This window comes from Petromyzon marinus, chromosome 7, assembly GCF_048934315.1.
Source record: "Petromyzon marinus isolate PM22_M1 ecotype Great Lakes invasive population chromosome 7, UKy_Petmar_22M1.pri1.0, whole genome shotgun sequence".
Classification (NCBI taxonomy): Eukaryota; Metazoa; Chordata; class Hyperoartia; order Petromyzontiformes; family Petromyzontidae; genus Petromyzon; species Petromyzon marinus.
The window spans coordinates 16,057,332-16,280,107 of record NC_133673.1 but is presented as its reverse complement, the minus strand read 5'-3'; the positions used below and the strand labels follow the sequence as shown (position 1 = coordinate 16,280,107).

At 53.0% G+C, this 222,776-nt stretch overlaps 3 protein-coding genes and 1 long non-coding RNA gene across 13 annotated transcripts; 2 read left to right on the top strand and 2 right to left on the bottom strand.

Moving 5' to 3' along the window:
- Positions 1-17,777: 17,777 nt before the first annotated feature.
- On the bottom strand, positions 17,778-91,126 carry LOC116940081 (homeodomain-interacting protein kinase 2). 5 transcript variants are annotated; one of them, XM_032949394.2, is made up of 17 exons: positions 81,372-82,363; positions 68,813-68,890; positions 63,067-64,441; positions 41,876-41,999; positions 41,588-41,707; positions 35,769-35,855; positions 33,878-34,062; positions 32,499-32,658; positions 31,185-31,347; positions 30,863-30,987; positions 30,484-30,617; positions 28,910-29,155; positions 27,916-28,440; positions 27,133-27,503; positions 24,533-24,639; positions 23,528-23,968; positions 17,778-21,799 (listed from the first exon to the last, which is right to left on the bottom strand). In XM_032949394.2, exons 2-17 carry the CDS (start codon positions 68,829-68,831, stop codon positions 21,572-21,574), a joined length of 4,410 nt encoding a protein of 1,469 aa, XP_032805285.1. In that variant the 5' UTR covers positions 68,832-68,890; positions 81,372-82,363; the 3' UTR covers positions 17,778-21,571. The 5 variants fall into 5 exon arrangements, with proteins under 5 accessions (XP_032805285.1, XP_032805288.1, XP_032805287.1 ...); XM_032949397.2 differs by having other exon boundaries at positions 28,946-29,155; XM_032949396.2 differs by having other exon boundaries at positions 31,206-31,347.
- Positions 90,970-126,574, top strand: LOC116940083 (thromboxane-A synthase-like). 4 transcript variants are annotated; one of them, XM_032949402.2, is made up of 14 exons: positions 90,970-91,098; positions 95,028-95,121; positions 96,300-96,352; positions 97,510-97,606; positions 99,151-99,267; positions 101,882-101,970; positions 103,540-103,688; positions 104,394-104,524; positions 113,205-113,361; positions 114,586-114,791; positions 121,639-121,727; positions 122,644-122,781; positions 123,331-123,493; positions 125,278-126,574. In XM_032949402.2, exons 1-14 carry the CDS (start codon positions 90,998-91,000, stop codon positions 125,368-125,370), a joined length of 1,677 nt encoding a protein of 558 aa, XP_032805293.1. In that variant the 5' UTR covers positions 90,970-90,997; the 3' UTR covers positions 125,371-126,574. The 4 variants fall into 4 exon arrangements, with proteins under 4 accessions (XP_032805293.1, XP_032805292.1, XP_032805291.1 ...); XM_032949401.2 differs by lacking the exon at positions 90,970-91,098 and adding an exon at positions 91,242-91,393; XM_032949400.2 differs by lacking the exon at positions 90,970-91,098 and adding an exon at positions 91,550-93,834 and having other exon boundaries at positions 114,589-114,791.
- Positions 126,575-131,412: 4,838 nt separating this feature from the next.
- On the top strand, positions 131,413-138,705 carry LOC142924039 (uncharacterized). The gene is made up of 2 exons (XR_012941185.1): positions 131,413-133,313; positions 138,503-138,705. It is a non-coding gene; the product is annotated as an uncharacterized LOC142924039 (long non-coding RNA).
- A 3,074-nt stretch (positions 138,706-141,779) lies between these two features.
- SHISAL1 (shisa like 1) lies at positions 141,780-195,537 on the bottom strand. Of its 3 annotated transcripts, XM_032949428.2 has the most exons (6): positions 194,941-195,537; positions 167,010-167,055; positions 151,245-151,416; positions 150,589-150,802; positions 149,205-149,627; positions 141,780-143,291 (listed from the first exon to the last, which is right to left on the bottom strand). In XM_032949428.2, coding segments are annotated over exons 3-6 (705 nt in total). In that variant the 5' UTR covers positions 151,312-151,416; positions 167,010-167,055; positions 194,941-195,537; the 3' UTR covers positions 141,780-143,290. The 3 variants fall into 3 exon arrangements, with proteins under 3 accessions (XP_032805319.1, XP_075921555.1, XP_032805320.1); XM_076065440.1 differs by lacking the exon at positions 167,010-167,055 and having other exon boundaries at positions 194,941-195,536; XM_032949429.2 differs by lacking the exons at positions 167,010-167,055; positions 194,941-195,537 and adding an exon at positions 165,897-166,435.
- Between the last annotated feature and the right edge of the window lie 27,239 nt (positions 195,538-222,776).

Genomic DNA, 222,776 nt, shown 5'->3' with positions numbered 1-222,776 from the left:
TGTGTGTGTCTATAGTGTGTGTGTGTGGGTGTCTATGGTGTGTGTGTGTGTCTATGGTGTGTGCCTATGGGGTGTGTGTGTGTTTGTCTATGGTGTATGTGTGTCTATGGTGTGTGTGTGTGTGGGTGTCTATGGTGTGTGTGTGCCTATGGTGTGTGTGCCTATTGTGTGTGTGTGTTTGTCTATGGTGTGTGTGTGTGTGTCTATGGTGTGTGTGTGTGGGTGTCTATGGGGTGTGTGTGTGTGTCTATGGTGTGTGTATGTCTATGGTGTGTGTGTGCCTATTGTGTGTGTGTTTGTCTATGGTGTGTGTGTGTGTCTATGGTGTGTGTGTGTGGGTGTCTACGGGGTGTGTGTGTGGGTGTCTATGGTGTGTGTATGTCTATGGTGTGTGTGTGCCTATGCTGTGTGTGTGCCTATGGTGTGTGTGTGTTTGTCTATGGTGTGTGTGTGTCTATGGTGTGTGTGGGTGTCTTTGGTGTTTGTGTGTGCGTCTATGGTGTGTGTGTGTGTGGGTGTCTATGGTGTGTGTGTGTCTATGGTGTGTGTGTGTGTCTATGGTGTGTGTGTGCCTATGGTGTGTGTGTGTTTGTCTATGGTGTGTGTGTGTGTCTATGGTGTGTGTGTGTGGGTGTCTATGGTGTGTGTGTGTCTATGGTGTGTGCCTATGGGGTGTGTGTGTGTGTGTGTTTGTCTATGGTGTGTGTGTGTGGGTATCCATGGTATGTGTGTGTGTCTATGATGTGTGTGTGCCTATGGTGTGTGTGTGTGTTTGTCTATGGTGTGTGTGTATCTATGGTGTGTGTGTGTCTATGGTGTGTGTGTATCTACGGTGTGTGTGGGTGTCTATGGTGTCTGTGTGTGTCTATGGTGTGTGTGTGCCTATGCTGTGTGTATGCCTATGGTGTGTGTGTGTATCTATGGTGTGTGTGTGGGTGTCTATGGTGTGTGTCTATGGTGTGTGTGTCTATGTGTGTGTGTGCCTATGGTGTGTGTGTGTTTGTCTATGGTGTGTGTGTGCCTATGGTGTGTGTGTGTGTGTTTGTCTATGGTGTGTGGGTGTCTATGGTGTGTGTGTGTGTGTGTCTACGGTGTGTGTGTGGGTGTCTATGGTGTGTGTGGGTGTCTATGGTGTGTCTGTGTGTGTCTATGGTGTGTCTCTGTGTGGGGGAGCGGTGGTGTAGTGGTTATCGCGCGGCGCCACGGACCGGGCGACACGAGTTCGATTCCTGCTCACGGCCAACACCAGTGACTGTTATATCTAAACTGGTCCTGAACCTCCCCTAGGTCGACTCAGTCTCAAATTAGTACCTGGTGCGGCGCGTAAACATCGCCACTAGGGAGACAAAGGCGGTCGGGCGTGGTGTTGGCCACCCACCACTTCGTGTGCCGTGTTGGCCTTTATAGGTGTTCGCAAACTGCACTTACCCCAACATTATGTTAAGGCTACACGGGAGATCTTTGTCTTTGTGGTCTTAGGCCTCCCCTAGGTCGACTCAGCCTTAAAAATAAGTACCTGGGGCGATGTGTAAACATCGCCACTCGGGAGACAAAGGCGGCCGGGCGTGGTGCTGGCCACTCAATCCCTTGCGTACCATACCGGCCTTCATTGATGTTCGCAAACAGCACTTGCCCCAAACGTCTGTTCAGGCTATACAGGGGATCTTTGTCTTTGTGGAACTTGCCCCAACAGTCTATTAAAGCTACACGGGTAATATTTGTCGATGTATGCCTCTATGTAGGTGTGGGTGGGTGTGGGTTTAGGTGTGTGCAGTGTGATCATTTATATGTATCTTGAGTTCTTGTCAGTCTTCCTCTTTGTATGCATCTGTCAGTCTGTGAGTGTCTTTGTAAATGTGTCTGCATGTTATATGAGTGTGTCTTTGCGTCTTTGCACATATGCCATTGTGTGTCATTGTGGCGGGTCTGTTTGGGTGTGTCTCCGTGTGTGGGATCCTCTCTGTGTGTGTGTACATATTTATTGGATGCTTTTGCCGACTCGCGATGTTGACTTTACAAATTCCTTGCTGGGGTCATTCAGTCCCCCTTCCCTTATATAGCGGCATGACAGATCGCACCTCCCTTGACACACTCAGCGACACGCCGTCACATCGCGTGTGTTATAACTCATCGAATAATCGATGAAAATCGATCATTATTTTAAGATTAATGGATCTGTTTTTTATTCGTATTTGTATTCTTGATGTATTGAATGTTCTGGGTTCACGTGAACCATAAGGCACCGTGAAGCATGATGATACATCAGATGCACCTCGTATTTATACAATTACAGCTCATGTGTCAATCCACTGCTGGACGAGCGACTCCCTCTACGTAGCGTCGTTTATGGCGGTTGTTTGACCATACTTCACCACGTTGGTCAGTGCGGATTGCTGAAGGGTAATGGGGGGGGGGGCAGATACGGTTCAGTTATCACTGAATGTAGCCGTGGCTGGGAATCGAACTCAGCAGGACTCATATAGCGGTGTGCTAACCACTGTGCCACCGCTCCCGGCAGAGGCCCCTTATAGAATATATACTGTCGTTCACTCGTCGTGCCGTCAGTAGAGGATGCGACCCACAGTGGCGTCACGCCTCGTAGTGGAAGTCAACGCAGCTCCCCAAATAACTTGCATTGCAATAGCAATCATCATCAGCAGCAGCAGCCATGGCCAATCCACGGCTGGATGAAGGCTTCTCCAAGCCGCCTCCGCCGCCACCTCGCATGATGTGATTCTAAATCCACCCAGCACCGTCACGCGAGCTGATTTAATCGCTCCATCTCCTCCACGTGACAACTTAAAAAAAAAACCCAGCAGAATTACATAGAAAACCATCGACCTTGTTCGATCCACTGCTGGATGAAGACCTGCTCCCGCCCCCCATGAATGTAACACTACGTTTTTTAAATTCAGACATTCTTCCAGAGCAATTAGTCCCCTATAACCAGGGCGACCTTACGCCACGTGACCGAAGTTGATATTGAGCGCGTACCATCTGCGATAGCAGTTACGGTTAGTGGAAGGGCTAGTGGAAGGCCTGGTGGAAGGCCTAGTGGAAGGCCTAGTGGAAGGGTTAGTGGAAGGGCTAGTGAAAGGGCTAGTGGAAGGGTTAGTGGAAGGGTTAGTGGAAGGGCTAGTGGAAGGGATAGCGGAAGGGTTAGCGGAAGGGCTAGTGGAAGGGCTAGTGGAAGGGCTAGTGGAAGGCCTAGTGGAAGGGTTAGTGGAAGGGCTAGTGGAAGGCCTAGTGGAAGGGTAAGTGGAAGGGTAAGTGGAAGGGTTAGTGGAAGGGCTAGTGGAAGGGTTAGTGGAAGGGTTAGTGGAAGGGCTAGTGGAAGGGCTAGTGGAAGGCCTAGTGGAAGGGTAAGTGGAAGGGTTAGTGGAAGGGCTAGTGGAAGGGTTAGTGGAAGGGTTAGTGGAAGGGCTAGTGGAAGGGTTAATGGAAAGCCTAGTGGAAGGGTAAGTGGAAGGGTTAGTGGAAGGGCTAGTGGAAGGGTTAGTGGAAGGGCTAGTGGAAGGGCTAGTGGAAGGGTTAGTGGAAGGGCTAGTGGAATGGTTAGTGGAAGGGCTAGTGGATGGGCTAGTGGAAGGGTTAGTGGAAGGGCTAGTGGAAGGGCTAGTGGAAGGGTTAGTGGAAGGGTTAGTGGAAGGGCTAGTGGAAGGCCTAGTGGAAGGGTTAGTGGAAGGGCTAGTGGAAAGGCTCGTGGAAGGCCTAGTGGAAGGGCTAGTGGAAGGGCTAGTGGAAGGGCTAGTGGAAGGGTTAGTGGAATGGCTAGTGGAAGGGTTAGTGGAAGGGCTAGTGGAAGGGCTAGTGGAAGGGTTAGTGGAAGGGCTAGTGGAAGGGTTAGTGGAAGGGTTAGTGGAAGGGCTAGTGGAAGGGCAAGTGGAAGGGTTAGTTGAAGGGTTAGTGGAAGGCCTAGTGGAAGGGTAAGTGGAAGGGCTAGTGAAAGGGCTAGTGGAAGGCCTAGTGGAAGGGCTAGTGGAAGGCCTAGTGGAAGGGCTAGTGGAAGGGCTAGTGGAAGGGTTAGTGGAAGGGCTAGTGGAAGGGTTAGTGGAAGGGCTAGTGGAAGGGTTAGTGGAAGGGCTAGTGAAAGGGCTAGTGGAAGGGCTAGTGGAAGGGCTAGTGGAAGGGTTAGTGGAAGGGCTAGTGGAAGGGTTAGTGGAAGGGTTAGTGGAAGGGCGAGTGAAAGGGCTAGTGAAGGGCTAGTGGAAGGCATAGTGGAAGGGTTAGTGGAAGGGTTAGTGGAAGGGCTAGTGAAAGGGCTAGTGGAAGGGCTAGTGGAAGGGTTAGTGGAAGGCTTAGTGGAAGGGCTAGTGGAAGGGTTAGTGGAAGGGCTAGTGGAAGGGTTAGTGGAAGGGTTAGTGGAAGGGTTAGTGGAAGGGCTAGTGGAAGGGCTAGTGGAAGGGTTAGTGGAAGGGCTAGTGGAAGGGCAAGTGGAAGGGTTAGTAGAAGGGCTAGTGGAAGGGCTAGTGGAAGGGTTAGTGGATGGGTTAGTGGAATGGTTAGTGGAAGGGTTAGTGGAAGGGCTAGTGAAGGGGCTAGTGGAAGGGCTAGTGGAAGGGTTAGTGGAAGGGTTAGTGGAAAGGTTAGTGGAAGGTTTAGTAGAAGGGTTAGTGGAAGGGCTAGTTGAAGGGATAGTGGAAGGTCTAGTGGAAGGGTTAGTGGAAGGGCTAGTGGAAGGACTAGTGGAAGGGTTAATGGAAGGGTTAGTGGAAGGGCTAGTGGAAGGGCTAGTGGAAGGGTTAGTGGAAGGGCTAGTGGAAGGGTTAGTGGAAGGGCTAGTGTAGAGTTAGTGGAAGGGTTAGTGGAAGGGCTAGTGAAAGGGCTAGTGGAAGGGCTAGTGGAAGGGTTAGTGGAAGGGTTAGTGCAACGGCTAGTGGAAGGGTTAGTGGAAGGGATAGTGGAAGGGTTAGTGGAAGGTTAGTGGAAGGGCTAGTGGAAGGGTTAGTGGAAGGAGTAGTGGAAGGGTTAGTGGAAGGGCTAGTGGAAGGGCTAGTGGAAGGGTTAGTGGAAGGGCTAGTGGAAGGGTTAGTGGAAGGGTTAGTAGAAGGGCTAGTGGAAGGGCTAGTGGAAGGGTTAGTGGATGGGTTAGTGGACGGGTTAGTGGAAGGGTTAGTGGAAGGGCTAGTGAAAGGGCTAGTGGAAGGGTTAGTGGAAGGGTTAGTGGAAGGGTTAGTGGAAGGGCTAGTGGAAGGGTTAGTGGAAGGGCTAGTGGAAGGGTTAGTGGAAGGCCTAGTGGAAGGGCTAGTGGAAGGGTTAGTGGAACGGCTAGTGGAAGGGCTAGTGGAAGGGTTAGTGGTAGGGCTAGTGGAAGGGCTAGTGGAAGGGCTAGTGGAAGGGCTAGTGGAATGGCTAGTGGAATGGCTAGTGAAATGGCTAGTGGAAGGGCTAGTGGAAGGGTGAGTGGAAGGGTTAGTGGAAGGGCTAGTGGAAGGGTTAGTGGAAGGGCTAGTGGAAGGGCTAGTGGAAGGGCTAGTGGAAGGGTTAGTGGAAGGGCTATTGGAAGGGTTAGTGGAAGGGCTAGTGGAAGGGCTAGTGGAATGGTTAGTGGAAGGGTTGGTGGAAGGGCTAGTGGAAGGGCTGGTGGAAGGGCTAGTGGAAGGGCTAGTGGAAGGGCTAGTGGAAGGGTTAGTGGAAGGGCTAGTGGAAGGGTTAGTGGAAGGGTTAGTGGATGGGTTAGTGAAAGGGCTAGTGGAAGGGTTAGTGGAAGGGTTAGTGGAAGGGCTAGTGGAAGGGTTAGTGGAAGGGCTAGTGGAAGGGTTAGTGGAAGGGCTAGTGGAAGGGTTAGTGGAAGGGTTAGTGGAAGGGTTAGTTGAAGGGCTAGTGGAAGGGTTAGTGGAAGGGTTAGTGGAAGGGCTAGTGGAAGGGTTAGTGGAAGGGCGAGTGGAAGGGCTAGTGGAAGGGCTAGTGGAAGGGCTAGTGGAAGGGTTAGTGGAAGGGCTAGTGGAAGGGCTAGTGGAAGGGCTAGTGGAAGGGTTAGTGGAAGGGCTAGTGGAAGGGCTAGTGGAATGGTTAGTGGAAGGGTTGGTGGAAGGGCTAGTGGAAGGGCTAGTGGAAGGGTTAGTGGAAGGGTTAGTGGATGGGTTAGTGGAAGGGCTAGTGGAAGGGTTAGTGGAAGGGTTAGTGGAAGGGCTAGTGGAAGGGTTAGTGGAAGGGCTAGTGGAACGGTTAGTGGAAGGGCTAGTGGAAGGGTTAGTGGAAGGGTTAGTGGAAGGGTTAGTTGAAGGGCTAGTGGAAGGGTTAGTGGAAGGGCTAGTGGAAGGGCTAGTGGAAGGGCTAGTGGAAGGGCTGTGCTTTGTTTTGATCCGTAATGCCGTTTACCGCCGCATTGCAATCACAATTAAGCGTAGCGCACGGACAATTAGCCGCAATGCAATTAAGGGTGTCATCCACACATGCATGGGGGGTGGCATGGAGGGGGGGGGGGTGAGGGAGGGGGCGAGGGGGCGAGGGGGATGACCGCATCAACCTGCGGGAAAATTCGTGAAGTCAATTTAATTAACAGGATTGACCATTTGCTGGTGCTGCTGCTACTACTACCGTGTGACGATGTCATTCATTCATTTGTCCAGAAGTCTCAAGACTCTTCTCTCGAGAGGGGCCCCGCAGCTCCGTGGGGATGTTTTGGATAATCATGATGTATTTCTGTAAACAATGGGTGTTGTTGTTGTTGTTGTTTAGCGAGGGAGGCGATTTGGGAACCCGGAGAAATCCCCCATCCCCTCGCGTGCGAATAAAATGGATGCCGGTCACAGAAAGGGTTCGACCTACAGGCGGCATCACGAATGAACAACCCACTTGTTCTACTGCTATCCCATGGCCGCATCGCAGCCCAATAATTTGCGGAGTTTTATTAAATCTCTTATATTCGTGATCCACCAATTGTTGTTGTTGTTGTTGTTCTTCAAAAGCACTGTCATCACAAGCGCGCATCGGCGCCTGTAAACAAACCTCCGAGTCGAGGCGAGAACGTCCGGCGGTCCATCAGCCTCGTGGGCTCACCACACCAACACTGATGTCGAGTCGCATTGGTTTTTATTTTTAGCGCGCAACCTCCTGGGGCAGTTTCGATCCGTTGGGTCTCATCGGCAGTGCCAGCCGAACGAAGCCGGCTCGCCAGGACCTCCTTGGCGAGGGCGACTCCATCAAAAGTGTTCGCGCCTCCAAGGTTCAAAGTCAAGAACTCCGAACTCCGTGAATGAGTCGGTGCGCTGTACCGCAGGGTGTCAGGCAGCTGTGCGAGATGCAGAATGATTAATCGATTGATTGTGTATCAGCTCATTACGGGCGCTGGCAGTGCATGGCGTGATTTATAAATACATAAGGGTAAGGTCGCGTCGTCCTTGACAAGGACTAAGAAGACTGAATGAGACCCAGGTAACCACCGAGTAGCCAATTGACACGTGCCGATAGCATATACGATACATCAATTGCTTATATACAAACAAAAACCACATCGATCAGCCAATGACACAATCAATAATCAACTTAGTCAAGATGTGAAAATAATACGAAAAATATGGGACATAAACCGAAGGCGTGCGCTAAGAATCGCGGAGAGATGAGCGGTCGGAATCTCGTTGAGATAGACAGAGAGAGAAGAAGGGGCACGTGGGTTACCTGGGCTATTGAGAAGACCGAGCGGAGCGTGGCAGCAGGAGAATGGATTTATGGTGGACGATGGTCGAGATTGTTAAAGGAGTGAAACGCGTCCGAGAGGAGATGGGGCTGAAATCAGTTGATGTGCAGGGTGCTGAATGGAATGTTTATCTTACGAGAACTTGGGAGGCGGTTCGGGAACGCCTTCAGTGGATTGACCACGGCTAATGATGATGATGAACTCGGTCAACCAAATAACCAAACGGCCATCCAATCAATCGATGCAGTAATTAACCAAGCAACCACTCAAGCAATCAATACATCCACCAAATTATGAATGAGCACGTGGATTAACCGATCAACCACTCAACATCAACGCGCAATGGAAGACAGCGAACCCCAGTGCGTGATGCGAACAGACAGGCAGCTACGTTCACCTATTGCCGCGATAATCGCAATGCTCGCAGACAGCGAGCGAATGCAGCCAGCGGCATCACATCCCTGCGGAGAGCGCGGCTCCTCACACTCGGGACGTGCAGTCTACGGCGCGTCAGCCCCGCGCGGGCTTCGTCTCCACCTCGCAGAGGGTCTCTGCCTCCTGGTAGTAGCAGCGGTGGTGGCGGTGGTGTCCTTTATTGGGGAACGGTGGCGCGGCGGTTAGCGCACTGAGTTCCAGTTCCTGCTCACGGCTAACGCCAGTGAAGATTATTTGAACCGGTCATGGCCACCCCCCTCAAATGAGTAGTAGCTGGTGCAGTGTGTAAACACGGCCACTGGGGAGACAAAGGCGGCCGGGCGTGGTGCTGGCACAACCACCCCCGAGTATGCCGTTCTGGCCCTTCATATGTGCTGCTACTCGCTAACAGCACTTGCCCCAACAGTCTGTTGAAGCCTATACGGGGGATCTTTGTCTTTGTTCTTTATGAACCAGGAGATTAAACGAGGTCCCATTCGGATGAGAGCCGTGACTCCCCGGAGGTGCGGCTCACACCAACTGATTCACATCACAACAGAATATTTTAAACCATTTTAAACTCACACACGGTGGACAATGTTGAACAACAATAATGTTTCACACGTTCAAATATATAGCTGTGAGTACATAAGCTCAATTGCAATGAAACATCTTGATTCTCACCCATTCTGGTTCTCACACAGCTATAGATCTCTGCGGGAGTCTATGGGTCTCTATGATAGTCTATGAGTCTCAGTGTGAGTCTACGGGTCTCTATGATAGTCTATGAGTCTCAGTGTGAGTCTATGAGTCTATATAATAGTCTATGGGTCTCTATGATAGTCTATGAGTCTCAGTGTGAGTGCACGGGTCTCTATGATAGTATATGAGTCTCAGTGTGATTCTAAGAGTCTCTATGATAGTCTATGAGTCTCGGTGTGAGTCTATGGGTCTCTATGATAGTCTATGAGTCTCAGTGTGAGTCTACGGGTCTCTATGATAGTATATGAGTCTCAGTGTAAGTCTACGGGTCTCTATGATAATCTATGAGTCTCAGTGTGAGGCTATGGGTCTTTATGATAGTCTATGTGTCTCAGTGTGAGGCTATGGGTCTCTATGATAGTCTATGAGTCTCAGTGTGAGTCTATGGGTCTCTACGATAGTCTATGAGTCTCAGTGTGATTCTAAGAGTCTCTATGATAGTCTATGAGTCTCGGTGTGAGTCTATGGGCCTCTATGATAGTCTATGAGTCTCAGTGTGAGTCTATGGGTCTCTACGATAGTCTATGAGTCTCGGTGTGAGTCTATGGGTCTCTATGATAGTCTATGTGTCTCAGTGTGAGTCTATGGGTCTCTATGATAGTCTATGAGTCTCAGTGTGAGTCTATGGGTCTCTATGATAGTCTATGAGTCTCGGTGTGAGTCTATGGGTCTCTATGATAGTCTATGAGTCTCAGTGTGAGTCTATGGGTCTCTACGATAGTCTATGAGGCTCGGTGTGAGTCTATGGGTCTCTATGATAGTCTATGAGTCTCAGTGTGAGTCTACGGGTCTCTATGATAGTATATGAGTCTCAGTGTAAGTCTACGGGTCTCTATGATAATCTATGAGGCTCAGTGTGAGGCTATGGGTCTCTATGATAGTCTATGAGTCTCAGTGTGAGGCTATGGGTCTCTATGATAGTCTATGAGTCTCAGTGTGAGTCTATGGGTCTCTACGATAGTCTATGAGTCTCAGTGTGATTCTAAGAGTCTCTATGATAGTCTATGAGTCTCGGTGTGAGTCTATGGGCCTCTATGATAGTCTATGAGTCTCAGTGTGAGTCTATGGGTCTCTACGATAGTCTATGAGTCTCGGTGTGAGTCTATGGGTCTCTATGATAGTCTATGAATCTCAGTGTGAGTCTACGGGTCTCTATGATAGTCTATGAGTCTCAGTGTGAGTCTATGGGTCTCTATGATAGTCTATGAGTCTCGGTGTGAGTCTATGGGTCTCTATGATAGTCTATGAGTCTCAGTGTGAGTCTATGGGTCTCTACGATAGTCTATGAGTCTCGGTGTGAGTCTATGGGTCTCTATGATAGTCTATGAGTCTCAGTGTGAGTCTATGGGTCTCTATGATAGTCTATGAGTCTCGGTGTGCGTCTATGGGTCTCTATGATAGTCTATGAGTCTCAGTGTGAGTCTATGGGTCTCTACGATAGTCTATGAGTCTCGGTGTGAGTCTATGGGTCTCTATGATAGTCTATGAGTCTCGGTGTGAGTCTATGGGTCTCTATGATAGTCTATGAGTCTCAGTGTGAGTCTACGGGTCTCTATGATAGTCTATGAGTCTCAGTGTGAGTCTATGGGTCTCTATAATAGTCTATGGGTCTCTTTGATAGTCTATGAGGCTGATGTTGATAGAAAGCAACAGCTGCCATTTTAGATTGAAGCGGTTGAGCCGCCAGATGATTGTGTCAGTAGCAGTGGAGCGTCCCGCCGTGATGATGCTTCGCCCTTCGTACGTGTAGATCAGGAATTGATTCCTGATATGTTCCATGGTGCTGTTCTGGGTCGTGACATGTCCCATGGTGCTGTTCTGGGTCGTGACATGTGCCATGGTGCTGTTCTGGGTCGTGACATGTGCCATGGTGCTGTTCTGGGTCGTGACATGTGCCATGGTGCTGTTCTGGGTCGTGACATGTGCCATGGTGCTGTTCTGGGTCGTGACATGTTCCATGGTGCTGTTCTGGGTCGTGACATGTGCCATGGTGCTGTTCTGGGTCGTGACATGTCCCGTGGTTCTGTTCTGGTTCGTGACATGTTCCATGGTTCGTGACATGTCCCGTGGTTCTGTTCTGGTTCGTGACATGTTCCATGGTTCGTGACATGTTCTATTAATCAAGAGCACTAAGATAATTAAACATAATTTGCGCCGCTTGCAGTGGCGGCGATGGCACAGCGGGCGGCGCTGTTCCCCCGTTCTAGGCAACGACCTCCGCGTGCTGAAAGCGTTCGAGAGTGAAACTATATTAAGGTCGGCATCATTATAATCATCGTCATCATCGTCCAGGCTCTCTCTACTGTTGGATGAAGGCCGCCCTCAAGCCGGTAATCTAACTTGGATAAGTTGGGTCCATAGGGCAGTGTCAGAATCATTGGGCCACCACCACTCCCACCCACGAATTCACAAAAATAAAAAAAATAAACCCTCATCATCACCGTTCCATTTTTGCGCGTGATGGCAGCAGCAATAGGGTCAGCATCCTGCTCAGGCGCGAGATGCCAATGACGAGGTGCGCTAATCGCCACGACGAGAGGGCTTCAGGAGAGATGTAGAGTTCGTGTCGTTTTTCTGTTCCTCCTCCGTTGATGGCGCGCAGACTGCGGTGGGTTACCGTGCGGTCTCTCTGTGCCTCTGTGACTCTACACGTCCCCTCTGTGTCTCTATGGGTTTAATATGCGGACCATAGTCTGAGTTGCATGGCCAGAATCGCACTCCTGTGGCTTGTTGTCTTTAATTTTCCATTCACGAACGAGGAGGAAGCAGCGTGGTGCAACATCGGCCAGCTGCTGTTCATGGCCTCATGCCGGTGATGGCCAAACCAGTTCAGGGTTACTTTGAATTTACACTCGAATCGCCGCATCGATGGCTGAAACATCCGCGATCTGCCTGAGCTGAAGACCGCACGACTATCATTGAAACCGTTCAGCATCTTTAACAGCACTTGGCCCACGGCTCTGCCGATGAGTCTTAGGAAATAGGAACCTGCCCCGAGAGGATTTGCCTGTTGGTCAACATTTGTGCAAAAAGACCCATCGGCGAATGATTAATTAAATATTGTCAGCCGTGATCGATCCACTGTCAGGTAGGGCCCACTTCGTTGATAGCTAAAAGAAGTGGCTTATCATGTGTACATTTATAGCAGCCAAGTACTAGAAACGTGTGCTTATAAATGGGAAGGGAAAACCGGAGGACCCGGAATATATTTAAACTATACAGCAGCAGCAGGCGTCAGGGTCGGGATCGAACCCACGACCTCCCGCATACCTGGCGAGGTAATTAACATCGCACCACCATGGCGCCCTTACCAACCACTCATCTACCATTGCGCACTCATTCCTCATCATCCACCAATGCCTTACAAGACACGCGTCCCTCGCCATCGATTAGCACCTCCGATTAGCACGGTTGGCTACGTACGGTGCGAAAGAAGTTCAACATACACACGTGCACACACACCACTCACTCTAAAACCATGCATCATCCATTCACCCTCCTGGCCCAACCGCGCCTCCTCTGCCCGACAGCAGCTCGCGTGATGACGCGCGGGGTGCCTGCCGCGTGTCGCCTCGTGTCGTGGGCCGAGTGAACACCGGGCGGGGGTGAGAAGTGAATCACGAGAGGAAGCGAGGCGCGGAGCAGCTGATGGCAGCCGGGCTGAGTGCCAGGCGGTGGCAGTAGGGTACGGGTTAGCATGGGGGTCTGGTAGGGTACGGGTTCGCATGGGGGTCTGGTTGGGTACGGGTTCGCATGGGGGTCTGGTTGGGTACGGGTTCGCATGGGGGTCTGGTTGGGTACGGGTTCGCATGGGGGTCTGGTAGGGTACGGGTTCGCATGGGGGTCTGGTTGGGTACGGGTTCGCATGGGGGTCTGGTTGGGTACGGGTTCGCATGGGGGTCTGGTAGGGTACGGGTTCGCATGGGGGTCTGGTTGGGTACGGGTTCGCATGGGGGTCTGGTTGGGTATGGGTTCGCATGGGGGTCTGGTTGGGTACGGGTTAGCATGGGGGTCTGGTTGGGTACGGGTTAGCATGGGGGTCTGGTTGGGTACGAGTTAGCATGGGGGTCTGGTTGGGTATGGGTTCGCATGGGGGTCTGGTTGGGTACGGGTTAGCATGGGGGTCTGGTTGGGTATGGGTTCGCATGGGGGTCTGGTTGGGTACGGGTTATCATGGGGGTCTGATTGGGTACGGGTTAGCATGGGGGTCTGGTTGGGTACGGGTTAGCATGGGGGTCTGGTTGGGTACGGGTTAGCATGGGGGTCTGGTTGGGTACGGGTTAGCATGGGGGTCTGGTTGGGTACGGGTTAGCATGGGGGTCTGGTTGGGTACGGGTTCGCATGGGGGTATGGTTGGGTACGGGTTAGCATGGGGGTCTGTTGGGTACGGGATAGCATGGGGGTCTGGTAGGGTACGGGTTAGCATGGGGGTCTGGTTGGGTATGGGTTCGCATGGGGGTCTGGTTGGGTACGGGTTCGCATGGGGGTCTGGTTGGGTACGGGTTAGCATGTGGGTCTGGTTGGGTGAGTATGGGTTAGCGAGTGGGTCTGGTTGGGTACGGGTTAGCTTCTGAGTCTTGTTGGGTACGGGTTAGCATGGGGGTCTGGTTGGGTATTGGTTCGCATGGGGGTCTGGTTGGGTACGGGTTAGCATGGGGGTCTGTTGGGTACGGGATAGCATGGGGGTCTGGTAGGGTACGGGTTAGCATGTGAGTCTGGTTAGGTACGGGTTAGCATGGGGGTCTGGTTGGGTGAGTATGGGTTAGCATGTGGGTCTGGTTGAGTATGGGTTAGCATGGGGATCTGGTTGGGTACGGGTTAGCTTCTGAGTCTTGTTGTGTACGGGTTAGCATGTGGGTCTGGTTGGGTACGGGTTAGCATGGGGGTCTGGTTGGGTTCGGGTTAGCATGTGAGTCTGGTTGGGTGAGTGTGGGTTAGTATGGGGGTCTGGTTGGGTGAGTGTGGGTTAGCATGTGGGTCTGGTTGGGTGAGTGTGGGTTAGAATGAGGGTCTAGTTGGGTAAGTGTGGGTAAGCATGTGGGTCTGGTTGGGTGAGTGTGGGTTAGTATATGGGTCTGGTTGGGTGAGTGTGGGTTAGCATGGGGTCTGGTTGGGTGAGTGTGGGTTAGCATGTGGGTCTGGTTAGGTGAGTGTGGGTTTTGCATGGGGGTCTGGTTGGGTGAGTGTGGGTTAGCATGGGGGCCTAGTTGGGTGAGTGTGGGTTAGCATGTGGGTCTGGTTGGGTGAGTGTGGGTTAGCATGTGGGTCTGGTTGGGTGAGTGTGGGTTAGCATGTGGGTCTGGTTGGGTGAGTGTGGGTTAGCATGGGGGTCTGGTTGGGTGAGTGTGGGTTAGCATGGGGGTCTAGTTGGGTGAGTGTGAGTTAGCATGTGGGTCTGGTTGGGTGAGTGTGGGTTAGCATGTGGGTCTGGTTAGGTGAGTGTGGGTTAGCATGTGGGTCTGGTTGGGTGAGTGTGGGTTAGCATGGGGGTTTGGTTGGGTACGGGTTAGCATGTGGATCTGGTTCCGAATGGGTTAGCTTGTGGGTCTGGTTGGGTACGGGTTAGCATAGGGGTCTGGTTGGGTACGGGTTAGCTTGTGGGTCTGGTTGGGTACGGGTTAGTATATGGGTCTGGTTGGGTACGGGTTAGCATGGGGGTCTGGTTGGGTACGGGTTAGCATGTGGGTCTGGTTGGGATCGGGTTAGCATGTGGGTCTGGTTGGGTGAGTGTGGGTTAGCATGTGGGTCTGGTTCGGTGAGTGTGAGTTAGCATGGGGGTTTGGTTGGGTGAGTGTGGGTTAGCATGGGGGTTTGGTTGGGTACGAGTTAGCATGTGGGTGTGATTGCGTATGGGATAGCATGTGGGTCTGGTTCCGAATGGGTTAGCTTGTGGGTCTGGTTGGGTACGGGTTAGCATAGGGGTCTGGTTGGGTACGGGTTAGCTTGTGGGTCTGGTTGGGTACGGGTTAGCATAGGGGTCTGGTTGGGTACGGGTTAGCTTGTGGGTCTGCTTGAGTACGGGTTAGCATGGGGGTCTGATTGGGTACGGGTAAGCTTCTGAGTCTTGTTGGGTACAGGTTAGTATATTGGTCTGGTTGGGTACGGGTTAGCATGGGGGTCTGGTTGGGTGTGGGTTAGCATGGGGGTCTGATTGGGTACGGGTTAGCATGTGGGTCTGGTTGGGTACGGGTTAGCATGTGGGTCTGGTTGGGTACGGGTTAGCATGTGAGTCTGGTTGGGTGAGTGTGGGTTAGCATGGGGGTCTGGTTGGGTGAGTGTGGGTTAGCATGTGGGTCTGGTTGGATACGGGTTAGCATGTGAGTCTGGTTGGGTGAGTGTGAGTTAGCATGGGGGTCTGGTTGGGTGAGTGTGGGTTAGCATGGGGGTCTGGTTGGGTGAGTGTGGGTTAGCATAGGGTCTGGTTGGGTGAGTGTGGGTTAGCATGTGGGTCTGGTTGGGTGAGTGTGGGTTAGCATAGGGTCTGGTTGGGTGAGTGTGGGTTAGCATGTGGGTCTGGTTGGGTGAGTGTGGGTTAGCATGTGGGTCTGGTTAGGTGAGTGTGGGTTAGCATGTGGGTCTGGTTGGGTGAGTGTGGGTTAGCATGGGGGTTTGGGTGGGTACGGGTTAGCATGTGGGTGTGGTTGCGTATGGGTTAGCATGTGGGTCTGGTTCCGAATGGGTTAGCTTGTGGGTCTGGTTGGGTACGGGTTAGTATATGGGTCTGGTTGGGTACGGGTTAGTATATGGGTCTGGTTGGGTACGGGTTAGTATATGGGTCTGGTTGGGTACGGGTTAGCATGGGGGTCTGGTTGGGTGAGTATGGGTTAGCATGTGGGTCTGGTTGGGTACGGGTTAGCATGGGGGTCTGGTTGGGTGAGTATGGGGGTCTGGTTGGGTACGGGTTAGCATGTGGGTCTGGTTGGGTACGGGTTAGCTTATGAGTCTTGTTGGGTACGGGTAAGTATATGGGTCTGGTTGGGTACGGGTTAGTATATGGGTCTGGTTGGGTACGGGTTAGTATATGGGTCTGGTTGGGTACGAGTTAGCAAGGAGGTCTGGTTGGGTGAGTGTGGGTTAGCATGGGGTCAGGTTGGGTGAGTGTGGGTTAGCATGTGGGCCTGGTTAGGTGAGTGTGGGTTAACATGGGGGTCTGGTTGGGTGAGTGTGGGTTAGCATGTGGGTCTAGTTGGGTGAGTGTGGGTTAGCATGTGGGTCTAGTTGGGTGAGTCTGGGTTAACATGGGGTCTAGTTGGGTGAGTGTGGGTTAACATGGGGGTCTAGTTGGGTGAGTGTGGGTTAACATGGGGGTCTAGTTGGGTGAGTGTGGGTTAGAATGTGGGTCTAGTTGGGTGAGTGTGGGTTAGCACGTGGGTCTGGTTGGGTGAGTGTGGGTTAGCATGTGGGTCTGGTTGGGTACGGGTTAGCATAGGGGTCTGGTTGGGTACGGGTTAGCTTGTGGGTCTGCTTGGGTACGGGTTAGTATATGGGTCTGGTTGGGTACGGGTTAGTATATGGGTCTGGTTGGGTACGGGTTAGCATGTGAGTCTGGTTGGGTACGGATTAGCATGTGGGTCTGGTTGGGTACGGGTTAGCATGTGAGTCTGGTTGGGTGAGTGTGGGTTAGCATAATAGTCTGGTTGGGTGAGTGTGGGTTAGCATGGGGGTCTGGTTGGGTGAGTGTGGGTTAGCATGGGGGTCTGGTTGGGTGAGTGTGGGTTAGCATGTGGGTCTGGTTGAGTGAGTGTGGGTTAGCATGGAGGTCTGGTTGAGTGAGTGTGGGTTAGCATGGGGGTCTGGTTGGGTGAGTGTGGGTTAGCATGTGGGTCTGGTTGGGCGAGTGTGGGTTAGCATGTGGGTCCGGTTGGGTGAGTGTGGGTTAGCATGTGGGTCTGGTTAGGTGAGTGTGGGTTAGCATGTGGGTCTGGTTGGGTGAGTGTGGGTTAGTATGTGGGTCTGGTTGGGTGAGTGTGGGTTAGTATGTGGGTCTGGTTGGGTGAGTGTGGGTTAGTATGTGGGTCTGGTTGGGTGTGGGTTAGCATGGGGGTCTGGTTGGGTGAGTGTGGGTTAGGATGTGAGTTTGGTTGGGTGAGTGTGGGTTAGCATGTGGGTCTGGTTGGGTGAGTGTGGGTTAGCATGTGGGTCTGGTTGGGTGAGTGTGGGTTAGCATGTGGGTCTGGTTGGGTGAGTGTGGGTTAGCATGTGGGTCTGGTTGGGTTAGTGTGGGTTAGCATGTGGGTCTGGTTAGGTGTGGGTTAGCATGGGGTCTGGTTGGGTGAGTGTGGGTTAGCATAGCGGTCTGGTTGGGTGAGTGTGGGTTAGCATGGGGGTCTGGTTGGGTGAGTGTGGGTTAGCATGGGGGTCTGGTTGGGTGAGTGTGGGTTAGCATGGGGGTCTGGTTGGGTGAGTGTGGGTTAGCATGTTGGTCTGATTGGGTGTGGGTTAGCATGGGGGTCTGGTTGGGTGAGTGTGGGTTAGCATGTGGGTCTGGTTGAGTGAGTGTGGGTTAGCATGGGGGTCTGGTTGGGTGAGTGTGGGTTAGCATGTGGGTCTGGTTGGGTGAGTGTGGGTTAGCATATGGGTCTGGTTGGGTGAGTGTGGGTTAGCATGTGGGTCTGGTTGGATACGGGTTAGCATGTGGGTCTGGTTGGGTGAGTGTGGGTTAGCATGTGGGTCTGGTTGAGTACGGGTTAGCATTGGGGTCTGGTTGGGTACGGGTTAGCATGGGGGTCTGGTTGTGTATGGGAAGGCCTTGTTCTGGCTCGCTAGACTACCGCGTCACAGCGAGCATCTCATGTCCCTCTCTCCCGGCACCCTCCTGAGCGGCTCGACACGGCTCGAGACGGGGTGGGCGAGCAAACCCCGCGGGACGGGGTGAGGGGGGGGCCAAGACGAGAGCCGTTCGCTGTGGAGGGAGCGTGATGCTTGCCCCGCACGGCGGCGAAACAACAACGGAAGCTTGAGCTCGAATAAGAATAATACTGCTTTACTTTATACAGGTGAACGCGACAGCCACTGCGACGTGTCAGTGAAACAATGGCAAACATATTCGTGGAGATATGCACGGTGAGTCAGTATAGAGAGTCTATTCCATTACAGCACACGCCACGCAAACACCAAGATCCCCCGTTGAGCCTCACAGACTTGCGCGGGCACCGCTAGCGAGCACCTATTAAGGCCGGTACGGAGTGCGGAGCGGGCACGGCTGCGTCTGTCACTTCAATGCATCGCTCGGTACTCATTTAAGCCTGAGTAGACCTAGTGGTTGGCTGGGTTGGGTGGACGGAGGCGGGTGGATGGCAGGGTTGGTGTCCTGATGCTAGCGCTTGCTAGCGACGTGCGTGGCTGGGGTCAGACCCATGTTTGCTGGGTTCATAGCTCGGTGAGGAAACCACCACGCCACCCGTTTCCAACTGTGGGAAACGAAACGTAAGGGCTAAAGCTAGAGGGCCGAACTCTGTAGGGCTACACGGGGGATCTTCGTCTTTGACGCACACACACACATATACACGACTTACAAGCGCGTGTGAAACATAGAGGTAAGGCACTACAACGGCACAAACACCAGTCCAATGGTCACACAAGTTAACGTCAAACAGGGCCTTACATCAGATTATACACCTGTGAATTGTATATATATGTTTATGCTGGGCCAAACGCGAATGCATGCACACACGTGCCCAACACACAACAAATGCGCACACTCTTATTAACACAGGACACACACGTACGTACATGTACGTACACGTGCTCTCTCTCACACACGCACACACAAGCGCGCGCACGAGCATACGACCCCATTAATTTGTACTCAAAGACGATCCGCTCAGTGTGGGAGCGTTTGAAACATTAATCAAACTGGAAATTGAGCATGGTCATTTGTGCAAAGCTATCGTGTGCCGTGGGAAGGGAAGCTGTTCCACCTGGCGATGACGGCAGTTCCCCGTGTCAATTTGGATTCGGAACACTCGCCCCAAAGAAAAAGCAAAAAGAATCTACAGCCAGATGCAGCATGGGGAACAAAATCCCATCGCTCGATTCATTTCACTGCGACCGGGTTTCTTTTTTTCTCCCGCGGTTGTGCTGCGTGTCGCTCCGGTGGGCTTTCGGGTCGTGCCGCGCATCATTCGGCACGATGTCCGACGTTTCGCTCCGTGCGCTGGGAGTTTCTTCATGGAACTCGTTTGCCAAAACGTTGGGATACCACCCGCCAGAGGACGCGCGGCACAACCGCGAAAAACACGCACCGGCGGAGGGAGCCACGAACAGATATTTTTTGCATAAGGACTCCACGGCCTTGAAAGATGAGAATTGCTTATAGCAATACAAATCCCAAAACACCAACGTCTCTCACAGCAGCAGCTACGCACCCCAGGCCTGCGGGTCCTGGGCTCTCCCCCCCACACCCCGCCCCCTGGTCTGAAGCGCCTTTAAATAAGAAAGAAAGAACGCAGCGTGACGTTTTACGTGCACTCCAGCGACACCAATGTGGCCTGACCGTCGTACTCTGTTAAAATACGTCACAGAAGCGATCCTCGAAGTCTGTTATAATTCTCCCTCGCTCGCTTGCCAAACGAAGCTTCAGCCACCTTGCGTCGGACAGTGCGGGACGGCTACAAGGTGATCGCTCCAAGATGAGAGCTCGGCTGTTCCCTTCATAAAACACCAAACGAGGGGGGGGGGGGTATTGGAGAGGGAGCCGCATGGTGTTACCATCACTAATAAGTACATAGGTTCAATCCCAGGTCATGCACAGATTAATGGGGGGTGGGGGGGGGGTAATTCATAAGACACACGCGCCGCACACCACACTCTGCTGCTCTATCACGCACGCTCACACGCTATATATTTACGTACAAAACACACACAGCGTGTGTACATGAGTACTCAAGTCAATTCATATCTATCTAGAGGCATTACTGCTGGGGACACCCACGCTACACTTGTCGGGGTCAAACGGAACACGCGCGCATGTGTTGGGGTCAAGGGGTCAAGGGGTCGAGGGGCCGGGGGGTGCTCCGACGTGCCTTGCCCAGGCGGATTCAAGGGGTCCCAACACCACGAACGACGCCGAGCATAGGAAAAGACAAACTACCGATACAACCTTCCCAGTCCCGACAGACAGCGCGAATCAAAAAAATTAACACATTGCACAACAAAATTGGAACAATAACAACATCATCATACCATACCGGTTTTAAAGATCGAATCATTCGGCATCGTTTATAATTTTTTTACATTTATTTATTAATATATCATTTTCTTTGCTCTTTTTTTTCCTCGTAGGACGTCGCACAACTCTTGGAACCTTGCGGCGGGGGGGGAGGGGGGTCGTGGTGGATGGCGGAGGGACGTGGGGTGGGGAGGGGAGTGATGTTAAGCGACTCTGCGGCCGTGCGATCTCTCGCGCTCATTTCCTGTCCCGTCTCTTTGGTCTCTCGTCGAATCCGATTCCGATGCAAGCGTCGTCTTGGCGGCTGAGGACAGCCTCCCCCGTGCCTTCCTCCTCCCCCTGCTACGGTCCGTCCCGTGGCGTGCACGTGGTCTCTCTCTCTCTCTCTCGCGCTCCGCAGTCTCTCTCTGCCTCGTCTCCTCTCTCCGCACAAGGACTCTCCCCTCCTCCCGTGCCCATCGCACAGATTCATCTTCTCACTTCTGCACTTTCCCCATCTGGGATCATGTGCAACATCACTGCACCCTTTGTGTATTTAATTTTAATATTTTAACAATAGTTAAACATAATTAAAACCACACACTAAAACGAAGCAGCAAAAATATTACGCTATTATTATTAAAACTGATTAACTAAACAGTAAAAGGTTTTTGCTAAACAATGAAAATGTCTCGTTTTTCTTTTCTTCTTCTAAGATTAGGTCCTACTTTCACAGTTTGGGAAATGAGAATCGGGGCGTGGGGGGCAAAAAAAGTCGACCAAGCCACGTGCAGCAGTTTCGTCTTCTGTCGACAGTTCACGCGGCACCTCGGAGCCAGGCGGGGCCTCGCGGCCGGACCCGGCGCGGTCCTCGCGTGCACGCCGCGGCCCGCCAGGGCGGCCCCTCGCACGGCGTCACAGTCCAGGCCTCTTCCCGTTGAATCCGACAACGCGTGTTTATAATGCCTCCCGCGGCTCACTCACAATACTTAAGACACTCTCGACTCGTGTGTTGACGGACGACGGGGCCAGACACGCACGCACGCACGCACACACGGAGAGTAGGACACTCGCTAAACTCAATGATGAAAGAGAGCCCAACGTGTCATCTCCGTCACGGACGTATTTCAAGCATTTTCAATTAAATCCTCATCCCCCAGTAGCAGCACAAACTTAACATTAATAATTAACATTTAAAAACAAAACACGCCTAAAAGCCATACATATAGAGGTACACTCGATGCATAAAACGACTACAATCTGATGCGATTGTTAAGGACTCCAGTGTAAGATCCAAGCTTTGGGGCGAGCTTAACGATCCACAGACGCCTCTTGATGGATCCTCACGTGTTCAGAGCCGGCTTCTCGGCGCTGCGCCAACAGAACCCGACGCCAAGCCCACGCTTCTCCCTCGCCGGCGTCACCGGCTGGCGTGACGGCGAGCGGTCACCGCCGTGACCGCCGCCACCGCCGTCACCGCCGCCGCCGCCGCCACCATCGGCGGCGCCGCGGCGCTGAACCGCTGTGGCGAGGCGCGGGGGAGCCCGCGGTCGGGGGTTTCGTGTTAAAAAAACGACTCCGTGTCACTCTCCTTCTTTTCGTTTCCTTCAGAGGTAAGAGAACTGGCCCATCTTGGGCGGGCTGAGCGGGTACCCGGCGTAGACTGGCGACGCGCTCACGTAGGCCTGCTGTGGGAAGGGCGCCGTCGGCTGGTAGGCCTGGTGCAGCCCCGCGGGCGACGCGGGCAGAACAGCCGGGTGGTGGTGGTGCGGGTGGTGAGGGTGCGCGTGGTGAGGGTGGTGGTGCGGGTGGTGCCGGGCGACGCTCACGGGAACCTGCGGATCGCGCGGCGGGAGCAGAGGAGAGAAGAGGGGCGTGGGTTAGAGAGCGGAGAAGTGCGGACGTCGGCATTCTCCACCGTCGCACACACGTACGGCCCGCTCGTCAAATCCACTGCCGGATGAGGGCTTCCTCAGGCTGTGCAGGTCGTGGGGGTTATTCCACCGTATTTCACCGGTTGATGTGGGGGAGGGCTAGCATTGAAAAAGATATCACTCGTCACTGATGTTAGCCTTGGCCGGGAACCAAACTGATTTTGCTGGGTTCAAAGCACAGAGTGCTTGACGACTATGCCACTGCACCACGCTACCAGTGTCATTTTAATTCCCGCTTTGAAATGTAGATTTTTACACAGCATTCCCTGCTGTAAAAACAAGCAGCCCTCTTCACGCTGATTAACATAAATAAGAAAGGCAATAATACATCGAAAACCGCTTAACACAAGCTAATAAAGCTTCGGCGTTTGCATCGTCCATGTGCTGTTCGCCTTTTGCCGTTACTTGCTCCACAGCACCGGTGAGACAAAGCCATAAAAGAGGCGGTCTCCGCTTTAATCAGTTTCAAGGATAATGCTTACATTACCAAAGCATATATTTTGTATGTTGTACCATTAGCCACACATACCAAGTACGTGTGGCTAATGTGGACTTGATGCCCTATAATAGGTTTTTATTCGACGTTTGAACATCTTAACACGTCCTGTATTATTGCCAGAAAGGGTGAAAAAGCCTTGACTTATGTTTTGTGTCATCATCCTGATACAGTCTCTAGATGGGGCTACGCACCCCCCAACCCGCACAGCGTCTTGAGAGTTGCGGCCGTATTCCGGCGATGCGTAAATCCAAGTTACGACCGTTCCCCCACGCACGGCGGTACGCACTGTGACGGCGCACAGTGCTGCCGCTCAGAATAATAAGCATGCAGGTGCTGACGCTGATGCGGTAAAATACAATGAAGTTGATGTGCATAACAAAGTAACGGAACACTAACTCGAGCTTGTAAATTAAACAACGATTCACGGGCTGGTGACTGCGCGCGCGCGACCTCCAGATAGAATGATTGTGCACACGCCACGGAGATTTAAGGCGAGACATTAGAATTGCGTCTGAGTGGGTAGACATAGACCTGAACAATGCTGATCACAATAATATTAATGTGTTTATCCCCACCAACTTCACTGGGTGGGAAGACTCGTGCTCAGGTGGGTTCTGCTTGGGCGAGTTTGAACATTTCACACGTGGCATGTTTCCTGCACGGGACAGAAGCCAATAAAAAAAATCCCAAGCCTACGGAGGGACACCACTCAAAGGTGCGCATGGACAGGTTCACAACATGTCTGCTGCACTACCGCTCAGCGGGATTGGAAGTCTCACCAATCGCACGTTAATAAATACAGCCTCAGAGGAGCGGCGTTGCATGGCAGGATCATGACAGATGGCGATAACTTTGGGAGACCTTCATCGTGCAGCGATGATGATGATGATGATGACAATGCCGATGATGAAGTGGAGGGAGGTGGGGAGGGATCTTCATTATGCTACTGTTCACAATAGGGAAACCCCGAGGCCAGACATCAAAGAAGCGGGCCCATTCGTTGCAACAAACTTCACCGGGGGGCAGAGTTAGCAACAACGTAGCCTGAAACAAAATCATCGTGCACTCCGAGCCACACGACGCCTTTCAACGACGCGAAGCGAGCGACGTCAACGACGACCCCGACGCACCTGGTGGAGTAGCCCCGTGGCCGGGTGCGCCGCATAGGCGGTGGCGGGGTGCGGGTGCCCGTGGTGGTGGTGGTGGTGCGCGTGCGGGTGGGCGTGCGGGTGCGTCCCTCCCAGGTGCGCCGCCGCCATCACCCCGCCGGGCGACCCCAGCGCCGCCGCCGCGGCAGCGGCCGCCGCCGTGTAGGTGTAGAGGTGGTGGGGCTGGCTCACGGCCGCCGCCAGGTGGGCCGGCAGGCCGCCGGCGCCCCCGGGGCCCTGCGGCGTGCTCGGGCCGTGGCTCCCGAAGTGGTAGGGGGCGGCGGCGGAGGTGGGCGGAGGAGCGGGGCCGGCGGCGATGGGCGGAGGGACGGGCGGTTGCGCCATGGTGGGCGCGACGAAGGCCTGTTGCCGGCGGTGCGCGTGAGCGCCGACGCCCGGCCGCTGATCCTGCATCAGCGTGGCCTGCGTCGTCGTTTTGTTATCGACGAGGAGAAGAAAAAAAATGAGAATCCCTTCTTCAAGACTGTCAACGCGATCGCTCATTTGGGTCACGAGCAGCCAGCGGCGCTCATCTCTGTCCCACGGCGCTTTGGAGGCAAGGGTTGGTGGACCCCGTCAACGTTTGCGAGACTCTCAAACTGTCTGGGCTGCGACGGCAGCGCATCAAACAGCCTCGCGACTCAGCGAGGCATTCCTGGATACTTTAGTGACATTATACAGAAAATGTCACACGTCTTATTGCCACTCGGTATAATGGAAGTGTTGCATTCACATCTCCCGTAGGTATCAAAAAGTACAAGCACATTTCCAACTGTGTACCTACTGCTACTCTGTCTATGTACACTAACATGAAACTACAAGGTATATGATACATCTAACGTCAAACGCGACATGTTGCGTCTTCTTGGTCGACCGCCCCGCGCCAGTTTACGGAAATTCCACATTCCTATGATAGGGACCAGTCCATTCATAGGATAGCAACTTGAGTCCTAAAGCGAGGGGGTTAAAGTGAGCCGACTCTCTCACCTGGCTCAGATTGAGCGGCTGCTGCTGCTGGAAGGGGTTTCCACGCGTCTGCACCCGGCCCGAGGAGATGCCAATCCCTTTCACCTTGCCGTGGTGGACCGCGACACCTGGGTGAGCGAGGAGGCACACAGAAACAAATACCAGCCGTCTTGGAGGAACCTCAAGAGAGTCGCAGAAATTCACCACTGCACCGCCCCCCCCCCCCTTCCCTTGTTGCGAAGGTGCGATGAATCGCCCCAATTCACTGTCAAGACGCAATTAAAGAATCGGTTGTCTGTTTTGTCTCGTTGGTACAGTCGCTACTTGCACGAGGCTACATAATGGGCGAGTGATATCCGAACCAACCCTGCTCTCCGCGCCCCCCTCCCCTATTACCAATCCTTTATGAGCTAGTGTGGGGAATGTGGCCCATCAACTCCCTTGGCTGGGGGCGGCTTCATCCAGCAGCGGATTGACAAAAGGCAATCTACCAACAGGACCTGTTACACCTCGTTGGTTCTACACAATATAATCATCATCATCAACATCATCTGCCATGATCAATTCATTGTTGGATGAAATCCTTCCCAAGCTGTTACCATCTCTTAGGATCCTATGATGCAACTATCCGTCTGGCTCCTTGCGCACACGAGCCGATTTCATTGCTCCATCTCCGCAGTGGTACCCCCTCACAGGCATGTTCTCTACATTGGCTATCACTCCCTTGTAAGTCTCAAGCACCGGTCTTCATCCCTTCCAGCAAGAACTCCAGCCAAAGCCCACTTATACTTTCGTTACCAAGTCATATAAATTACACAAATCGAAAAGACTCAATTACTATAACCACAATTCACTGCACACATTATACGTATAAGAGATTCTAATTCATAAAGTGACATCACGTAACGACCTCTATTCAGAAAGCAAACTAATTATTTTGTAATACTGCTGCGTTAGCACAGGTGCACAAGCACAAATAACAAAAAGTCACGCTCGTCAATAACACAGCCATAAAATATAAATATATAAAGATGGAATAGGCTTTTGAGAACCAGGTGAGAGCTAACTTGGGACAGAAAGTGCTTTTTTTGCACGGGAGACCTTGGGTTGAAACACAAGGAGGCAAATTCCACAATAGTTTTAATTAGTTTTGAGAGTTAATGTTCACCCAGCTCTCGGCACAAACAGCCACGAGGACTGCAATCTACCAACAGGACAATCAACGAGCCCCTGGCAGGGTGCTTGCCGGGGGTAAGGAAGCATCTGGGCCGGAGCACAGAGCTCCCCCCACCCCCTCCGCCACCCCCCTCCATCCCCGATTGATTTCGCCACTCCGGGCAACATCACAGGGGGCATGAGCACAGTGGGCGAGGAATAAACTTGTTTTAAAGTTGCTAAATAAAGCGACAAATGCCCAGAATTAGACGTGACTTCTGCGAGCGTCATCAAAACAACATCCGGCTTTAGACGAGTTACAGGTCCAGTGTCGGAATTTCCCTACGCAACGGATGAATCGGTTTCGCTTGGCTACGCACATCCCGCGTCGTCACCTTGATTAACTGGACATCTGTGAAAAAGAGCTTCATAGCTCATCGGATTCCTCCAGTCTAAATAAAGATCCTGATTAACTGTCGTGGTACAGACTTCACGAGGCATTGTGACCAGCAGACAATATGGAGCAGGCCAGCTGGACCAGCCATGTATAGAACCGACGACCTTTGACCCAAGTAAAAATAATAGGATCAGTGAGGTATGACTGCAACATATAATTTGTGGATGTTGGATATATTAATCATATTTGCAATAATGCTAAAAGCCCTGGCAGAGACGCGAGTTGCGTGGTGTTTCCTCTAGACGCGATAAATAAAAAGGCTACGCAGATTCCTCTAGGTTCTCGGAATTACAGAAAACGTTTCTCAGCCTTGATGCTGACCTGTGATTGTAGCACTTATCTTGCGGAGACCCACCCAAGGTAAACAACACAAGCTGGAATTATAAAGCGAGCGCCTACCAAGATGCTTTCCTAAGGGGAACCGAGAGGTCTTGGGAAAAATAATGTTTTAAAATGTTATTTAAGGGATGCAGCGGACATTGGTAGGGTTGTACAGGGCAGATGATGGTGCTAGTTTTATGCTCGTTTGGCCATGCATTACGCACGTAACAACGCATCTCTTTGTTGATTGAAATAAATTCTACCGCTCATGACACATGCATCGAACCGTGCGCCTGTGACAAGGAACGATTTACGACTTATGCAAATTGCATGCACAATGCAACACAGTTGGCAAAACTCTGCAGACGAGCCAGAACTGACAGGAAACAATACAAAATAGACGGCAAAAAAAAAGACAAACTTATTTTGGAATCCGGTTGTGACCCTGTACAAATGAGACGGGACCGATGCGGGAAGTCAACCGAGGCGGCCAACGCGAGATGAGAAAACCAATGGCCTCTCGAGCCCGCCTCGTGACAATCCGCCGATTCACCACCGAGAAGACGACCGCCGATCGTTTGCGACGCCCCTGCAACGCACCGCCGGCGCGGTCTCGTCAACGCCGAAACGCAGAACCGCGTCGGGAAAACAGCAGGGAAGGGGAGGGGTTTCGGGGGGGGGGACGCACCGTTAGCGGCGAGCAGAGAGCCGCCGTCGGCCTCCGATGCCTGCGTCTTGAGAGGCGGCACGATGATGGTGCGCGAGTTTGCGCGGTGCAGCGACGACGACGATGACGACGACGACGGGAGGAGCGACGACGACGAAGAGGATGACGACGCCGACGCCGCCAGGGCGGCCGCCGCCGCCGCCGAGGAAGGGGCGGCGCCGGTGCCGCCGGGCAGCGCGAGGTGCTGGCCGGCGGCGACGGCGCCCGACAGCGCCGCGACGGTGGGGCGCCCGCCCAGCGGCAGGGGGCTGGTGGTGCGGGACGAGTCCGAGTCTGGCGAGTCGTGCACCGTCACGCAGCTCACCACGTTCTCGCGCTGCTTGGACAGAAGGCTGCATGGGGAACGCGACGCACGCACGTCAATTGGGAACGCGACGCAGCAGCAGCGGCAGCAGCCACCAATCGCCAGATATCGGGTTTGAAAACTAGGTTCCAAAGATCCGTGATTTGGCTCGGTTTCTCAAGCACAGCGAGCCGATTGGTCTCAGTCCAATCGCCAATGACTGCAAAATTGGCAAATGTCCAGCGCTGATATTTAAAAAAAATATCCATCATACGGTGCAACGATCTCACTGTAGAGGCCAAGAGCGGGAGTGTTCAGAATACCTGTGAGAAGGTGGGTGACGATGTGGGCGAGAGAGAGGGTGTGTCAGGAGGTGGGTGACGATGTGGGCGAGAGAGAGGGTGTGTCAGGAGGTGGGTGACGATGTGGGCGAGAGAGAGGGTATGTCAGGAGGTGCGTACCTCGTGGAAGGGTTGGCCCCGTTCCCTGCTCCAGCGCCGCTGCCCCTCTTCACGGTCTTCTCGTCCTCCTCGTCGTCCGTGTCGCTGCTGATGGTGATGACGCTGATGGCCGGGCTCGGCGTATCGCGGATCACAATCGGCTGCCTCGGCTGCCTCGGGTAGCTGGCACCGCCGCCGCCCAGCCCGGCGTCGCCCAGCCCGGCGCCGCCGCCACCGGTCGCCCACACGCCGCCTCCTCCTCCGCCCGCCGGGGAAGCCATCGCGGCACCGACCCCGCCGGCGCCCAGGGTCCCCGCGCTTACGCCGTGCCCGAACAACGGGCCGTCGCCAATCATCGCCGCCGCGGCCGCCGCGGCCGCCGCATTGGAGGCCGCGGCGCTCACAGCGGCGCTGTGCGCGGCCGCGGCCGCGCTGGCGGTGGTAGCGGTGGTGTAGTAGCGCGAGCCGGAGCTCTCCTTAGCTCGCTTGGATCGCAGCGGAGACTGCAGGCTCATGGGCTGCGACAGACTCATCTCGTAGTGTGACCTGCGGGAGAAGCAAAGCGATGCGCGATGACGCGCCGCTGCCCTTCGTCCCACCGCCCGCGCGGCACGCGGCCGAGCGACAAGCCCGGCAATCAGAGTTCGATTCCCGGCAACGGCTCATGTCAGCGGAGACTGCATCGGACACAATTACCGTGGTCGACACGAGCACGAGCCGTACTGGCCGGCGATGGAAGTATGCTTAAACACACCGCACGACCGACATGGCGGTCTACTGACAACAAGATGTAGAGGGGGGGGGGGCTTCCAAAACTCGAGTGTTCATTGTCGCACCTCGCGTGACGTTTCCCCACTTGCAAAACAAAATACCAATTGTGGATCGCACGGATGTACTGAGTTGCATATTTGACCTAACGTAATTCACGAGCCCGAATAAGCGAGTCTCAACATTCACCCAGCAATGGGTCGACAAGAGAGGCAGCAAGGATATAAAAATAAGAGGAAAGAATTACCTAAGAGGTGCGGGCCAAACGTCACCCCGCGCCCACCTGGCAGACGATGCGTGCATCAGCTGCCGGTTCTTCTTGGCACTGGCGGACGAAGACACGGCCGACGCGGCCGACGACGAGATGGGCTGCTGGCGCATGACGTGCGCAACCCCCACGCTCAGAGGCTGCCCGCCGGGCAGCGCCATGTGTCCCGAGAGCAGGGGCTGCTGCACCAGCGCGTTGTAGTGCGGTCCGTGCGCGTGGGCGCTCCTACGGTGGCGGCGGAAGTGGAAGGGGTGGTGACTGTTAGAAAGCGGTGGACTACGTGGTTCAGAGCGATATTTAACACGTAGGCTTTCGCGACCAATATCATCTATAAGAGGTTTTTTTTTGCGATCTAATGCAACAAAAAACCCTCTCTTAGAGAGCGATATTGTTTAATTCGTTATTTGGTGATGATCCAGCTGCTGCTGCGTTGACAGTGGCGGACGAGCACAAACAACAACCAAAAAACTCAACACGTTCATCAATAACACCGCGGCCTTAAAAGGAAAAAACATATATAACAGGTGCCGTTTTGGGCAATGGCCCTTCTTTGTAGCACGCGAGTTCAAACGTTCACACTTTATTACGTTGTGCCAACATAACCAGCATGTGCCAGCATTTGTGATGGCCAAGACCACCAGAGTACTCGCACTCATTCGCTGGAGAAGTTTAAACTTGATTTTCTTTGAGAATTTTCCAGGCGCCTGGAAGTGGTCACGGCAGGAACTTCACCGACCCACAGCGGGAATTCATCCAGAGTCAAGATTCCTGCTATTTACCTTCGTGGTTTTAAATGTTTACAAAACAAACAAGAGATCCTGGCTCCGTGTCACATCGAAAGGGGGCACCTGCTGCACGGCACGCACACAACCACTCTTTCACAGCCGATTCAATGTTTGTTTTAAAAGTTATCGCCGAGCTTCTGTTGATATTGATCGCAGACTCACAATGCCTTTATTGTTACCAACGTTACGTAACGTGCACCTTTTCACTGCTGCTGTAATGTTACCCTGTTCGTGACGCGCTTGCGAGGCTTATTATAATTTGACGGTGGTGATGGAAATTTATAGTGGTTCTTGGTGGTTGCAATGCCAATGGTAAGGATGGCTACTCATAGTGTTGGTAGCGACAATGGTGATGATTGGTAGTGGTGTTGGTAGTGATTAGTAATTTCTTAATAGTGATTTGTACTGATTGGCAAGTAGTAATGGTAATGATGATTATGATTACTGCATCAATAGTTCAAAGACAATCATTGGTCGTAATGTTTATAGTAACAATGACAATCATTGTTAGAGGTATTGGTAGTAGCAATGATTATCACGACAATCACCTATTTTAATACTTTTCTCGACAGCGTCCCCCATGGAGATGGAGCATTTAAACCAGTTCATGTGCAGGTGCTGGATGAATTGCTGCATCGCAGGATTGTGGATCGATGATGGTTCACGATGATGACGACGTCTACAGCGGCACAACGCAACATCCCCTGGGCCTAACTCTGTCGTTCGATTTCAGACGCCCCACCCCCCCCCCCTCGTGCGCTCACTCACCTCCAGTCGGGGATGCCCTGCGTGCCGCCCATGCCGTCCGGCAGCCCCGGGTGCTGCACGGGCGCGTGGGCGGGCACCGTCGGGATCTGCTGCCAGGTCGGGAGTAGGATCTGTTGGGTGGCGGGGGCCCAGCCCTGAGCGTGACACGGCGAGCACACACGCAGACATGAGGCGGGGGACGAGGACAGCGGGGTGCTTCTCAATTCGTAACGGTGGCTGCGAAAGGAGCTTTGGGAACAACGCGGCCGGAACGCGGGGATCGTTGAGGCCGTGATTTATGAGCGTGGCGCGCGGCGTTTCAACGGCGGTCGTTCGATCGGTGCGCGAGCGGACAAGGGCCGCACGCCCCCTCCGCCCGCCAACCTCCAACCTCCCTCACCTGTGCGAGCACCCCGGGCTGCAGCTGGAGCTGCTGAGCGGTGGCGGGCGCTTGCGTGACGAGCGGCACGGCGTTCTCCACGCGCACGGAGTAGCCCGCGTGCTTGGGCGGCGAGGCCTGTAGGCCTGCAGGCCAAGCGAGGGGGTCACGGAAACGTAAAATCAGCGACCGGCGGTGGCGGTGGAGGTCAAATTTACGGCGGGGCGGCTTTCGGGAGCAGCCCGCTGAAATCTCTGACACGCGGGTAAAGCAAGAGAAACGAACTCAAGCGAGAAGCGGCGCGCGGGTGCGATCGTGTGCGCGTGCGTGCGTGCTTGCGTACGTGCGTGAGTTTGCCAGTCACCCTGGAAGGTGGGCGGACAGACGATGAGTGCCTGCTGGTAGGGGTCGTGTCGTGCAAACGGCCCGGCCGCCGTGGCACCCGGCGCCGGCAGCGCCATCCCGCGCTGCGCCAACGCCGCCACCTGCCCTCCCGCAGCTGAGGCCTGCGAGCCGAGACGGTGGAGGGCGGGGGGGGTGGGGGGGACAGGGGAGATGGGGGATGGTGGGGAAGCAGGTGTTTTGTGAGTGAGCCATTTTTCCTACTGCATGATTTATTAGTGAAGCTCGGGTGACAGAGCTGCTTATTGCCTTAAACAAGTAATTATCTTATTCTTAGTTTTTTCGGTAAAGTCACGTTGTTTCTCTTCAACGTGACTTTACCGAAAAAACTAAGAATATGAATTACTGCAGTCACGAAAGCTTTAAATCAAAATTTAAGTAATTATCTGTTCGTGTGAAATATGTCGCCAGTCCCGATAACTTCATTGTGAGAAACAGAGGGATGTGTGTGTTGGGTGCACGTTTTATTTGTGCGTGTGTGCGCATTGGGTGTACGTGTGTGATGTGGGGAAGAGGAGCGTAGTTGTTGCTGCACGCACTGTGCAAATAACTCTGTGTTTCGGGGTTGATTTCTGGCAGCGGACCATGTCAGTGGCAAGTGGTAGATGAACATGTACTGGGCATCCTTTAAGTTGACTGAGCCTTAAATGAGGGCTATGGTAAGACAGCTCAGATGCGGTGGGGTGCCATGCCTAGCGTAACAAATGTTTGCTTACAGCAATTGTCCCAACAGTCTGTTAGCATACAGGTGGCTCTTTGCCCGAACGGTATCTCTGAAGGAGAGTTCGCAGTGGCATTCTGCGGTGCGCTTTGCCGCGCGGCACTGCATTTTGTCCAGCACGACGTTCGACACACGGTGGCGAGATGTTAACTACCATCCCTGGTATACAGAAGGCTGTGGGTTCGATCCCGCTGCCTGTATATTTGGAGTTTGCATGTCTCTCTCTCTGCCCGTGGTCGCATGGATTTTTCTCCGGGTCCTCCGGTTTTCCCCTCCACGTTTAGAATCAACATTCATTTTGAGTATTTCGCTGCTATTAATTTCCACATAAGCCACTTCGTTGAGCTATCAGTTGTGGCCAAGTCACTTCTGAAAAAGAGCTACGTAGCTCATTGGGGCCTTACCTGGTAAAATTAAAAATAGTTCATAGTTTAGTTTTAGACATGGGAATTCCCGTCGTTATCGAGGGTTACGGCGGGCGCTATCACAAACAGCTCAACGCTCGGCACTAACGAGGTGCCGGCACGGACCGACCTGTGCGTGCGAGCTGAGGTGGCTGTTGAAGGTCATGGTGAGGTTGTTGGAAGTGCTCGGCGCCACGTGCGCCATGAAGGGCGTCTTGCTCTGGTTCAGCCGCTCGTACATCCCCACTCGCCTGCGGCATACCTCCATGTTCTGGAAGCACGCCTTGACGCTGCACGATGCGCGGGGGTTGGAGGGGGGCGCAGAAGGAACTGTTGAAGGTGAGGCCCCGCGGGCGCATGCTCTCGCCACTGCAGGTGGAAGGGCCTCCCTGCTGCTGCTGCAAACTCCCCCGAGAGGGAGATTCCCCCCCCGCCCTCCCCCCCACCAAGAGGCTAAGTGGCCTATTTGTCCAAGACGTCTTGGAAGTGTCACGAGTGCCCACGGTTTACCCCAACACGTGCGACCCGCCGATCGATGAACTGTGGCGTAGCCGTTTATACTGCTTGGTGGACAGAGGTGGGGCTGGGATTTAGGACACGTGCCCGACACTGGGAGATCAAACTGGAGACCTCTGAAACGCAACTCGGCCTCTCTGCTTTTTTGTGCATAGTTTGTTGTCCTTCCCCGCACCTCCGATTAACACCGTTGGCTACTTACGGTGCGAAATAAGTCCAACGTGCATGCATGCTCCGTGAAGAGGGGAAATTGCCCGAAACATTGCCTATTCTAAGTATTTTTTTTAACAGAATAGTGGAAAATATGTTAAGTTTTGTTATGGATTGCGGGTCCAGTGTGCTAACCATTAAACCAAGGAAACACCCCATGAATTGGGGGGGCAGCTGGCTCCACAAGTGCTGGCCTTACTTTACCACTGGTTCCATACCTCTAAGTCAGTGGCGAGTAAAACTGTCTCCTTCCTGACAGCCAAGTAGAATTATTCAGTACCTTTGGAGGGCACCCGCGCATGAGCACACACAGGGCCTCTTGCAGCGACAGAAGTGACCAACATTAGAAAGGCAGTGTTGTTGACAGGTCGTACAAAAATTCCCCCCCCGAGTACTTTACTAGTGCTGCCCGCGGCGACGCACAAATATAATTTGCGGCCTTTTTCTAAGCGGTAGGCTTCACGCGGCCACAGGCCGTGTGAAGCGAAGTCGTGGGCTGTGCCTGGCTCATGGTTTAGGGTCTTTTCACGGCTGCTTGAGCAGCAGGGCATGTGAGAGACTGCCTCCTCCCCGCAAGGTGGACAAAGGTCATATTGACGGCCTAGGCAGCAGTTCTATAAAAAAATATGCTTCCGCAGGCTGCTCTCCAACAATCGGGAGGTTGCGAGCGTTTCAAACGGACGCTTCATCTCACGACACGACGGCGATAACAATCTATGAATCAGGAAGTTAGAAAAACATAAGTAAACTAAAAGTTATCGGCTGCGTCGCCGCTGCGCTCACTGGTTGCTGTGCGGGTAGTCGAGTAGGTGCTGCATGGTGACGAACGGGTGGCCCAGAGTGTCGAGCGGGGTGGTGCGCTTCTCGGCGTCGATAGTGAGCATGCGCTTGAGCAGGTCGATGAACTCCCGCCGGTCGGCCTTCTCCGCCAGCATGTCGCTGCTCTCCAGCTCGGAAGCCACGTTCACCTGCAGCAATGAGGACAAATGTGACGCCCGGCGCACAGCGCAAAAAACTTGCACGTGAACGCAGCTGGCCAAACGCCCTCTATAGCAGGGCTCTCCAGAGCTCCCTCGAGGGAGGCAAGGCTGCACCTTTGGTTACTGCAGGAGGATGATGCTCCACAAACCATTGCAAAAAGCAGTTGGATCGTATTCTTGGTTAGCCTCCACATTTTTCATAATTTTGTTCAAAATGATTTTATTGAGCAATTTATAAATGTGCGACAAGAGGCAAAGAGGCGTGCATCCAGCAGTGGACTGATCACAAGTCATCATAGTGACGAGGATGATGAGTGATTGGTTGCTGTCATATGTATTCTATGCATTGAATATTGCACGTCAGTCCGTCGAGCCACTGTAAATCTCTAGGAATTGAGATAATGCTTGACGGGCGAAAGGCTCCGCATAAAAATAAAACTTACGATGGCGTAAAACAATTGAATTCTGCATTTCAATGCAAAAGACTGCGAATACGATTCAAGCATTCATGTAAATGTGAACACGGCTGAATAATTCCATGCCATGGCTCTCGTGCATTCGTATTTTTTCAAGACTGATAAACTGATAGACGGAGATTCATGTACTTGATGGACGCAAGCTCCGCCAGGGTTGTATGAATACAGATCGGATTTATGAGCTACGATTGCTCGCTTTGATTGACAAACACGCCGCGGCAATCCAAGCCAAGACCGGGTGCTTATTACAAAAGAGAAGTGTCAGGGCCAATCAAACGCACGCCCCCATAACGCCGCTCCACGGAGGAAAACGACGGCACCACATGACGACGGATTTGGCTACAGCTCCCCGCTGCTAAAAGAATCCCTTCAACACGACAGATGACGACAGCCCTTCGCACAGACGTTTGTTTGGATCGGACCACACCCAGCGCAGGACACGAGCTCCGGCGCAGTTACACGCGCAACGAACGCACAGCCACCGCGTCTCACACGCCCGATGCCCACCACCCCCGCGCCCCCCCCCCCCCCCTTCATGGCTTCCTGTTCTTACCCAGAGGGGACACCTAACGTAGCTGACACCTAACCTGGTGTAATCGTGGATGACGAATCCAGAGTTGAAGAGTAAATAAGGACTGAGTTTGAGGATGCGCCTGATAGAGACGGCACTGGGGCCTGGGGGGCAATAGAGGAGAGAGTTGACAGCCGAGGTGGCAGTGGCACCCACATGACCAACGCAGTTCAGGGATAGACGATGAAGTTGACGGGGTAATACGCAAGAGTGTACTTGTCCACGTTGGTCAGTGCAGGTTGGTGAAGGGTCACACCTGACATGGTGATGATACACGGATGGCTACTCACGTTCACATGCGCCCTGCCACTGGAGAGTTGCCAAAAAGACAAAGCCCCACCGTGTGTAGCCTATACAGGCCGTAGAAGGGCAAGTGCTGTTAGCGAGCGCCTATGAAGGCCGGAACGGCACACGAAAGGCTGGGTGGTCAACACCACACCCGGTTTACACACCGCACCAGGTATTTATTTGAGGCCGAGTCGCCCTAGGAGGAGGCCCAGGACCTGTTCAGATAATCATCACCGGTGTGGGCCATAAGCAGGAACCGAACTCGGGTCGCCGGGGATGTCGGACGGCACGCTAACCGCTATACACTCGCGCGCTCCCAGGATGGCAAGGCGCACACACAAGCAAGCCCAACCCCTCACCTGTGCCATATCATCCAGGCAGTTGAAGATGTACTTTCGAGCCTCCTTTGACTTGATCCCCGTCTCCGATTCGTGCTCCTCCGGCGTCTGCATGTATAAGTGTGCGTGAACGAGCACAGTCAAAAGGCAGCAAATGATGAGAAATGACTCAACGCTAGGGGTCAAGGTCGGGCATAAACCACGGGTCATTTTAGTGTGGGGGGGGGGGGTGAGACAATCTTGTGGCTCCCAAATGTTTAACGCGGTGTGAACTCAAACGCCGCCCCCTTGGTTGATGGCGGATCGCCGCTGGCGCGCGAACCTCGCAGGGTCGTTACCGTCACTGCGCTGTGCTCACCTCACGGTTTGACGCACATCAAAGTGAGACCGCTACCAAATAACAATAGGGCGCTCGTTCCCCAACCCCCCCCCATTTAAATAGACACAGGGACCGCACACTCTGCGCAAAGGATTTGCTCAGAGAGTCCAATAAGTCGCAAAGCAGTTGTGCGCCTCCCTTTGCACGTGGACAAAGGACAATGGGCACGCACAGAGGAAGCCGGGCTGGGGAAATTAAGCTCTTTATTGCGTTAACAGAAAAAAAAACTACAGCGCGGTGCAACGCTCGTATTGAAAACAACAAAAAAACGCGACAGAATGTGTCAGTCGGGCACGTGACAGGATTAACCGGTTGTACCCCTACGCAGACTATTTCATTGTTCGCATTTTTAACAACCGATTGTTTTGTTGTTGACACGAGGCTGAGGCTAACCGATACCGCACGCGTGACAAAGACAAGGAAATTGTACGCCTTGCTGGCAGTACATTATTATCTCGGCCGGCATACGCACGCCTCGCTCTCGCACAGACACACAAGACACCGTCCTGCTATCTCCGCTGCCGATTTACAATTAACCACAAACAGACAGGTGCCCCCCCCCCTTTTTTTACCCGTCAAAGGCCGGGGAGACTCATCCATTATTCCAAAGCGCGTCGTCCGATTAAACAGGAACGACCCGGCCGGCAAGTCGCCTTTACTGCCCAGAACCGGTCAGCGGCAACCTCCATCATCCCAGCGCCGTGGCGCCACAGCACCCCCCCCCCCCCCGCTTAATTGGCGAGGCAATTGCGCGGTGCTGCTGCTACTGCTGCTGGGAGCTGGTCGGCTCTCTCATCCACCGCTACCGCTCCCCCTCCCACTCCAACCCAGCTCGCGCCACCGCCCGCCGCCTGCCGTTCGCGAGCATTAACGAACGGATCGGTTACATTTAAGTGACCCTTTTTTTAGCAGTGGGGAAGGGACGGCCGCGCTCGCGTGTCCATTTTCAATGCGCGAGCGCCCAGCGCACGCAAGTAAAGCTGCGGTGGAGGCTGCTGCGGCAGCGGCGGCGGCATGGTTGTTTGGAGCCGAATGCCGTATACCGCGCGTGGCGGAAACACCTTTGCACGTTGCTCCTATGCAGCACTCTTGGTGCGGAGCAACGACCCAGGGCACCTTACTACAAAAACTCTTTTACAATATAAAACAAATTGTCGGCCAATCAATCCAGCTCACGGACGAGGTAACACAAATCCAGATGAGTATTAACATTTTGAAGATTCGACTCCTGCTGCATGCGATTTTGGGCCCCACGAGTTCCAAAGGCAGGAAGCATAAATTACAACTCACGGCCCTTCCACCCCCCCCCGCCCCGATGTTAAACGCCTACACTTACAGCCCTGGGTATTGATCCACTGCTGGATAGGGGGCTCCCCCTACACCGTCCGGGTAGCTTGCGGCGATTTTGTCCACGCATTACCAGGACCCTTTTAGCACCGTGATAAATCCGTAATGGACAACTATGGAGCCCGGTGCCTCGCCCTCGCCGTCAGCAGTGATTGGAGCGGTCACGCGGTCGATGAGTTTGCGAGCGACTCTTCCCGTCTCCGTGGACACTGATCTGACCAGGAAGGTGTAAGCTGCCGGTTACAGCATGCGAGGTGAGCGCACGTACACCCCAAGAGGCCTTTTGTCAATCCGCTGCTGGAAGAGAGCCTCGCCAACACTGCGCAAGTCACGTGGGTCATTCTGACCACACTTTGCCACGCTGGTCGGTGCAGTTGAGTTTATGTGATTTGTCACGCGGATGATTCCGTGTAGCCAGTCGCCCGGCTGTTTCACAAGGGAGAGCGTGGTGAAGGCAGGAGGCACAGAGACGTCAGAGTTTGATGGTTTGTGCTGCACTGACAATGTAGTCCCGTAGCAGCCGATAGCACCCTGTTTTGTATGCATGGTCGTGGCCGCCCATCCAAGGGCCATCCAGGCTCAACCCCGATTTAGCTTGCGAGCTCTGACGAGATCGGCGCATTCCGGGTGATTTGTTCGCAGGCGCCCGGTTATGTGCGACGTTTCTCATTAACAGCGTTCAAGTCCAGGCTCGCAATCTTCCCCGCCTCTTCTGCCTACGGCCGACCGAGCCTTCTCTCAAACACGGACATCGTGTGCGCTTACACTCATATCCCTTCCTGGTCACACACACGTCCCACCGCTTCGTACAGCACCGTGGGATGTGGCTGCATTTAGACACACTCGACGTCCAAATTGTATAACACACAGAGAAGGGAAGAGTCAAGTGTGAGCTCCAACTGTGAGTTAGACAACCACTCTGACAGAAGGGTCATTGCCTGAACTCGTAAGCCTGGCACAGTGGTTTGTGTGATGACTCTAGCGACCTGAATTCAATTCCGGGCAACGGATAACATACCCTGGCAAGATATCTGAACCGGTCTCTCGGCCTTTCTCCCTTTCACCAACAAGCACTGACCAGCGTCGTAAAGTATGGTCAAACAACCCCCATGAACGACACGGCACGGGGAAGGCCTTCATCCAGCAGCGTTTTGACAAAGTGCTGTGAATCATTATAATGTAATGTTTTATAATATATTTACAAGGCTGAGTTAATGTTCATGTTATTGGTTTATGTGCACCACTGCTACCACAGCCCTTTAATTTATTACTATTATTACGTGACTTACGCACAACTGCTCCACATTCAATCGCTTTTGGTTTAGCATAAACTTTGCCGCAGCGCTTGCACCGTGGCATTTATGCACAATATTTCTGTATAATTACGCATAAAGTAGATAACGGGCACAGCTTGGGACGGCAGCTGGAATCAATGCGCCGCAAGTGACGAACCAAAACGCGCAAACAATTCCATCCGTCAACGCCGACCTAAACATTGCTCGGCGACCTGCAGACTTTATTTTTTTTTTAAATGTTTCGCGAAAATATATATCGCGGGAGGGTAGGGGAGGGGGAGATTGAGAGTACGAGAGCCGCCAAACAACAAAAACGGCTCTGGATGTTCTCGACATGTGTTGAGGCTTGATGCGAGCCTCCCGGACACCGCTGGGCAGTGAGCACGAGCGAAGAGAGGAATGCGTGGCGTTCCCCTCCCAGCCGCTCGCCAGAGTTTCATGTCGGCAAGCTGTCTGGGGCCGTGGCTCCGGCGGGCTCGCGCCGAAAAGCCCTCTCGGATTTTAATAACGTTCAACTCTTGCTTATTCGTGTTCATTTACCAAATTTAACAAGTGGCTGGGAACTGCGGGTTATGTAATGAGAGGTTGAGTTCTCTGCTGGGTGAAATTACAGCCCGATTCCTTAGCAACAACAGAGTCCCTGTGCACTCAACCCAAGGTATGTACCGAGTACACGCACGCACACGCGCACACACACACACAAAGATAGAGATCCACCATATAGCCTTTAACAGACTGTTGGGGCAAATGCTGTTAGCGAGCACCTATTAAGGCTAACACAACGCGGAAGGGGGTGGGTGGCCAGCACTGTCCCCAACCGCCTTTGTCTCCCCCAATGATCGATGTTTACACACCGCAACAAGTACTCATTTAAGGTTTCAGATGTTCATCACCAATGTTGCCTGTGAGCAGCAATTGAATTTGGGTCGCCGGGTCTGGAACTCAAGAACACCAAGCGCTACACTCCTGCTCCCCACACACACGCAGCGCCGTGCGCGTACGCAGACACACGCACATATTTTACGGTAGGGCTTGATACAGGAATACCGCTGATAGCATTCAAACATAAATTCAGGGTGACAGCGTAAGGGCAGCGTGTATAATCTCTAAGCGACGTCACCGTGGCATTTCCACCTCCACAGTTGTAGCGAGACGCACGGCCAGGCCAGTTACGAGCGATCTGGATAAACAGCACCTGAGCCCTGAAATAAAATAACAAAAAAACTTTTCCCTTTTAATGGAGATGTCTGGGCTCAAACGTTTTCACCATGCAGCCCGGGCATTTTTGTTCGTGTCGAGTTATATAATATACAGCAGGGGGCTATGCTGTCATCGGTGGGCAGTGCAACAAATTGAAAGTCGTACTGTACTACGCTCCAATATCTACACTCCCCGCCGCCACCAACCCGCACTCACGAGCGTGGCAAAGTAGAACGCTCAAGTGACCCCCCCCCCCCCCCCCCCGACGAAGGCCCTCATTCCCAGCAGTGGATCGAGAAAAGGGACTGCGCACCTACAGAATCCTCGAGTGGACCATCGGGAACGTAGGAAACCCGCGGCTCGTTTCCGCGCAGCCTCCTGGTGGCTACAGACAGTGCCCACCGTCGGCCTTAATGAAGCCACCGCCGCAACGGTATCGATTCGCCACATTAGCCAGAGAACCGGCAGACATCGGCACCAGGCGCCGAAATTCACCACCCCCACCCCCCACCCACCACGCATCGGCCAAGCGTCTCCAACAACAACAGCGGCACAAACCCGAGCACGTGAATGCCGGGCCACACGCTGCGCATTCCCGGCAACTGCCGGACGCGGAATATCGGAACGGAACGCGGCGGGGGGGGGGGGGGTCGGCGGCGCGGAGAGGAGAGGAGGGAGCGGTCGCAGAGATGGCGACGGAGAGCAAGGAGTGACCTCCCTCCATCCCTCCCTCCCACGCCACATACTAATTGGCATGATTATTTGGGATTGTGAAAGAGGCTTCATAAATACATTTTCTTTTCTATCTCGTATGAACCATCTTGTTTGTACACCTTTATTTTATCCGTTGCTGTAAATTCTGGCCTCTATGTGCCATGAAGAAGGGCCATTGCCCGAAACATCGACTATCATATATGTTTCCCTTGGGACCATGCAGTGTTGTTATTGACGAACACGTAAAGTTGTTTGTCATTAATGCTTGTGCACCACTGCCAATGCAGCATCACCCAATAAACCGTTACCGTATTTGTAAACTCAGCATATAATTTCCATAAATAATTGACGAGCCGATACATAATTACAAGCCCAGTAAGTATGGAAGGAACAGGCCCAGACACGTCCACCGTGTAGACGGAGCGATCAAACAACATCGCGTTTAGCAGATAGATTGCTGCATCCCAACACCGTGAGAGATGACGGATTGGGAAGGCCCACATCCAGCAGTGATGTTGAGCATGGTTGACGATGACGGTTGTGACGGCATGTTGGGATAGCAACAGCATGGGAAGACCTTCATCGAGTCGTAGATACATCATGTCTGATGAGGAAGATGATGATGCACAGGGGCAGCTGATAACTCGTAGGGATGGCGATGGCTTGCGAAGGAGGATGTCATCCAGCAGTGATAAGAGCATGGTTGACGATGATGATGAACGGTGGTGGCTCAAATCACATCAGGATGGTGCTGGCTTGGCAAGGCCTTCACCCAGCAGTAAAGAGAGCATGGCTGATTGATGATGGTGATGAAGTAAGGTGGTGGACGAGGGAGTGTAGCGACAGTGAGAGGCGCGCGCAAGGCGATGAGGCCCAGCGGTGCCGGAGCATGGCGGTGGCGTTACCTTGAGTCTCCAGAGTGGGAAGGCCGACTCGGGGTCACGCTTGAAGAAGCGTGTCGTCTTGGTACCCGCGCTCAGCAGGTACTCGGCCGGCAGGCCCTGCGTCTGTGAGATGTAGCGGATCTGCGTGCGGGCATCACGCGGGAGAAAAGTATTATGAGCACCGTTGCTGTCCTTCGCTCTTAGGCCTCTTTGGCCTCGCACCTCACCAACTCCCCGATGAAATGATCGATTGAGAAATACTATTTCTTGGCATAATCCGCTATCGGTGTTTTGCAGCGCGGGCCTCACCTGGTCGTACTCCGAGGCTCCGGGGTACAGAGGCCAGCCCAGGAAGAGTTCGGCGATGACGCAGCCCAAGGACCACATGTCGATCGCCTCGCAGAATGGGAGCCCGAGGATGATCTCAGGAGCCCTGTCGGAAAAAATAACAAAGCGCAGGTCAGCCGAGATGAACGTACGCAGACAAAGATCCCCCCGTATATCCCCTGTATAGCTTATTGGGGCAAGTGGTGTTAGCGAGCACATACGAAGTCTGGCATGGCACGCGAGGTGGTGGTGTAAATCACCACGCCCGGTCGACTTCGTCTCGCCAGTGCTGATGTTTATGCACATCAGGTACTCATTTAAGGATGGGTCGACCTAAGGGAGGCCCAGGATACGTCCAAACATTTACCAACCAACGTTGGCCAGGTTCGTCGCGCATCGCTCGAACCGCTGCAATACAGCTCTCCAACGTGTTCAAATACAGACACACGTGCTCACACGAGCAGGCATGCAAACGCGCAGCACAAATTGATCAACCACGCTCGCGCCCATACACGGCAAGAGTCAACAATCATCGCTCTCACAGGTACCGCTCGCATGCGGTGGGTACCACCTGCTCAAACACCGACAAACAGCCACCGCACGCGGAAAGTATACAGATCCCATGATCAATACAACACACGTATAAAAGGGTATTCCTGGGAGAGCCGCCGGCTGCAAGCACTTAAATTAATAACGGCCTCTGCCGATGCAGGTCGCACGAACCCAGAGCCGTTTCCTTGAAGCTGATGTCTCGCGAGTCTATCCTCGATGTCATAACACTCATCGGCGTGCTGCTCGCAAACAGTGGGAAGGCATAATTCCCATCATGCCTTGCATGCATGTCATGTGAACACTACATTTGTATGTACATTATACGAGGCATTCAGCCTTGTCCAGACCACCAACTCAATAGGTGTGGCACTACTGGCCTTAAAACTGGCATTGTACATACAATGTTATGATTTATTTACGTATTGAAATATTGCACTTGGAAATTCCCTTGAGATGGAAAAGTTAATTTGTAAGGGTGTCCCCAAGGTGATCGCATGACACACGGCGGTGATCACGACATGCATACAAGGCACGGCGGTAGCTGTGCCCTCCTGCCGGGCGCATACCTTTAAATACATTGTTTCCAGCCTGCACGATGTGTGTATGTTCTTTCGCACCGTACGTAGTCAACCGTGCTAATCGGAGGTGCGGAGGGGAAGAAAACAAACTAAACACAAAAAGTAGTTTTAAAGAAATGAGTGGTGGGCCTCCTCTCGTCTCTGCAGAACCAGACCGTGGCGCGACCGTCACCCAAGTACCCGAGGCACTCCGCAGACGCGACTTGTCAATCAAAGCGACGCTCGCTGCACGCACGCGCAGCCTCAGCAGGGCCCTGCGCGCGAAACCGGTGGAGGACTCGGCAAGCGGTGAGACCGACTGTGACAGTGGGCTCTTCCCTAATCCAGAAATCTTGAAGGAAATTAACAAAACACGCGGCGTGGTTTATACGCACGTGGGAATCAACGGCGCCGTTTTAACTTTGCAGTTATTTACTTGGTTTCCTACTTGGGGTGAGTGGGCCTACCTTTTAGTCGTGGCATACAAAAAATATATATTCTCAGTTGTCCCTCTTGAGAAACCGTCACAAAGTTTCAAAATGAACCGAATAGTGCGAGCGAATTGCTATTTTGAAGGTAATTATCAATGGTTCTTTCGGTAAAGTTACATAGAATGAGAATAAAATAATAAAATAAGGCAATAAAATTCTCACGACGTTTCGGCCACAACACGACAGTGCTCTCATTGGAGCACTGTCGTCCCGACAGCTCTGTTCTTTCACCTGATGAAGGCTGCTTGTGTTGTGGCCGAAACGTCGTGATAATTTTATTGTGTTATTTTATTTTATTATTTTATTCTCATTCTACGTGACTTTACCGCAAGAACCAAAGAAAATGAATCCATGCAGTGACGAAAGCTTTAAATCGAAATTTAATTATCAATGGTTGTAGAAAATATGCTTGTGTGTGCATTTGACACACGCACACACGCGAGCTCACACATGCGCACACACGCACATGCGCACGCACACACGCGCACACCCGAACGCGCCAGCGTGGGTTAAAAGGTTTGTCCGAGTACGTCCGACACCGTGCTATTTTATGAGCATTTGCCCGTAATCAAGAAAGTTGGACAATTACTTCCATCTGAATCACATCCCTAATTGGTTGACATACCATTCCCAAGTACAAAGCCATTTGTCGAGAATATACAATGGGGTCACACCAAGGACGAGAGATGCAAGTGCTGCAACGTTAGTTAAAACTTTCCAGTCATCCTGGTGTCCAAACACACAGTGGAAAAGTATAATAAATATAAAAATATAAAGATTTAAACTTAAAATAGTTCTAATCTAATCATTTTCGACAAACTTTTTTCTGAAAGCTTGTTTTAAGATCACTTCCTGACTCCGACCCCTGGCAGTGGTGGGTAGGGAAATGGGAGGGGCTTGGCGTAGGGGTGGCGCAGGGGTGGGGGGGGGCGGCGGGCCCACGGAGGAGCATCATGCGGACCAATGGCACAGGTCCAGATGTCGACCCTGGGTTAGACCTCGGTCAGATCTAGGCCAGACCTAGGCCAGAACTGGGTCAGATACCTAGGCCAGACCTGGGCCAGTCCAAGTTCAGTACTGCCTGGTTCCCAGTGGTCATGGAAACAAAGCATTGGGGGAAAAGCAATGCTCCACACGGAGCCTTCCTGCAGAACCACCTTACTATCAGTGAACAAAGACTCGACACAATTGACAAAAACACTGCCCTCAAAGGAAAAGTATATCTAATAGGCAATGGCCCTCACTCATCGCACATGAGTATTTGTTGCTTGTGCTTATTTACCACTGAAAGTTCCGAATCACACTCAAACGGTTGAGCTTCCCAGCGAACAGGATAACTGATACGTTATCTGAGAAAGGGTGCCGCATGCCGCTCCATTAACTTGCGGCTCAAAGCGGGGACAACTGCGGCATTTCCTCCCATCACATGGACGATGGGAACGGGGCTCTGAAACGCACGTGGAGGGTGATTTTCCATTTGTGGAGCGCATGACCGATCTGACCGCATGACCAGCTGTTAGCTATACGGACTCGGATGCAGAGGCAGCAAATAAATGAATGCAAGGGGGGAAGAATTGAAACGCCGTAGCAATGGGGCGGCAGGGCACCCTTGCGAGAGAAGCCACGGGTGCTGACGTGTATGCGTATTTGTTAGGAGGCAATGTTATCCAGGCGAACACTGGGCTGTTGTGGAAAAGCACAAAAGTGCATTTCGCTTAAGTTATGGATTTCATTAGCAGGCAATGGGATATCATTACTCGGTATCGCACTATGACTACTGCCCGTGATATATTCGCGTGGGATAAGGAATGCTTAGTGCGCGTCATGTAAAGGAGACGAGGGCAGCCGGAGCAAGCCGCAAACGGCAGAGCGGAGACGGGAGCTTCCGGCTCAAATCAACGCGAGCGGTCGGGTTCTAGCGATTTTAGTCACACGGCATTCCGACGCGTTTGTCTGGGCTGCGCGTCGTTTGGCACAGAGTCCGACGTTTCGTTCCACATGCCGGGAGCTTCTTCAGGAACCCACCATGCCCAACAAGAGCTCACGTTACGACTGGGGAAACCGCATCGGAGAGCGATTCCAAACCACGATTCGGTTCGAGCGCCACTTTCGACAAATAGCGACGAACGATTCACCAATGCCGCCTCACGAAATTGTACGGCTTACACATTTACTGCATAGCCGAGAACTTTATCTGTGGCCATCGGGGGCAGGTGTTGCGGCCGTGGGAAGTCGTGCACCTGTATGAGCACCCAGAGCGCCCGCACGCAGACACGCACACGCACACACACGTACACGCGAGTGGGCTAGAGTGTGTGCGAGAGTGAGAGTGTGTGCGTGCGGCATGGGCTCCCTGTGGGATGCAATGTGAGGCCCTCCACACCCGTCGTCCGTCAGGCATAATAACGAGGCGTGTTTTTTGAGACTGGCAAAAAATAACAGGGCTGGTGGGTGGGGGGTTATTGAAGGCAGAAAGGAACCCAGCTGCATCTGTTGAGGAGGAGGCTGCCATGTGAGGTACCACAATTATGTTAACGATTTAGATTTCATCGTTTTTGTTACCCGGTTAAATAAAATGCAATTGTAAACCAGCAGCCAGGAATGCAGAGATTGGCACGAACGTTCTAGGGTCTCAGAAAAAAAGGTGGGTTCCAATGAGGTGACAAAGATCGCACGAGGCAGGTTCCACTTCTTGCACATCCTGTGCATTTTGATTTCTGATTGTGGAGCGGGATGCCGCGCGCACACCGCTCTCGCGGCCGCGCTGATGCGCGCCGACACGTTTATTAATTAATGCTGAGCGCAGTCGCATAGCAACATCCGACAATAGCGGCATCCACATCCATCCCTCTGCCGTCAACCCGGGTGTTACGCTGCACGCTCAACTGATAGTTTCTAAAATAGTGCAAACTAAAATACCGAACACATGCTCGCCCGCTCACTCACTGGCTCCCACGCCATGCGTGCACAGCCACAGAAACGCATGCACGGGCGCAGCGTGACATCAAAAGGGACAATTTGGGGAAGTGGAACTCATCCATCAGCCTCGGTTTTTGCCGTGAGCCGCTGCGGCCGCCCCAACGCCTTATCTGAAGCCATTAACATTTCCCTGCCGCATTCGGCTCTTGCCCAAACGGTCGCCCGTTCCGCAGCAAGGTCAAAAGGAAAAGCGTTCGGCACAAAACGCTCAAAATGCCTTCTGCTGGGTTTTTTTGGTTTGTTTCAATCGTGAGCATGTTTAAACCTGCTTCCCATCTTCGGTGAACTCCCAAGCATGCACAAGAACACGCGATCACACGCACAAATATAATATAATGGTATATATAAAACCATACCCCCAAGCAAACCGTTGGAAAACAATAACTTCGTGAGATCGCCTGAACGCCCCCCCCCCCTCACCACCCAAGTTGCACCCTGCAAACCATTCACGGTCTGCTGCTATTATAACGTCAGAGCAGGGCCTGCCGAGGGTTGTTTAACAATCTGAACAAATGGGGGCCGAGCGGCAGAAACGCCGCCAGTGTTAGTAGCCACACGCACCGAATACGGGGACTCGTGGTTCACCTGAGGATAGGGGAGGCACGTTGGGACATCCTGGCAGTTAGGCGCTGCGAACAGAAGCAGCATGGAACCAATGAGCGTTCCTCCCCTACCCACATCTCCCCCCCACCACTCCTGCATCGTTAAGAAAAAAACAGGGCCCCTCTTAACTAAAGAACCCTTCAACGCAGCCCTGCTCACCACATCAGTCGACAGCCAACCTTCGCTCTAGAGCAATTAATTATTTATTCAAGAAATTCTCACCGAGTCTGAAGACTCCATTTCAGGAGGGTCCTGCATCAGGGGGGTGGCTTGGCCAATTCTATTTTTAATGAGCGGTTTGATTCGGACTGCAGGAAACCGGAGAACCCGGAGAAAATCCGTCGCGTACATGGGAGGATAACACCCAAAAGGTCAGCTTCCCATACCGCAAACAAACTTGGTGTACTGCCACCTCAACGGCCACCACCTCCGTTAAGGATCCAGAGAGATGGCGACAGCTTGGAGAGGCTTTCATCCAGCAGTGGATCGATCATGGCCGATACCGATGATGACCGACCCTCGCATCCAACGCGACGGGTCGCAGGCGCGACCCGGCGCCGCGCCCAGCCAGGGAGAACGTGGCGCATTGGTGCGCGAACTTCATTTGAAATCCGTTCATGCCCGCACCATCTGTTGAGGGGCAGCGTGTGGCGCCTGGCATCACCACGCACCTGCATCCTCACGCATCCGTATGCGGAGCCCAATGTCGCAGCGGAAATTTTATGCGACAAACGTCACCCTATCCTGGCAATTAGCGCCTGTTTGCGTGCGATACTGCGGAAGCGTCTTTGAAACTCCGCGGGAAAATCACCAGCATTGGATTTATGCGGGCCTGACTTGGCTGATGAAACTCTGAATACCGAAACTGGTCCACGGTTTGCTCATATTAAACCAATGCCGCTGAAAAAAATGTACTCCCAGAAGGCCGAGCGCGGCCGATGGGATATGTAAAAAAACCAGGTTCGTCTTTGAAGCTGAGACACTGATACGAGAAGCAGTCGCACTGTCTGCTTATTTGTTCTGTTACTTATATCCTCCAAGACGCTCAGCGATTACTCTCGTGGGGTGTGATACTCTGCAAACAAAAAACATGCGCAGAAGTTATGGTTAAGGCGCACGTTCGCAATGTCGGGTGAACTTTGCAAATCAGTAACTAACGTTTTTTTTTCCAGTTCATAACAGTTAAAATTAAAGCGCGTGCACATTTTAATGTGGAAACGCTCGTGTGTGCAAAGGAGTTATTTGCCACGCGTGGCCGATGTGAATAAGCGCAAATCCGTTGAGATGTTTATCCACCGCAGTTCACATCACGTGAATAAATTCAAAGAACAAAAACATTATGCAGCTCGGACAACAAACTCACACACAAAACGGCAGCAGGGAACCCTGTCAGAGGCTCTGTCTTTGCTAGTGTGTGCGAGTATGTGTATGCGGAGTGGGGCGAGCACGTGGCGCTACAAACCCGGCAACCCGAGTTCGATTCACACTCACCGGCAACAGCGCTGACGATTATATTAACTGGTACTGGGCCTCCCCTAGGTCAACTCAGCCTCAAATAAGCACCTGGTGCGGTGTGTAAACATTGCCACCGGGGAGACAAAGGCGGCCGGGCGTGCTGCTGGATACCCACCCCATCGTGTGTCGTGCCCCAACAGTCAGTTAAGGCTAGACAGGGGATCTATGTCTTTGTGTGTGTGTGCGCGTCTATGCAGGGAGCAGTAGTGTAGCGGTTAGCGCACTGCGCTATGAAGCCAGCAATTTTAATCGCTTCCTGGCCATGGCCAATATCAGTGAGGAATATCTGAATGGATTCTGGGCCTCCAGGTTGACTCAGCCTTAAGTAAGTACGTGGTGTGGTATGTAAACAACAGCACTTGAGATACAAAGGCCACACCACCTCGTGCACCGTGCCAACCTTAACAAGTGGATAAGGATGTGTGTATGAGCGTACATGTGCATGAGTGTATATGAAAGTGTGTGTGCGTATACACGGTCAAAGGGACCATCGCATCTAAGAGCATGCCCCCCCCCGCCCCCCACTGCCACCCTCTGGGAAATCCAGCCATCGCTGGGATCTGGCACGGAGTGGGGGGGTCGTGCAGCGTGGCGCATGACAATCGCTGCAATGCGTGGCATCTGCCCATTAGGCAGTGTCCCTCACCAACGGCGAGGGACGCTGCTCCAAAGCAGCGCATGCGCACGCACATGCACACACACGGACGGACGGAAATCGCTGTGACGGAGCGAAGGCCGGCGGCGTCGCAGAAAGGGACTCGAGGGAACGCGTCGCCGCTGTCTGCGCTGGGCGCGGGGAGGAGACGAAGGGGGGCGGGGGCGTGTGGGGTTGGGGGCTGGCGCGGAGAGGCCAAGGGAGGGAGGGGGCGGATGATGGAGGTCGGGGTCAGCTCAGCTTGAGGTTTTAATTGATGCGCGGGTGAGAGGCCGCGGGATTATAATTAGAGCGCGAGCTCAGCCAATGCGCCGGGACACTCCAGAGCAGAAAGGAGCCCCATTTGTCACATTGTAGCCGGCCTCGCACCCAATACCCACGGCCGCCCGCGGTGCAGGTTTTTTTTTTTAAACACGCGGAGCCGAGCGCGTGCAGAATACGAGCGCGCCGAGGGACGGCCACAATGCGGCAGCGGGCAAGCGCGCACTTTTGTCTCCCCTCCCCCGCCATCGCCTCCATCCTCGCGAGACGGGGGGGGGGTGGATGTGGCGGCTCCGGCCGAGAGCATCCTTTAGGGCGCGTCTCCGCGGCAACGGCGCACGGCTTAACGAGCCGGCGGCGGCGTGCACGCGGCGGCGAGCGACGAGAGAGAGAGACACACAGAGAGCGAGCGAGCGAGCGAGGGGGCACGAGTAAAGGAGAGTGAGTGAGTGAGAGAGGGAAGGGCTGCGAGAGCGCGAGACGGAGCGGGAGGGAGAGAAAGGGCGAGAGAGTGGTAGGGAGCGCTTCACAGATGCGGAGCACCCGAGGCACAGACGGGCGGTCAGGGCAAAGGCAGCGAGCACAACATAAATAAAATATACCGTGCGCTAGACTAGGAGGAGGTGGCGGTTGGTGGTCGTGGTGGTTTGTGGGAAGGACAGCAGGGGAGCGAGGATGCTGATGACAATCGTTGGGTAAGTGTAAGAGAGATAAAAAAAATATAACAAATCTGTTACTAAATCTTTCAAAAATATATACATGTACATGAGTACTTTGTTTATATATACATACACACACACGATACGTTAAAGAGTGATTGGAAGCAGTTGAAACTGCCTGAGGTTGCACGGATGAAACCAGCTGTAACCTGCAGAGGCCCAGGTGCTGTGTCCTTGCTAAGCTTTACTGATTTGACATTTACGAGCCGCGTGCAGAATCCCTCGCACGCCCTAAGCGAGCAAAACCAAAGCAAAAACGATTATACACGGGCGCGCGCACGCGCACACGCGCACACGCGCACACGTCCGGAAATTAATTTCTAATTCGTCGAGATAAACGCGCGCGCACACGTTAGGGACAGCCGGTGTGCTCCGACGGCGAGGTCGGTGGGCTCGGGACGATGACCAGTGGCGAGGAATAACGACGGCGGCCGAGGACGACCCTCCGATGAGATGGAGTGATGAAATCGGCTCGTGCTGCAGCCGTGCGGATTACTGCACCGCAGGATCGTGAGAGATGGCCACGGCTTGGGGAGGCCGTTACCTAGCAGTAGATTGACCATGGCTGATAATGATGATTACATAGTACACTAAATATACAGTAGTAATGTTCACGTAATACAGCATTGTGGGCATTCGCCACAGAGGGATGATATTTTTACAATGATGCGTCTTTAGGTGTTCACGAATGACTTTTTCCTATAAAATATCACCACCAAATAGCATTAGTCAGCTACACGGTGCAGAGGAGCCTCAGTGAAGTCATAAACCCATGTCTGGCTCGCAACATGTAAAGAAAATTCCATTATTAAACACGGAACAGGAAAGTTTAAATATTGAAAATTTTCTCTTTAATGTTTAGCATAAAAACGAAACAAAGAATAATCACTGACATTTAATTGGAAGTGCTTAAGGTAAGAAATAACATTTGTAGTGTGTGGTGGGTCACAGTCTGCTTGGCCAATTCTACAAACAAATGGGGATGAGAGTGGTGGAGGAGGAGGAGGAGAAACGCGAGGTAAAGTCATATTGCCAGCTGAAATCAGTTCGCAAAGTTCACTGCTCTTTAAATATTAACCTTTATTCCCCACAGCTCTGTCATTTCCCCAGGGCCCATAAATACTGCACTCTGCCAGCAGACGCAGACTACACCCACTCATCCACCCACAGCAGCAACACTCAAATAGCGAATCCGACACCGTGTTGCCTGGCCCACCCCACAGAGCCCACAGGCTCCACAGGCCCAAACGGCCCCACAGGGCCAACCAGCGCAACAGACCCCACCTGCCCACCAGGCCCCACTGGCTAAATGGCTAAATGATACGTGGGGCTTGCAGGATTCTTTCCAGCGCAGGTTAGCTGTGAGCAGCATCAACCCAGAATGTGTTGGAACGGGACGTCCTTAAAGCTGCAAGCTGTCGTAACAAAACAATCGCCACCAGTAGGCATCCGAGGGTGTTTTCGTAGAGCCCTCGAGTCGGACGCGGCTGGGTTGGATTTCTAGATTTGAAGCTTTCGTGACTGCAAGGATCCATACTCTTTGGTTCTATTCGGTAAAGTCACGTAGGTAAAAAATAAAACAACAAAAATCACGACGTTTCGGCCACAACACAAGCGGCCTTCATCAGGTGAAGGGACCAGACTCTTGAAGGGACCAGACTGTCTCGAAGACGAGACTCGTCCCTTCACCTGATGAAGGCCGCTTGTTGTGGCCGAAACGTCGTGAGAATTTTATTGTGTTATTTTATTTTATCTATTTATTATTTTATTCTCATTCTACGTGACTTTACCGAAAGAACCAAAGAAAAGGAGTTGAATGTGTTTTTGTATGCTCTAGCCAGCCTCGTTTGTCACGTTGTGTTATCCTTTCCACGGTGCAGGGTAGAGGGAACAATTGGGTGCCTCCTGCGTGATAGAAAATGGGCCGTGGAAGTTGATGTCACCGAACTACTGATAAATGTACAGGTGACGTACTCCCCACACTAGGGGGCGCTGCACTATCGCACAGGCAAAGACAGATAAATTTTTTACACGCGGCAGAATAAGTCAAATTATGGAAAAAAATACATATACAATGTGATACTTTTTGCGGTGTCACCAGAGAACCAATTTTAAATATTATCTTGAAATCATGGTCGGCTGAAACATGAATTCAAAACCCAGTCACAGCGTTTGCCAGCTCTGCGGCTCTGCTCCCCAGGCCACCGAGCCACCTCAGCTGGCTTCTATTTTGGCCCAGAGTGATCCCACAGTGATCCGGCCGAGTGTGAACGCACGCCATTCCCAACGCTCGTCTCAAAAGCAGGGGAGATGGAACTTCTATTTCCACGAGCGAGACATCTCAGCCAGTGTTACACGCTGCACAGACTCTCCCAAAGGCACCGCTAAAGAAGAACAAAAGCCACCGAGGCGCACCGGGGGAGAGGCGAGTCTTGCATATCCTGCAGAGACGGGGTAGGGGGTGCTGTACGTATGTTGAATTTCTTTAGCACCGTACATCGCCAACAGTGCTAATCGGAGATGTGGGGGAAGGACAGAGGATAAGTATATCTAGGTCCTTTGCCACGCGCACGCTCACCGCGAATCCAAAACGCACCTTGCCAGCGCGATGCGGAGGAGAGGTGAAGGAGGAGGTGGGAGGGGGGTGGAGGAGTAGGGGGAAGGGAAAGAGGAGAGGCAGACGGGTGGAATTAATAAGGCCTCCTTTTAACCACGACTCCACCACAATGACGCTGCACGCCGGCCATAATTGCATTACGGTCCCATTTGCGCAATTCAGGTTTCTCGGTAATTGTTCTAATTCGGCTTAAAAGAACAGAAAAAACCACCACGTACAACCATTGCCGATAAAGAGGTGCATTTTTATCAAATGTGGGGGGGGGGGGGAAGGAAAATGTATGCGAACATTCGTAAAAACGTACAGTACTAAAACATAATATTAAATAAAATAACAAACTGTTTTCCAGCGATGCTTGAAGTAAGAGGGAACTGCTGTTTGGTCTGCAAATGGATTAATGGGCAGGGGGTTAGACGGGGTTAAAGTGTTCCGATGGATGGACGCAGAGAGGCATCTGTTCGCTGAAGGGTGTGGGAAAACGGTACTGACCAGTCCACTCAGGTTCCAGCTTCTTTGTTCGCAAACACCACCCAATCATTACCGGCACCACCACCACCACCACCACGACTCCTACCCCCGCCCAAGCAAGCACCGCATACACACACACACCTACCCACACACCCACTCACACATCCACCCACACACCCACACTCCCACAGGCGACCGTAACTCTCCCGAGGACCGGCACAAAAAGCATCGAACGGGAGCCAGTCTGCCAAAAGTGCCCCCCCCACCACCCGACCCCCTCCCACCCCCCCATCGCGCCAGCACCTTCCAACTTGCACCCACCCACCGGGCCTGACAGCTAGCACAGCCAGGCACTTTGCACTTTATAGCCATTCTCCCCCATCAGTGGGGTGATCAATGCAACACGCAATTTTATAGCTAAATGGTCCTCGGATAACCTTGCCGATTCACTGTGTGAGAGGTGTCCACATCTCCACAGCAGTATCCCCACAGGGCAGCGGTGCTATTAAGTGCGGTTTTGTCGACAGCCAGGCGACAAACACAAGTCTCTCTTGACGCACGGGGACACAATGAGAATTATAGAGGGCGTGTGCGCAAAACTCAGCTGCTCGGTACAAGGCAAGGCAGCGCGGAGTGATGCAGAATTGTCACCGCACACAGAAGCGGTGAGCGCGTTTTTTACATTGAACAGAGGCAGGGAGTCGAGAGCACGGGTGGCTGGGGGGGATCGAAGAACTATCGAAGAGAATGAAACGCGCATAACCTCCTGTAAATCATCTACAGATGCCTTTTTGCAATTCATTACTTAACGAAAGTGCGAATTCGCCCTTGACAGGTGAAAATAAACTCAAACATTTTTCGTTCCAGCAGCACTCAATTGATAAGAATTTCTTTTACTTGGTAAGTTTGGTAAAAACACATGTTCAGGTGGGCTTCGCTAACATCATACGAAGGGTGGATCGGCCATGAATTATGGGAAACATTTACATTCGTTATTCGGGTGATGCCCGCAATTGGCTCACAGGGCAAACTTTTGACAGGCGATAAAACAGAGCCCATTGTGCCCGACGGGACACAGCGGCTCAGCCCGACCCAGGGCACCGCAACTTTGCTCACGACCAGGCCCCCAAAGTCACCCGCGCTAAATCCCAACCTCCACCCTCGTGACCAAAAAACAAAGCGCGCAGAGAAAATAACGCAAGCCACAACAATGACCCGAATTTAGAACAAATCCCCGTGATCTTTTGTGTTGCAAAGACAAAGATCGCCCTGAATAGCCTAATAGCTGCTCGCTAAGTGCTATCTGCGAGCAACTATTAAGGACGGCATGGCGAACAAAGGGGTGAGGTGTGGTTAGCACGAAGCCCGACAACATTTGCTTTGCGAGTGGTCATGTTTACACACTGCAGCTAGAACTCGTGAGAGGCCCAGGACTGGTTCAGACATTCGCCACTGATGTTAGCCGTCAGTGGCGGATATGTAGCGCTGCTACCGTAGGAGCAAGTGCCGTTAGCGAGCACCTATTAAGGTCGACACTAGACACAAGGGGTGGATGGCCAGAACCACGCCCGGCTGCCTTTGTCTCCCGAGTGGCGATGTTTGCACCAACAGCACCAGTAACTTATTTGAGGCTAAGTCGACCTAGAGGAGGCCCAGGACCGATTCAGATAATCGCCACTGCTGTTGGCCATGAGCGGGAATCGAACTCGGATCACCGGGTTCGTAGCACAGAACGCTAACCGTTATGCTACACACACACGCATGGTACACAGTGGTTGCTGCTGCATTTGATCGCGCTTGGCAGAGACATTTAACGTGCCGTCGCTCTTTCCGTCACGCGTCCATGAACAGAGCCTGGGGTGGTGGGCAGAGGGGAAGGAGGCGACGACCGCGGTGGGGAGTGGAGGGGGGAGTGGATGGGGATGTAGGAAGAAGGTGGCAGAGGTGGGGGGGGGGCTCCAGAAAAGGTCAGGGGTCAGTATGACTACAGGCCCTGCTGATGAGAATCAGTGAAGTCGAAACCGGTTCAGGCGTCCCCTTTGTTTAATAAACAAACACCACTGGGAGAGGCACGGTTCTGCAAGGATTGTTACTCTCTTCGGAAATTAAACAACCGCTCTTTCCCAGTTCCTTAACCTGCTTTGTACAAGCGCAAATAAGTGATTGTGCAAGAAATAGAATATTCGTATGTTTGCTCGGATAAAAAAACAATGCAATTCCCTTATTGAAAGCAAGGTCATTTGGAAGCCAAAGAAAATAAGGAAAGATAAAGGCAGATGTGAAGCAGTAAATATGCCCGACTCTCTTAAATAAATAATTTGCGCATTTTTTAGTTTTTACTCGCTGCAGTCCGCAAGCCCCGTGTTGACAAAACGCCGTAAACACGCCGCGAAATAATTCATCGACTCCACGTGTACGCTCTCCGAAAAGCGTTCGCGCAAATGAAAGTTTCAGAAAGAGAAGTTGTATGCGGAATAGACGTTCTGAGGCCCACCCATGAGCAATTACTCCCCCCGGGGCCGCCTGACATCTGCCGTCGCGGTGACCATTCCTGCCCTCTCAACCGTCGGAGCCGCCCCACACACAACACACGGCAGCCAAACCCATAACAGCCGAGCAGCAGCCTGAATAGCAGCCTTGTCTTGCGGCAAACACATTGGTCTAAACACACGCGTGCGCACACGCACGCACGCTCGCACGCACGCACTAAAATGCGCAGCAGCAGCCAGCCAGCCATGGCCATCTCTGCATCGCCCCCCCCCCGCCAACTCCCCCCCCGACCCCCCAAAGTCCTCTTCTGCCGCTGTTGCCGCCACCGCCCGCCCTGACACCGCCAGCCCATTCGCACACTCGGGGAGCATAAAGGAGGGCGGAGGTAAGAGGGAGGGAAAAAAAAGCCGCGGAAGATAAAGGGAAGGACGCGAGCGAAGTGACCCCGCTGCCTGCTGCCGCACACGCCAACAATGGGCCCTGCAGGGGCAGCCACGCTCGCGTTTATAAAAGGCAACTGCTGCTTTTTAATCGACCCAGCACTCTGGGCCGCGATTGATTTGCCAATTTTTTTCATTTACCACCACTTTCCTCGGCAGATTCCCACGTTCCCAAAGTAAGTTCCTTTTCGGTTACAAGTGAGCATTTATCCCCAGGATTGGCGTTGCTCACGCCAGAGCTTAACACACACACACGCACGCACACCTTACTTTGAAGTTGTACAAATTGAGAAAAATTAATCGGATGCGGAATGCTGAAGCCACCGTCCTTTGCACGCACGGTTGATAAGCATGGGGGGTGGGGTGGACAAGCACAGCGGAACATTGATGGCGTGGCCCTGATACACGTCCGAAATTAACCGTGAGCCATCAGACACGCGGCGCGCCGCGTGACGTCAAGAGCTAGCCCCAATCTCCTTTGCGAGCCCAACCGATGTCCTCGCGAAGATATGCGACGACCGCTCTATCAGGTAAACAGATGTACGTGGCAGGCTTGGCAAGGCCGTGGAGAGCAATGCCACCGCCGTCAGCATGAGGCTTGCGAGCCGCATTTAGCCAGGTAGTGTCGTATGGTTATCATCATCATCAGCCACGGTCAATCGACTGCTGGATTAAGACCTGTCCCAAGCCGCCATCTGGAACGCTCTTCCTTCCAATATTAAGAAGCCACTGGAGCTTTGCACTTTAAAATCATCTAGATTGAAAATGAATTTCTTTAGAACTGATTGTTGTTGCGTTTAGTTTGTCGTTCCCCTGCACCTCCGATGAGCACGGTTGGCTATGTAGGTGCGTAAGAAGTTCAACATACATACCTCACAATTCAGCAATGTAATAATCCGCATAACTCCTGCATACGAACTGATTTCATCGCTCCATCGACTACTCAGCATCCTCTTGGATGCATTACATTCCTTGGCTGCCGATCCATTATTATTCTTGACTATCGGCCATTATCCCTTCAAGAAGTGTACCACCAGGCCCACTCAACTTTTCTTAATATTTAACTGCATGTGAATTTTGCTAAAACTTTAAAAGCCCGGTGAGACAGAGAGAGAACACATGCAAGAGAGGCGGTCAAAAATCGTTGGGAACCAGACTCGGGGTTCGCGAGGAGCGAGGCGTGCCAGCCTAATTTTACACGCATTTTGACGCGCATCATTCACAAACTAATCACATAATGGGATAAGTGCGATGACGGAAAGAGCGGCTCCTGACGAATTCGGCAAGAACGCGCGAGAGACCCTTTGTCTGCCTCTTATGCCCCCCGTGTTATTCGGACCGCGATGTTCCGCCGTCTGTGAAGAACAGACAGACGCGCGTTTTTCTTTGCTTTGCAAAAAGTATCCACCACAATGTGCGTCTCATTGCACCAGTGGGCAAGGCCGTGGAGCCAGCTCTGCCCGGCAGAGGGTGGGCACATCGCTGCCGGGGGCGGGTGCCAACGGGACACACGGCGCTTGCTGCTGCGCTTCGCATCGTCATCGCATTGCTGCACAGTCCAGAACCACCCCCCCCCCCCCCCCATAAATTTATCTCTGGTTTTCATTTTGGAGGGAATTTTTTCACAAATCAAATCTCAAAACAAACATTTACATTCGCCAGACTGCCTTGCACCAAGTATCCCAAACATGCCCGACAGTAGCTAAATATGTACTGTAGAGAAAGAGAAATAACTTTTTTTCAGTACAGTTGTCATTTTTTTCCCTCTCTCCTGCTTCGCTGTTTGCAGTGCATAGCCCCTTTCAGCGGAAGAGAGAGAGAGGATAACAACCGCGGGGCTATCTGTTGTATGCAACACTGGCAACAAAGTTTAGGGTGGCTCAGAGGTCAAGAACACAGAGCCCAGTCCCGCAGGGAATCAGGGTTCGAATCCCCACGTTTCAACGGTCGTGCGCGGGTAGAGTTGGTTCCCGGGTGTAGCGAGAGAATGTTCTCAGCTCCGTCGTTACTGTGAGAATGAATTGCTTGGATTGTTAAGTGACAATCTCACAGCAGAGTGTGTGGGACAGTCCGCCCCCTGCTGTTTACAAAGATGAAAGGCCACTTGAAGGATGTTTCAGGAATAGGCCTGCGGAAAAAAACATCTATTCTGTGTCTGTTCTCTGAGACACGGGGCGCAGTGCTCTGCGAGATTTCTGAATGGATTCTTCACGCCGGGACGCGATGTCGAAAGCCAACCTGCAATAGATTTGGAAAAAGGGCCAAACATTCTACGAATAAATGAAACAGACATAAATAGCATTAACTTTAACATCTGGATGACATATTGCCAAATAAATTATCAGCTGCTGGTAAACCAGTATATATTATCATAAAGAGACTCAATGCTGCAATATTAAAAAAAAGTATGCGGAAGGTTTTGAAGCGTGATAAAAACGTATCTTGCTAGACAACAACATTTTAAAGCAACAGTAGATGGCTATATAAAACGTATGGATTGCACTCGTTACTAATAAAACGAGTGAATTGTAAAAGCGCACATGATGTTCCCCGTTACAAATTTGTTTCTGGATAAACAGGGCTTTAATCGGCCCAAGGCATTCTGCCAGGCCAAGCTGGGGATGGTGGGGGGGGGTGGAACGCCGCTTTTGGCCACACACGGCAAGAGGGATCGTCTTGGCCGCTGCTGCTGCTGCCGCTCGCGCACCTCAATCCTCTCGGGTCACCCCTTTGACACCGACGTACGACACCGCGGTCTCCGCCACAACCGACGCTCCGAGCTTTCCGCGCAGGGTACTGCGGCGGCTCGCGTGAACAACAACGACGACGACGACGACGACGACGACGACGACGACGACGACGCGCACGCTTCCAGACCACACAGCTCGCCACCGAAGCCCTTATCTCACAGCAGCAGCGGCTGGCCGTAAACAAGAGCAGTTGAAAAATATTTTGACCATGTTAAGATAGGCACTCAAAGTGGACCAAAAATAAAAACGTTCTCAGTCGCACTACATGGCAGTAACACTTCACAACAAGCACAAACCTAGCACGGAAACAGACGGAAAAAAAAAACATTGTTGGGACGATGGATTCGTTCGTGTCAACACGGCTCAGGAATGATTTGACCGCAGCAGCGGTTCTCAACCCGTGAGTCTCGCACCCCCCCACCCCCCAGGGGGATGCGGAAGCCTTTCAGTAGGGGGGGGGGGTACCAGTTGTGGCATGGAGACCGTGCGGGAGAAATTTTGAATGCCCAGAGGGAACGTCAGTAGCACATTGCTGCGACAAAACACACGAATACACAACACGAAACTCGTGACTTAGTAACACCGCATTGACTCGAGGCCTAGGGTGTGTAATGGGGCAGGGGGGAGTATGGAGACCAGTGGTCCCGATTGGCGGATGGGTGTCGTACCGAACAAGGCCCAGAACCGCTGGACTAAGCGCCGTACCAGTGTGCCGCACAACGCCGAAATCCGACGAGGCGGCACCAATTTATCATAATTTTAAATGGTGCAACCAAGTGGGGGGGGGGGGGGGGAGAGGGGCTTGGGGGCGGGATGGCAGCGAGAGGCCTGCACGCTGACCGACAACGCAGCGGCGCTGCGCTTCTGGGATTAGCGCCGTATATCCCGCGTGGAACCGCACTCCCCCTTGCCAACAGACAAAAATCAATCCCCGCTCGTCCGGCCTCGGCGAGCACGGGCGGAGATAAATCACGGGCGGCCTGCCTCGGCGCGGTGGGCAGCAGCAGTGGGGGCGGGGGGGGGTGGCTGGCTGCGGCGCGCGACGTAAAGAGAGGGAACGCGGGCGAGGAGGGAACAGCGGAGACGAAGGGGGCGGGCAAGCTGCTTTATTTATTCGCTTTGGCTTTTTTATCGGCACAACGGCACCTGCTACCCGCACCCTGCACGATTCGTGGGCACGCTTTAGAAAGCCTCGGCAAAAAAGGGACATCTCCCAAGCGTACGATGGGGCTCGGGAGCTTGTTCTGTTCGCTTGATTCGGACGTAGCTGTTGGAAGCGGGCATCTAAGCTCTTGCAAGTGAAAAAGTGAACGAAATAGAAACAATTTCAATCATTTACAAAGAATTCAACAGCTTCACTGATACTGAATCAAGGGAACACAACAAAATACGTGCTTTTACCAAAGTTATTCACAGCAACGTGAGAATGTTTTTTTTTGTAAACTGTATTGGATAAATATGTATCGCAAGTGCCATATGGCTTATTACAGCTGAGGACTGAGTGATGATGCCGGTATGGGGAGGAGGCCCTTATCCAGCAGTGGATTGATCACGGCTGGCATGATTAATTTTACATTATTCCGAGTATAGGAAAATTATGATTTAATGGCTGCAGTTTGGGGAATGTTGGCACACGGCATGAGGGAAGTATGATCAGCAGTTTGTGTTTTGGGACTTGGCATGAAGTTGCACAGGCACTGCAGCCCCATCCGCAGTGAGTCGAACCAACAGTGCTGTCACGGTGAGAATGGTGGCAATTTAATGGCTTGCTCACATACACTCTCTCTTGCCACCCACATTAAGGTTCTGGGCAAAATCCCAATTTCGTAAAGTCTCCAAAACACCATCAACGTTTACCCCCTCCACAAGAATATCACCACGCGACCACCATAGTTTATAGAACTTCAGTTTGTATGCGCTGAAAGTAATAGGACACCCCCAGCCACGAGAGGCCGCTACCATCACCGGTGTTAAAAAATATTTATTTTCACGATTCTTAAATCGAAGTGACCCTAAATCGTCACGACGATTCACTGGATCGTACGGCGGGAGAGGGTGGTGGCGAAGGCGGGGGTAGGGAATCGTCACACCCATATTATTTAAATTGTTTATAAAAACGTTCAAAATACTCCCTCCAGAGGGCCTTGGGGGGGGGGGGGAAAGGAAAGTTACAGACGAACTATCGTGGCGGACAGAGCCCGAGCAAAGGCACGAGGAATCCTCCAACACGGCGCCGACTGAAGGTCACATCACTCATTTCCTTTTCAGAGATATCGGCGAGCGAGCTCCGGCGACTCCTGGACGTTCCAGGCCCCTTTCTTCCCAAAACCGTTTGGACAAAGTGCCCGCTTATATGAAGTTGGACAAGCCCCATGGACGGCGAGGCTTGTGTGAAAGCTAAGATTTCAGTTGTAAATGCTTTGTATATTCTTAAGTTTGGTGGAAAGTTACATTTAATGGGTCTCCTTTTCTAAACGGGTTTTTTTTTCCTCCCCCTCCTTGCATACGACCGAACAGACAGACCTCTTGCCGCGACGTGCTCGGGGGAACACAGCGGGCGCACTGTTCCTCGCCGTCGCGAGGCTTTCAGCGGCGTGACTTTGTGCATGCGCCGAGGCCCCCATTCTTGCTTTCATTTTCAGAGGGCGGCCAACAAAACGGAGCGCCCCCCCACCCCTAAACTCCTAGGCCGCTCGGCCGTTCGCTCATTAGACCTTTGAGAGGGAATGTTTGGCATTCCTCCCAAGCGCAGGCGAAACCAAATTAACCCCAGATAAGCCCCAATTTGGGGGCGGGGGAAAAACTGCCGGAGAGCTGGGCCCCGGCTCAGCCTGCCGCGCTTCTCCGTGCTTTTTTGGCTGCCTCCTCCACGCTCGCACTCACACGATGGCCGGGGTTGTAACCGCCGCCTGTTTACGGACCCAAAGAGCGCGCTGAAACTTTGAACGCGAAATTAAACTTTAGCTGGGCAAGTGTTTTTTTTCTTCATGTAATTCGATTGGTGACCGTTTGCCTGCGATCAAATCACCGAGTAGGCCCGATCTTGTCAGATCTTGGAAGCATTGGAAGCGAAGGATCATTCGTGCCTGGTTAGTCTTTGGATTTACGACCGTAAGTGGCTTGCCAGGTGTTGTAGGCATTTGGCTGTAAGGAAACCAGGAATGAAGAGTCTTGAGACTCGGTCAGGCTTTCCTGGGTCCATAACTGATACGATCATTATGTTGTTGTATATGTCAGTGTTAAAACTGGCGCTATGCTGTTGTACTGCACGTTTTGGGTGCCACCACTCTCATAACACCGGCTAAGGAACAAAAACCCAAATGGTGAATTTGAGAACTTGAAATGGAGCAATACCAGGAAGTGACATTGCCGAGAGAAGCAAATACTGTCTTTTTGACAGAAAAACCGGAGTGTGGTAACGATAGAAGGGACTTTCACTGCACCGAGAGACCAAATGTGTCATCAAAAATCCATTGTAAATTACAATAGTCTCGAAAAAAACAACCCACCCTTCCCAGTTAAACACGACTCTGTAAACGACGCTCCCGTAACCAACAACGACATCATCAACGCACGTCCACGCCGGTTCCCCCTTTAATGTGAATGAATTCCCACGTTTTTGCCGCATCGGTTTAATGCACTATTTTTTTTAATTTGATACCTTTGAGTTTGACCAACATCAACATGGCCAGGGTTACATTACAGAATTGGCTAAGCACACCCTTTTGGGGGAGTCGTCGCATGCCACAGACAGATAAAAAAAAACACCGGGACAGAGTTATTATATTCCCGACGTAACCTTTACGCGTCTGGAGCAGGACAACAACGTTCACCGGCGTGCCCCTGTTGTGCGTCACCCGTTCTCGCTTCACGCCACTCGTTAACACAACACGTGTCGTCAAAAGCCCACTCGTTAAAAATATGAAGACGATTTGCATTTGATAGAGCGCCCTAGTCCGTCAGCTGGGGGCGATGATTACTACGTGTAATCCCAATCATCTGGAGTCTGTTGGAACGTACGCAACCCTGTACACGATAACCAGGCACCGAACACACGCACACGCCCACCGACGCACCTGTAGTAGCGCGACTGCAGGTAGGTGGAGCACACGGCCTTGGACACGTGGCTCGCCGACCCAAAGTCGATGACCTTCACGCGGAACGGCTGGCGCGTCGGGTCCACCAGCATGATGTTCTCCGGCTTCAGGTCGGCGTGAATGAGCCCCAGGCTCTTGAGCTTGGCGAGCGCCGTCGCCACCTGCTGCAGCACGGGCCGCACGTGGCCTAGCGCAAGCGGCCGGAATTTGTTCCGCTTGAGGAAATCGTAGAGGTTCTGCTCCAGCATCTCGAAGACGAGGCAGGTGTGGCCGCGGTGCTGGAAGCACTCGTGCGCGCGCACAAAGTTGTGCTCGTCGGCGTTCTCCGAGCTGAGCCGCGCCAGGATGCCCACCTCCACCTGGCCCTGGCGCGCGTAAGACGGGTGGCTCTTAAGGATCTTGACGGCGACCACCTCGCTCGTGCCGCGCTTCCAGCACTTCACCACCTGCCCGAATGTGCCGCGCCCCAGGAACTCCAGCACCTCGTAGCTGTTGGTCATGGAGCGCAGCACCTCGTGCTGCACCAGCTGGTAGTCCCCGTCGCCGCCCGACGACGACCCGCCGTGGTTGTTGGCCTTGGCGTTGGTGGTGGTGCCGCCGCCAGCGGCGACGGCCGCGGCGTTCGTGGTGGGCGCCATCGTCACGTTGCTGCCCACAAGCATGGGGGCGGCCGCCGCCACGGCGGCAGTGGGCGGCAGCTCCTCCACAATCTGCACGCTGCCCGCGTCGTTGCTCGCGTTGGCGGCGGTGGTCGTCGCGTTGCCGCCGGCTGCGTTGTTGCCGGCGCCGCCACCGGCGCCGCCGTTGCCGCCGTTGCCGCCGCCGTCGTTGCCCGGCTCGCCGTCGACCCCCTCGCTACTCCTGCGCTTGAGGACGCATCGCTGGTACGTGTCGAGCAGGTTCAATGTTGTTCGCCGGGCGATGCCGCCGCCGCCGCTGGCGCCGCCCCCGGCGCCGGCCGCTGTCCCGGCTGCCCCGCCGCTAGCGCCGACAACGGCGGCGGTGGCCGCGGAAGTCGCGACGGCGCCCGGGAAGATCAGGCTCTGCTCGTAAGCGGCGTGGCTGCCAACAGCGGCGGTGACGGCGACCGCGGCGGAAGAAGCGGCGGCAGGGGCGGCGTAGGCCTTCGCACTGTGCCGGCTGCTGCGGTGGTGAGCGTTGCTGTGGCTCTGCTGGTGCAAGTGGTGGTGGTGGTGGTGCTGTCGGCTGCGCTGGCTGTGCTGATGCGAGTAGGCGGAGGTCTTTCCGTCATGGTAGACGCAGCTGCTGGGTTCCAGTTTCAGCTTCTTCACACTGCAGAAGGCACTGGATTGAGGCTGAGGTGGAGAGAAGACTTGCATCTGAGAGGCCATACCTGCGGCGGAGTGGAGAGGGGACGGGCGCGATGGGAACAAACGAAGAATATGTAAGTTGTACGTCTTCATCATCTGTGCAGCCCCAGCAAGCTTCTTGTGAAACACAATGCGGAAGCTCTAATGGGCTTATACTGTTCGAGCAAGTGCACACAGACACACACGCACACACGCGCGGAACACGATGAAAGGAGCAAAGTGGTCGCTCCCTGTGGGAAGAAACTAAAAGCATGAAAGCGGCACGTCAGAGACGTAAGTTAAAATTATTGTGGCACCCTAAAGCAGGGAAAAATCGAAGCGGCGTTGTTGAGAGGAAATCACTGCAGGGCAGTGCTCCCAACCCCCCCCCACCGCCTTCACAGGTTCCGCTTAGCACGAGGTTTGTGGTTAGAGACAGCTGTCCGACCACCGAGTAAAGCTTGTCGACAAGAATAAGCGTGCACGCAATCGTGAGCACGGGCACGAACGCGGCCATGCGGCCGCAGCCAGAATAAAGGGGAGAGGGGAGGAGATACGGAGGAGGATGAGGACGAGGAGGGCAAGAAGCCGCAGGGAGCCCAGATTCCAATTCCAATTAGACGGAGATTAAACAGACTGATGGACAACGGCAAGCGAGCAATTGCTGTATCCGTCCTCTCCGCGGACGTTAATGCAATGCCTTGCTACGCTTTCAAATTGAAGGTCGTCGGCGTCAGGAATTGTACGGCAGAATTAGGCTTAGGAGTTCTTACGGCATCGCGTGTAACTCATTAGAATGCGCCCAGCACATTTGAGTTGGTTGGACGCTGAAAAAAAAAAGAAATAAATAATTCACAATTGTTTCCAAATTTCGTTATACAGCGATTTTACCAGAGCAATAACAATGAATAATGCAGCACGAAAATAAATGGGCCAGCTGTGAACGGACGTGACAAACAATTCCAGGAATGCTTGCAACATTACCCCCGTGTAGGGGAGGGTGTTGGGGGGGGTGCTGCTCGCTATCGTATACAGAAAAAACACACGAAGCCGATTTCTAATCGGCCGCGAATGAATTAACCAGGTGCAGCGTAAACTCGGAATGGGACCACGCTGCCACTGGGTCTCCGCGTCCGCCCGTTGTCCTGGGAGGACGCCGCTAATGGAGCCGAGCCGTGCGGAGACGTGAACCGCAGGGGATAGCAGCCTCGGCCTGGTGCAGGAAATTAAAAGACAAATTCATTTCTTCCTCTCCCTCCACTCCCACTACCCGCCCCCAACTTTGTTTTCGAAGTGGGAGGATCGCCTCTGCATCTCACGGGAGGGCGGGGGGGGACGCTCCCTGGGCTCCCAGCTATTGTCTCCCGGCTTCAAGGAACACGGACACTTCCTCGTAACCACGTAAGCAACAATGATCCAAATTATCACGCGATCATTTCATTGAGGTTTCAAGATACCGTTATGAGTGTTACTTTGTTGAGAAGGCAATGGATTAAATTATACCTGACAAAGAAATGTGGAATTCCCATTACTGCCTTAGTCACGCAAGAGCACGACGCTAATTTGGCCCGGCGCTTTGCATGGAAGGGTATTTTTTTTTATTCCGCGTTAATTTTTTTTTAACTCCAAAACCCGCTGGGCTGAGATTGGCAGGAGATGGCAGGACAGCGAGTGGGGTGTTGGTGAACCCATCTGAGTGCCATTTCCTCATATGCATTCGTTTTCTTAGTGTAATCCCACACACAATACACTTGCTCATTAATCCGACACGCAAAATCCTGAGAAGGGTCATAAGACTTCGTGAGTGAGGCTTCGTGGATTAAAATACAGCACTATTATTTGAATAGCATTCCTTCAAGAAAAGAGACACCGGTTAATAACGTAAAAGATTCTGCTTCGAGCAGACACATGGATTTACTGAGGGGGACCGAGTGGTGGCACAGTGCGTGCTTGGCACACGACGCTGCGAACCTGGGTTCGTTTCCTGGTCACAGATAACATCGGTGGGCACTGAAATCCGAACCAATCCTGGGTCTCCCGCCAGCTCCCGGTCCTTCACCAATGCACAATGACCAACTTGGTGCAGTCTGGTCAAATACACCCCCCACTGCCAAAGTGGCTCGAGGTCTCCATCCAGCAGCTGACTGACAAAAGGGCCGCAAATGAGTGTTATGCTTAAGGATACGCTGACATCCTCACATACCAGATTGCTCACAATTTGCAAACAATGTTAACTGTACCCATCAAGAAAATGCTCAACATTGACGGAGGCCTTCATCCAGGGCTGCAAAAAAAATATTGCCGCCGTCAAAAACGAAATTAAGACCGCACTGAAATCGTCGCGGGGGAAACGCTCCGGCGCCCCTGCCTCTTGTGCCGCTCCGCTGGCTTCGGCGAGGAGGTTTTTGTTTGCTCATGGCGAGAGGGCCAACGGACGGGTCTGGCTGTGGCCACCCACCCCCACCTCCGCCCAGCGCACCTCGGCACCTGCTGGGCCCCGTCACCGGTTCCCACGGCAACGGCCAAGCTAATCCCATTTCCGTACAACTCCCCACGCTTTCCACGGCCTGGTCTGCGGAGGCACGGGGGGGGGGGCACTCACTCTGCAGGCGAGAGGCGAGGACGGGCTGGGGGGCGGGGAGCGAGCGAGGCGGGCGGAAAAAGAGGACGCAGTGAAACACTTAATTAACCGATTGATTTACAATCCGATGTTGGATGGAAGGCCTCGCCGTGATGTGGGGGCCGTTTGAGAGTACTTCAGCGGGCTGGCCAGCTCAGGTTGGCGGAAGGTGACATCATGTGAAAGTACCAGGGGCATTTTAGGGTCTCCTTATATTCACTCTTGTTTCGCTAACGGCACAAGAGAAACCGGTAAAATCCCCAAATTGCAGAAAGTTACCAAACGCAACAGCAATCATGTCCCCAAAACCATTCCTTGCGCAACCAACACTTTACGGACCATTGTCGTTCAACCACCGCTGGACAGACTTCTCCACAACGTGATGGTCATGGGAGTTTGACTTACCATATTTTATTGCGCTTCGTCAGTGGAGGTTGGTGAAAGGATGGGGGAAGTGGAACCCAGGATTGGTTCAGGAATCATTTACTGCTGCTGCTGCTAAACGAGGCTGAGAATCGAACTCGGGTCATTCCACTCTGGTGTGATCATACCGGAACGCTTTTGCTGCTGGGCCTTCGCCACCTCCCTATTCTTCTTCTTCAACAGATGTGATGTTTGTTTTGCGAGAGTATGAGATATTTTCTTTTTCATGAACGTTAACTTGTCTAAACGCTTAATACGGAGCCATCTCCTCCCATGGCTTGAACTCGGGGCATGCGTTACAAAACAAACTGGAAGCGGGGCGGGGGGCGGTTAGAGAGTGGGGGGGGGGGGGAGCTGAAGGGGTGCGGCAGGCAAAAAACGTTAACTATGGTTGATGTTTTAAGCCCTCATTTCTGGAATGCGAATCCCAGGCCCCCTCCGCACTTTGATCAGCTGCAGGCTGTCTTTACTGGAGCATGGCTAAGCCGTGCCTCTCCTCCCACTTACCAACCCTGCTTGAACTCAGCGGCAGACAAACTACGGCGGCGGTCTCTACGCGATTAAACAACAACGAGGAGGAGGAGGAAGAGTTGCCTGTTCTGTTCGGCCGGCCTGCTAAATAATCTCGCATGCAAACAGCGGAAGGGTATTTTTTTCCACGGTTGCCATTTTACCCCAGCAGCTGAAATGGATCGAGTGCCGTGGGATAAAATGTGGGTACTGCCACCTCTTCCCAAGACACCTGGCCAGCGTCAACGACGGGTAGGCCAAATCCCTTCCAGTGCAGGCCTGTCCATCGACAAAGGCATTAACAAGCAATTGTAGGGATGCACCTTTACTATACAGCACCAACTGTGCTGTCGACATCGCGTGAGAATTCGTTCGGAACTCAGAATATCCCACGGAAGTAGATATCACAAACTACCTCTGAAATCCTTCCACGTGACCTCTGGTCCACACAGTAGAGGGCAGCAATTTCCAACCCGCTCTGCCATTAGGGTAATGTTCAAACTGATATTTAATTCTGGGAGTTGGAAATCAGATAAATTAAGTGACAAACCAAATTAAGCATGATGGGTTTGTTTGAGCAGTCTTTGGCGATCGGGCTGAGACTATTAACTCTCCGCACTTGGAAACCCACATTTAATTACAGGCTATTCTCGCCGGGATTCTAACTCATGGCCTCAGCGGTGCCGGCTCAGCACTCTGACCTCTGAACCACGCGGCCAACTCACACCAACATTGGTGGCGTTTGATATTGCCCAGTCTCGCGCAAATACATTAGCGTAATCGGGGTGGCTTTAACGAGCAGGTGTGATAAAATTAATCAAACCGCTGATACAAATAATTTTCTGCAAATTGCACTACAAACCGGCAGGGTTGATAATCATCAGTCAGTGCTGACACTTCCCTGTTGTCTTCCTCAACAAAGCATGAAGAACTGCCTTCCCTGCACAATAAAAAGAAAGAAATCAATTAATTCCATCAGCGCTTTTTTTGTGCGCTGCCACGGGCGCTGCATAGCTAATTAGTAATTACCGGCCCGCACCCTAAGGGAAGGAAATAAAATTTGATTAAACGCGTCTCAGGCACAACAACACGATGGCGCCGTCCATCACTGCCACCGCTACCAGCCACCGCCACCACTGCCACGCACACAAAATGTTAATTTGTGCTCCAGTACTTAAGCTGCTCCTAAATCAAAACGTAGAAAATTCGGAGCGCTTGACATGCCGTCTCTCTCTACACAACCTTCGATTCGTGCCAGTGGCAGCATCAGAAGCGACATCGCAGTTATGTCAAGTTCTTACTCACTGGCAACCACGTGAATAATCGGAATCCAATTTGGAGAGACTCCGAAGTGCCACAGAAAAAAAACTCCTTCCTGGTGTAGTTAGCGGTAATATTATTTTTCACGCACGCCTCTCTCTCCGCGCATGGCAAGAGTGGAAGCCCTGTGCGTCAGTTTCCCACAACGCGTTTGTGTGCGCGATTCATCAAGGTTGTCATGTCCGCCCTTCCCTGCCAGAAACATGCAAATAGAGACAATGGGAATATTCGCCCGCCCGCGCACGCACGCACGCCAGAGAGAGAACGCCCTCGCTGCGACGCGGACATGTCCTTAATACGTCCGTGCGTAATTGCAAGGAAAACATCGACGTCAACCCCGTCGCACATTGCTCGCGAAAACCCCAAAAACCCAACATGTTCTGCTTTCACAGTGGCGCATTCAGCCGGTCGCCGCTATCGTTAAGACCTTGCAGAGGTAGTGTGTCTATTGTTGCATTGGGGATTAAATGAAGCATAAATCCACGTACTGTACTTGTAAGCCTCTTTGCTCAAGAACACTAGTAACTTAATCCTGTCTTATACATTACAATAATTATAACAATGCCCTTTATCTATCCATCAAATCCCCAGCGAGTCTGAAAATGATGTTTTCAAGAGGGTCCTGTGGCAGTGATATGTTTGGCCAATTGCAGAAAAGAGTGGCATACAGTGGAAAGAAAGCAGAGCACCCAGAATAAAAGCATATGGGTATGGTGGGGTTGCACTTAAAACCTTGCTCGGATGGTGACAATAATCCGTTGGTGTACTGACATCTCATGGCCTACAATACCTGACATTGTCAGAAAAGTCTCCCTACTAACCAGACTCAGATGCCTGCTTAGCTTTCATGACGTGATGAGATCGGGCGCATTCAGGGTGATGTGGTCACGCCACCCAATGTTGAAGGTTGTACTCAAGCCCAGGGACCCAGATCCACCTCGCAGGAGCTGTGCTGTTTAAACATGACCTCAACTGGCTTCTGCATTAAGGATTCTCTCTCTGCGCAGTTGCACGTGCATCGGATTGAGTGTTGAATTTAAATGGCTCGTGTAACGTGTGGCGGTACAGCACGTCTAAGCATGCTGTTCCACGGGGACACGGACACACACGCGTACCAACGTACACGCGGCCCCGCTGTCCTACCCACCTGCACACCTTCACAAAAAAGCCACAACAAGAAGGCAAAAAAATGTTGCGAACCGCGTGCCTGCCATCAGTCAACGTGAGCAAATTAGGTCCTCCACTGCCCTGCCAACCACCACTGTTCCCAGTTCATCACCAACAAATGAATCAGCACTTTCGGATGAACTCGGCATGAAACCCCAAAAAAAGCCTCCTCCTCCCTTTCTTGGGAATGCCATCTGACCTCCTTCTCTGCATGAGTAACAATCCCGCAGAGAGGTTACGTGGCACTTAAAGAATTCCAGCCCGGATAGGATGTTTATGAGATGTCGTGCGTGCGCGCGCGGCCCAATTGTGCAGCCGCCGCATATTTTCCTTCGTTGCTTTCCCGCGCCGAGAGACGTTACTTGTGCTTATAACACTGATAATAAACGATTATTTAATAGGCCAGATTAATCACAGCAGACCCCAGTACGAAAACACCAAACGGTTAATTGTTTGTTTTTGGCTTGAAGCGCAACACTCCTCCGACAAACCTAGGAATGAGACTTTTACATTCACTTGCAGCAATGCAGAACCTAATGATTTTAATTAAATTCAGGACGTGTTTATCAGTATGCGGTTAACAATACGCAACAGCAGAATGCCAATTACATCGTTAATATGGTTTCTCGCAACAAAAGCGCTGAAACAATTACCTCATGCACTTAAATACGAGCTTACTTGATGCCTCCTTTCCTAGGCCAGAGGATTTATAAGCCTTCACCTAAAATGTAATAAATCCATTGTTCCCTAAGCAATGCGAATCAACAAACTAAGCTGTTCCCTTTAGGGTAAATTGAAATATATTCAACTGAACAGAGTAATTTTCCCTAAAGGCAAATGCCCCTCGTTGACTGTTAAGACTGTTGGAACAATGTCACTTCACGAGCACCTATTAAGACCAGCACTGTGCACGTGGAAAAGTTGTAGCCAGCACTGTGCCTGGCCACCTTTGTCTCCCTATTGCCCAAGACAGGTCCAGCCTACGCTGGGAATCGAATGAAAGTCACTGGGTCCACATCTCAGTGGGTGAACTATGCACCACTGCTCGTCACTTTCAACAAAAACAGCCACCATTCGCCACTAAGCGGCAGTGACGTCACCACAGCGCTTGTGCCAAGCTTGGTGCACTTTGAGGCCTTCACGTGAAGCATTGAAGGGTTTCGCTGGCAGGTCATGTGATAGACCCAGGTGGTATGGGTTAACTGACTGATATGACTGGCAGATGCACCACCTGTGTTCACCACTGTGCCAACTCTCTCACACACACACAGCAGTCTCTCGAAAGCAGGGGTGGGGAGCCTGCAGTCATTGCACAGGGTCCACGGCTTCTTCACAGGCCTATCACTTTGAAGCAGCCCACCGTGGTTATTTATCGTCAAGAACAGCGACATAGGCGCACTAATCGGATACTAGAGAGGAATATTTTCTGCCTGGCAACAACACCGCGTTTCTAATTTTAGCGTGCCCAATCACTTCCGTCACTGCACGGGCCTCTTGCAGTGACGGAAGCAAGCGAGAGGTGTGTGTTAGTATGGTCCCACCAAAGGTATTTGAAAGTTCTATTTGGCAACGGCTAACATCAGTGGCGAGTGATGTCTCAACAAAGTTATCGCAATCCCTCCTCTTCACCGGCCCGCACTGACCAGTGCGAAGTATTGTAAAATAAAATAAAACGTCCACAACCAACATGGTGTGGGCAAGGCCTTCATCCATTGGTGGATTGAGAATGGATGGAATTATTTCCTTTTTTTTCAGCTCTCCAGTCAGGAAAGGGTTCGCACCCGCGCTCCAAAGGCCACACAAATACCGAGGGTTATGCAGGGAGCCGCGCTCTGCTAGAGGCCTCACGGAGGAGCAAACACGAAGAGGATGCTGCAATCGTCGGGTGAATGAGGGTTCTGTTGGGAGACGTGCAGCTGCAACACACAGGCCGAGCATGACGAAAGCACGGCATTTTCATCATCGCAACCAGCATTCTGCCGAACAAAAGATAAGATCAGTAACTTCCAACGGCCTGAGAAAACAATTCCTGAGCGAGCGAACCCGAGGCCTGTGAATGCGTTTTCGTGCAACAGAGGCCAAGTAGATTTTTTTTTCCCCTCTTGTGCAGCATACTAATTTAATTATTGAACGTGATGTCTTTGTCTCTAGGGCAGATTCTACGATGCTCCGACAAACGCAGGAATGGGTTTCGGGAGCGTATTTGAAAAATATTGTTACCGCGGAACAAATCTGCCATTTACGGAGCAATGCGGGAAAAATGCTGCATCGTAGTGTGGTACAGTTAGTTCGTAAAGATATCAATGCGCTGCCAACCACACCGCTCATATATCTTGTGTCGCCTAAGATGAAATTGGGGCCCCAGATTAATTTTTTGGGGTGCGGCATTTGTTAATTCCACCAAGAATCAAGGAAACAACAGGCAGGCTGCACTAATCTCGAAACAAAGATTTAACGGCCGAAGCCAAACACGTATTTGACTGTACGAGCACTGTGCGGTGTTGACTAGCGGCAAGTCAACTAAATGAGAGGCTCAGGCATGCTGATAAAAATGATGGCGAGGGACAGACTTAGGCACCGTAGATAAAGGGTAATCGAACCTTTCTGGCCATATAATCTTCGGCAACAACAACAAAATATATCACCTGCAGTTAATCGAAGAGCAGAGGGGGGCAGCTGCGGCTGCTGCTACGTTCGAGGCAAATGATCTTTAAGTGCTCAGTATCTCAAGCTGCAGATCGGGCAAAAAAATTCTCACGCGATTGCAGTCTGCAAAATCAGCACCATTGTGAAATTCCAGTTGAAAAATTGACTGCAGGAGATATGAGCGACCCAAAAAAAACTGGCTTGCATGTGATCACGCACAAAGGCAAACATCAATAAATCTTTCGTGCAGAGCTACGTGGTAAAAATGCCCCCAGCGTAGTTCCGTAAACAACAAACGATTATGCGACTGTACGTCTGCAAACTTTGCGTTAATTTGATCACGTCGCCCAATTATTATGCAGCATTGAGGCACCGGCCGCCACACCGTTCCGCGCTTTGGGTTAAAATCCCTTTCAATTGGGGCCATTACCGTCCAGCATTCATTATGCCCTGGTTATTGCGTTTGGTGAAGATATTTTTTATTTTTTTTAAAAACAGGTCATGACCTTGAAAAGATGTAATTCCTGTAAGCAACGGCACACAAAAAAACAGTGATAATACACTGCCAAACCGTCTCCGTCGCATGCGAATTTTTTCCAGAATAAAACGTATATTGCGGCTCTTTAAAGTGTGTTCTGAACACCAATTACAAAGGCCTGAAAACAAAAAAAAAGAAACTGTTATCCAACGGCTTTCAACTCTGAATGGTTTTCAAACCGAGGGACGGTAAAGCTGCCAGGCTGGCTACAGACGCCGCGAAAGCCAATAAATAACCATAACCGGGTAAGGTAAAGCGTTGCGCCGAACGGCGCGCTTAGTGTTCTCATAACAGGGGGAGGTGAACGCGAGGGCCAGGCGCTGTTTGGGAACACGCTGTGCGTGCTTTGCGCTGCGTGCATGCCTATTACAGCAGCGAGTGAAACGGACCCCCCTCCCCTCCGCCCACCCCCAACCTCCCGTCCCGGCGAATACCGCTTGCCTGCCCAAACGCGAGCCAAAGCGGCCTGGCCGACTCAAAAACTTTCTGACCGTTTTGTCGTCTTGTGCGCTTCTTCATCCAACGGGCACATCTCAGATAGGCGGCGATAAAAAGCGCGTGGTTGATTTTTTTCTCTCCGTGCTTCCACTGGCGCTCACGAAAATGACGAGGCGGTGCTTTAAAGTGGAATTTGTGCGCGATGTGTAACATCTGTGGCTGCCTTGTCTCGCGCGGCGTCCTTATTGCAAAAAAAATTCACATCTTTTTTTTTTGCAAACAAAGAACCTCTTAGAGGAATGTCACAATAGCGTGGGATAAAAACACAAAACTAAATTGTAACCATTACAGTACCGCCAAAGTGTTTCCACGCTCATACGCGCGGTCACTTAACACATTATTCCTTGATTGTGTGCGATTTCTTGCGTTGCGCTCGGTAGATAGTCCTTTTGCTTTTACACCGTGAATCATGTGTAGATCAGCGCAATTTAACACGCGCAACCGCAGATGCTTGACATCACGTTTGGCGTTTCCAAAAATACGTCATGCGTTATTGTCATGGCCGGTTTAATAGACCTCATTGTTTTTATAGATTGGACCCATTTATTCACATTACGCACAAACGTAGCATTGCGGTATTTCTTTGAAATTGAGCGATAGTTTTTTATATTTATTACAAAACCCTCCAAGAGTACCCTTGATGCGATGCCTCGAGAGGCGGAACAGGCCGTCATGTGCACAGCAGTGGCTCCGACTCTCTCCGGTCAACGCACTCGCGCATCGTAAGGGAACCAGCATTTATGGCGGTGAAGAGAGAAATTTATGTTCCCTTGGACTTTGAAAGGGGCGAAGGAACCGTAGCCCGATTCAGCCAGGGTTTGAGCCAGATTCTGTGAATGGTCTTTTTCTTAAGCCAAAAAAATTCCCAACGTTCTCGTCTAATTTTGTCACTGGACGTGCGCACATACATCCCGTTGTTCCACCTACACTCAGCGGCCGCTCGCGAAACGCCGCTCGATTCCTTTTCCGTTTATTCTTGCGTGACTTTAACGCATCACTTGTCCACTTTGTAACCATTACAAAATGCAAACCGTGTTAGGCATTATCTTAGGAATTTCGACGCTTCCTCCCAAGTCGGCCTTGTCCCCGCCGCTGAATGCGACTCCTCTATACTCGGACTTAGCACGCAGCAGGAGGCCGCGACGACCAGAACAATAAGGTCAAACGCTGGAGCGCAGAAGCTCAAATGTCAGATGTGAGATGCTGTCGGGATAAACTTCGTGAAATGTAAGAACAGATGGCATGATAAATAAAAAGCCTAAACTCTTCGGAATGCATTTTTTTCGCCCTTGCCCAGAGATGCACGTGAGCACACTACGAGCGAGTCGGCAACTGGCACGTGACTTGCCATCCCTCAAAAATACTCAGATAATTCCTCAACATTTTTGGCAAAAACGCAGGGGTGATGACCGGCAATTACCGTGACGACAAGCAATCAGCGTGACGACTGCAGCTACCAAGGCACTTCCCTTTTAGCGCCGCGAGAGGCATGAACGCACCAGCGCTCAACCGCACTGCAAACACTCACGCGCACTTTCATATCCACTGAGCACGCACGCACACACGCACACTCGCACTGCCCCCACATCTCTCAGATCTACAGAGGGATTTAGGGTCCTCGTCAGCGCTGCCACATGATGGCTTACGACACACAACACAAAACGAATACATATGCATTAATACTGTATTGCAGCCTGAAATTAAATGGTTGCAAATTGCAAAGATGGTTGTGGCTCAATTCAGCCCATCATCCCTCTGGGATCCGTAAAATAAGCATCACTTTGTGGAGAAGTCAACAGTCTTTGTCCTGTGGACAGATTTGAATGTGGAACACCCATCACTGGCTCGAGGCTATACACGGTATTGGCAAAGGGGGGTCAACAGGGGCAGAACTGGTTCGAGATACCACTCACAACTGCTGTTAGCATTGGCCGGGATTTGAACCCAGGTCGCGAGATATACAACGCAGCGCGCCAACCACTGGTCCCGCGACTTGTATTAGCGTTGTGCACTCTGCGTCCAAAAAGGTCCGATTGCGATATTCCTACCGCTCTGGTAGAAGGGAGCGGGGAAATAACAACACAGGAATTCAAGCGATCCCTTAGGAAACCACTCGAACGTGCACACAAGATAAGTCGTGCGTAATATACACGTGGAGTTAACGCAATCATCACCCAACGGAACTGGAAAAGGCATCGAGTGCACAGCAACATTGGCGTCATGTGACATCGAAGCCTAGACACAAGTGCACATACTCATCGCGGTGGAAGGGGCCTGCCAAGCACCTGAGCCGAATGGAATTCTGCCGAGAGCGTTACTCAGCCCGGCGCGTGATTAACGATCACCGTTCACTAATTGTGGAGGAATCTGCACACCTACCTTTGCTCTTTGCACATCAAATTCCTATACGTTTTACACGCTCTTCATATAATCGAGGACATTACAAATTCGATTTGTATTTTTTTTTACGCGTGAAAATCCTTCGCAGCTCGACTAAAATTACAAAGCCAATAATGAGTGGAGATGGCGCAAATGACACAGATTACTTTACAGAGGAGTAGACAGATCAGCAGCAGTCAGCCAGATTAAACGGGCGTGAGTTCTAAATTCAGAGGAGCAAAGGAAAAATGCACGAATAAAACCAGCCTTGCGAACTAATTAAGGCCCTCTCGCAAGCGGCAGCTTAACCGAGGTGCTGACACAGCACGCAAATTTTCAGCTGCTCCCAAATCCCATCTAAAACCCCTCTCACAGGGTTCGCCAAATCCCAAGCTCAATACAGAGATCTGTGGCGCACGCTGCCCCGCTGCAAAAATTTTTTTTACGCTACGCTAAATGAGCCCCTTAATGGAATACAACGCCCCGTACCGGAGTTAACCTAAACCGGGCCCGACGGTGGTTGGTGTTGATAAACTTTGGGCTCGGTTTGAGATGTGCTCCCTTATAAGCACAAGAAAAAGAGAGCCCCCCCACCACCTCAGCTCCAACACAAGCGGCGCCTTTGATTTCGCTCCACAATAGCGGTATTCAGCCGCCGTTTCCAAGCAGTTTGCGCGAAACGAGCGTCGGTACGCGAGCGCAAGACTCTTGCAAAACAGAACGAAAACGCGTTTGGTTAAATGTCAGCGTTAATATACTGAGTGCTCAGCGATGCCTTAAAAATCCAGCGTGTGTAAGTCATAAGACAGGGCAGCTGTTTTTGGTATAGATTACAAAGCGTTTTCAAAAAAGCCAAAGTTATCACAAGGAGCTGTGTCAAGGTGCACGACCAGTTTGTTTGGATAATGACACAGAGCACGGGGCATTGAATCCATTTACAGTATTTTAAAAATAAAGTTGAAACACCTTAATTATCGGGACAGCTTAAGTGGAGAATAATTAGGATACAAATATAAAGACCCTACTGTACATAATAATTTTGTTTAACGGTTGCAGGATTACGCCAGAGGTGACTGCATCCCTTTCCCAATCCAAAACGTAAATATCCCAAGCAGACCGTAACGCGGCTACGCCGCTGCACTGAAGCGACTGACGAGAGCATGCGGAAGATGAAATCTACATGTCAGAGTTTACAGCCCTCGATCAATCCACTGCGAGATGAAGGCCTCCATGTCGGGACAGACGTGGGGATTGTGTCACCGTACTTCACCACTCTGGTTAGTGCGAGCTGGTAAAGGTGCGCCCAGAACCAGTTCAGATATCACTCGCTTCTGATTTTGACTGTAGCGGGAAATCAAACTCATGTCACCGAATTGGAAGTGCAGTGTGCCAACCGCTACCGCTGGAGCCCATATATTTCTCAACAATAATCCCACCACGTATATTTCAAGTTTCCTTTGTTTAACCAGGTGAGAACTTAAGAGACCAGGAGAGTCTCATTTGCAAGAGTGACCTGGGTATGTCTGAGAGCAGTAGGCTGAACATTCAAATCAAGTGCCCACCAGAAGGTTCCTCGAAGGCTACCCAAGGGTCTCACAATGCTGAAAAGTGCGGCCGAACATTCTGTCCAAGCGTGCGCCCTGTAACACAGGACAGCCGCTGCTCGGGCCTGGTCGCCCAATTCTTTCTCATCGTACCTATGGCCCTTCTAACGGAAAGAGGCGTCCATTCGGCACAGCGGCGCTAGGCCTGCGAACACAATTTTGCTTTCATCCGTACATCCAAGCCCTGGTTTGTGACAAGACCCAGAATGCCGGCTCGTAACTGAAAGCGGCTGTTTGATGCTGCCTGAATACCGTATTCATCGTCCCGTGAACAGATGACTTCAGGGCCACTATTAAAGTCCTTGCCCGCCTGGGGGCGGCCACCTTTTTTTCGAAGGCAGCAGCAAATAAGCTTGGGTTTCAAGCCAAATAGCACGGGGAGGGGAGGCGGTGGTTGACCGGCCGGTTCTTCGGTCAGACGGCCGACCACGGCTCTCACGCAGGCAAACAAGCAAGCTCGCTTCTCAGCCCCTAAAATTATCCCGAAGGCATCACTCGCCGTTTGGGCCGAACGGGCGAGCGAGCGTATCGATTTCTGCAGAGAGGCCATGGCGTGTCTCACGGCTGACCGTGCCACCTGGCTCTCATACCAAGCCTCCGCGTGACCGCAATTACCAAAGCGTTACCTTTCACGCTTTAAAGGGACGCGCGGAGGGCCGATGCGACGCGCCGGCGAGGCATCTTGCCTTTCACTTCGCACGAATTCAAGTCGTGGGCCACGTACGTCTCCGTCAGACTTATTATAAACGCCTAAGGCACATTACCGGGTAATTACTAAAGCATATGGCAGCTTGACTAAGCCGTGCCTCTCATGCTTATTATTATTACAGTGTTCCATGACAGGCATCCTTCTGTCCAGGGGAAAAGTAAAAAAAAAACATTTGAACGTGGGGGGGACCAGCAACAAGACTTTGGATGGCCCTGGCTGGGATTTGGACGGCCACCAAAACCGGGCGCTGCTGTTGCCATCCCCGATGACAGTGGGCGAGCGGGGCCCGGCACGAAAGAGCCCTTTAATTAATCTATTAAGTCACGAGGGGTCTGCGACAGGAGGTGATTAGGAGGCCGGGTGAGATTAGGCTCATCCCAGATTTCTGCTCGCTTATACAAAGGCAGGTCATACCGCATGCAACAGCGGCAGCCGTGTGCTCGCCTAACCTTAGCCCGCCACGGGCAAACAGGCGGAGGGGGGGGAGGAGGGGGTGGGTGGATTTATTGATTAAACAGTGCGCTATTTTAAGGGGTTATTTCAGCGATGGTGCATCTCGAACCTGTGTACTCGTAATTAAGGCCAGCTGCTGGTTTTGCCGGCTTGCTTTTGTGAGCAATCAGATGGAGAGATTGAGAGAGTGAAGCAACTTAAGGGCGAAAAGCCGCCTCCCCCCGCCATCGTCTGCGAGGAGGACAGCCGCTGCGCGTTGATGTCAAGAGAACACTCATCCCCTTTGTCCCGAGCTGTCCACATTAATGTTTGTTATTCCGCGATCTCATCGCCGCCGCCTCCGCCGCCGCTCTGGGACCAAACAATGTCGGCGTCGGAACAAAAGTTGGCTCTCATCAAGCCGCCGCGTTCGTACGAGACGCAACAAAGCCGGCCTACCTCTCCCCCCATCACCTCGACTCCGCCATCTCCCCCACTTCTATCTCATCTTCATATCTCCCACTCCCTCCATCTCTCGCCCTCTCTATCCTCTCTCAATGTTTCTCCCATTCGTTTCTCCTCCGTCTCGCTATAGCTAAACCCCCCTCGCATATTTCCTATTCATCTATCCCCTCAATGCATCTCCTGCCTCTCCAGTTATCTCCTCCTCCTCCGTCTTCTCTTCACATCTATCCTCGTCTCTTCTCCCTTGCCGGTCGATATCCTCTGCATATCTCCACTCTCCACCTCCTTCTAACGTCCCTCATCTACACTTCCCTCTTCGGCTTCCCTCTCCTTCCCAGCTCCAAGCCCTGCATCTTCCCTCCTCGTTCAACTCTCTCCACCATCTCCTCACGCACCTTCCTCATCTCTACATTCTTCATCTGCTTCTCACACCCCCCCCCCCCCCACCGGGCCCACGCCAACCCCATCCTCTCAACCGATCTCCCGCTCCATCTTTACTCCTCCTTCCCCTATCTCCTTCCCCTATCTCCTTCCTCTAGGACTGCCATCGCTGTCAAAGTCCACCCAGCCCCGCGACCGTTCGTGCATGGGGGGGGTCGTCGCTCCGTGCGCCAGCGTCTTTCGCGGCGGCGGCGACGCGAATCGTCGAAGGATGGTGACAATGAAGCCACGAGCCAGGGACGAGTCAGCAGGAGGAGGAGGAAAGAGAGGGGTTATTGTTTGGCTGCCAACGCCATGCGACGACCCCCTTTCTCTCTCTTGTCATCCTCCCTTCGCACAACTGAGCCCCGCCGCCGCAAAAGCTACCGCCAACCACCGCCGTCTCGTCGTCTACGCCGCTTCGTGCTGAAACGCCTCGTCCCGTGTCCACGCCGCCGCCGCCGCGAGGATTAAAGGCGGCGAACACCGCACAAAAGACGCCATCGGTTCCGCAGTATAAGTGGGGGGGAGACTTGCCCCCCCCCCCCATTTCCACACACAAAGAAAAAGACCCCCCCCTAATCCCACACCACACCCGTTAGTCAAATTGAATAATGGGTAAAGACCGCCGTCTTTGTCTCTCCCTAGTGCCGATGTCTGCACGTACCCTGGGGAGGGCCACGACAAGTTGTGATATCAACAGCCACAGAGCCAAGCCGCGTGTCCCGGAGTCGAACCCAGGTGGACCGGGTTCGTGGCGCAGGTCGAGAAGAGCGACGCGATGCATGTACCCCACACACAGCCACGGTACAGCAGACACACACAACACCACCCCCACACACTCCCAAGCAGAACATAAACACACACACACACCGCAAAGACACGCACACATTAAACACCTACCACAGACGATGCTCCCCGTGTAGCCGCAAAGGCGATTGAGAGGAAACTGCTGTTAGCGAGCACCTATCCACACCCACTGTAGTAATACCCACACACAATGATACACACCCGAAAAGGCAACACACACTCCCACACACCCGAAAACCACACACACACGACACGAATATACACGCCACACAATACACATCGCAACAAGACCACATTCAACACAAAGACACACACAAACACATGCCAACACACACCTATACAGTACACACCACAATGACACACACCGCTGTCCACACAAGAGACTCTCACCCACCCCACTACAACACAATAGCACCACCACCATCACACACACCTTATCCGTGGGCGCTCGTCAGTGGTGCCGAGGCCGCGATGCATGGTAGAGACGCCCGCCGGAGGCTCCACCACGGGCCCGGCCCCCGCGACCCCACGCGGCGCCCGCGTCCTCCCCTTCACAACGCCTCGCTCGGACTCGGAGAAGGCTCGGCCGGTCACCCAGTCGTCGGTCAACCAGACTTGCCCACCGGTTTACTCAACCGGCTCACCAGCACAGCACAGCCAACGAGCCGGATCAGCGTCAACCCCGGGGGAGGGGGGGCAGGGTTTCGAGCAGCGAACAGAGCCAGCTGAACCAGCCAAGTTAGTCAACCAGCCAAGTCAACAGCTGGCCAACCCAGCCGCCAGTCTGCTAGTTAGTTGACCGGGGTCAGCCGGTCAACCAGCCCAGTCAATCAACCGGCCGGTCAACAAGCCGGTCAGTCAACCAGGCAGGCCGCCGCTGGCCCCCCACCAGCTGACGACTAAAGCTGCGGAGTCGGCTATACAGTCCGGGCTGTCTGGCTGCCCGACTGGCCAGCAGACAGAGACGGACGACAGGTGTGTGGTCTAGCTACTCTCGTATAGCGGGCGGGCGGGCGGGCGATCGGTACGGGCGAGCGAGCGGCGGGGAGAGCGCGGGGCCGGCGCGCCGCTGCTGCTGCTGCCGCCGCGGCTGCTTCTGCTTCGCTGCTGCTGCCGGGGTCGCGAGGGGGGGGGGCGCGAGATGCAGGCCCCTCCCCTGTCTGCAGCCACGCCCCCCTTCCTCCGCCACCTCTCTCGCTCGGTGAGGGCGAGACGCGATCAGTCGACCGTCGTCGTGCCGATCGCTACCGGCGAGTGGAGCGCGCTCAATCGAGAGTCGCACCCTCGATTGTCGCGCCTCGCCCTGGCCGGCGCGACGCGACGCCGGTGACGCAATGCCCCGTGCCGTGACGTCTGTTGGACGGAAGTGCGTCACGAGGAAGGAGGGTGTGGGGGGTGTGAGAGGAGGAGGTCGCCTCGCGCCGCCGGATCACGTGACACGAGGGAGCAGAGGGAAGAGTAAAGGGGGGGGGGGGAACTGACGCATGGTTTATATTTCCCAATGCGGATTAAGCGCGCGACCGTCACGCGTCACGTGCGGCGCGCACCAATCGGCGGGACGTAGCCGCGTGAGGCGCCCCCCCCCCCCGTGCGTGTGCGCGGTGGGAAATGTGGAGCGGTAGCGCGCGCGTCCCCTCACGCCTGTGTGAGGACAGCAGCAGCAGCGGTGGCGGCGGTGCCACGATGGAAACATTCGGGCGGAGAGATGAAGCGAAGGTCTCCCTCCAACGGACGCCGTCAGCCACGCGCACGATGCCTTTCCCCCTGCCATGGCCCCGTGTGCCACTGAGCGACCACTCGATCACCCAGCCCCCCTCGCCTACCACAACCGACGAGACAAAGCAAATGGCTACGGCTGCTTTGTTGATTAGCAGCTAGCTTAGCTGCTTGACTGGGGAACAGTCAAACTCGCAATGTCTTACCCCGCCACTACGTAAATAGCCACTCTTTCGCCAGCCCCATTGCCCACACGACAAGCCAACTTATTACATTTTTGCCTGACAAAGGAACGGATAACAGCCATGTGGAGTAGTAACCGGGTGCTATGGTAGGGCTGCCTGCCCGGTGGCTCTACGGTCGCTCTCGGCTACGGAGACCACGGAGCCAGAGTTTTATTTTGTGACCCCTCCTCACATGTCACAACCACGGTACGAGCACTGTGTAAGTAGTGTACCGTGTTTGCTGTGCGAATTACCGCAAAGCTCCCACCGCCCAAAGCCTTTCATTGTCTTCAAATCCTGCGTGACCTTGCTTCTTAGCTCTTTGAACTACATCGTTCCCATTCGGCTTTAGCAATCGCCACTTGCCCCGACCATCTCTCGTTCTGTTTAAGTCACTTAGCCCCTCCCAGTCAATATTTTGTCAGCCACTCAAATTATGATTGGCACATTTTTTTTCCATAGAGCAAACCTAAACATTTCTCAGTCAGCCGAGGTCTATCAAAACTGTAGTCGAATGCAATAAAGTTCAACATACTATCACCAGATCTCGACCCAAATCAATTCCTGGCACCCCACCACAGATTCCAATTTAGAAGCAACCTGCCACTTCTCTCAACCCTTGGGCCGAATATCAGCCAGATTTGTCAACGTGGGCGAACCTGAACACATTTCCGCAACCGACAAGCCGCATCATCATAACCCTCGCTTTGGCTGTGGCTTATTTTCGTAGCGTGCCACTTACTGAATTATATCAGTGAAAGTATATTCAAACATATACATATTCACTCACAAATTAAGCCCCGTCTCAAACCTATCCCGGTCTGCCTCCCTATTTCCAAGTTTTGTTTTCTGTTCGTCTTTCTCAGTCTCTAAATATCACCCACAGCTGGGATGACTGACATCTGAATGAAGTTACTTTCTGTGTTTGAATACTCGGGCCCCTTTATAACTGGTGGCCGCCACATCCTGCCTCCCGAAGGCAGGAAACCCCCTAGAATGCAATGGCATCAGCAAGGCTTGACCATTACCTCCTGTTCGGCAGCACAAGTGGGAACAGATGTGACATTATTTTCTCTCCAGCTGTTTTTGCGTTGTCCGCTTCAAACTGATAATCGGTAAAATCATAGATTACTTAATTTCATCTCTCAGCCTTCGACTCTCCCAGTCTCTCTCAATCTCCCTCAGTGTCTCTCCTCTGTCACAAACCTGGGACTTGTACCGTGTGTACTGTTCCCATAAACTTCATTAAATCCTCCTTCCATGTTGAGGACCCTTGTCTACCAGAGTTACTGTTTGTCGCATTCATTGTGTTCAGCCATCACACTGCAGGCCAGAACACTTCTCTGCTTTCCTCGCACTGCCATACTTTAGAATTCCCTTCGATCGTATCTATTTTCGAGGCTTTTATATTAGCCTTGCTCAATTCAAGACATGTTAACTATTTCAACTTTAACAGTGCCGTTTGTTGCTGGCCGCTTGGCGTTTTGGACCTACTGTGCTCAGCAACCGTGATAATAAAATAAAACCTGCGGGACCGACGGCGCTTTAACCCCACGAGGTGCCAGGCCCCATGGAGCCCACTCACTCCCCGTGCCAGCAGACTGTGGCAGCAGGCTTCAAGGGCTCGGGGTTATTAATGTTTAAAGCGCTTCCCCTAAAGCGGGGAGTAAAAAAAAAGATTAGTGTCTCCATGGCAATGGTGTGCGTGACAAACGGACACCCTGTCGGGCGTGATGCATTAGGCGAGTGGGCAAAGAGGCTCAGTCACACACACACATGCACACGCATTGGGATGTTAGCACTCTTGACAAGACAAACAGGTGTGGTTTCCCACACTGGGTGCAACTGAGAAGGTGTGACCCTCCATCATTTGGATGGTGGTGGTGGTGATGATGGTGTGGGTTTAAAGAAGAGTGCAGTGCGATATGAGGCGATAGTGCCTGTCAGAGTGGCTGTAATCCAGACTGGGTGTAGCTCAGGAGAATGAGTGACCTCACCGTTTGGGTGGTGGTGATGATGATGGTGTGAGTTGAAAGAGTAGTGTTTTCCAGAGTGGAGGTAACTGTAAGGCTATTGATATACATATTATAAAACTACCTTGCCATTTGTCGGTTAGGCATGTGCATAACCCTTTACAAAAAGTCACAGCCTTCATGCTCAAGTAATTGTTGGGTGGTGATACTCTTTAAAATATATATCTCAATTCCACATTCCGATGCCAAAATCTCAAGAACTCACAAATCATATCTGTAAGAGGGCCAAATCCCAGGCACTGGGTCCATACGATCCGCCCTGCAAGACTTGCCGGTTTTTTCCCTCTGATGTTTTTTCACGTTGCCCTGCGTATTGTTTGGCATGATGTCCGGCGTTTCGCCTCACGTGCTGGCAGCTTCTTCAGGAACTTAATTCTGTTGGGAGCTTCTTCCTTATGCTGGGAGATTCTTAGAGAAGTTAATTCAGTCGGGGGTGAAGCATCAGACATCGCGCCGAACACGGGGTATAGCCTGAAAACCCATCCTAAAGCCGTACAGCACGACTGAGAGAACATACGCGTTCGTAATTGCTGGTTCTAATTCATTAATAAAGTATCCGTGCTTTGGTGTGTCAATAACTCCATCTCCCCTCTCCTCCCACCCCATTGCAGTTTATCCACTGACCAGTAGGCGGAGGAGCGTTTGATTAAGCCCATGCGCGACATTCCAAAAATGCGCTCGTTCATTGATTCAAGGTTAACAAAACACAATCAGGGGCACAGTCTGTGCGGATGCGCTTATTAAAGGTTGTGGGAGGAAGGTGCGGGGGGGGGGGGGTGCATCTGCTGAGGCCAAATATTGGAATTCTGTTCGTCTATTAGGAAATGACTGACGCTGTTGTTGCCATGCAATCGACAAGAGTATGCATGTGCACAACGACATGAATGCAAGTTATTTATACCACTTTATTTATCCAGGAGAGCCTCACTCAATCTCAAGACTATTTTTCAGAAGGGTCGTGCTACATTCGGATTTGTTGCCATTATCATGAAGGAGTGTTTGGCTTCACATAGAAATAAATCGGGGTATCTGGACAATATAACCCACCACACCACGCAAACAAGGGGGTGGTGACACTCAGCACTGCCATCTCGTGGTCACACCCTGCAGCCCCGTGCCTACAACACCTGCCAGGCACAGGCGGTCACCCACACCGGTGCCTCGCAACCAGTGTGCCGCGGTATTCTATGAATTGGAAAGAACCTCACTGTTTGCAAGCTAGGACAAACTCACCATGCCATTCAGTGGCCGATCCACACCCCACCCCCCCGATCCCCGCCCTCCCCCTCTCTATTGGTCACGGCGCAATGCCACAGCTACAATGTGTTACCACCCACCCGGGGCCATAGCGATTGTTTGGTTTGGCGTGCCGCGAAGATCGAGCAGGCTCGAAAGTGTGACGTGGAGTGAAACAGGTTGAGAAGCACTAACCCACACAACTACGAGCCAGACTCAGCTCCATTATTAGACTCATTTATAATGATATGGTCGATTTTGGTATTTAGAGTATGGAAATCAGAAATGGCACTCTCTGCATATTCATAATAAAGGTTTTTGGGTTAGATCGCGTTATTTATAAATGTGGCGTAACCCTCCACCACCCTCCACCACCCGACACGGCCAATCAGCAAAAAAAAGTGTCACGTTGACAAAAAACAAATAATTCACTACTTTAGCCCACCGGTGTGTTGAAGAGTGAATCCACAACATTTACAGTTTGAGTACGACGTTTCGCTGGTAATTACATCCAGCATCATCGGGCAATTCGCCAGAATGGTAAAGCCCTCGCTTGCTCCCGGTCTTAAATAGAGCAGCAGGGTGACGTCATCATTTAACTGTGTTAAACTGACTCTCTGCATAGTTGCAAACTAAAATAGCTGGAATCTTGATATGGATCATAACCTTTTTCTAAACAGCTACAGTCTACAAATATGCCCATGTGTTTTCAAACGACGAAAATCAACCGCATCATGCGTTATTTATACTGATGAGCTCTAACTTGAAACTTTGTAAACAAGCAGTTAAGACTGCGTTGGCAGTCGATGATGATAATGAAGTGGGGATTATTAACATATCCACTGGACAATTTACCTTGGTACACGAATTATTTATCTCAATAGGACCCATACTTGTTAATATAACATTGCATGTTCATTGGGTTACTATTTACACTTTTTTTCTTACAATTTAACAGCTAGGCACGTGGACATTACAATGTTCACATAATCATCACCAGAGGAGACCCAAGCCCACAGCAGGCAGCAAGTGACCACCCATAGGCAGTGTTCTGTAATTAACGCTGTTAGAGAATCACCATTCCCATCCACGTACTTGAGTTGTGGCGCAGTGATTTAGCGCTGCAATATGAACCTGGCAAACAGAGTTGATATTCCCACGCCTAGCCATCAGTGGCGATTAACATTTGAACCAGAACTCGGCCTGCACATCGCCAATCCGCATTGACCATCGTGGTGAAGTATCGGCAAATAACATCCATGATAAATCAACTTCATCTTGTTAACACGACACCCATTTGTCAGTCTATGAGACTGCATTTTATAGTGCGATTCCATGTCGTACTTATACAATGACATCACTGAAGAGCCTGTAAACTGGCAATGGAACATGACAATCTAGAATGTGAGCAGATGAACATTCATTCTTCGTGCAAATTTGCTCCCATCCCAGCTGCTCATACAAATGCACACGCAAGCTGGGGGGGGGGGGGGGGGAATGACAAATACACATTTGGGTGGCAATTATAGCTCAGTGAAGACACAGTACTCAGAGGGCAGTCTCACTGACGGAGGCGCTTAGAGACCAGCACTGTGTTATAGGTAAACATTTGCCCCTGCAGGGATTCGAGTCTCCTCGTTTGTTCACCCACCTTAAATCCCTCTTCTCTTCCACAGTTTAATTATAGCCGTCTGCCTAATTTGTTGTTTCTACCCTACGTTCGTACATATTACAACTGAATGTGAACATACTGTATATGAGGTAGCTTACTTACAGCTCGGTGCTCTGTGTAAAGTTCGCATTTCGGTGTCGTTTTGTATTTTAGTACCTTTATACAAACAATGCTTAACAAACACTCGCGATTGTTTTTTTGTATCTCTCCAAAAAGGTCGCCGTTATATTCGATTTCCCGGAGTGGCAGTGGAAACATTGGGCAAGTATATTTTATCCCCCCCACCCCAGTCCAGGCAGAATAATAAATGGGAAAACCACGGTGAATCAATTGGAAGGTCACGTGTGGTGGAGTAAAATGTGGGTACTCTCACCTGTTCCAATATGATTGTCTAGCGTGGAAGAGGAGGCCAAATAACCTCTAGAAGAGCGCTCCAGTGCACTTTCACGTGGAGGTCCTTTCACTAGAAGTGGCGTGAGCAAGAAATTGCAGTGTTGCATTTTTACCTGTTAATAACCATGAATCTTAAAGGAACATCACAAAGATACATTTATATAATGTAATCGAACACAATTATAAAGTTGACATACATAACCAAATAAAGTGTTCTTTCACAGGCTCATGGCTTGAAACGTTAACCTAATTCTCTTTTGTAAAGAGACGTATTTTTTTTTAAACTGCTGGTAACAAAAAATCCAACACTCTTTAAAACGATTCTATTTTTGAACATAATATATTTAACTTTATTACATGCGCCTTATCTCACGAGGTTGCAAATTAACCAAAACGTTCAATTCTAGATTTGAAGCTTTCGTGACTGCAAGGAACCATACTCTTTGGTTCTATTCAGCCACTTGTGTTGTGGCCGAAACGTCGTGATTTTTGTTGTTTTAATTTTTTACCTACGTGACTTTACCGAATAGAACCAAAGAGTACAAAACGTTCAATACAAGCAATGGCAATAGTAGTATTGCACATGCAGCAAGAGTTGACCCGCCGTGTGATGGCCCGGTGACTGACCCAGCACCACACACACACGAGAAACATCAATGTTGGCACCTATAGGCGTGGACCCGTACAAAACGGGCCGCTTATCTCTGGGATACAATGGAATGGGTGCGTTTATATCACTTACTTGGTTTGAGCAATATCGGTGCAAGAACATAAAAGTCACCTAAACTATCATTATAGGGCCTAATAATAATATATGGCCCTCCTTTGTCAATTCACCACTGAATAAGGGCCTCCTCACGCGATGTAGGATCATGGGGTTTGTTTGACCATACTTCATCACGCTGGTCTGCACGGGGTTGGTGACGGGGGAGGGGGTAGGACTGGTTCAGATATTATTCGCCACAGATGTTAGACCGCGTCCAGTAATACAAATCATACTCTTTGGGTTATTTCGGTAAAGTCACGTAGGTAGAAAAATAAAATAAAAATAATAAATCACGACGTTTCGATGAACCTTAAGTACGCTAACCACTGCGCCACCGCTCAACCTTTTAACCATAATTAGTGTAGATCTCATTCAATTTATATGTGCTGCACATACGGATTTTCACGTCTTGTACCGTGAGCTAAGCAGTTACCTTTGTATTACGGATGGTGTGGACAGGCCTTCATTCAGTAGTGGACTGATGATGACATGTGTTGAGGACAAGTGAAATACACGACTATTGTTGTTTGTAAACGCATTACAAACGTGAGCATACGGAATTGATGGCAGTCATAGTCAGGAATAATTATTTAGTGGCAGCCAAGAAACAAGGCATCTGAGAGGACATCCACCGAGGAGACGGAGCGATGAAATCAGTTCAGTGTGCAAGTATTCGGGTGAATTATCACATTGTAGGATCGTCAAAGACAGCGGCAGATTGGGGAAACATCATCCAGCAGTGGACTGACCATGTCTGATAATGATGGTGGTGTGAGTACACACCCACCTTGCTGGTAAACAAGATAGCAGCACCTGTATTATGTTGTTTAGCAATGTTGATGGAATTATTATGAATGATCACATTCGCTCAAGGTACAGAGTATTGACTGACATAAAAAAACTCTCCGTCACACTGACCTGCCTGGGGCATCATAAACGTAAATGATTAATCGCAAAAGAACAAATCCTAGCCTGCATGGAATTTACAAAAGCAGCTGCTGTGCTTACCAAACGCGTTACAAATTAACATGTACTTATATTTTATGAGCATCACGCTTTCTCAAGCACATTTCACGTGTGATTACAGCCCATGAATCCTAATATCCACGTCTGGCAGACAGACAGGTGTGAACATGCTGACACATAGGCACACATATATACTCCTGATATACGAAGATTAATTGGCAAGTCACAGACCGGTATACAAACGAGTTCATATCGGTAGAGATGGTCGTTGACAGGTAATTCGCCAGCTATTCAACATTATATTCAGGTATACTTACAGCAGGTAAAGTCAGGTATAAAACCATGTATTTTATGCAGGGTGTAAGGCAAGTAATAATCTGTAGGTCGTTACTGCCGCGTATCTAGACAAGCTATCGAACGTTATATGCAGTTAGGCAGAAAGTGTATTCGTAGGCAAAAATATTACTGGCAGATAGTTACACCTTAGTGGTAGGTGAACATATATCAAACATAGGTGATTGGGTTATCGGTATTCGGATAAGGCAGTATTTCTCTCTATAACGCGTTGTCTTAGATTCGTGTACTGTCGGTTCATTGCTGGATTGTGGGGGTTATTTCACCATACCTCACCGCGTTCGTGAGTGCTGGTATGCAGGTGTAAAGTTATTAGGCCGTAGACAAATAACAACAGCACCGTACAGCGGAGTGTACAGGCGAAGCTTTGCGACGCATAGCAGCTGCAGCAGCAACAGCAGCAATACAGAACTAGCGCACACCTCCACATGCCCGCATACCCCCACCGACGTACCTAGCCATGAGAGATTACGAAACACTTTGCACAGCACGGACGGCTGGTTACGACCGCAGCAGAGGAAACACCTTTGTAGTTAGACCGCGTTAAAGACGACGTCAGGCGTATTAAGTCATCGGCGGACACAACACTGCAGCAGGCAACGGGGGGGGGGGGAGAGGCGGGCTAGTGAAGGTCGCCGCGAGGATTGGCCTGCTCCTAACCGGGACCTCGGTCTCGCCTGGAATCGCCCTACCGAAAACATGGACACGGCGGCGGCGGCGGAGGAGGCAGCCCAGGGAGGGTGGTGGATCGGTGGCCCCACGGGATGGCTGCTGCTTCTACTCTTGGGGCTTCTGTGCTGGTAAACGCACGGTCGCCCTGACCTCTTCGTGCATTCGAGTGCCATTACGTGCGGCGCGACGTCCGTGACGAGAGTGGCCTCCGCCTAGGCCAAACCTCTACTTAAGTTGGTCACTATCCCCAGTCGAACCAGTGTGGTGAAGTATGGTTAAACACCCCCCCCCCCCTCCCATCACCTTTCTGTGGCTGATACTGCTCGAGACCTCTATCCAGCAAGTGGGTGGGTTGCCAAAGTGCTCTCGCACACTGGGGCGATGGATGGAGATCAGCTCGTGTGTGAAGGCGCCAGGAGGATGGTAAACATCGCAGTCGTGCGAGACATTCATCCAGCAGTGGATTGACCGTGGCTGATGACGAACGGTGCGCGCGTGTTGGGGCTTAATGAGTGCTGACGTGAGTCGGCGGGGGACGCATTACGGGCAGCATAATGAGCTTAAGAGAGTCACCGCCTGCACGTGTTTAAAGGGCTACGCACGCGTGATCCGTATATAGACACCCCACTAAAACAGTGGGGCAGGAACCGCGGGGGCATGAAGACGTTTCAATGTAAAATCCATACCTTCGCTTCTCCCACCTATCTCGGTACGCTTAGTAAATATGTTAACACTCTCCTCGGTAAGATATGGAGCCATCGCGTTCACAACGCCGCAATGCAGTATTTGTTCACGTGTTGAAAGGGTACTGTAACATTCTTTGGGTCTTTCGGTAAAGCCAGGAATATGAATTCCAGCAGTCACGAAAGCTTTAAGTCAAGGTACTATAAAAATGAATTATAATCGGTTGTGATCTCGACATTTGAATCACCCTGTAAACAAAGTCAGACCGTCGCCTTCAGTTTGACTTGCTTTGTGTAGACAAGCATTCTGACACATTTTTGTTGTTTATCTCGGGGGGAATTAAAGTGGTCACACATTTACCGTGGAGTAATTGTGTTTAAAAAAGTACTTTAAGTGTGAAGTACTGGACTGTGAGTGAACTTGGTCAGGGCACGTGATGGCTAATGGTTGTGATGACTGATGGCCACGAATAATCAGTGGGCCAGCCAAGGATTGTAAAACAAGTTCCAAAAGGAATTCTAACGTGAAGATGGAGTGTTGAAATCGGCTAGTGTGCGGCTCCTGTTGAATCATTACATTTGCAGGATTGCGAAAGATGGCTTTCATCCAGCAGTGGATTTGATCATAGCTGATGATAATGATGAATAATTGACAAAGTCACGTGAGCACTTTGCCCTGAGGCGCAATGACCTTGAGGCACAGAGGGCGGCCCCCAGCAGTGGCCACCGGTGACACCGTGGGGGAGATGGCCAGGTCTGCCTGCCCACCTTTCACCTCCGCACTCTCTCCCTCTCAGCAGCAACCCTGAGGTCATAAACCAGGGGATCCTGACCGCAGAGTACAATCATTCATAAAGCTGCAGCGAGGAGACGATATTCATTGTTGGTGCGGTGTCCTGTTTGTGTGTGTGCGAGACCTCTGGTGCCCCACCTCCTTTCTCCGTTGCCACACGGGGGGGGGCTTTAATCAACCTTGGCTGTTGTTTTGAACTGACATTTTTTTTACATTTCTTAGAGTTTGCACACCAATCGCCTGGCTCTGCCGATGGGACCCAGAAAGACGAAACCGGTTCCACTTTTTCCTCTGTTCGTGTGTTCCACAAGTTCCTCCCCCCAGCCGTCAGTTTAACTCAAAGCTAAATACCTGTCTCTTGTACATTCTCTGTGACTGACTGTACAGTAGTGATATAAACATTAAGATAATATATACGTGCCTCTTCTTCCTCCATGATGTACTTATCACACTATCTTGTACGGTGTGTTGAGACTTGATAATATTTAGACGCTCTATACCAGGGGTTGGAAAAAACAAAATAACAATAACAACCATTTTTTTTCGAATTCGGTAAAAAACCCCTCAATATTTCAAGAGCCGCAATGCATGTGAATAGTAGATGGTGGTCTTTAATAAATAACGTCACGAAGCAGTCCTTGAAGAGCCGCATGCGGCTCTGAAGCCGCAGGTTGCCGACCCCTGCCCAATACATTCAAATTGTATTTTAAGTGAACACTTTTACTTAACCCGATCATGTCATGCACGTAGTCTCTCGTGGTATAATTGGGCAAGTTGTCTGGTCAGTGATTTTGCATCCCCACTCCCTGCCAAATGTATTTTCCTTTATTTGTATTCACAATCATCACGGTTTAATGTTAGCCTTCCTTATGTGACCCTGGTAGCCTAACATGCGCAACTGTTTGGCTTTTGCAATGAAATTGCAGTGCTCTAGATAGTGTTCATAGAGGCCTAAACACACACACACACTGTCGGTTGTTTGACATGCTTCCATTCCCAGATTTTGCTGATAATTAAACAGTATGTACAGTATTGTATATTACCAGACATTCACCAGGGTGTTAACTCTTAATCGAATGGTGAGATATAAGGAATGTGTCCATTTCAAGAGAAAAATTGTGGTGTCAGCAATAATAGCCTTCTTTAGTGACAAGCATTCATCCCCCAAATATGCTTCGGTTTCCCTTTGGTGATGCAAAAAACCAGTTAAGCAAGGTCATCATTGTTCACATTTTCATCATGAGAACAAAGAATTGTGGTATGATTGGTAATATTCTACCGCCCTTTGTCAATCCACTGCTGGATGAAGGCCACCCTCTGCTGTGTTGGCCGTCAGGTTGGTTTGACCATAACTCACCACGGTGTTCCGCGTGGATTGGTGAAAGGAGGTGGGTGGAGTGTGCACGACCAGAGATATCACTCGCTCCTGATGATAGCCGTGGCAAAGAAATCGCACTCAAGCCATCGGCTTCACAACACCGTGCGCTAACCACTGCATCACCACAACAACTTCACCGCCATTTCACGTATTGGCTCTTACCATTACAGTATAGAAATCCAGGACGTTTCAAAATATATATCTGCTAGTCAGAAATTTGCGGTGTTCTATAAAGCAGATGCTTTTTTAACCTTTCATAGATCTGACTTACTGAAACGACTCTTTACCAACCTGTGTGCACTTTCATGCCAGTTATTGATGATGTGGTGTAAACGTCTTAAGGGGCATGCACCCTGTGTTCCACTTCGCTTTACGCTTTTATGTGAATGAGCATGTTTGTGGTCACCGCATCTCTATGGCCGGACAGCTTTCGTCGTGCTACACGTGTGACAATACGTCTGCATTGGATAGTCTATTCAAGACGTCTATAAATAGTTCATCACGAGGCATAGCCAATCTAATAACTGTGAAAATCGGCGTAACCTAAGATGCAAAGTGTCATGTTAAATTCTAAAACTATTTTTAAATATGGGAATTTTGCTGTTAAGATTTGCCTTCAGAATATATATAGCTTGTCATTTATATTATTATGCATAATTTGTCATCTGTGTGATTCCTGCATCTTGAATTGTTTTGTGTTCAGAAACCAGTTTTTCTGTTTCATGTACAATTATTTTTGTTTCTGTGTGATGCACTGTATGTACCTCCCTCCCAGGTCTCCCTTGAGAAAGAAATGTCCGGTCTCAACGAGTTTACCTGGTTTAAATACCTGGTAAAAATAAATACAAAACTCATTCAATCATGGCTTCTTGCTTCATGTTCGGGATCTCACCGTGCGTGTGTCTTGTGTGTGTGTGTGTACCCGTGTAGTTTTTGTGTGGGTTGTGTGGGGGCACGGTCGTGCCGTGATGAATGTTTTAACCGATCCTGAGTCTCCCCTAATTCGACTCGGTCTCATTTCAGTAACTGGTGCCCCGGTGTGTAAACATAAGCGTTGGGTAGACAAAGGCGGCTGGGCGTGGTGCTGCTCGTCACCCACCTCCTCGTGTTTTGTGATAGCCTCAATTGGTGCCAGCTAACACTGCTTGCACCAACAGTCAGTCAAAAGGCTTTACCGCAGGCGATCTTTGTCTTGTTTTGTAGGTACTCCATCTATCCCTATGGGCTTCTGAAGGAGCTGGGTGTGCCTCATCCACGCCCAATGCCTTTCCTCGGAAACATGTTTTGGTTCCGGAAGGCAAGTCACACTAATCACCACGCAGACAATTAATGGCAGTAATTACGCGTGACACAATGGTAAACACAAAAATGGTTTAATTTAATATGCACAGGGATTACAGCGTTCTGTAAACGCGACCAGATATTTCACTCCTCGAACACATTTTTATTACATCAGCCCTTCATTTTTTTTGCAGCTGTTGCATATCAAAAATACATGTTATTTTGCCTTTTTCACTCATATAAATTATTCAGGTACTGTAATCGGCTACGCTTGACAATATTTCACGGGTTTGATAAGCAATAAAATCCTTTGAAATATATATTTATATTTCACTGGAAAACAAGCTCACGTTGGTGGTGGAAAATGGTTCCATTTTAAAGATGGGACCTCCTGACAAAAACAAAGCCTTTTCACAACCGGGATAACGGCCATCATTCTTCAACCCAGCAGGTGCTAAGTTATCCACGATTTCAGTTGATAGTTTTTTTTCCATTGCATCCTCACATGAAAAAATAGTGCACATATGGAACGTATGCCCTTTCCTGAGCAAGCTATCTTTATCATCACACTGGGTAGTAATTTGCAGCACATTGTCAAGCCACTGCTTGATGAAAGTCTCCCCATGTTATGTAACATGCAGGTCATGAGGAATTTTTGACCATACTTCACCGTGTTGGTCACTGCAGGTTGAATAAGTGCGGGTTCATATCACCCATCACTGATGTTATTCGTGACTAGGAATCGAACTGGGTTGACTGGCGTTATAGTGCAGAGCACTAACCGCTGTGACACCACTCTCCCCTATTTCCTCTTGCATTGCAAGCTGAACTTGTAAAGTAAATGGACCTTTTCTGAAAACCATACTCTGGTTTACAACACTACTTTGCAGATTTAAAATTAATGTTAATTAAAACGTGCTAATACACATTTTAGAATATCTCCTTACTGTTGAGTGTGCTTTTATCTTGCAAGTTGGATGTGTTGCACTTCTTCATCGTTTACATCAGTGGGTTTTTTAAAAAATATATCTATTCAGGCAATTTACCTTAATCTAGATAAAAGAAAAATTGAAGCTGTGCATACCTTTAATAAAAGCAAACAACATGAGTGTACGATGCAAATTAATTATAATTCATGGTAATTTCCATTGTATCAATGACTTCTAAGTTCCTAGTAAAGCTTTTCTGCCCCAGGGATTCCTGGAGGGACTTGACAGTCTGGTGGAAAAGCATGGGAAAGTGTGCGGGTGAGTTATCATTCCTCCTTCACCGCAAACAAAGACAATCTCAGACCCACGTGTTCACGTGGACATTTGTTTTGTCTATATTAATAAATAAACATAATAGACTTTATGTTTGGAAACGATGTACAATCTCTGGTTTAAAAAAAAAAACCTCACCATAGTCATTAATTACTTCTCAAGATGCAAAACGTATAGCAGACTAATGTTGTGGACAGTGGCCTCTCTCCAGATCGGAGAGAACAAGCAGAGATAAGCAATTCTTGGCTTATGTTTAGAAAATTCATTTTATAATACAGTGCATTGTAGAGGTTGTTTTTTGTTCTCATATTTACTGTGTGGACATTAACCGAGGCAGCTTCCACCATTGGACAGCGAGCCACGATGTCTCGCCTGGTCATCCCCAAGTGAGTCACCTTCCCATTCCTTACTCTCAACAGTAGGTGTAAGAAAGTGTGCAGCCGGAAGGCCGGTGGCTATTCTCTTGGCTTCCGCCGCCAACCATCCTTTGTAGTACAGAGAACCTGGTGCAGAGCCAACCCCCAGAACAGAGAGGCGCATGACACAAAATCTATCAGGTGCCCTAGCAGATAGAACCTCGGTGGACAGAGTCAGAGAGGAGAGAGAGAGAGACACATGGACATACACCAACAGGTGCCCCAAGAAAAAAGAGACACGAGTGGGCAGGAGTCAATCACAGCAAATAGACACACAGCCATAACAAAACAGAGGTCCTTGCAGATAAAAGCTGGTAGGCAGGATCACCGAGAGACAAAATAGCCACATGCCCAAAGGTTGGTGGTGAGATGTTTTTATTTCAATCTTTCTTTTGTGCCTACCAATTAGTAGAAGTAAATGACAGTTTTACTCAGCGGGACACTTCCAGCCTTGAGTATTTTTGAGCCTAGTGACCAAGGGAAGGCTGTTGGGGGCAGATCTTGGAGGTCACGTGTCTACTGTCCAGCAGCTGCAGGATGTGGTGGAAGGTTAAAAGCATTGGCGAGGTGCAGTGACATCGACGGCTTTTGGCCGTCAAGACATCTTGATTTTGGCCCTTTTGACGCAATCCTGCTGTGCTAGGCCAGTAGCAGAGCAAAGGAAACGTGTAAGGGCTGTGTGAGCTGCGGCCTTGGCTGTGTCGACGTCATCTCGCCCGTGCCCAGGTATTACTTTGGGCGGCGAATGCACCTGGTGGTGGCTGACCCCGACATGCTGAAGCACATCCTGGTGAAAGACTTCAACAACTTCGTGAACCGCATGGTGAGTGTCCGTCACCTTGCCAGCTGCACTGACGAACAAGCCTCGATCACACGCGTGCACGCGCCAATGCATTAATGTCTACGTGCCTGGGTTTATTATAATTTGTACTTTCACGATAATTTCAATGTGAGTTCATAACTCTTACCAGTGCAATACATGGTTGGATTGTGTGTTGATTGGCACAGTGTCCGACGTTTCGGTGTATGCGCCAGGAACTTATTCAGAATCTGAATTGAGCCGCTCGCCTTCTCCCTAGATTATATAATCAACACAACTAACAAAAACGCATCAAACCTAGGGAGTAAAGTGTGATTTCCTACAAAGTAATTTACAGTTTGTGTATTTGTATAGCATCTGCATTCAGGTGCATCTCAAAATATTTGCAATGATGGTAAAGTGTGTTTTGTGTCTTGCAATAATGTCGACGTTAATGTCAACTGGGGTGGAGCAGTGGTGCGGTGGTTAGCGCCCTGCACTATGAATCCAACAACCTGAATTCAATTCGCAGCCATGGCCAACATCAGTGGCGAGTGATCTCTAAACCGGTTCCAGGCTCCCTCGACCGCCAACAACCACCGACCCACTCCCCTCAGCGTGGCGAGGCCTTCATGCCCCAGTAGATTGACAGAGGGCCTGGAAAGTATGATTATAATAAGTGTTATGAATCTCGTGTATCTTTAGTTTAACTGTGCATACCAGATGAGTATCGAAATAAAGTTGTAGCTCATGGCACCACTCCTATTGAGATATTTAACATAAAAACTAGCAAGTGATTCTTGTAGTCGTGGTGTTTTTTTTCTCTCCCCGTGATTTTTGTATTTAATTAGTTTAGTTTTTCTCTGCAGGAAGCAGTCCTTTGAGATTTAATGATTTGTTTAAATGACAAGGCTGGAGGGGACAGCCAGTCGTTCTGCAAGATGACAAGGGGCGGTTACTGTGCAGCGCTATATCTCCTGTAAAATCTTACGACAGCCACGAGTGTCCTCGGCAGAGGACTAGTCAGGGTGTATATCGGCACGTTAATCACCGAAAACTCATTGCCAGCAGCGAACTACAGGTATAGACTAAAATACGCGTGCAGCTCTTTTGTCAATCCACTGCTGGATGATAACTCCCCCTCCACGTCATATTAGTCTTGGGCGTTATTAATCATATTTCACCACGTTCGTCAATATGGCTTGGCATAGGTGGGGCACGCATAGGCTTTGGAGCATAGTACAGTACAACAATTATTTTGCTCATACTGTCCACTGTAGATGACGTAGCCCCGCAGCAGCCTATATTGACCTGACATGCTGGTGGTCGCTCATCTTAGCCCTGTCCAGGCTCAAACTGCTTAGCTTCCAAGATGTGATGATGACGGGTGCATTCTGGGTGATTTGATCACAGGCGGTGTAAAACACAATGAGGCCAAATTTTCAAGGTGAATATTTATTTTGAAACTTTACTTGTGGCACGACCGACTTCCGCCGCCATCATATTTCCCGTGGCGATGGCCACGCTGAAATCTCATTAACCCCCGCTGTCGTGCGTGGCGAGCACAGGAGTTTTCGCTGTCCACCAAGCCCATGAGCGACAGCATCTTCATGCTCCGGGACGAGGAGTGGAAGCACGTGCGAAGCGTCCTCACGCCCACGTTCAGCGCCGCCAAGATGAGAGAGGTGTCCTGACCCCCACTCACTCGCACGCCAACTCACTCGCACGTCCCGCTCGTCCGCTCGCCCTACCGCCCACCCGCTCCGGCCTCCCCCTTGAGGCAATGTCTCTACACATCAGCTGATTTTACAGTAGATCTCGATGGCCGAAATCGTTTAACGTCTTTGATTATTTATTTTTGTTAGCTCGTTGCAAACTCTCGTTATCGGTGAGGCCCAGATCGTTAATGCTCCACCGTTGGACGGAGATTATTTGGCCTGGTCTTGCACGCTAGCCAGACGTCTTGGAACAGGTGGGAGTACCCACACTTTACCCGACCATGCGTAACCTGCCGATCGCCTGACAGTGATGAACCAATTTAAATCGTTGGGTGGACAGAGGTGGCGGTGCGGGGGTTTGAAAAAATTTGGCTCGCTGTTACATCTGTCGCACCAGGAGATGGAATCTGCATTGCAAGTCTAGTGTGCGAACCATTGCACTGCTGTGGCAGCATGCTTATTGCAGGAACTTAGTTTTCAAATGTGTTGTTGTGCGTGTGTTTTATGTGCATTCTATATTATGGGAATGAAGCGAGTGTTTTGATATTTAACGCAGGTTATATTGGTTCGGATGAAGCAGTGGTACAATCATTGGTGGACTGCGCTATTGACCCGGCGACCTGGGTTTGATTCCTGACCTTGACTAACATTAGTGGCAAGTGATATCTGAACCAGTCCTGGGCCCTCTTCTCGAACCCATGTGGACCAGCACAGTGAAGTATGGTCAGAGAGCTCCCATGAACAACAAAGCATTGGGAGGCATTCTTTCATCAGTGGATTGACAGGGGGCATTAAATTATTACACTTATTATATATGAATGGAAGTTTGCATATTCTGCAGAATATATTTTAAAAATTCAGTTTTTTTCATTAAAAAATGTCAGTGAAATATGTTGTTTCATCAGCATCATTTATTGATGAAAGAACCACCTGTAGAAGCCCACTAACATGATTTTCACGGCAATTACTGCCTCTAATATATCCCACGAACAAAGAGTCCTTGAATGAGACAATTTCCGCACTTTAAACCACGGTGCTCCTTTTACAAAACACGATTAGTAATTTTTTTTATTGAAAATCGCATAAAGCAGCTGGTGTCTTAAGGGAGAGTCACGCTTGTGAACAGTACAGTGCCTGTTGTTGTTGTTGTCGTTGCTGTGGCCTGCCCGGGGAGCGACGTGTGCGCTTATCACAGCGCCATCTGTGCCGCGCCGTTTGCTGGGAGCTGATGACGGTGGTTTTTGCAAGCCGTGGACCTTTGATGGGAATCTTGTCTCTTATTGCAACAGTGGCACGTGGTGTGTTTATTTATTTATTTATGAGAGCTGATCTTCGTAGCACACAAAACTATGGAAGTTACACACATACCTTATTTATTCTTTTCGATTTAAAGCTTTCGTGACTGCAAGGATTCATCTTCTTGGTTCTTTCGGTAAAGTCACGTAGAATGAGAATAAAACAATAAAACAAAATAAGACAATAAAATTCTCACAACGTTTCGACCACAACACAAGAAGGCTACTTGTGTTGTGGCCGAAACGTCGTGAGATTTTTATTGTCTTATTTTGTTTTATTGTTTTATTCTCATTCTACTTGTGTTGTGGCCGAAACGTCGTGAGAAATTTATTGTCTTTATTTTGTTTTATTGTTTTATTCTCATTCTACATGACTTTACCGAAAGAATCAAGAAGACTAATTTATACTCTTTGGTTCTTTTGGTAAAGTCACGTAGGTATAAAATAAAATAAATTAAATCACGACGTTTCAGCAATTGTTTTTTGCTGTGGTTGTCCCACCTGATGACGGGTGCTTGTGTTACGCCCGAAACGTCGTGATTTAATTTATTTAATTTTCTACCTACGTGGCTTTACCGTAAGAACCAAAGAGTATGGATCCCTGCAGTCACGACAACTTCAAATCTAGATTGATACCTAATTTATGTTTTTTAACAGTGGGCAGTTATCAGCATGCCAAGACCCGTAAAGGTGCAGCCCTGCAATTTGACTTGCTCACACCACTGCCAGCTAAAAGGAGCCCGAGAGAGTGAGCCCCTCTCTGGAGTATTTTGGCCTACTCTTCCACACTGGCCAGCCATCTCAGAAGAGGCGGGAGCACTCTACCGTCACACGACCCTCCAATCGACTGGCTGTCGTGTGCTCACTTATGCTGCTGGATGGACAGAGGCGGCGTGATTTAAACAGGTCGCCTATTGCTTTAACTGCCAATCCGGGAGTTCAAACGGGTGACCTCTGGATTGCGAGTGCAATTCGCTGACCAATTACACCATGGCAGCGTGCCCTTACCGAAACGGACCGTGCTTGAATTGTCTTTGTACGGCGCGATTTTGCCACGTGTTTTTATGATGCGGTGGGTGCGATCTGTCTGGAGCGCCGGCTGTGCGTCGTAGAATTTTACCGAGCGTCGGTGCCATTGGGCTACAGTGCGGTGGCGCAAGGTGATTTTTTTGCTCGGGCTTTTGGTGGTTTATTATCACGGGCGGCTGGGCCCTTTGTAATACCCGCTTGTGTTTGGGGGCGCCGTGCGCCCTGCCGTGTCATGTGCTTGGCCGCATCATTCCCAGATGTCGCCTCTCATTAACCAAGCGACGGACACTCTGCTGGAAAATCTGGAGGCTCACGCACGGTTGGGCAAGGCCTTCGATGTCTGGAGGTTAGCATCCATTCAGTGAATGATGCATTAAGCGGCTGATTGATGGGTGGGGCGATCATTAATGGATTGCGTTCACAAATACCTTATTCTTTTTACCAGTACTGTCAGCATATATACGCAAATGGCCTGCATACTGCAATGTGTATTTGTGAGTGAGCGTGTGCGCATGTGTAATTTTCCAAAATTGCAAATGAATGAGTAATCGTTGAAATTTAATATCCCCCTAGATTGCATTTTTTTTCAAGTAATTGGTTTGTTTTATTCTTTGCATTATTAAACCTTCCACATTTACATTTTAAATGGCAGCCAGATTTCTACGTTTATCTGTTACCATGGTGTGTGCATAAGTAACACGTGATTAATTTAACAAGCACCGCTTAATGGTGTGTTCAATTTACCTGCGCAAACATCATTTGCGAGCAAGTGATTTTGCGAGTCGGCGAGGTTGCTTCGGACATAATGAGTCCGATCTAAATCCATTGCGCCTTTGTGACGCCAAAAATCTGGTGCGTGGCACGTTCTAAATTGAACGCGGGGAGAAGAAAAAAAATCTGCTTACGCGCAACGGAGCGGCGACTGTTATTCAGCGAGTTGTAAGCAGACACGGGAGGAAATTAAATCTCCAACGCTGCTGGGTGCTGCGAGGTCAAATGCCCTCTCCCTGGAGCCCTGGCCTCGCCGATTCGGGACCACGTCGCCATTCCCTCGATACCCCCCGCCGCCGCCACCTTACAAGGGACTTCCTGGCCACTCGCTGAAGCCCAAACCCTATGCCCGTGTGTTTTTCCTCTTTTGAACCGAAGGTCTCTGTCGAAAGAGAGACATTTGGTCTCGGTGGGTTCTCGCCACACCGTGACTTGGATTTTATTTCATTGGATTGAATTTCCCACCACTTTGTGTGGTGAAGGAAGACAAGTTGATGAAATATTTGAGAAGTTTTTTTTGGGGAGGGAGGGGAGGGTTGGGTTGGGGGGAGCTTACTCGTGTGTGATTTTTTAATCCATTGTTATTGACCAGAGATGTGTTTGCTAAATTTGTTTTGTTGTACTATGCGCATAAATGAATCCCACATTTTTCTGATTAAGCTATGTCAGGTACAAATTCTTTCTTATAGAAGAGGCCTTAAATAAATGAGTGATCTTGGAAACTTTGAAACTAGGATTAGAGATTGAGCTAGGGCACAAGCACAGCAGTTTGCAGGTTCCACGAATACAAGTTTTGACACGTAAATAACCTTGGCAAAAAGTACGCAGAAATGTATCGGACGTAATTAAATCTCGGCCAGTCGTGTGTCCGGTTGCTGCCCGAGATAATTTCTCAACAGTGGAATAGGTTTCATGAACGTGGATGACCTCTCCTCCTGAGTGCCGTGGTTTTGTTCTTCACACATGGCCACAACTAGAGGGACACAGTGCGTTGGAGAGGTAATGGGACAGCGGCAACACCGGTAAGCGACATGGAGTGCGTGCGTGTGTGTTTGTATGCGCGCGTGTGTGTTTGTATGCGCGCGTGCATGTGCGTGCGCGTGTGCCTGGGACGTGCCGCTGCCCCCCCCATCCCATCTCACAGGTGCTTCGGCTGCTACAGCATGGACGTAATCGCAAGCGTAGCGTTCGGCATGCAGGTGGACTCGCAGAGGAACCCCGATGACCCGTTCGTGCGCCATGCCCACCTCTTCTTCAACTTCACCTTCTTCCGCTTCACCATGTTCCTCGTCCGTGCGTCGTGGTGATCCGAGCACTGCGGCCGTTGTGGTCCGAGCGCGTTGATTTATTTTGTAAACGCCTTCCAACTAAGGTCGAAAGCATTAATGTGGAAGCTCTGCCTATCTGTCTGTGGCGGGTGGTTACCTTAGCGCTGGTAAAGGTTATCCGATATGAATACAAATTTAGCAAGGGACTCAGCCTTTTGAAAACTGGCCAAATTGATCAAAGGGTCATTGCCAGTAATCTCACGGTAAAAACCAAAGTGTTAAATCTGTAAGCCTTTTCGGCCAAGGCGATGACGCCCTCGAATTCCCATGACATCATTGCAGGGGGTTTCCTGCCTTTGGGAGGCAGGATGTGAGGATGGCCACCACATGTAAATGGGCCCAAGTAATTCACAATAAAAATATTTGCTATAAAACAAATCGTTGATCTATTGATCGAGTTGATGTATCGTCCCAGCTATAAACCTAATGGCTTCTTTAATCACACTTTTGGTCGGGACATTGTGACCCGTGCCGTGGACATTCCCTGCTCCATGGTGGCCGTGGCAGTGGCCGCGGACGGTCGGTAACGAGTGCGGCGAGCGCGCGTCGCTGCTTGTGTTTGCCTTCTCTCGAGCTCTCATGCACGCGAACGCCATTCACCCACGCTCCCTGTTTCTTTGTCTTTGCGCGCGTGTGCGCGCGTGCATTGCGTTTCTGCACGTGCATACAGTCGCCTTCCCGTCGGTGATGATTCCACTGATGCACCTGGTGCCCAACGAACGTCAAAATCGGCTCAACCGATTCTTCAAGCGCATCATCCAAGACATCATCAAAATGCGACAGACGCAGCCCCCGGAGCAGGTGATGATGCGGGGCTCCCTGGGTTGGCGTGGGGGGAGGAGTGTGTGGGGTGGGGGGGTTTGGTGTGAGCAGTGGGTCGGGTGTGTTGGTGATTGGTAGCTGTGGGGGTGGGAATGGGTAAGTGGCGGGCTGGTGAGAAATGGCAGTTTGGGGGTGGCAGGGCTGGTGTCTGTTTTAGTCGTTAGAGCAAAAGAGATCAACAGACTTGCATTTTTGGGATTACTTCCTTTTTTTGTGTCCTTTTCTCTTCTGAGTTCGCCTTGAGAGTGGGGTACAGTGCAGGCGACAATTTCAAATACAACTTCTTCAGTTGAGCCGGGTTGGTACTCGGTTTGAGAGAATGCCTCTGGGATTACCAAGTCGATCAGGATTGGCTGCAAAGTGGCTGTGGGATGGAAGTACAACAATTGATTCCTGAATCTGTCTGTGTGGAGCTTTGAGTGTTATCCTCTCGAATGTGTGGGTTTTCTTCCGGTACTTCCTGACAAACAGAGCCAAATACCCGTTAATGGCATTGGCCAAACATCCAAATTACAGGACCATCCCAATTACATGAAAAAATATATAATCTTCAGTCTCTGTGGGACTTTCCTGGTTAAACATAAGCCCACAGGAGTCTCATGGGGAAAGTGCTGTTAGCTAGCACCTATTGAAGCTCAAAAAGCAGACAGAGTAGTGTGGCCAGTCATACACCTGCCAATTCCCAATCGTTTTACGAATTTTAATTCTCAGTTGATCTGGGGTAAACTAAACGTGAGATATCATTGGCTTCTGTTGCTCACGGTCAGGAATTGAACACAGGTCGCCTGGGTGGAAGGCAGTTTGTGGTGCGCACACTGACGTGCACGCACAACGAGTGCAGGCTCTCGCTCGCAAACGCGAGAGAGGGGCGTGCGTACAGGTGGGTCATTCACCTTTTCCCTCTGGGGGGTTTGGGGAGAGAGTTGAAAGGTGGCTGCGCATGCGCGGAACCCCGCTGGCCTCCCGTCTGCCGCTGAAGGGTGCTCCTAGGGAATGCACTTCAAAGGGCAGCGATTCCCACCGACGCACCCCGCTGCCATTTATAACCGGTGGTAGAAAACGCGCTGCGAGTTCGTCATTGCTCCGGCTTATGGCCTGACGTGTTTTTCAAGCTCGTGCGAATAAGTAATTGCGATACGTAAAACGCACCGCAGAGCAGTCAACACCATGTGCCACGCTGCCTAATTTAACGTGCGGCGCCGGCTGTGCCCGCTCGCACACGTGCACACGTTGGGAGTTACCCTCTACAGTTTTCCGAAGCCAAAAATCTGATGCAGGTGTCACTTTTGGAGAAGTTACTAGCGCAATTATTGATGGCTGCCCGTCAGCAGGGGTGGGTTTCTTCACGAGGTTTTTGTTGTGAACTGGGGTCTTGCTGTACTCTGTCGCCACATGCTTATCCACGCAGAACGAAAACCGCACGGATTTTTTTTCGCGAGACGACCAGAATTTAACGAGTTATTTATATATATAAAAATTTCATATTTCAAATGCGTCAGAAATATAAATCAACCACAATGGCACAGCCCCAACGCTCCAAGGAAACACGGCGTCCTCATGGGTTTATTATGTTTTTATTATTTATTTTTGATTTGTAATTCCCACGAACGAAAGAGAGAGCGTTTATTTTGTTCTTCGCTAGAAGTGAAACTTACGCAACCCCACATTAACTTTTGCAACGGCACACGACCTGTTTTCTGCATCACTCGCTGTGTCTGCAGCTCAGCTGTGCCAGATTTTGCAAGGTCGTATTTTTATTGTGTGGTGCACACACATATGTGTTTCATTGTTGATATGATGTGTTTAGTTTTTCTTCAAATTTTAACATAATGGTAACGTTGATTGGCAGCATGGCAACATCATTGGCAAGTGATATACGAATCGGTCCTGAGCTACCACTTTACAACCTCCACTTACCAGCGTGGTGAAGTATGGTCAAACAGCCGCCATGATTGACACGGTATGGGCAGGCTATCGTCGAGCAGTGGATTCACAAGGTGCTGCGAGTTAGTTATATCATTGTTGTGATATCAGCTCCGAGGCACACAGTGTTACTTTTTCCTTTCTCATAACTAAGTATGAAAGCAGAGATTAGTTGTCAGTTGGTGAATGACTCACAAGTGACAGCAGAGGGCTTTAGTTGTCCTTTAAGGAACTTTCCTACAACAAACACAAGGGCTTGCCCTTTGTTGTGCAGGTGATTGAGTGCCCAATCTTTGTCCTCAGTGCCGGAAAAGGCCAAATTAAGTACAAAGCCACTTTTTATCAGATGAAAAAACTATAGCCGGGCATGGTAGCGCACACCTGTAATTTACTTATATTTCGAGGCAATGATTGGTGGCTCGCACAGGTTTGCGAGAATCCAAAACTCACTGGGCAAGGAGATGGGAGTACAGCAAATGGATCTGTACAGGCATTTATTACCATGTACATGCGGGTTCTCTCTTAAAATAAGGAATTGGTTACACATCCCAATGCAGTATCCTCGTGAAAACAGTTTGTGAGGCTCAGTGAGGCTTTTCTGGAAGAGTAAATCACAATTATCACTGTCGTCATCGTCGGCCATATTCAGTCTATTGCCAGACGAAGGGCTGCCCAAGCGAACGTCATCTCTCATGGTTCTGCGATGGAGCAAATTTCGAATAAATATGCAACATTGCATTGCAAATTTTTCTTTTTGCAGTGTTATACCTGCAAGTTTCTGTCGTGTCCATCGATATACTGGCGATGTGGCTCAGCGGTTAAAATCCTGGTTGGGGGTTAACTCAGCCCATCATATCTCTGGGTTCGACATAATGAGTACAACTTTATGGGGAATTCAACCGTGTGTTTTATTAATAGATTCACCCCAGCGTAGGGGGATGTGGAATTTCCACGATTGGCTCAGGGCTTTAAATGGGAGATGAGAACCCTTCTCAGTACTCAACTGAGCAGGAAATTACTTTTGGCTTTTCTCTGTTGATCAGAGAGCCTCTTCTTGTTGTGTTCATCAGTGCCTTGAAGCCACCTGTCGCCTTTTTTCAGCAGACTTCAGTGAGTAACGGCACTGGGAAGGACAGAGCGTTATCTCATGAGGACCCCAGCCTAGGGGTCGAGATCTTTGAGGGTCCCTTCAGGGGGCCCACAACTCAGACTCAGAGCCACCCAGCGCTGAGGGGGTTGTTCACCTTTAATCTGCTTGACCATGGGTCGGTCAGTGGCTCTCGGTTACATTTTTCAGCACATTAGTTACTTATCAATTACAGAAACCTTTGTGTTGGTTACACACATTGGGGTGGCATGGCTTGGGAGCATGCACATGTTTCCGCACGCGTCCGTGTGCATTTGTGGTTGTATGGATTTAGGTGTTTGGATGTGGTGTGCGTGTCTGCGTGGTTTTGTGGGAGTGTGCGTGTGTTTAGTGTTGAGACATGGTCTGCATGTGTCCGTCTGTGTGGTGTTGTGTGATTGCATGCGTGTGTGTGCAGTGTGGACGTGGTGAGTTTGAATGTCTGAGTGGTGTGTGGAGTGTGGACGTGGTGAGTGTGTGTGTCTGTGTGGTATGTGGAGTGTGGACGTGGTGAGTGTGTGGTGTGTGTGTGTCTGTGTGGTGTGGACGTGGCGAGTGTGTGGAATGTGGACATGGTGAGTGTGTGTATGTCTGTGTGGAGTGTGGACGTGGTGAGTGTGTGTGTCTGTGTGCTTTGTGGAGTGTGTGGGGAGCGGTAGTGTAGCGGTTAACACGCTGCGCTATGAACCTGGTGACCCGGGTTCGATTCCCGCTCACGGCCAACACCAGAGACGATTATCTGAACCGGTCCCGGGCCTCCCCTAGGTCGACTCAGCCTGAAATGAGTACCTGGTGCAGTGTGTAAACATTGCCACTAGGGAGACAAAGGCGGTCGGGCGTGGTGCTGGCCACCCACCCCCTCGTGTACCGTTCCGGTCTTCATAGGTGCTCGCTAGAAGCACTTGCCCCTACAGTCTGTTAAGGCTATATGGGGGATCTTTGTTTTGTGTGGAGTGTGGACGTGGTGAGTGTGTGGTGTGTCTGTGTGTAGTGTGGACGTGGTGAGTGTGTGTGTGTGTGTCTGTGTGGTGTGTGCAGTGTGGACGGGGTGAGTGTGTGTTTGTGTGTAGTGTGGACGTGGTGAGTGTGTGTGTCTGTGTGGAGTGTGGACGTTGTAAATGTGTGTCTGTGTGCTGTGTGGAGTGTGGACGTGGTGAGTGTGTCTGTGTGTAGTGTGGACGTGGTGAGTGTGTGTGTCTGTGTGGTGTGTGGACGTGGTGTGTGTGTGTCTGTGTGGTGTGTGCAGTGTGGGCGGGGTGAGTGTGTGTGTGTGTCTGTGTGTAGTGTGGACGTGGTGAGTGTGTGTGTGTGTGTCTGTGTGGTGTGTGGAATGGTTAGTCTGTGTGTGTCTGTGTGGTGTGTGCAGTGTGGACGTGATGAGTGTGTGTCTGTGTGGTGTGTGTAGTGTGGATGGGGTGAGTGTGTGTGTGTCTGTGTGTAGTGTGGACGTGGTGAGTGTGTGTCTGTGTGGTGTGTGTAGTGTGGACGTGGTGAGTGTGTGTGTGTCTGTGTGTAGTGTGGACGTGGTGAGTGTGTGTGTCTGCGTGGAGTGTGGACGTGGTGAGTGTGTGTGTGTCTGTGTGGTGTGTGGACGTGGTGAGTGTGTGTGTGTCTGTGTGGAGTGTGGACTTGATGAGTGTGTGTGTGTCTGTGTGGTGTGTGGACGTGGTGAGTGTGTGTGTGTCTGTGTGTAGTGTGGACGCGGTGAGTGTGTGTGTGTGTGTAGTGTGGACGTGGTGAGTGTGTGTGTGTGTCTGTGTGGTGTGTGGAATGGTGAGTCTGTGTGTGTCTGTGTGGTGTGTGCAGTGTGGACGTGATGAGTGTGTGTCTGTGTGGTGTGTGTAGTGTGGATGGGGTGAGTGTGTGTGTGTCTGTGTGTAGTGTGGACGTGGTGAGTGTGTGTCTGTGTGGTGTGTGTAGTGTGGACGTGGTGAGTGTGTGTGTGTCTGTGTGTAGTGTGGACGTGGTGAGTGTGTGTGTCTGCGTGGAGTGTGGACGTGGTGAGTGTGTGTGTGTCTGTGTGGTGTGTGGACGTGGTGAGTGTGTGTGTGTGTCTGTGTGGAGTGTGGACTTGATGAGTGTGTGTGTGTGTGTGTCTGTGTGGTGTGTGGACGTGGTGAGTGTGTGTGTGTCTGTGTGTAGTGTGGACGTGGTGAGTGTGTGTGTGTCTGTGTGTAGTGTGGACGTGGTGAGTGTGTGTGTGTGTCTGTGTGGTGTGTGGACGTGGTGTGTGTGTGTCTGTGTGGTGTGTGCAGTGTGGACGGGGTGAGTGTGTGTGTGTCTGTGTGGAGTGTGGAATGGTGAGTGTGTGTGTGTAGTGTGGACGCGGTGAGTGTGTGTGTGTGTAGTGTGGACGTGGTGAGTGTGTGTGTCTGTGTGTAGTGTGGACGTGATGAGTGTGTGTGTCTGTGTGGAGTGTGGACGTGGTGAGTGTGTGTGTCTGTGTGGTGTGTGGAATGGTGAGTCTGTGTGTGTCTGTGTGGTGTGTGCAGTGTGGACGTGATGAGTGTGTGTGTGTCTGTGTGGTGTGTGTAGTGTGGATGGGGTGAGTGTGTGTGTGTCTGTGTGTAGTGTGGACGTGGTGAGTGTGTGTCTGTGTGGTGTGTGTAGTATGGACGTGATGAGTGTGTGTGTCTGTGTGGAGTGTGGACGTGGTGAGTCTGTGTGTCTGTGTGGAGTGTGGACTTGATGAGTTTGTGTGTGTGTCTGTGTGGTGTGTGGACGTGGTGAGTGAGTGTGTGTCTGTGTGGAGTGTGGACGTGGTGAGTGTGTGTGGTGTGTGGACGTGGTGAGTGTGTGTGTGTCTGTGTGGAGTGTGGACTTTATGAGTGTGTGTGTCTGTGTGGAGAGTGGACGTGGTGAGTGTGTGTGTGTCTGTGTGGAGTGTGGACTTGATGAGTGTGTGTCTGTGTGGAGTGTGGACGTGGTGAGTGTGTGTCTGTGTGGTGTGTGGACGTGGTGAGTGTGTGTGTGTCTGTGTGGAGTGTGGACGTGAGTGTGTGTGGTGTGTGGACGTGGTGAGTGTGTGTCTGTGTGTAGTGTGGACGTGGTGAGTGTGTGTGTCTCTGTGTGTAGTGTGGACGTGATGAGTGTGTGTGTGTCTGTGTGGTGTGTGGACGTGGTGAGTGTCATGATGTGACCTTGGCGGGTTCGTTGTGGAGCCTGTCTGCCCGCCTGTCTGTCTCGCAGAGTCTCTGATTTCAGATAAGCAGCAGGAGGGATGATCTGGGCGCACATTGACCTTCTCGCATCCGCCTGCCACGATCCATACAAATGTTTTAAATATCAATGTTTTCTTATCACAAATTGCAGGAGAGTATACTTCCACAACGGTAATTTGTTTCAACAGAATCTAGATATCAATTTAGATGCTTTCAAATAATACAAGGAAAGCCTCACTAAGTACACCTCCAATTAACACAGTTTGCTATGTACGGTACGAAAGAAGTTCAACATACATCCATATCTAGCAGTGTCCAGCTGTTTTCACGCATCAATTACGGATTATAAATATATACACAACAAAGTAAGCCAGGTATGTTTTAACAGACTGTATAAAATCTTAGATTTATTGTAAAATGTGATGTTGGCTTGAGTCTTGACATTGCAGGATTATGAGAGATGGCGACGGATTGGGGAGGCCTTCATCCACCAGTGGATTGACAGTTGCTGATGATGATGATGGTCGTATTAAATGGCTGAAGCATATTTAGGAAGAGGCTCGCCGATCACGCTCGTACGACTGACGGATCCCAAGAATCGTAGCAACATGCTACGGGACCATCGATGAAACGAGGAATGTTTCGTGACCGATGGCCGGACGTCCCACAAGCCGGCGTTGTTTTGACGACACGTGGGTGGTCGGCGTAGCCACGTGCTTGCTTGCTTGCTTGCGTCTGCGCAGGCGCTCGCTCACGGCACTTTCCCCGCCAGCGTGTGTAGGCTACACGGGGGATCTTTATCTTTGTGTCCGTGCGTCGGAGCCTGACCCGAACTGTCTCACGCCGCTCACATTTACGCCACGGAGCTTTCATTCGCGGGGGCCTCGGCAGCTCTGAAAACAAACCGACGCTTTTGTGTGTGAAGTGGAGCGGTGGGGAGGTCGGAGTGTGTGGGGGTGGTTGGGGGGGGTGTGTGGGGACACGGAGAGGAGAGGGGCTCGCTTGTCCGCGCGTCCACACGTGCACACACGGACGGATGGACGCGCGCAAACACTCTGAGTGAGCGAGCGAGCGGCCCGCACACACGCTCGCTTGTGAGAGGCGCCCGGCCATATGTCAGTCCGCGTCGCCGTCTGGGGGTGGGGACGCGGCGGTCGGCATAGTGATGATAATGCCCCCTTTGTTTACCAAAAAAAGGCAACAATTTAATTTTCATTTGTATGGGATTTTGTAACGCTGGGCTGGCTGTCCGCTGCCTGGCCGGGGCTGGTGGGAGAGGCTGACCACGCGGGCGACCGCTGGCACAAACTCGCACATTCCTGAAGTAAAATAAATTACTCGCACGGGCTACGCATGTTTACACGGGTTCCAGCATTTGGGGAATGAATCAGTGCCGGGGTGAAAAAAACATAGCGCCCGAGCCTTCTAGGACTTTTGTGAAATAGGACTGGGCTATTTTGTGCCGGACTGCCTGGCTTTGTGTGGCTGCTGGTTTTGCGGCTTGTGGAGCCGCTCAAAAGAGGCCACGGCACCCACGCAGCCCCATGGAGAAGCCCGTCGCGTCTCATCGCGCCCATTTGGGGCGAGTTTGTACCCGCGCGATGTTGACGACCCGTGAAAACGGGACGGCAAACCCGCAGACTTCGTTGAGCTATCATTTGTGGTGACCAGGTCGTTTCTGAAAAAGAGCAATATAGCTCAGTGGGCCTTACCCGGTAAAATAAAATTAATTTAGTTTTAAACGCTGTTCGCGACAAGACCAACTGGCTCGTTTTTTTTTTCTTTCCCCCAGACGTTGTTTTGTTCCCGAGCCTTGCCATGAGATAGAGCTTTCGTTCGGAACTCTAATGCATCGGCCTGTACGGTTGAGGACCGCCCTGGTTATGATTATTTTGCATCTTACACCGCAGGGCATGCTTTCCCACCCTTCCTGCTCCAAGTAATGATTAATTGCATGGGAGTCAAACCCATATTTTGTCATGCTTACAGGCGGAATTGGACCAAGTTAAGTGAAATAAAGTGTGATTTATTTAGTTAATATGTGCGGTTATTGGCAACCAGGCCACGGCAATCAATTCCGCTGCTTTTGAGAACCCGGTTGACCAACGGGCGACTGGAGCTTTTCTTCAAACCTGTGACCTCAGCGTCGCCGGCTCAGCGCTCTGACCTCTGAGCCACCCTGCTCCCCCGTAAAAGAAAAAAAAGTTGATGTTTAACTTCGTTTCCATTGTTGTGCATACTACAGATTGCCTGATGTTTTTGTTTTCATTTTTATTACCGCTGAACCACCCGGCTGTGACTTGATTCCCGCTTCCTTGATTTCACCATCATCATCATCGTCGTCAGGCATTATTTATACTTCACCCTCGCGTGCGGCGGTGCGTGTGGAGGCGCCAAACCCAAGGGGTGCTCGAGATAACGACGAGAGGCTCTCCGCGTGGGCGCGCAGAGGCGGCGCGACTTCCTGCAGCTGATGCTCGATGCACGAGAGGTGGCGCCCGAGGGCCAGGGTGGCGGCGACGGAGGAGACGCGGAGGGCTCCAAGGAGAGCCAGGGAGACGTGGCCGATGGAGGAGCAGGAGCAGGGAGCGACTCCAGCGCTCGGGGTGCGTGAGACCGTCGGTGTGCAGTGAAAATGTCGGAGCAACGCGGAGGAGAGGGATATGGGCAAAGATGCTCCTCACCTAAAGTGTTTTTTTCCATTCTTTCGTATGGCTGATGGTGATGTAAAGCAGCGACTATAAATACGCTTTGAGGTGGTTGAGCGAAATAATTGCGTCAGGAATAGCGGAGTGGTGCATCGCTGCTGTGATGATGATGCCTCCTTCCTGTTTGTGAATCGGGCACTGAGTCGTTATATGTTCCATGATTCTGTTCTGGGTGACCACAGTCGTACACGTGGGAGAGTTTTTAATTTTCCACGTGCGCATCAAGTGTCCGTGTCTGAACTATGCTACAGCATGGGGCAGTGCAGCAAAATCCATTGTTGTACCGTGCCATGTTTCAACATCTGTCTGCCTCACCTTCACCAACCCGCACTGACCAGCGTGGTGAAGTATGGTCAAATATAACCCCAATGACCGCACGGTGTGGAGAAGCCCCACACACAGTAGTGGATTGACTAAAGTGCCGTACGTATACAGAACGTTACGATACAGCGATGTGACGTGGATTTACGTACTTTCTAAACACACCCACAAAGCAAGCTGCTGTGCAAGGACGGGGGACGTGATCATCGCAGGAGTGAGCAGGGACAGGGGAGGGAGAGTTTTTGTCTGTACAGGTCGACTTGTTTTTGGCAAAACAAGTCGAGGGAAACGCCTCGCTTATTAGTTGCTCAGCATAAACAACCCATTCCCTTGATGGCCCCTCACCCAGAATGCAGCTGAATCCATCCGACACCTGTACGTGCGCACCTCGGCTGCTGGGAAGCACGCAGGTGTGTGGCTTCACAAGAAGTCGTTTTTTCCTTTCCCGAGGATAAATTTAGAGAGCGGCCTACGAGCGAGCGGTAAACTGTGGCCCCCGAGGGATGAGAGGTGCGCGTGCGTGCGTGCACGTTTATCGGCAGCTCCCTACGGCTCTCCGACAGGTTTTCCGGGTCGTGCCGCATATTGTCCGGCGGCACGATGTCCGACGTTTTTCTGCTCAGGAATCCTTCAGTTCCTGAAGAAGCTCCCGGCGCGCGTGACGGCGAAACGTCGGACGTTTCGTGCCGCGTGTCAAACGTGGCACGATCCGGGAACGCTGCGGAGAGATCCACGCGGCAGCACACAACGGCGTGAACCTGCGTGTCGCCGCTGCTCTCTGTCTTCCCTCCTCGGCTGCAGCAGCAGAAGGAGGAGGCCCTAACAGGAGACGCATCCACAAGCACACCCTGACGGACGACCACATCCTGGGCCAGGCCTTCCTGTTCTTCGTGGCCGGTTACGAGACGACGTCCAACACGCTTGGCTTCGTCGCGTACCTGCTCGCCACGAACCCCGTCTGCCAGACGCGCCTGCGCGAGGAGATCATGGGCTTCTACAGGCAGCACGTACGCCGGCACGCTGGCACGCACACTGGCACGCGCGCACGCAGCGCGGTGCCCACTCGGGGTCGTGTGCCACAACACCCCCTGTGGCACAAACACCGCGGGGACGGAATCGTGGGGAGAAAACGGTGGAAGAGGCAGACAACTTCCGCATTCTCCGGATTGTAAGACGCTCTGTGTGCAGCGGTTAGCGTGCTGCGCTACGAACCCGGCAGACCCGAGTTCGATTCGCACTCACGGCCAACATCCGTGACGATTATCTGAACCGGCCCTGGGCCTCCCCTAAGGTCAACTCAGCCTCAATCGAAAACCTAGTGCGATATGTAAAAACATTGGCACGAGGAAGACAAAGGCGGCCGGGCGTGGTGCTGGCCACCCACCCCCTCGTGTGCCGTTCCGGCCTTCATAGGTGCTCGCTAACAGCACTTGCCCCTACAGTCTGTTGAGGCTACACGAGGGGTCTTTGTGTGTGACCAGATCTGTATGGAACTTTATTGACACACCGGGCACAGGTTTGGGGTGCGTTTTACTTCCCCGAGCGCCGCGTAACACGGAGGGTACGGGTACGCGTAAAAGCACCGTCTCAAGCGGTGCTTGATTACGACGCGACTGACAAAAACCAGGGCCTTTATTGTCCCGCGAAGACTTTAACAGATTTCCCAGCACAGCAGCCGCTGCCCCGATAAGGGGACGGTGATGGGAAAAAACCGGGACACGTGGCAAACCCCAGCCGCCGCGCCACCCGCAGTCCACGCACGTACGCACATCTGCATCGCCGTGCCGCTGGACACTCCGTGGTTGCTCCTCCGTGGTTGCTCCTCCCTAATCGTACCCAACCCGCCCCGCGTTATCTCCCGCAAAGCCCGTGAGAGCCACCTGCTCAATGGCTGCCTTTGGAACCTAATCGCCCGCCCCGCTTCATTCTTTTGTGACTTTTTGTTTTTCCTCCTGCGACTCCCAAACGGCGTTTTCTCATCGCTCTTGGGCACAACAGCCGATGACACCGGGGATTTGGGTAACGCGAGCCGGCGCGAGAGACAAAGCCGCGGGGGCGACGCCCGCCCTGGCGAGTGACGGCAGCGGTCGGGAGGACGGCGCGAGGGCCGAGGGGGGGGGGGGGGTAGAGGGGGTGGGGGGGAAAAGTGGACTCCTCCGTTGCTCACTCCTCCTCGCTCTCGAGTTACGCCGGGACGATGACGGCTCCCATTGTTGTCCGGCGCAGGTGCGGTCCCTCGAGTGGCGGACGCGGTGCCGTGCCCTGCGCCGGCGTCTCGGCCTCCCCCGCCCCCCCGACGCTGTCCCCCTTCATCGCTTTGCGCGTCCGCATTATGTGTGCCGGGGAGGGGGGCAAGTGCGCCATCGCGCAGACACACGGGTAACCGGACACCGCGTGGCCCGGCTGAGGCCGCCGTTGGAGAGCGACGTGGAGTCGTGGTGCCCTCGTGGCACTGGCACCGTAGCCGACATCGCCGGCGCGGCTCGCGAGCCGCAGCGAATGCCTCGCAACGTGGGGTGAGGTTTTATTGTGGCACTGGTGACACCCCCCCCACCCCGATTGGGCAATACCCGCTTGTTTCCGATGGGGACCTGGTTACTACGCTAGGTTACTACAGCAACAGAAATGTACAAAACAAAATTACTAAAAACTTGAATTGGGGAAGTGGAGGCTTGAGGCAGTGGGGGGAGAGAGCCTCAAATGAGTACCCGGTGTGGTGTGTGGTGAACATCCCAACTGGGGAGACAAAGGCGGCCGGGCGGGTTGCTGGCCCCAACCCCCTCAGAGGTGCTCATTTATGGCACTTGCTCCGACAGTCTGTTGAGGCTGTACGGGGGATCTTTGTATTTGGTGTGGATATTGAGGCAGGCTCTTTGACCGGGTCTGGTGCTCAGCGGTAGAGTGAGCGGCTACCTATCCGAAGGTTGCCCATCATCCCTGGGGGTTGACTCTAGATAGACTTGCCCCTACCAGAGGAATGTGGATTTTCCAGCACAGGCTCAGGGTTGTATACAGGAGATGAGTGCTGCCTCATTGCTCAGCCAGCAGGTGAATCAATTTGACTTTTGTTTTTTGTAGGCAATATCAAGAGTGGCCTTACCGGTTAATAAACCAAGGTGATTGGCAGATTAATAACACAGGTGTCCTCTCAAGTGATCTTCTCATGCCACGCCGATCCAACAATAACACAGCTTACCCTCGATCCTCGAACTAACAGTCGCCAGTGCCGTCGCCAAAATTGTCATCGCCGCTCATCTCGCAAACCGCAGGGAATCGCCTTCATCCGAGCACCCGAGCGGAGGCAGACGGGGCCGTAAGCCCTGCCCGTGGCCCTGAAGCCGTGCTGCCACGGCACCGCGGGTCCACGGCGATGCCGAGATCGACGTCCTCGGATGATGACGGCCAAAAATCCCCTGCCGCCGGCGACCATCACACGCGGGCGCTCGCCTGTCGCGGACAACGAAAAAAGCACCGCTTAAAATTAGCCCCGGCATTTTATTTCGGTGCCATGGTGTTGAGAAGGGGCAACCGGCTGCTCGTGCGTGCGTGCGTGAGCGGCCCGGCGCAAGAGATCGGCGGCCGTGGCGGCGGTTGCGGTGTCGGCGACTGCTTGGGCGGCTGCGTTGGGCCGCGACGCCTCCTGCCGAGGAGCAGCTGCCCCCGCGTCTCCCCCCCCTGTCCACAGCTGCTCATTAGCATTTTAATGCCTCCGTCTGACGGCGGCTGCACTCCGCGCCTCCTGTCCTAATTAAAATCTCCCGGTCATTGTGTCCTCGGGGCTCAGACGAAAATTAACGTGGATTTAGATGTGTGTGTGATGTGTGTGTATATGTTTTGAGTCGGGGGGGGGGGGGGATGCGTTGCGTATTACGACAACAAAAAGACAAAACGAGCGAATGAATTAGTAAACGGCGTCGCCTCGTCCGGCCGCGCCGTTGGAGCGGAGCTGCCGTGGCTCGCGGAGCTCTTCCACGGTGAAGACGAAGGCGCCGCTCGCCGCCCTGCCCGGCGTTGGCAGCGAGCTGGCGCCCGCCACGTCGCCCCTCCGCCGCATCGGCTTATCGCTATTAACGCGCCGCCAATTTGTACCCCTTTTGTTTGCCGACAAAAAAAAACAACGCCGGCTGTATTTTACCCGCTGCTTTGTGGGGGCGTTTGCGGGTGCACGGCGACGCGCCAGATGGGAGGCTGTCACTTCGCTCGCGCAAAAAAAAAACGAAGTAGCCGCTCTCCGATGCTTTAGCCGCGGCGAGACTTGGTCTGCCGCGACCGCGGCGCTTAGCGGCAACTCGGATGAAACGGCGTCTCGGTGGCTGCTGCGGGGCGATCGTCGCGCGCAGGCGTGCGCGCGTTTGGTCATCCTCGTGCGAGGGCCGGCGAGACAGATGGCAGGGTGCAGTGAAGGCACGCGGGGGAACAAAGAGAGAGGGCAAGGGCGGGGGGCGTGCTCGGGTGGGGGGTGTCAGACTCCCTCAAGGGACACCGCCACCAGACCCCGGGCGCACCCTCGCATTGTCGTGCCCTCGCATCCAAACCCCGTGAGAAATCGGGGTCGGCGTCTCGCTTTGCCCGCGATGGAATCTCTGCAACAGGCTAACAGTGGAGGCGACCGTACACGGCGCAGCCGGCTGTGTCGGGGGCCTGAGAACTGGGCCAGAGCGCTGAACCGGTCGCACCAAAGTTGTAAAAAATGATCCAGGCAACCCCCCCCCCCCACCACTGTTTTGAAGAAGAAGAAGAGGTGCTCGATTGTAGCGAGTTGATAGTCTCAGCCCGGTCACCAATGGCTACGTAAAAAAACAATGATGCCATATTTCGTTTTCACATAATTCCACATATTTGCAGCTTTGAGGATGACGCAATGCCCCGTTTGTCACGCGTAGCAGGGAGTGCGAGGATTGCAGTATCCCACGGTGTGGAGAGACAAGAACTCGGAAGTGGTTCTCTGAAGTCCTCTTACTTCGCCACGCGGTGATGCCTCGCCGCTCTCTGCACTCTTCGTCTATAACACCGTGGCCTTAAACGAGATGAGGTTTTGGGGCAATGAAAGTATGAAAACATAAGAATAGGTTGTACCCCTTCTGGCAGTAAAACAGGAGATGTTAAGATGTTCAAACACCAAATAGAAAACTTTTTGCAAGCAATCAAGTTCGCATTGGCCACGTGTACCCGTGGTGAACATGCAAGCCAACATACTCTGATAATAGATGATGCATTGTCTTTGAACCTGATTGGCCTGCGCCAGAGACGACAGCCTTCTTTAGGGCCTTTGCCTCACCAGTGTCAGACCAGAGAACGCCAAATGGCGAACAGCACAAAGACAAGGCACGATCAGAGCGTTTATCGATCGGGGAGAGCAGATACAGCGCAATAAGAGTTGGGGACTGAACTTAACGGGGCCTGATGAGACGTTATTTTAATGTTTCCTGATGAACAATTGTTCTTTTTGAATTGGAATATGAATAAGTACACTCATAGTAGTTATTGAGTAGCAGACAAACAATAATCACGAATGCATGAGGTAAATAGATTAATTTGTATTGAAAGTAAATTCATAACATGTTACTGGTACATTGCATTATGGGTAAAACCGCTACGGGGGGGGGGGGGGTTCAATGAAACATCCCTGACTTTTGCAGAGCACTAAATAATCTGCCAAAGTTAGCAACGGACGTTCATTGTACCGTGACATAAAAACGAGAGCACAGCCATGATGTTATTGACAAATGTGTCGTTATTTGTACTTGATCACCACTGCCAACGCAGCAGCAGCAGCATCACCAAGTATTTTTTTACGTTTAAAATTTGAATCGAATATCAGCACTGGAGAGACAAAGGCGGCCGGGCGTGGTGCTGGCCACCCACCCCTTCGTGAGCCTTCATAGGTGCTGCTCGCTAACAGCACTTGCCCCAAAAATCAGTTAAGTCTCTATGGGGGATCTTTCTCTTTGTTATTTTGTAGACTTTTTTGTAAATGGACTAAGCCAGGACGCATCTCTCGCTAGACGTTGACCGGTGGACGAGACTGGTAACGGAATAGCAGCCAAAGGAGGGGAAGCGTGGAGATGGAGCGACGAGATAGGTTCACGCGCGAGAGTTGAGACGGATAATAGCGGCACTGGCCTGCGAGGGATGGTGATGGCGCGTGGAGGCCTTTATCCAGCAGTGGATAGGCAGTGGCTGATGGTGACGATGTATTTGTACGTGTAGAGGAAGTGTCTCGTTTGACGAAGTTGCTACCCTTACGTCCTTACACTGAAAGTCGCGTGCTTGCTTCCTCGGTTCACTTGTGGGCCAAATTCCCACAACAGAGACGTGTGAGCAGCCAGCTGACATCGCCACCTGCCGGCCCTGACGCGGTCACCAGCCTCTGTTGTTTTTCTCCGCGAGTTTTTGTCCCGTCGTATTTATTGTCCTTTTTTATTTTTGCGAACGTTTTTACACTTGTGCGTCTCCTCTTCACCATCAACCCCCACCTTGTCGCTCTCTCGGATCTTGCCAACGGCGGTGGTGACGCCGCTGTCGGGGGACTGTTTAAGGCGCGCGTTCGATTTTGGCGACGGCGCTCGCCGGGGGTTTAAGCGGCAGGCGCGGCCCTCGTGCAAGCGGCGGGACGCGGAAGGCTCCGTGGAAGTGCCGGCACTTAGGGGGCCGTCCATAAATGACGTCACGCACCTGAGGGGGGGGGGGGGGTCGGTCAGACATTTGTGACGATGTGTGAGAAATGTGACGTCACGTAAAAATGCGCAACTTTAAATAAAAATATAATTGTTACAACAACACTAATTGTTATAACAACACTCCTACAACATCAGAGTGCAGCGCCACGTTAACAACGCACCACAATGGCAATAGTTTAAGGCGATTTGAAGCATGTTTTATTTTCAAAATGGAAATGTGGTTTAGGAGGGGGTCAGAGCTTTGTGACGTCATATTTGGGGAGGGGGGTGTGACTTTTTGTGACGCCGTGTGACGATGGGGGGGGGGGTCAAAAATCGTCCAAAATCGCATGACGTCATATATGGACGGCCCCTAACTTCAGAGGTGAATGTCTGAACCGGTCCTGAGCCTCACCTATCTCATCTCGCCTTTCCATGACTACCTGGTGCAGTGTGCAAACATCAGCGGTGAGGAGACATGCGGCCGGGGGTGATTTTGCCCACTCCACCGCCTCTTGGTAGCCCTGATAGGGGCAAACTAACGGCTCTTGCCGCCAACAGCCCATGTAGGCTATAGAGGGAGCTTTGTCTTTGTGCACGTGTACGCGCGCGTGTGTGTTTGTCTGTGTGTGTGGGGAGCGGTAATGTCGCAGTTAGCACGCTGCGCAAATAACCCGGCGAACCGAGTTCCATTCCCGCTCAGGGTCAACACCATTGACGATTATCTGAACCGGTCCTGGGCCTCCCCTAGGTCGACTCAGTCTCAAATGAGTACCTTGTGCTGTCTGTAAAAACATAGCCATTGGGGAGACAAAGGCGGCCGGGCATGTTGCTGGCCACCCACCCCCTCGTGTGCCGTTTCGGCTCCAACAGTCTGTCAAGGCTTCACGGGGGATCTTTGTTTTTGTGTGTGTGGAGAGTGGTACTGTAACGGTTAGTGTACTGCGCTACGAACCCGGCAACCCAGTGACGATTTTCTCAACCGATCCTGAACCTCCCCTAGGTCGACTCGGCCTCCAATGAGTAGCTGGTGCGGTGTGCAAACATCACCACTAGGGAGACAAAGGCGGCCGGGCGTGGTGCTGGCCGCCCACCCTCTCGTGTTCCATGCCGGCCTTGATAGGCGCTCGCTAACTGCCCTTTCCCCAACAGGCTGTGAAGGCTATACGGGGGATCTTTGTCTTTGTTTTGTCAGAAAGAGCCCGACTACGACAACATCCAGCAGCTCACGTACCTGGACATGATCATCTCGGAAACTCTGCGCCTCTTCCCGCCAGGGCTGCGGTACGAAGTCACCGTCCGTTCACCTGTCCTTCCGGCAAGGCGCATGTCACGTCTTCGCTTGGGGCAGCTTCATTAGACCGCATAATATAGACCTCATTTACATAGAGGCACCGCTCCTTGACAGTGATTGTAATTGCACCGGGTGGGTGATTCATCACAGAGAGTTGCCCCGTTTGGAAAGCTCAGGACCTCTGTCAGCCGTAAACCGTCGCGACGGCAGGCATTCAGTCTTGTCCGAATCGCCACCGTCATCGATATTGTCATCTTCATCGTTGGTCTCGAAGCCCAATGTTCAAAACACGTTGCTTTGCGATAACGCATTGGAATTAGTGGCGCGTATTAAAGCAATGTGTCGCGTTTCAAAACCTCTGGGATGCGTTACGTATAAAACGACACAAAACGGCGTTAACATTTAAGAGATGTACAGAAAACACCGCTGTGGCGCGGCCACAGAATTTCTCTCTGATGAGGTAGCCTGGTGGTACAGGGCTTGGAGCACTGAAGATACCACTGCTGAGATTCTGGGTTTGGCTCCAGCTTGCAGCCGCCACGAATAAATTGGGTCCCAGATCCTGGGCTCAGCTTGGTCCCTCTCGTGGAGGCTGCTTCTGCCAGCGGTGGCACGAGCGTGACATTGCAGGGCTGCACGTTTAACTTTAATCGCGAGAACGATTTGTTTCTCCTGGGCGTCTCAGAGCGGCTTGGCATCGCATCTCGTGTCAACACATTTGAACGGGCAGCTGTCCCTGTGCTGCACAAGGTGTGCTCAGCACCTGGCCTCCAAACGGTCATTGGTCTGCCAGCAAGTAGCGGATGGGGGGAGAGGCAGAGGCGGCAATGATTGCTGCTGTGCGTAATCCCAAATGAACAATTTTAGAAGCAAAACCAACCGCGGTTTGCGCTCGCTCTTTCCCAGGTTTGGACGCGAGGCGCTGCGCGACTGCGTGGTGAAGGGGGTGCGCATCCCGGCCAAGACGCACGTGGAGGTGCCGGTGGCCGTGCTGCACCGGGACCCACAGTACTGGCCCGAGCCTGACCGCTTCATCCCCGAGAGGCGAGTGAGCCGCGGCTGCCCGGAGATGTTAGCGACCTCGCCTAATATGCGGAAGGTCGTGGGTTCCATCCCGACTGTGACGCCTGCTGTACTTCTAAAGTTTGCGTCTTCTTCCCGTGGTCGTGTGGGTTTTTCTCTGGGTCCTCCGGTTTTTCCCACCACGTTCAGAAACAACGTGCGCTTAGAGTATTTGGCCCCTATACATTTCGTGGCCAGGTCGCTCCCAAAGTTCAAAGCTGCCACGACGCCAGGCTACAGACGAAACAAATAAATAGGTGATCGTCATCATCAGCCATTGTCAATCCACTGCTGAATGAAGGCCTCCCCACCCACCCACCCACTCGTGTGCCGTGCCGGCCTTCATCAGTCCTCGCAAACGGCACTTGCCCCAACAGCCTGTTAGGGTTACATTGTGGATCTTTATCTTTTAATGTGCGCCCGTGCGTGTGCCCGTGTGTGTGTGTTCGCGTGTGCATGGGCGCGCGTGTGTGTGTTCGCGTGTGCATGCGCGCGTGTGTGTCTGTGTTCGCGTGTGCATGCGCGACGCAGGTTCACCGCGGAGCAGAAGGCGGCACGCCACCCGTTCGTGTACCTGCCGTTTGGCGCAGGGCCACGTAACTGCATCGGCATGCGCCTGGCGCTGCTGGAGACCAAGGTGGCGCTCGTGCGCTTGCTGCACCGGTTCACCTTCCACATGACGCCCGATACACAGGTGCGGACGCGCCCCATGTGTATGTGTGTGTGTGTGTACGTTGAACTTCTTTTGCACCGTACGTAGCCAACCGTGCTCATCGGAGGTGCGGGGGAAGAGCAACAAACGACAACGCAGGATGAGTTTGCTGGGTAAAAAACGGCTCCCAACCAGAGTTGCTAATGCTTTGACTTTTGGCGTTGTTTTCTGGTCTACTAGCACTGGTGGTGAAAGACCTTGTGCACCAAATCTCCGGAGCTGGCCTTTTGGCTGAGTAAAACGGCAAACCACGTATTTTTTTATATGACGTGCGGGGTTTCTGTCGGTGCGGTCACTGGTGGCCACATTGAGGTCCTCAATTGGCTTCACTCGATGACTTGAGCTTAGTCTCGGGCGACCAACACCTCGAGTCGGACTCAGGATTTTATTATCGAAGCCGGCTCAGCAACTTTGAACTCCCTGAGGATCTACCAGGGCCTCTACCTCCACCTTGGATGTGTAATCGTTGAGATGCGGCGTATATTTCACGGGGATTTTGAATGTGAGCGAGTGAACGAATGAATGATCGATTTCGGATTTGCTTTGCCGCGTGACTCATGCTCGTCGCCGTGTCCTACATGTCACGGCATGCACAGTGCTTGACAAACGTGAGATTATTTGATCAGTTTTAAATAACGTTTCTGGGATTGCGACAGCGGTGTTGTACAAAGCACTCGTGGGAACAAAACAACACTTCGTTGCCTTCCAGCAAAGTGTACGTCGCAGCTTCATAGTCGCCGTTATTGTCATCAACCACGGTGAATCCACTGCTGGATGAAGGCCTCTCACAAGCTGCCTCTGTTAGGCTACGTAGGCTAAGTGTGTTGTTTTAATATGGGGCAATACTGATGATAGATCTGTTAATTTTCGTAATAAATGGTAATTTGTAGAAGAGTCATCCCAATGTAATATATACAATATGTATATTATATATGTATAATATACATTGGGGTGTATCCTGGTTGTAAATAATAATAATTTAGTACATATGGTATTCATGCCACTCTTACAGTGCAAGGCTCTCACGAAGGTGCTGTCATTCATGGACACGGCCTGCAGGAATTTCACCGCCAGGAGCCACGCTGCAATGTGTCATCACAATTGAGCCACGTGCGGTGTCATTTTTCCAATTCGGCAAAAACTTATACCGTGACGCTGGCAGACAGTGGGCCTACGTGTCGCACGACGTCACGGGATCTCCATGTCCCACTGTGAAGCTGACGGCGCGGAGTATTGCACGGTGAATACGCTCGCAGCGATAACCAGGGTGGCCTGCCAGATTCCAACCACGAACCTCGGCAACAAGCGGCAAACCCGCTGCCGCCTGGGCCCACGTCACCGCGCCGATGAACAGCTAACTTATTAAAACTGTTCACTGAAGCTCTCTTATCTTGTTCTGAGAACTCACGAACTGTTTTGTTCGATGCACCGATGAATGTTTCCTATGACTCGTGAAATCAGCCGCACGTCCACCGCCGTGCACGTCCAGGCGACGTCGCGAGCCGACGTCGGCAGGCCTACGTCGCGTCGGCGTTCGCGACGATTGTCGGCGTGCGTCTCGAACAAACCCGCACTGGCCGGCGGCGGCGGCGGCGGTGACGTGTGGTCAAACAGCCGCCTTGACCGATACAGCAAGGGGGGGGGGAGGGCTCGTCCAGCAGTGGATTGACCAAAGGGCTGTGCGTGTGCGTGGCGGCCGGCTGCGCGAGAGGTGACGCGCGTCTCGGTCACGCGGTGACGTGAGCGACCGTCGTCCCTGCTCTCAGGTCCCGCTGCGGCTCAAGTCGTTCACCACCCTGAGCCCCAAGGACGCGATCATGCTGAGGATCTCGGCGAATGGCGAGCCCAGGAAGAACTGACGCGTGCTGCACCGCACTCTCGTGGCAGCGTCCATCTGTGAAGAACGACTACGAAACACCCTCCTGTGTCAAGCGTGTCACCCTCAGTGTCTCGTGTGTCACCCTCCTGTGTCAAGCGTGTCACCCTCAGTGTCACGTGTCACCCTCAGTGTCTCATGTGTCACCCTCCTGTGTCAAGCGTGTCACCCTCAGTGTCACGTGTCACCCTCAGTGTCTCGTGTGTCACCCTCCTGTGTCAAGCGTGTCACCCTCCTGTGTCACGTGTCACCCTCCTGTGTCACGTGTCACCCTCCTGTGTCAAGCGTGTCACCCTCCTATGTCACGTGTCACCCTCCTGTGTCAAGCGTGTCACCCTCAGTGTCTCGTGTGTCACCCTCAGTGTCTCGTGTGTCACCCTCAGTGTCACGTGTCACCCTCAGTGTCTCATGTGTCACCCTCCTGTGTCAAGCGTGTCACCCTCAGTGTCACGTGTCACCCTCAGTGTCTCGTGTGTCACCCTCCTGTGTCAAGCGTGTCACCCTCCTGTGTCACGTGTCACCCTCCTGTGTCACGTGTCACCCTCCTATGTCACGTGTCACCCTCCTGTGTCAAGCGTGTCACCCTCAGTGTCTCGTGTGTCACCCTCAGTGTCTCGTGTGTCACCCTCAGTGTCACGTGTCACCCTCAGTGTCTCGTGTGTCACCCTCCTGTGTCAAGCGTGTCACCCTCCTGTGTCAAGCGTGTCACCCTCCTGTGTCACGTGTCACCCTCAGTGTCTCGTGTGTCACCCTCCTGTGTCAAGCGTGTCACCCTCCTGTGTCACGTGTCACCCTCCTGTGTCACGTGTCACCCTCCTGCGTCACGTGTCACCCTCAGTGTCTCGTGTGTCACCCTCAGTGTCAAGCGTGTCACCCTCCTGTGTCAAGCGTGTCACCCTCCTGTGTCAAGCGTGTCACCCTCAGTGTCTCGTGTGTCACCCTCAGTGTCTCGTGTGTCACCCTCAGTGTCACGTGTCACCCTCAGTGTCTCGTGTGTCACCCTCCTGTGTCAAGCGTGTCACCCTCCTGTGTCACGTGTCACCCTCCTGCGTCACGTGTCACCCTCAGTGTCTCGTGTGTCACCCTCCTGTGTCAAGCGTGTCACCCTCAGTGTCTCGTGTGTCACCCTCAGTGTCTCGTGCGTCACCCTCAGTGTCTCGTGTGTCACCCTCAGTGTCTAGTGTGTCACCCTCAGTGTGTCGTGTGTCACCCTGCTGTGTCAAGCGTGTCACCCTCAGTGTCTCGTGCGTCACCCTCCTGTGTCAAGCGTGTCACCCTCCTGTGTCAAGCGTGTCACCCTCAGTGTCTCGTGCGTCACCCTCAGTGTCACGTGTCACCCTCAGTGTCTCGTGTGTCACCCTCCTGTGTCAAGCGTGTCACCCTCAGTGTGTCGTGTGTCACCTTCAGTGTCTCGTGCGTCACCCTCAGTGTCTCGTGTGTCACCCTCCTGTGTCAAGCGTGTCACCCTCAGTGTCTCGTGTGTCACCCTCAGTGTCTCGTGCGTCACCCTCCTGTGTCAAGCGTGTCACCCTCAGTGTCTAGTGCGTCACCCTCAGTGTCTCGTGTGTCACCCTCAGTGTCTAGTGTGTCACCCTCAGTGTGTCGTGTGTCACCCTCAGTGTCTCTTGTGTCACCCTCAGTGTGTCGTGTGTCACCCTCAGTGTCTCGTGTGTCACCCTCAGTGTCTCGTGTGTCACCCTCAGTGTCTCGTGTGTCACCCTCAGTGTGTCACCCTCAGTGTCTCGTGTGTCACCCTCAGTGTCTCGTGTGTCACCCTCAGTGTCTCGTTTGTCACCCTCAGTGTCTCGTGTGTCACCCTCAGTGTCTCGTTTGTCACCCTCAGTGTCTCGTGTGTCACCCTCAGTGTCTCGTGTGTCACCCTCAGTGTCTCGTGTGTCACCCTCAGTGTGTCGTGTGTCACCCTCAGTGTCTCGTGTGTCACTCTCAGTGTCTCATTTGTCATCCTCCTGTGTCAAGCGTGTCACCCTCCTGTGTCACGTGTCACCCTCAGTGTGTCGTGTGTCACCCTCAGTGTCTCGTGTGTCACCCTCAGTGTCTCGTTTGTTACCCTCAGTGTCTCGTTTGTCACCCTCAGTGTCTCGTGCGTCACCCTCAGTGTCTCGTGTGTCACCCTCAGTGTCTCGTGTGTCACTCTCAGTGTCTCGTGTGTCATCCTCCTGTGTCAAGCGTGTCACCCTTCGTGTCTTGTGTGTCACCCTCAGTGTCTCGTGTGTCACCCTCAGTGTCTAGTGCGTCACCCTCAGTGTCTCGTGTGTCACCCTCAGTGTCTAGTGTGTCACCCTCAGTGTGTCGTGTGTCACCCTCAGTGTCTCTTGTGTCACCCTCAGTGTGTCGTGTGTCACCCTCAGTGTCTCGTGTGTCACCCTCAGTGTCTCGTGTGTCACCCTCAGTGTCTCGTGTGTCACCCTCAGTGTGTCACCCTCAGTGTCTCGTGTGTCACCCTCAGTGTCTCGTGTGTCACCCTCAGTGTCTCGTGTGTCACCCTCAGTGTCTCGTTTGTCACCCTCAGTGTCTCGTGTGTCACCCTCAGTGTCTCGTTTGTCACCCTCAGTGTCTCGTGTGTCACCCTCAGTGTCTCGTGTGTCACCCTCAGTGTCTCGTGTGTCACCCTCAGTGTGTCGTGTGTCACCCTCAGTGTGTCGTGTGTCACCCTCAGTGTCTCGTGTGTCACTCTCAGTGTCTCATTTGTCATCCTCCTGTGTCAAGCGTGTCACCCTCCTGTGTCACGTGTCACCCTCAGTGTGTCGTGTGTCACCCTCAGTGTCTCGTGTGTCACCCTCAGTGTCTCGTTTGTTACCCTCAGTGTCTCGTTTGTCACCCTCAGTGTCTCGTGCGTCACCCTCAGTGTCTCGTGTGTCACCCTCAGTGTCTCGTGTGTCACTCTCAGTGTCTCGTGTGTCATCCTCCTGTGTCAAGCGTGTCACCCTTCGTGTCTTGTGTGTCACCCTCAGTGTCTCGTGTGTCACCCTCAGTGTCTCGTGTGTCACCCTCAGTGTCTCGTTTGTCACCCTCAGTGGCTCGTGTCACCCTCAGAGTCTCGTGTGTCACCCTCAGAGTCTCGTGTGTCACCCTCCTGTGTCAAGCGTGTCACCCTCCTGTGTCAAGCGCGTCACCCTCAGTGTCTCGTGTGTCACCCTCAGTGTCACGTGTCACCCTCAGTGTCTCGTGTGTCACCCTCAGTGTCTCGTGTGTCACCCTCAGAGTCTCGTGTGTCACCCTCCTGTGTCAAGCGTGTCACCCTCCTGTGTCAAGCGTGTCACCCTCAGTGTCTCGTGTGTCACCCTCAGTGACACGTGTCACCCTCAGTGTCTCGTGTGTCACCCTCAGTGTCTCGTGCGTCACCCGTCGTGTTCTGTGCATGACCCTCTGTGTCACGTGTCACCCTTCGTCTTACGTCATGTTGTGTGGGGTGTGGGGGGGGATGTGGGGGGGGGGGGGATGTGTGGGAGCGCCGGGTGGCTGAAGCACAGCAGGTTGGCACAGTAGGGGGCACAGGTGGTGCATCAGCCAGTCATCTCAGTCATCTCAGTCAGTCGACCCGTGGCACCTGCTGGGTCTGCCCCGTGACCTCCTGGCAGCGGGCGTTCGACACTTCACGTGGCCTCAAGGTGCACATGGCCTGGCACAAGCGTCGTGGTGATATCACCGCCACTTAGTTGTGAATGGCGGTTGTTGTTGGGGGTGTGGGGGGTGGTGTGGGGGGGGGGTGGTGGCCCTGGGGGGTTGTATGGGGGGGGGTGACCCTGGGGGGGTGGCCCTGGTGGGTGGTGTGGGGAGAGTGGCCTTGGGGGGTGGTGTGGGGGTGGTTTGGGGGGGTGTGGGGGGCGGGGTCGTTGGCTGCATCGCTCGTCACGGGACCGAGGTGACGGTGTCCGTTTTTGGCTTTTACTGCCATGGCAACGGCCGCAGCGCCGCACGGCACGCGTCGACTGATGCCGCTCGGCACCGTCGGCGCCCCCCGCCCTTCCACCCCCCTCTCCCCCCCCCTTCACCCCCCCCCCCCCACCACTCCAAGCGCTCGCCGCTCCTCCGCGTGATTGGAAAATTTTCCGGCTCTCCCGCCGCCCTCAATTATCGAGCGCCGCCAAAAAAGTGCCCCGCGCTAGATTTGTCACAAGGCCACTCACTGCCGGTTACGGGGAAAGCGTTTCGCTCGCGAAAGCGCGCACATTGGATCGTTTGGCTGGCCAAGCCGGGGTTGTGGCGGGCGGTCGTGGAGCCAACCGGAGGCGCCACCGTGCCGTACGCACGGCACGTGGGTCGCGCGCTCGCGCACAGGCGCCGGGCTCAGGTCTCGAGGGCGCGCGTTCTCCTGATTCATGACCACCGGCGGCGTTGCGTCGTAAAAGCGTCATTGGAATTGATGGATTTCCGTCAATCCGTGGCCTCTTTGACGTGCGTTTAGCCATTTGCGAATTAGCACCGAGAAATAAGAACGGGAGCGAGGCGCTCCCAAAGCGTGCGTCCGGGACGCATTTTTGAAGTTCGCGGTTCGGGATCCACGCAAAACAACAATTTAAACTTGGCGAAGCGTCTCAAAGCGACCTTTGAGATCGCCCCTCAAGCCGGCAGCAACGCGCCGAGCATGAACGGTGGCAACGGTCCGGAGGACGCGACGCGCATTCCTCGATTCCCCGCGGCACCGCCGATGTTCAATTAACGGAGAGCGTGGGTCGCGGGGCAGACGCCGCGACCCGCCATCGTTGACCTCGAAGCGTGCGGGGCTCGGCGAGAGGGTGACCGGCGGGGAAGGGGGGTTCATCCCCCCCCCCCCGGTCTCGTAGCTGTTCTTTTGAGTGCGTGGATGCTCTTTGACACGTGACCCCAAGGATGATTGCCTATAATATTTATAGCTATTACACGTTTGATCGGGAATTTGGATGGTAATTGGAAAAACACCCGTGGTGGTATGTCTGTGTTAAGGTTGTATTTTATGTGTCTGTGTGTGAAGATTGTATTTTGTTTAAAATGTTGGTGTCTCTTATACGCAGTGTAATCGTTTGAAGAAAGGTTTGGGGAATTTGTAAAACAAAAATCAGAATGGAATGATGGGTATATATAATGATGTAATCAGCAATCTACCTTTGATGGGTGAGTTTAAAGTGGTGAATAATGTTTGTGCCGTGCTCTTAACAGTATATGAACATACCCCCACATACGTCGATCGTGTTGTATATCAGGGAAGAAAAATCTACAGGAAGTGAATACCGCGAATTAAAATATTATCAAGAGGCCTGTGTAATACTTGCCCTTTTAAAGAGAACCTCCCCGTTCGCATCACGTGTTGAACATTACAACGTTGCTGCTTCACTCTTTACAATTACTCCTCGCTCGCGGCCTTTGCCTAATTAAACGCTTTAAACGTGTGCACGTGGTCGTGAACACGGCCGTCAAATCAATTGTGGAGCGCGCGCGTGCACGTGTGGGTCTCGTTGCCCTGCGAGGCTTCCCCGGGGACTCTGCCGACTCGTGGAGTGGGCCCTAAGCGCTCTGTGATCCGCTCACCCTCCTTTCCTCGGCTGCATGTGGAGGTCATTGAACCGCCACTCGGGCGCTTGGTGGTCGTGGTGGCTACGCTGCTGCCTGTAACACCCAGCGCTGTGGAGGCTGCAGCAGCAGCAGCAGCAGGGGGGGGGGGGGTTGTTGGATCACCGCGCACATTGACGTTGTCGTGAAATCCCCTTCTCCGCGGACGCCGGGGAGGTGCCCGTATCCTGGCTCGCCAGGAGAAGGCGGTACAGCAAAGTGTGGACGCAAAAGCCATCTGTTTCCATCAGAACGGGGATCGAGCGTTGCCCCCTCGCATAATGCGTGGATTTCCCCCGGGTGCTTCGGTTTCCTCCCCCACGTGTATAATTAACACGACTCATCGTAAATTGGCTTAAAACGTTTTAAAATAAAAAAAAACAATGCAGGACCCTCCTGAAAAAGACTCCTACGACTCGGTGTGCTTACTCTTGATAAATAAGTAATTATAATAATTATGATTAAATGACACCGAGATTATTTAACCACGCGGTGCGCTCACACCGAGCGCTCGTCAATGCTCGCCGTTCCCAGCCATCGTCGCCGTTGTCGCCAGCAGCTGCCGCTCGCTCCCCTGTTGCCGTGACACGCCACGGGATATGTGGTCTCTCCTCTCTGGCTGCCACTCCATGACCCGTCCCGACCAGCGGCCACAGTCCCAAAGCAGCATGGAGAGGTGCATGCTCGGACTTGCGATAACAGCTTCTTGGGCCTTCCTGTTGAAGTAAATGCAATCTGTCTATGCTGACACACAGAGAGAGAGCGAGAAAGAGACGCTTTCAAGGTAAAAGGTTTAAATTGTGTCTAAGCATCATCGTTCGTCTCGACCGCCAACTATCCAATTAGCGGTGATAGATTCATGCCGGACGAAGGGCTCCCAAAGTCGTCGCCGTCTCCCAGTGCAACAATCCATCCAGCTCCATCACACGAGCTCATCGTTCCATCTCCGCGGTGCACGTACCCTTTGGGGCTGTGTGCTCCCCCCCCCCCCCGCCCTCTGCTTTGTCTGCCTCTCTTTCATTAGGTCTCGGCAGCCAGCCACCATCTCTGTTGGTTACGTGTCCTACCGAAGCAGCCCCCTTTCTCGTAACGGCTTGCTACGAGGAAGGGGGCCTCTCGGTCTAAATTCTAAGCGTGCATCTTTGTGCGCTTCGGAGCTGTTGTGACGTGGATCAGAAACACGGACATTGCAAACCACGGTCCCACGTGCAGTGGTATCCCTATCATCGCAGTGTCCTGCTGAGAGCGTACATGTCATAGGTATGTAATATGTTGCTGTAAGTGACACCTGTCATGTACGCATGTTAATGGGGGTAGGACAAACAGTAATTGCATGCGCGTCATTGGGTGTATGATGTATGCATGGTGAGCGGTAGTGCCGTGGTTAGCGCACTGACTACCCCAGTGCGTGTCCCACTCGCCGCCAACAGCGGCGAGTGGGACACGCACTGGGGTACTATTTAATGGAGCGAGTGTCCCATTGTTGGTGCATCACACATTGCGTCTCTCTCTCTCTCTCTCTGCGCGTGTTATCTGGCACTCAAAAAACCGTGAATTGGAATTTCTTGCTTCGGTGCCTCCGAAAGCTTAAGGCACGGGCTGCCAACAACTGATTCATTAATGACGGAATGTATGCACCCAGGACATCGTGAACGAGTTAAAATTGACTTATTTTAGAAAAGGAAGTAGGCATGGCCAGGGCACTTCGCTGGAAGGGATCGTGACCCTGTGGGCTCAAGGAGGGAACCAACGCAGAGAACGATTTTACCGGAGAGACGGAGCAATGACAGCGTCTCGTGTACGGGTGCGAGGGGAGGGGGTTATGATTTATCGCAGGATCGTGAGAGATCCCGGCGACTTGGGGAGGCGTCCATCCAACAGTGGAATGACCACGTCTACTTCTGATGATCAAACTTTCCTCATTTGGCTTTAGCCTCCGTAAATGTTGAATAATAATGGGCTCACTCTCTCCCTGCACGTGATCCCAATTTGGAGTTAATCATTGCGCCCCTTCTATAAATCAAGATGCAGCTGCCATCACTTCCGATCTCCCATTAAATCATCGCGACACGAAGCGGCGTGCCCCGTGCGACCCTCTTAGCGCCGTGATAAATCCTTAATGGAAAATCGCAGCACTCTCCGTCACATCGCCTTCATCCAGGAGCTTGGCAGTGGTCGGGGCGGGCACGCGGTTCCAAGAGTTTGCGAGTGACTCGCCTTCTTTAAGCACTCCCCGGGACCACGGAATCGTCTTCGCTCCGTACAATCTCTGATTCCACCAGGGCCCCGGCTCTCACTAGGTGTTTTCCCGGAACGCTGCTAGGCCGGTTTGGGGCACGGATGGATTCTGGGCGTAAGGCACTGCCACGACAGTACGAGGTACGCCTATCCATTAAATTATTCTATTCATCATCGGCCATTATCGATCCACTGCTGGACGAGGGCTTCCTCCACACCTGTAATGTGTTCGTCAATGTACACCTGTGACAAAATAACCCGCCATGTGCCCACCCTCGTCAGATGAAGCTCAGCAGGTTTGAGCCCGGGCACTGCTTGGATGAGCGACCTCCACGCACGTACGAGGTTGTCATAAGCTGATGTGGGACTGCATTATCAGCAGAAGTCGGTGCAGCAAATGCCACTGTGATGTGCAGTACTACGCTCCAACATTGTACTGTGCTACGGGCGTACACACCTGCACCTCCGCCGTCCATCAACCCGCACTGACCATCGTGGTGAGGTATGGTCACTTAATCCTCGCCAGCAGCACGGCGTGGAGAGGGCCCTCATCCAGCAGTGGATGGGCATGAGGATGACAAACACGGATTTCGGGCCCAGCAATCGCCTGAGCCCAAGGCTCAATTGGATCCGGGTTTGCGGCACGCCACGTGCAGTGCGCCGCGTGGCGACAACAAAGAACAAAGATCCCCCGTATAACCTTAACGGACTTGGGGCAAGTGTTAGCGAGCACCTATCAAGGCCGGAACGGCACACGAGGGGGTGGGTGGCCAGTAAACACGCCCGACCGCCTTTGTCTCCCCAGTGGCGATGTTTACGCACCGCACCAGGTACTCATTTGAGCCTGAGTCGACCTAGGAGGGGAGGCCCAGTACCGGTTAAGATAATCGTCACTGGTGTTGGACGTGAGCGGGAATCGAACTCGGGTCGCCAGGTTCGTAGCGTAGCGCTAACCGCTGCACCACCGCTCCTAATCACCCTGTGCCACGCACTCGCAATCCCCAGGCGACCCGACAAGATTGTGTGTAATTATTCAGAAACTTGTAATCAGTGACGGCCTACGGGAGGGGTGTGGGAGATGTTTGCTGATGATGGCGTGGAATGGTGGAGTTTAAAATTAGAGTCCCTCCCCCCCCCTCCCCTGGTCGCGCCTGGAGATCGTGAGATTACAGCCCCCGGTGTCTGAGGATCACAATTCGCGGTCATTAATCACATCCGCGCGTCCCCCATTCTTAGCGCGCCCCAACCCACCCCACACACACACTGTGTGTGCAGCGGCATAAATAGCACGCACGGGCTTGATGGTAATTGGCGTGAGATATGACTCGTGCTGGAAGCGAATTAAATATATATATCTGCTGTTGTCAAGCGTGGCGAGAGAGAAGAGAGAGAGAGCGAGCGAACGTCGCGGCGAGTGGCTGTGCCGAGCCCGCGAATCGTTTCGAGAAGGGATTCTCTCTTGTTCCGTGGGTGTTGTTCGTTCGCGTTTGTGACCGCCTCCTTCCTCTGTTGCCCCTCGTTGTGTGCGCACGGTCCCGCTCGGCTCCCTTTAGCCCCTGAGTGCGCGGGGCTTCGTCTCGCTCGGTATTGCTCGCAATGCAGCCGACCTGGCAGGCTTGGAGTAGGAATTATCGGCGTAAGGCACTACAACTGGAGAGTACAGAATGCACCGATCCATGATAATCCATCCATATTCTTGTACGCTTTATCAATATTATCCTGTACGGTGAAATGGATGTGGCGAGCCGAAATCATTTACCCGAACGGCGTTCTGCACTGCTTTTGCTGTCCTTCCTCCGCACGGGTTGGCAACGTACGGCGCGAAAGACGTTCTACACACGTGTTCATTGAAATGACGCACTGCGTGAATGTGCAAACTCGACTCCCCGTTTGGGTGAAGCGATCGACATCGATGATTACGCCACGTGGTTCGGAGCACTGCTCTCAGGATGTCCACACTGGCACCACCCCCCCCGCTCCCTTTACCCCGTCCCGTGTCGTGCGTCGAGAGTCAACGCCGCGGAATGTGGGCCACGTGGTCCGGATGATGTCGGGTGGTCGATGGCGTTTTACTTGCACAGAGGTTCTGTGGATGGGTGGGATGGGGGCGTTGGATGGGGAAAGCTGTGGACTCCACAACTGAAACTCGAACGAAGATTGGTCGAGGCGGTGGAGTTGGTTTGATGCAGGGTTACTACGACTCGTGGCTGGCTGTGGTTGTTGTTGTCTCGTTGTGCTCTCGGGTTGTTGTTGTTGTTGTTGTTTTGCTGCCTTGCCCAAGCTTGTAATTGGTGTTGATTTGAACTGATGTGGTGTTTATTTATAGCGACGTTCTTACATTTCCTATATCTTGCACTCGTATCGTCTTGTACTGTTTGGTTGCTGTAACTCGCTGACCACTCAACCACTACTGGACATCTGTGTAAAAGAGCTTCATAGCTCATCGTAATCCATCTACACGATTTATAAAACAGATTCTGAATCTGTCGAGTATTTGGTTAGGGGTAGGTGTAGTTAGGGCTAGTACTAGTGGTTGGTTAGGGCTAGTACTAGTGGCTGGTTGGTTAGGGCTAGGTACTAGTGGCTGATTGGTTAGGGCTAGGTACTAGTGGCTGGTTGGTTAGGGCTAGGTACTAGTGGCTGGTTGGTTGGGGCTAGGTACTAGTGGCTGGCTGGTTGGTTGGGGCTAGGTACTAGTGGCTGGTTGGTTGGTTGGGGCCACTCCTTCCCCAACTCGTCTCCTCTTCAGCGCGTGGAGTCGCCACGGGGAGGAGAGAGAACGACCCTCGCCACCAGAGGGAGGCACACGAGCCCGCTTCGGCCTCCCCTCCCCAATGCTGGCGGGTGTGGGGTTTGGGGGGCTGGGGTTTGGGGGGCCTGAAGTTTGGGGGGCCTGAAGTTTGGGGGGGCTGGAGTTTGGGGGGGGCTGGAGTTTGGGGGGGCTGGGGTTTGGGGGGGCTGGGGTTTGGGGGGCCTGGGGTTTGGGGGGCCTGGGGTTTGGGGGGGCTGGGGTTTGGGGGGGCTGGGGTTTGGGGGGGCTGGGGTTTGGGGGGGCTGGGGTTTGGGGGGGCTGGGGTTTGGGGGGGCTGGGGTTTGGGGGGGCTGGGGTTTGGGGGGGCTGGGGTTTGGGGGGGCTGGGGTTTGGGGGGGCTGGGGTTTGGGGGGGCTGGGGTTTGGGGGGGCTGGGGTTTGGGGGGGCTGGCGTGCTCAGGAACTTGCTCCGCTGTTTCCACTGCCGCGCCTGGGGAATCGAAGCAAGTCCAGCGTGCTGATAACCATGACACCCAGGCGTCATCAAGACAAAGATCCCCCGTATAGCTTCAACAGACTGTTTGGGGCAAGTGCTGTTAGCGAGTAACGCCTATGAAATGCCGGCACGGCACACGAGGAGGTGAGTGGCCAGCACCACGCCCGGCCGCCTTTGTCTCCCCACTGTCGATATTTCCACATTGCACCATGCACTCATTTGAGGCTGAGACGACCTAGACGACAGTCATAAAGCAACAACAATATCCCCATGATTATTCAGTTAATACTTGTCGACATTCATTGTATAACTATGACTGTCAGTCATTGGGTTTCACTATTAGTCTGCACGTGCAAATCGATGGTTTTGTTAAAACGCTGCATCAATCATCATCCGATGCTACTTTTGCTGCAATCCGATTCTCCTTACGATCAATTCCGACCGCAGCAACGCTTCCAACCTCCTCCCGATCTCCCGGACTGCCAGGTTGGATGGGTCGGGGACTGTGCAATGTGTTGACGATGGTTGGAGTCCAGGGTAACGGCCCAAGTGAAGCGCTGGTCGATGGGTTTTGCACAGCAGCGCTTGACGGATTCACTTAGAAATGGACTGAGCCCATTTGTCGCTGAGTTTAAAAACCAAAACCCGTAATGTTCCGCTCACTTCCCCTTCGCGGTTGTAAGTGTGGGAGCAGCTATCGAGTGTGCAGGTCCAATAGACTGGAGCTCGAGGGGTCCCAGGCTATGAAGAGTGGTGGCGAGGGGGGTGCTATTTAATTCCTTCCACCGAGGCCCATGCCGATCACGCCACTGAGTGGGAGTCGCGAATGCAAATTATAGAGCGGATGGCTGGCGCCGTTAATTATGGAGAAGGTTATATTTGTGCTAATTGATTAGAGGGGTGCGACGGCGTGATGGAGCGCCAGGTCCCCGTCGATTTTCAGTGCCGATGTCCACCGGCACTCCTGCAGAGTGCGGGACTGTGGATGCGTACTGCCCGTGCCTGCCATTGGCTCAATGGGCACAGAGACGCGTGTGCCTTTGTGGTGCCGTGGCACGCGCCGCTGCGCTATGGAAAATAAAATCCAATTGTGAATGGGTGGGAGGCTGTTGCATGAGTTCGATTCCCGACCACGCCTTAATCGGCGGTGTGGTATACGAGCCAGTGCTGGGACTCCCACCTAGGTGAACTCAGCCGTAAATGATCTATCGGTGCTGTATGTGTGGACATCATCGCCTTAGGGAGACAAAGGTGGCCGGGTGCGGTGGCGGCCACACCACCGGCTCGTGTGCCACGTTGGACTTCACATAGATACTCGTTATGAACAAACACAGCCAAAGATCCCCCGTGTAGCCTTAACAGACTGTTAGGGCAAGTGCTGTTAGCGAGCACCTATTAAGGCCGACACGGCACACGAGGGGATGGGTCGCCAAGACCACGCTCGGCCGCCTTTATTTCCCTAGTGGCGATGTTTACACACCACACCAGGTACTCATTTTAGGCTGAGTCGACCTAGGAGATGCCCAGGAGCGGTTCTGACAATCGTCACTGGTGTTGACCGTGAGCGGGAATCGAACTCGGGTAGCCGGGTTGCTAGTGCAGCGCGCTAACTGCTACACCACCGCTCCCCACGTATTCCTTACACGCAACTGTCCCAGCCCACACACACACACGCAACTGCCCCTAGATGCGTGTGTGTGTGCGTGTGTGCGATACGACAAGTGAAAGGCACCGAGACAAACACCAACGTCAGACAAAATAAAATGACACAATTCCCCAAACGGCGCTCGAACAGATGAGACGAGGACCTTCACTCTTCATCCCCCCCCTTCTACCTCTGTTGTTGTTGTTGTTGATGATGAAACGCAGTCACGGCGAGTCGAGCGGGCTCGCGGGGCGACGAGACGGAATTAATTTGGGGTCCTTTGTTCTGACGCTGGGCGATTTGAAGGCCGCGCGCGAGACCCGACTCGCTCACGCTGGGATGGCATCACGTGGGATGCAGTCGTCTTGCCTCACATTTATACTTCATCGCTGCCCTTCATTTGCGTTTGTTTTGCGTTTGTCATTTTGAGTGACCCAGGTCACTCTTGCAAATGAAACTCCATCCTGGCGTCTGGAGTGCTCGGCTGGTTCAACAAAGCCCGACATCTCGATGTCCTCCTGCCGCCTCGAATGATCCTCCCGAAAGCCCACGAGCCGTGATGGTGTCCGAGACCGCCGCCTGACGACTTGTTGTTTAGCTGTTAACATATATATGAAACAAAAATATAAACACGTACAATACTTTGCCAATCCACTGCTGGATGTAGGCCTCCACATACCGTGTCGGCTGTTTGACCATACTTCACCACACTGGTCAGTGCGGTTTGGTGAAGGGGTGGCCTAAAAAACCGATTCGCAGAGCACTCTCCACTGATGTTAGCCATGGCCATGAATTGAACTCGCGTGACCGGATTCATAGCGCGCTGACCACTACTTTCCTGCTCCTATGTGGTCTTCCCTCCCGTTGTCTCCTTTCCCAGTTTCCAATAACCTCGCTCAATTCAAGAAACATGAAGCCTCAATCCCGCACGTAATTAATACGTGCTGTTTGTTGCTGGCAGCTTTGCGTGTGTGGCGCGCCTTTTGGTGCCGATGTGCTCAGCCACGTTGCACAGCCTCCCGCCCTTGCACAATTTGATTTTCTTTCCAAGTTGCGCTAAACGCATCGACGGGTCGACATTCATCGATCGTCCGCACGAAGAGACGCTTAATAAAAGTGAACGCAGCTCTCCCGCGAAAAATAATCCGAGCGCTCGGCAGCTCCCATCGATGAGCGCCGCGGGCCGGCGTCGCGCCTTGATGAGCGTCGCCCGAGTCACGTCCACAACGCGCTGCGGTCTGCACACATCTTGACTTTATTGTGCTATACATAGTAGTGTATCTCATCATCGTTATTATTATAATCATCATTATTATTATTCATGAATCAGTTGTCACCAGGGCTTAATTTCAGCCGGGTCGGTGGCCTGGAAATTATTTCCCGCACCCCGGCACACCATATTCCGTATACCACTTCTCGCTACGGGCTGTGGCCACGACAGCAGTTACGTGCCACCTGCTGCATCTACCAGCGACCCATAAAAGATTTCCCGCACCCCGGCACACCACACCCAGTATAACACCTCTCCCTACGGACTGTGGCTATTTGCGGCAGTCACGCCGCACCTACTCCAGTCTACCAGCGACCTGGAAAACATTCAGAGAGAAATTAAGCCCTGGCTGTCGCGCCATTCGGTGTAAACGAACATCGACCGACGAGACGAGTTTTAATTATTGCACGCGAACGAGACGGCGACGAGAGGCACTCTTAGGGCTCGTGTTCTGCACGGCGACGAGCGGACGTGGTCTCGCTGCCACAACCAACACGCACGGCCCAATCTACACACACACACGGCCCAGAGCAGGGGCCGGTACCAGGCTAGGTGGAGAAACGTCGGTGGTACCGCGCGAGCGGTTCACAATCGCAAGTTTGCGAGTTGCAAATCCTGGCTGGTGGGTTTCCGCGGGGTGGGGTTTGACTCGGCCCATCATTCCCTTGGGAGGGGCTCAATAAAACGGGTACGCTTTATTGGTGAAGTCAACAGTGGGTCGTCCTATGTGTATAGACTCTCTCCACGCCCATAGGAAATGAGGAATTTCCACGTGGGCTGATCACGGTAGATGATCACCACTGCCTCTCAATGATCGCTTGAGCAGGACATCGTTCAGCCTCGGTGGCCTGGTGGAAGTGGACACGGCTCCTGGTGGGGTGGGGGTTTAATTCCCCATCTCTCTGTAGTCGGGTGCGTGGGCCCATGCGGGTGGCCCCGGCCCAGTTGTGCCACGGTGGGGGCCGAGTACCGAACCGGCCGTGGTGGGGGGCACCTTGGTGGTGGGGGACACCGCCGATGATGGCCCGTTGGACAAGCACATCAACTCTTCCTCTGCCTTTTTGTCACTCCACTGCTGGACGAGCGCCTCCACTCACCGCGCGGACCGTGGGGGGATGGTATTGCCACGCTGCAAAGCGATGGTGAGCGAAGGTTTGATGATGGTAATCGTTTGTTTTTGATATTACCTCCCTGCAGACGCAAGGGAGGCTGGTGACGGTAAGGAGCACAAACGTTGGAGCACATCACAGCACAACAGTGAACTTTGCTGCACTGAACTCGGCCCACGCGCACTCTGCAGGCGGAGTCCTGCTTAGCTTTCAAGATCTGGCTAGATCGGGCATTTTCATGGTCATTTGGTCCGATTGGCATACGTTTAGAAGGACCGATATCTTTATATGGCCAAATGAAAGTTAATGTTGTGATCGCCTACTCCACCGAGAAGCTTATGGGCCTTGCATTGAGACCAGGCTTTAAGTATTTTCTGCTTAAACAGCTGAGATCTCGCGGGTCCAGGATAGGAGTATCGCCAGGTGAGTGCGAGTGACCCGGTGTGTCTCTGACACTTTGCCAGCTTGGGTGAGAGTCGATGACGCTGCCAACCGCCTCGGAGCCTCTTGGGACGAGCGCTTGGGCCACGAAGCAGGGCAACGTACAGTGCGGCACACGTGTGGTCGTAGACGCGTGGCCCTGACGGGAGTGGCCTTTCCGTTAAATCAAATTTCTAAAAGTAGGGGGGGCGGCGGGGGAGGGGCCTCACGGTGCGATTTGTTGTACTCCGTCGACGGAATGACTTCTTGGCGTTACGGAGTCCGCGTCTCTGCGTTGTTGTCGCTGTCCGCCGCACTGGTGGTGCTGAATCGGACCGCGAGTGCGAGCGACGCAGTGGGCGAGGAGGTGGAAAGCGGCTCAGCCGCGTTCACAAAGCGAATCGTGCGCGCGTGTTTCTTCGTGGGGATTTTTTTTCTCACTCCGTTTCGTCGAATCGTCTTCACCGCCTCGCGGGAGAAGAGAACGGAAGCGATTACTGCTTTGGGCTGATTAGGGAGCCTCTCCGCGGGCTTCTATCTCTCTCTATATATACACACACGCACACATTACGCAAATACAAAATCACACGTCTGTTTCAGGGTCCACCGGCGCTAAGTCAGACCAACCCTTAGCCATTCTAGAGGATTGGAAATGGGCCCATGTGTACGCTGGGCTGTGAACTGCAGAACATTCACGTTGTAATAAATAGCGACCGTGAGTGACGATGGGCAGCGAACTACAGTCTAGACTCAAGGCGAGCCAATGGACGCGTTGCGTGAAACCGTCAAGAGTTTTTTGTGTGTGTGTGACGTAGACGTACGTGTGTGTGACGTAGACGCACGTGTGTGTGCGCGCGCGCGAGTGCCACGTGTGTGCGTGTTTCTGCTGCTGCGTACGTGTCCACGCCTTTTTACCGTATCGCTCTTCGATGGGCTCTCTTCACCGAGTTCCTCAAGAACAGCGGTTCTGAACCTTTACTGCAGACTTGCACCCCTTTGGTTCTCAATCGTAAAACATGTACAGTGTCAATGAACACATGTAGGTTTGATGAAACAAAGTGAGTCGTAACTTACGTGCCCGTGGTTAATTTGTGTTTCGATTATTTACCTGCTAAAAAAAACCGCCCATGTCTTGCACCCCCAGAAAGGGCATCTCGCACCCCCTGGGGGGGTGGGGGGGTGCGGGCACCACAGGTTAAGAACCACTGCTCAAGAAGCTCCTGGCACGTGGAGTAAACCGTCGGACGTCGTGCTGAACGACACGCGGTACGACCCCAGAAAGGTGTTGGAGAGAGCTCCGTGCATGCGTGCGTGCGTGGGGAGCGGTGGCGTAGTGGTTAGCGCACAGCGCTACGAACGCGGCAACCCGAAATCGTTTCCCGCGCATGACCAATAACAGTGGCGAATATTGAACCGGTCGTGGGTCTCCCCTAGGTCGACTCGGCCTTAAATTAGTACCTGGTGCGGTGTGTAAACATCAACACTAGGGAGACAAAGGTGGTCAGGCTCGGTGTGAACCACAGACCCCCTCGTGTGCTGTGCAAGCCTTCATAGCTGCTCGCTAACAGCACTTGCTCCAACAGTGTTAAAGGCTATATGGGGGATCTTCGTCTATACATGTGTATATATATACGCAGAATTAAAGCACATTGCTCATTCTGGCATTATACAACAGCATTAGGACCTCCTGTGCAATACACCTGTGCTATCAGGTTCAGGCAGTAAGCACCTCTGCTGATTCCACACAGATGGTGTACGTGGGTGAGCGTCGATCCATCGGAGATGAAGTTCTTGGTTGTGGTCAGCGTGGCGTTCCTGCAGTCCAAGTGCCGATGACGCCGCCACGGCCTTTATTTGCCACCCCACCCGGCACACCACATCCAGTATACCTCCCCCGCTATGACTGTGGCTACGACTATTCACGTACCACCTACTCTAGACTACCAGCGAGGAATTAAGCTGTGAGCATTGTGGGGATTTCGTAAACGGGTTTTTCCAGATGTTGACTTCAGTCTCTCAAAGTTGCTTCGAATTGCAGAGAGAGAGGGTGATGGAGAGACACAAGGCGACTTCAACTGCGGGCTCTTCCTGAACGCGTGTCCGCACGTCATCGCCGAGACACAACTCCGGCAACTTCTCCCCAATCTCTCGCCGCGGTTTGGCTCCAACGCCACACACCCGGATCGGGTGGCCCTAATGGGTGGCCCCGTTGGGTGGCCCCGTTGGGTGGCCCCGATGGGTGGCCCCGTTGGGTGGCCCCGTTGGGTGGCCCTGTCTCGCCACGACGGGCAGCGCAGCGTCCCCCACTCCCTCCTCCCGCTCGTGGCGTTGTCTCCGGGCTACTGTGAGAGCAGTCGAGTCGTGGTGCACGCACGCCATGCGCACGTTGCGCCCGATCGTCAGTCAGTCCACCACGGGCTCGCCGTGTCTGCAAGATACGGAAGGGGAGAGCAGGGAGACTTATTGTTATGATTATCATCATCATCATTCTGCTTGTTTACCCAATAAAGCATCCACGAGGGGTCCTGCCAGGTTTTACGCAGTAGGGGGCGATGTTGCTGCTGCTGCTGCTGTCTTGGTAACTCCAATTGAATGATTTGTAAGTGACTATTTTTTATAATGGGATATTTTGCTTTAATTACAGTTAAATTGTATGGTTGTATTTAAGCTACGGAAGGAAACTGGAAGAAACCCATACAGACAAAGGACAGACGTACACAACCTCCACACACTCATTCAAACTCTGCACGAACAGGGAGAGAGCACACACAAACGTATATATGTGTATGCACGATGAACTTATTTCGTACCATACGTAGCCAACCGTGCTAATCGGAGGTGTGGGGGGGAGGACAACAAACTAAATACAAAAATCAGTTCTAAAGAAATTAGTTTCCAATCTTGATTTTAAAGTGCATAGCTCCAGTGAGCTTCCTAATATCTGAATGAAGAGCGTTCCAGACGGCCGCAGAAGCGCATCTGGACGCAGTTTGGCGGCTTCATATCGCTGCGCAAGTGGACGTGGCACGCACACGAGCGAAGCGTGGGTCAGGCGGCGGCGAATTGGCGACGACTACGCAAGCCCCACGCCTGGTGGAGGGACACATTGGAAGCCCGTCACGGGTTTGTGATGTTTCCCGTAGCGAGAGCGGCGGGCGTTTCTCGTCGCGGGATCTCTGCGGTTTTTTTCATTATTGACTGAGCTTGGCTCCGCGTCTCTGAGTTGCGCGCGTTATAAATTGCATTATTATTATTAAATGAAGCAGCATCGGACGGTCGCAAACAACAACAAAAATCCCTGAAATCTTCCTGGGAAGGCGGCGGTGGCGAGGGCAGCGGCAGCAGCTGAGCCGCGCTGCTCCTCGCGAGAATCTCGAAGCTTTAGCAGCTTTTGCTCCCTGAAGGCGTTTGCGTGCCAGCAATTAAGAAAAATGCTGTGTGCGTGCATGCCTGTGTGTGTGCACGCTTGTGCATGTGTGCATGCCCGTGTGTGAGTTTGTGCATGTGTGCATGCCCGTGTGTGAGTTTGTGCATGTGTGCATGCCCGTGTGTGAGTTTGTGCATGTGTGCATGCCCGTGTGCGAGTTTGTGCGTGTGTGTATGCCCGTGTGTGAATTTATGCGTGTGTGTATGCCCGTGTGTGAATTTGTGCGTGTGTGCATGCCCGTGAGTTTGTGCGTGTGTGCATGCCCGTGTGTGTGTGCATGTCCGTGTGTGCACTTCAGCGTGTGTGCATGCCTGTGTGTGCGCTTATGCGCGTGAGTGCCTGTATGTAGGGTGGAGCTGTTGCGTCATGATTAGTGTGCTGTGTTCACCTGTGTGTGTTTCTGTGCGTGTGTGTACCTGTGTGTTGGGGAGCGGTAGTGTAGCGGTTAGCGCGCTGCGCTACGAACCCGGCGATCCGAGTTCGGTTCCCGCTCACGGCCAACATCAGTGACGATTATCTGAACCGGTCATGGGCCTCCCCTAGGTCGACTCGGTCTTAATGAGTACCTGGTGCGGTGTATAAACATCGCCACTAGGGAGACAAAGGCGGTCGGGCGTGGTGTTGGCCACCCACTCCCTTGTGCGCTGTGCCGGCCTCGATAGGTGCTCGCTAGCAGCACTTGCCCCAATAGTCTGAGCAGGCTATACGGGGGATCTTTGTCTTTTTATGTATCGGGGGGGGGGGGGAGTCTTTTCATGTTTTGAGGAGCGGTGGTCTAGCGGTTTTGGCACTGCGCCGGCGACTTGAGTTCAATTCCCGGCCACTCATACGCTGCCCATGCCTTGATAGGCGCTCGCTAACAGTGCCTGCTCCGACACAATCTGTTTAAAGCAACGAAGGGCACCTCTGTGCGCACCTGTGCACCGAACGCACCGGCGGACGTTAAACGAAAAAAACCGGCAGCTGTGGCAATTTACTGCCGGAATAAATGTAGCGAACCTTCAGCAGCTGCACCGCGAATGGGCCGGGCCGCCCTCGTTTGCGAAGGAGAAGCCGGAGAGGAATCTGCATTATAAAGCAACTTTCATTGGCGTGTTCGTGCGAGTGGGTGGGGGGGGGGGCGCGCCCCCTCTAACGCGCTCCGCGAAATTAACACGCGCTCCGGCCGCGGCGGCGGCGTTTCTGTTAGAGGCTAAGTAATTAAGTTTAAGGCGAACGGTCTTCAAGGTCGTCCGAGTCTGTGTGTGTGTCTCTCTCTCTGCACGGGACAGCAGAGCATCTCTCACCGAGAAGGGGAGGGATGGATGGAGTTGGTGGGGGCTGGGGCTGGGTGGGGGGGGGGGCGTAGCGGGGGGAGGAGGATTGGGCGTAAGCCGCGTGGCCAGGGCGTTAGCAGACGTCGGGACCCCCAAGCAGCTCGAGGGGCCTTGGAGATTTATAGGATACATTATGGGTGCATTAAATATCAGGGGGGGGGGGGATTCCCAAGTCCTAATAAACATAACGAGATCATTAACCCGAGGCCAATTAATCTCTCCCATCTCTATCTTGTCTTCATTTCTCTTCTGTCATCTCACTACATCTCGACCTCATCAACAACTTGTCGATGTCTGCTGGAGGCCAGGATGATTTGGGATGACCGTGGCTCCAAGGGCCCTCACTAGGACGTCAGGACCAAGGCTTAATTTTGATGGACTAAGACCATCCCAAACCCCACCCCCCACCACCAGGATATATGTTTCTGGAACTCAGCCCTGGATAGCTCTGGCTGAAACAGATCCCTGGTCAGAACAATGTAAAACTAAACTAGCAACTTTTTTTTTATTTTGCCAGATAAGGCCCACTGAGTTATTATAGCTCTTTGTTAGAAACGACCTGGCCACAAATGATAACCCGATTACGTGGCTTATCACGTGGACATGCATAGGAGCCAAATATTCTAAACGCATGATCATTCTAAATGTGTGTGTGGGGGGGGGGGTGGGGGATCGGAGGACCCAGATAAAAATCCACGTGACCACGGTGAGAGGGACACGACACGCAAACTCCAAATATACAGCAGGCGTCAGCATCGGGCTCAAACCCACGACCTCCTGTACACCAGGCAAGGGAGTTAAAGACAAACGCAGAATGGGGCCACAATATACATGAGGCCGCACCCAGATAAATATGTAAATATGTATATATATACACTGACATTTATTTAGATGTTCAAAACTGTTTACTGAGACTGTAAACAAAACTCGCAGTCGAGTCTGACACGATCCGTAGATATTATCGACTTGTTGCTATTGAACCGCCACGTTGGGCTGCAGTGCGCCGTGAATTATTTTGTCGTGGGCGCACGGGGCGCGATCGTGTTCAACGCTCCGGCACTTGCTGCAAGTGCATTGCAATGCCGTCGTGAGGATTGATTCACTCCTGTTTGTTGACCTTACGATCATTGCAATAATGGCCACTCCATCATTTGCATTGATGGCATTGAGCTCCAAGTGTAATGATCTCTTTTAAAATATAAATTTATATATATTTTTTTTATATTTCCAGCCGTTAGCCAAACCCACGGGAGCCACGTGGTGCTACGGCGTCCGAGCGGAACGGACGACTGAATGGCTGATAGAAAAAAAATCAGATTGGACGACACTGTGATGTCAGTGGTGCAACAAGCACAATTTGGTCGTACATGTTATGTATATCGTTTATTGTTAAATTTGAATCACAGTTCCTATGATCACTGTTACATTTGTTTTTTTGAGCTTTATTTTGGTGATTTTGAAAACGTTTTGGTTTAGCCATGTTTAGATTTAAAGCTTTCGTGACTGCAGGGATTCACATTATGGTTATTTCGGTGAAGTCACGTATAAGGGAAACAATAAAATAATAAAAATATTGCACTTATAAGGGAAACAATTAAATAATATATATATATTTTATTATTTTATTGTTATTTTATTGTTTCCCTTATACGTGACTTTACCGAAAGAACCAAGAATATATTAGCCATGTTTGTTTGTTGTAGTACAAAGTTAGCCTGGTAACTTAATCTAAATTGTCTTATGGTTGTTATTGTTTGACTTGCTTCCCACTGGAATTTTTGCACACAGCGTTGAAATGCGGTGTTTTTTCCGGAAGACTTTGCTGTTTTTTCCTGGATTTTTCTGTTGCACGTAGTCACTTAAAGATGTTTCTTGTTCATGTTTTTTGTTTGTTGCGGTTGCACCCGAGTCAAGAGCCGCATGGCTCACAGGGTTATACCTCCTAATAAATTAAACTGAAAACTGAAACCCCTGCACTCGTTCGTCAATAACATTGTGGCCTTAGTGTATACATCTGCTTTGAAGATGGGCCATTGATTTTATGATAATACAAAACAAATGTATTGTAAACCCTCGTGCACATTGATGCCACATCTCTGTTGGTCAGTCGCTAAGAGGATGGCATCACGAGCATCGGCAGGGCGTGATGTGCGCCTTGCTCTCCCCACACTCTCCTCGCCCTCTGCAGGACCTGAGCTGGAATCCAGTGGTCCCCGGTTCGATCTCCCAGCGCGGCAGTTGAAACAATGGCGGCAAGTTTCCTAAATCCCCCAGCCGCACCGCCTCGGTCCAACCGGCAGTGTGAATGGGTCCACCGCAGTGAGTCCTTCGTCAGGCCGCGTACGGTGGGGTGAAGCGCGGGTACTCCCACCTCTCCCAACACGTCTGACCGTCGTGGAAGAGTAGGCCACATACCCTGCAGAAGGGCTATCTCTAGAGCTCCCTCCTGCGGGGAGGCCCTGCCGGCAGCAGCGGCTCGATCAGGAACTTGCGGGGCTGCACCTTTGCCTTTCACCTGTCTGCGTGACGTTTAAGATCCCACGCGGAGGCGAGGGACTTTTAACAAATCCGCGTTTTGTTTCCCTCTCGCCTCTGACAACGATGACGCAAACAAACGTGAATAATGGATTTGTCTTGCCTGCTAAGAGTGTTTTCGTTCGAGTCAGGTGGATTATTGTTGTGGAGGCGCCTATCGGGTCGCGTCGCATCTTTTCCGCTCGCTCGCCCACACCCCGGGGCTCGCCCACACCCCGGGGCTCGCCCACGCGCGGGGGCTTCAAGCAGCTAAAAGGGGGCCCGCGGATTCAGAAGAAAAATATATCGATATGAGCGTGCCAAAAGTCAGCTAAATGTCAGAGCCTCGTGTATTTCTAAAACGTTGCCACATCTCCGTCTCTTGTTTAAATCTCTTCAGGCACCTCACAAGTTCCTGTATTGAAAGTTAAAAGTAGCATGAAGCCGGAGTGATTTCTGACTCGAATGGGCATTCAGCCGTTGGTGCTCAACTCCTGTTTAGAGCCCTGAGCCAGTGGTGGGCAAATTCGGCATTTCCGAATTTGATGGGGGTTAGTTTCTCCATATATTAAGCATGGTTGACTTGCCCACTTTATTGACTACCCCCCCCCCACCCAAGGAAAGGATGATGGGCCGAGTCAACTCCCCAAACAAAATGCAAACTCGAAATCTCGGCGATTGCGAACCGCTTGCTCTACCACTGGATCCACCGGCCGGTCAATTGAAAAGTGGGAGTTAAAAAAATGTTATGGTTGGGGTTAGAACCGGGGTGAGTGTTACAAACACGATTACCGCATTGTGCGCTTTTAGATGCGCTTCTGTGGCCGTCTGGAACGCTCTTCCTTCCGATATTAGGAAGCCACTGGAGCTACGCACTTTTAAATCCTGATCTAGAATTCTAGATCGACAAACTCACTTTTTTTTAGAGCCGCTTGTTGTGTTTAGTTTGATGTCCTTCCCCCGCACCTCCGATTAGCACGGTTGGCTATGTACGGTGCCAAAGAAGTTCAACACACCGATGTGCTTAGAACCGGCGCCGGCGCTAGCCGCAAGTGCCGTGCTCCGCCGCCGAACCGGCACTCACCACGCCTGCGACGCCGCCGCGTCCTGCGCCGAGCAGCCCGGCGCCGTCGTCACCGCGGAGCGCGGCTGCGTCACCAGCAGCGCCGTGGCCGTCGTGGCCACGGGCAGCGGCACCGCCGACGGCGCCGCCACCGGCACCGCCGAGTACGACGCCGAGACCGACGCCGAGACCGACGGCGCCCCAGACGGCGTCGCCGCGCCCTTGCCGGGCCCCGCGGGGCCGAGCGCCGGCGAGCCCGCTGCCGCCGCGTTGGCCTGCGCCGAGCCGGGGCAGCCGGGCCCCCAGAGGCACTGCAGTCCGCAGCGCGCCAGGTAGACGCGGCACAGCTCGTAGTTGGTGGTGCAGTAGAAGAGCAGGTCGACGGCCACGAGGGTGATCATCAGCAGGCCGTAGATCCACACGCCGATGAGGCCGCCGTAGTTGCTGTGGCGGGGGAGGAGAGGAGACGGTGGGGAGGAGAGGCGGGGGCGAGATTGCCTCGTGCGTTAGCTCTAGGTCGTCTCTGTTCGTTTGTAGAGGTGGGGGGGGGGGGGGGTTCATGATAAATCTCGCAGAGAGGATCTAATCCAAGTGAAGTGTTCCCGTGGAATTGTGTTGTTGCCCTGTAGGTAACCGGCCACATCAATCACAGGGCTATGCCCAAAGACCTGGCGGTACAATACCAGCGGTAATTGATGAGGCCTTTCGGCCAACGTGGCCAACGTGACGACGTGACGTGCGTGATGTCATACCACGCACGTGCGACGTCGTGATATGACATCACGCGTGTGACGATATCACATGTAGTGATGTCATTTCACGACGTCGCGCTTCACCTGGAAAGGGGATGGCTCCGAAAGTTAACGGGCAAACGTTGGACAGCGTGACAAAATCCGCGTTGTCAATTTGAACCGAATAGGCCCCGTTGCTATTAAGCGCAAACACAACACACACACTTGAGATGCCAGCTGCAGCAGGTGTCACCTCGTCGCATTTATTCTCTATACTCATCCAGGGCTTGCTGTAATTTCAACTGGGTCAATTATTTCCATACCCGGCACACCACGTCCACCATACCCCCAGTTCCTTCTCTATGCAGCCTCTGGGCCTACTCTGGTCTACGTGCGACCCCACAGAAGATTTACAGCGAGAAATTAAGCCCCGCCAATCCAATCGATATTCCAAACGTTCCGTACACAAATCAACGCCGCTTGCTCCATGAATAAAAAAAAATCGCACAAATTCTCAACGGAGTGATTAATGAAAGCCACGCGGGCAGCTTCCACTTTTCCTCCCCGCGCACACCTCCCTCGAGCACGACCGTCTACGTACGGTGCCAAAGAAGTTCAACATGCATACGGAAGGTCCCCACGGAGGGTCCCCCCGACGGAAGGCCCCGACTCACTTGTGCCCGTAGGCCACGGCGTCGGCAGTGAGGTTGACGGCCATGACGTGCTGGAACTCGCTCTCGTTGCAGCAGTACTTGAGCGTGGCGTTGCTGCGACGGCAGCAGTAGAGGCGTGCCTTGTCGTCGGAGAGGCGCGGGCAGTGGAAGCCCGGGTGGTACTTGTCCACGTGGTCCGTGTACGGCTCGCACACGCGGTGGTACGCGCCCAGCCCTGCGCACGTTGCCGAGGGGGGGGGGGGGGGGTTGGGGATGGGGGGACCTCGTTAATGTCACGTGGCTGAAATTCCGCGTGTCCGCTTTTTGAGGTTGAGGCCGTGTGTCGTATTGGCCGACTTTTAGTTTTTTTAATCTCTTTTCTCATCTGAAGGAGGCTCCTGGCACGTGTGTCGAAACGTCAGACTTAGTGCCGAATCTACGCGCACCGGGGAGCGGCACAGCAGCACGACAGCACCAACACCCCCAACGCAGTGGGGACTCCTCGCGAGCGAACCGAGATTTGGTTGCCGCGAGGGCTCGTGTGGGGTCATGAAGGGCGCGTGCTCGGTGTACGGTCACCACCCGTCCCTTCCCCACCCCTTCCCACCAAACGCCCCCCCCCTCCCCACGCGCCACCCGCGTGTTTCCCCACCGCGGCTGAACCGCGCGGCCCTCACCTCCGACGATCAAAGCGCAAAGCAGGGCCGTTGCCACGGTGACGGCGCTGGCCAGGCCCCTCGTCATGGTGAGGTCAGGCGTCGGGGTCGGAGGGCATCACAGCCGCACGTCCGCGCCCGAACGCGTCGCTGCCGCCGCCGCCGCCGCCTCCTCCTCCGTGCGGCCACCGCGCTGAAACGGGAACGGTTCAGTTGGCGCGAAGCCACCAATTACCGGGTAGCGCATGCACCGAGCGGGGACGGACGGCTCGCGTCCCGCCTCCACCCTTACCTCCCTCTACTGCACCCCCCCCGCCCACCACCACAAGGCCCCACCCCAACACCACCCCCGTCTCCCTCGCTGGCAATCTGGGTTCGTGTGTTGACGCACACTTGGGGTGGCATTGAGAGTTTGTAAATAGGATCACGCGGCCGCGAGAACATACACCCCGGGTCCGTGATATATCACGTGGGTCCCGCTGGTGGACGGGACGCGTAGCTCGAGGGGGGGGGGGGATGGCCGACGGTCGGAACGCACGCAGCGTCCGAGAGGGACGTCCGCCGGCGAGATGGAGCGATGAAAGCGGCGCGTGTGAGCCGGTGCCACGTGGATTGTTACACCGCAGGAACATAAGAGGCGGCGGGAGCGGCGGTGTGGAGGCCTTCGTCCAGCAGTGGATTGTCCACGGCTGATGATGATGATTATGAATGAGAATTGAAATCGCTCGGCGTTACGAGGTCGAAATGTATCCTCGGGGAAACGGCCTCGTCTCCGAGATTGCTTCCGCGGCGCCGTCTGCCGGGGGCTCGCGCGTCGCTGACGCATCACGCGTCGCTCTGCTGGGAGCCCCAGCGGCGCGTTTCTGAACTCGGATAAAGCCCTCGGGGGGGGGGGGGTAAGGGGGGGCGGGCGGGGGGCGGGCGGGGGCCGTCTACCTCGATGGCCAACGGAGCTCGGTGGCGGCCAGCTTAGGGGGCGAGCGGCGTCGTGCGGCCTGTGAGTGTCGGCGCTCCAAGTACCGAGCAGGGGGTCAGACCCCACGAGTGGCCGACCACCGGCGCGTCGCGGCGGTGCCCTGGGCGCGCTCAGTCATGCGAATGAACCCCGCGACCCAAACTGTAATCCCGGCCAGGGCTAGATGAGCAAATCCCGGGCTTCTCCTAGGATGACTCGGACTTAAATGAGTTCCTGGTGCGGTGTGTGAGAACGTTGGAATTTGGGGAGTCAAAGGTCGCGGCTCATGGCCACACCGTCACTTCGTGTACCTTGCTGGCCTTCAAAGGTGCTCGCTAAAAGCACTTTGCCTGAACGGCCATCGCAGTTCTTTTGTCTTTGTGCGCGCGTGTGTACACATTTTGCACAATGGGATGGGGCTGTGTGTTGGAAGCGTTCAGTAATAGCGACTGGAGGACGGTGCGCGTGTGTGTGCGTGTGCACGTGTGTGCGCGTGTGTGCGCGTGTGTGTGCGTGTGCGTTAAACGCGACGTTTTTCCAATTTCCTCTGAAATTGAATTGAATGTTGCGCGCATGCAGCAACAGATCGCGAGAAACGTCACCGCATCGCCTCTTCCCCCCCACCCACTCCCCCGTGCATGGGGGAGGGAACCGCAGAGAGACGATGACACTCCGTCGCCGCACACACACACACACACACCTGCGCACCACACACGCACCACGCACCACACACGCACCTACGCACCACGCACCACGCGTCGCCCGTCAGCACCCACACCTGGGCCCCCACCTGGGCTCGTGGCTCCAGCGGCTCGCGATGGAAATGTCGGCGAGTTAAAACCGTGATCGCAGGCATCCACCATTCGGCCCATCATCCCTCCAGGGGCCGATAAAACGTTGTCAACGCTTTTTACGTGTTCAACGGCAGGTATCCGATTGGCAGGCTCGCTCCTGCCACGGGATTGTGGAATTTCCTGCATTGGCTCAGGGTCATTGGGGCAGAGAATCACTTCCATTGGGTTCGGGTTAGGATTAGAGATGGGGTTTGGTAGGATTAGAGATGGGGTTTGGGAAGAAATGGGGTTAAGATTTAGGGTTAACGGTTAGGGAAGAGGTTAGACATAAGGTTAGAAGTCTGCAATATATTTGTAGTGAGGGATAGGGTTATGGATCCAGTCAGAGATGGGGTCTGGGCTCTGTATCGGTTTAAGATTTAGCGTTCGTGGATCGGGATCTGGTTAACTTAAAGGATGCATTTCGGGATGGTGTTGGGGTTGGGGTCGGTGATGGATCGATTTGGACATGGCCCTCATTGCCACGGCGGCAGAGCTGAAATGGAAAGGGCGACTAGGCGACTTCCCTCTTCCCTCGTCGGCAAAATGAATTACTTGATGTAACACGGAGGTGATCCATTTATAGATACTCCGCTGACTTGTATTGACCCTCCTGCAGCAGGTGATTAAATCATGTGATGGCTATGTCAGCCAGCGTGGATAGGGATAGATTAAGAAGACGTGGTAAGCGTTTATGGGTTTAATGGGAGACGCATAGAGGTTTTGAAAATGTATAATGTAGTTTCCTCCATAATGTATGCCCACTTTCATTGGGTATCTATAAATGGATCACCTTGTATTTCCTGAAATGATCTTATTTATTGCTCTGTTGTTGTATTACCACTGGGTGACACAACACGATGATTTGCTCGTCAGCCGTTTTGCCATTAATTTAGTTAACCTTTTGGAAGATTGCGAGTCGTTCCAATCCCGATTCAGCGATCGGCTCGGCCCACCATGCCCTAAGGAGGTCGATAAAATACCCACCAATTTGTCGGGAAGTCAACAGTGGTTGTCCTTATCGAGAGCGACTATCGCTCCCTGCCATAGGAACGTGGAACTTGCACCAGTGGCCCCGGGCAGCAGATGAGCAACGCCCAATGATCACCTCCTCTATAGGTTAGAGAGAGAGATTGCCTCTTCCTTTTTGAGACGTAACCTCTGTGGTGTCGTGCGATTTCTCTCGAGCAACGTCGGACCTCGTCGCCTATGGCTGCCTCTGTAGCCCAGGGCCTCCTTGAAAAATGAGACCTCTCATCTCTATGGATTGTCGCAACGCTTGAACGCTGCGGGATGTCGCTTCGACAGAATCGATATGATGAAGGAGGAGGCTGTTGGAACCTGCGTGTCGACATTCCCCTCCTCTCAGTGGCGGGGAACACAAAATAAGAAAGGGCCACGTTATGATTTTTTATTAATCCATTACTCCGTGTAATAAGTTCACCGGGGAGTGGCGGCACAGTGGTTAGTGCACTGCGCTACAGATCCATCAACCTCTGCGTTCATTAAGGCGGTCACCGCATCGCGCGTTTTCGGATGCGCTTCTGTGACCGTCTGGAACGCTCTTCCTTCCGATATCAGGAAGCCACTGGAGCTACGCACTTTTAAATCAGCATCTAGATTGAAATACATTTTCTTTAGAATTAATTTTTGTGTTTAGTTAGTTGTCCCTGCCCTGCACCTCCGATTAGAAAAAAGTTGGCTACGTACGGTGCGAAAGAAGTTCAACACATACATTTCCCGGCCACAGCTGATATCAGTGGCGAGCAATATAGGAACCTGTCCTGGGTCCCTCCCCCCCCACCCCTCTCTCCCCCCCCACCCCTCTCTCTCTCCCTCACCATGATGCACCCACACTGACCCAGCATGGCGAGGCATGGTCAGACAATTGAAGCAATTGGCGGACCCCGGGGTCCCATCACTGCCCTGGGGTGGGAAAAACCGCGTAGCGACACGAGTCTTGCCTTACCGACAACAAAACTAGTGTCAATCGATTGGCCTCATCGAGAGCTACTCGGGACACTAAGTTTCGTAAAAAGTTTACAAATGACATCAACACGTTAAATTCACTGCCTGGGGGCGGGCTCGCCTTGGCAAAGAAGCTGAGGATCGACGGCTGACCGGAGGGCGTCGTCGCCGCGCGCGACTGCGGCGGACGCCCCCCGGGGCTCGCGTTTGGCCAGTGGAGTGGCGCCCATCGTGTTGATCGCCACCTGCTGGCGGTTGTTGGCGCGAGTCTGGGCGAGCGGCGCGTTGCTGTTGGGATCACGAGTGGCCGGACTGAAAAATAATAATTATTGACCTGATTTTTGCGGGACCCTGGGGTCCCGCCAAATGATTCAAGTATCCATGACTGTCACGGCGTTGGGAGGCCCTCGTCCAGTGGTCTAGTGACAAAAGAGGCTGTAATTTTAAAATCTCACACGTTACACTTCAACATCAGTGGAAGAATCTTCATCCCAGGGCTCAGTATCAGCCAGATCTGTCCGGATCGGTGAACACATTATCACATTATCTTACACAGCACACCACTTCAAGGATGCTTCTTGCTGTAATGGCTGGGACTATTATTAGCCACGTGTCACGAACTGCAGTCTACCAGTGACCCGATGGAAATATTGAGTGAGAAACTTTGCACTCGATCTATATAGAGACATATAATATACTCGCGTAAAATTCCAAAGACTCGCACAGAGACCCATAGAATTACACAGACGCCAATAGACTTGCATAGAGACCCATGACTCATAACGTGTACACGGGGCTCAATCTCAGCTGCGTCTGTCCAAATACAAACGCAACGAGCTCCTCGCCCCAGCTGATCGTTTTGCACCGGACTCTCTACCCGGCTCGGCTGCCCAGAAAATATTTCTGCACCCGGCACACCACGGCCAGGACAGCTCTCGCTACAACGTCCGCGGTTGCTAATCGTCGCGACGCGACGCCTGCATACCGCGGTCTACCAGTGGACCCGATCCTTACAAATATTCGGTGCGAAATGAAGCCCCGCTCTAAACGAAGCGTCAACATCAAAGCCGCGTCCCCGCGAGCGCACGATAACCGAGTCTGGCTGGGCTGCCGTGGGGAGGGCGTCAGGCCGCTGCCGTTAATTGAAGGCGTCAGCAGGAAGGAGCCAGGGGAGAGCGCGGCTGACGCTGCGACTCGTGGAGAATATCGCACGAATCTTTGGCACGTGAACGTCGAGATGCAAACGGTGAACTGCTTCCCAGTCGGCTTGCATTATTTTTATATACCCCCCCCGCCCTCCCCTTCACTGGTGAGAGGAGTGGGGCTCAGGGCAGGGTCACTTCACGGCCAGCGGTCAAGACCGAACGATGGCCGGCGGTCGGGATTAACGACGGAGTGGCGGCGCCCAGGGAGGAGGGAATAAGCTCCAGAGACGTACGTCCACCGTGGAGATGGAGCGATTTGAAATCCGCGCGCGTACGGAGATGGCGCTGGGGCCCTTTTATTACATAATTGTAGGATCGTGAGAGGATGGTTGGCAGCTCGGAAGGGGGGTGGCGGGCCTTCATCCAGCAGCGGATTGATCATGGCTACTGATGCAAATGATGAAGGGTGATCGGTGATTGTGTTTTGTTTGTTCCCCCCCCCACCCCCCTTGCTAATTTTCATTTTCGACAAGTTGTGCGCATGGCGATTTGAGGGCAAAACTGTCCAAGACGAAAAAAAAGCCACCGCTGCTACCATGGCACGGCTGGATAGTCTCGGTGGTAGACTGGAGCACGTGGCACGAGACCTAATAGTAGTTAGACACAGACGTAGAGGTATACTGGATGCAGTGTACCGGGCACACACATACTACCGGATAGATCCGGTTGAAATTGAGCCCCGGGGACTGCTCGACTTGAGAGGAGGAGTGGAGGGTTTTGCTCGTCCATTGAGAAATGGCAGCTTGTGCAACGCTGTAAACCCGAGTGTCTCTGGGTCACGTGTCGCCACGATATATACATGTCTCGCGAGCCACGTGTCAGTGAGCCACGTGGTCTCGCAAGCCACGTGCGTCGTGATCCATGAAGCATACATCCTCAAACAGCCACGTGTCTTTCGTGTGTCCCACGAGGCGTGCGTCGCCGTGTGCGACCCATCTCCCAAAGGCGACCTTGCGCTGCATCTCACTCGACACCAGCGGCAGGGACGTACGACGTTGCCCACCCATCTCCATTCTTCAGGGCAAAGCGAAAATAACAATATAAATAATAGAGATAAAGAAACCGCCTGAAAAAAATTAAATATGCTTGCTTTTCATGCCGTTACAAATGACAGGGTACTGGCGGATGAATTTTGGCAACTTGCAATCCATGTAATATTCATGGATTCGCGGTTGACGGGCCATGCGTTAGGGCTGCCGGCGGGTTGATTAAGTGTGGCTCCTCTCAGCCCTCGAATGTATTTTTTACTCCGAGCCCCGACGGTCTCACTGGCACGGCTTCCGCGTACACGTGAGCGCAGTCCTTGAGATCCAACGGTCGTAAACGGCGCGCGCCGCCACTCTGCCGCGTGCCAGGTTTTTTTTTCCCTTCCCATAAACGGTAGAGCGGATGAAATAAACTGCGAAAGGATGGATTTACTCGGAAACAATTTCGGTGTCACACAGATTTTAGACGACTCTACAACTGAACTATGTTTTATTTTACCAGAAAAGGCTCCCTGAGCTATGTAGCTCCGTTTCAGGAGCGAGCTGGTCACAAATGATAGCTCACACGAAGTGGCGTATCAAAATGTATAGCAGCCAAATACTCTAAACGCGTGTTTCTAAATGTGGAGGGACAAAACCGGAGGGCCCGGATAAAAATACACGCGACCACGGGGAGAACAGGCGTTAAGGTCGGGATTGAATTCGCGACGTCCTGTATACCAGGCGAGGAAGTTAACATCTCACCACCGTGGTAAGATGAGCAGTGCTGAGGCGCCAGTGAGCTCAGCGAGCTGAATTGCGGAGAGATCTCCGAATGGACTCTACGTCTTGTGGTGTGGAACCGATGGCACAACCGGGATGACAAAATCTGTAGAAAAACCACGACAATTTTTCCGTCTGGAAAGGAGGGGCGTTTGAGCGGAGGAAGTGCCACGGTGTGTCCCCTTGTGGCTGATGGACGCACCTCCCTTCTCTACGGGATAGAGTGTTGCCCCCTTGCACGTGTGGGGTTTCTCTGGCTGATAAGGTTTTCTCCCGCACGTGTAAACACTCACTGATTGTCTGAACACATAATCTAAATACATAGAGGACTGCAGAGCCTGGGCAATCGTTGGCAACGACGGCTCCCCGCCGCCACCTGGCTCCTGCTGCTGCCCTCCCCACTCGTCCGTGGATCCTCGGCGATCGCGAGATATGCGATTTGCATGAACGACGACGCTAAAGATAAAAAGTAACTTGATTAGTGGTCTTTTATAATGGGGAGTGGGCAGTGGCGTTGGGTGCAGCGGCGCGCAACCGCGCACGACGCGGGATTGTCTCGTGGTGGCGTGTGAGAGCGTAGGCCACTGGGGGGAGACAAAGGCGGCCGGGTGCGATACCGGCCACACCGTGCCTGTGCTAACATCGCTCGCCCCAGCCGGGTGGTACAGGCAGCATGGTGTGGGGCCTCGTCCCATTTCGGCGTCCTGTTGGCGTGCTCGCGCGTGCTTTTAAATATATATAAATGAATGGACGGCGCGCCACGCGCGGTGGAAATTGAATCGGATAAAATCCATCTCTTAAGCCAATTGTGAAAATGACGGATTTTTATTATTGGATTTCAGTGGAGTAAAAAACCCTCGGACTGCGCGGGTTCAATTACCCTGTGTTGATTACTCACAGTGCAGCCACGGTGGGTGAGCCATCACCAAGCAGTGGCCGCTGCCACTGCAGCGCGAGTGGTATACTGGAGGTGGTGTGTGGGGTGCAGACATATTTTGTTTGAGGCTGATCCAGGCACATCGCCCGGGTGAGAAGCGAGCAGCTGTCGGGAGCTCGTTGCGTTTCTGATCGGACACGATCGGTGCCTGCGTTGTGTTTGCATATCCTTCGTGCGTTTGTATTTTGAACGAAATTATATTGTTGGGGGTCGGTGGCACCATAAAATACAACGTTGCACACGGCACACAACATCCAGTAGAACTCCCTCGCTGCGTCTGTTCCGTGTCTATACCCCCTGCCGTCTACCAGGGACCCACAGAGTATTTCCGCACCTGGAGCACAACACATGTCGAATGCCCATGTGGCTTCTCTGTACTCGTGCCTCTAGAACAACCCCAGTCCCCGAACGACCTGGATAATACAAAGCGAGAAATTAATCCCCTGCAATGCGACGCCACCCGTCCTGAGCGCATGTGTCTCGAAAATGGGAACCTTTAGCCATCACCAGAGCACGAGGCCGATCGATTAATGGACTGTTTCCGTGTTTAGAGCCAGGTTGAGAGGGGACGTTTGCTGACCTTTGACCCCCCCCCCACCCCTTCCAAGCAGAATTGGGCCTGGTTAGTGGCTGGATGGGAGACCACCATGCATAACAGGTTGAGATCGGCTACATGGTGGGCCGCAGAGAGCAGTGCGGAGTTAGCGCGTTGTTGTACTGCACTTGCACGTTCCCCGACTCCAACCGGCGATAACCTGCGTGACGCCGATTGTTAGTCCGGTCGAGATGTCGTGCCCTTGGCACTGGACGCGTCGTCTTTCCGGGGTCCATAAGGTACTGACCCGGCGGGGCGAACCCCACTGTGTGGGCTCCCCCGACGACTTCAAACTTAAGCGGAAGTATTACATCTGACACCGTGACGTCGAAGCGCGGAGCCCCCCCAAAGCACGGGGACTGGGGCGGTCGCCCCATTTTGCCATACACTAGGGGACGGCTCTGGGGACAGCTGCTGATGAGCAAATCTCACTCGGGCCAGCGATGTTTGAAGTCTGGCGCCAGAGCGCACAGGCAGCTCCTCGTGAATCCGCCTTCTGGTGGAGGCGATGAGACGGGGAGAGGGGAGGAGGGGCAAGGTGAAGTATGGCCACTCGGGGCCGAGTTGGCCCCAAGCCACTTTGGGAGTTCCTCCGGCACGGACACTGGAAGGACGACGCGTGCCAGCGCGCAGATTGCGGAGTCTGGGTTTGAGCGGCGTTAGCCGGAGAAGAGGAGCAAGAGAAATGATCTCTATCTCAGTAATCACATTACTCGCACCGAGTAATTAATGGGTTCCGTAATGGATTCCACGTTAATAAACATCCACGCACGTGTCCCCTGCCGAGTGAGTGCGGGGCGGTGTCCAGTTCCCTCGGTCACCCCAAGCCAAAAATGCATCGGTGCTCCACTCCTTGTTTACAGCCCTGCAGAGCCAGTGGTGGAAATTACGCATTCCTATGGCGGGGGGGGGGGGGGACGAATGTATCCTTGAGTAAACCACTGTTGGGTGATTGACTTCCCATTGCGAGGCGCTCGCCCTACCACCGAGCTATGGGGGCCAAGTGTGCAAACATTTCACAACTGCAGCGTGACCGTCGGAGCACCACAGAGGCCTTCATCCAGCAGTGGATTGCGCAAAGTGGCTTGTATACGATCGCTACATCACCGTCGTTAACGTACGCGGCGCCGGACGCACGGAAGCGACCTCCGCTCTGACGGCGACAGTAAAATAACGAGATTAGATTTGGCGAGCGACGGTGCCAACGGAACGACGTCTCGGACGAGACGCGGGGGGGGGGGAGGGGTCGCCAGCCGTAGGGGGTTGTTCCTCCGGCATCTGTCAACGTCGCCCGGACGTCGCTTCACGTGACAACAACAACAAAAAAAACCTCCCTCGGCTCCGGTGGAGATGGGAGTGGTTTTGTTTTGTTGTGTCCCTTTTTGTCGGAGCAACCAGATGACGATCGCAGGCAGCGCTTGGCCTCTCGCCGGCACGGCGCCAAGTACTGCAGCAGCCACGGCCGCAGAGAGGGGGGTATACTGGATGCGGTGTGCCGGAGTGCAAGCATTGTTTTCATTTTTGTTTTTCCGGACGACCGACTCGGCTGGTCGTAAGTGGAAATATTAGTCGAAGTCGACTGGACGGATCGTCCTTCCGGGGTCCATAACATACTGAGCGACCACTGCTGAGTGAGCAGTCGTCGCCGTTTCATTACAATGGCTTCTACCACAGGAATGTGGAAATTCCACTGCTCGAGATGAGTGCAACCCCAATCGTGTGATTTGGGGAGACGCCCAGGGAAATATTCACGTGCCCGGCCCCTCGCCACGAAGGAATGGCGGAGAAGTACTAGGGAGGGCTGTAACCGGATAGAGAGGTCCAAGAAGCACTAAGGAAGGCCAGGAAGGATTGAGGAGGACCAAGGAGTACCGAAGGATCAGGGACGACCACAAAGGAGCGGACAGGCCTAAGAAGGATCAGGAAGCGCTGGAAATGGCCAGAGAGGGCCATGCAGGACGAGATAAATCCATGAAGGGCCAGTGCAAGCAGTGAAGGCCTGGCGAGAACTGTGGACATCCATGACTCTACTGTGAAGGGCCAGGAAGTATTATTCTGCCCCCCCCTGCCCCCCTCCTCCCACCCCATTGATCCCTGCCCAGTGCCGTCAGCGGTGCTGCCCCGAAATATAGCGGCAGCAGCGAGCCCCGGCACTCAAACCGCCACCGTTCGCTGGCTCGCGTGGCACGGCAGGCCGAGGCCACGGTGAGTGCCGTGGCGATGCCACCGCCAGCCCGGAGCCGGCGGGCGGTGGAGCGACGCCCACACCCCACGTGGTCCCCTCCGCCCAGCGCGGCGGCTCGCGACGCAGATGGGGGGATGAGGTGAAAGGGCGGTGCGGGCGGTGCGGCGGTGAGCGCGAACGCCATCCGAGGCCGCCCACCTCAGTTGGATTCCCGGCCACGGCTAACGCCGTTGTCGAGTGATGTCTGAACCGGTCCTGGCAGCCCTCCTCCACCCCTTTCACCAAACTAACAGTGACCAGCGTGGTGAAGCATGGTCAGACATCCCGACTGCGAGCAGTTCTTCATCCAGGACTTCAAGAGCCGAATGGCTCACGGGGCTATACCAAATAAATGAAACTGAAAACTGAAAAACTGAAACAAAAGTGCATTGGCAAAGAGGATGTTAATTGTTGTCAAGATAGGCGAGTGGCACAATCGCAGTTCGGCGATTGTTGAGATGTAAATATCAACCATAATTTACAGACCCGTGTCAATCCACTGCTGGAAGAATGACTCCCCAGCTGTCGGTCATGGGTGTCGTATGACGTTGCCTCATCACGATGGGGCGCTAACCACCGCGCCACCGCTCCACCGAACGATTCGCCAAAATAGATTCGGTGTTGTAAATCGGTGCTCGCGCGGATAGATGGGAATTCTAGGGGCTTATATATAAGTTGATAATTTAGATGGATGGATGGATTTTAAGATAAGGGGGGGAGGTTAAAAGCCAAGATGAAATCGATAGCTATTTAGGTTGTTGAGAGAGATAAATAAATTCGATGTGTTGGTAATCAGGAGGAGAGAGTCCGTTGAGAGAAGGCCTTCTCGTACGGGCATCGTAAAACATCTCTCGCCGTCAGTAAACAAGGACGCTCGCTATCACTGCCACCAGCACCGAGGCGTCGTTTCACTCCTACAACAAATCGCCCATTGATCACGGGGTATGCACGTTGTATGTGCGTGTAGATGTGTGTGTGTGTAGATGTGTGTGGATTCTTTGGGTCTTTCGGTAAAGTCACGTAGATAGGTTCAAGGAAAATAACAAAAAACTACGACGTTTCGATCACAACACAAGCGATCGTTAGGATGACGATCGCTTGTGTTGGCGATCGAAACGTTGTAGTTTTTTGTTATTGTGATGGAAACGTCGTAGTTTTTTTGTTATTTTATTTTAACCTAATGTATGTCATTTTACCGAAAGACCCAAAGAATATGAATTACTGCATTCACGAAAGCTTTAAGTCAAGATTTAGATGTGTGTTTACATGTGTGCGTAGTGTAGCAGTTAGCGCACTGCGCTACGAACCCGGCGACCCGAGTTCGATTCCTGCTCACGGCCAACACCAGTGACGATTATCTGAACCGGTTCTGGGCCTCAAATGAGTACCTGGTGCGGTGTGTAAACATCCCCACTGGGGGAACAAATGCGTCTGGGCGCGCTGCTGCCCACGGGCCCGTTCGTGTGCTGTGTTGGCCTTAATCGGTGCTACTCGCTAACAGCCCTTGCCCCAAAAGTCCGTTCTGACCATATGGGGGATCTTTGACGTCTTGTGCATAATACTAATCACGTAAATCCCATTGTCAATCTACTGCTGGATGAAGGCTTCACCACACCGCGTGGGTGATTAAACCATACTTCACCACGCTGATCATAGTAGGATTGGGAAATTGGTGGCGGCACGGGAGGGCCGCTTCAATACGTCGCTCCCCACCGACGTTCAACTCGAGCGAGCACGTGTGTACAGAACGCACGTTGAACTTCTTTCGCGCCGTACGTAGCCAACCGTGCCAATTGGAGGTGTGCGTCCGCGCGCGCGCTGGCGCGCTAACCGCTTCGCCACCGCTCCACCCCCACGCGGAGAACCCCGCGTGTTGTCTGCGTCCTCTGGAAGCTCGGCAATTATCCCGGGCGAGGCTGTGACAGCCGTCGCGGGCGGCCTCGATTCGGAGCGCCGTAAAGTTCCCGACTCTCACCGGTGCGCTCCCTCTACCGCGTGCGCCCCTTCCCCTCCCCTTTCCCCCCGGGTGACGAATCGCGTTCGCCATCTCCTAACGCGATTTGCAGAGAGGTTCCAAACGCGCTCGCGAGAAGTATAAATGGAAAAAAACAACAACATCCGAGCAGTTGAATGGTAACGAGGAATCGGTGTCTGTGTCTTCAGAGTGTGCGGCTCGGTGACTGGCCACCCACCCCCTCGTGCGCCGTGCCGGCCTTCATAGCACTTGCTCCAACAGTCTGTTAAGGCTATACGGGGAAGGGGGATCGCTGTCTTTGTGGCTTGACGATGAGTAATGGTGGGAGGTGTGCAGGCGGTGAAACTGCACAGGAGACTGCGTACCAGAGGGACCCGGACTTCGGGCTGCCAAGAGGGGAGGCATTAGGCATGAGGGCTTCAAATCCTCTCCTTGTACCGTACCCGAGGCACATGCCAACCACACATTGCTCCATGGGCTGCAGTGTTAATCACTCTGGCTCATACACAGAGTCAGACACAGGGTGCCCAACGGTTTGGTAATAATTCAGGAGACTTGCAAAGCCAGCCTCAGGCTATCAAGGAGATCAGTGTTAATTTAAGAGGCCCACAGAGCCAGACTAAGGCTACCCAAGGGGTTCGGTGTTAATTAAAGAGGCTCGCAGAGCCATACTAAGGCTACTCAAGCGGTTCAGTATTAATTTAAGAGGCCCACAGAGCCAGACAATCGCTCCCCAATGGTGAAGTCGACGTCGTAGATATTGGGGGTGCAGGTGGGGCACATGCACTGCGCCTACGGGCCACAGGAACCCAGACGCCCGGTCTACGTTGAGTGGGGGAGGGGTGCGGTTTAATGGGGGGGCGGGGAAGGAATTCAGCTTGGGGGTCCCATATTTTTCCTGGCACCGGGATCCACGCCACTGAACCCCGGGCTCGCGTGGTACCGGTGCTGTGTGCACGCGCGCGCGACCTTCCCTAAAGACGGGGAGAGTGACGTGAAAATGCACGGGCCGAGCCTTTGTCTATCCGCTGGTGGATGAAGCCCTCCCCGTAACATGTTGCTTGTCTAATTTGTCTGACCATACTTCGCCACGCTGGTCAGCGCGGGTCGGTGTGAAAGGCGGGGCGAGTGGTGGGGGGGGCTTCAGATATCACTCGCCACCGACGTTAGCCTCGGCACGGAATCACAACTCGAACTCGCTAACCGCTGCGCCACCGCTCCACCCGGTCAACGTGGATATTATTATAATCAGCACGGATTATGTAACAGCAGGTGCCCTGGCAGCGGCAGCAGCAGCAGCAGCTGCTGCTCTGTACTGCACGCGCCGTGCTAATTGGACAGTCGGGCGGTGCGGTGACCCCGCAGGGGCCCGTGACGCAGAGACGCCACGGAGAGAAGTTTTCGTTGAACCCGGAGCGAGTGCGAGACGTTGGGGCCGCGTCGCCAGCTCGCGTGTGGGAGCCGACGCGAGGCCTACGCGGTAACCCGATCCTTAACCGTATCCGCCCAACCCCTATAGTCATAACCCTCGCTTCAACCCTGTGAGCCTATAACTCTACCCCGAACTATAATCTTAACCCGAGTCCTAACCGTGATGACCCTGCAAGCCTAGCCCTACCTCGAAACTCAGTTTTAATCCTGACCCCAACTCTACACTGAACTTTGACCATAATCATCACCATTACCCGAGCACTGACTCTGATCCCAATGCTAGCCCGAACTCTGACCTCCAACCGCAAATCTACAAAGACGACGGCCACTTCATCGCGCGCTTTCAGATGCGCTTCTGCGGCCGTCTGGAACGCTCTTCCTTCCGATGTTAGGAAGCCACTGGAGCTCTGCACTTTTAAATCATCATCATCATCATCTCGAGTGAAAACTCGTTTCTTTAAAACTGCTGTTTGTGTTTTGGTTTTGTCGTCCTTCCCCCGCACCTCCGATTAGGCTGCGTACGGTGCGAAAGGAGTTCAACATACGTACATACAACACACACACAACAAACATTCAATATGCATACACACAACATACATGGTACGTACGGTGTACCCCTAACCGCAGCGTCACCCAGCCCTACACTCACCCCAACACTGCAATCACCGCAGCGTTCAGAGCGCACTCGCTCGCTGACTGTCACGGGCGCGAAAATCGTCAACAACCGAGCAGCAACTAAACAATAAGCGAGCACCACCAACAACAACCGCACAACTAAACAACCGAACAACAGTAACGTTACCGGTAGCAGTGTCATCGGCAGCGGTGGTGCAATCCACCTTCAGTGATGCACGCAGCTGGATCGCTGAGCGGTCGGGTGGCTGGGAAAGCTAACTAGTTAACTGACTTGGTAACGAGTTAACTAACTTGGTCACTGTCTGGTTGTCTGACTTGTGGGTAGCTGGCTGGCTTGCTAGCTGAGAGGCTAACTTGGTGACTGTCTGGTTGTCTGACTTGTGGGTAGCTGGCTGACTTGCTAGCTGAGAGGCTAACTTGGTGACTGTCTGGTTGGCTGGTTTGGTTTCTGGCATGCTCGCCGGGCCGCTCATTCGGTTGGCGCCTTCTCTCTGCGTCTGTCTGGATAGTGGAGGCGTCTTCTCTGTGTCTTTCTGGATAGCCGGGGTGTCTGGCTCACACTCTCCCAGCGGCTGGCGAGCCGAGCGGCTCACGTTTTGTTTTGCCGGCTCGGCTGCGCTGAGCCGCCGGCCGCACGCGATGGGACGCGGCGAGGTGTGCGCGTCGCGAGCTTCCCCGCCCGAGACTCTGCCGCTTCCGACTGGCGAGCCACGGAGGGCGGTGTGGGGGCTGTGGGGGCAGGCTCACCACGGGGCCGGAATGTAAACAGATGAGATTCCAGCAGGGCTGGCGAAGAGACACTGAGGGGGAGGGGTGGGGAGAGGAGGGGTGGGGGGCGGCCTGCATTCGTCCTCGCAGGACGAGGCGCGCGACGAGGTTTCTTTTGCTGTCGTCGTTAAAGGCCGCGGTTGGTGCGAGCCAGGACCCCCTCCTCTCTGGGGCAGCGGGTCTCAAGCACGTGGAGCGAAACGTCGGACATGGCGCCGAACGCAACGCGCGGCGCGACCAGAAATCACGTGTACTCCATTCGCGTACGAATTTAAACCACTCGCTTGCATGCGCACTGCGCGCGCCTGATGATTGCCATTCCGCTCTTATCTCTAGAAACGAAGGTCGCGAAACGATTTGGGTTGTTCAACGAGAATTTCCAAACAAAATATCCGACATTCAAACCGTCGGTGTGTGTCGGTGTGTGTGTGTGTTGGTGTGTGTGTGTCGGTGTGTGTATGTTGGTGTGTGTGTCGGTGTGTGTGTGGGAGAGGGCGGGACCTGGCCTGACCTGATAGCCACAACGAACCGCTCGGCAACCACCGCCTCACCGCCATCTGCGAGTTCAAAAAGCAAGCGACACCGAGTGACCGTCAGTGCACGTTGGACAAAGCGATGAGCACGCGTGTGGATTGCAGGCCATTCATGATCTTATCCACTGCGGCGAATGGACAGCTGCAGAGGCATCGAGTGGGGCCGCTGTGTAGCGTACACGGGTGCACGGTAAGCAGGCTAAACCCACTCTCTACATCGGCTTTATCTTTCCGTGGGAGGCAAATTGCTTTCCCCCCGCACTCGTGATAGGCAGTGTGTGTGCGTGCGTGCGCGCGAGTGTTTAGCTTGGCATTTAAAGTGAGGCGGAGGTTTAGACTGGGCCTGCCCGACGATTGAAACCAATCGAAATCCAGGCCCTGTTGATTTGTGGTTGCAGTCAAAAAATAATATTGTGGTTTGAGATTTATTTTTGGTCGTAAGAAAGGCTCAATGTCTGCTTCGGCACATCAACACGATCCATAATACAGGTTTTTTTTGGGTTAGATCGCGTAAACATATCAATGTGTCGTTAAACCCGCCACCACCCGACACAACCAATTAGTAAGGTTTGTCACGTAAACAGAGCATGCCAAATTCGTTACTGGCACAGCACACCGGTGTCTTGGAGAGCCAGGCTACGAGTCACGTGCTTACTACGAACTACCGGCGACCCACACAATGTTCGGTGAGAAATCAGTTCATAGTTGCTAGGCATAGACTAGACGATATTTGTGCACGATGTGAGCATTCCAGGCCTTCGAGAACACCAGAAGGGTTTGATTTCACCGCTCCACCAATCAAATCGCAGCCACCAATATGATCGTGAAGAATGGGTTAGTTTAAAACGTAAGAACGTTTATGTTTTACTGCAGTGCACGTACATCTATCTCTGCATGTACAGCCGTTTGGTCGGTCCACTGCTGGATGGGGGCCTTGCTCGTACAGCCTCGTGGCCACGCGTGTGAGAACCCGGTCCCGACGCTGGTCACCTATAACCAGCACTATCCAGGCGCAACCCAGCTTAGCTTACGCGATCTCACAACATCGGGTGCATTGCGGTTTGATTTCGTCAAGGGAAGTGTGAGCATTTTTTCATTAGCAAAACATATTCAATTACTGTCTAACATTTAATAATATTCCACTGTTGCCCAAGCGAGACCCCATCGGCACGAGAACCCTCCCTTACAAGGGAGGCCCGGGGTATGTAATTTGCCACTGTATCTCAAGGCGGTAACGTTTCAAATGAGTACCTGAACTGTCAGCAGGAGGTACGCAGATGCGGAGCGAGGGTTACGGGAGAAGGAGCAGAGAGGGAGGAGGTGGGGGAGGTATGGAGAGAAAGGGAGGCGAGGACGGGGTCACTCGGTGTTTGAGAGTTGCCTTGCTCAGATTAGATTCCTCACTGCAACGTGGAGAGAAGCACGCTTGGCATTACACCGAGAGACGCAGCGAGGAACGCGGGGATCAGGGAACACACTGAACATCATCACCAGTAGCAGTATCAAGGATAAAAATACATTATCATTATAAGAAGCAGCAGAAGTAATGTAAATATCGATACCATCAGCGGCAGCAGCATGAAAACCATGAGCAGCCTCAGTATAATTAAAATCACCATCGTCAAAAGGTCACGTTCCATCCACTGCTGGATGAAGGCCACGTCATTGCCATCCCTCCACGCTGCTGCGATGCCACGATCCATCACGAGCCGTCGTTACGGGGCGCGTCCCCCCACCGCTTCCCATTCCGTCGCCAGTCCGCGTCCATCGGCCGTGGTCCCCTTCAACCTACGGCTGCTAAGTGGTCGCTCTTATTCAGGGGCTCATACGGCTGGCGCGCCTCTCCCCCCCCCCCTCTCTCGCGCGTCTCTTCCCCAATCCAGCGGGCGTCCCGCGTTCTCGTCTCGCCGTGTAAATCACAGGGGCGAATATCTCCCTCCTCCTCCTCCCTCCACGCCACTCTGCACGGCGCACCCTTAGAGCCTTTGTTCCACTTTATTTGTCACTGTTCGGGGTCCTCATCCGGGGGTGTTCATCGCCGGCAACCCGCACTGACAATTTTAACTTGTTTTCCCCTCCGCGGTGCTGGGGATCGCGTTCGCGTAAGTGTGTGCGTGTGTGCGTGTGTGTGGGCCCGGGTAAAACTACGTGGCCGGGAGTCAGAGCCATTCCCTGTACACCTTGGGGTGCGACAGGGATGTCCTCTGGCTCCCACATTATTTAACATCTATTTTGACCACGTAGTTCGTGAAGCCTTCAATAGCTGTACCGGGGGAATCTCCATATGGTACAGATATAATGGGAGGCTGATCGATGCCCGGGTGCGGTCAAGGGATGGCTCCCTATTGCTCAACCACGTTATGTATGCCGATGATTTGATAATAGCTGCTCATTCAGAGGAGGAGTTGGAGACGCTGTTGCTGAGACTGGAGCGTGCCACTAAGAGATTGGGTCTTACCATCAGCCCCACCAAAACTAAGCACCTGCCTGGGTATTTTGTACCATCGGACACTCCACCCCCACAACTCCCAAATGTGATGGGGCAGGTGTAGAGAGAGTGGAGAGTTTCCCATACCTGGGCAGTGTGCTTATGACCGGCTCCAGTTTAACAGCAGAGGTTTCACTCCGAATCAGTCGAGCGGCAATATCTTTTCATCGGTTGCGTAACGCTGTGTGGAAGCTACTTGGTCTGTCGCTCCGCACGAAGCTTGAGGTCTTCTCGGCCACGGTCATTCCCTCCCTTCTCTACGCTTGCCGGTTAGAAACATTTAGGCTAGCCTGCCTACGATCCATCCTGGGTTTAACCAGGCTGGATTGTGTGAAGAGCTCACAAATCCTTGAAAGATCTGGACAAGGTCCCATCGGTGAGCTCCTCCGGCAGACAAGGCTGCGTTGGTTGGGTCATGTAGCCCGCATGCCCAGCCACCGCATGCCGAAACAGCTTTTGTTCGGCCGGATCGAGGAGGCTAAACGGGCGCGGCACGGGCTAGAGAAGAGATGGAGTGATGTGGTACAGGAGGACGTGGAGCTGAGTGAACTTGCCGATGACTGGTACCAGCGGTGTCAAGATCGGCCTCTGTGGAGGAGGCTCGTGAAGGACGCTACTGGGCAGTTGGAGGCAGTCGCCCTCCAACAACAACGGAGGGCGGAGGAGCGGCGCTCACAACAACGAGCGGAGCGCCGGGTGGCTAAAGCACAGCAGGTTGGCACAGTAGGGGGCACAAGTGGTGCATCAACCAGTCATCTCAGTCAGCCGATCCGTGGCACTTGGGTCTGCCCCGTGACCTCCTGCCAGCGGGCGTTCGACACTTCACGTAGCCTCAAGGTGCACATGGCCTGGCACAAGCGTCGTGGTGACGTCACCGCCACTAAGTGGCGAATAGCGGTTGTTGTTGTGTGTGTGTGTTACGTGTGTGTGTGTGCGATCGTCGCCGCGTGTCTCACGCGGCAACACCTCCGGCTGTCACCTGTGACCCCGTGACGAGGCGCCGTCCACAGTCGCCAGCGGCACGGTGACTACCTCCAACTTCCTCTCCCTGGGAGTGGAGCCAAGGTCCGTGATGAGACTTGCTGCTCACTCTTTCGCTCTTTCTCGCTCGTGATCTCTACAACTCTCTCTCTCTCACGCTCTACCGTTCTCTTCTGCCGTCTATGTCTCTCCCTCTCCTACCTGCTGTCTGTCTGTCTCTCTGTCTTCACTCCCGCCCTCTCTAACGCTCTCTCCTTTGATCCCACTCTTCTGTTTTCTTCGCCTCTCTTCAAAGTCCCGGGACCTGAGAACGCGGTCGTCAAGCTCTCGGCTTACGCAGGCGACATACAGTATGCGTCGTGCTCAATGACGCGCGTGACGTCTCCGCGCTCTGCCAGGTGGTTGCAGTGTACGAGAGGGCCTCCTCCGCCAGGGTCAACTGGGCCAAGTGCGAGGCCCCCTCTGTGTTTGGGGTCGCGAGGCGGTGTTCGCTCTGTGCTCCTCCCAGGAGGAGTCGTTTGGCGGGACGACGGAGTCAAGTACCTGGGGGTTTTACCTGGGGAAACCACGTGACGTCGCTTTGAACAACTGGACCGAGTTGGCCGACACAATGGAGGCTAAATTACTGACATGGGCACAACGCCTCGCTCCACAGATGTCATTCAGGGGCCGAGTGCTCATCGCTAACACCCTGGCAGCATCCGTGCTGTGGCACAAGACCAAGACCCTCCAGCCTCCTGCTTGGCTATTCACCAGAGTCAACCGCTCACTCGCGCACTTCGTCTGGCATGGGAAAAACTGGCTCAGGCCGGGCGTCCTCTGCCTGCCGGTGGGCGAGGGTGGCCAGGGTCTGGTGGACGTCGCCGCCAGGGTCACGAGTTTCAGGCTCGTGGCAGTCAGGCGGCTGCTGTACGACCGGGAGGAGCTATCCTGGAAGTCGCCGGCCCTCGCCCTGCTGAGGAATGCAGGGGGGTGCCTGGGGTACGGAAAGGAACTCTTCCTGATGAACCTGAGCCTGGTCGACTACACGAGGCTGCCAGGTTATCACCAGAGCCTCTTGGACGCGTGGCGGAGCTTCGAGTGGAGCAGAACGCGCGCGCCCTACGACCTCGCGCAGTTCCTGAACGAGCCCTTGTTCTGCAACGGCCTCTTCCAGGAAATCAGAGGAGAGAGGACCCTGGCTCAATGCCTCACATCAGCAAGGCTGCAGACAGTGTTCCACCTCGTGCAGGCCCCCACCAGCCCAAGTGGAAGACCGCAGCTGAGATCGCCAACACCGCAGGACACCGCTCCATGCTCGCTGGGGAGAAGCTGCTGCGGGATGTCGCTCCGTGCCATGAAGGAGCTGCGCCTGAAGCTGGAGGTGCCGGGGGATGGTGGCGGCCCTACCACCCTCCCCCTCTTTCTCCTTCCCGGAGTTGTGCTTCTCCTTCGTGCAGCCCCCTGGCCACAGCCACTCCGGCAAGCTACTGAAGCTTCAAGGCTGCAGGAACGTGTCCCTGAAGAGTGCCCCAAACACAGCGCTCTACACGTGGCTGTGTAAAGGCGCTGCATTCCCGGGACCTGGCCGACCTAGAGGACACTAAATGGAGAGACCATTTCTCTCCCCTCATTGCGGCCGCCCCCTCAGTGGAAACAAATGTACAAAGTCTCCCGTAGTCAAACGCTGCGGTGACCTCCGGTGGAGGTTGGCACGCCGCACGTTGCCATCGGCCGTGTGGCTCAGCCGAATCTCGCCGGGGGTAACAGACTTGGTGCATTTCCTGCGGTGCCAGGGAGGATCTGCCCCACCAGTACTTACACTGCCAGCGACTCAAACTAATGTTCCGCCTTTTGGGGGACATCTTCAGGAAACTGGGCTTGCCCTTCTACAACAACAACTTCGTATATGGGGGGGGGGGGGGGGTGCCTTACCTGGCTAACAAGCGCCATGACCTCGCCAACTTCGCCTGTGCTCAGGCGAAGTTGGCGGTGTACAGAACGAGAAAAAAGATGCTGGAAGGTGACACTGACGGCTGCTCTGTGCTGCTTCCAGTGTTCAGAGGCCTGCTTAAGGCACGGCTCCGGCTGGAGCACGCATACCACACGCATATCGGTGATGTGCGCGTCTTCTTCGAACGCTGGGGAGCCGGACAAGCCCCTCTCTGTACCAGCGTGGAAAATATTGGTCGCGAAAGCCTACGTGTTAAACTGGCACCCCACGTGTTCACCTTCTGAAGCGCTCGCTCGTCACTGTGGCGTGCGCGATGACCACCACCACGTGACTTTTATTTTGTGTTGTGCGCGGTGCATTTAGCGCCACAGCGCGTGGATGTACAGTGTTGGTTATTTGTGTTTCTGGTGACTTTGTGTATTTCGTACCGGAATCGCCTCCAGTGCTGTTGCTGCTGGCAGAAATAAAAGTTCTTGCAAAGTCAAAAGTCTGTGTCACTCCCCCCCCCCCCTCTCTCGGTCTGCTACACTCTCGCTGTGCGTCTCTTGCTATGTTTACGTGTTTGTTCCCTTGTGGAAATGTGTGAGCAAAGCACCGTGGGCCCCTGATATGCAACGCTCCTCGGCTGGATTGCTCCTTGGTTTAAACGTGAAGGGTGGGGGGGGGGGATCGTGAGTCATCTGGAGCGATTAACAGGGCTTAATATCTCACCAAATATTATCCGGGGCGCTGGTAGACGGGAGTAGGTGGCAACGTTGCAAGCAGCAGCCACCGCCGCAAAGACCGGCGTACTTGAGGTGGTGTGCCGGGTGCGGGATGTATTTTCTGGGTTGCCAGTTTGGGCAGACTCGGCTGAAATAAATAATTATTCCTGGATGCATCATCGATGCATTAACTGTTGAGTTCCCACACGATGGGAGCTCACTTTGCACGCAATCCCAGCGGGGTGATGCTGAATGTTGGGGCTTTGTGAAAACTCTCCACAGAGATGGGGCGATGAGATCGGCACGTGCGTAGGCGCTGGATGGATGGGCAAGCAGGCTTTGGGAGGCCTTCATCCAGCAGTGGGCTGATCAAGGATGGCGATCACGATGCCTTGTAATGGGTTTACGTGACCTCTGCTGCCGCTAGAGACCAACACTATCGCACACAATAGAAGAAGAGAGCACACATTGATTCCTTTATCAAATCACAGTGGTGGAGGACGGGAGGAATCATAACAGGGCCAGATTTATGTGACAACCTAAATTGAATGTTGATCGGTGGGGGGGGGGGGGGGGGGGGGTGCAGTCAATCGTGACCAGCTTGAGACTCAACTCTCTACGCCCCCCCCCCAACTCTCGTTTCATCGCGGGCGGCTGAAACTCGCGATTCAAACCCGGAGACCTCAGCACTGCCGGCTCAGCACTTCGGACACGGCCATTGTACCCCCCCCCCCCCCCCCCCCACCTGAGCCACTCAACCACCTCTATCCCCTTCACGTGAGTATTTGTATACACAGTTGTTGTTGTTTATCATCATCATATCACGTCATCAGCTCACGCATTATTCTCCCCAGTAGCCGCCACCCCCCCCACATCTCCCCATTATCGACACTCGCCCAACATTCTCCTGGCAAATACAGCGCGCGGACTCCGACGTGAGAGGCGCGGAATGAGCGAGAGGTCGCGGGTCGATTCGTCCAATTATTTACAAAAAAATTCCAGTTAAGGCACCCAGTGAGCTCTATAAGCTCTTTTTCAAAAGTTACCTGCCTATCACAAATGGTAGCCCGATGAAGCGGCTTATCATGTGGATGTTTATAGCAGCCTTTTACCCTTAAACGCATGTTTTTATTTCAATGTGGAGGGAAAACTCTGATGACTCGGAGAAACATCCACGCGACCACCGGAAAAGAGGCACGCACATTCCAAATATACAGCAGGCGTCAGTGCCGGGATCGAACTCGCGACCTCCTGTATACCAGGCGAGGTAGTTAACATCTCCTAGCACCGCGGCGCCCCGATAACTCGCGCGAACCCCCACGTGGAGTCACGTGGAGCCACGTGGAGTCACGTGGAGTCACGTGGAGTCACGTGGAGTCACGTGGAGCCACGTGGAGTCACGTGGAGTCACGTGGAGTCACGTGGAACCTCCCGGACGAGCTCACCTGGGCCCCTGGGCAGCCTCGAGACGTCCAGTATTTCGGGACCGCTCGTCTGCCCCGCTCGTCTGCCCCGCTCGTCTGCCCCGCTCGTCTGCCCCGCTCGTCTGCCCCGCTCTTCTACGGGACAATGTCTCTCGCGCGCTTGCTCTCTCGTTGCCCCGTGGGCGGCGCGTGACCTTTTGATAAACCCCGTTGTGTTTTTTTGGTTATTTGTTTCGGCAGTTGCTTGCGGTACAAAAATAAAAGAGGCGGTAATGTTTACAATACACAAAAGAGGAATGACGAAAAAAAGAAGCAGTGAACTAAAAAATATATAGTTTCGTTTTGGTGGAAAAATAGAAATCTCGGACAGCGAGACATGGGCACGGGTGTGGCCTCCTTGTTTGATCCACTGCTGGCTGAGGGCCCTCACGGTGCCTTGCGGGTCGTGGTGGTTGTTGGAGAGCGATTCGCGTCGCTGGTCGGCGCGGGTTGGTGGATGCGGAGGCGCACAGAGACGCCGAGGCGCTGTAATCATCGAGTGAGTGGTCGCCCTTGAGAAGAAAGAAAGAACTTCTGAGCGCCACGGGCTTTACTCGGTGGGAAAAGTTCAACGTTTTCCGAGTCCAGCAATGGCTTTTGCCCCCACTGCCCTTCTTTGGTACCCACCGCACAGCCCTGCGTCGCCACCTATACCACGTGGCGTGTGCCAAGGCAGTCGCCCATCCAAACGCTTAACCAGGCTCAAGCCTCCACCCGCCCCCCCCCCCCCCCGTTTCTTAGTTTCTGTGACGTGACGAGATTGGGCGCGGGTGACTTTGTCTTGAGAAAATAAATCGAGGCAATGCGTTGATCATGCTCCTCGCCTCAATGTTCCTCGCCTCAACGTTCCTCGTCTCAATGTTCCTCGTCTCTCTGTTCCTCGTCTCAATGTTCCTCGTCTCAATGTTCCTCGCCTCTCTGTTCCTCGCCTCAATGTTCCTCGTCTCAACGTTCCTCGCCTCTCTGTTCCTCGTCTCAATGTTCCTCGTCTCAACGTTCCTCGTCTCAATGTTCCTCGTCTCAATGTTCCTCGTCTCAACGTTCCTCGCCTCAATGTTCCTCATCTCAATGTTCCTCGTCTCAATGTTCCTTGCCTCTCTGTTCCTCGTCTCAATGTTCCTCGCCTCAACGTTCCTCGTGTCAATGTTCCTCGCCTCTCTGTTCTCCGCCTCTCTGTTCCTCGTCTCAATGTTCCTCGCCTCAATGTTCCTTTCTCAATGTTCCTCGCCTCTCTGTTCCTCGTCTCAATGTTCCTCATCTCAACGTTCCTCGTCTCAACGTTCCTCGCCTCAATGTTCCTCGTCTCAATGTTCCTCGCCTCTCTGTTCCTCGTCTCAATGTTCCTCGTCTCAACGTTCCTCGTCTCAATGTTCCTAGTCTCAACGTTCCTCGTCTCAATGTTCCTCGTCTCAATGATCCTCGTCTCAACGTTCCTCGCCTCAATGTTCCTCGTCTCAATGTTCCTCGCCTCTCTGTTCCTCGCCTCTCTGTTCCTCGCCTCAATGTTCCTCGCTTCAATGCTCCTCGTCTCAATGTTCTTCGTCTCAATGTTCCTCCTCTCAATGTTCCTCGTCTCTCTGTTCCTCGCCTCAATGTTCCTCGCCTCAATGTTCCTAGCCTCAATGTTCCTCGCCTCTCTGTTCCTCGTCTCAATGTTCCTCGTCTCTCTGTTCCTCGCCTCAATGTTCCTCGCCTCAATGTTCCTCGTCTCAATGTTCCTCGTCTCAATGTTCCTCGTGTCAATGTTCCTCGCCTCTCTGTTCCTCGTCTCAATGTTCCTCGTCTCAATGTTCCTCGCCTCTCTGTTCCTTGCCTCAATGTTGTCGTCTCAACGTTCCTCACCTCTTTGTTCCTCGTCTCAATGTTCCTCATCTCAATGTTCCTCGTCTCAATGTTCCTTGCCTCTCTGTTCCTCGTCTCAATGTTCCTCGCCTCAACGTTCCTCGTGTCAATGTTCCTCGCCTCTCTGTTCCTCGCCTCTCTGTTCCTCGTCTCAATGTTCCTCGCCTCAATGTTCCTTGTCTCAATGTTCCTCGCCTCTCTGTTCCTCGTCTCAATGTTCCTCGTCTCAATGTTCCTCGTCTCAATGTTCCTCGTCTCAACGTTCCTCGCCTCAATGTTCCTCATCTCAATGTTCCTCGTCTCAATGTTCCTTGCCTCTCTGTTCCTCGTCTCAATGTTCCTCGCCTCAACGTTCCTCGTGTCAATGTTCCTCGCCTCTCTGTTCCTCGTCTCAATGTTCCTCGTCTCAACGTTCCTCGTCTCAACGTTCCTCGCCTCAATGTTCCTCGTCTCAATGTTCCTCGCCTCTCTGTTCCTCGTCTCAATGTTCCTCGTCTCAACGTTCCTCGTCTCAACGTTCCTCGCCTCAATGTTCCTCGTCTCAATGTTCCTCGCCTCTCTGTTCCTCGTCTCAATGTTCCTCGTCTCAACGTTCCTCATCTCAATGTTCCTCGTCTCAATGTTCCTCGTCTCAACGTTCCTCGTCTCAATGTTCCTCGTCTCAATGTTCCTCGTCTCTCTGTTCCTCGAATCAGTGTTCCTCCTCTCAATGTTCCTTGCCTCAATGTTCCTCGTCTCAATATTCCTCGCCTCTCTGTTCCTCGTCTCAATGTTCCTCGCCTCTCTGTTCCTCGTCTCAATGTTCCTTGTCTCAATGTTCCTCGCCTCAATGTTCCTCATCTCAGTGTTCCTCGTCTCAATGTTCCTCGTCTCAATGTTCCTCGTCTCAATGTTCCTCGCCTCTCTGTTCCTCGTCTCAATATTCCTCCTCTCAATATTCCTCGTCTCAATGTTCCTCGTCTCAATGTTCCTTGCATCTCTGTTCCTTGTCTCAATGTTCCTCATCTCAATGTTCCTCGTTTCAATGTTCCTCGCCTCGATGTTCCTCGCTTCGATGTTCCTCGCCTCAATGTTCCTCATCTCAATGTTCCTCGTCTCAATGTTTCTCGCCTCTCTGTTCCTCGTCTCAATGTTCCTTGTCTCAATGTTCCTCGCCTCAATGTTCCTCGTCTCAGTGTTCCTCGTCTCAATGTTCCTCGTCTCAATGTTCCTCGTCTCAATGTTCCTCGCCTCTCTGTTCCTCGTCTCAATGTTCCTCCTCTCAATATTCCTCGTCTCAATGTTCCTCGTCTCAATGTTCCTTGCATCTCTGTTCCTTGTCTCAATGTTCCTCGTCTCAATGTTCCTCGTTTCGATGTTCCTCGCCTCGATGTTCCTCGCTTCGATGTTCCTCGCCTCAATGTTCCTCGTCTCAATGTTCCTCGTCTCAATGTTCCTCGTCTCAGTGTTCCTCGTCTCAAGGTTGTAATGACTCCGCTTCATGTTACGACCCCAGGGACATCGAGGGGGGGGGGGTGGGGCGGATGTTACCAAAATATAAAATCATTTGGAGTTTGGACTCCAGAGGGACTCCAGTGACTCCGGAGTGACTAGAGAGTGACTAGAGAGTGACGAGAGAGGCACTAGAGAGTGACTAGAGAGTAGAGAGTGACTAGAGAGTAGAAAGTGACTAGAGAGGCACTAGAGAGGCACTAGAGAGTAGAGAGTGACTAGAGAGTGACTAGAGAGTAGCGAGTGACTAGAGAGTGACTAGAGAGTAGAGAGTGACTAGAGAGTGATTAGAGACTAGAGAGTGACTAGAGAGTGACTAGAGAGGCACTAGAGTGACTAGAGAGTGACTAGAGTGTGACTAGAGAGTGACTCCGGAGTGACTAGAGAGTGACTAGAGAGTGACTAGAGAGGCACTAGAGAGTGACTCCGGAGTGACTAGAGAGTGACGAGAGAGTGACTAGAGTGACTAGAGAGTGACTATAGAGGCACTAGAGTGACTAGAGAGTGACTCCGGAGTGACTAGAGAGTGACTAGAGAGTGACTAGAGGCACTAGAGAGTGACTAGAGAGTGACTAGAGAGGCACTAGAGAGTGATTAGAAAGTGATTAGAGGCACTAGAGAGTGACTAGAGAGGCACTAGAGAGGCACTAGGGAGTGACTAGAGAGTGACTAGAGAGTGACTAGAGTGTGACTCCGGAGTGACTAGAGGGTGACTAGAGAGTGACTAGAGGCACTAGAGAGTGACTAGAGGCACTAGAGAGTGACTAGAGAGTGACTAGAGAGTGACTAGAGAGGCACTAGAGAGTAACTAGAGAGTGACTAGAGAGGCACTATAGAGTGACTAGAGAGTGACCTGCACTAGAGAGTGACTAAAGAGTGACTAGAGAGTGACTAGAGAGTGACTAGAGGCACAAGAAAGTGACTATAGAGGCACTAAAGAGGCACTAGAGAGTGACTAGAGAGTGACTAGAGGCACTAGAGAGTGACTAGAGAGTGACTAGAGAGGCACTAGAGAGGCACTAGAGATTGACTAGAGAGTGACTAGAGTGTGACTCCGGAGTGACTAGAGAGTGACTAGAGAGTGACTAGAGGCAATAGAGAGTGACTAGAGAGTGACTAAAGAGTGACTAGAGAGTGACTCCGGAGTGACTAGAGTGACTAGAGACTGACTAGAGAGTTGAAAGTGACTAGAGAGTGACTAGAGAGTAGAGAGTGACTAGAGAGTGACTAGAGAGTGACTAGAGGCACTGGAGAGTGACTAGAGAGTGACTAGAGAGTGACTAGAGAGGCACTAGAGAGTGACTGGAGAGTGACTAGAGGCACTAGAGAGTGACTAAAGAGTGACTAAAGAGTGACTAGAGAGGCACTAGAGAGTGACTAGAGAGTGATTAGAGAGTGACTAGAGAGTGACTAGAGAGGCACTAGAGAGTGACTGGAGAGTGACTAGAGGCACTAAAGAGTGACTAAAGAGTGACTAAAGAGTGACTAGAGAGTGACTAGAGAGTGACTAGAGAGGCACTAGAGTGACTAGAGAGTGACTAGAGAGTGACTAGAGGCACTAAAGAGTGACTAGAGACGCACTAGACAGTGACTAGAGGCACTAGAGAGTAACTAGAGAGTGACTAGAGTGACTAGAGGCACTAGAGAGTGACTAGAGTGACTAGAGAGGCACTAAAGAGGCGCTAGAGAGTGACTAGAGAGTGACTAGAGAGGCACTAGAGAGTGACTTGAGAGTGGCTAGAGTGACTAGAGAGTGACTTGAGAGTGACTAGAGGCACTAGAGTCACTAGAGAGGCACTAGAGAGTGACTAGAGAGGCACTAGAGAGTGACTAGAGAGTGACTAGAGAGTGACTCCGGAGTGACTAGAGAGTGACTCCGGAGTGACTAGAGTAACTAGAGAGTAACTAGAGTGACTAGAGAGTGACTAGAGAGTGACTAGAGAGTGACTAGAGAGGCACTAGAGAGGCACTAGAAAGGCACTAGAGAGTAACTAGAGAGTGACTCCGGAGTGACTAGAGAGGCAAAAGAAAGTGACTAGAGAGTAACTAGAGAGTGACTAGAGAGTGACTAGAGAGTGACTAGAGAGTGACTAGAGGCACTAGAGAGTGACTAGAGAGTGACTAGAGAGTGACTAGAGAGTGACTAGAGAGTGACTAGAGAGGCAAATGAGAGTGACTAGAGAGGCACTAAAGAGGCGCTACATAGTGACTATACAGTGACTAGAGAGTGACTAGAGAGTGACTAGAGAGGCACTAGAAAGGCACTAGAGAGTGACTAGAGAGGCACTAGAGAGGCACTAGATAATGACTTGAGAGTGACTCTGGAGTGACTAGAGGAACTAAAGAGTGACTAGAGAGTGACTAGAGGCACTATAGACTGACTAGATTGACTAGAGTGACTAGAGAGTGACTAGAAAGGCACTAGAGAGTGACTAGAGAGTGACTAGAGGGTGAATAGAGAGGCACTAGAGAGTGACTAGAGAGTGACTAGAGGGTGACTAGAGAGGCACTAGAGAGGCACTAGAGAGTCACTAGAGAGGCACTAGAAAGGCACTAGAGAGTGACTAGAGAGTGACTCCGGACTGACTAGAGAAGCGCTAGAGAGTAACTAGAGAGTGACTAGAGAGGCACTAGAGAGTGACTAGAGAGGCACTAGAGAGTGACTAGAGAGTGACGAGAGAGGCACTAGAGAGTGACTAGAGAGTGACTAGAGAGGCACTAGAGAGTGACTAGAGAGTGACTAGAGAGTGACTAGAGAGGCACTAGAGAGTGACTAGAGAGGCACTAGAGAGTGACTAGAGAGTGACTAGAGAGGCACTAGAGAGTGACTAGAGAGTGACTAGAGAGTGACTTGAGAGGCACTAGAGAAGCACTAGAGAGGCACTCCAGAGTAAAGTGACTAGAAAATTACTCCAGAGTGACTAGAGAGTGACTAGAGAGTGACTAGAGAGGCACTAGAGAGTGACTAGAGAAGCACTAGAGAGTGACTAGAGAGGCACTAGAGTGATTACAGAGTGACTAGAGGCACTAGAGAGTGTCTAGAGAGTGACTAGAGGTCCTAGAGAGTGACTAGAGAGTGACTAGAGTGACTAGAGAGGCACTAGAGAGTGACTAGAGAGGCACTAGAGAGGCACTCCAGAGTAAAGTGACTAGAAAATTACTCAAGTGACTAGAGTAAGACTAACAGAGTGACTAGAGAGAGACTAGCAGAGTGAGCACAGGGCGTCTGACCCAAATCTTACGGAGGCGGTGATGGGTTGGATGCGGGATGCGGGGTGTGGGAGTTTTGTGTCTGCGGTGGGTATCGAACTCCTTCGAGAATCGTGTCTCACAAGACGGGGCCGGCTGATAGCAGGCACAGCAAGTAGGTTGCCGACCGATCTGTCCAGACGTCTGAGTGGCATCCCCTTGTCAGTTGGTGGGCGCTTTGATGAGACCGCCCCCCACAGGGCAATTCTAAATAAACTGTTCTAGCTGTCGGAACTGTTCTGTTCTAGCTGTTCCACCGTGGGAATGTTCACGACGGTGGGAGACGATCTCGGCAAACGCGCGCGACTCTCCACGCGGCAGTTCCTGCCGCTCGTCAGTTGCATTTATTTGGTAGATCCCTGTGAGCCATTCGGCTCTTGAATCGGGTGCAATCGCAGCAAACAGAAAACATGAACAAGAAAAACATCTTAAAGTAACGAGGCGCAAACAGAAAAATCCAGGAAAAAACAGCAAAATCTAATAGAAAAAGCACCGTACACCAACGCTGTCAGAACGCTCGGTAATGGATCGCTGCTGATGCTACGTCTGCTGCTGCTGCATTTGTGATTTGCTCCGTTCTTCGGGCTTTGAACGACACACAATGAAAACGCTCATTAATTCGCCAGCTGTGCAATGTTCTCTGCTCACACGCGTCTCCCCACGCCCACAACACCTGGCAAGCGAGGGGTCATTTGTCGGTCGCTCGCTTGTCCCATCCTAGCTTAGCATTGCGGGACCTGTCGATGGCACAGGTCGTCCCCTACGGCCTCGTCGCCCTCTTCCTCCTCCTCCTCCTCCTCGTCCTCCTCCTCCTCCTCGTGGCGCGAGGCACGGAGGGAGTCGTAGGGCGGTGGGATTGTATCTCGTGCCGGAGAGCGACGCGCGATGATAATTAGTCGCCCCGATACGCCCCGGCGGATAACGAGAGAGGCGTCGTAACGAGAGATTTGAGTCGGGATCGCGTAACGGAACGACGGTCGGCAGCTCGCGCTGTCCACCGCTATGCCCCTTTTTGTTATTAAAGGCCGATCGATTGCGTTTTCTTTTCATTTCTTCACCGTAATCTCATTCTACTCCGCCACCCCCTCTCTCCCCTAACTTCTCCTCTATTACCCACTATCCCCACTCATTCCCTCTCCCCCTACTCCTATAACTTAAACCCGCTTATCCCCTCCCCTCCTCTCCCACGCCTCCACTCTCCTTCCTCTTATCTCCTCTCCCCTTCTTTCGTAACTTTGCCCCCCCCCCCGCCCTCTCGTTCCATCTCTTCCCTCTCCTCCCCTCCCGTCTCCCTTCCCTCTCCCATGCCCACCGGCGCCGCGTGCATGGCACGGCCGTGAGCGTGGGCACAGATCACGCCGCAGCCGCCGCCTCGGCACCGCGCGGGGGCATCGCGAGCCCTGTCGCTGATGCTGTTCAGGTTGCCACGCATCACACGCGACGGATGATTAGCGGACACATCCCAAGGGGCCGCGGAGGAACGCAGAGGGACGCGCGGTGGCTCTGAATTGAGAGACACCCGGCGCAGTGGTTAGCGCACCCCGAACCGAGTTCGATCCCCGCTCACGAAGAATAAATGAGGACGAATAATTTAACCGGTTCTAGGGCTGCCCTAGGTCAAATGAGTACCTATTGCGGTCATTCTAACATCAGCACCGGGGATGCAAAGGCGGCCGGGCGATGTGTTGGCCACCCACCAAACCCCGTTCGTGTGTTGGTGCCGGCCTTCATAGGTGCTCGCTAACAACACTTTCACCAACAATCTGTTCAAGGATATACGGGGGATCTTTGTAATGTTTAGCAATCATCAGGTGTGTGCAGGGTGTCACTAAACGGTCTGTAATCGAGTGGAAACGATTGGTAAACACGCGGGGACGGCTGCCTTTTGGTGGGTGGGTCAGGACAGCGTCGTAAACCCTCATCGTGTCTCGAGCTAACCCAAGGTCAAGAGGTCATCACGGCCGATTCCCGTGATGCCACCATCACCACCGCCGCCACCTCGCTATCGCTTCATTCTGCCAGCTCTCCCAGTGGTCGCAATGTCGACGCTCAAACTCCAAGATCGTTTCTCACCATCTCATCACGGGCCACCATCTGGCTTCAGGCCTCCCCTGTGTTGCACAGCTTGACACGTCCTTCATGGACCGCTCTTACGGCGTGACAGCCACCACCGCCGCCACCATCGGCTGGCTTGCTATTTGAATGTAAATCGCACGCACTGATCGTGGAGGCGGAGGAGGAGCGGCGTCTGTGCCAGCCAACAACAAGATAGGCGCCTCGGGCGACAGCAGCCGGGCATCATCTGAGAAGCCCCCTCTGGAGCAGCACGCGTGTCCTGGACACTCTGGAATCGGTCATCGCTCCCGAGGCAAAGTGACGGCACCGTCACGGGAGTCGCGCAGACGTCAACAAACGGGAGTGCGATCGAAGATCCAATACCACCGCCGAACCTCCCGGCTTTCCACCGCTTTGCAGTAAGCGATCGCAAGCCTGAACCTGCACGTGGACTCCCGACGTATTGGCGACGTTCATCGAATGTGATGCGCGAGTGGCCACGGTGACGACGCAGGGCGACCTGGGCACCACGGAACGCGTCGCATCGAAGCGGTCGCCCCGCGGGTTCGCTTCTCTCCGGCGGGACGACGACCAAAGTTCACTGGGCGTGCGACGACGTTCAACTCGACCTGCCCTCGTGAACATCGCCACTCCCATGCTCCCAACAGGAAGAAGAGGAGGAGGGAGAAGTGGCTGCTGCTGCAGCTGCTGCTCGGCCATCAACGGCAGTGCCTGGCCAAGAGGCTCGGAACGGCGGCCGCCCGCTCCCGAGACGGACGGCGACAGCAGCGAGAGCGCAAGCCGAGGCTTGCGCCTGAACCGCGTGAAAAAAAAGAATAATAATGATAGCAACAACAACAATAAATCACACCCAGGCGTAACACAGTCCCACCTCTAATAAAAGGGAGAATGAATCTCAATTAACTGCCACTTAGGTGAATAAAAAGCAGTCGCCGCGCGTGGGTGCGTTGCTCGAGCACACGCGGCGTTCAATTATTCAGGGCCCCGCCGTCGCGCGTCGATGGCCAGGTCACCGGTTCGCTTCGACTTCCCGGCGCGGCAGCTGTATTGCTGCAAGTTTCCTAAACCCCCCCCCCCCCTGCCCCACCACCATCGCTTCCGCCCACCCAGCAGTGTAAATGGGTTCAGCGCTGAGCTGATCGGCCTGGCCACGCGTGGCGGGGTGAAGTGTGAGTCCTCCTCGCACCTGTTCCCAGGTGGAGGAGTAGTCCATGTAATGCCGAGGTGCTCTCCGTCTCATTCCAGTGGGGACCCGTCCACCAGCAGGGCTGTGAACCAGATACGGCGTGGGGCTGCGCCTTTACTTATTTTTTTTAAATTATTCAGACAGTTCACCAAGCTCAATTCACCGAGCACGTGCGGGTCACGGGTTAAATCGATGATTGCGTTTTAATTGCAGACTGCGAGTGCCAGACAATGAAGCCGCGGCAGAGAGAGGTCCCACGAAAGAGTGTCAGCCCCTCGGCCTCTATAGCCCCCCCCCACGGTGCCCCCCTCCAACCCTTCACTGCCCCCCCCCACCCGCATGGCCTTAGAGTTGACGTCGCGGATCCAAATAGCCCCCCCCCCCTCTCTCGCCGCATCTCGTCCAGGGATGATGGCTAAATTTAAAGCGTCTCTACAGAGCATTTGTATCATCATTATCGACATCATAGGCGAGTGATCAATCCACTGCTGGATGTTGGTCACGGGGGATTGCTTTGCTCGACCATACTTCACCACTTTGGTCAATGTAGATTGGCGATGTTCGTCGAAGTGGATGGGCGGGTGGCCGGAGCAGTTTGGACGTCGCCCGCCGCTCATGTCAACCATGGCCGGGAGTCCAACACGGGTCGCTACTCCCTTCCCGTTTCGTTAACAACAACAAAAGCCATTATCAGTCACTTAAAATCAGTAACGATTATATTTTCATATCCAGTCACGATCATGTGTTTGGGTAGCACAGGACAGCAAATTCCATTATTGTACTGTTCTCCTACGCTCCCACATCTATGCTCACCAACCCGCACAGCGTGGTGAAGTATGGTCAAGCAACCGGCACGACACCACAGTGCGCTGGCAAAGAAGCCTCCTCCGTACGCGCGCCACCCATTTACCAGGACGGTATTGAGGCCGAGCTCGAATAATTATTTAATGCCTGTTACGCAACGCTGTGTTCACTTCACATGCAAATACTCCCTCTACACCGCCGCCGCCGCCACCGCCGTCACCGCCGCCACCGCCACGCGATTCCCTCGCTCGACATCGAGGGACGTGGCCCACATTTGCGCGGCGGTGGGACGGTTGCGCGGGGGTGACGGCGCGCGACGGACACGCCGCGCCTCTCGTCTATTCGCTGAAAGAGAGAGCGCCAAAGTTTCTCGAGTTGAAGAAAAATACAAAATTCCAGCCGTCTCGCAATCCGTCAACGGATGAAATCCTCTCACCACCATGTCGGATATTGGGTGTCGGGTTTAGGGGGGAAGTTGGGGGGGGGGTTTGGGGGGAGAACTTGACTACGATGGTCACCGCGGGTTGGTGAAGGGGAGTTCGGGCATGGGTATCACTTACCGCTTTGTTGCCCGTGGCCGTGGAATCGAACTCGGGTAGCCGGGTTCGTGGCGCAGTATGCTAACGACCGGTCCACCCCACCCCATTGAGTTGCAAAGCTCAAACATTGCTGTACATTAAACAAAACCGCTCGTGCGCACCTTTGGCCACGCTCGTGTCGGGTCGTGCGGCGATTCTTCTCGGCACACCACGTCGAGTAGACCTCATTGCAACGCCTGTGGATGCTCGTCACGTGTCACCTCCCGCAACGTGTTCGCCCCAGCAGCGATCCGGAAAACATTAGTTGAGACATTAAGTCCTGGGGAATTATAACCGTTCGACCGTTGATAATTGGACGGTTTTGGTTTAAGAGGAATTTAATTGGTGTGTTAGTCTGAAATTCCAATAACAACCAAAAACAACCCGACTATTTGTTTGAGCATAAAGGCGTTGGAGAAGCAATGAGATGAATAAATAAAAGATGTATCACTCTCAAAATGATCCCACTCGAGACCAGGGCAAATATTCACACGTGGTGATATATTTCATGACAAATTAATGCTGGACCGTCGTGAATACGAGATAAATATACAATTCCTAATGAATGTATTACAAGTCACTCACAGCTCCCTGTACTGGTTGAAGGACTCCCCGTGCCACTGGCAAAGGAGCTCGACCAAGACCGGCTGAGAGATGACTCGCCGCTGGTGTTGGCCGTGGTCGAGAATTGAGCTCAGGTCGGAAGGGTTTTTTGAACCGCGGTGCATTAACCACTTCACCGATAACATCTTATACTCGAAATTTCGAGTTTTTATTTTTTAAATATCGTGTGTGTCTATTTAATTCGCGCTCATTACGTTGCAAGTTAACGGGCTCCTCGTTCGTCACAATGAAAACAAAAATCGAATTGCCACCGTGAATCGGAACAATTAATCGAATCACCAGGAGGGTGGGGAGAGGGGGTGATGCAGAATCCTCATTAGGATCCAGCTCACAGGCACGATGCTCCTACTGCCCAATGATATTTACGCGTAAACCAAGCAATGCACTTTTGCCAGTTTGAACGTGATCTCGTTAGGCTGAGGAGCTGGAGGAACACCTACGTACAGTTCCCTCCCTCTCTCCCCTGATACCCACAACAACAACAGCAGCCACCGTCATTTGCCACTAAGTGACGGAGACATCACGGCGCTTGTGCCAGGCTAGGTGCACTTTTGAGGCCGCGTGATGTGTGGAAGGCTCCCTGCTGGCAGGAGGCCACGGGACACACCCAGGTGCCATGGGTTGACCGACTGAGATGACTGGCAAATGAACCCCCGTCTGTGCCAACTTGCTGGATTTTATCCACCCGGCGCTCTGCCCGTTGTTGTGAGCGTCGCTCCTCTGCCCTCCGTTGTTGTTGACGGGCGGCTGCCTCCCAACTGCCCAGAAGCAGCGTCCTTCACGAGCCTCCTCCACACACGCACACTGCTCACCTACATCACACAACTCGCTTACACGTAACTGACATCTCTCCATCCACCCAACCAATTTATCCTGTAGAGCCTTTACCAGACTGTTGGGTCAAGTGATGTTAGCGAGCACCGGCACGGCGCAAAAAGCGACTATGTGGCCAACACCACGCCCGGCTGCCTTTGTCTCCCCAGTGGTGATGTTTACACACTACAGCAGGTACTCGTTTGAGGCACGCACGCCCACACAGCTCCCCCGGCAGGTGTAAGGTGCCTGCCCTTTCGCAAGGCCACCGGGGCAGGTGCGCTGGTTATTAATCATCAACACCGCTATTCAATCCGGCCTGGCAGATAAACAAACACAGAGCCTCGTGCCCTCCCTGACATCGTACAGCATCCTTAGATGCTCTGTGAATTCAGATAATTGTATTGTGCGGTATGGCGTTCATCACCCGAGCCTTGCGATGTCGACGTGCAACAACCATCTGCCTTTAAAAGTGTGAAAAAGAGCTTCATAGCTCATCGGATTTCTCAAGGATGAATAGATATGCTGAATCTGCGTCTGTAAACAGAAGTCCGTCCTGTGTCCCCAAGTGTGAAATTGTTCAGTCTATCGGCATCTTGGCTTGCCAGACCAACATTAACCTCCCTGGCCTGATGCTCTCCTCTGAATTGGGCCATTGCACAAAATGCCAGCACGTTGTACAAGTTGCTGTTGTAAAGCAGAGATCATGGAAAGCCTTGGCGAGTACGGTTGTCGCGTGTTGAAGGGACAGAACACCGGCACGTGTCATGGGAAGAAGAGGAATATCTCCACAATCCCAGATGACTTGTCAATGAATTGTCTCGAGTGAGCGCAGTGTCGCCGTTTGACGCAACTGGCGAAAACCTGGAATGAGTTGCAACGTTTAATGTCCCGGGAAGACGTTTGGGCTCAAAGGGTGGACGATGCTGGGACATCCAGCACAGGTGGCCACCCTACAGCCGAAACAGCCCCCGCTAATTCTCGCTGAGTGCCGACCACGGAGATTCCATCTTCAACAGCCACTCGGAGCGGGCAACCACGTGGCCTAGCTGGGAGCAGTTACGCGAAACTCAAACGCGACTCGCCCTTGATCAGGAACAACTTGGGGCCTCCGTGTCACTTCTGACGCTGCTACTGATTGTCGTGGAGAACATTATCATTATTAATGCATGGCCGCCTGCAACGGGGAGATAAATACACGCGGGCTCCCGCGGGCGACTTTCGGCTCGTAACGACGCGCAGCTGTTACTCGTCTCACCGGGAGAACATTCGCCTCGGAGACCACGTGATATACCGGCAGTACTGGCACTACCGACGGCGGTATGCGCCCTACCGTCAACCTTCAACAACGCGCAACTCAATCTGGTCGGCAAATGTCATTGACCCGAAGGCAGGAAACCCCCGACAAGCCACGCCCAGCGTAACGCGGCTGGTGATGACGTCACAAAGCTCCACGACGAACGAGGCTGCCCCTCTCCCCCGCCTACCCCAACCAACGATATTCGCGTTATCCCATTGGTCGAATAATAAAACCCAACCGTCGGCAAAAAAGTGACTGAATACTTGGGACGATGGATGAGCCCAGGTCGACACGAGGAGCCGAGGAACTGCGGTCTCAAGGAGCCCCGTGGCCTTGCCTCACGAGCGCTGTCGCCGTCTTGAAACGGTGACGGGCAGAGCTCGTCACGTGGCTCCAATTAATCCCGCGCGCACAGAACAGTGGTGCGAGGGTGAGGTAGGCGAGCTGTGTGAGCCATTGGGAGGGTGAGGTGTGGGTGGGAGGGTGGGTTTGTTCGTGGGTGGGTGAATTAGTTGGTGTGCGAGTGAATTGGTGGGTGGGTGAATTATTGGGTTGGTCAATTTGTGGGTGAATGGGTGAATTGGTGGGTGAGTGAATGGGTGAGCGGGTGGGTGAGTGAGTGAGCGCGTATGACTCTCGCGACAATGACGCACTCGTGACTGCGGCGAGACACGGACCCTGGAGCATCCCTTGGTGCGACATACATTCGCGAGCCATTGTTCTACCCACCGCTGGCTATGTGGCCACGTGCCCAAATACGAGATAAACACATGGCCGTGGTGACAGCAGCACACGAGCAGAATCAGAGGTGCGAGTGAGTGAGTCGGTAGGTGAGTGAACGTTGACGCGGTAAGCGAGCGGCTGTCTGTGCGAGTGAGTAACGAGGTGCGAGTGAGTGAACAGATAAATGAGGTGGAGTGCACCGAGTCAATCGAGCCGAGTAATTGCTCTGCGAAAAGAGCACGAGAGAGAGAGAAAGAGGGAGGACGAGGGGGGTAGGGAGCTGGGTGGGGTAGACGGAGGCGGGAAGGGGGAAGCTGGGATGTATGGAACGAGGGAGAGAGCGAAATGGGGAGTGTGAGCACAGGGAGACAGGGGGGTGAACACGGCGGGGGGAGGCAGACGGGGAGGGAGGGAGACGAGACAGAGATGGAGAGAGACAAGGAGGGGAACGGGGAGGGGGATGGAGCAGGAAATGCTCCGCTAGGGCTTGACGCGCGCAGTGGGGGCGAATTGCGACGCGGATGCTAACAAGTGGTGGTGGTGGCGGTGGTGGTGGTCACTGTGAAGAGCAGAGAGTGGGGGGGGGGGGGGGCTTGGAGGGGAGTTTGTCTGACCCCAGGGGCAGCCGGAGTCCGGATCCCGCGTGCCACGTGCACATACATGTGTCACGGACACGAGCGGACCACAGGTCCACAGGTGCACACGCAGACACACAGACAAAGACCCCCTCCGTATAGCCTTCAACAAACTGTTGGGGCAAGTGCTGTTAGCGAGCACCTATGAAAATCGGCACGGCGCTCAAAGGGATGGTGAAGACAGCGCCACGCCCGGCCGCCTTTGTCTCCCCAGTGCTGATGTTTTACACACCGCAACAGGTTTTCAGTTAAGGCTTAATTGCATAGACACAAGACAAAGACTGACAGACAAACTAACACACAGAGACACGCAGACACACATACACAACTACAACAACTACAACAACCGGCTTTTGGCACTATAAGTGGCGGTGACGCAACCACGGCGTTTGTGCCAGACTAGGTGCATCTTGCAACGACACACACACACGTGGGACAATACGGACATTTGCAAACATTGTCGCTGCGGGGGAGGGGTCTAGCCCACGACCATTGTCTCGTTCTGCTATTGTCTCGCGACACCGTGATGATGATGATGATAGGCCAATGAGATCAACATTCGCAATGTGCACATTTCCGTGTAGAACGGATCAGTGGAAGACGATTTTTAACAATGACAAACACTCACCATATTCGTCTATAATACTGCCCTATAAGGGAACCAAAAAATCTAATAGGTGACGTTTCGGGAAATGCCCCTTCTTTAAAGCACATAATACATGTTTCATTGTGTATACAATCACGGATGCGTTGGTTAAGCTTGCTGTTGCACATTCTTTGTTGTTGATGACGATGTTGTTGTTTGTGGTTGGGGGTTGTGAATGGAGAGTGATGATTGTAAGCAGCGTCAGTGCGTTCGAGGGGGTCACGTGAACAGGTGGTTATGTCCATTGTCCCGCGAAAGCCTCCGACTTTAATCGTTTTTGAAACAACAGCAGCAGCCTGGTAACGCGATGCACCCGGAGACACACACACGTGCATACAAAGACAAAGATCCCCCGAACAGCCTCAAGAGACTGTTGGGGCAAGTGCTGTTAGCGAGCACCTATGAACGCCTGGCACGGCACCCGAGGGGGTGGGTGGCCAGCACCACGCCCGACCGCCTTTGTCTCCCCAGTGGCGATGTTTACACACCGCTCCAGGTACTCATTTGAGGTTGAGTCGACCTTGGGGAGACCCAGGACTGGTTCACATAATCATCACTGGTGTTGGCCGTGAGCTGGAATCGAAGTCGGTTCGCCGGGTTCGTAGCGCAGTTGAGCTCACCGCTAAAATACCGCTCGCCACAATATACATTCATTCATTCTAACATACGTACGTACATACACAAGCACACATACAGATTCAGACATTAATACATTGGAATACAAGCACAGATACGTACGGACTCGTGCACACATACATATGTAGACATACAACAGCAGATACTATACATATAGGCACAAATATGTACAAGCATGCATACATACACAAGCACAAATGCATACAGACATGTGCATGCACACGTGAGAAATAAGCGTTCACACACACGCACACACACGCGTACATACAGACACAACTGCATACGTGCATACACAGACAACCACATGTACGCATGCACACACGCACTCGGGAATGCACACACGGTCAGATAACCTCACTGCAGGCACACAATTCACACCACACACAGAACCACACACACCACACAATTCACAATCACACGATACACACGTGCACTGCAGACCTCGCACACACCGCAGAGCTCCCAGACAGCACACACACACACACCGCACAGCTCCCACAGACAGCACACACACACACCGCACAGCTCCCACAGACAGCACACACACACACACCACACAGCTCCCAGACAGCACACACACCGCACAGCTCCCACAGACAGCACACACACACCGCACAGCTCCCACAGACAGCACACACACACACACCACACAGCTCCCAGACAGCACACACACCGCACAGCTCCCAGACAGCACACACACACACCGCACAGCTCCCAGACAGCACACACACACACCGCACAGCTCCCACAGACAGCACACACACACACCGCACAGCTCCCAGACAGCACACACACACACCGCACAGCTCCCCCAGACAGCACACACACACACCGCACAGCTCCCAGACAGCACACACACACACCGCACAGCTCCCCCAGACAGCACACACACACACCGCACAGCTCCCACAGACAGCACACACACACACTGCACAGCTCCCACAGACAGCACACACACACACCGCACAGCTCCCAGACAGCACACACACACACCGCACAGCTCCCAGACAGCACACACACACACCGCACAGCTCCCCCAGACAGCACACACACACACCGCACAGCTCCCAGACAGCACACACACACACCGCACAGCTCCCCCAGACAGCACACACACACACACCACACAGCTCCCACATAGAGCACACACACACCGCACAGCTCCCACAGACAGCACACACACACACTGCACAGCTCCCACAGACAGCACACACACACACCGCACAGCTCCCAGACAGCACACACACACACCGCACAGCTCCCAGACAGCACACACACACACCGCACAGCTCCCACAGACAGCACACACACACACCGCACAGCTCCCAGACAGCACACACACACCACACAGCTCCCAGACAGCACACACACACACCACACAGCTCCCACAGACAGCACACACACCGCACAGCTCCCAGACAGCACACACACACACACTGCACAGCTCCCAGACAGCACACACACACCGCACAGCTCCCACAGACAGCACACACACACACACTGCACAGCTCCCAGACAGCACACACATACCGCACAGCTCCCAGACAGCACACACACACACACCACACAGCTCCCAGACAGCACACACACACACACTGCACAGCTCCCAGACAGCACACACACACACACCGCACAGCTCCCAGACAGCACACACACACACACTGCACAGCTCCCAGACAGCACACACACACCGCACAGCTCCCACAGACAGCACACACACCGCACAGCTCCCAGACAGCACACACACACACACCGCACAGTTCCCAGACAGCACACACACACACACCGCACAGCTCCCAGACAGCACACACACAAACACCGCACAGCTCCCAGACAGCACACACACACCACACAGCTCCCAGACAGCACACACACACACACCACACAGCTCCCAGACAGCACACACACACACACCACACAGCTCCCAGACAGCACACACACACACACACCACACAGCTCCCAGACAGCACACACACACCACACAGCTCCCAGACAGCACACACACACCACACAGCTCCAAGATAGAGCACACACACACCGCACAGCTCCCACAGACAGCACACAGACACACACCACACAGCTCCCAGACAGCACACACACCGCACAGCTCCCAGACAGCACACACACACACACCACACAGCTCCCAGACAGCACACACACACATACCGCACAGCTCCCACATAGAGCACACACACACACCGCACAGCTCCCAGATAGAGCACACACACACACACCGCACAGCTCCCAGACAGCACACACACACACACCGCACAGCTCCCAGATAGAGCACACACACACACCGCACAGCTCCCAGATAGAGCACACACACACACACCGCACAGCTCCCAGACAGCACACACACACACACCACACAACTCCCAGACAGCACACACACACATACCGCACAGCTCCCAGGCAGCACACACACACACCGCACAGCTCCCAGTTAGAGCACACACACACACCGCACAGCTCCCAGATAGCACAAACACATACCGCACAGCTCCCAGACAGCACAAACACATACCGCACAGCTCCCAGATAGCACACACACATACCGCACAGCTCCCAGATAGCACACACACACCGCACAGCTCCCAGAAAGAGCACACACACATACCGCACAGCTCCCAGATAGCACACACACACATACCGCACAGCTCCCAGACAGCACACACACACACCGCACAGCTCCCAGACAGCACACACACACACCGCACAGCTCCCAGACAGCACACACACATACCGCACAGCTCCCAGACAGCACACACACACACCGCACAGCTCCCAGACAGCACACACACACCGCACAGCTCCCAGACAGCACACACATACCGCACAGCTCCCACAGACAGAACGCACAGTCCATAAATACACATTGCACACATATCGTGTAAACATACCGAGACAGAGATCCCGGGCTGTTGTTATCGAGCAGCTGTGAAACGTAAGCACGCACGCATATACTGCACAAACTGCACACACACAGACACACAGCACACACGCATATACTGCACATACTGCACACAAGACAGAGATCCCCCGAATAACCTTCAATAGACAGTTGGGGCAAGTGCTGTTAGCGAGTACTGTAGCTATGGAGGTCGGTACGGCCGCCTTTATCTCTCATTATTTGAGGCTGAGTCGACCTAGAGGAGGCCCAGGACTGGTTCAGATAATCATCACCGGTGTTGGCCGTTCGCGGTAATCGAACTCGTGTCGCCGGGTTCGTAGCGCAGCGCGCTAACCGCTGCACTACCGCTCTATCCAACACACGTTGTGCGCACATACACAACCACACACAGATTTACAAAGACAAATATCCCCCGTGTAGCCTCCAACAGGGGCAAGTGCTGTTAGCTAAACATGCTCACGTAAACACACATACTGTATACAAAATGCACACAGACACACTCACACAGCACACACGCACAGGGCACACACAAATACATCACACGGAGACACGTTCATCAACAACAACAACCACCACCATCCACCACCAAGTGGCGGCGACGTCACCACGGTGTTTGTGCCATACTAGGTGCACTTCGAGGCCACGTGAAGTGTCGAGGGCTCGCTGACAGGAGGTCACGGAACAGACCCAGGTGCCCAGGTGCAAAAAGACACGCTCACACACATATAGCCACACTGCATGGAGCGCACGAAGACCACACACGGACAGACACGCTCGCTTACATCACCACTCGCACTAACACACACACACGAACATCACTCACCAGCTGTAGCCGCGTTCCTCCTCGCTCTGCCGGGGTCAGCTCCGTAATCAATCCTCATGGGGGCGAGGAGTGCGAGGAGGGCAATTGACGAGGTTGGTGACGAGGAGGCGATTGACGCTAGCGGGGTGGGGGGGGATCACGAAGAGTCCACAGCCCCACCGCTACCTCTTCCGGGCTTGGAGTGGAACCCTCCTCATCTGCTGGGTGTAGCCCATGGCGCGTCTCTCTCTCTCTCTCGCTGTCTCTTCCACTCTCACCTCCTCGACTCTCCCTTCTCTCCGACTCTCGTCACCTCCTCTCCCTGTCTCTCACTTCGTCTCCCCGACCCCCCCCCCCCCTCTCTCGTGTCTATCTGTCGACTCCCCGACTCCCCCTCCTACTCCGCGCCTCTCGCTCTCTCCTCCCGACGTCTTCCACTCTCGTCTCTCGCGCTCACGTTTCTCGGACTCTCCCCCTTATCCTCGACTCCCCCCCCGCCACCCCGCCGCTGCTCTTCCCGTCGCTGTGTTCAGGGAGCGCAGCGTGAGACGCATCCGCGCCTCTCAGGCGCCTGCCTCCCTGCCTGCCCCTGCTTGTCTCTGTCTCTCCGCGACTCCCCCTCCTCCTCCTCCCTCCACCAGTCCCTCCCCCTCAGCGCCACCCCCAACCCCACCCGCCTTCGTCTCCCCGGACTCTCCCTTGGGCAAGGAGAGCGAGGCTCAGAGCGCCCGAGCAGTATATGCCCTCGGCTCGGAGCTGCGAGCCCAGCACCTGTTGCTGGCGTGCGTTCGATGCCGCTCGTTTCGCGGACGATGCAGATGACGAAGATTCCGCTCGCTCAGCGAGGAAATCGTGAGCCTCGTGCCACTTTTTCCAGGAGGATCCTGTCCCAAGTTTTAGCAATCAGGGGGGAGAGGGGAGTGGGCGATGATCCCTCAGTGGATTCCAATTGAGTCATTTGCGATGCAATGTTTGCCCACTAATGGCTTACTTTTGCGGATGACGCCACGGGGTCTTTAACGTCCGCCGTGGTGAAGCAGATGGCGCGTATCTTATGGCTCACCCAGCGGGCAGTATTAATCAGGGCGGCCGCTGGAGTCGAGCCGTGAACCTCTGCTGCAACAACGACAACGCGCCCGACCGCTCGAGCGTTCTACCGCGTCACGAGCCCCTAGACGATGGGAGAGACTGAGGTGACAGTGAGGAGGGCAGTCCGTTCATCAGCCCCCCTCTAATCACAGGGGTAGGGACCCCCCTCCCCCCCCCCCCCACTTGCACCACTTGGGTGGCCGAGCGGGGCAATTTCTCTTCGCCTGCGAGCTCCGTAGCCTTGGCGCCGCTCCTCGTGGTGGCCGCTCGGTGGGAGCAGCGCGCGCGCCTCCTCCGCGGGGAGGCTTCGAGACGCAATGGAATAGTCAGCGACGCAGCGGGTCGGCAGAGATCGTCATCGCCGTTGTCGCTGCTCGCTCTTCCGTCTGGAAAATCACCACAAAGATTGCAGGAGTGTGCTCCCGTGGGGGAGAGGGGAGTGCAGGTTTAACTGAGGTGAGGTTGTGGGCGATGCGATGCCAAGCCATGGGCTAAAGTGCGGCCATCCCCTTCAGCGAGGAGAGGGAGGGAGGGTTGGGTGGACATGATCATGGAAGAGTGCTCTGCTACAACTCAGCAAAACCAGCAAGAAACTGTCGGAAGGGGGGAGGAGCAGGGGTTGGAGGGGGGGGGGGCATTGGGAGACGAGGGGCGGGGTCGTCTGTTTTAATTGAAGTGGAATTGTCGGAGCCACCGCCGTTCCTTTGATCCCGTTCGAATGTTGTCGTTTTAATGTCGTTTTATAAATTGCTTCGTCGTTCGGGCAAATTGCATCTCACAGTCGCCGGGGAAACCACAAGCGAGCTGGAAGGCAGCAGCCGGTGATGCCAATAATTGCCCAAGCTCTGTAGTCCTTTATTCATTCCGATGTGTTTTGCCATCTACTGAATGTTTATACATGTGGGGAGGAAATTGGGGCGCCAGGGTAAAAAAAAAACCCCGTTGCGAAAACGCGAAGGGGACGACGCTGAGAAGGGACAGATGGGGATTCGTCCCCACTGTTCTGTGCCGCCTTCTCCTGCCGAGCCAGGCCACGGAACTTCCTTTCCTCATCGATGCCCACGCAACTTGAATGCGGTGATCCACCAACCCTGGCAGCTGCCTTCACAGCGCTGGGTTCCAGGCTGCCACGTGCAGGATGGGCACCTCCACCTGGCATCTGCCACACGGAGGGGATGGGTGGAGATAATGATGAAGATAGTGATCGAGATGACGATGATAATGATAACGACGATGCGTGTGTATTATTGCAATGATGACCGTGATGATGAAGCGAGGAGAGGCGCTGTGACAATCCACCAACCCATGGAACGAGTGAAACCGCCGCATCCTTGCGTCACGTGAGGCTGATGTTCGCCCCGCGAGGGCTCGGGTGCGGTTTGTGCATTCGCAGGCGCTCACACACCCCACGATAAACGAGTCCGATCTGATCGGATATCAGAGAGCAAAGCAGAGATGAGCCTGGTTGATACTTGGATGGGTGACCATCACCACCAGGGCTTGCCAGGTGTTGAAGGCGTGAGGCTGCTGCGACGTGGTGGCCAGGAGGTGACAGTCCGCGGTGTCTCCCCCTCGTCTACAGCGGCGCGGTGCCGGGTTGGCTCTGGACTATTTGGGTCTCCTCCTCCCACGCGACGCCAAACTCTCACTCCTTCTGGGATCGGCCGAAAAACATCCCCCAGGACCCTCCTGGGCAAGGGTCTTGAGGCTCAGCGAGGCTATGCCGACTTAATAATTGGCATGATGATGGTGACGATGGTGAATGGAAGAATATCAACATTGCACACACGAATTAGTTGTTGTCGTGTAATCCCGATAAGCCGGGGCGGCCTGGACAGTACAGTACAGCAAGTAGGTAGCAGGTACAAGACTCATCCGATGCATCGTAGGCGCATGCTGAGTGTTGTCCCCTCGTGTGCAGGGTTGTCTCCGGGCTCTCGCACGTGACGCCAAACTCTCACTCCTTCTGGGATCGGTCAAACATCCCCCAACGTGGCAGGATCCTCCTGAGCAAGAGCCTTGAGACTCATCGAGGCTGTCCTGGGTCAATAATTGCCATGATAATAAATTGCAAGATGATGACTTTGGGCTTGTAAAGGTGACTTGAACGTCGGTTTTGCTTAATTCAACCAGGTGCGTCAAATTAGCGGAGCCGCTTGGCTGGACTTGGCAAAGTTCGATTCCAGCCCAAATGCTGTTCTCTGGAATATAATTGTGCATGCAGTACTTCCCTTTTGTCAGTCCGCCCGCTAGATGACAGCCTCTCTACACCGTGCCACTCGTAGGGGTTCATTTGACCATACTTCACCACCCTGGTTTTGTGAAGGTGCGGAGCATACACGGAGGAGCATAGTACGTACCAACAATGGATATTTTTTTTTTATTTAAAGCTTTCGTGACTGCAGGGATTCACATTCTTGTTTCTACGTGACTTTACCGAAAGAACCAAGAATAAAATGTATATGTTGTTTTTGTTTTAATTCTGAACTGCTCTGCCACCGATGTAGCCTCGCAGAAGCCTGCAACCACCACGTGCTCTACCGCACCCCGTGGTCATTCCGCGAGGGAGCCGCGATCGTCATTCACTCTGCGCCAAACGAGACCACGAATTTCCAGTGCAGGTCGTTAAATTGTGGAAGAGTAATGTGATAATAAACATATCTACCGTGTCGACATGCTCCAGGCTGTTAGGGCCAAGTACTGTTCGCGAGCACCTATAACGACCAGAACGATGCACGAATGAGTGGTGTGGCCTGAAAACCGGCCGCCTTTGTCTTCCCCAGGTGGAGATGTTTACACACCGCGCAAAGCTACATATATTTGAGGCTGAATCGACGTAAGGGTCGACCCACTGACGCAAGCCGTTGTTTGGATTCGAACGAAGGAAGCTGGGTTGGTCGCGCAGTGTGCTTACATACGTAAACAATAGCGTCCACATTTATATGCCCTATACAAGTCTATGAATCCTATGTAAATATATGGGCCTTTTGTTAGTTTATGGGTTCCTCGGGTTAATCTATGGGTCCTATGCCATTCTCTGGTTCCTCTGTTAGTCTAAAGGTCCTATCTCATTATGTGGTTCCTATATCATTCTGAGTCCTCTGTTAGTGTATCGGTCCTATGCCATTCTATGGGTCCTATATCATCATATGGATTCTATGTTAGTCTATGGGTACTCTGTTAGACACGCAAGCACAGACGCGTAGAGAGGTTATGTAGAGGCACAGACGTGCAAACATGTGGGTGCTTACAGATATAGTAGCGCGTTCTGCACGTAACTCAACTCCCTCGACGCCCATTGCTCTCGCTCGGACTCTCTCTCAGCTGCCGCCCTTCCACTCTTTCCGTCGCCACCCTCTCTCTCTCACTATGCCCCACCCCCCTCTCCTCTCTATATCTTTGCCCCCCCCGCCCCCGCTATGCGTCTACAAGGCAGCGAACACGGGGTGGGAGCGTGGGTGGAGAGGGGTCTTAGCTTCTTGGGTTTCTCAGGCTGCCCGTTCACAATGACAGCCACAACTGTGAGCTCCGTGTGATTTATTTATTTATTGTGGAAATAGATTGAGGCATAGACCCCGGGACGCCAGAGCAGGAAAGATCCCCCCACTCCTTCTCCCAGTTCCCCCTCCTCCTCCCCTCTCATCTCCCCCCTACCCCCCACCATCAGTAGGTCCAATCAATTCCGAATCTTCTCGTAGCCAACTAGCCCATCTCCCATCCGCTTACACACAGACAGAGCAAAGACAAAGATCTCCCGTATAGCCTTCATTGGGCTGTTGGAGTAAGAGCTGTTAGTGAAAACATACCAAGGCCGGCGCGGCATGAGGAGGAGGGGGGTTGGTGGGCAGCACTACACCCGACCGCCTTTGTCTCCCCAATGCTGATGTTTACACACATACATATGGTACTACTTAAAGACGTAGCCGATTTAAAGGGCGGCCCAGGACTGCTGCAGATATCCGTCACGGACGTTCATCGTGAGCGGGAATGGAACTCGGTTCGCCGGCCGGGTTCGTAGTGCAGTGCGATAACCTCTGTGCCACCGCTCCCCTACAAAGACAAAGGCACACATTCGTCCAACCCCCTACTACCCTTCGCTCCAGGGAGACGGGGTGGATTTTGTGCGTGGATGAAAGTAAAACAACCTCGTAAAATAGCAATTAATATCGCTGGTGTCGTTTAAATAATTGACATTAAAACCACAATGAGAAAACGCAGTGCCGTTTCTCTTAGCAAACACGTAATCCCACGGTGGGTAGGGGGGGGGGTCTTTTTTGCAGTGGGCCCCCCTCTGGAGATGTTTTGTTCTCGACAAATGTCAGGGAACAGACATGGACGGTAGCGCCAGACGGTGTGGAGGAGGGACGCCTTCATCCAGCAGTGGTTAAACACAAGCCGATGATGATGATGATGATACTGCTGCTGATAATGATGCTGCTGCCGCTGATGATGATGCTGCTCATGATGCTTATGCTGCTGATAATGATTCTGCTGTTGCTGCTGATGATGCTGTTGTTGCTGTTGCTGCTGCTGCTGATGCTGATGATGATGCTGCTGATGATGATGCTGATGAACACAAGCACGTCATCGTCGTATTTTCGTGATGCGGTCACAGACGCCCGCGCTCTCGTTGCCCGAAGCGAATTTTCAGAAACTCGTGACCCGGTCACAGGAAGATTCCTCGTGGTGATACCGTGAAGTTAAACTCCACAATTAACTCCATTTTCCCAGAACACGCGGTCGTGTATCTTAGGTGAAGGCGCAGCCCTGCAAGTGACCGCTCGCACCACTGATGGCGGAAAGGTCTCCGCTAGAGCTGGCTCTAGAGAGCCTCTGTAGAGGGCGTTTGGCCGAATATTCCAGACTAACCAAGCGTGGTGCGGAAATCAACAGTGTGGTTGTTTTATTGCGGTTGACCACTCGCCATAGGAATGTGGAATTTCCACCACTCGCTCATGGCTGTAAACAGGAGGTGAGCACCAATGCCACCGTGTGCTCATTTTGAGCCGCAAGAAATAATTTTGTCTTTTTAAAATTTTAATTCAACAATTGGGGTTGCGTCTTATAATCCGGTAGACCTGTGTGTGTGTGTGAGAGAGAGCCCACAATTTTCGGGGTGCGTGGGGAGCGGTGGTGTAGCGGTTAGCGCGCTGCACTACGAACCCGGCGACCCGAGTTCGATTCCCGCTCACGGCCAACATCGGTGACGATTATCTGAACCGGTGCTGGGCCTCCCCTATGTCGACTCAGCCCCAAATGAGTACCTGGTGCGGTGTGTAAACATCGCCACTTGGGACACAAATGCGACCGGGCGTGGTGCTGGCCACCCACCCCCTCGTTTGCCTGTGTCGGAATTAATAGGTGCTCGCTAACAGTACTTGCCCCAACAGTCTGTTACAGGCTATACTGGGGGTCTTTGTCTTGCCCAGACTGACACCGCCCACAATTTAAGGGTGCGTCTTATTTTCCAGAACGTCTTATAATCGGTGACTACTTAACACACCCTTAATGTATCAACGGGTTATTTTGATGTGCATGATGAAAATAAACCTTGGACACATTCGCCAATAACACTTTGTGTAGCCATATAAAAATTATACGTGCTATGAAGAAGGGTCATTGCCCGAAACGTCATCTATTGTCTAACTTTTCGTTTAAAGGTCACACACACGCACGTATGCGGCTTTTTAGTTGGCCATCGGACAAAGATGGTCACTGCATCGCGCGATTTCAGATGCCCTTCTGCGGCCGTCTGGAACGCTCTTGCTTCCGATATTAGGAAGCCACTGAAGCTATGGACTTTAAAATCATCATCTAGATTGACAAACTAATTAGCTTCATAACTGATTTTTGTGTTCAGTTTGTTGTCTCCCCCACCCCCCCACGCCTCGGCATCTACAATTAGCACGGTTGGCTACGTACGGTGCGAAAGAAGTTCAATACATAGACTCACTCACAGTGTCATTTTTGTCATTGACGAGTGCGTGGAGTTGTTGTTGTTGTTGACTCTGTTGTTGCACCACTGCCAACGCAGCAGCATCAGCAGCGCCACCGCCGAACGATGCGTTGCGTCCGTGTGATGGAGGAGAGTGCTTGCGTGAAGCTTTTGCATAAACAGGGCAATGAGCTTTAAGCATTGTTCCTACGCGCGCTGCTTTCCTGCCAGAAGCGCCGTGCTCCCGTTTAATTATAAAAGACCAAGTTGTATAAAGTGGGGGGCAGGAGGTGGGGGTGAGACGATGGGGGGGGGGGGGGGGGGCAAGGGGGTGAGAGGGAGGTTGGGGCAGGCGCTGAGGAGCGAGAGGAGAGCCTCCGAGCAGATGGATGAGAAAACTGAGCGAAGACTCCGGTCAAACGGAGCCTCAACTTTGGGAGGACAAAGGAGATGCAGATTTGGGGGTTGTGTGAGGGGAGGGGTTTGGGGCGGGGGGAGGGAGGGAGGGAGGGAGGGGAGTGGAGTTCTGCTGTCAATGCAGTGTGTCAGTGCCACGGTGATGGTGATTGTGGTCATGATTATCACTCTTGATGATAATGATGATGATTGCTAATGATGATGATGACTCTTGATGATAATGATGATGACTTTGATGATGATGCTCATCGTGGTGATGACATATCACATTGTCTCATCTCTTCGCAGCACCGAGGCCACTCAGCAACCGCAGTCATCACCGCCACCTCCACCAAAGACAATGTTCCCCCGTATAGCGTTTAACAGACTATCGGGGAAAGTGCTGTTAGCGAGCACCTATTAAGACACGGCACACGAGGTGGTGTGTGGCAAACGCCACTCCCGGCCGCCTTTGTATCAACCAGTGCTGATGTTTACACACACAACCAGGCACTTATTTTAAGCCTCAGTCGACCTAGAGGAGGCCCAAGAACCCGTGCGAATATTGATCATCGTTATTGGTCGTGAGATGGAATCGAACTCGGGTGGCGGGGTTCGGGCGCAGTGCGGCGCTGACCACTGCACTACCGCTCCCCTACGCCGTCACCATCACCGCAAACACCACCACAACCACCACCGCCGCTACCACCACCACCACCACCATCTTCACCACCTCCGCCGCGTCACACGCCTCTTGTGTTCTGCTCTCGATTCCTGCTCGATGAAGGGGGGTGACGTGAGGCCAGGAGACAGCCCCCCCCCCTCCTCCCGCAGCCCCCCCCCCCCCCCGCCCGCTCGGGAGCGCCCGCCAGACGCACTTAGCCAGGCCCCATTAGCGGGGAGCGCGCTGGAAGCCACGGGGCGCTCGTCAACTCTCTCCACCCCAGACCCCCACCCCCCCCACCCCCCACGTTGTAAGCAAGTTACTGCTCAGTGCTCCTCCTCCAAGGAGGACTGATAATATATTAATTTCAGCTCGCTCGCACGCACCGTGACCCTTGATGATGACATCACCCCGCGATTGCGCGCGACCCCCGCGGCGGCTCGGAAGCCGAGCGAGGAAGGGGTTTGACACCCGCACGGCGCTCGACATCGCTGCGACCTTGCGGGGCTGCGCGGTGAGCGGCCAGGAGGGGCAGTGCAGTCAAAAGCGTGTCTCGCTTCTGCGCTCCGCTCCCGCGTTGGCGCTTCCCCGTCTAACACCGAGCCTCGCCGACCCGCGTGATGAAGTATGGTCAAGCAACGCGCACGCGTCTCGTGGCAGAGCCTCGTCAATCCGCTCGCAGCGGATTGACGAGGCTCTGCCTTGACCGCCGTGGTCGAGGCTAGGAACGGAGTGGCAGCCGAAAGGAGAGCAACGCGCCCGGAACAGGGCGTGAGAAATTCGCTGCGCGATGCGAATGTCGCTGTAACGTCGCCGGTTCGTTCGGGATGGTGACCACCTTGGTGGGGAGGCCTTCGTCCAGCAGTGGATCGATCATAACCGCTGCTGCTGCTACCGATATTGCCGAGTGTTCTGAGAGAATCGCAGGGACTTGGATGGTGGAGGCGGCTTTAGCCGCGCGCGTTACTCGCCCAACCGTGACCCGTCCGAGCGCCGCGTCCCGGGGACTGCCGCGGCAGCCTCGACGCAGCCCCCCGCCAAACAACGCGACGCCGCCCCGGGTGTCGGCGGCGAGGCGTCTCGAGTTTGATTATCGCAGCATCACCCCGAGAGCCGTAATCCCGCGCAGTGGCACGGCGGAGCGGCTCAGCGACGCGGAGCTCAGCGCGTTGGAGAATGCGATGGGAAAAGGAAACAAAAAACTGCAGAGTTGGCATTTTGTGCACAAGCGCAGATCAATTACACCCCACGGGGGGGGGGGGGGCTCGTGGGAGGTGTAGCACACCGCGCTAACCGCTGAGCCACCGCTCCCCATTGGTTGAGGATGCGAGTAACGCTCCCACGACCTCCCTCAGATCAAACTCACCCACCCGCTCGCCCCCTTCCTCATTGACACTGCCCCGTGTTGACGGGGTTATTGCTGTTATTTACTGATATTGGGATAATGATGACGATGATAGCATTGCAAATTACAACGCGTCCCAGTGTTTCGCGGACATCGTAAATGTCCGCGACTCTCAGTGGCGCGAGTCACCATCGGTGTCACCTGGAAGTTCAACTTCACAGTGCGCCAACCACTGCTGCGGAACCTTCGTCTCGGGGCAGAGATGCCATGGCGCTCCAATGTCTACTCACGCGCGCATTGATAGCAGCAGCGACATCGTTCAGGAGCTGGAACGGCGACGCTCGAAGATCTGCCGCTCGCCACCACGAGGGGGCTTCAGGAGAGAATAGAGAGGAGAGCGTTCGGGTAGCCTTGGGTGTTTCCTCCACCTGAGGGTGAGAGAAGGACACCTTCATGCGTCGCCTCTACCCGCTCGATGTGTCCACGTGGCCCTTCAGCACAACCAGCGCCGCCATCGGGCTCACACGGACGTCGCCAAATCCGACTCGAGGTTTCGATCGGTCGAGCCCATCGCTTCCGAGTCATCGGGTAAACACGGATCGTTAACGCTTCGGACGCGCGCATCAAATAACGCGTGCGAGAATCGACTCCACGAGAGGCTGGATATAAGCACATCTACTTGGGAGGAAACAAGGCCGGATGTGCTTATATCGGCACTGGCGTGCTCGCATCAGAAGCTGTCTCGCCTACTACCCCCCCCCCCCCCCGCAACAACCAGTGCAATGTAAATACGTGTTGCTTATATCAGAACTTTGCTTATGCAAGGTGTGCTTATATCCAGCTTCTACAATATTTAACATTTTTGGCGAACTATTTGTGGTTGTCACGGTGACGTGTGCCACGCTTTGCCTCTGTTGTCGCATGCTGTCCGAATCGCCTTCAGTCGTTCGCCTCCGACTCAAGGCGCCTGACGCGGGAAATAAACTTCCGACTTCTGATTCTGGTGGCGCACAATGCCACGCGCCTTCAGATTCGATCTAAAAAATAAAAATTAAAAGCCACGCGGCGATGAACGGGCATCGCTCAAATGTGCCAAATTGGCCAACGAGGACCCTCCCGTCTCGGCGACGGAATCGCTGCCTCGGTGCCAACGAGCCGAGACAATCCCTCCTCATTAAGCCGATCCGAGGGCTCGTTAGAGGCTCCGAGGGTTGAGTGACAGGATGACACCGCGCGCGCCAGAAGCGGCGCTCATCTTCGCGAGACGTAGCGAAGGGTGGCTGCGGCGCCGAGGGCACGACACCAAAGTGACGCTTAGCGCCGAGGATTTCAGATATATATTTTAAATACATTTCCATTCTTTTTTGTTGGTGAGCCGGGCGCGTACGTGTCGAAGCCAAGCCGCTGTGATTGCCATCTCTGATGTTACCCAAAAAAATGGTGGGGGATGTATCATGGGAAGAAGAGGCATATCTCCACAATCCCAGATGACTTGTAAATGAATTTTCTCCAGTGAGCGGAGTGTCGCTGTTTTACGCAACTGGCGAAAACCTGGAATGAGTTGCAACGTTTAATTTCCCGGGAAGACGTTTCGGCTCAAAGGGTGGACGATGCTGGGACAGCCAGGACAGGTGGCCACCCTACAGCCAACACAGCCCCCGCTAATCCTCGCTGAGTGCCGACCACGGAGATTCCACCTTCAACAGCCACTCGGAGCGGACAACCACGTGGCCTAGCTGGGAGCGCGAAACTCAAACGCGACTCGCCCTTGATCAGGAACAACGGGGACCTCCGTGTCACCACCGCGATGCTGCTGCTGCTGCTGATGATCACCACCATCGAGAACATTATCATCATGAAAACATGGCCGCCTGCAACGGGGAGATAAATACACTCGGTCTCCACGTGTCGTCAAAGAGTCGGACGATCCCGGGGAAAATCCAGGATTTGGTGGCAAGGCGTTAGCTGTCGCGGGACGAGACGTGAGAGGCAGGCCTCTGCTCTCCCGGGGCCTCCGGCAGAGTTCGCGATGAGAGGCCCCTTGGCGAGGTGAAGTCCGCCGCAAATACGGAGGGGGACACACGCGGGCGAGCCAATTACAAATAAAAACCGCTTCATCAGCAACCGCGGCGCCAGCGTTAAACAAGCAGCGAGCTGGGCTGTTTATTCAGCGCGAAATACGATATTAGCGTCCAGTTTTGTTTATGGTTATAGCAGTTGTTCTATGGAGAGGCTCGACTCCCGCCATAGGAATGTGGAATGTCCACTGCTGACTCTGGTTGCAAACAGGGGATGAGCACCATCTCAATGTTCGTTCGAGTATCAAATAACTTTGGTTTAAAAAAAAAATGATCTCGACAAGTTGTCGAGTGCCATTGGGAGTCGTTTCCACGACTCTGGCGAGCAATGGGAAGAGAAGGCCCAAGATCAGATGGTGAGAGATTGTCAGATGGTGAGAGATTGTCAGATGGTGAGAGATTGTCAGCGCAGATCTATGGGTCTCTGTGTGAGTCTACGGGTCTCTCTATGAGTCTGTAGGCATCGATGTGAGTATGTGGGTCTCTATGCGAGTCTGTGGGTCTCCACGTGAGTCTATGTGTCTGTGAGTCTTAAGAGCAGATGGTGAGAGATTGTCAGGACAGATCTATGGGTCTCTGTGTGAGTCTACGGGTCTCTCTATGAGTCTGTAGGCATTGATGTGAGTCTGTGGGTCTCCACGTGAGTCTATGTGTCTGTGAGTCTTAAGAGCAGATGGTGGTGGTGGAGACAGTCAGGCCAGATGGTGGAGGTCGCTGTGCGTCTACTCTGCAGCAGCTGTGGGTCTGGCGGAGGGGGGAACGCGCTGGCAATGAGGTGTGGAGGCGGCGGCGGTGATCGGGGAGCGGTGGTGTCGTGGTTAGCGCACTGCGCTACGAACCCGGCGATCCGAGTTCGGTTCCCGCTCAAGGGTAACACCGTCAGTGACGATTATCTGGACCAGTCCTCGGCCTTTCCTAGGTCGACTCATCCTAAAATGAGTACTTGGTGCGGTTTGTAGTAAACATCGCCACTGGGAAGACAAAGGCAGCCGGGCGTGGTGCTGGCCACCCACCCCCTCGTGTGCCAAAGTGCCGGCCTTCATAAGTGCTGCTCGCTAACAGCACTTGCCCCTAGAGTCTGTTAAGGCTACATGGAGGATTGTTGTCTTCATACTGCTGCTACTCGCTACTAACAGCACTTGCCTCAAAAGTCTGGCAGGGCTATACGGGGATCTTTGTATTTGTTGGCGGTGGTTGTGGCATCAACGGCGTTGGCCATGATGACGTTGTGACCTTGAATTGGACTACAACAGAGGCTGGATTCGGACCTGACAGGTTCCGCAACGTGGCTCAACGATCTGGCGCAGATGGCCGAGTGCTGATCCACGCAACAACAACGTCCTCGTTATCCCAAACGTCCGATGTCATACAAATCTAAATAATTATAATTGCAGTTAAATGCCTCGCCGATTTCTCATAAATATGCTCATTAGTTATTTTTTTATTCTTCCCAGTTTAAAATATAACTTAATCTTGTTACTTCCGATAGTTGTCAAATTAGCTATTTATATCTGATATATGCAAACCTGGCTAAAAATTGAAACTCAGGAGACAATGGTCGCTATTCAAGTCACACATCTTTTAATAAATTCACACCGTGTTCGCACTACCAGCGCCTTAATTAAACATCCCATTACGATGTTGTAAACGCACCTTGGAATATACTCAGCGAGTCTCGTGACTCCCTTTCAAGAGGGTACTGCCACATTGGGAAGGTTTAACGAAGACAATTAAATGACAGGGAATTTTCTTAAGTGTGGGGGGGGGGGTACCCGAGTGCCCGGGGAAGACCCACCGTGTGCATGCGAAGACAAAGACAAAGATACCCAGTATAGCCTTAACAGACTGTTGTGACAAGTGCTATCAGCGAGTAGCACCTATGAAGGCCGGTACGGCACACGAGGGTGTAGGGCGATCGGCACCACGCCCGGCCGTCTTTGTCTCCCTCGTGGCGATGTTCACACAAACGCACCGGTTACTCATTTGAAACTGAGTCGACCTAGGGGAGGCCCGGAACCGGTTCAGAAAATTATCACTGGTGTTGGCCGTGAGCGGGAATTGAACTCGGGCCGCCGGGTTCGTAGCGCAGTGCACTGCGACAGGGCTAACACACTTACAACTCCGCGCAGATAGATGCACGAATCTACTGCTGTACCTCCACCTCTTGGACGCCTCGCGACCTATAAACGTATCATGAGATAACATTTTCTTGTTTACACGAAGCAACATTCACTAAATATCGCATTAGATTATTGTTCCTGTATATACGGTCTGGATTTGTAAAATGTGAGCACGGTTGACTACGGACGGTGCGAAAGAAGTTCAGCATACAGACAGACATACATACAGACATGTCACTCACATGTCACTCACCCAGCTCGCACAGGAGACGTAGCACGTGCCGCGGTAGGGGGCCTGCATTCAATCCCTTAGTTCAATCGAGGATGCTGCTACTATTACATCACAGGATAACAATGCAGCGGCGGGGGGCAGCGAACAAAACACATCCCTTCTCTCGCGACCAAATCTTCAGAATGCTCCTGAAGAAGGATCATTGCCCGTAACGTCAATCCCTTAATATATGTATATCATGTTCCCCGTCAGCCGGGACGGGATTTGCGATGATTTTCCTTTCCTTTCCGAGAACAGAGGCGTCGTGGCGTCCTCGCTACGAGGCGATTGTTTATTTTAAACTCGTTGAGATTTTATCAGGGGATGGGATGCTCGCCTTTCCCTTCCCGGCAAACAAGGCGCGCTCGTCCCTTTGATAGGAACATGACATGGGGTGACGGGGCCTGGCTGTCACGAGGCCGCTCGTCAATTATTTACCCGCTGATCAAGGGCGGCTTCACCTGCTAGGGAGCTACCCTCCACCCCTCGCACTCCGAGGTCACCGCAAAGAAATTGTGAAATGAACGCCAGAGGCCCTCCTGAACAAATTCTGATATTTTCTTTATATCTCCCTCTCTCGCTCCCCTCCCTCTGACTCTCCATCTCTCTCTCCCTTTCCTCCTCTCTCTCTCTAAGCGCATTTGTCGCGCGTGGCGTGCGTCACGCGTGGTGGTTGCGTTGTGCCTGGCACGTGCAGTGTTTGTGACGTGCACACGTGACGCTGTACTCGATGTGACTTGTATCGAAATTGGCTCCAGCGCTTTTGCTGCTGGCAGCAATAAATTTTGTTTAAAATATCAACTCTCTATCTCTCCCTCCTTCTCTCTCTCTCTCTATTGCTCTCTCTCCCCCGCTGTTGAGACGACCCCATTAAAAACAAACAAGGTACATTTGGCGTGAGATCAGCCGGCTCACCGCGTCGCTCTGCCTCCGTTCGCGGGGACCCGGACCCGGAGCGAGGCGGGGTCGCGCCATCCAGAGACGTCGTGAGATGGCGAAGGTGGCATTTGGATAAATTTTCAACCTGCAGTGGATATACCATGGTTGTTGTTGTTGAGTATGATGATAATGATGATAGGCAGACATGGGGTTTACCGTCATTGATTAATTTATTCGCTGTGTGTTTGAGATTGAAGTGTTAGCCTTTATTTGCCCAGGAAAGTCTCAACGATTTTCATTTTTTTTTCTCGAATTGTGCAATTTTCTACATTTCATCTACTTATCTAATCTAGCCACTTTCCTGTCCAAAAGCTACGTTAAATGTATTCTATATTGATAATTTTAAGTACAATTTACTTTTTATGTTACCATTGTACTGAATTAATTTATTCTCAAATGTAATGTTCAATTCTTAGTTTTTTTTAATTCCTAAGTTGTTCTTCATGTAACTTAGGTCGCGATTGCAAAAGAAGCGATGCCGTTTCATGTATACGAAGGTTTTACATGTTTGTAAACTCATTGGTTAATTCAGATGCAGTAGGATCCTGCGTCGGGGGACACCTGGCCGAATCCAAGGTGCCCATTAAAAAATACACCCAACACACATACGGAACATTCTAATCTCCGCGCAGATGGGGCGAAACGTCGGACATCGTGTCGAAACAACACGCGGCGACACGAGCCGAAGGCTAGAGCGGAGAGGCGCTCGGCAGCAGCATCATCTTCAACATCATCATCATCATCAGCAGCATCAGCAGCAGCATCAGCAGCAGAGGCGCAACCACTTGCGCGGGTTCCTGACCCCAGGTGCACGCAAGAGCGTGGAGACGGCGCCGTGAATGGAGTTGATGACGAGCGCGCGAATTGATTGCGAGTTTGTGTGCGGCGGGAGCACCCCCACCACCACCCCCCCCAAAGGGAGAGTTGGTGGGGGGGGGAGCAGGAGGTGAAGGAGGGGGTCATTAATGAGGAGTGCTTTTGGAACGCAAAACGCCACTTACGTGTGTTAATTACAGCGCAAAGAGAGAGGCTTGTTACCCCTTGCGTCACGGCGCGCACGCTCGCGTCATCCGCTAATGGTGCCGTTTGTCCATCGCAATTGCTGTGCGTAGCATGTACCATACCGTACACGTACCGCGCACGTGCCATGCACGCACCATATACATACCATGCGCGCACCCTGTATCAACGTGTTTGACCGCACCCTCGTTAACGTTGCCAATGAATGAGCCGTCACAAAGAACACGCAACTCCTGCAGCTGGGTCAAAATTAACCAGTGGGTGCTCATCTCCCGTGTACAGCCCTGAGCCAGTGGTGGGCATTCCACATTCCTGCGGCGGGAGCGAGTCTATCTAGAGAACAACCACTGCTGACTCATCCTGCCCCTCCTGCTCGCCGGACCATGCAGGCGATCGGAGAGGCGGGAGCTTTGCTCAGCTTGCGGGACGCCACTTGTGGTGGTGATGATGATGATGGCCCGCTCGGCGTGACTCCGCGTGCACCCCTCTCACCTGCCAGCGCCCTCACTCCGCCGTGTGGCACCGCGGCTAGGCCGACTCCCTGCGCACGCCCGTCGTGTTATCGGATGGCGCCGCTTTTTTTGTTTAAAGCGAATGAAGTGGACATGCAGACAGGCTGAAGGCCTTGACTCTCCAGCAGTGGCAGATTAACAGAATCCTCTGTACCATGGGCAGGCTAACGGAGGTGCGTGCTTTCATCATTATTTCCATCATTGTCCATTATCCATACACTGCCGAATGACGGCCTTGCCGAGCCGTCACAATCTCTCAGGGGTTATTTTGTGATTGAACAATTTGTGTAGCTACCTGCACGTGCGACAATCTCATTCACGTAGTGGACAGCCCTCTCGGGTGCATTCCCTCGTCTAGCTATCACTCACTTGTCGATCTTAACACCGATGACTTTAATGGGCGTGGTTGCACACAATGGGGTTGGTGGATCACCTAAACATCCGTGAAACTCCCAGATCCAGTGGGCTGCGGGATGGCAGTACAAACCCACCCCTGCAGCCCTTTGATATTGCCTAGTGAGCGCCGTGGGTGGTCTCCAGCATACTCCACTTGCCTCTGCAATGAAAGCAAACACCCATGCATGACATTGGCCAAGTGTCCCAATTTTGCAGGACCCTCCTGATGAATAGCCCCCGAGACTCTGCGAGGTTTCGCAGGGTAGACCAGACAATCCATCAGCGTGAGACCAACAAAGCAACAGTTGCTGCCTTGTACAGGACACGTGCTTGTACGGCCCGTTTTGTTGATCCACTGCTGGTTGTGCATGAGAGGTCAGTTTAACACCTAGGCTTTCGCGACCAATATTATACATTTTATAGGTTAGAATTCTGGCAAATTGCCTGATGCAGCTGGCTGTTGTAATTACCAGCGAAACGTCGGACTCGAATTGTAAATGTTTGTTTATGTGACAACCCTCATTAATTGGCTGTGTCGGGTGGTGGAGAGTTAACGACACATTCATATTTAAACGATCTAATCCAATAAACCTCTATTATGCATGGGAGGTATTTAACGATGCAACCTTCACGCCGGTCAATGCGGGTTTGGCGGCGCCGGGAAGGCATAGAATATAAATATATCTAAATATATACATGGATTTAGCGTCTCGCAGCCACGGCGTAGCGCGTCGCAGCCCGTAACAGCGACGGCTTCCCCGGCGAGATTGTAAATGCCGCGCTAATCGCGACGAATATTCAATCGCTCCCTCGCTCCGGCCCCGAAACGCGGCCCGGTTGAAACGCCGACGCGCCGTCTTAATTCCACAAAAAAACGTCCAGCGAATCGGTCCGAGTGGAAAATGTCATTTCTGGATTGGCGCTGTCGCTTTAAAAAATTCAATAATACGGCTTTTATTATTCATTCCCTCCGCCCCCCCCCTCGCCCTACTCCCACCCCCACCGCCTAGTCCTAGTGGCCGTGTACGGCTGCCTGTTAAACTATCATTAATTCATGAAGGCCGGAATATAGGGTGCGAAGATCAGAGCTCTATGAAATTATAATTAGAGATGTGTTTGGACACGGAGAGCCGGTTTTGGCCAAAACCTGGCGCTTATCCGTGGCCTTCTAGGACGTGACCTCCACTGCTGTCACCGCAGAAAGACGCGTGGGACAAGGAGAGGAGGAGAGAGGCAGAGGAAAAAGAGGAGAGAGAGGAGAATTGTAGCGATGATGAAAGAATGGCGGCGCTTGGCATCAGCATTTACGCAAAACCAAGCCAACGGGCGTGGGGGGGGGGGGTGTCACAGGTGGCTCACGTGGCCCCGCTTGGGCACGCCTCAACTATCTCCTCGAATTATCCAAATCTGAATCAAGGTGGGCGCTGGGTCTGTGCCGAGCGCAGCTTCCGCTCGCCGGGCGAGAGCCGTTGGCGTGGAAGCGGTCAGGCAGCGCCGGGTCTAATTGCGTGCTCCAAATGCCGGGATTAATTCGCGCCCTGATTTGTGGTTTTCCTCTGATTCTCGCCCCACGCCACCCCCACACCTCTCTTCTCGTAATGGTGATGGGGACGCGTGCCCTGGGGCTGCGAGTCGCCTTTTTAACGCCGGGCTCTGCTCTGTCGGTCGAAGTAGCGGTTGTTGATTTTGTGTGTATCTGGGTGTGTACGAGTATGTGTGTGTACTGTGCTCGCTAACAGCACTTGCCCCTACAGTCTGTTAAGGCTATATGGGGGATCTTTGTATTTTGTACTGTGCCTTGCCGGCCTTCATAAGTGCTCGCTAACGGCACTTTCCTCAACAGTCTGTTAAGGCTTTGTTGGGGATGTTCGTGTAGTGGTTATCGCGCTGCACCACGAACCTGGCGATCCGAGTTTAATTCCCGCTTACGACCAATAACAGTGGAGAATATCTGTATCCGACCTGGGCCTCCGCTGGGTCGATTCAGCCTCAAATGAGTACCTGGTGTGTGAACACGAGCACTGGAGAGACAAAGGCGGCAGAGTGTGGTTCTGGACACAAAGTGTGGTGCTATCCACAGAGTGTGGTGCTGTCCACAGAGTGTGGTGCTGTCCACAGAGTGTGGTGCTGGACGCAAAGTGTGGTGCTATCCACAGAGTGTGGTGCTGTCCACAGAGTCTGGTGCTGTCCACAGAGTGTGGTGCTGGACACAGAGTGTGGTGCTGGACAGAGAGTGTGGTGCTGTCCACAGAGTGTGGTGCTGGACACAGAGTGTGGTGCTGGACAGAGAGTGTGGTGCTGTCCACAGAGTGTGGTGCTGTCCACAGAGTGTAGTGCTGTCCACAGAGTGTGGTGCTGTCCACAGAGTGTGGTGCTGTCCACAGAGTGTGGTGCTGGACACAGAGTGTGGTGCTGTCCACAGAGTGTGGTGCTGGACAGAGAGTGTGGTGCTGTCCACAGAGTGTGGTGCTGGACACAGAATGTGGTGCTGGACAGAGAGTGTGGTGCTGTCCACAGAGTGTGGTGCTATCCACAGAGTGTGGTGCTGGACACAGAGTGTGGTGCTGGACAGAGAGTATGGTGCTGTCCACAGAATGTGGTGCTGTCCACAGAGTGTGGTGCTGGATAGAGAGCGTGGTTTCGCGCCACAATGCTCGAACTGGATGATGCCACTGTGATCATTTATCTCCGTTCATCATCATTGTCATAATGAGCCATGATCTATCCACCGCTGAAGGCCTCCCCAAGGCGTAGTCGTCTCTCATGGTCCCGTGATGTAACGATCCGTCTAGCTCACGAGGAGATTTCATTAAACTCCCACGGCACACAAAGCAATCTTCACTAGAACAACCTGCAGCTTCCCTTCCTCCCTTAAAACAACCCCCACCTCTTCTGTCTCATCCAATCATTATCCTGCTACTGCTCTTCTCTGCCCCGCCCCCAGCTACGACCAGGCAAACCACAACCCTATCACATCACTACCCCAACACCTATCACTACCCCTATCAGTACCCATATCAGTACCCCCACCTCCATCACTACCACTATTACTACCCCTATCACTATCCCAACTCCTATCACTACCCCCACCCCTAACACTACCCCTATCACTACCCCAACCCCCATCACTACCCCTACCCCCATCACTACCCCAACCCCTCCTTAACCTCTCCCGCCTGCTCTCCTGTCACCATAACTGCACCACCACCTTTAATAACCCATTACTCTAACCGCTACCCTCTTACGACAATTGTATAATTTGTTGTAAAGCACCGCGCAATGGGGCGCTGCTCTGTCTCAATCTAGACGGACACTCTCCGGCTCAATCTGAGCCGGGTACCTCCGGCTCCACAGTGGGCTCCCTCTCCTCCCGCGTGGCGGTAAGCGCGCTTCAGTAGCGACCCGGCGTCCCGAGTCCGATACCCGCCCGCGGCCAACACCGGTGACGATGATCTCATTCGGTCTTGGGCCAGCCCCAGGTCGACTCAGCCCTCAAATGGGTACCGGGTGCGACGTGCAGACATCGCGACTGGGGAGACAAAGGTGGCTGGGTGCCGTCCCGGCCTTCACAGGTGGTCGCTAACAGCACTTGCCCCAACAGTCTGTTACAGGTTACATGGGGGATCTTTGTCTTTGTGAGCTCCTGTGACTGCCCTTTTGTCTCGCTCACCTGGCCATCGTCCCTCTCTCCCAGCGACGCTCAACTCACCCCCCATGCCCAGCTTACTTCTCTCACCGCCAACCTCACGTCCATCGCGAGTGGCGTGCGTGTCTGTGTGTTCCCTGATCCATCGAGCGAGTTGATGGCCACCCATCCACTCGTGTGCTGCCCCCGCCTTTAAAGGCGCTAATTGCTCACAGCACTTGCCCCAAAAGTATTCTCAGGATATACGGGGGATCTTTGTCTTTGTCCTTGATCCACGTGTTTACCTTTCTGCTTCTCAATTCTAAGCGTGCACTTCCCCACGTGACTGGCATCCTTGCCTATCTATGCATTCATCATTAGCAGCATCCTCTCCGTTAGCCCTACAAATCAATAACAATGATAAAGTAATTTATGTATTCACGGAAGGAGCGCCAGGGCCTTGACGAGGGTCCTGCTTGGGATGTGCGGACAATTCCCTTCCTTACAGACCGCGTAGTCAGTCACGGATGTATGTTTGAACTTCTTTCGCACCGTACGTAGCCAACCGTGCTAATCGGAAGGTGCGAGGGAAGGTCAACGAACTAAACACACAAAGCGGTTCTAAATAAATGAGTTTAAAATCTAGATGTTGTAAAAGTGCATAGCTCCCATGGCTTCATAATATCGAAAGGAAGAGCGTTCCAGACGGCCGCAGGAACGCGCGTGTGAGAGCACGCTATGCGGTCAGCGGTCATTGTCCAGCGGTCGAGGTTGTGAAGAGAAACAATTCGTGCGCTGAGGCCAACCATTTCAAATACATTTCTATCACTCAAGTGACGGAGAACGGAAGGCGTCCGAGGTTTCGTCCACGGAGGAGATGGATTGTCACATCGCGAGACCGTGGAAGGGCGGCGGCAGCTTGGGGAAGCCTTCATCATCCAGCAGTAGATTGGCCATGGCTGCTGCTGATGATGATGCTGATGATGATAATAAACTTACTTGTACATCGAAGATAAAATAACCTCGCTAAACTCTTCACGGGATCTAATTTCATGACTAAAGATTCATCGTTGAACTATTCACGAGCCATTCCCTTGCCAGGGCTCGAGAAATCGCCTCCTCCTTCGCTCCCAGGACACAAATCCCCGAGCTCTCGCGCGGGCTGCAATCAATCACACGATCCCACGAGCGCACCACTTTTGTCACTCCATCTCCCCTTTGTGAGTTCTCCCTCTGTCTCTCTCCCCAGTAACCCCCTCTCCCCTACCTCCCACCTCATCCTCCTCCATCGATCGTCTTTCTCGTGGGGCGCCACGTGCCGGCTCCATCCCAATCCACGTGCTTCTAAAAGATAACGAACAAATAAATAAATAAAGGGCATGCAGCCGCATTGATTATGAAGGGGGGGAAGGGAGAGAGCGAGAAAAAAAAACAACTTCCGCTGAGGATGAAGGCTGCTGGCAGGGCCTCCTCTCATCGATAAGCTGCGGTTGTGGAAATCGGAGCAACGTTTGTGCCGCGGTGACTTGGGGGACGGTGAAGGAGGGGCGGGGGGACGATAAGGGAGGATTGGGGGTCACGGGGCGGGGCAGCTTTGAGTCACAAGAGACTTCGAGTGCTGTTTGTTAAAACTATAAACTATTTTTATTTCACCAGATAAGGCACACCTCTGAACTACGTAGCTCTTTTTCAGAAGCTGACCTGGCCACAAATGATAGCTCAACGAAGTGGCTTAACAAGTGGAAGAGACATGCAAACTAAACATTTACAGCAGGCGTCAAGGTTGGGATCGAACCCACGACCTCCTGTATACCCGGCGAGGTAGTTAACATCGGGATGCCTCGGTGGGGGGGGGGGGGGGGGGCATTTGAACCAATGATGAAACTCGAAATGAATCGAAGTTTCTTCAGTGATGAAGCTCGCTGCTAAATCTATAGAACTTTTACCAGTATCAAGATGATGTAAGCATATAAAGGCTTTACCTTTCATGGCCAGAATACGGAAGTGTTCGCATTTTGGGATTTTTCTCCGGTTCACTAACAACTGGTGGTAAGGACAATGGATACATTATTATAATTATTATCAAAAGATGTTTGTTTGCATGTTTTACCATAAGCATGGTGTGTGGTTAATGCAGACTTGTTGATGTTTTGTGTTTGAACATGTTACCACCTCGTGTATCACGAATGAACCACAATACCTTCGCTGACCTGGTCAAGGATCACGAACCACCGCGCGGCTTTTGGCGAACCGTCGAGCCAAGGCGGCGTTCCAGATGCGCGATGCGGCCGTCTGGAACGCTCTTCCATTCCGATGTTCGGGCGCCACTGGGAGCTGTGTAGTTTTAATTCATCGTCTCGATTGAAAACTCATTCCGTTAGAACTGCTCTTTTGTGTTTCAGTTTGTTGTCCCTCTTCTCGCACTTCCGATTAGCGCGGTTGACCAGGTACGGGGCGAAAGAACTTCAACATAGGTACTGTATTCTTGCCGGAAAGGGTAAAGCCGCTTCTTGTTCTCATCAATCTCGCCGCTGTTTCTCTTTTAGGCGAACCAAAGCGGACTAACAGCCGCAGTTTGTGTTTTGTTTTTGACGCCTTTACAAAGTTCAACAACGTGGGTCTCTCCGCTTTCCGTCTCGCTCGCTCTCCTCTCTCCGTGTCTGTCTCTCGCGTAAAGTACCAACAACAAAAACAACATCAGCAGCAGAGCAGAAGGCTGAGTGAAGGCGGACGCGTCGTTTACAATCTGCTCAGAGAGAGACAGAGAGGGAGGGAGAGGGAGAGGAGACGGCGGGCGTGAAGCTGCAATTAAAGTCGACTCGCGAAGTGCGGCTCTGGAACGAGGGCGAGGGAGCCGTCACTCACGCGCCCCTAGTAATGCGATGAGTCGACGAGATCCGGAGATCTCCAGGTAGAATTAGACGTCGCCGCCGACTCATGGAGGAGAGATTGCAGCCCCCCACCCAATCGCCCTCCCCCGCATTGTCACAGCCTGGGCTGAGTTTAGCCGAGTCCTGCTCAGAAGAAGGGCCATTCCCCAAAACGTCGTCTCTTTTATAGACTACATTTACTTTGAAGGCCACGCAGCAGTTTCTCCAAGATAACGCACCGTGCTGTTGGCGAATGTGTTCTTGGCGAATGTGTTCAGATTGTTTGAGTCTGTCCAGGTCGGGGACCGGGTGCTGTGCGCACACACGGCACACCACATCCAGTATACTTCTCGCGATGGCTGTGGCTAAACCTACTCCAGCCCCGCCAGCAGAGACCCACGGAACATGTTCGGTGACGATTTCATCCCCCGGTTCGCACCGCTCGAATTGTTGTTGTTTTTGTTGATTGACTCTCGGCTGCCACGGATTTCTCTCCGCTCTGGGCCGTAGACTCACAAACGCAGACGTGGGCTGGATTGGTTCCGCGTCATTTCCCCGTGCGCTTCGCATCCCCTTAGATCAGTCCCGGTGATCGCCGCTCCGTCAACCAATCCGTCCGCGGCAAAGCAGCGAATGTCGTTTTCCTGACGCAACCTTTGCACCAAAGATCACCCGTGGAGCCCCGAGCAGAGTGCTGCGTCGAGTGTTGTTGGCGAGCGCCTATGAATGCCGGCACGGCGGACGTACGGGGTGGTGTGGGAGGAGTGTCGGTGGGTGACCAACATCACGCCCGGTCGCCTTTGTCTCCACGATCCCGATGCTCACACACCGCACCGGGTACTCATTGTTCAGGTTGAGTCTACCTAGTGGATGCCCGGGACCCGTTCAAATATTTGTCGCTGGTTATTGGTCGTGAGCGGGAATCGAACGCGGGTCTCTTGCCGGCGTCGTCAGCGCAGCGTGCCAACCACTGCACTACCGCTCCCGACTTACCGGAGCAAACGAAGCACAACGGGGGGGGTTGGTTTTTTTTTTTTGGGGGGGGGGGGGGGTGGGCGAGAGGGACGATGTTTTCATCGCTCTTCGTCGAGACCAAACGAGTTCCAACCCCAAGTTTCGGCCATCGGTGATCTCTCGCGATGCGGAGCGCCCACGGCAACCTCCATCCAGCTGATGAATCTGTTGCTCGGCAGGACGGTGGAGGCTGCCGTTGCTACGGAGACAGCCACCGTTGCCATGGACACAAGATTAGGGATGTAATTTGCGTTCCACTTTCTCGGGAAAAGCGAGCAAAGGTTGACGCGCTGGCGGATGAGAAAGCCAGAGAGAGAAAAAATATATATTGGTTATTGTGTTTGCTTAAAACACACATGACTCAGGGGCTGGAGCGGGGGAGGCCAGGTTTGACAGCCGACGTGCAGGAGACACGTCGAGAGGGGACGCTCGTTCTGCCGCCTGTTGTTGCGCACACGCTTTTCTCATGAGCCCCTTGGCAGCGCCGCCGTGAATATCGCGGTGAATATCGCGGTGAATATCGCGGTGAATATCGCGGTGAATATCGCGGTGTTCCCTCCTCGAGAACGCGGTGACGTGCGAAGCGCTTGCAGCTAGGCGGGGATTGTTTTCGCAAGTGCTTCGCTCGTGTGTCACTCTGTGCGTGCGCGCGCGTGTGCGTGTCACTGTCTTTGAACCTGTCTTGGGACTCCCCTAGGTCGACTCAGCCTTAAAATGAGTACTCGGTGCGGAGTGTAAAATCAACGCCGCTAGGGAGACAAAGGCGGCCGGGCGTGGTGCTATCCACCCACCCCCTCGTGTGCGGTGCCGGCTTTCATATTTGCTCGCTAACAGCACTTGCCCCAACAATCTGTTAAGGTTACATGGGTAGTCTTTGCATTCATATGTCTGCGTGAGTACGAGCGTGCATATCCGTCCGGGTGGATGTACAGAGACAAATGAACGTAGACAAACGACCTGGCCACGTGGCTCAGCGGTAGAGAGAGCGGCTCGCCAGCAGAAGCTTGCGAGTTCAAATCCTGGTTGGGGGAAAGTTGGACATCTGTGTAAAGGAGCTTTATAGCTCATCGGATTCCTCTAGTATAAATACATATTTTTATTGATTCTGCCTCAGCGTATCGTCACTCAGGGGTCGATCAAATTAGTACCACTTTGTGGGGAACACAACAGTGACTGGCGTACGGAGAGACTCGCCCCCGTCATAGGAATGTGAATTGTCCACCGCTGGCTCTGCATGGGCTCTAAGCAGGAGATGGGCACAGACGCCTCCAAGCCTCATTTGAAGCAAGGACTTCACTTTGACGTCTGTGCGCGCCTGTGAACGCGTGTGTATGTGTGTTTATATCTCCGTGTGTGTGTTTATATCTCCGTGTGTGTGTGTGTTTGTATCTCCGTGTGTGTGTTTATATCTCCGTGTGTGTGTGTGTTTGTAACTCCGTGTGTGCACGGGCGTGCGTGCGCATATGTACGGACATGTGCGAGTGTGTCTGTGTACACGAGGGGTGAATGTAAATAATATAGAGGAGGCATTAAGGTTTTAGCACAACGCCTGGTTCCCATCCCGCACTATTAATAGAAACCCGTACTATGTGAATGTCGAGAGCATGCGTGTGTACGTGTGTACGTGTGCGTGCAGAGGTTAGCGCGCTGCGTTACGAACCTGGCGATCCGAGTTCGATTCTCGCTCACAACCAACACCAGTTGACGATTATAGAACCGGTTCTGGGCCTCCCCTACGTCGACTCAGTCTCAAATGAATACCTGGTGCGGTGTGTAAACATCGCCACGAGGGAGACAAAGGCGGCCGGGCGTGGTGCTGGCCACTCACCCCCTCGTGTGCCGTGCCAGCTTTCATAGGTGCTCGCTAACAGCACTTGCCCCAACAGTCTGTTAAGGCTATACGGAGGATCTTTGTCTTTTTGTGTGTACGAGTGTATGGGGAGCGGTAATGTAGCGGCTAGCGCACTGCACTAAGAACCCGGCGTCCCGGGTTCGATTCCCGCTCACACTCGGCATTAAACGAGTAGCTGGTGCGGTGTGTAAACGTCGCCACTGGGGAGACAAATGCCGTGGTGTTGGCCACCCACCTCCTCGTGTGCCGTGCCGGCCGTCGTAGATGCGATTCGCTAACAGCACTTGCCCCAACAGTCTGTTAAGGCGACACGGGGTGGAGGGGGGACGGATCTTTGTACGCTGCTGCACGGCGAGCCCTGAGGCTTTCAGATTTTTTCAGGGCTGTGGGCTCGATTCATCCCTCACAAAACAGGGCCTTGAGAGATATGGCTCAGGAGGCCACGTGAAAGAGGCCCTCGCTGATTCGAAATGCTTGTATTTTTTTCTTTATTCGCGCAGAACCAAAAAACACAACTAACCGGGCCTGCTCTGTGACATTTCCATCTCAGAATCAGACTCAAAATATTGATTTATGCTGGAGGAATCCGATGAGCTATGGAACTCTTTTTTACAGGTGATGTCCAGATGTCCTCTATAGAAGATGCAGCGCGTAAGGCATGGACACCCAAATTAGTGGTGGGGGTGGGCGGATTCTTCCTTTAAAGAATGTAAACAAACGCGTAACATTCACAGGGTCATTATATTTTCAAAAGTGTTTGTACTTCGAAAACGAAACCCTCCACGGGTTATTTTTATGCAAGTGTCGTCCTGCACGAGATCCCGATCGCTGCGATTATCTCAACTCGTGTCACGGAGTCGCCCATCCGCCAACTTTTCCCTTCCCGTCCCACTGCCCTCCCCGCTCCTCCGCGTGGCCCCAGCAGCCGCAAACTTCGAACGGCACCGCGGGTCGCATCCCCCATCTGGACGGACCGCCGATCATCTGGTCCCTCTCACTGCGACTGAGACACTGCCACGTGTTCGCGCTTTATCTGATATTTTTGTTGTTGTTTTAAACCCATCAATCATCAAGTTGGAAATGATCATAGTCCAGCGGTCAAACTCTGCTCATCAATGGAGGTCCCTCCTTCTCTGCTGCTCCCCCTGGAATGTCCTTCCCCGTTCGTGTTGTGAGCCCCGCCAAGTCTCCCGAAATCTGCTCGCGTGCAGGAACCAACCACGTGGATTCCTTGCGGCGGAGGAGAGCCGCGAGAGATGTTGACGGCGTGGGGAATGCCTTCATCTAGCGGCGGAGAGGCACTGACTCACGATGACGATGATGCCGTGTGAAAGCCTCTCCCCGTTGCCCCGCTCGCTGGAATGGGCACGCTGGGGGATAGTGGCCGCAATTAATTTGGGTCGCGCGCAGCCTGCCAGTGTGTGGGGGGGGGGGGGGGGTTGGGGAGGGGAGGGGAGCGAGAGGGGGGTGATGGGGGGGGCTATAAAAACAACCACAGCCCCCCTGAGTCACGTGTTCTCCTGAAATCGTCGCGTGATGACCCCCCCCTGGTCTCACCCCCCCCCCCCCTCCGCGCTGCGCCGTTCGGGACCGAGCGCTCAGCACGACGGAACTCGCGACCCCGGGGTCGCCGATTCGATCAGAAGCACGGAGCAAGCTTCTCACATTCCCCCCCCCCCTCCACCCCTCCTACGACTCTGTCAAGCCACCACGGTCGATCGGAAAGTCGCG

Coding starts and splice junctions, on each gene's coding strand:
- LOC116940081 (XM_032949394.2), bottom strand. Junction 32,659..33,877: donor GACTACCCGCACAGCAACCA/GTGAGCGCAGCG, acceptor CGCATCGTGCAG/CGTCAAGGCGTGCTTCCAGA. Junction 28,441..28,909: donor GTTTGGCCCGCACCTCTTAG/GTAATTCTTTCC, acceptor CTTCTCCCGCAG/GTCACACTACGAGATGAGTC.
- LOC116940083 (XM_032949399.2), top strand. CDS start 93,617: ATGCTTCGGTTTCCCTTTGGTGATGCAAAAAACCAGTTAAGCAAGGTC. Junction 93,835..95,027: donor GCGTGGATTGGTGAAAGGAG/GTGGGTGGAGTG, acceptor CTTGTTTTGTAG/GTACTCCATCTATCCCTATG. Junction 97,607..99,150: donor ACAACTTCGTGAACCGCATG/GTGAGTGTCCGT, acceptor TGGCGAGCACAG/GAGTTTTCGCTGTCCACCAA.
- SHISAL1 (XM_032949428.2), bottom strand. CDS start 151,311: ATGACGAGGGGCCTGGCCAGCGCCGTCACCGTGGCAACGGCCCTGCTT. Junction 150,803..151,244: donor TTGCGCTTTGATCGTCGGAG/GTGAGGGCCGCG, acceptor CAACGTGCGCAG/GGCTGGGCGCGTACCACCGC. Junction 149,628..150,588: donor GCCGTGGCCTACGGGCACAA/GTGAGTCGGGGC, acceptor CCCCCGCCACAG/CAACTACGGCGGCCTCATCG.